This window comes from Catharus ustulatus, chromosome 6 (assembly GCF_009819885.2).
Source record: "Catharus ustulatus isolate bCatUst1 chromosome 6, bCatUst1.pri.v2, whole genome shotgun sequence".
Classification (NCBI taxonomy): domain Eukaryota; kingdom Metazoa; phylum Chordata; class Aves; order Passeriformes; family Turdidae; genus Catharus; species Catharus ustulatus.
Window position 1 is genome coordinate 3,207,498 of NC_046226.1, and position 248,645 is coordinate 3,456,142.

General features: G+C 46.7%; 8 protein-coding genes across 12 annotated transcripts; 4 read left to right on the forward strand and 4 right to left on the reverse strand.

Annotated features, from left to right (window-relative positions):
* The first annotated feature begins 12,547 nt into the window (after positions 1–12,547).
* Positions 12,548–17,648, forward strand: CDKN3 (cyclin dependent kinase inhibitor 3). The gene is made up of 7 exons (XM_033061878.1): positions 12,548–12,741; positions 13,154–13,209; positions 13,835–13,879; positions 14,650–14,872; positions 15,873–15,904; positions 16,428–16,531; positions 17,220–17,648. Exons 1-7 carry the CDS (start codon positions 12,548–12,550, stop codon positions 17,304–17,306), a joined length of 741 nt encoding a protein of 246 aa, XP_032917769.1. The 3' UTR covers positions 17,307–17,648.
* A 2,634-nt stretch (positions 17,649–20,282) lies between these two features.
* Positions 20,283–27,475, reverse strand: CNIH1 (cornichon family AMPA receptor auxiliary protein 1). Of its 2 annotated transcripts, XM_033063615.2 has the most exons (6): positions 27,328–27,452; positions 26,092–26,160; positions 25,778–25,825; positions 22,535–22,647; positions 21,967–22,110; positions 20,283–21,164 (listed from the first exon to the last, which is right to left on the reverse strand). In XM_033063615.2, the coding sequence occupies exons 1-6, from the start codon at positions 27,406–27,408 to the stop codon at positions 21,137–21,139; spliced, it is 483 nt and encodes a 160-aa protein (XP_032919506.1). In that variant the 5' UTR covers positions 27,409–27,452; the 3' UTR covers positions 20,283–21,136. The 2 variants fall into 2 exon arrangements, with proteins under 2 accessions (XP_032919506.1, XP_032919507.1); XM_033063616.2 differs by lacking the exon at positions 25,778–25,825 and having other exon boundaries at positions 27,328–27,475.
* Positions 27,476–36,323: 8,848 nt separating this feature from the next.
* On the reverse strand, positions 36,324–48,765 carry GMFB (glia maturation factor beta). The gene is made up of 7 exons (XM_033063137.2): positions 48,690–48,765; positions 46,138–46,234; positions 45,719–45,768; positions 44,737–44,786; positions 43,686–43,768; positions 42,401–42,474; positions 36,324–40,097 (listed from the first exon to the last, which is right to left on the reverse strand). Exons 1-7 carry the CDS (start codon positions 48,690–48,692, stop codon positions 40,026–40,028), a joined length of 429 nt encoding a protein of 142 aa, XP_032919028.1. The 5' UTR covers positions 48,693–48,765; the 3' UTR covers positions 36,324–40,025.
* Positions 48,766–53,176: 4,411 nt separating this feature from the next.
* Positions 53,177–62,717, forward strand: CGRRF1 (cell growth regulator with ring finger domain 1). Its single transcript, XM_033063612.2, has 6 exons — positions 53,177–53,353; positions 56,075–56,214; positions 57,788–57,965; positions 58,158–58,305; positions 60,936–61,043; positions 61,890–62,717. Exons 1-6 carry the CDS (start codon positions 53,250–53,252, stop codon positions 62,238–62,240), a joined length of 1,029 nt encoding a protein of 342 aa, XP_032919503.1. The 5' UTR covers positions 53,177–53,249; the 3' UTR covers positions 62,241–62,717.
* A 10,236-nt stretch (positions 62,718–72,953) lies between these two features.
* Positions 72,954–167,605, forward strand: SAMD4A (sterile alpha motif domain containing 4A). Of its 3 annotated transcripts, none has more exons than XR_004418246.1 (13): positions 72,954–73,111; positions 73,380–73,974; positions 131,981–132,502; positions 148,987–149,250; positions 153,647–153,756; positions 154,341–154,427; positions 156,636–156,930; positions 158,328–158,413; positions 159,818–159,936; positions 161,205–161,406; positions 161,996–162,122; positions 163,568–164,628; positions 165,595–167,605. XR_004418246.1 is itself a non-coding variant. In XM_033062937.1 (13 exons), exons 2-13 carry the CDS (start codon positions 73,779–73,781, stop codon positions 165,621–165,623), a joined length of 2,121 nt encoding a protein of 706 aa, XP_032918828.1. In that variant the 5' UTR covers positions 72,955–73,111; positions 73,380–73,778; the 3' UTR covers positions 165,624–167,605. The 3 variants fall into 3 exon arrangements, 2 of the variants coding, with proteins under 2 accessions (XP_032918829.1, XP_032918828.1); XM_033062937.1 differs by having other exon boundaries at positions 72,955–73,111; positions 163,568–163,651; XM_033062938.2 differs by lacking the exon at positions 148,987–149,250 and having other exon boundaries at positions 163,568–163,651.
* A 7,101-nt stretch (positions 167,606–174,706) lies between these two features.
* Positions 174,707–195,022, reverse strand: GCH1 (GTP cyclohydrolase 1). The gene is made up of 6 exons (XM_033063671.1): positions 194,740–195,022; positions 184,210–184,319; positions 182,098–182,153; positions 179,179–179,210; positions 178,224–178,308; positions 174,707–176,950 (listed from the first exon to the last, which is right to left on the reverse strand). The coding sequence occupies exons 1-6, from the start codon at positions 195,020–195,022 to the stop codon at positions 176,824–176,826; spliced, it is 693 nt and encodes a 230-aa protein (XP_032919562.1). The 3' UTR covers positions 174,707–176,823.
* A 7,304-nt stretch (positions 195,023–202,326) lies between these two features.
* On the reverse strand, positions 202,327–228,864 carry WDHD1 (WD repeat and HMG-box DNA binding protein 1). Its single transcript, XM_033063904.1, has 26 exons — positions 228,834–228,864; positions 227,970–228,062; positions 226,937–227,048; positions 224,885–225,036; positions 222,866–222,977; positions 222,289–222,339; positions 221,077–221,172; positions 219,717–219,809; positions 218,777–218,883; positions 217,686–217,821; positions 217,339–217,531; positions 216,972–217,162; positions 216,225–216,409; positions 214,920–215,161; positions 214,283–214,420; positions 212,496–212,652; positions 210,838–210,952; positions 209,408–209,539; positions 208,780–209,003; positions 207,203–207,333; positions 206,504–206,563; positions 205,656–205,699; positions 205,359–205,517; positions 204,833–204,972; positions 203,727–203,862; positions 202,327–203,151 (listed from the first exon to the last, which is right to left on the reverse strand). Exons 2-26 carry the CDS (start codon positions 228,044–228,046, stop codon positions 202,951–202,953), a joined length of 3,384 nt encoding a protein of 1,127 aa, XP_032919795.1. The 5' UTR covers positions 228,047–228,062; positions 228,834–228,864; the 3' UTR covers positions 202,327–202,950.
* A 101-nt stretch (positions 228,865–228,965) lies between these two features.
* On the forward strand, positions 228,966–237,129 carry SOCS4 (suppressor of cytokine signaling 4). Of its 2 annotated transcripts, none has more exons than XM_033062628.1 (2): positions 228,966–229,053; positions 235,287–237,129. In XM_033062628.1, exon 2 carries the CDS (start codon positions 235,388–235,390, stop codon positions 236,696–236,698), a length of 1,311 nt encoding a protein of 436 aa, XP_032918519.1. In that variant the 5' UTR covers positions 228,966–229,053; positions 235,287–235,387; the 3' UTR covers positions 236,699–237,129. The 2 variants fall into 2 exon arrangements, with proteins under 2 accessions (XP_032918519.1, XP_032918520.1); XM_033062629.1 differs by lacking the exon at positions 228,966–229,053 and adding an exon at positions 234,981–235,066.
* The last annotated feature ends 11,516 nt before the right edge of the window (positions 237,130–248,645 follow it).

Sequence of the window (248,645 nt, forward strand, 5' to 3'; positions counted from 1 at the left end):
AATTTAGGAATAAGGTTCCTTGATTTTAAGGATAAGTAATACAGATCAGTAGGCAAAGGTGTGTTAGACCTTGCAGTGACTCCTTCCCTCTGGGCACCTTCCAGGGGTGCAGTTTCTCTGGAGCACCAACAACATCCAACAAACCCTTCCTGGCAGCTGGGATTCGACTCCAGTCAGCAAGGGGAAGCTTCCCAAAGAAAATCTCAACAGTGCTTTTTTTCCTGTTCTTTTCCAGTTATTTGAGTACCTAGTTCTTCCCTCATCCCCCAAATTCTGGGTTGAAATGAAAATAAAAAAGCCAAAAGGTACTGAATAGCAGGAAAATATTAGAAGTTTATTAAAGATGACAAAATAGTGCTTTTCCCCTTGCTGAAAATGTCTAACAAATTTCCATTAGAAAACCATGAATTTCAACCAATAAAATCCTAAGAATATAGAAAAATAAATCTTCAGCATAAAATGTCTTTTGTGATTTAGTCAAAAAATTTCCACAAAAGTAGATATTTTCAACATAAAACCCCAAAAATCCACGTTTTATCAGAAAAGAGTCAACATCAAATGATGATCATGAATACTCTGATGCATTTTAAGTTTCCTTATTGTTGTTTTTCTGAGTAAATCCTTGTGGACCACAAGGAGCAGCATCTTTGTGATTTCTTTCACAGAAACACAGTGATCTCAGAGGGCAGCCAGAGGGATCTGGGAATGATGCTGTAATTCCTCCAGGCTCTGTGGCTTTGTTTGTGGGGATTTCTTTTCACCAACCTCCAAAGGCTCTTCTCAGGTATGACTCCCCCACCCAGGATGTGAAAGCCAAATGCTTTAGGATAGATATGTGCAAAGGAAAAAAAGGAAATCTGTTTTAAATGCAAAGCAGATAAAGGAGTGATTTTAAGTTAAGCTGATGAGAAGTGCACAATTCATTTTAAAATAATATATTTATTTTCTATAAATAAAATAGAAATGAGCTTTTTAGAAATGAGCATTTTTGTGGAGGATGGTGGCTGAGACACACATGGACAGTGAAGGCACATGCTGCTACCTAAACATGCAAACCACTAAGTTGTACAAAGTGCCTCCCCACTTTTAAATTGACTGAAATTAAATCAAATTAATTTGGTTTCAATTTATAAGTCAGCTCAAGTAAGCACAAGAGTCCTCCTTTTTCTCATGTTCACTACTCTGGACAGGAATAAGGTCACCCCTGGCCACAAGTGGGGAAGGATTTCCATGGAAGACTCCAGCAGTGATGTGTGGAACAGTCTGTGAGCAGCAGGAACAGCATCCAGGCTCTTGGCTTGCTCCTCTCACAGTTGAGCTGACAGCCTGGAGCTGTCCCTGACACTGGCACAGTCAGGCTGCTCATGCCATGTCCCTCCCCCCCTTGTCCCCTCCATGGCATTTGATTTCTTTGACTCACATTTAGTGCTAACAGAGCTCCACACCTCCATCCCCATGAGCTGAGGGCCCCCATTCCTTGTCTGCACTTCTCAGCAAGCTCAGCCAAAGCTCCACACTGAGGCAGCTTCCCAGGAATCCCTGGATGGGATTTCCTTCAGAAGGTTCTGGGGCTCATCCAAAACCCAACCCAGCAGAGCAATGGGCTTTCCCCCACACCATCCTATCAGAGGACTTCAGCTCCAGCCCAGTGTCACTGCCACCTCATCAAGCAGACACAGAGGTGCCAAGAAAGTGCTGTCCTACCCCAGAACTCCAACTTGTCACCACCTCAATGTGAGCCAGTGACATTTCCTATTATTTCCACAGATCTCCAGGGTGTCAATCTGGGATATGAGCTGTAAACATAATTCACAAAGGAAGCTGAGGCTGCACTGATAAATTGTATTTCTTACCCCTTTAAACACTCAACACACCAAATACATAAAACATCTTGTTTATGAACTTCTTCCTGTGTGGACAGAGCCACTCCAGAGAATCAGCCCATTTTTTTATGTCACATGAATGAAAATCAACATTGGATGACAATCTACTGTGGACCCATTTATGGTGATTTATTGAAGCTTAAGACACTACTTTCTAAACATATTTTGTGTAACCCACCTGAGAGTCTGACCATCTGGTTAAATAAGATTTTTCTAATAGATTTCAAAATGTTTCTGCACTTGGCCTGCAGATACTAATGTTAAAAACCTCAGCAAATAATTCCTGATCAGAACTCTGCAGCAAATCCTCAACTGCTGCAAATTGGCATGAAGCAATTTACAGAGGGCAGGAATCTGCTGAGCTGTTTAGATATGAATGGCTGTAATTCCACAGGATCTAAAATTCTTTTTCTAGAAGAACTCGGGCAATCAGGGTTGACCAGATTGAAATGGGGATCTTACAGGCATGATGCTGTGAAATAAAAACTCTGCTGGCTGCTTTCCAGCAAGGAACTTGAGCATGTCCTTATCTTCAAGCTTATGAGCAGTCACACTGGAGTCCCATGCTTTGGGCTGAAATTAAACATTAACTCGAGGATTTGGTTGGGCTAGTGCCAAGGAAATTTTAAAAGTGACAACTCCAGAAGCCAGGATTGTTTTGGGAACAGTCACTCAGGTGTATCTGGTTTGAGCTCAGCTGACAGTCTCAGGGAGGGATGAAAGTGCTGTTACATTTCTGCTTTCCACTCATTTCAGGCATGGCAATCTCCCATTTAATCATGGGAAATGTTTTCAAGTTAGTGAACAGCTATTAAGATAACTGTGAAAATTTAAAATAAATTTATATAATGTCTTGAAAAATGCAGCATACATATACCTTTGTCTCAGTCATCCAAAATACAAATAGAGGAAAATCTAAAAATCTGTCACAAAGCTTTAAATTAACTGTTTAGTCAATAACTGAGTATTTTGCAGCATTAACCTGCAACTTCAGCTATTAAAGTCAAGGAGACAGGAAGTGAAGATGGAAATCAGAAAGAATAAAAGCTGCAAAATTAAGCTGTTCTCTTTCACATGTGAAATTCCATATAAAATACTTCCCTATAAATAGTTGTCAATAAACACAACTGCTGCAAATGTATTTGGTAAATGTTGAGGTCAAAGGCCTCAACTGTTTATTGCCTTGTAAACTCAAAGGCAAGTAAATTTATTGCCTGAACGAGTTTCAGAGTATTGGCCATCATAAAAACTCTGCATCCAAGGTACAAACCAGCCCATGGGCTGCACCACAACTGTTCCACACACAACTCAGGGCCACCACACAGAGCATCATTCCAAGTATCAGAAATCCATCAGAAATACATTGCTGCCATGCTGCATGTACACTGCACTTCACAGCTGAAGAGTGGATCTCACAGTTTATGTGATCTAGGTCTCACAGACAAAAGATTATTACTTTATAGTACCTCTTTTCCCTAATTTTAAAAAGGTCAAATTGGTTCTAAAGTTTTCTATAAACTCATTAGAACCATGGTGAGTGTTTAGTGCCAAATCCTATCCTTAGATCTATTATTCATGACTACACTTCCAGCATTAATGTTTTGAGAACCTTGTTATCTTCCAGCTCCAAAACATAAAAGGGCCAGTTCAGAAACCAAGTACATATATGTGTGTGTAATATATGTACACACATGTATAATGTATGTATATATATGGTTTTTTAACCAGGGCTCTGTTTAGGGAACATTATGTTTCTGTCCTCTGAAGTTCCAGCTCTAGAACTGAATGTGCTCAGAGCCCTTCTTCACATGATCATCTCCCAAGTATTGTATGATTATTAATTAATGTAAATTAGGAGAGAACAATCTGCACAAATTGGATCAAGAGAAAATTCTAGGCTCAAGCTAATATGGAATTTGGTGTAAAATACTACACTTAGTAATCTAGCCTGTAAACTCCTCAGGGATTTCCCCTCTGATATTTTTCTCTATACCATGGAACATGCAGTCAGTTGGGAATTTTGGGGTAATTCCAATTTTTAATCCCCTTCATTTGTGTGGTCAAAAGGAGCTGTCTGGCTGCCCAAACTGTGCTTTCCAATTTAACTGGCACTGCATCCTGCCTCCACTCTGTGAGTCCACTCGTGGGTGGCTGATGATATCTGCAGGAAAAGCTTTGCAGGGTGTTATTTGAGAGTGAAGCTGCTGTCAGGGGATGGAGCAACTGAGTGCATCTGCCAGTGACCATCCCCACCATCCCCACTTCAGCTGAGCACACACACATGGAGACAGGCACATGTCAGTGCATGCACACAGACTGCCCCATACAGACAGGAAACCCATCAAACCACAAACAAACAGCAGTAGACTTAAAAATCTGATTCCACAGACCTGCAAGCTCAAATAAGTCAGAAATCTAAATACAAAACCCCCAAGGACATGCATAAGTACACATCATTTCCTAGACAACTATGGCACAAGTACAGAATGCAGATTTTTGGTTTGACTCCACACAGATCTAACTGCTTTCTGATATTGTTCCCATCAAAGAAAACTCTCTCAGCTTTCCTCCAACCCTTCCTTGGAAATATGAAATGGTAAACATTGCTCCATCTGAGAAACTGCCCTGGTAGATTCCATGCACAAACATCTCATCAATGTCAACAAACCAACACTTCAACTGAAAGGTACTGTCATGCTGACCCCTCTTCTTCTATTTGCACCTTTACACAAACACAACTAATCCAAACCACACATAGCATGTGACAAGCACAACAGCACAATACCATTATGTATGAATGTGCAAATCAGAAAATTTAACACTTTTTCCCATGTTTCCAGAACACCTTTGTCCTGGGATGATAATACACAAATGCAAAACACTTATGACTGAAGATTTCATTGGAGCAATGGACAATATTTCCATCTCCAGGAAATTCAGCTCCTGCTTCTTTCCACTTTCCAGAACCACTTAACACACCCACTGATGAGGATTTCCCACTTATAGGCATTGACTTTTTGGTAATTCCACTGGGGTTAATGGGACTAATCAGTAAAATGGTTAAGGTGAAGGAGAAATAGACTCCAAATTAACACAGGGAGAAAATAAGCCAAAGAATAATAATGCACAATATTAAACATAAAACTCTTCCAGATATTTCTGTCCTACAGGTCTGTTTAGCACAGTTTATGGAACAACAAATAAGTGTTATAACATTACCCACCCATTACACTGCCACTCAACAAACAGCACAGCCATGAACTTTTCCTGGCATAACATGGGATATAAATGTGGTGCTGTTGCTCCATGATGTTTATAGGAGGGAAATAAGATCTCAGTATAACTAGAGGCCACAGGAGGGACACTTTAAAGGCTGCACTGCCATGTGTGTCAATACCAAGGGCTCAGCAACATCTGGCTTGATTCATTTTTTAGCTGTTTGCTAACTGGAGACCAGGTGTTATTTCCTCTTTGAGATGGGAAATGCCTTTAATTGCTGCCAGTGCATCTCCTTGGTGCCAAATGGGCACTCAGCAGACCCTGTGAAAACCAGTGGAGCTGTGGGAGAAGCTGGGGCTGGGGTTTGCCCATGGTGCCTCTGCAGACAGAGGCCCTTGGAACAGAAGCTGGGTCAGACTGTGCTCTTAGTCTGACAGAGTATGAGCCTGTGCAAGGCTTGTCACAAACAAATGTAGGAGATGGCTAATTCCAAAATCCCTACCCTCCTCTGAACAAAGGAAGTGTATCCCTTTAGGGTGATGTCTTCCAAAATTTCTTCCAGAACAAGTTCCAGCCTTTAAGGGACTCTACCCAGCAATCCTTTTTAGAAAGGCAGTTTTTAAAAACAATCACCTGTTGCTACAGTCTTTTGGGGAGACCTTTTGACCAGTTGGACTCAGCTTGTCTTTCAGAACTCAGTTAAACATTAGCAAAGCTGCTCATGAATAATTTTTCATAAGAAGCTTTTTTTTTGTTTTTTCACATCCATGTTTGGCAGAAAGCAGAAACAATTTGAGGCTGTTAGAGAAAAATCAAACTTGCCTCAGATGATCTGTATCCCCAAACAAGTTTAGAGCACAGCTGCAGATAGGTTATGGAGATATGAGCTTTGTGCACTCACACAAACATCAAACCACATTACTGGCCACAGGAACATGCCAGAAAAGTTCATTTGAAAATCATTATGCATTCATTTCTACAAGTAACACCTTGTGGTCCCTGCTGTGAGTGTGGTTGTGCTGTAGCTATTTCCTTTTATGTCAGAAATGTTTTTTGGAAGTTTGGCAAGAGAAACACACTAATACTTTTGTTAAGAAAAATTTCTGGTTCCGCAGCAGGTCCTGGAGAACAGCAGTGTAACGCAAGCATTCAGATTTTTATCATTTGTAACCCAATTTCAGCTTTGCCTTACATCAGAATAAAATTGTTCAAAGCTAATTTCAGTGCAGTCCCAAGAGAGCATTTGTCCATATCATGAGAAGGGGGGTTTTATTTAACACGATTACATGCACATGCTGCTGCAGTCAGATGCCTGACTGCAATAGCAGAGTTAAGACAGCTCAGGATGAAGGTGCACTGGTGGAGCTTGGCAGGGAACCTGCTTTTAGTGTTTCTGGCTCTAGCTGAGAACATCAGTTTCTTGTTGGTGAGTTCTGAAAACAAAATTCTTTCCAAAGAAAAAAAGAAAAGAAATAAATCCCTTCACAAATTCTACTTTGGGCAATTGTGTATTGGTGTCATAACTTAAAATCAACAAACCATACAAAGGAGGTGAATCAAAGTTAAACACATCTGTGGACATGACATTCTTTGATTCTGTTTCTTACACCCACTTTTGAAAGCAGGCTTCTGATGCATCAGGCTCAGCTGGCAGAGAAATTTTATTCAAGTTCTCCCAGCCAGTGCTCCTCCACAGGTATTAAATCCCTCTGGGGAATGCAGGCACAGAGGTAATAAACATATTCGTTTCATTACAACATCTTAAAAAATGTAAAAATTCTAAAAAACCAACTGTAAGCTGACCTGCAGCCAAAGTACACATTAATTATACAGCTTAAGTCAGGCGGATGCTCAAGGAAAAGAGATATAATGTTACACCCAGCTGGATACTTTGTAGTTAGCACAAATGTAATATAAAGCGTACCAGAGTTTGTCAAGTGTCTGTCTGGATTTTCAGTTTTCATTAGTACTATAATTTAAACCACATTTTCAGCTATATTACCTATAACAAGAAAGGAATGAGAAATGAGGTTGTCAAGGTCAGTCTCTTTCTGCTCTTTATCCTGAGTATCTGCAGGCCACAAGCTGTTGAATTTGGTGTAAACCAGAGTAATAGGATGGAATGCCACGTTACAACCCAACCTTTGTGGTTGCAAAGACAAACTGATGAGGTCACTTCCTTCTAATCACCAACGGAGGGTATTTATCAACAGCCACATAAGTCAGGGGGACAGGCAGGCAGATGACAGACAGACTGACAGATATATGGAAATACAAACACCCCAAACGCAGATACCACAGAGCTGATGCACAGAGCTCCTCTGCAGAGAGCTGCACTTGATCTTGTGCTGTCACAGCCCTTCCCAGCTGTGAAAGGCACACAAATGCTTTTTATGTCCTTTCCATGGCTTGTCACACAGGGCACAGCAAAGATTTGGGAAACAGGAACAATGGGTTTGCACAAGAACAAGCTCAGAAGATTTAGACTCAGATTCTTGTTTTTAAAACTTTCAGAGAATTCATAGTTTTGCTCAAAGCATCTAAGGCAAAGTGAGCAGGTAGCAGCAGAATTGCCAGGAGAGGGACACAGTGGTACAATCACTGTGCCTTAATTAGAGATTGGTGCTGAAAAACTCAGCAGAGCTGAACATTTACCAAGGATCTGACCCATAAATTCCAGTACCAAAAATGCAATTATTTTTCATATTCAAGTGCAAGTATGTACTTGAGGCAACCAAGGCACCAGTGAATGCAAATGAAATTCCCTAGCTGTGGTCTAGAAGGTAAATATGGGTTTAGCTTTCATGAAACTCATGGGAAAAAAAGAATAAAAAAAGCAAAGCAGCTGATCAGTCACGTTAAATATAAGTGACAGTTTACTTGTGGTACTAAAAGGGGATTTTAGCTTCATTAAAAAAACAAAAACTAACTACTATGAAGGAGATGAGTGAACTATTACAACACTGAAAGACTTAAAAATGATACCCCAGGAGATAACATTCTGAGAATAAAGTGAAAGAGCTCATATAAAATACAAAAGGTGTGTTGTAAAGAAGGATCAGAAGGGCAGACTTTGAGCTTCATCCAGTCATAAATCAAAAGCTTGTTCTCCATCATTCTTGTCTATGAGGTCAGCTTTGATTCCCAAGCTACAATTCCCAAAGGATGCAGGTATTTCTATTGGCAAGTATGTGTCTTTCTTCCCCCAGGCTGGCTCTGCCAGCCCTGCTGTCACCATGGACTGTCATTATCTCAATCTCTTTACTGCCCAGGATTGTTCCATCCTGGAGCCATAGGGAACTATCACAGGGCTGCGAGAGGAAAACCCATTCAGAAGACTGAGGGCATTTGCAACAGATTAATTGACAAAGGAGTTTATCAAGCCAGGCCATCTGCAATAGCTCAGCGATTCTCGTTCAGAGGGACCAAATGCTTTAGCACTCCAGGTGACACGTCAGGGACACAAAGCATTACACAAAATAAAAGTATTAAAAGCAGTTTAAAAACTGAATATAATATCAAATCTGTGCCAGTCACGTGCTTCATATCTTTTGTGTTGGAGTAACTGAAGCAATAATCTTGGAGCTTTATTCCAGGCAGACTGTCCACACCGACAAGAGCAGTCTGTGCAAACAGGGCTCCCCACCTGAGCACTGAGCACCTCCGTTTGCAGCCACCATCTCCACGTGCACGGATGAAGGGCAGGCACCTCCCAGACTGGAATAAACACAAAACACATTTAGCATGTTGTTTCCTCAGCCTTCGTGTAACATACTAAACCAGGTAATTTTTTATCAAATCGAAAAAAAATTAATTTTAAAAGAGTTCTTGAATATTACTCAACACACCAGACTTTTACAGTGCTCTTGCACAGTGAGTTCCATTATTTGCTCTCCATTAGTATCATAATGGTTTTACTTCAATAATTCTCACTTACTACAGAGCAACGTTGCTGTGTGGTGCAAAACCTGATAGTTACTGCGAGTATCTGTAACAGAGATAACATTTACACAGAATAATACAGCCATCCGATCCCGTATGTTCTAGAGATAAAAACCTTCATTCTTTTGACAACAATTCGTAAGGGAAAGGCTTCGATGGGGGTAAAACCTGAATTTTTAATACAAGCTCGCCCTCTACTGTTGAGGAGAGAGGAAAATGAGTGAGGATCGCAGAGATTGTGTGGGCTGGAAGGGATCTTAAACACAAACCATGGCAGGGACACTTTGCACTATCCCAGGGTGCTCCAAGCCCTGTCCAACCTGGCCTTGGACACTTTATTAAAACAGATTCGAGTGGCTGAAGAACCAATTCATAGAAACTTTCAAAATCATGCTTGCCATTCTAGAAGTCTTTTTTTCTGTCTCAAGTTACAACTGTTTTTTACTTCACATAACAAGAACTTTCCATTCCTATCCTCCTTGTCAGGTGGTGACAACGTAGGGATTCCACTTTGTACAAATATACAACGGAAAGGGGAGGGGAGGAAAAAACAGAAGATGCTTGAAAATCTTGAAACACTTTTCCACCTGTTATTTTTTACCCTCCATAAACAACAACCAAAAGGATTCCTTGTGGGATGTTGTGGTGATATGAGTGGTGGAGGGCTCCCAAAGACACCTGGGACACCACATGAATTAATGAAGTTTACTAAAACTTCCAGAAACTGAGATATGAAATGAGAAGTGATATGTCTTTGGCATCACAAATGATTATCTGGATTTATCAGTTATCAATGATCTTCCAATTATTTTAATGATTTGGACATTTCAGGTCTGATTTTATCTCCTTGCAGGGAATGATCACATCTACAGAGCTCGTTTATTCGAGGTTTATCTTTACCTAAGGGGATGTCTCTTCAATCTCCTCCCCTCCTTGTTTCACACCACCTCCCTGGCTGTCTCTGCCACACACTCACGTTCATCCCAAGCTGTTACCTGATGGAAATCAATTATTTATTTTGTCCACGAAACCCGAGTGCTGAATGGCAGACAGAAGATGCCACAGGAATGTGCAGCACTGCAGTTCCAGCCAACTAGCTAAAAGCCAACTAAAATTCTGATTAAATTATACCTTTCACCAACTAAATCTGCCAAATTACATATTTCTGACACTGTTTTTATCCACTTTCCACAGGCCCCCAAATAAAACTGACAAAGACTTCCAGAATGTAAAGCCTTGATGTTGATGCTCTCCTTTTTATATGCCAAAAGGCCACTTTTTGGCAGAAAATTAATCTTTCCTACAAAATACACAACAAACAAGTTTTAGCACTTCCCAATTTGATGTGCTGGGTGGCAGCTCAATTTAAGAAATAAACAGATCACCCTGATAGGGAATCAGCCAATAAACACAATATTTGTCATTTAATTCTGGAAGATGTCAAAGGTAATAAGGAAATTCATAGGACTTCTCCAAGTCTGGATTTGGGGTGCTTTTCCCCAAATTTGTCCTATATCTAGTTCAAATTTCACACCTACTATCCCTGCTTATTTCTGCCACAGCTGCTATCACCATTTCAGATCCTGTGCAATTCCATTATGATTTCCATTACATGAAGGCACCCAAATTCCTGAGAATGCTTTCAAAGAACAACCAGGAGCATTACCCTTCTTGCTCTTTTTATTTTTATTTATCAGCCTCACACTGCTGCTTCCACAAAGCTGCAATCCCCAGAGTTCAGGTGTGCAATAACTTTCTCCTGAATAGGCAAAAATCAATCACAGGGGGGAAAAAACACAGCAAATTCCACATTTTGATCAGAGTACAAGTGTTGCACATAAATATCTAATGGGACCACAGCTAAACACAAAAGCAAACAACATACCTGCTCCCTTGTGCCTTTCCTGAGTTGTTAAAATTGTGTTTGCAGCTACAGTGACTGGCTGTCCTCATGTTGCCTCAATCCTTAGGATTCATTTCTTCCCATAGTTCATCATAGTCTGCAACATCTGGATTGTCTTAATTCCCCATTATGCTCAGTAATGCAATTTTTGTACCTCTGCTATCATATTCTGAGTTTTAATAAACTTGTCTTCTCCTTGATCCTCTCATCATGTTTCTTCACTCCCTGAACCCATCCTAAATCCTGCCATTTCAAGCAATTTGCTCCTACAATCCTTCTCAGGCAGGTTCCAATAAAACTTCCAGCTGTGGAAGCAGAGTTACTAATGTAGGACTGAAATTTAAAATCTCCACACCTGGACATTTTGCACTGGTTCCACTGGGAATCCCACCCAGCCATTCCTTTGACTTGGAACATCTTTGGAAGTTTCTATGGAATTATCCTCTAAATTGATGCCAAAATTCGCTGTTTGTGCCTGGATCCTTCACAACGTAGCTCTGTGCGTGTCTAAACACAGGCTGTAGAATACAACTAATACAATTTAAAAAAACAAAATCCCACACTGTTAATTTATGTATTGCTTCTTGATTAATGGCCAGAGTCACTCACAGAATAAACCAGAAATTCTGCAAAAAGAGATCTCCTGGAATGCCCTCAGCACAGGACACAGGTCAGCTCTTAAAAAGAAGGAGACAAAAATATTTTTTCCTCCCTGGAGCCATCCTTCATGCTAGTTATGTTCAGATAAAAACTCCATGCAAAAGCCTTAAAAAACTATTTTTACAGCACGATTGAAAGCAGTACCATGAAAATAATATTTGACTTCAAGTTCATGGCTTAAAAAAGCAGAAACGGCTCATTTTTTACTGCTAGAAAGTCCAGTGGTCTCTGCACATAGAACTGACCACCCAAAATCTCCACAAGGCAAGATCATCCCTGCTCTTGCATACTGTGAGTGAAGGCTCACGTCCATCTCCAAGTTTTATTATGGAATGTTTTGGGTTCAAAGGGAATTTAAAGCCCATCTAGTTCCACCCTCTGCCATCAGGAGGCACCTTCCACTAGACCAGGTGGCTCCAAGCCCTGTCCAAGCCGATTTTAGAACATTGCCATGGATGTTGGGATGGGGCAACCATGGATCCTCTGGGCAACCTGGGCCTGGGCCTTACCACCCTCACAAGGAAGAGTTTTCTTGTCAATATCTTTGTAAATTCATTGTCCCTTGCTCTATCACTTTTAAGAACTACTGGGACTACCAAGAATAGGAATAGTTATGAATACACCCCCAAGAGGGATTTAAAGTGGAATTAGGAGAGGGGGATCCGTCCGGAGGCCTCACGGAGCCCTCACGAAGCCCCGCCCCCTGTGCTCGAGCCCGCCCCTTTCCGCCCCGATCACCCAATCAGCGCAGCGATCACTGCATTATTTGCATATTAAAGCCCGCCCCTCTCGCGGCTCACCAATCAGAGCGCTCCTCTTATGGAACAAGGGTAAGGCCTGCTCGGCTTTCCACGCGCCCGCTGAGCCGCAGCTTCCCATTGGGCGATGGCCTGGTGGGCGGGGCCAATTTGAACGGGCGGCGGCGGCGGCGAGCGGCGCCATGGTGAAACCGCTGAGGGACCGGGATCGGGGTCAGGATCAGGACCGGGACCGGGATCCCGATACCGCCGAGGGTGCCGGCCCCACAGTGAGCCCCCCGCTCTCCCTGCAGCCCGCCGCGGCGCCAGCCGATGGCTTCGCCTCCTCAGACGATGAGGCCGCCGAGGAGGACCCGAGCCCTCTCCACATCTCCTGGTGAGGCGACACCCGCGGGATCCTTTCCCTGAGGAAAATGTTTTAAACCCCTAAACGAGGAGGTTTTCTCTTCGCAAGGGAAGCCCGAGCGGCTCTGGTGACCTTCCAGGCCGGGTTGGTGCTGAGGAGCTGTCAGTGGATGGGGTTGGGGTGGGAAGGGGCCTCTGGAGATCGGCTGGTCCAACCCCCCTGTCCAAGACAAGGACAAGATGATCTTTAAGTCCCCTCCAACCCAAACTTTTGTCACCCTCAAAGCAAATTTTTCCTCATGTTCACTTCCCGTGTTTCATTTTGTGCCTGTTGCACCTCATCCTCCCACTAGACACTGGTGAAAGGGTCTGGCCCCACCCTCTGGACACACCCTCGAAAGATATTTAAATAATTGAAATCTTCCCTTCTGGCTTTTATTTAGGCTGTCTTTGTCTCCTCTCTACTCTTCACAGTTCCTGGGATTGTGTTCCCTTCCAGGTAAGAAGCATTCACTGAAATTTGCAGGCATGTTTGAAAGCTGAAGAGGGATAATACTTTGTACCCCAAAATTCTATGTTGTGGGTGACTCCTTTTGTAATCTACTCCTGGAGTAAGTGTTTTGGAAAAACCAAAACTAATCCAGAGAATATCTTCATGCCAGATCACATTTTTTAAAGTCATAAAAATAAACATAAACTTTGACTGCATTTTTAACTACCAAAATTGCAGCCATGGTGAATCTCCACTCAACTCTTAAGTGATCTTTACTCAGCCCTTTTATTTCTTGGATGATGTTTTGTGTTTTGTGGGGGGATTTTATGCTGTATCCTGATTTAAAATACCCAAAACTTTTCACCTGGAAAACACAAAGCACCTTAAAGCCTTGGGCAGATTTCTTTCTTTAATCCTATTACATTTCAGTGTTAAGCAGATAATGGTGTTTAAGCTGTCTTCTGCACCAGGGATCTGTTTGCAAAAACAGGAACAGTGTTCTATTCGGGGTGTGGCTTTGTTGCCTGCTTTGGTTTTGTGGGGAGGCTGCCTGTGCTCTGTTCTTCTGCAGCTGCCATCCCATAAATGTCACTCAGCTGGAGTGGTAATTCTTGTTCATGACTTATTTCAGGTTGCAGGTTTAAGGATATCAGAAGAAATCTTCAGAAAGATATAGGTGAGTTTTCTTTGTGTCAAGGGCAATTCCATGAATATTCCATGACTATGGAATAAATAGCCAGGATATTTCCAGGCAGCACCTGCACAGTACCCATGAGGCATCTTCAGAGCAGCTGGGATCAAGATGAATTACAAATTTGTAATCTTTCTTTTTCCCCAGAGAAAAGTTAAATTGGGATAGAAAAGACAGAATTATGTAAAGATTTGTGCTGAGCATTCAGCTGTAAGCACTAAAGAGCAGAGACTAATAGCAAATGCCCACAGTTTGGGTAAGTCAAGCTCAGGAAGGAGCTCCTGGCTGTGAGGGTGGGGAGGCTCTGGCACAGAGCAGCTGTGGCTGCCCCTGGATCCCTGGAAGTGTCCAAGGCCAGGCTGGATGGGGCTTGGAGCACCCTGGGATCGTGGAAGGTGTCCCTGCCCGTGAGTGGATTGGCTTTAAGGTCCCTTCCAACCCAAACCATTCTGATTTTAACTGGAGATGGGACAGAAACATGCTGAAGTGGATAACAGGCTGTCCTGAGTGCTGATGTGGTCTCCAGTGAGACTTCTCCCAGGATTCCCTCTGAACTGAGGAAATTCCTCTCCTGGATTACCTGAAGGGAAATGTGGGAGAGACTCAGTGCAAGGAAGGAGTGCTCAGACCAAAATTGCTCACTGCTGTTGTCTTAGCCCTGAAGATTAAACAAGGGCTCAGCACCAAGGTGCTTATCTCTTTATCCTTAAGCTTGATAGGCTTTTGTTTATTTGCAAGTGTTAATCTGTTGGCAGGAGAACTAAAGAACTGTGGGATCCAGGATATCTTTGTGCTTTGTACCAGAGGAGAGCTCTCAAAATACCGAGTACCAAACCTGATTGACACCTACCACCAGCACGGGCTGTGTGTGCACCACTATCCCATTCCTGATGGGAATGCTCCTGACATTGCCACCTGCTGCAAGATCCTGGAAGAGCTCAGGGCCTGCCTGGAAAATAAGCAGAAAACAATGATACAGTAGGTTCTGGCTGCTTCCCCATATTCCTGTAAAGGATGCCATCTTCTCTCCACATGTAGAGCAGGGGAGATAGGATGGTGTGAAAAGGCAGTTGCATTCTTTCATGCAGCTATTTGGAGAGAATTCTTCCTTTCAGAAGATCAGAATGTCCCATTTCCCCTTGCTCTGTCCAGCAAGAGTTTTAAAGTGTGTTTTGAGTGGCACCACAGGGTTCCTTGCTCCCAGCCTAGCTGGATATCAGGTGTACAGAATGAGCTGGGAGCTAAAACACTTCTTTGTCAGAGGTTGGGACTGCCCCATCCCTGCAAGTGTTTCAGGCCAGGCTGGATGGGGCTTGGAATAATCTGATCCAGTGCAAGGTGTCCCTGCCCATGGCAGGGGTGGAATGAAGTGACTCTAAGGTTCCTTCCAACCCAAACCACTCTGGGATTCTATAACACACCCCTGGACTATTTATCAGGGACTCAATGGGTTCCAGCAAAATTCACTCCTAATTTCCATGAATGGAATTTATTTAGTTGAGCTCAGAAGAGAGGGGAAGAGCTTTCCAAATTCCATGTTCCCTGAATGATCCCACTGTACTTCCTGTACAGACATCCAATGAGTCCTTGATGTTCCTGCTGACACAAAGCCCTGCTGCTCCCAACAGTCCTCAAACCCTTAATCTGGAGTAGGATTTAAAGAAATTTGAGATTGTCCATCCTCCTGCTGTTTCCTGTCCTTCTGTGCCTTTGGGACTATTACCAGGAATGAAGGGGAACTTTAACATTGAAGTTTTCATGGAAAGACACAGATGGAGAATAAATAGGATTCATCCCTGTAGATACAGGAATAGAATATTGAAAATAGGGTGAAATTGCTGTTCTGACTTTCCTGTACCACTGCTCTTCTTGATTATATTAAAGCAAGGACTGTGCCCACATATTTAAGTGTTGGGGGGTCCCTGGGTGCTGCAGTTTGGTGCAGCTCATTACAACCAGATGTTTTCTTTTCTCCCAGCTGTTATGGTGGCCTTGGACGCTCATGTCTCGGTAAGCATTTGTCTCCAACCCATCCCACAAATCCATGGAGCCAAGTTCTGCTGGAAGCCTCACTGTGGATGCAATCCAGACTGCCACTACCAGGAGTAGCCTGATTAATAGGAAGGACATGAACATTCCTCTGTATCTGTCCTCATGGCAGTGTCCTCCCTGGAAGCTTTCAGGAGTGTTCTTATTGTGTGCTCCCAGAGGGAGGGGGTGGTGATATGGCCAGAAGACAGAAACGGGGATTAACTGGGTGTACTGGCCCTCTTTCCTGAAAAGCCTAGGAATTGCATCCTAGATGCTTCTGGGAAGGCAGAGGGGGAAATAGTGGGAGGGTTTTCACCTATTTCCAAACCCATAGGCTTAGGCAGGAGCAGCAGGCAGATGGGCCAGTGCCCAGAAACAGGATTCTGCAAGAGATCCAAGAGCTGTGGGACCCAGATAGCTTTGCCAGGGTGGTTTTCATGGGACAAATCAGTGGCTGTGTGCAGTCACAGGAGCATTCAGGTGTAAACCCTTTCCCTTTCAGTGGCTGCCTGTCTCCTGCTCCAGCTCTCAGACACCCTGGCACCTCAGCAGGTGATAGAGAGCCTCAGGAACCTGAGAGGATCAGGGGCCATACAGACCATCAAGGTAAGGGGGCTGCAGCAGGTAATACATGAGTCCAAACATGGTAGGAGCTCAGCCAGTCCCCTCCTTCCCTTCCCAGAGAGATACCTCTGTCTTTCCAATAGCTGCTCTCTGGGGTTTGAGATGTTTCCTGCTTTCAAGAAACAGGAAACTGGTGACTGAACAAGAGGAAAAGGCCTTCTGTGCCAGAAAAGGTTTAAACTGGATAATAGGGAAAATTTCTTCACTGAAAGGGTTTTCCAGCCCTGGCACAGCTGCCCATGGGAGTGGTGGAGTCCCCATCCCTGGAGGGATTTAAAAGCCATGGGGATGCACTTGGGGACATGGGGTAGTGCTGGCCTTTGAGTGCTGGGGGAATGGTTGGACTCAAAGACTTTAGAGAGATTTTCCAACCTAAATGATTCCATGATTCAAAATAAAGCAGCTTTGAATTGACAGTCCCACCTCTGAGGACCATGTTTTGCATTACCTCGGGGTAATGCATCACCTGTGGCCATTGTGGGGAACCAAGTCAAGATCCATGGAATCTGTGTCTGGCACTGAAAAATCCCAGAGGATGTGGAGTAAGCATACAAAGAACAAATGGACCAGAGGGTGCAATTTTCATCCAGGGGTATCCACAGCTTTTTCAGACAGGTGGTGCCTCTCAAAGCACAGAGCACTCACTGCAGACCTGGTTGTGCATTTCCAGCAGTACAATTTCCTCCATGACTTCCGGGAGAACCTGGCTGCTCACCTGGCAACCAAGGACCCGGTGCTGAGATCGGCATCGCGGTAGCTGATCCTGCCACGGGCACCTTTGTGTCTGTGTGGAAAACTCCTGGACAAGACCCCTCTCTGCTGACCTTTCCTCAGTGCTACTGCCTGTGTGACACAGCTGCTGCCTTCCAAATCTGTGTGTAAAGTATTGGGATGGGGGAGGAAATCCTAGAACGTGTGGCATCTTCCTCTCTTTGGTGACTTTAATACTCACTGCCTGAAAAATACGTGTACAAGTGTATTTGTGTCCATTGCTGTTCTGCTGGGATAATGGAGCTGGATAAAATTCCATCTCTGGAGCTGTTTTAAAACACCCTCACAGCATCAGCTCTGCTGTAAAACAGTCAAGCTGGAACACTCACCCCTTAGGAGCTCGTAACAACTCATTCTGAACTGTCACAGTTCTGCTCAGTGTGTTGAGGGGTATTTGGGAAGGAGTCTCCTTACTGCAAAAGCAGGAGGTGTTGTACCAAAAATCTGTGATGAACCCAGCAGGGGGGCTGTAGGTGACTGTGGCAGGCAGACACTGCTGCAGTGCGTGGGTGAGCTGGCACAGCCCTGCTGCCACCACTGAGAGTAAACAAACAATCAGCTGTGGGCTGGGAGGATCTCACCGAGTCCTCCAGCAGTCCCCAGCACTCCTGTTTCGCTGTATCCATTCATAAAAGCAAGATGAAACAGGCTTTTGGTGAAGTTCAGGATTTGAATAAAGTTCAGGACCTTCTCAAGTCAGAAGTTGGGACAAGACTCCACACAGCACCAGGGGGCTGGAGTTAAGTCCCTGCCTTGTGAACTTCAGACTTTATCTTTTAACATTTGAGCTTTGAGCACAAAGGTGATTTCTGCAGATTAATTAATGTTTACTGCCATTCCCTTCCCCTCTCCTATAGCAAACAGGAGCTTTTCCAGTTTCCACAGCACAGAATCATTTACTGTAAATACTCTGCCCCAAATGTGCTTCAGTACTTGTTCCTTACAACTCATGATTTTCAGATATTAAATATTTATCACATAACGCAGCAGGCAGCTTGCTGAGAGCAAGAGAAATGCTCTTTATTTTCTCCATAATCTTTTGCCTCCTGGAACCCCCAAACAACAATCAGGGCCACATTTTGAATGCAAAAGGCCTGGTACTCCAGCAAGGCATCACACAAGGGCTACTCCAACACTCCTGGGACACAAGGCTGACACTGCTGGACATGGATGGTGTTATCCACACCCCTGGCAGCTGGGAATCCTCATCTGCACCCCACATCCAGTTAAAGCTGGATGGACAGGACACTGCAAACACTTTGGTAAATATTGCTGAGCAAAGCCCCTGCAGCTGGAGGGGCTGCAGGAGCAGCTGTCAGTTGGGCTCAGTCAGGCCTGCATTGTTTATTCCAGTGTGGAATTTGGCTCAAAACAGCCCAAATGCCAAGGGAACAAGAGATTTGTTTAGAAGGTTGAGGAGAGCCAAGGGCTACAAGCAGGCAGTCTTGTTTCTCTAATGGATTAATAAATATACAAACATAAGAAAGGTTTAATGAGCTTTGCTTCCACAGGCTGAAGTCATCCCTTACATCTCTGGAAGAGCCAAGCAGCAGAAAAATAAAAATCCAATAGGAACAATATTGATGAGTTTCTAAAAAAAGCCTTTCAAAAATTCTTCTGTGAAAAGCTAAAAGTTATGGTTGCATGAGGAAAAAAACAATCATGGAATGCTGAAGGCTTGAGCAGTGGGGACATGGGAAATGCTCAATAAATGCAAGGAAATGTGAAAAAAAAACAATTCTATGTACAAAGCAATAAGCTGTCAGAACTACTCTTACTGAGGAAAGAGAATTTGAAGTTACCACATCCTGAATTCTCTTATCCTCAGTATATTAAAAAAAAACAGGAACTACAACTCTCCATCCCCTGGGAACCCAAACTTTGTGTGATAATAGCCTGGAAAAGGGGAAAGTTGTGGAGGATAAAGGACAGTCCCAGTCTGTGGAAGGACTTCCAAGCACAGATCAAACAGACTCAGCCCCTTTGACAGCTGACTCTACTCAAGTGTGTTCATTCACACCCAGCACAGGTAAGGAGGAAATGGGGACATTTCATGTCCTAAAATAAAAGAGTGTAGGGTCATGAAGTGAGGTTTGGCAGAACTGTTAAATACCTATTTTTTACACACAGCAGTTCCATTGCAGAACTGTCAGGAGTGCCCAGAGCAGCTGTGGCTGTCCCTGGATCCCTGGAAGTGTCCAAGGCCAGGCTGGACAGGGCTTGGAGCACCCTGGGATAGAGGGAGGTGTCCCTGCCATGGCAGGGGGGAATAATGGGATGGGCTTTAATTTAATGTTCCTTCCAACACAAACCATTCTGGGATCTTCCAGACCAGGCTACAGAAGTGCTCAAAAAGCAACTGAACTGATGGCAGAAAAGCCATTCAGAGTTTTTACAATGCCAAAAGCCACTCAGGACATCTGTAACACACAAATTTCCAAATTTCTCACTCTTCAGGCACTCAACTCCTGCCCTGTTCCACATTCCTTTCCTTGCCCCTGCCATCCCAACACACCAGTGTTGGAATATCTGGATTTCTGGTGGAACCCAGTGCAGCCATTCATACAACTTTTATTGCCCCTAACACCCAAGAGACCCAAAGTGAACAAATACACAGTTTATGCAGAAAAAAAAAAGTTTTACTAGAAGAGGGAAAGTCTGCATTGTTCTGCAGCACAGGTAAATGAAAAATATCCCTAATTATTACTTGTAAATTAAAGCAGCTGTTCACAGTCACAATTTACAATGCAATACTTATCTGAAACATCGTCCCCTGCCCCATCTGCTATTTAACTTCAGGAAAAAAAGCAGGAAATCAGAGCTTCCCTTTTGCAGAGGTAATTGGATTCCATATTCTATTTTTATAGGGAATGCAATTATCCACCTAAAACAAGTGATGAACACAGTGAGGGTCTGTTGAATTTAAAACCAAAACAAAAGGCACCACATAAAAAGAAGTTGCTGAATTTGAGATTTGTTTTTTATTATCATTTATTGCACTAAGGAACAGCGGGGCAGTTTCACAATCTCACTTTCAGCTTTGAAAAAGTCTGTAGTATTTACTATTCTTAAACCCAAGAGTGTTTTCATCACTGGACTTGATAAGTGTTGGAGGTTTGTCCATTTGTTAATCAGACAACACAGACATTAAAAAAAAACCACATTGAAATTCATTCCTTCATGGACAATTCAGCTTCTCCTACCACAATGACAAAGGCTCGAGATTAAAGCAGGCTTAATGTTTGGAGAAGATACAGAAGGATCTGGAGCTGTGGGTGCACAGACAGGAAAATATTAACCAGATAATAAAAAAAAAAAAAAAACAGAACTATTTTTGCATGTGTCCATGAATGAATATCCTAAAACCATCATCACCTATGGGCAAAACACAGCATTCCAGTTGTTCCCAAGCACCTGGAGCTAGGGCTGATTTAGAGTGAAGAGTGGGATACACAAGTCCAAGTGAGCACTACAAAGCTCATCCTAGATACTAAGGCTAGTAACCAACACCTACTCGAAGGTTATGGCTGTTCCTTATGGAGTGCAAAGTCAAGACTTTTCAAACCCCAGTCATCTTTATATTAATTTACACATAATTCATTAATTTCAGCGTCCCAGTAAAATATAAGAAAACAGTCTTTCCACAAGTATAAAATGTGGAAATATTTTAAAAATAGGGGAGTCATTGTTTTCTAACTCAATTGTGAACATCAGGTTCCAGATTTAATCTTGGTCAGAGGTTCTTGTTGTAAAGAATCCATGTTTTTTGTGGCTTTTGCATGCACTTAACTGGAACAAAGCTTGCTGAATGTCTTCTTAAGAGCTCACCAGAACATAAATCATGCTGCAAAAGAAAATAAAAATATTAAGATGCATTATTTTGATTAGTGTCACACATTTAATTATAACAGGGTATATTATAAGGAACAAGTCCATGTGAGATGCATGGGTTGTGACTGAAGATTTGACACAATGACTCTTCTACTTTTGACTTCAACAAAATCACATTTACATCAAATACTCTCCTCTGAAAACAATGTTTCAGCTTCTTAATTAAAACACCCTGGGATTTATTGTATTATGTATATTGTATTGTATTTTCTTCTTTACAGAAGGAAACTTTGGAGCTTTTCAGTCCACAGTCACGGAACAGAGATTCAAAATAGTAATTCTGACCAAATTAGGATTTGTGTTTTAAAGCAGAATCAGTGGTGAATGTGGATTCTTTTTCAGGGAAGTTGGCACTGCAGATGATCCTACAGATTCCCAGCATGTTTTGAGCTGGAAGGTCCTTACAGACCATCTCATTCCAACCCCTGCAATGGGCTGGAGACCTTTGGCCAGGGCAGATTGCTTCAAGTCCCCTCAGCCTGGCCTGGAACACTTCCAGGGATGGGGCAGCCAAGCTCCCCTGGGCACCCTGTGCCTCCCCACCCTCACAGGGAACAATTCCTCCCCAGTATCCCAACTGACCCTGCCCTCTGGCAGTTTGAAGCTATTCCCTGTGTCCTGTCACTACACACCCTTGTCCAAAGTTCCTGTCCAGCTCTCACAGGCTCTCTTCCAGCATGGGAAGGAACCTATTTCTATGGACAGTATTTCTCTCTGCACTGAGCCAAAACTTCAGACTGAAGAGGAAAACTTACCCATATAGGTAGTAAAAAAAAGATAGAAGGTAGAATGCTAATTTGCACCATCCTTCTTTCTGGCAATAGGCTAAAATATCTGCATTCATGATGGTCGTAGGATCGTAGAGCCCCGGGCCGCTCATCACGGGTCTGCTCATGTACCTGGAACAAAGCACAGCCAGGTGTGGGTGACACAGCAAACGTGGCACCTGCCCCCACCCACCAGGGCACACAGCTGAGACAAGGACTAACACCCTTCACAGAGAAGCAGTTCAATTCCCACATCCCTGGAATGGGAGAGGAGAATGGAACTGCCACTTCCGCTGGCATTCCACATGGGAATTGTCTCAGTGCGCCTCTGACGCGTCAGCGGCTTTAACACACACACAACTCAATTCTCACACAGCACAAGAGAATAAAAAATCAAACACCTGAGAAAGCCAGGTGATGGCTCTTATTGTACAGCCATGACCTGAACTTTCCCAGAAAGCATCTGGGTTTTCCCAAGACACACAACACTGGACAGGAAGACAGCAACAGGAGAATGGTAACAATTCACTGAGCATAACAAACTGGCCAAAATTACCTCCAAATATGATAAGCCAACAAGGGCATATTGAGACCCAGTGTGAGCCACTCTGCTGCACAGAGAAACATGACACAGAAGAATGCATGGATGAGGTACTCTGGAAGTACAAGCTGGAAAAAAAAAAAAGTGAGTTAGAAGTTTCAATTACACAGAGCAAAACGTGGCATTTCAGCTACTTTGGAGGCACACAATTGCTTAAAAGTATTATTTAAAACCAACACTAACAGAACAAGACTGTGGAATGTGAAAGCAGCAGCCAGCACTGTGTGCCTTGCTGTTTTCACATGATATTCATGAACCAAGGAGACAAATTTATAATATTTAATGGTCAGATCAGTATTTTTTTATTGCTTCTATTAAATTAACAGATTCCACACTTGATGCGTGACACTCAGAAGAGGTCACTGAGATATTTCTACTCATGCAACAGAGAAATATCAGTAGGAAACATGCTCTGCAGAATGGTTTATAGGCAAAAAGGTGTTTGTGTTTTCCTGTTTCACAGCTTTGTTTTGGTCTGCACAGAACTTTTCGAAGTGGAATTATTCCCAGAATGTAAGACCCCGGGCAGAGCTTTACCCAACCAGACCAGCGGTGAGGTGGCGGCGCACGAGGAGCTGCTCTGCACAGACACTCTGGGGGATGGAGCAGTTCTCCCTCACAGGCTCCCACTGTGCATGCTTTACAGCATCATGCTTCCAGCAGAAGCCCACAGAGCTCAGTACCGGTATGGAATCACAGGAAGCACGGAATGCTGCGTAGATTAGTGTTGTTAATAGGAACAACATGGAGAGGTACAGAGTAATCACATGCAAAGAGCTGCAAAATCTCACACCCAACACAGGAGTTCAGTTTCATACAAGTCACCCCAAAGTGTTGCTATTTGCTGCTTTATTACCAGGCTCATAAGGAATCACACAAATCAGACTGGTTTGGGCTGGGAGGGACCTTAAAGGCCACCCAGTTCCACACCTTCTCCTATCCCAGGTTGCTCCAAGTCCCCTCCAGCCTGGCCTTGGACACTCCCAGGGATCCAGGGGCAGCCACAGCTTCTCTGGGCACCCTGTGCCAGCCCCTCACTCTCATTATGAAGAATTCCTCCCCAATATCCCACCCATCCCTGCCCTCTGGCAGTGAAGCCATTGCCTGTGTCCTGTCCCTCCATCCCTTGTCCCCAGTCCCTCTCCAGCTCTCCTGGAGCCCCTTGAGGCCCTGGAAAGGGCTCTGAGCTCTCCCTGCATCTTCTCCTGTCCAGGTGAGCACCCCCAGCTCTCCCAGCCTGGCTCCAGAGCACAAGCAGCAGATCTGTAAAGCTTTTGCCTTCTCAAGTCAGGCCCTGTAAAACTTCTCCTCATGGAAAACACCCCATTTTTACCCAAAGGTTTAAACTGTCTGCATGTGTGTGCACGTCACACACAACACACTCTGCCCTCTTTTTAAGCAGGATGATTAACACTGCATGGGATGATTACATCAAACTTTCAGTGGTTTCCAATTTTTTTTATTCTTCTTTTAAAACCCCAAAATATCTTCCTAGAAATCTGAAAGCTACCAACAAACCCCTCACCACCTACTTTGCTACAACATTCTAATTCTCTAAATGAAGAATATCAAACAGCAAACTTGCATCAACCAAAATTCAGCAGTTGCACACAAAATGTTTCAAGTAAATATTTTCATCCAGATCCTTCTTTGCATACTTACCATTTACACTTGGCAATTATTTATAGCAGAACAACCACCCTGTCCAACACACGATGCATTTGGCAGCCTGCTCAGATTCACCAGTACTGAAAAATCTGTATTTATTTACCTACACATGAAAATATGTTTTTCTTTTCTCTTGTTTATTATACCCTACTCCCACACCAGGATACCTGCCTCTTTGCAATCTCCCCCACTTGATCCTCCCTGCCTGTCCTAAAGAAAACTGAATTACATCAGATCCTGCCATATTTATCACAGAAGTGAGGGAGGATGGATCTGGTTGCTGAGAAAGACACGACTATAACAGGAGCAGGGAAGAGAAGGAATCAGCAGTGTACTGAGGAGTTACTATTTTAGGCTAATCCTTGCACTGAGGTGCCTCAATTCCTACCAGAATCTTTGGTTCTTTGTACAGGAAAACAACACACCCATGTGTTTGTCCAGCACCATGTACCAGATCCCCTCAACAGCCTGAACTTCACATGTGGGGACTAATCTGCTTCCACAGGAACAGCAAATATGAGGTTATTTCAGACTTCCAGTTTGCAAAGCTGCCATGTAAAGGACACTCCATGCACGTGGGGCAGCAGAAGGTTAATATTTGGTTAAACATGCACATTTTTACACTACAAAGGTTGCAGTAAGGTCATAATGCATCAATGTAATGAGAGTTGGCCTCTCCCACACTGCAGCAGAGATGACTGGAACAGACCAAGCAAGGGAAACTGTTAGATGCACAGCTCTCCTAGCAGCAAACCTCCTCTCCTCCTCCCCTCCTCACACTGAAATATTCACTTTAATTTGTGTGCTGTACATAGAACACGCTCTTCCCCCACCCCAATTACAATAAATTTATTTTTTGTTGCATATTTTACTTAAAGCTACTTAAAGTTCAGGCCACACTGCTGTGCTGGCCTTGCATCCTCCCTCAGCCTGGGCACACACAAAGGAAAAGCCACAAGAAATGCACAAAATGCTGCAGAATCAACCTCAGTGCTCTTTAACAAGCCTCCCTGATGCTCCTGGCCTGTCAGAGATGCAGGCAAATAGTTTGCCTCTAATTCTTTTCCTAAGCCAAGGAGTGTCTGAGTTGCATCCAAGAGAGGACACTGGCACACTCCCCTGATCCTGGAACACAGAACAGAGAAGTGAGGATGGCACCTATCACCTTCCACTCACCTAAATCCTCAAAAAAGGATCAGAATTGACTTGGTCAATGCTTAAAAAACCTCCGAGTATTCTCCTCTAATCTGAATTCAGAAAAATCTGGCTTGAAAAACACAATTTATTTCTGCCTGAAGTTATTTTCTGGCACCTAACAGGCATGTAACAGTTTTCCCCACGTTGCTGGGTAAGCAAGCAGAATTGGTTTGGCACAAAATATGGAAGTCCATGAGGCTGTTATAAACCCCAACGAACAAATAACAAGCAGATGAACAGGCAGACTAAACAAAACAGCTAAATAGTATTACAAATGTTCCTAACAAAATGAAAGGGAAGTTCAAAAACATGAAACTGAAAAGCAGTACACACCTTTAATGCAATTTTGACTCTTTTAATCTTTTTGACCTTTTCAACTGTCTTTGTGCCGAAAAATGTGGAAAGCAGATTGAAAGAATGTTAGTATGACAGCTGACAAGATCACCATCAGATTAATAACAGTCAGAATATTCAACTTGAAAGTAAAGAATCAGACAAAGAATTTCCCTAGAATTTCTACCAACAGCAAGGGCTTCTCAACCCAGATGCAATTCTATTGCCCAGGCTGATTGCATCAAGATAACACCAAAAATAAGCACTTTACACATATTTATTTAGCCAAACAAAATGTTCAGTGTGCTACTTACAGGATTGAGTGTATTACACTGGTCTATGGGGTTCTTGTAATCAGTCTTCAGTTCATCAAATGCTATAATCTAGAGGAATAAAATGAAAGAGTTTTGATTCCCCAGGAGCAATTGTGTATTTTATCCACTAAAAGTAGCATTTTGGCACAGAACTGATATCTTTGTTCTCATTAACATTTCACCTAAGTTCTGCCTACACCAACTCACAGGTAATACAGATGTGGAACAGGTTTTACAAATACCAAAGCAGTAATTTCGTCAGATATTCAAAAGCCTCTGACTACTCTCCAACTTTTTATCTTCCCACCTGCAATGAATTTCCCACATCCCCTGTATCAGTTTTCAACCCCGCCTGCTGTGCAGACCCCAAACCTCATCCAGGACTCTCTTGGTGGCCAACATGGAACTTGGCATGGGCTTCCTTAACCCAGAAAAAGCAAGAGCAAGCTTAAAAGCCAATAGATATTTTTTCCTCATTGCCAAAGTAAATGCTGAGCCCACATCCATCCCAAAATCACAGAACTGTTAGGACTGGAAGGGACCTCTGGAGACCATCCAGTCCAACTGCCCTGCCAAAGCAGGATCACAGAGAGCCTCCATTGGGGAAAAAAAAAATTAAAAATAGGTATACCAGTCTTTTTCTTGACATAAAAATAAAAACAAAGATGCAGCATGAAGCACAAAAGGCACTTGTACACAACAAATGTCCTGCAAAGCATCACAGCCTCCCTCAGAGCATCCCCTCTCAGGCAGGGTCCTGCTGGATGCTCTCCCTCTGCCAGGCTCGAGGAGCAAATCACAGAATCGTGGAATGGTTTCGGTTGGAAAGAACCTCAAAGATTATCCAATTCCAACATACTGCCAAGGGTAGGGACACCTTCCATTACCTCAGCCTGCTCCAAGCCCCATCCAGCCTGGCCTTGAACACTTGAGGGATCCAGGGGCAGCCGCAGCTTCTCTGGGCACCCTGTGCCAAGGCTTCGCCACCCTCACAAGGAACAATTCCTTTCTAATATCCCATCTAACCCTGCCTTCTATCAGCGGGAAGCCACTGCTCCTTGTCCTCCTCCACGCCCGTATAAAAACCCATTTTCTCGGCAGAGAGGCCGATTCCCGCTCCGAGGGCGGTTCCGGATGCGCTTCTCCCGCTCCCTCGGCGGCCGTCCGGAGACGCCCCGGGGGCTCTCCGGGGCCGTTCCCCGGGCGGTCCCCCCGCTCTACGGTGCCCGTACTCACATGCCAGATGGCGAAGAAGATGAGGGCGGCCGTGAGCAGCAGCGCCAACATGTAGCAGAAGGCGGCGAACGTGAAGGCCATGGCGGCGGGGCCGCGCGGGGGCTGCCGGGCGCCTCAGGAGCCGCCGCGCAGCCGCCATGGCCGCGCCCGCAGCGCCCCCTGCCGGCCCCGCCCGCCGCCGCCATTTCGTGAGGGGGGGCGGGAGGGGATGGAACAAAAACCGGGATTTTCACCTCAAAGTGTGGGAGGAGGGAGTGCGATCGCGCTTCGTGTGAGAGAGGGTTGGTGTGGAATCACAGCATCTAGTTTGGAAAAGACCTGCAAGATCATCGACTCCAACCTGTGACTGTCACCGCCTTGTCAATAGACCGGAGCGCTGAGTGTCATTTCCAGTCATTCCCTGAACTCCTCGAGGGATGGGGACTCCAGACCTTCCTGGGCTGCCTTTTCCCTATGACTGACCACCGTTTCCATGGACAGATTTTCCATAATATCCAACCCAAACCTCCCGTGATGTATTCTGAGGCCATTTCCCTTTGTCCTGTCCCTGTTCCTGGAGCAGATCCCAAATCCCCCCCGGTGTCCCCTCCTGTCAGGGACTTGTGCAGAGCCACAAGGGCCCCCTGAGCGTCCTTTTCTCCAGGCTGAGCCCTCCCAGCTCCCTCAGGGATTCTCCAGCCCCTTCCCAGCTCCCTCAGGGATTCTCCAGCCCCTTCCCAGCTCCCTCAGGAATTCTCCAGCCCCTTCCCAGCTCCCTCAGGGATTCTCCAGCCCCTTCCCAGCTCTCTCAGGAATTCTCCAGCCCCTTCCCAGCTCCCTCAGTCCCTCCTGAGACTCCAGACCCTTCCCTGGACACGCTCCAGCCCTCAGTGTCCTTCCAGAATTGAGGAGCCAGGTCCTTTGCTACTTTCCAGACCCTCTGTCCCAGCCTGGAATGCTCCATGGGGTTGTTGTGACCCAAGGGCAGGACCTGACACTTGGTCTTACTCAACCCCAGGCTGTTGGTCTCAGTCCATCCAGACAGATCCAACCTGTCCAGGTCCTTGTACAGGGCCTTCCTGCCCTCCAGCAGATCCATACTCCCACAGAAATTGGCATTATCTGTAAATTTGCTAATGGTAGACTCAATCCCCTCAGCCAGATCATCAATAAAGACATTAAACATGACTGGCCCAACATTGATCCTTGGGGACACCACCTGTGTGCAGCACCATTGGGCACAGCCATCCAGCCAGCTCTTAACCCAGCCTAGGGTGAACCTGTCCAAGCCATGGACTGCCAGTTATTCCAGGAGTTTGTGTTGAAAGGGAACTTAAAAACCATTGAATTTCAACCCAGTGCCATGGGCAGGTTCACATTCCACTAGACCAACCCGGCCTTAAACATTTCCAGGGATGGGACACCACAGCTTTTTTGTGCAACTCATGCCAGGGCCTCACCACCCTCAAAGGGAAGAATTTCTTCCTAATACCTCATCTAAATCTTCCTTCTTTTAGTTTACATGCATTCCATATCCTATCCCTACCTGACCATGTAAGATTTCCTGCTCAGCACAAGCTACATCTGGAGAAAAGAGAGATGGCAAATTTAGGAAGAAATGCTGGTGAAAGCTGTGCTGTGTGAGCCCTGGGGAAGGGAGGGCTGGTCACACAATCCCAAATCAATACAACTTGGAGCCTGCCCAAAGGAAACAGCAAAATGAGAAAACAGTTTGAGGAGATCACCCCACTCTCCTTTCCAAAGGTCATGTAAAAGTTGTTTCAGTTTAAGCAGTGACACCTATGCAGGGTGACATTGCTGCAATCATTTCCTCCAGAGCAGTGAGGGATGATTTCCATAAAACCAACAGCTGCCAAACTAAATAATATTTTCCGGTGTTATCTGCTGGAAAGCTTTATACACAATTAATGGAGTGTCACGATGAGAGAAGAGCAGAAATTTTATTTCCTTCACCAAAATACAGGAAAAACTGTAGTAAATGAGCTGTCTTTAGGAAATCAGCTGTTGCAAAGATAAAGTTGATGTTTCACTATAAAATCACTCATCTCATCCACAACTCCTCTCAGTAAAACTGCTGTGGTGCCATTATGGCCCATGAAACTTCGATGTGAAACCCAGAAAACAGATTTTAAAATAAATTTTAGTGAAGATGAGTCCTGGAAAACCTGTTCTGTGGTTTCCTTCCAGCTCAGGGTGACAGGATGGATTCAGGCTTTTCCAAAGCCATCCAAGGGGCCAGTTTGCCTCAGAAGAGCTGTGTAGGTAGAGAAACAGAGGATGTGTGCAGAGATCCTGTTATACCTTGGAGCTAAGGAATGCTGCTTTTCCACTGCAGTTTGATCCATTCAAGGTAGATACTTCTGTATTTGATGATTTCTTGTGCATGAAAATGTTGTGCAACAGGGATGTGCAGTCTCAGAAGTAAAGAGGTGTGTCAGCCACATAGCTGCATTTGCAATTAATCCTGGTTCTGCCTGAAGGAATGCAGTGTTTTATTCCCTCGGGTGCTGGCATACCATTCAACAGCAATTATCCTGTCAGGAAAAGCAGAAGGCAGCTTAATCTTGCTCAACAAAGATTTCCGCACTGAAGGATTCCTTGTATCATAGATTGTTTTATTTTTAAGATAACACAAAAGGAAATGAGAAGCAAATTCTGTTGAAAAGGGTCTCATCAATTCTCATTTCACATTCATTTGGGATCTCAAATCAAACAATCACTGAGTATCTTCTCTGATTAGACTTTGTAAACAATGACAGGAAGCCACAGAGGAACTCTGGAGATGGTCCACGGCTCTTAATGCACTTTCCCGTTTGTCTGGACACACTGGAGTTTAATCCTGATTGGAATCCCCAGGGAAAATGCCAGTGTCTGTTCACTTCATCTTAAATCCCTCTCAAGTACTTGTCCTTATCAGAAAACAGCCGTATAATCAGTCATAATTCAGTGTGTTACAGGCTGTTCATGAGCAAGATTTTGGCAGAGAACTGTGAGGAAAGATTATGGAGCAATTTCTCTGAATTATGCACAGGTTAACCACATCCTTCAACATTAAAAATTGTCATTTCAGTTATAGATACCAAGGAGAAATTTAATACTATTGAGCTTGGTAATAAAATTCCCATTGACTTTAATAGACTTGACTTACTGGGTTTTCAGGAAAGGAAAAACTGAGTATATATCTACAATTTAAGGGGCTCATAAAAAGGAGGGGGAGGGACATTTTATAGGCATGGAGTGACAGGACAAGGAGGAACCGCTTCAAATTGATAGAGGACACGGTTAGATGGGATATTGGGAAGAAATTCTTCCCTGTGAGGGTGGTGAGGCCCTGGCACAGAGAAGCTGGGGCTGCCTCATCTCTGGAAGTGCTCCAGGCCAGTTTGGACACAGCTTGGAGGAACCTGGGATAGTGGAAGGTCTCCCAAGTGCCCCAACTCCCCTTCCACACTAGCAAATACCCTTTCCTATTGCAGTAATTAACTCACCTCCAGAACCCCTGCTTAGGCTCTTCCATTTAGCAGTGATCACATAAACAAATTAACAAATTCTAAATTCCATTGCACATGAAAGCCAGTCTTGAGAGAAGCAATCACATTTAAAACCCAATTTCAGAACACAGGCACTGCCAGGCATCTCACTAGGACTCATTACAGAATCCACCCGTGGCCTCAATCCCTCCAACATTCACTGTCAGATGGCAACAGTTTTCATTTAATAGGCTAAATACTGAATACTCAACCTGTCCTCATAATAGCAGGGTTTGTTTTTCTCATGCTGGCTAGAGCTCCTGTTGATGGTTTTCCACACAATTCTGAGCATGTTAACAGTGATACACGATACAACTAAGAGTTGTATTTATATTTAAAATGTGTAATTAATTTCAGGATTTGGCTGCTCATCAACAAAGAGGGGGGGATTTTCCAAACCATTCTGTATTAGCCTAGCTGTAACAATAGTGACTCCAAAAATGTCACCCTTAATCCTTGGCTCTTAGAATCTCAGAATGGCTTGGGTTGGAAGGGATCTTGAAATCATCCAGCTCCATCCTCTGCCATGGGCAGGGACACCTTCCACTAGACCAGGTTGCTCCAAACCTCATCCAGCCTGGCCTGGAACACTTCCAGGGATTTACATCTTTATTGTTTCTGCCCAAAAGGAGGCAGGATACACTCAACTTCAGCTTTGTATCAGGAAAAATAAAGTGTGGAGGGCTCTGATCTTCCTGTTCTGTCACAGACATCCCTTGTGGCCCTGAGGATGGCACCTTTACACCCAATGTGTATTTACACACTTTAATCACACTAAATAGGATTTCAAATGCCTCCATCCACATCTAAGTTCCTTCACAAATCTTGCTTTTGATCTCTCCAGCTACATCCATATTATCAAATCAGCTCCAAGCTGTACCAGTGCTAGAAATGCACCCCACTGGTTACTCTTGATAAGTAAAGTCCAGCTCTGCTCTGGCTGTGTCTGCAGCAGCTCTCAGGAGTGGGAGCTGGGTGGAGTGGCTGGCTCACACTCCACATCCACAGCCTGTGTGCATGAGGGCACAGAGCCAGTACCACCAAGGTTTTGGGACTAAACCACAGGAATGAGGCAGCAGCACTAAAGATGCAGAAGTTCTCTGTTGGATGAGAACAGCTTTGTTCACCTCCCAGACAGGGAATGAGGGCTCGTATTAAACTGTACTTACAGACTCTGGAATGGGGCCATCCAAGGAAAGAACGGCTGTTGAGTGGATTGCTTCTGCTTTTCTATTCTCCCAGTAACACAGCTATACAATTTGTTTTGTACTCCTGAACCAAACAATTGCACATTCACAGTTGGAGGTAGGGTATAAATATTGTCTCTGGCTGATCCCTTGATCCTGCTGTCCTTGCTGAATTAATCACACTCGCAGATCAGTCCAGGATTTGTTGCTGGCAGAGCAGATGGCCAGGCAGGCTGCAGTTGTGAGCAAGGCAGGCATGTTCTCCTTCCAATTATCCAGCAGCATTTCCAACAGTGGATATTTAAAATTAGACATTATTTTTGAAGAAATGCTAGATCTCTCTTGTTCCTTCTTCAGCTCCATAGGGACAATGACCACTGATTTTTGCTCTGCTTCCATCCTCTTAGGCTCAGTCAAAGTACAGGATGGCTGGTGCCCCTTTCCCTTTCAACTGAATGTTTTCTGCCCCATTTTCTTCTGCTGCCTTCCCATTTTCCACAGAAACGAGGTGACAACACCAGCTGCTGTTTGGCACAGGGATTTCAAGGGTGCATTATATTAATTGCTGAGCTGAGGGCTCCAGGAAAGGGAAGAGAAGAGGCATTCATGGGGCTCATGGCATGGAACAGCAGGAATGGGGGTGACACTGTGTGCCTTTCAAACAGCCTGGACAGGACTTCCCTGTCGCAGGAGTAAATTTGCCGTGAAAGACAGGCGTGCTGTTTTCCCAGTGTTTACATCTGCTCTGCATTCAGAGTCCCTCTGGATGATAATTGCTCCTGTGTCCCCTCTGTCCCCTGCTGAGGAGCTGTGAGAGCTGTCAGGGGAGTTTCAGCCCAGCTCCATCATGTTCTGTAGGAGACACCTCATGTTGCTCCAGAGGTGAACAGGGTTAACCCAGAGCGTGTTTGCAGTCCCTGAAGGAATGAAACACGACAGGACAGCCCAGAGGAGACCATCCCCCCGTGGTGGGACACAATGGGCCACTCTGATTAACCACATCTATGCAAATCACTGAAATCATCCCCCTCACTTCATGGCTGGGGAAAAGACAGGGAGGTTACACAGAGCACAGTGGAGCTGCACATACACACTGCATTGGATAACCTGTTATCCTCACAGGATCACAGCCTCCAACAGCACCAAAGGAACAGCAGACATGGAAAAAAGCCTGCAGGGAAACAGTGCCTGAAGTTTACACAGATGTCAGCTTAGAATCATGGAATCCCAGAATGGTTTGGGTTGGAAGGGACTTTAAAGATCATCTGGTTCCAATCCCCTGCCCTAGGCAGGGAGACCTTCCACTATCCCAGGCTGCTCCAAGCCCCACCCAACCTGGCCTGGAACACTTCCAGGGGTGGGACATCCACAGCCTCTCTGGATAATCTGTGCCAGTGCCTCACCACCCTTACAGTCAACAATTTGTTTTGGATATTCAACCTAAACTTACTCTTTCAGTTTGAAGTCATTCCCCCTTGTCCTGGTACTCCAGGCTGTTGTAAATATTCTGTCTCCATCTTTTTTATAAGGTCCCTTCAGGTGCTGGAAGCCTTCTCTTCTTGGGTGAACAATCCTAATTCTCTCAGTCTTTCCTCACAGCAGAGGTGCCCTATCCCTCTGATCAACTTGGTGGCCTCCTGTGGACTTGCTCCAACAGGATGACATGCCAGCAGTGTCCCAACCACCACCAGAGAACATTCACTGTTTGGTATTTCATCCTTTGCTGCTTCCCACAAAATGAAAATGGAGTGTTAACAGGAAACTCGAGGTATGCAATTGCTCAACATTTCAATATAGAAACCTGCCAGATACAAATGTGTATTAATTGCAAAAATTAAAAGCTAAAGCCAGGAGTCCTTGTACTTCAGAAATGCATTTATTAAAACAATGCAAGGAATTTCCAATGCCTTGAACACAGCACTCCCTTACTCTGCAGCCAGTTCCCCAAAATGTCGATCCCAGATATGTATTTTGAGAACTACAATTCCTTTTTCCTGCTGTACTGTAGGATCCTACAAGCCTGCATGTCTGGCAGTTCAAGGCTGCTCTTCAGGAACACCAGGGCTGCCTCTCAGACCCCAGAAAACTCTCTTTTCCCCCACAGTTAACATTTAAACTGTGTGCCCAGAGCAGCCTCAGGGCCAGCTCAGCACACAGGACCAATTCCCTGGGTTCAGTTCCCTTCTGGAGGAGGTGGGAACAAATGACAAATCTCCACAGCTCTCCCTTGCTGCCAGGGAGAAGCAGTCACCTGCCCTCAGGGAAGCCCCTGCAGAGAATGTAACCAAACTGGAGTTACACATGCAGAAGCCAAATCCAACATCTCCAGCATTTATAAATCCCTCTGTGCAGACTTTCCCACAGGAAGCTGAGCCTAATTTCTTTAGACCTTGCAGTACATCACCAAAACTGCAGCTGACACAACTGTGCCAACTAACAAGTGCAGGGGATGACCAACCTGCCACATCTGCTTTGTTCCAGGGGTGAGGCCCACCTTAAATCCTCACCCCTGCCATACCAGAGAGCAGCTGAACAAATTCCAGCCACTCTTACACAATGGAGCAGCTCATGTCCTTCCTGTAGCCCCACCAGCCCTCCCTCTCAGGCTGCTCCATGTCCTTCTGCCTCTCAGTGGCACCTTAGAATCTCCCCTGCCTGTGCTTGGCTTCCCACCCTCACCTGTACCTAAACAGAAAATTGCAGGAACTTCACCTGCAGGAGCTTGGGGGAGCCAGCTTGTATTCCAGTCAATCTCACAACCCTAGGAACAGCAGGCACAGGCACACTCACACTGTCACACACACTGAGACTGCCCCAGATTCCATCCCTGAAGTGCCCAAGGCCAGGGTTTGGAGCAGCCTGGGATAGTGGAAGGTGTCCCTGCCCATGGCAGAGGTGGAACTGTGAAGTATTTAAGGTCCCTTCCAACCCAAACCATGCTGATTCCTCTTTCAGCTCCTCCAGAACAAACTACATTTCTCCTCTTCTCTGTATTGTTCCCAGACCCCCTGTCAAGCCAGGGGATGTCCCAGCCCTGGGCAAGTGCAGCTTCACTCCCCTGGAAGGGAAAGCAGCAGCTGTGAGATGCTCAGGCTGCAGGTACACTGCAGGCTTGTCCTGCTGTGCAGAGGTTTCCCATTTTCATTCCTGCTCCCTTCTCTTGCTTTGACTTTAATCACCACTCAATTGACCTTTTCATCATAACTATTAGAAACCAATGACCTTTCCTGAATGGAGCAGCTGCCCTTCGCTTCATATCCCTGCATCTCCTGGCAATTCTCTGTTCTGCTGTTGTTTTTACTGCCTGTCATGTGGCAGTACCAATAAACTATTGCCCATTTCCTAGTGAAACACTCAGTGACCAGCAGAAAATGCCACAGGACCCCACAGGTACCCATCTCCTCCCATGGGAGAGCTATTTATTGGTTTTTTCCCCCCTCCTTTTCTGGAAAACCATTCTTCTCCCACAGCAGCTTTTTCTTCCCTGAGTTTTTGGCAAGATTTTGGCTTTCAGTGAGCCAGATGTGCTGAAGCAGCTGTGCATTTTCTCCTTCACAGAATTCTCTCACCTGGGAGCAAAGGGGTTTATTTCTGTCATGTCTAATCTGTGGCCTATTAATGCTGTTCTTCAGTGCTGGCAGAAACAATCTATGTCAGGTACTGGAGCTGAATTCCTTGGATTATACTTGGCAGTTATTTCAACAACAGGAATCAAGGGATGAAACAGCAAGAACACAGAAAGGAGAGCTTAGATCAAATTAATGCAGTGGTCTCTTGGGCAGGAAACTGGGAAGGTAAAAATACTGAGTTCCTCTGTCTCCTTGAAGCTTTGGGGTCTCCTTGACACCTCCTCTGAGCTGTTCAGGGGGCACCTGCACTCTGTACTGCATTCCACAGCTCCAGTTCTGCCAGGAGCCTCGTGGCAGAGGTGCAACAGGGAAGTTTGTGTGACATTCCAGGCTGACACCGAGCCCCACGCTGCCTCACACCTCATCTGGAGGCAGTGGGAGGTCTGTGACAGTGCAAAGCACTTTGCACAAAGGTGCAAAGCAGCAGAGCACAGCAGCTCCCTGCAGCATTCCAACAGCTCCTCTCCTCCCCATCTCAGCAGATGGAAACAGGAATTATTTTAGGTACAACAGCAAATGAGGGAGCAGGCAAGAGTGAAGACACAAACTTCAGGAAGATGAGAAAAGGAGGAAGGTCATACCAAGCATTACCAGATCTTCCCTGTCACACAGGAACCACTTTGCAATTAAAACAGGGCAATACAACCTCTTTAATGAAACATTTTATTTAAACCAATACAAGCACCATGCTTAGCAAAAAAAGATTTGGTTTAAAGTAAACATGCAATGTGAAGTAGCAGAGACTAAACAGCATATGGAAGTTGTACTGGTTACTGGTATTTTCATGGAACTGCCAAATTCTCAATCTGGCTGTGAACCTCTCACACCTTTTAAGATGAGTCTGAACCACAGAACAAACAAGAGTTTCACTGAGCCCCTTCTCGTGTCCCACCACGGCTCCATTTCACAGTCACTACATGGATGTATAGAAAAATGTTCATGATGGTTTTTGGAATGCACTAAAGTAAGGAATTGGATTCTCTTGCTTCTGCCTGTTTGAGTCAGACCCCTGTCATCAGTTTCACATCGTTTCTGGACCAGTTATTTTACAATTAAAGATACAAAAATGGAATCCTGGTACAAATGCAAAGATGCTCCTTTGGAGAAGTGAAAAAGGTGTCAACACCTGCATTATTGCCTCCTTTAAAAGATCAGAACAGTATTCATGATACTAGAAATACACATAAACCATCAAATACCAGCATTTACATTTTTTTGTTAAAAATATTCAAAACACTACAAGTCTATTTCATGGGCTGACATGCAAACTCATGCTTTAATTCAGCTTATCATCAGTGAACAGGATTACAAGAGCTGTATCCCAGCCATCTAGTCAATATTTAAAGCAAACCTGATTAATTGTGGCAGAAGTCTCCCTCGGAGAGACCTTTAACTCCAGACCAAGGATTTTATGGCCAACTTACTAACTCCTGAAAAATAGGAGCTCCCAATGGAAAATGCTGACTCTCAGACCTTTAGCTACAAAGGCTCCCTTAGGCTAATTTATGTTGTCCTTTAGATGTCTCTTTAGAGGTCTGAAAATTCAAGAGAAATGTGTGATTACAGATGGGCAGCTCACCAGCAAAGCCCAGCTGGAACAGACTGGCCTGTACATGGACTCATCTGCCTCCCACTGAGCTCCGGGGGCAGCAGCACAGAACACACAGTTCTACAGATAAGGTGGGGAAAGGAGTTATGAAAACAAGGATTATTTGTGCAGGAAAGACTTGGACATAATGATGTCTTTGTTTAAGTGCTAGCACTACCTGCATCTCAAAAGCCCAGGACAATTAGCAGCAGCCAGTTGTGTCAAAACACTGCATTAAGACCGAGTAGAACACAAACAAGGCTGGAACAGCAAACACCCTCTGCACACTCATCCTCCCAGAACCTGCAGCTGCTTCCACAGCTCAGCCAGGGGAGGGAGGAACCTGCCAGAAGAGTAATACTGGTGGGCTGAGCAGCATCAACAGCACCTTTCAGGAGAAACTGGGCTTCAACACTCCCATGAGGATCTGTTTGCTCCCTGCAAGGCTGGAGGGGCAGCACCCAAGGCAGAAAGTGCTTAAGTGAGGCACAAGAACACGTCAAGTGGAAGAACTTGGCTGAAGATTCAGCTGTAAGGAGCAATGTTTTCTTGGCAGAAGGTGGAGCAATCCAGAGATGAAAGGTCAAATTCGATCATGTCATGCAGCAGCTCCTCCCTTCCCTCCTGATACTGGCCTCTTGGACAGTTCTTTTTTTGCAGACCTGTGCAGGCAGCAGTTGGCTGCTGGCAGCCCACCAGTGTACAAAGTACAAGACACAATTAATCCAGTTTTTCCCCACTGCAAATCAAGCTGAACATTCCAAGCAGCAGCTTCCCTCTCGCCCACACTGTACTTTGACGTGCCTCACCTTTAGTACAATCCCAAAAAAACCTCAAAAGAGATTCTTGCTGCTTCCAGACTGATGCTTGGAATGACACTATCCTTTAAGCCAAAGTCTTATTTATACAATGTTTGTCACAAAAGACATTGTTTTTATTGATCTGCAGTACAGAATGATCAAGCAACAGTTTCATAATCAACATTTCTTTGTCCAGGGAAATGAAATTGTTTTTCCAGTTCAGTACGTTAACACAGAAATTTAATTACAAGCACTTCTCTCCCGCACCAAAAGATCAATTTAATTGGATCATTCCAACATGTATTTGGAAAAGCTCCTCTCAAGTCAGATTTATATACAAATAAATGAGCAATAACATCAAACTAGGAAGAGATTTACCAACACTGAAGACCTTTGCAAATGAATTCCTTGTGATCTCGCAGGAATTAGTGTTTAACACTAACACAGCCTATGTTGACAAATGAAAAAAATAACCCCACTTTCAGCAAAGGTTCCACAGCATGAAATACTGGCCTCCAAATGTAACACTGCATTCCTTCCCAGCGAGCAGATTGGTTGGGGCAGCTGCATTTTAAGGTATGTTACCAACAGGAAGCTGCTCTTACGCACACATTTGTTCAGTAGCACAACAAACACTCACGAGCAAGGCGGGGAGAAACTGTCCCATGAGTGCTCCTCTGCCACAGCACGGGCTGACAACTACTCTATTCAATATAAAACAGACCTGTAAAAAGACTGGTCATTTATAAAAGTTAAATACTATTTTCACATTAGATTTGTTGTTTCAAAGAGATGAACCGTTAAGTAGATGAAAATCAAATGATCACTTATGCAAAAGCTTCATCTGGAATGTAATTTTGACCAAAAAGCCGTTAAGAAAGTTAGAGGTTGTAATTAAAGTACTCAAAAGCTATGTGTGGCCAACTTTTATAACAAAAAAGATATAAATTGTTCATTATCATGAAATGTTTTAACCTCCTGACTCCTACAAATGGAGCAGATGATTGGAATTTCAAAGAAAATGAGGTTGGCTTTTTGTTTGAACAGATGTCGACTGCAGCACGAGGCACTAGGAACAAATATTACTTGGATTCTTTAACAAAGTTTTTACCAAATTTACTGTAAGAAGTGGCAGTGTAAAATTCTCAAGTCCTTTTAAAGCTAACAAATGAAAGGCACACAGTATCACCAGGTGTTCAGATAACAGGAAATGAGCAGAGGTAAACTTATCAACAGTGTCAGAATAGAGATGCAAGAAGAAATCTGGTACAAGAGGAACCAGAATTGTAGTTCAGCCCTTTGTTATCAGCTAGTTCCTGTGAGACTGTATTAGCATGAGAACTGGACAGTCAAAGCTCTGCCCTGAAATTTAGAAAGATTGATTCAGGCAACTGAGGAATTACTGGAATGACAAAAATTAGTTCCAAGAATTTGAGACAGTTCACATGGACTCGATGGGAAGATAAATGGATGGATTTGCTGTACGAGGATTTTGACTTTTTAATACCAAACAAATGTTTCCAGGGAATAGCTTTCAAAATTGAGAAGACATTAAGTCAAAAAATCTGGTAAGTGACAGTACATAAATTCTGCATATAAATGGCTAATGTGTGTCATAAGGATGCATTTGTAGCTCAGAAAAAGTTAGCGTCAGCTTCCAAATGATGTTTGTACACGGTTATAAATCCAGAACTGAACTATTTTAGTTACAGAAATATTAGTCACAGGAGTGCAAAAGGAGTCCCTGCAGAGGAGTATTCCCTTTTAGCAGGTACAAATAAGGAAACACCTGCAAAGATTTGTTACTTCAAGGAGACAGACCTGCTATTCTTTGCACAAACTCTGCACAAGAGAGATACTGCAGGAGACAGCTGTGAATACAGTGCATTGCTTGGATGTAAGTATTCATGTCTGGTTCCAGTATCACCAGGAGGGTACATAAATACTTAGAACAGAGGTTTTCCTTAGTGGAAGAAGCCCAGTTTCTCACGCAGCCATTCTTCAGTTAGGTCTTCTGTATTTCTGATTTCGAATACCTAAACAAAAGGGCACTGCATCAATTCCTGAGGGATGAGCACACAATGCAAGCAGCACCTTTCCACACACGCTGGCTGAGCTGCAATAAACCACTCACAACCTACAATTTTCAGGTGCTTTCTTGAGACCATCAGATCAGAAGAAAATACACAAGATTAAGTGGCAAAAAATCATCACTAATTTGAACAAGAATCTTGTAATTGCTATTTCTAGGCTTCACTCTTCTCCCTTAAGAATATGAGAAAAGCACGTGTACTGCATTTTAAAATAACCCTGAAGTGGCCCCATCTCACAAGCATTATCTCAGCAAGATGGTATTTTGAAGAATACAAATTAATTTCATATCTGGGTTGATTTAAGCTCAGCAAAGTTCAGCAATTTTGCTCACTACAACAGACAGCTATTTTTTCTTTGAACTGAAATAAATCCATAATATCCAGTAGTATATTGTTTTACCTGTAAAATATCTCAAAATAGAAAACCTGGGAAAAAGCCCCAACAAAATTCTAAAAGCATAGAATGGTTTGGGTTGCAAGGGACCTTAAAGACCATCTTGTTCCAATTTCCTGCCATGGCAGGGACACCTTCCACTATCCCAGGTTGTTCCAAGCCCCATCCAACCTGGCCTTGAACATTTCCAGGGATGGGGCAGCCACAGCTTCCCTAAAACAACCTAAAAATCACTAACCCAAAGCTTTGTGAAATCTTTAATGAACCTTTAATGCAGCTTGAAGCAGAAAACAAGGTCCAAAACACCAAGGTGCTCTTGACATTCCACATGGGCAGGTAACTGGTTTTGGTTAGAGGGGTTTTTTAATAGCCTGAAGAGAAACTACATTAATTATGCATTGATTACTGGAGTCCATGAGATGCCCAAAGACAAAAGTCAGGAAATTTTACAAATTCACAGGCCTTCAAAATAGAGAAACCCCAAAAATCAGTGTTTCAAGAACAGAACAGCTTATCAGGAGCCAAGCTAATATGCAAGTAACTGGAGACTGATGAGAGAACTCAGCTGAGTCATGAGCAAAAGTCACACCAGGAGGAAGTCTCAGCATGAGTTAAAATGAAACACAGCTCAGCAAGTGGCAAGAATAAAGTACATTTGAAGAGCAAGCAGGCAGCCCCAACTGGAGGCAGCCTGTGTTCTCAGGCTCCAGGAGGAAGAGGAATGATCATGAACCTCTCTGCCCAGCCCTGGATTTGCATTCAAAAGCCATTCAGGCTGAATTTCTCCCATTTCAGAAGTGACAGGAACTTCACCTGAGCTACTTCCCAGGCTTTCACCTTCTTCTCACCAACCCTTTTTTCTTGCTTACTCAAAATTCTTCCTCCCTTCTATTACAGTTACCAGGCCTCCAAGATGCAGTTTCAACAGATCTAAAAAAAGATTTCTTGGGGCTGTGCTGATTGTTTCCACCATCTTCTGCTGCCTTCCTATCAACTCCTGTCAGCTTGAGGTCTAATTTAAAACAGAGGTGTCTTTTCTTACAAGGTACAGCTGGAAGAAGCAGAAGCTGCATGGAGCTTGGAGTGGGAGGTGTCCCTGCCCTTGGCAGGGGGTTTGAACAAATGAACATTAAGGTCCCTTCCAACCCAAGCCATTCTATGATTCTATGAATTCATAGTTCTCTTACTGCCCCAGCTGACATGTTAAAGGACTCAGCAGGATAAGGAAGATAAGGGAACAGTGCTGTGGGAAGTGCTGAAGTCATTTCACGTGATATGAAAAACCTGAAGCAGCTACTGACTCTATTAAGCTTTACTGCTTGAGGCAAAAAGAGGTCTAGGTGCCAATTAAACAAAGATTTCAAAGATCTCCAAAATGAAAAACAGGTGACATTTCTTTTCTAAAACATACACACAGCCAGGCCTAGTGAATGCAGTGATTTCTTCTGGTGTCAGTACTGGAAGAACCCAACACAGGAAGAAATTGTTCATCACTTGGCACATGTTACTTCTCTGCAGGCTGTTCTGCAAGCATCCAGCCCCAGGAAGTGATAAACTGATCTGTTCCACACCCCACTGAGGCTTCAGTCTATTCTTCTCATCAGTAAATTCCTCCCCCACAGAAGATGTCCATCCTACTGAGGGATATTTTTGTTTTAGAGAACACTGTTTCTCCTGGTGCTTTAGGGTACAGAAATCTCTACACATACTCCTCCTTCAGTCTTCCAAAACCTGACTCTGTTCACTGTAATCAAAAATTCTCACAAAATCCTTCTTGCCATTGGTCCAAGCAAGACACAAAACAACAACCTGCAGTGAAGGAGGAGAGAGTTATTTCAAAAGCCAGTTGTACCTTAGTGAGCTCAGCTGTCTGTACAAGCTTATTCTTGCTTCCAGCATACATCATCTGCTGCTCAGGCTTACATCCTGTAGTTATGGGGGGAAAAAAAAAAAAAGAGTTTGTTAACTTACTTTGACTGCAACACTTCAAAAATAAGGGGTTTTTTTTAAAGAATTCAAACTGAAAGCTAAAGACATTCACAGGAAAATTCTCAGGTAACTATAGAAGAATATGCTCAGTAGTTGCTAAACTCTTTGATACACCTAGTTACTCTAGCTCTGAGAAATGAAGGGTAAAACAATGCAATCAGTTTATCTTCTTCCAGGGGATAACAAGGATAATCCAGTAATACCAGCAAGATACACTGCTACATACAGAGCACAGATGGAAGCCCAGGAGCAATTCAGCTGTGTAAGCACAAACCAAGACCAGGTTATTTGTCTTCCATTAAAATGACACAGTGCTCTGTCCAGGTAAGTTGCTGTTGAGGGTTCCTGTGAAAAGCAGAGGATGCTCTATGCTGCTCTCTACAAATTTGGGATGATCCAGGATCAGAGTAGAAGCTGTTTCTCCTGGAACAGTCTGCTCCCCCAGCACTTTCACATGCTCAGCTGTGGGTTAGGGAGCCCTCTTTTCCTCCTTTTCACCCACAGCTGTGACAGACCTTTAGACTGTCCCCTCTACTGCTGCCCATTACATCCCCTGAAAACTCTCCTCTCAAATCCCATCCTAACCCTCCTAAAGTCCTGTTCCTTTCATGGGTAGAATGAAAGGAATAGGATTCTAAGATCCTCAGAAAGAACAGAGTTCCCCATTCTTTCTGAGAGGAGTTTGTTCCCTCCTAGTCACTGATGTCTGAATAGCAAGAGACAGGTGAGCAGAATCACTCAGGAGCAGAGGTGGTGGCTTCCAGCCCTCTCTCCACTCACTTCCTGAGCCTTACAGGGTCATGTTTTAAAAATTCCCCAAGATCTGAGGACTAAACAGGTTAAGTGAGGCTAAACCTCCATGAACAGATGCAGAGTGCTCCAGGCCCTGTCCTTCAGAGGGTTGTTGAGCACAGAGAACAGGCAGACACACCTTTTGGCCAGCTAAACAGGAAACCAACACTCAAGTTCAGCCTTCAGAAGTGGAAAAGAGAGAATCTCTTCTATCACACAACTGAAGTGCCCTAAATGTGAACCTTAAAGGCAGGAAAACCTCCTTGAGATCATTAAGCACTCAGCTTAGCTTCCCTAGAAAAGAATATTCCCAAATTCACAACACACAGTAGTTACCAATGACAATGTTCACTCACCAACTGGACTGGAGAAGATAAAGCACAATGGATAGGAAACTCTTCCATCTTCATGCTGGTACTTGTAACTATACACAATAAATGTTTTTTCTGAGGTTAAAGAAATAAATGATTTAGTAGGATAAAATCCTCAGTTGTCAGAGCTTGATGCAGGCACAAGTCAGTGTTGCATTTTAGATGATGTTTTAATTTGGCAATAATAACCTCACTGTTCTGTTTTCACTTCCACATCTGACTTTCTGACTGCTCCTGCCTCAATGTCTCTGTACTAATGTTTCACATCGGAGCTAAAAATCACCCTCTCACTGCAAATATTCCTCTCCAATTCCGTAAAAAGACTTCCCACACCCACCAGTGCGGTTTGGGCTTAATGAAAGCCAAAGTCTTTATTTGCTGACCAAGAACTTCATTGTTTCAGGTGTTTTGCTGAATTTGAACCACAATTTTAAGCAGGACTTCTATTTGAGAGCCTCCCACTGCACTGTGGGCATGAAAGGAAAGATTCAGAGCAGCCCAGGGAATGGTGCCAGCCAGCTTTTGAGGCTAATTGGGCAGGTATTTTCTTCACATGTAACTTAAGTAACCCTTCTATTTCATTAGTTAGAGTAATTTGCTCTTTTGTTCCTTTTTTCAAAACAGGGATTCCTCCCTGGATCACATGGCCACAGCAATCTCAGAATCAGTAACTGCTGCAAAACAACAACAGCCACATCCTGAGAAAATACCAAAACAGATCCAGTTACACAGGCAAATTCCTATATTTAGAAGTAGCCACCAACTGGCACATTTTACTCACTTTACATTAACAGCAGCATGGCTTTGCTTTACTTCCCCAAACATTATATAGTCTAAAAGGAAATAAAATGTCAGGAAAGGCTTAAATGAGTCATTGTTTCAGCAAGTGGTACAACAGTTCAGTGCAGTCTGAGCACAAATAAACGATCAGCAAGATCACACTACAGCAATTATTGGCCTAAAAAGATGAAGTCCAACATTTTGAACAGCTTCCAGGAGTGAGTAAGTCCAAATGGCAGCAGCATAGCAAGGATATCGAGGTTGTCTCTCAGGCAGCTCATCCTTTAGCTCATCAGGAGAAATACCCTGGTGATGTTAAACACAAGAAATGTTTGAGCAAGTGACTTGCACTGGAAGGTTAAAGCAGGGTAATGGGCAGTGAAACACCTGTAAGGCAGATTTCATCTACAAATGAACTGATAAGGACCTCCCAAATTACTACAGCACTTTAGGAAGACTGGTGTGCCAAAAGACTCCTATGACTAAACACAGAATTAATGTTAGCACGAATAATCATGCCTGTTTTAGGCATAATGAGTTTAGCAAACATTTTTGGCTCTAGTTGGCTATGCTGGCAGCTACCATGCTTTGCCAACCCCAGTGCTAAACAGAAATAAGCAAACACACACCGTGAAGTCAGTTAAAATCAGCTACAGAAATCTAAAGTTTGAAAAATTCAGTCCTTCCTCCTTCAGCAAACAAAAGAGTCCCCATTACATTTGAGTGTTACATTAATATCTACATTCTAGGGAACAAGAGCTATGGTTAATGCTCAAATCCCTGGGAAGGATTTAATTTTGCCCTATGGACCATTAAGAAACACCACACACTGGGCTGACCTTATTATGCCACCCATCAAATTTAGAGTCTGCAGGGGATTAGCAATCCTGCTTCTAATTGATGGCAGACCAGCTCAGAGGCAAATGTGCAGATCTACGTGGAAACACAGCAGAAATCTCTTCAAAAAGCCAGCAGGTGCCAAAGACGCTTTTTACATCGTTAGAACAGCTTTAAAATAAGTTTTTTTTGGTGCAATTAATTAGTCAACTCAATTGCTTCTGCATAGTTTCACTAGTAATAGTGCTGTACTTTACATGCAGAGTGACCATGCATTTAAATAAGCTCATGACCCAAATTAGATTAAGAGTTTGATAACAATTTGAAACTAAGGCAGTACCTTAGAGACAACAATACATTGCAGGCTGAAGATACTCTTATTTACAATTCATTTAACAAACCTCATGCTCCTCATCCAGCACCACCAACTGCTTATCCTTGTCGATTTTCACTATAAATCAAAATAAAACACAGATCAATGGGTTTTTTTAATCGATTTACACAATGGATGCATGAAGCTTTTTAGCACTCAACAATTACAGTCCTTGTTTTTCCTCTTCAGTGTATCCCATGAGTTCCCAACATCATTTTAAAAACAGTGGTAGACTCTGAGCCATAATTAAATATAAATACTCTGCTAAAAGCAGATGCAGACTTGTATCCTAAGAACAGCAGTGGTTTATTGTTAAAAGACAGGCAGAATTGGAAATGCTGCAGCTCAGAGAACAAACACCCTCATGTTTACCTGATACAGCAGCAACATCACACAGGGGAGAAAAGAGGAGAGAGGATTTTCTGACAATTTTTGTTTGGAACTTACTTATAATGGCAGCATTGTTGGTCTCTTTGCGAAATCGGAATTTTCTCAGTTTCTCCACCAGGTCTTCAGCAACATCACAAACCACCAGAGATTCACTCTGCAGAAAGGAAATGGCAGAGGGAAAGGAGAGATAAATCCTTCTAGAAAGTGACACAGACATAAAAATCCCTGTGTCACACACATCTGTAATAAACCCTACTGCAGAGGGCCTGCACACAGCCTGTCCAAAGCATGGAGGAAAGCAATTTTTTAATTTTTTAAAATACATTAACAGAACATTTATCCAATATAATTTCCCTCTTCAAAGCTACACAGTTAACTAGGAGTATGTCATTAGCTACTCCTGAAGTGGGATTATTCTCAGAGCTCTCAGAAGTAAACTTTACACTTCAGAAGTAGATTTTACACTTCTACACTTGAAAAGTAGATTTTACACTTCATTTTCCAAGCCCTGAAACAAGGGAGTCCCTCAGAATAGCAGCAAATGTGATCAAGTAATTTAAACATTTAACACAGTAAGAGCTACCATTAGCATTTAAGAACAACACCGTCCTTGTTTACTTTTGCCCACAAAAATATTGATTGCAGCTCTGAGATTCACACACACAGAGTTTCAGACATTTTAACCCAAAACCATGCAGCCATTTCCCCCATGCACACCAAGCTCTCAGCAGAGATGCTCAGATACCATATTAGTCACCACACTGAAGATGAGGAAGGAAATTATTGTTTCACAAGCAGCCATGCAGGTTGTCTTCCCTTGCACTTGCAATTTTTGAGCTGCACCAAGCCAACCACTGCCATTTCCTGAGCAACATTTTATACACACAACCTCCATCACCAAGGGGCTCATGCCAGCTTGATAAAGAAGTTACTTAAAATTTGCAGCTTATACTGTATTTGTGAACTCCCAAGGCATCAAGAACTTTGTACCAAAGCAACTCTATTTCAAGGTCTCCTTAAAAAAAAATTCCTCAGATAAAAAAATTGTGCAAGATTACCAATCAAAAGCTCTATTGAAGAGCTCTTGCAATGAAACAAATGACTGCTTTTAAACCAGAATGCCACTATTTAAGCTCTCAGTTCTGTCTCCTCGTGTTCAACATTGTGAGATTTCCCCCAAAAAGCACATGGGTGCCTCTGCTTCCCCACTTCCAATACCCCACGTTTATTGTTGCTCCTAAATATTTCCACCTTGACCAAATTTTGGCACAAATTCTCATCCCTGTGCTTCCTCTGGACAGCTGGAGAGGAAATCAGGCTCTGCTGTGACAGCAGAGCTCAGGCACTGCCTGTACAGCCTCCCTGATTTTGTTTTTTTCCCCTAAACGTCAAAGTTTGCCCTTAGCTACCTCTGATCAGCGAGTGGGTCCCTCTGTCCCAAACAGGCTGAACTCGGTGACCTCAGAGGTTTGTTCCAACCTAACTCATTCTGGATCCTGTGAAATATTTCTAGTACCCACTCTCACTCTTCAAGGACAAAAAAAACATAAAAAATATTTAAAAATGCAACAGAATTCAGGGTGCGTTTCATAGTTGAAGTTGTATTTCATATAAAATGTCACTAATATCCACTCTCATTAACCCAGTGGATCTTCATTAAAAAACCCGACAGGATTTAGGGCTGCATTTCAAAGCTGAGGTTATATTTTATATGAAATGCTCTTTTGTGAAGGAAGCTTTTCTCCCAATCCTCTGGGCTCACCAGCTTCTCTCAGCGGATAAGCCACGCTCTTGCTCACACCTGTGCAGTTACACAAACACAAATCCCTGCGGGAATCTGAAGGAAAACACTTGGTAACATCACATTCAGATTGTTTATCGGGGCTAAGCTGGCTCACCAACGCTTGGCTTAACAAAACCTCAAGGCAGGATCGCTGCACAGACAAGGACACACCTGCCAACACACCGAGGGGATGCTGCTGCTCCTGGACCCTCCTGTGCAGATCCCCCATGGGAGATCGATCCCTTCACCACCACACTGACAAATAAACACCAATTTCCCAAAGTGCCTCAAGCACGGCTCTCCCTAGAGAGGCACACAGCAAAACAGCCCAAGATTTCATCAAATTTGTTTTGTAACTGAGGGTTCACCTCCCCAAGCCTTAACGAAAAGCAGCGTGCATGACTCTTCCTTTTTCCACAACCATTTCTTTACGCATTAGCCAATATCAATGCAAAGCACACCACAGCATTCATCCACCAGTCCTTGCTTATCCTGCTGCTCCAACCAGCAATCACAGCTCAATGCCACATTCACCACTCGAGTGAATTAGTTCAACGAGCAACATCAATGAATTAGCTCGAAACATTACAAGACAAGCAACAACCAGTTCCGATCAAAGCCATCAATCCTTTCACAGACACATAATCAGTTCCTCAGCGGTCAGATCACGCGTTTTCCTGTTGATTATTCTATCATTTCCCTATCGAATCTCTCTGAACCGGCTAACTATGCATTATCCCAGCGGGGTGATCCCCTCCCGGCCGGAGCCCCCCTCACGATCCCCGCGGGTCTCCCCTGAGGGAGCGGCGCGCGCTCCCCCCCTCACCATCTTGGCGCGCGCCCCAACCACCGCCGCTCGCGCGCCGCCGCCGCCGCCTCCTCCTCACTGGGTTGCGCCCCCCCTCACCGCGCCTGCGTGACGCAAGCCCCGCCCCCTCCCTCGCCCTCCGACCAATCAGCATCGCTCCCGCGGGGTGGGCGGGGCGGCGTCACGCGCCTACGGGCAGCGGGGAGGTTCAAGGGCGCCGGGAGCGGGAGGGCGGGAAAATGCGTGGTCACGTGATCGCCAGCGCCACGCCCCTCCCCGTTACCGTGCAATCCTGGCCCCGCCCCTTCCCGTTGCCATGGCAACTCGCGGGCTCACCCTCCGGCGCCATTTCGCTCTGAGGGGATCTGAGGGCAGCGGGACGGAACGGGGTGGGTTCTGCTTCACAGCTGTCAATTTGCCTTCAAAAGGGCAAAGACTTAAGGTTTAAACCCTGGAATTGAAGCATGAGGCGAATCAGTTGTGCTGCTCGCAGTGCTTGTGTGTACAAGTGGACTGTAATTCTAGAAGTCAGCAGGGTCTCCAGCACACAAGTCACAAATAGGAGCAGCCACAGCTGGGCACACACTGCTTGGCCATAATAGGGTCTTGGTGTGAGGCTCTCCTGATGCTGGAGTGAATATTTGGCCTTTTCCGTGTCACTCACAATTTTAGATGCTGTTTAGAGCAGAGAGAAATGCACATTCAGGGATTCCATGACAGATTTAAGAATATAATTGCGCTCCTTAACTCAGAATGAAAATAAAAATACAGCCTTCACATCTCGGACAAAAACTGTGAATCATACTAGTGACTTAAACATCAAGTTTATAAGATAGAACTGTAGATTTTCACCAAGGGCTTCAGCAAACACCACAGAAATGTGAGACTGAGCAGCTATTGAAGCCTCACACAAAATCACAGAATATCCTGAGGTGGAAGGGACCCACAGGGATCATAGAGCCCAACTCCTGGCCCTGCACAGCAAAACCCCAAAAATCCCACACTGTGCCTGAGAGCATTGATCAAATGCTCATTGAGATCTGTCACCCTTGGGGCCATGACCATTCCCTGAGGAGCATGACCATCCTCTGGGGGAAAGAGTCCTTTCCTGATATCCCACCTAATCACAGAATCACAGTCTGGTTTGGGTTGGAATACGCCCCAAAGATTATCCAGTTCTTACCCCACTGCTGTGGGCTGGAACAGCTTCTGAAATAAATGGGCCAGGAGAATTGCTCCTTTGTAAGGCCTTTATTGAAAGAACAGCTTGGGTGGGGAGCTCGAGGGGTCGCACACGCTGCCGCTGCTCCTGATGGATGAGCCAGAGGAGGAAAAGTGCAGCTTTGTCTTCTTAGGCAGAGCTGGGGCTTCCATCCTTACGAGAAGCCCAAGGAAGGCAATTTTGGCTCATAGTCCAGGGGTGTCAGGTTGTTAGGGTGTTGAAGGGAAAGGGCACATAGTTGAGACAATTGGGGACTGGAACAGAATGAGGCCAATAATTTAACATTAACAATTAACATTAATTAGGAATCAGAGCAGGGTAAGGCCAGGGCTCAAGAAGCCAGAGGGACATTTCTCATTAATAGACTCCCAGTATCCTAATAGGGGGACCCAAGTTTTCACACCCTTGCTGGCCCATGAGAGGACACTTCCACCACACTGCTGGTATCACTTAACATCTCCACATACGATCCAGTCAGCTTTTGGAAGCACATAAAATTGACATCATGGATGGGGATGTAAAAAATGCTGAAAAGATTTCTGTGCCCAGGCCTTCATTATCATCGGGTGGCCAGGAGCCTGTGGGTGGAACGGTTAAAACATTCCCGGTACTGAGGGGCAACAGGACCATACCTGAGGAATACTCAAACAAGAAAAAACTGAACTACGCCTATTCACTCCATTTGTAGAAAAACCAGCACCATCCCAACAGAACCTCTGGTGCTTTCATAGTTCATATTATTGATTATAATCAGCAGGATTGATGATGTTTGTTCCTCTCTGACAAAATGTCAGTGGGGGTCTCTGCCTCCTTTGTGAAGGAAGCCCCTGGGCCCGTTCCCTCCCAAGGGGCTGCACTTGGTGGGTGCCGGGGTTTTCATTGCTGGGCCCACTCGCAGTCGCTGAGCTGGGGTGGGGACGAAGGGCAGGGCTGACCTGGCTGTGATGCCTCTGGCCTGTGTGACATCAGGGGACATGTCACAATGGGGGCAGCTAAAAAAGTCCCCTGCAGGTGACACTGGCCCAGCACAGCCTGGGCAAGCGGTGAGTGCACACGTGGCGGGGAGGCTGGGCTGGGCCAGGGCACAAGCACCACACCTGGGGCTGCATTGTCCCCCTGCATCCGGGGCCAGCCCCTGGTGCCAGCACCACTGGGACAGGCCCTGCTGCCCATCAGCTGTCTGAGCCCCTCTGCTTCCTGCACCTCTGGGCCTCGCTTCAGCCACCACGAGCTGCTTTAGTAGCCCCACTGACACCCTTGTCTCTCTCCCCCACCAGACCATGGCGCTCAAATCAGTCCTTGCCCTGGTTGCGCTGCTTCTCTTCCGGCTGCCACATCCCACGTTGAACCGTTTGGATGAGGATCTGCTGCTGGGCACAAAGGAGCTGGAGCAGGCTACCCCAGAGCCAAATGACCCTGGTTGGGATGAGGATCTGCAGCTGAGCACAGAGGAGATGGAACAGGATACCCCAGGGCCAAATGACCCTGGTTTGGATGAGGATCTGCAGCTCAGCACAGAGGAACTGGAGCAGGCTACCCCAGGGCCAAATGACCCTGGTTTGGATGAGGATCTGCAGCTGATTGCAGAGGAGCTGGAGCAGGATACCCCAGAGCCAAATGACCCTGGCTGGAGACCCCTTCTTGCAGCTGCTTTGCAGCAGGGGCCCTTCTGGGCTGCTGCTGAACTGCTGTTCCTGCCTTTAGGGCTGTGGATCCGGAACAGAAGGGCAGCCATGAGGCAGAGAGCAGTGGCCCAGCAAGCTGAAAAAGAGGCGAGAAGGCGCAGGATGGAAATTGAGCAGAGAAGGCTTCGCTTCAAGAGGGCCTTCAAAGAGAGGAAGGAAATGTTGAGGACTATGAAAATGATGGAGAGAGGAATAGCCAGGCTTGTTCAAATGAACAGGAATATGAGCAGGAGGGTGCAGGTGAGCTGGGCAGGCTCTTGCAGGAGCACACACAGCAGGCTGTGTGAAGAAAAGCTTCCTGCTGGAGATGCTCTGTGGGCTGGCCAAGGCGAGCCGCACATCTCTGTGAGCAGCCAGCGCACAGAGCTGTGCTGGGGCAGAGGCTCAGGGCTCCTGCCAGGCCCTGCCCCTCCTCACTGCATCTCTTACCTCCACCTGCATTAACTGCATCTGTCAATGATTCTCCACGCACAGGCCTCGAGCTTCCTCAAGGGTGGAGCCATTTGAAGGAGGATCGGGCCGGATGGATGTGCATAGACTTCAATAGGGGAAAAGTTTAGAAATTACTATATATTTTTATTGTATTTTAGTAACTTTTTTGTTGAATAATACTATTGTATCATTTATTAACTGGTATTATTATACGTACGTTAGAAAAATTGCAATACTACAATTTTGTTAGAATAGAATATATATTAGAAATTATGCATTTATATTATTAGTGTTACAAATATGTGTTACGTAGCAGTGTATTATATGAAATATATTTTATGTGTGATATATATGACAGAATTTAACAATAATACGTAAGAGTATATTTTAATCTATATTTTATAAATTGTATATGGCATATTTCATGTCACAATTGTAATAGAATATATAGTAGCTATAGATATAGGAATTGATATAAACTGTCGATATTGTTATTTATATATGAATGCAAATGATACTTTGATTTTAGGTCATGTATTTCAATAAAAGTTGTTTCAATAGAGTTGTCTTTATTATTTCATCTGTGACGTTTCATGCGTCTGTGCCAACGCTGGAACCCTGGGGCCACCATGATTCCGCCCCGTTCCTGGCGGGCTGAGGGCAGCGGCTTCACTCGGTTCCGCCCCGTTCCTGGCGGGCTGAGGGCAGCGGCCTCACTCGGTGCCTCCCCGTTCCTGGCAGGCTGAGGGCAGCGGCTTCACTCGGTCCCTCCCCGTCCCTGGCAGGCTGAGGGCAGCGGCCTCACTCGGTGCCTCCCCGTTCCTGGCAGGCTGAGGGCGGTTCGGCTTCACTCGGTCCCTCCCCGTTCCTGGCAGGCTGAGGGCAGCGGCCTCACTCGGTCCCTCCCCGTTCCTGGCGGGCTGAGGATAGCAGCCTCACTCGGTGCCGCCCCGTTCCTGGCAGGCTGAGGGCAGCGGCTTCACTCGGTCCCGCCCCGTTCCTGGCAGGCTGAGGGCGGTTCGGCTTCGCTCGGTCCCTCCCCGTTCCTGGCAGGCTGAGGGCGGTTCGGCTTCACTCGGTGCCGCCCCGTTCCTGGCAGGCTGAGGGCGGTTCGGCTTCACTCGGTCCCGCCCCGTTCCTGGCGGGCTGAGGGCAGCGGCTTCACTCGGTTCCGCCCCGTTTCTGGCAGGCTGAGGGCAGCGGCGTCAGTCGCGCGCTGAGGGCGGCGCGGCCGGCCCGATGGCCGCCGTGTTCCTGGTTACGCTGTACGAGTATTCGCCGCTGTTTTACATCGCCCTGGTGTCCGTCTGCTTCCTCGTTACCAGCGCTCTCGTCCTCGGCTGGTCAGTGCTCTGGGGCCGGTGGGGCTGTGCTGAGGGGGGCAGGGCCAGGCACACGGCAGGGGCTTGGAACGGTCCCTTCCAACCCAAACCCTCCTAGGCTTCCAAACGAGCAATAAAAATAATTTTTAAAAGAAATTATACGCGTTTCTGTGAAGCTCGTTCCTCTTTTAGTAATACCGAAGTGTTTTCTTAATGCTTTTCGTGATATAATTCATAATATTGTCAAACAGTGCGTTTGTATCTACTGAGCTCTATGTGTGTGTGTGTGTGTCCAGGGAAGGGAACGGAGGTGGGGAAGGGTCTGGAGCACCAGGAGGGGCTGAGGGAGCTGGAAAGGGGCTCAGCCTGGAGAAAAGGAGGCTCAGGAGAGACCTTCTAGGTCTGCACAACTCCCCAGGTGCAGCCGGGGTCTTTTCCAACCTAAATGAGTCTGTGAATCTGTGAACTGCTCTCCTCTAGGGGTGCTGAGTGAAACAGCTTCTACGTGTGTTTGAGTGGCAAAAATGCTGCTGTTGCCTTTTCCAGAAACAGCTCCTTGAATGTCCCTGACTCAGGAGTGGCTGTAAATGGAAATACTGGTACTTGCCAAGAGCAGAGCATTGATTGGCAATCAAAATCTTGCATGTAGAAATTGTGGCTACAACAGACTCGTGTGGCTTGTGGTGAAAATAAAACTGGAGTTGTTAAACTTCCTCTCATTGGTTCCACATTAATATCTGCAAAGTGCTGGTGATAAAGGTATCTTTTTAAAAATGATGATACTGAACCATGATTTAGATTAATCTTCATCATGTCTATCCCTAACCACTGATCCTTTTGCCAGTTTAATCATTATTTATCTACTTGTATTAAATGCTGGCAATCCCCTGCTCAAAAACATCTGAAATATTTATGTGCTACGAGATCCTTACATGTGTGCACCTGTCCACTGGTGATTTGGGTATGCAGAGGACTCTCCAGAGAGTTTTTTTTTTTTTCAGGATCAGAGATTCCAGATGCACCTGCACTAGGTGTTATTGCAGTTCATGGAAATAAATGCATTTTATTCTTCAAACTGGAATATTTGGGGCCTTTTAATCAAGGAGGAGCTGTAGCCAGGAGCTCAGCACATACAAGCAGGTGAATGTGTGGGCAGCTGCTCAGAGGTATTTGCTGCTCACTTGGAATTCTCCTGTGCCATGGCCATCCAAGGGATTTCCCATGCCTGCAGCTGCAGTTACAGCTCAAGTTCTCCTGAACCTCCTCAGGAAAACAAATCCTTCATTTGCCACACAGAGCACTGTAAATGCAAATGGTGTCACCAGAGCACAGAGTACCCGAGCTATTGCTGCAGTGGCATTTGGGCTCCCCCATAATTTTCAGCATTAATTTGTTTAATGATGTGTTTGTGGTGAGAAACACCAGCTGCTGAGGAATGTTCGTGTTGTCATTTGTCAGGCTTGCAGTGATGGGAGGAGAGTCTGTTCCTGTGGGCAGCCCTGTATACCTGTGGCTCTGCTCACAGTCCAAGCAGGTTAATGCACAGGCAGCTTCCAGAGCCGGCCCCACAGGTGCCCTGGGCACAGGGGTGAAGTGGAATTTTGATCACCTGATTACCTGGGCATTGTGCTTTTAGCTGGAGGGGGAATGCTCCTGTTAGGAGGGGCTGAAGGCTCAGCACCTGTTGGAAGTCTGGCTCTGCAGAAACATTCATTCATTAACTAAACCCTTGGAAATTCCTGCTTTTTCTAAGCTAGCAGTGAATTGAATGAATTAATGTTCTCTAACAGCTAATGATCTGGACTGTTAGATCATAAAGTAAAAACTATATCCTTATTCATCCTTCCTATAATTCCTACACTTAAAATTTACAGAAAACCTCAACTTACTGTGGAACAGAAAGGCCTCTCTGTCTTCAGCTGCTGCTAAAACTGTACCAGAGGCTCTTTTATCTTGCTACCTTTCATGAGGATAATCCTGTTGCTTTCAACCAGCAAAGAAAGTTTCCAAGGAGCTGGGATTTTCCTTCACAATCAGGCAGATTCTGAAGAAGGGGAAAAAGCTGCTGCCTCTGGTTTCTTTGTGAGGTTTTTAACTGGGATATTCCCCTACAGCCCCAGGGAAGTTCCTGAGGGAGTTTTCCTTTGTAGCAGAGAGAGCTGACCCTCTGTGTGCTCAAATCAAGGATGGCCAAGAGCCTTCCATGATGCTGCTGATGAAATGCAGATGTTTCTGTGAAAGGAATGGCTTTAAATGGACAAAATGCTGCTTGAGGTTGGATGTTAGGAAGGAATTCTTGGCTGAGATGAGGCCATGACACAAATTGCCCAAAGAAGCTGTGGCTGCCCCTGGATCCTGGGAATTGTTCAAGGCCACGTTGGATGGGGCTTGGAGCAACCTTGGAGGTTGGAATGGTGCTCAGCTCTGCGGGACTCAGATGGGAGGAAATTCTGACCTAACCCTTTACCGCTAGAGGGCACTGACAACTCTCCTTAATTTTATTCTGTTTGTGGAAACCCAGAGCAAAATATTCCCCCTTTTTAAGATTCTCTGCATCACTGTGCAGACTCTGACAAAAAGCTGAAGTTGAAATGGCAGGATTTATATCCATGCATCCTGGCAGATATTCTGGAAAACCAAGGTACCTCTATTTGTTCTGCTGCTTGCTATTTAGAGCTGACAAAAAAAAAATCAGATGTGTCAACAATAATACATTCATTCTTCTTGTTTTGTGTCTCCTAGGTTTGGTTTGGGTGTTCCTGTTATTCTGAGGAACTCAGAAGAGACAGAATCCAGCACAAGGGTATTGAAAAAGCGGATGAGACAAGTGAAGAATCCTTTTGGGTTGGAGATCCCTAATCCTGCTGCAGCTTCAGTAACAAGTCAGTGAATTTCTTCTGTGGTTTTTATCAATTTGCATTCCTGAAGTTGGTACTTTCCATTTTCTGCCTGGAATCATAGGATGGTTTGGGTTGGAAGGGACCTTAAAATCACAATTTTTGCTCTCATCCTTTTTCTCTATTATAATTCTTCTAAAATACACTTCCAATAAGCTTTTACACAGTTTATAAATGTGGTGTTTTTAAAAGTGAAATGTTTGGATATTGAGGTACAGTTTAATTCTCATTAATGGAACACTTCCTGCTATTACAGATGTTTAAGTAACTAAAACATTTGCAGATTACCAAGCACTGTGGGCGTTTCGATAAATTTGATGGCATTGCAGAATTGTACAGAATTCATTATGGAATATGTGCCACCCACTTCAATCTAAGCCCAGATCTTCAACAGTGTTTGGAAGTGCACTATTTTTAATAAATATAAAAATAATCACCCTCTTTTTCTATCTGTTCTCCAATGGAAACTGAATTTAAGTATCTGTTGGATCAGAAGTCAAGCCATCCCTGTCATTCCTGAAATCACCCACACAGGGAGTGGAATTCCTGGCCTTCTGCATCACTGTGGAGCAGTGGAGATGTGGGGCCTTCCAATGATGAGGAAGGGCTGCAGCAGATTTCCCCTTTCCCTCACCATAAAACACCCCCAACACAGCAAATCCAACAATTCAGTAACTGGGATTTTTCAGGAGCTTTGAGCACTCCTGCTGCTGTTGGGGCAGGAAGTGTTTAGAAGTTGACAGGTTTTTGGAAAAAGAATGGAGAGCACAGATACCCTTTTATTCCTCTGCATAACCAAGAGCTTTTTTCTTTGAGACCACAGAGAGTTTTGTAGATGAGTGATCCAATTAATACCATTATCTCAGGAGGGAATGGACTTTGGGCTAAGGCTTGTGCTCTTGTGTCTGCCAGTGAGTGTGTGAAGTGTTACCAGAAGTTAAAATTTACCATTCATAAAATACATGTGGTATTTTTGTGAGCTTAATGAGCCATTTTATCACCTCACACCCACTTCCTAATCCCCACTGACTTCCATAAACACTAAGCTGAATCTAAATCAATATAAGATTTGTTTATAATGATAAATAATTTTTGTTATTTTACAACATTAATCATTTTAGGGGTGGCCTGATTGCAGCCTTTCAGTACCTGAAGTGAGGAAACTTTTACAAGGGCCTGAAGGGACAGGACACAGGGAATGGCTTCCCACTGCCAGAGGGCAGGGATGGATGGGATATTGGGGAGAAATCTTTCCCTGGGAGGGTGGGGAGGCCCAGAGAAGCTGTGGCTGCCCCTGGATCCCTGGAAGTGTCCAAGGCCAGGCTGGACAGGGCTTGGAGCACCCTGGGACAGTGGAAGGTGTCCCTACCCATGGCAGAGGGTGGGAACTGGATGGGCTTTCAGGTCCCTTCCAACCCAAACCATTCCATGATTTTATGGTTCTGTGATAAAAATCTATGACACTAAAGCTGTGTTTTGCTTGTAGCTCTTCAAGCATCTAGACTTAGCAATTCCTGCACGTGGTGAGTTAATGAAATCCCTCTGCTCTTTCTCCAAGGGGGGGTGACACTGACACCAGACTGCCTGGAGGACTGTGTCCTCACCTGCTACTGGGGCTGCAACGTCCAGAAACTCCATGAGGCGCTGCAGAAACACATCTACTGCTTCAGGATAAAGACTCCTCAGGCATTAGAGGATGCTCTCTACAACGAATACCTCTACAAGCAACAGCACTTGTATCCTTTTCTTGAATTGTTTTGACAAAATATCTTGGGTTTTTTGGCACAGAGAGCGTTGAGGATGGTGAACGCACCGTGGGTTTTGGCACAACTCATTTATGAGCAAACACGATGAGAAATACTCTTTATGCAAACGTCACATTTGTCTGAAAATGCAGCCACTGATTGTTTTCCTTGACACAGGAAAAGCATTAAAAAAAATGACAAGGCAGAGAAATATTGTCAGTTACCAGAAGATGCTCAAGTTGTGGATTTTGGCCCCGTGCCTAGAGCTCGCTACCCCTTGGTAGCATTGCTGACGTTAGCAGATGAAGAAGACAGAGAAATATATGATATTGTAAGTAACATCAGAGTGTATTTCATGGTCACTGTGTTTAAGGTGTGAGTGTTTCAGGAGAGAGGCTTGAATAAAGCAGCTTCACTTTCCTGCTCCCTAGAATTTGGTCCCTCACTTTCTTCTTTTCTAAAATAAAGCAGTTCAGGGCTTTAATTTCCAAACCTCAGTTTTTGAACAGGCAGTGGAGAAACATGCTTACTCTTTACTTACTCACTACAGCAGTTAAAAGATGCTTGTGATTTCCCCAAAGCTCCTGCCTGCCCAGGTCCCTGTGGTCAGAGGAATGAGGGTTGAGGCAGTTTATCCACCTGTTACTCTGATTTCTGGGATCACACGGGCCTGTGGTGGAGCTCTTGAGCTGATACAGCCTCTTAGATTCTGTTAGCAAGGCAGGAGGATTTTTTCTTAAAGTCTGGCACAGATATGGAGCTGATTGTTGACTTGGCTGTTGGAACCCCAGAAATTACCTTTCTGCCCTAGGTGTGTGTCATGGCTGTGTCTCACAGGAGCCAACTCCAGGGCACTTACAGGAAGGGGTGAAGGTCTTGAGGCTGATAGGAGATACTCAGCTCCCCAAAAGGGTCTCCCCCTAATCTCTGTCTGTTAAAGCAGCTTCAGCCTTGCCACATTCTGTTCAATGCCCTTTATAAACTCTAAATCAATGATCTCTGAGGGATTTGAGACACACTTTTACCTCCCATCTTTTCACTGCATTGATAATCTGCTTGCACCAACTCCTTGAACAGGAGCACAAGTGAACTCAGAAGCAAATTGCCTAAATCCACTGAAGACTTTTCCAAGCATTCACCTGCAAGTGCCTAAGAAATCTGTTCCCTTTCCAGGTGATGGCTGTCCTTGGCTTCTTGTCACCTGACTTCAGAACTGCCCTCCTCCCTCCTGTCCCCACTTGAGATGTTTTAATACATTTTTATAGGTTCAGGTGTCAGATTTGTTTAAAATAAAGAGACTCTAAATGTAATGTATGAATGTATTTGACATTAGCATGGGCCTGAATTTGTAACACCTCTCCTTTGAGCCTTAGCAGAAGAAAGGGGTGGAAGGAGAGTGGGGGAGGTATTTTTCCTCTGGTGTTGGAGGAAAGAAACACATCTAGAATCTGTAAATTCAGTCAAGGAGTAACTCCACCTGAGCTCCTTGCCAGACAAATGTCAGAATTGCATCTGGTTTGTTGAAACAAACTTGTAAAATAGAAGTGGAGTGTGGAAATGGATCTTTGCCAGTGTGATATTACCATTCTGAATTATTTGGGGGGTCTGTGTGGGTGTTCAGCACTGTGGATGGTGTTCCAGTGCCTTTTTCCTGGGGGAGGGGGTTGATTTTCATCCTAACTGGTTTTGTGGTAAGATCACCCCTACTTGGTTTTGTGCCATAATTTTCCTCTAGATCCAGAAAATTAGCATGACCATATATAAAAGTTACAGAAATTACTGGAAGACTGTCATGGCTAAAGTGGAAGCTTAGCTCTCAGGCACTGTGATGTAGGAAAAAAAAAACCCTTTTGCCAAGAACAGTGAAATCAGTTCTTATAATCCATATGTGTAGGTACATACACATTTGAACTCTGTATTTAATTAGCCATGTGTGGATTTTGAAGTGCAAGTCTAATTTGCCTTTAAATTTCTTTTTAAAGCAAAACAGCTTCTATATTTCATTTCTCTTTTGACAGCTTCTGGGAACTACAATAATATTGAATTTCACTTTCTTTTTTCCCAGCCTTTTAGAGACTGATTACGTAATTTGGGCAGGGTGGGGGTAGTTAGGCACAGCATGCAAGCTTGGAGTGCTTGTATTTCCAGAGGAATTATCTAAAGTCAGCCCGTGGGGGTTCAGAATCCTTTCCAACGAAATTTGTCTTTGGCCTGCTCAGATTACAAGCCAATGAGTTCTTAGTGATTTTTTTTGGAGTCTAAAAACTGCAGTCTGTGTGCTTGTGAGGGAAGGGGGAGAAAGTGGAGAAGGCTGCTCAGGTGCCTTTCCAGTTTGGGGTGTAATTCCATGAGGTGGGAGCAGCCAGAGCAGATCTCTGCTATAAACTGGACACAGAGGAGCTCCAGGGGGAAGCAGGGTGGGAAGCTGAAGGAGCACCAAGGGCTCTCTTGTGCCACATTGTCCAGGATATTTTTATTTTTTTTTTATTAGTGCTTAAAGTCAACATTGTTGGATTCCTGATTGTCTAAGGAATTAAGCAGGTCAGAAACTGTGCCAGAGTAAATCAGAGAATCACAGAATAATATGGGTTGGAAGGGACCTTAAAGATCATTTTATTTCACCCCTGCCACTGTCCCAGGCTGCTCCAAGCCCTGTCCAACCTGGACTTGGACACTGCCAGGGATCCAGGGGCAGCCACAGCTTCTCTGGGCATCCCTTCCTCACAGGAAATAATTCCTTCCCACTATCCCACCTACCCCTGCCCTCTGGCAGTGAAGCCATTCCCTGTGTCCTGTCCCTCCATCCCTTGTCCCCAGTCCCTCTCCAGCTCTCCTGGAGCCCCTTCAGGCCCTGGAGGGGGCTCTGAGCTCTCCCTGGATCCTTCTCCAGGGGGAACACCCCCTGTTCTCCCAGCCTGAGTGATAAGTTATTAAACATAGAGGTTTTTTCTATGTTTGTAGATTGCAATGGTGGCTGTAATTCACGTTCCTGATGAAAGCTACAGACTTTCCTGCCGAATTTTGTATCAATATCTCCTCCTAGCTCAAGGTCAATACCATGATCTGAAGGTAAGCCACACAGAGTCTGGTTTCATGTGTATGACAGTGTTAACTTTAGCTTGTGTAGGCTTTCAGGAGCCTAAATTAGTACAAGACTTCTATTGTCATGCAAAGAACTGGATGGTAGTTAAAATTATTTTATCAGTTAAGTAGTGCCACAGGAACTTACTGTACAGAAATATTTTCCATGAAAATATTCAAGATTTCCTGGAGAAATTAACTACTTCTAATCTAGGAGTCCTTGTGTCCACTTAGTGAAGCAGTAGGAAAAAATTCACTGTTGAATGCTTCTTCTTTCCAGAATATTTATTTCCTTTCTTCAAAATTCCCTTTTAATCAGGAAAACCTCAGAAGAAACTTACTTTTTAAAAATTCCTTTTTCTTGCACTATACTTAGGAGTCGTGCCCAGAAGAATTTGCGCTTCACATAAAATAAGACCAAAAAAAGAAGTAGGAAATTGGAATATGAGCAAGAGCAGCATGGGTTGAGTGAAGCAGATTTGACAGTGTGGTGGATATAATTTTGGTAGGAATGGATAGAAGATCCCTCTAGGCACAGAGACTGATGGAGCAGAAACAAACCTGAGCTGCTCAAAACCTGAGCACTTCTGTTAAAGTTCATGCATGACGTTGATTTGATGCAGCCGAGGTCTGAGGAGTTATCTTTGATATTTTCCCACTGTTTTATGTAATTTCATCTTTCTGAAATGCCTTTAACTGGAGGCCAGGCAGCTGCCAGTACCCACACAGAGTCTGGCACTATGGACCCAGCGGAGCTTCATTGCACCTGTGTGCGTGCAGAGATGGGGAGAGAATTTGTTCACTCCTAAATATTTGTGTTTATGTGTATTTTAGCAACTCTTCATGTCTGCAAATAGCCCTGCACCCTCCTGCAGTGATTCCTTCCCTGGTGAGAGCAGCACTGACAGAGGGCTGCTGGAAAAGGCTGGGCTGGCTGGAGATGAACCAGAAGTGCAGGAAGAAAACAGCAAGGACTGCGTTGTTTGCCAGAACGGCCCCGTGAACTGGGTGCTCCTGCCCTGCAGACACACGTGCCTGTGCGATGGCTGCATCAAGTATTTCCAGCAGTGCCCAATGTGCAGGCAGTTCGTGCAGGAATCTTTTCCACTCTGCAGCAAAAAGGAGCAAGATGAGGAGGAATCGACCCATGTCTTGCAAGATGTTCTTCCTGGAAGAGTTTTTTAACGCGAGTTAAAAATAAAAGACCTGGGTTGTGTGCACTAAGATTAAATGTGGAAGCCAGACTATTTATGGGAGGATATGTAGTGTTAACTTGTAGGATTTTGCTTTTTTTATTTTTTTTTTTTTGTTGGGTAATTTTCAGCTTCCTTATTTTTCCTCGCTCCATATGCTCGCGGGAGCTCTGCTTACCATGCAGTGTGGACAGGAGAAGTGCGTAGGATAGCTCTGAAGGATGTGATTTTATTTATAACTGCTTCCTAGATTTTCTTGGAGCACTTTTGGAGGCTGTTTTGACTACTAAATTTAGGCTGTCTACTAAAAAAAGAATAAAACTTACAAGTGCAGTTGCACAAGGCTCATTCTATATTTATTGTGTTTAAAATACTAGAGCCGTATATCATTTTAACTCGGTATAATGTAGGAACTTAGCACTTTACAGAATGTACCATATGAAGGAAAGTAAACATTCTTCATCATTAACCTCGTGTGTGTTTGTTTTGTAGCTGAAGGTTGCACTGTGGCAGGAGCTGGGGGTTGAAGGTGTGGCTCAGGCCACTGTTTCTGGCTGGTTTGAAGGATTTGTGTGTGAGGGACTTCAGCCAAAGCCCTTTGGAAAGATTTTTGTTGATTATTCTTGAACTGCATGTTGGTGACACTTTCAAACCTGAGCCCCTGCAATGACATCTTGAGACACAGACTTTCAGTCTTGTTGGCAGTGCCTGTAAGAATTTCTTGTTGGTTAATCACTCTCCAGAGTGGTGGCAGTTTTGTGATGCTCTGAGGGATTTCCAACTCTTTTCACTTGCATGTTCAGATTGGATGAGCAGTAACAAGTTAACCAGTTGTCCTTATCAATAGTCCCAGGAAATGCACCTTCTCTAACAAAGGAAGAAGCTAAAGAATAGCAGAAAATTATTTCCTTTCACTCCAGACGTGTGTTGTCAAAAGCAATAAAAATGGCTTTTAAGAAAAGAAAGTGGTTTGTTTCTTTAAAGAGACAAATTCTCCTAAGACAAGCAGGCTGAGTCTCATTCTGCTCATATAAGGGGAAAATGCTCCTTAGAACCTGTAGAAATGGGGAGTAGCTGCTTTCTGTCCTGCCTTTTGTTCCCTTGCAGCTTTTCTCCACATCCAGTTCCAGGACAGCTGCTCAGGCAGGGAAAGCCGTGCTCCACCATCCTCAGCTCTGCTCTCCTGCAGCTCCAGGGTGCACACAAGGTGCTGAACACCTCCAAAGCAGGGAAGGGAGTTTCCCCTACTCAAAGGTATTCCATCTTCACCTTTCCATCCTTCTTTTTTATTGTTTGCTGTGACCTTGCTTCCAAACTCCTGGCAATTACCTCTGAGGAAAAGATTTAGGTGGTGCTGTTAGGAAGAGTAATGGTTAGTTGGAAGGACAGATGGAAGTGGGGAATTGATGCCCATAGCCACAGATTTCCAGCCAGTGATCAGCAGGCTGGTTGTAAGGTAATTTATCTGCTTTGCCTAAAGAGACCATCCTGGCCAGGGACAATTTGGGAATAAACTGCTGGGTGTTGTTTGTGTATCAAGCAGGAATGACACCCTGAGGTGGGGATGGAGCAGTGCCTGATCCATGGCAGCAGCTGCATCACACCAACAGCTCACACAGCGTGTGGGACACTGGCTGGACAGCTTGTTATTCCAGAGGAGCAGGTTATTGCAGTGCTGCTTCCAGCCTGGAGCTGGGCACTGATAATTAGCAGGGACTTGTTTGCCCATGGAGATGATGGAGGAGGTGTTGTTTACTGCTCAACCGCAGTAGTCACCGATATTTAATCAATTAATTAAAGTCTCCCATCAAACAGCGTGATCCAAAGCTCTGGGCTTACTTAATCTCACAGAGAAATGGTATTCAGGTAACCCCACAGAGAGTTCCCTGGTCTGCCTCATCCTTCAATCGATGCCAGTATTAAATAATAATGGCAAACAGGATGTAGCTGTGCTGAACTGCCAGGCCCTGTATTTACCATTAAGTCTGTCCCAGCTTTTCATTTGTTACTTGCTCTTTTAATAGCATTTTCCAGAGATGCTTAGTTGCTTTCTCTGCTCTAACAAGCTTCCTTGCTGGCCCAAATGAAAGACCTGATGAGAGTTATAAAAAGTACAGTAGCTGCCTCATTACATTTGCCCTTCTTCTCAGAAGTCATGCCAAAATACAGATCAGGTGAGAAGGCAAAGGAGCAGCTCTAAAGCTGCCCAATGTGTCCCTTGGTTGTCTTAAAGCAGGGATTCAAGGCTCTGAGAGAGAAATAAAACCTTCCTGTGACCCACAAAAACAGTGTATTGACAGAGGCTATTCTGCTCTGTCACCCTGTTGTAATAGAGGTGACACAACTTTCTTTTTCTGCTCATTATAGATGATGTTTACGGATTTGGTGACATCAAGGAACATGGCAAGATTTCTGGCAGCAGGACTTGGCTCTTCTAAGCAGCACTGGGGTGTTTCAGATTTATAATGGTTTTTGCTGCAGAAGAGGTTGGTTTGATTTGATTCATCAGCCCTAATCAGAGCTGAGGCTTCCAAATGGGTTGATCAGACAAAGTGGTGCTATTTAGGGATGTCCCAAGGTGTCTTTCCAAGTGCCAATGGACTGTGAATGGGCATCTTCCTTCTGTAGGGAAAGCTGCTGTGTTAGGATCTTCCTTCCTCCTTATCTGCCTCCTAAGTAGAGGGGGAAAAGGTTGTAGGAAAAATCCAGGTCTCAGGTGGTACAGCTGCTGTACAACTCCCTGACAAGGGAGCAGCCAGGTTGGTTCTTCTCCCAGAAAACAAGGAATAGGACAAGAGGAAACAGCCTCAAGTTGCAGCAGGGGAGGTTTAGATTGGATATCAGGGAAATTTTCTTCACTGAAATGGTGGTGAGGCTGTCCACAGGCTGCCCAGGTACGTGTTTTGCTCAGCTTTAAGATGACCTTCTGTGTGAATCTGATTTAAATGCCTCATTTACATGCTAACATCAAACTTCAAGTATGGCAAAAGCAGACAGGAATTGGGTGAGTTTCTCCTGATTTGCACATTGCTAGGGCTCCCTGTGCCCTGAGGAAACTCTGCCAGGCTGCAGGTGACATCTGCCAGGTGAGGGAGGTCTGGGGCTGACATCTGGCACTGGAGGTCTCTGCAGCCACCAGTCACCACTTGCTCAGCTGTCCTCACATGCAGAGTAAATAAGGACTGGCCTCTGTCACTGCAGCAGACGTGCAGCCCCTGCAGAGGCTGTCCCTGGTGTCCTGTGTGTGTGTAGCTGATGTAATTAATGTCAGGGATAGCTGAATTTCATCTACTGCAGCAGAAGTCCTCTGAACTGAGCTGTTAGAAAGGACTGCTGGAATATGCTGGGCAGGAAAAAAGAGAAAAATGGGATTAGGGGTTTATTTCTGCATAACTTTGGTGTTGTTACCATTTCTTACAGCACACAAGGATGCAGGTGCAAACCTGAGGGCAGCTATGAGGCCACAGCTGAGCACTAGAGAGTCCCAGGCTTTGCAGGATCTGCCAAATGAGTCCCCAAATCCACAGAGGGGGCCAGAAAGTGTCTGCTGAACGCTTCAGAGTCACCTGGGCAGCTCTGCAGATTGATTCTGTGTTGCTTTTACTCACTTGTGTCTGTGAGCAGTGTAAGTAGAGAGACAAGAGCTTGTAGTGCAGTGTGGATATACCTGTGAAAAGGGGCTGCCACTGGGTGGGTTCCATAAATTCCTGGGAATGTGCCACACCAACATAAAGGCACCATTGTGTGGATGCTGCTGCTGCTGAGCTAGGAGAGGTTCTGCCTTAATTACCCTGTCTCATAATGGGAATGATTTAAAAGAGTAAAAATACTGTATGCAGACACAGTCTTAAGACTAAATGACTAAATGGGCAGGCTTGGGAAACCCAAAAAATTCCTTTTGTTTCCTTCTCCCTGCACATGCAGTCTTCAGGCATAGAAAGGGCAACACTGGGATGTTTGTCCCAGTTGTGACATGAGGATTTGCATTTCTGTCACACCTCTGGAAGTGTTCAAGGCCAGACTGGGAGCAGCCTGGTCACATGGAAGGTGTCCCTGCCTATGGCAAGGGGTTGGAATGAGTTGATTTTTAAGGTCTCTTGCATCCCAAACCATTCTGGGATTCTCTGATTTCCATTCTTTAGAAAACACCTGCACCACCTGGATCCTCCTGAGATTTGAGTGAGTCCCAGAACTGCTTCTGTGGGACCAGCAGTAATTATCAGGACAATTAGTTGCTACCTGTGTTTTCTATCCTCAGTCTGCAGCGACCTTTTATCAGCAGAAGATTTGTACTTAAAAAGCTTTTCTGGGTTTTAAATGCCTCCTCCAGCTTTTTGTCTTCATCAGCTGAGGGGTTTTGGCAGCTCCTAATAATTTTTCCTCTCCCATTGCATAGCCACTTCACATGTAATATTTCCTGGCAGATTTCTCAGTAGTAGCTGCAGTCAGGGGACTGGTGAGAGGTCTAATGCATCACTCCTCTCTCTCCTCATGCTATTTATTCCTGTGTCTATCAGCTCCTCATGAACAATATTTTGACAAACAGGCTGGAGGATTGCTAACTTGTGAATTATTTTGATAATTACCCTCTTCTTTTTTCCCTGTAACTTTGCAGATGCTGTGGAGTTTGGATGCAGAACAGAGCTCCACCAGGGGTTATCAGGCATCAGTCTCCTGCCAGCAGAGCTGTGAGATACAGATGTTGTGTCTTCCCTGCTCATGTGCAGCACAGACACCACATCTGGTTTGTTCACTTCAGTTCCTGAGGGTCCTGGATTTCAAGGATTTTCCCTGTAGGGAAAGACTGCAAGCTCAAAAAGCACCAGCTTGGAGGGAGCCTGGGCTGGAATATTGCTGGCAGCAAGGCTGAGGATGATTATGGCCAGTCAGGAGCCCTGAGGGAGTTGGACATGGCATTGTCTCTGCTTGCCAAGGTGGGCAGAGCCCTGTGGGGCAGCACATTCCACTGATCAAAGTAAGACCAGATTTATGGCACAGCACAGCTTGAGAAGCAATGATTTTCATTCACCAGATGCTGCCATGCTTGAGACAAGGCTGGTGACCAGCTTTCCTTTGAAAGGCAGTGTCCTCCCAGGTGCTCAGTATCAAACCCTGGCTGGAGTGGCTGCAATAGCATCAAACCCTCCTCTACTGAGACAGCTTGAGTGACACAAGAACTTACCTTTACATTTTGCTGTAGGACCAGAAAGGAGTGTTTGCCAAGAGCTGGTGGATTTCCACTGAAGAATGACTACAACTTTCCCAGTCTTTCAATCTCTAAGTGTCTTCCCAGAGACACAAAAATGTGTGAATGAGTCTGCCAGCTCCAGTTTTCCCTTTCGGCACCAACTCCTTAATGAAAAAGTCTCCATCAAATTTCACAGCACTCAACACTCTGTCAATAGCAGGGCTTGGGCAAAATGCAGAACAGCCCTCAGAGGTCTCAGTGGATCATCTCTATTTACATCTACTCCAGCTGTGCCCACACATGCTTGTTAGTCCGTGCAGCCCTAATGTCACTTCCCTGATTTTGCTGAAGTTCTTTGGAGCCAGGAGCAGGAGGATCAATGAGGGCTGTTTTCCTCTGTGTTTATCTTCCACATTTCAATCCCCTTCCATTTCACCAAGTGTGAGCATTGAGGTTTTTCCTCCACCCCAACATCCTGGCTACATCTAAACCCTCACCCAGCCTGGAAACTCCTCCTCTCTCCTTTAACGATATTCTTAAATTACCCAAATCTTTTCAGCTGCTCCATTATTAATAACCAACTAGGAAAACTGCCCCAGTGTCAGTGCTGCTGACACGTGCCTGGAGCTGGAACCAGGCTTCCAGAGAGAGTTTCTTGAGAGGGGTGGTTAGGGAAGCAATTTCCTCGACGGTGTGTGCTAATGCACATATCCAAGGCTGCCTTGGAGCTGCTGGAGCCGGGGAGTCGAGCAGCTCTGTTGCACGGTGCCTCCTTGGGGATCAGTGTCTTGTTTCATCAGGGCCATCTGCTTGCAACACAGCCTCAGTCAGCTCCAAGTCCTAGAACAAGCTGCTCTCAGTGCCGGCTGGAAATGGTTGGAAAAATCCGAGCGTTGTAGGTAAACACGAGGCTGGCTATGGGATGCAGCCATGCAGGGAAGTTATTGGGCTGGCAGGCATTTATGGGGTGTTGGTGTGCATGGAGAGGGGCCCAGAGTCACTCAGGGGTGCACAGCCATGGCAGGTGTGAGTGGAGCTGTTCTCCATGCCAATGGCTGGAAAGGATGGAATGGGACATGTCTCATGTGCCCCACACTCCAGCACTGATAACAGGCTGCCAGAAAGGACAGAGATCTCAGTCCTGCAAAGGCACATTCAGCAGATACTCACTGCTGATAGGACGATCAGATGTTGCAATATTTATAGTCAAGGGGTTGTTGGAAACTGGCAGAGCCCAGTGAAACTTGCGGGAAATCCTTCACATCCCTTTTTGCATCCCCTTCTCCCTCAGCTCTTCATCACCAATTCTATTGGCATCTCCAAGCATGAGAGCAGCCTGTGATGCATTTGCCAAGGGTGGTTTTTAGAGGACCATTAGTTAGGCTGATTTATTTTGTTGGCTCTGTGTCCCTGGGGTCCCTGTGAGCCAACTCATCAAGCGTGCAGGGCAAAGCTGACACTGCTGGAGAGGCGATGTCTGTGCACTCCCAGCATTTCAAAAAGGACATGGGAGCTTCTCACAGCAGCCCCTTGACAATGGCTAAACAAACACAATGTGAGCAGCCCTTCCATGAGAACCACTATTTCCCAGTGCTCCTTTCCCCAGGTATGCTGCCACTCCTCTTTCCCTTTCAGATCTGTGGTTGCAGCTCAAGCCAGAGGGTTAAATGTGCTTTTCCCACCAGCCCTCGTCCTCCACCACTCAGTGATCACTGCCTCCAGCACCAGAGGAGTCAGCCTGTGCTGCTTTCACCAGGATTTGGTCTGTGCAACACTACATTTTCTACTAACAGGGCTTAAGTGTGGTTGTACATCCATGTGGACAGTCATGTTAAGGCTGGAAGATGGTCTTTAAGGTCCCTTCCAACCCAAATCCATCAAGGATTCTGTGATTTTTTAATGTCTGCCTCATCCAGTTTGGAAATACAGACCCATATAGGTTTTATTGTTTAATTTTTAATTTTATTATATTTTTTTTTGTTTGAGTTTGCTTTTTGAAGGGTGCTTTTTTGTGTGAATTTTACACCACCACCCAAGGTAAGGGAAATGCTGCCATCCCAGTGGCCAATTCCCACACTGTGTTTAGGAACAAATGGAAATGATGTGTTTAATTATCTCAGCCTGCTTACCACGGTATTTTCACTAATATTTGGGTTTAATGAGCTGGGAAATCTGGGCCATTGTGTGCTGGTGGATACACTCATCCTTTCTTCAGCTAAATATGTTATCAGATAGCTTCACAGAGATGAGCAACTGCTTCCTTTGAACTCGGGAATCATCAGGATTCACTAATTTGCTTAGACCACCTGCTTGGCTAATATTACCACAAGCCTCTTATTTTCCCTCTAAAATGGTAAACAGAAATCTAAATGTTGCTGTACTGACCCTGCAGAAGAGGAGGCTGAGGGGAGACCTCATGGAGGGTGCAGCTTCCTCATGAGGGGCATTGGATGGGCAGCTCCAATCCTATGACAGTGACAGGGAATGGCTGGAGCTGTTCCAGGGAAGTTTTGGGGGGCACTGCCCAGGCTCCCCAGGGAATGGTCACAGCCTCAAGGAGCATTTGGACAATGCCCTCGGGCACAGGGTGGGATTGTTGGGGTGTCTGTGCAGGGCCAGGGGTCAGACTGGATGATCCCTGTGGGTCCCTTCCAGCTCAGGATATTCTGGGATTCCATGACCTGCCCCAGCCCACAACAAAAGGGACAAAGCACAGCCCCACTAACAGCCTCAGCTTCCTACCCAGGCACTTGCAGCCCTGCAGAAATGCTCCAGCTGGATCTGCAGAGATCCCAAGGTCCCACAGGAATTACCATATAAAAGAGAATCATCCTGCTTCTCCACTCAGCCTGCCTCGTGTTTTGCATGGGGTGTCTTTGCTCCCAGCACACGTGGTCTGCACTTTGGATTCTCCATCCTCGGGGAGGAGAGTTGGCCACGGGGGTGTTGGTGAGTCCCCCCTCTGCAGCCAGGGAAGGAGATTTGCTCCCAGCCAGCTTGAGGATCCTTCCATCACACGGATCTGCACGGGCACCCGCCCTGCAGAGCACGGAATGCAGCAAGGAATTTCTTCCACGGGTCACAGATCTGTTTTTTAATTACCATAGAAACCTCCAAACATCAGGCGTGTGCTGTTACGTCAGGGTCTCATTCCTCCACAGCTGCCTCCTTGGGACACTGGGGAGCAGGAACTGTGGGGTCCTGAGTGGCAGGTGATTATTTTTGGATTATTTAGTAAGCTTGGTCTTGGTGTCTCCTGGAGCACGGGATAGAAACTGTGGGTTTGATCCTTTTACTCTTTTTATCCACAGCTTGCTGGAGCGGGGGGACCCCATTTCCCACCGCCCTGCCCAGCCTCACAGAGAGCTGCATTTACTGCTCCAGCCCTAAATATCCTTCCCATCCCCACGGTTCCCACTTTAGACGTGCAAAATGCAAAACCTGGGAGGCGTTTTTGGCACAGCCAGCTTGGCAAGCCTTAAATTAGCGGGGAGTGAGCGCGTGGTGTTCCCACCCGGAGCTCCTCGTGCCGCTGCGGCCCCGCGAGACGCGCACCCGGCGTGGCAGATGGAGCATCCTCACAGCTCCACAGGCCATCCCAAAGCACACCCAACAGCAGCAGGGCTGGCAGTGCTGAGGTGAGGGGAAAGGGGCTCCTTGGTGGAGCATTTATTGGGATGGAGCCCGAGAATGAAGCAGATGGCCCGGATTTGTTGGCAGGGAGCTCCTGTTTGTTTAATTAGTCACCAGACAGACTGAGAGCTAAAAGCAAACTCCAAGTGTGGTGACATGGACCATTTGCACTTGATGTCTACCTGGTGATCCTCATCTTGGCATCCTGCAGTGGGATTGATGCTCCAGCACACAGGGCCAGGTGTTACCGGTGATTTTGGGTGCCCTTTGTTTCCCCACTACTGTTTTTCCCTCAAAAGAGGCAGATTCAGACACATGTTGATTTAAAAAACAACCAAAGGATGCACAAATGTGGAGTTTTCCTTTCTCCAGCCCCCTCCAGAGCACACAGCCACTTGTAGGGGATGGATTTCTAAAGCAGCTCCAGGAGAGCTGGAGAGGGACTTTGGGCAAGGGCCTGGAGTGACAGGACACAGGGAATGGTTTCCACTGCCAGAGGGCAGGGATGGATGGGATATTAGGAAGGAATTGTTCCCTGTGAGGGTGGGGAGACCCTGGCACAGGGTGCCCAGAGAAGCTGTGGCTGCCCCTGGATCCCTGGAAGTGTCCAAGGCCAGGTTGGACTGGGCTTGCAGCACCCTGGGACAGTGGAAGGTGTTCCTGCCCATGGCAGAGGTTTGGAATGAAATGAGCTTTAAGATCTGTGAATCTGTGACTCACTGGTGCAGGGGTTCACCCCCCCTTTGCCATGATCCCGTCGTGTCTCCCTCCCAGACCATGTCCTGACACCTGGGCATGTCTCCCAACTCTGGGCTTCCCTATCCCGAAAGTAATGAGGACTGGGAGATGCTGCCAAGGTGGAATCATGAAATCATAAAATTGCTAAGGTTGGAAAAGCCCTCTGAGATCATTCCCCCAGCACAGCCAAGCCCAACACTGACCCATGTCCCCAAGTGCCACATCCACAGAGCTTTTAAATCCCTCTGGGAATGGGGATTGCCCTGAGCAGTGTCACTTGTTCCTGAGCATGGATCAGGTATTTTGGGGATTCCTAAAGGGGCTCTGAGAGAGCTGGGGACACACTTTGGACAACAGCCTGGAGTGACAAGACAAGAAGAAATGACAGATACTCCCACAAATAAAAAGCCCACAAATAAAAGCACTTTACACCTTTATCTTTGCTTTTTAAAATATTATGTTCAGCATTTGATGCCTTATTGTGATCATTTGTGCTTAGGGGATTTTATCCCCCATTTCCCTTCTTATATATACCTGTATGAATGGAAATAAATTAAATTTTTTAAAAAGGAAAAAATAAGGGAAATAAATGATAAATGGGAAAGGGAAATAAAATCTGCACAGGAAATGATAACCCAAACACAAATCCTGTCTCTGCACGCTTGCTGCTTGACGGGGTTAAATCCATGTATATTTAACACGTATATTTAATACGCAAAACTCTGGGGGAAAAAAAAAAAAGTTTTAAAAATTACCATTTGAGGACGAGGCCACATTTACCAGCTCCCAAAGCAGCGCTTTTTCCCCCAGCACATCCCCCGCTGCCATTACCCCGCAGCCCACTAGAGGGTGGCTTCCTCCAGCGGGAGCTCCGCTGCGGCGCGGGGAGGGGATCCGGAGTGTGTTTTCCAGCATTCCCCGGGCAGGAGGAGCGCCCAAAATTCCCGGGGGGAGTGGCAGAAAGGAAAAGGGGGGGACACGGAGGGGACACACGGGGGACGCGCGTCCCCCTCGGGCTCCCCCCGCCCCCGGCGCGCGCGGCTCGGCCCCGCCCACCGCTGCGATGACGTCACCCGTATGCAAATGAGCGCCATGGGGGAGCGGGGGCCCGGCGCGCGGCCGGGCTCAGTCTCGCGCCGCGGAGCGCGCGCGCGTCCCCCCCCCCCTTCCCCTCTTTCCCTTTTCCCTTTTCCCGCCTCCTTCCCTCATTTCCCCCCCCTCTCATCCCATGGACATGGCACGGCCACCTTAAAAACGCCGCGCCGCCCCCTCCTCCCCCGAGCGCCGGGGCCGCTATGAGTCAGGTGAGTGTGTTTTTGTACGGGGTGTGTGTGCGGGGGAGAACTTTTTATATTTTTATTTTTTTTATTGGGGGGGTGGTGGTGGGTGCTCCCCCCCATCCCATCCCAAATGGCGGTGCTGGATGCGCGGGGATCGCGGTGCCGGGGTGGGAATGCGCGTTGGGTGAGGAGTGGGAGGAAGGCAGCGGGCTGAGTGCGAGCCTTCCTCCCCATCCTCCTCCCCCTCGTCCTCCTGCAGCCCCCCTGACGCCCCCTCCTCTCTCTGTTCCAGGTGTGAAGCCCCCGCCGGGAGGAGGTCGTTCCCTTCGCTGGCTGCAGCCCTGACGCTGGGATTTTCCTTTTTTTGGCTTTTTTTCCTTTTTTTTTTTTTTTTTTTTTTTTCGGCCCCACCACCTCCCTCCCTCCCTCCCTCGCTCCCTCCCTCCAGGAATCCAGCGCTGCACCGAAGCCAGAAGAGAGGGAGCAAAACCCAGCCCAGGCCGAGAGCCGCGTCCAGAAACCAAACCCGCCCTTCGCGTCGCAGAGGAGATTTTTTTTTTAATCATTATTATTATTATTATTTTTATTTTCAACACCCCTGACCCGAGCACGGTGGCGGCAGCGGCGCCGGGGCAGGGAGGCTGTCCCGGTTATTTATTCTCTCCCCGCAGAGCTGTCCCTCCGGCTCACCATGATGTTCCGAGACCAGGTTGGCGTGCTGGCCGGGTGGTTCAAGGGCTGGAACGAGTGCGAGCAGACTGTTGCGCTGCTCTCCCTGCTCAAACGCGTCAGCCGGACCCAGGCTCGCTTCCTCCAGCTCTGCCTCGAGCATTCCCTGGCAGACTGCACCGAGCTCCACATCCTCGAAGGGGAGGCCAACAACCCCGGTGAGTGCTGGCGACCCTTCTCGGGCGGTGCTCTGTCGAAATTTTTAATAAATAAATCACCAAGAAACGGGGGTGCGGTTTGGGAACCCCCCAGCTCGCTTCTTCTCTGCTCGCGTTTTGATTTTCCGAACGGGGTTTGGGTTATTTCAGTTTGGTTTTTCACAGCAAACTACTCCGCTCCATGGCGTGGTGTAACTACGGTAGCATGAATGATTGGTGGTGTTTTTTTTTTTTTTTTTTTCCCTTTCCCCCCCGCGCCCCCCCTTCCTCCTTCCATGCAGTTTCCTGTGAAATAAGTAAGTCAGGTCACGTAGAGTCTGGATTTTCTAGGCTTCTTTTGGGCAACGTGGCTTGCTTTGCTCTCTGCAACATGCAGAAGCAGCCCATCGCTACCTCAGACGAACTGTTATTGTATAAAGGTCTGGGCAACTGGGTTATCCTATTTTTTTTTTTTTTCCTGTAAAATGTGGCAATTCCTATTTCATCATTCAGATCCTGTTTGGACGCATTTTTTTTTTTCCTGCGGCTCTGAATACCCCCTTGTGTTTCAGCAGAGCTTTAAGAAAATATGAGTGGACTGTTTCATGTTACTGAGGGTGCAGGACAGAAAATGTGCGAGGCTACTGAAAGTGTATTTTTCTTTTATTTATTCGCCATTACAAGTTGCTCAAGTCCTCCAAAGTAAACGGGAGTTGGAGCAGGATTGGAATGGCACAAGCGCCGTGCGAATTGCGCCGTGTGTTCCCGTATTTATTTATGGGGGGTGTGTTCCTAAGTGTGGATGTACACAGGGATGCAAGTTGCTTAAAGTAGAGTTTTTACAACACAGAAGGTCACTAGGGGAGGCAAAATGTCATTTAGCCGCACAGTTCTGTTTCTCCAACACCTCTCAAAAAAAAAAAAAAAAAAATCCCAGACGACAAAGCAAAGCAACCTCCTCATTCCTAAGCACCAAATTCCCAAGCTGTTGGGTTTTGGGCTGTGTGGCAGAGCAGCGCTGGGGTTCCGTGATGGGTGGAAATTTGCGGCCGGATCCCGAGCAGAGCCCCCGGTGCGGACGGGGCGGGAGGAATGCAGGGTCCTTCTCCAGCTGTTCCCTATTAGAGCACCGAGCCGGCAGGATTTGGCAGCTGCCTGTGCTGCCATTTGATGACAAGGTCCAGCGCAGCGCCGTGCTCCACCGAGGACGGATTTAAGTCCTTCTGCAGGAAACCGAGCCTGGAGCTGCTCCGGCGCAGAGGGATCGGGGCTGGAATTGGCCGTTCCCTTATATAGCTCGCAGGAATGAGAGGGAGGAATGCTGCCGAGTGCGTCTGGGCGAAATACTGCTGCTTTTATAAACAGCTGAAGGGATGAACCTCATCCATCCCTTTGGGTGGGGAGGCCCCGGGAGGGAACACATTCTCCAAACTTGGCTGCTCCTGGATAAATCTGCAGCTCCCCGTGCCAGCTTCAGCACAGGTTTGCTGTGATTCCCTCTGCGAGCTGATGTGAGCAATATATTTTTAATTTTATTTTTTTTATTGGCATCTCAGCTTTTCATTCCGGCTGTGGATTTGGCATCCCCTCGGTTGGCCAGGGGATTGGAGGGGTTGATTTGCCTCCTGCCACCAGGGAAGGCGAATTGTGAAGGAAAGCAGGGCTCTGAAGTGGTTCTGGACACAGAGTCACCTAGGGCTGCCTGTCTGGTGGCATTTTCTCCGTGTGAGCCTGGGTGCAGAGCAGGGGCTGGGCCCTTCCCATCTCCGCTCGTGTGAGCAATCCCTGCTTGCCCCTGTAATCCCGCTGACCTTGCTTGGCGTGAGGATTTCTCCTGTGTGCAGGGCTTGGCGTCCAGCCTCCTGCCTGGCCCTGCCTGCCTTGGTGGAGCTGCCTGAGCTCTGCCTGGAGTGCCTTCCAAAAAGGATCCCTTCCTCCAGGGCATTCGGAATTCCCATGCCAAAACCTGGATCTGTTGAGTTCTTCGTTCTCATCTCTTTCTCACCCTCTGCGTGGCTTTCCCATGGGATGGACATATCCCTGCATCCTGCAGAGCAATCTCTGCCAGGCAATCCTGTTGCAATGCAGGGAAGATTAGAGATTTGTAACCAGACTCAGTTAGGAAATACCTTTTAGCCTCCTGTGTTAGTACTGCCTTCCTAAAGCTGCCTGTATTCCCTAAATCTCTCCTGTTCCACGCCTGTTTGGCAGTCTGGCACTTGTCACTTGCCTGGCAATGGAATCACACCAAGTCCTGAACAGCAAAGTTGTCATCAAACCTTGTGTTACGTCGTTACTCTTTGGATCCTGGTGTTGGCATTACTAATTTGGGCTCCATTCCTTCCCAGGCTGGGGCCTGAGGTGGCTCCTGTACATTTATTTTCCTGGTGTTTGCTGACTGGGAAGCAGTGGTTCCCTGCTTGTAGGTGCCCCACTGGTGTCCCTGGGGATGTTCCCTTTCCATGAAATCTGCTGTCTGGGAAGGGGTGTAACATGCTGGGCTGGAGCAGGGGTTGGAATGACACTGGCTCCTCGTGGGAATTGAGTTGTTTTGTACATGCAGGAATTGTTGCTTGCCCCCAACCCTGTGGAGAGATGGGAAAACTGGAATGTTACCCCTAGGTGATGATGCTTGGGAGGAGGGGGCAGCCCTGCTGTGGTCTGTGGTGGATGGGCACCATCCTTGGGGTTATTATCACCAAGAGCAGAGGTCAGGAGGGGTCCCAAAGGGAGAGCAGGGCTCAGAGATCCTCTCTGACTGGTGCTGCTGTGCTCAGAGCCTTCAGGTGTGTGGACCAGGCATGGAGGAAAACCCATTTCAGCAAAGGTGTCCAGGTTCTTTCTTGCCTGGTAGACTCCATATGAGAGGTCTGATGAATGGCAGATGTGGGGGGAAAACTCAAGGAAGAAAAATAACTCTTTTTAACTATTTAATTGCCACAGAGAAGCAAATGTATTTAATTAGAAGGAGTCCTATCTTGGTTTTTTTTCCAAGTGTGAGGGTATTTTCATAGAGATTTCCTCATCAGTACTGCAAACCCAATGTGGCTCTGCTATGTACAGCTGTGTATGACCCTCAGAAATAGGAGTGGGAAGCAGGCATGGAAGGCCATCTATACATTCTTCATTAGGTGAAATGTACAGCTTGGGACTGACCTACACAGTGCCTTCACTGAGCTTTAATGGTTTAAACTGGTGAAGAATTTGGGTTGCTGCTAATTCAATTTGAGCGTGAATGGCTTGGTCTGCTGAGAAGGAGCAGAATATGGAAACCATATTATCCCTGCACAGAAATAGAAGTTTCAGGTATTGCACAGCACTATTTAAAAGCCTGCTATAACTTCCTTCCTTCCTTCCAGCCTGGCCTTGCTGGGCAGCTTCAGTCCCAGCTGCTCGGAGCTGTCAGGACACAGCGACCTCCTCTAAGCTGCCAGTAAAGGTCAGGCAGGAGTGGGGTGAGCCTTGTGGTGGGAATGGGACCTGTGCTCCTCCTGGGGCACCCAGGGGTGCTGGCTGTGGCTGCTCTGTGGGCTGCAGACCCAGTGAGGAGATGTGGGGGCTGTATCCACGAAATATGGTTCATAGGCTTTGGGCACTGAGTGCAGAATGTGCTGCTGCTTTCTTCTCCTCCAGCATCCCTCTGTGTTTTTTTTTCCCAAAGCAGTCCCACCCCACCAGCCCTGGCTTCCTCATTCCTGCAAGGTTGACAGAAGTGCCCAAAGACTCCTGGAGGTCCTCCAGGTGTCCCAACACCCACATGCACTGATGGAAGCAGTGACAGCTTTAAGCTCTTGGCCTTGAAGGACAACAAACTTTCTCTGCTCCATGTATTAGGGCCAAAATCTTTATTTCATTTCTGCAGGCTGTCAGGTATCACAAGGGGAGCATCAGGGTGACCTACATTCTTCATCCTGGGAAGGACTGGCCAAAGGAAGGGACAAGGGTTGCAGGGAGCAGTAATGTCTTTTAATAGACCAAGTGATGCAGCTGGAAAAAATGGCCAGGCATGAAGGTGCACCAGCTCAAAGGAGGGCTTGTGTGCTTGTGGGGTTTTTTTTCACAACTGTACCAGCTGCTCTATTAAAAGGTATTACATATTCCTGCAGACCTTGCTGCTTATATCCTTAGCTCCCTGTGGCTCCAGCCCTGCATCTATTGCTGCCACCCTAGCCACAGCCTCCCAACCCATCAGAAAGCTGCTAGCCCTGCACTGTGCAAATTTTGTAGTTCATCTCCAGTGCCACCCACTGATGGCAAATCATCCCAGTGCCCAATTTGAAGGTCTTTCTCATTTGTAAATTTTTTTCTTGGCTTACAGTTGCATTGCATTGGTGAGCTCTGGTTTAAATGTCCTTGGTGTGAGAGCAGTGCTGGGCTGGAGGAGCCCAGGAGGAGGATGGGGTGAGGAGCTTAGCCTGTGCTTGCTGGAAGTGGTTGGGAATTCTAAGTGCAGGGCTGGACACTGGCATTGTGTGGTCATTCCACACACTTGTCTCTGCCTGGAGAGGGATGTGAGCAGCCCTGCCAGCTCTGCTCATTAAAAAATGGGAGCTGGGATCACACAATCATCAAGGGGACTCACAGAATGTTTGGAAGGGACCTGAAAAATCATCTTGTTCAAACCTCTCAGACAGGGACAGCTTCCACCAGCCCAGGCTGCTCAGAGTTCCATCCAACCTGGCCTTGAACACCTCCAGGGATGGGACAGCCCCAGCTTCTCTGGGTGACCTGGGCAAACCTCAGATCTGCTGAGCTGTCAGACAATTGCTTTTAACCTGCCTGTCGGTGCCTGACCTCCTGCCACAAACCTCTCCCAGGTTTTGGTTGCAAACTTGAGGGCTAAAAGCTATCAGTGCTGAGATTTTTGGAAAATACCAAGGGGAGGGGTATACAGAAGTACAGAGTGGTGTTAGCCAGGGGCTTTGAGCCAGGCTACACACCCAGTGTTCTCTTGTGATTCGAAGCTATTTTTATTTTTAGGGATGCTTTCCAGAGTGGCTGTGGGAAGCACTGCAGGCTGGAGGAAGATCTGTGGTGTGGCATTACAAAGGTTCCCCTTTGCTGTCCCCCTCACCCCAGTGCTGGGACCTACAGGAGACTCTTTGCACTTTGCTGTTTTGTATTTTCTCCTATTTGCTTTAAAACTCCTTCCCTTGTCGTTCCTGGCATGTGTCCCTTGCAGTAAGAGGAGTAAGGAGAAACTCCTGTGCTTGCTCCCAAAATGTTGGCAACATGAATAACAAGGTCTCCTCCATTGGCAGGGCTAATGAGGGCCAGGTCTTTTGGATGGGTGGTGGCAGAGCTTGCCAAGGTAGTAATTTTTAGGTAGTGATACTTGAAATGGAAAGAAAAAAGTTAAGTAATGGTAACAGCCTGTTTTGCTGCCTGGAGCACAGTGTGGTGCAAGAGGGGGTTGCTGATGGGTGGGCTGCTTTCTCCCAGAGACCTTTCCATACTTTGCAGTGTCCTTTTAACCATTTTCTCAGGTAGTTCATGGCTCAATGAGGGGCCTGATGCCAGGGTTAATTTCCCCACTGACTTCAGATGGGAAAAATCCCACTGTTGAAGTGCATGTGAAAGATGCAGGGAAGTATTTCATGCATCATCACAGACCTGAGCTGGAATCCTCTGCCTGGACCAGCTTGTTCCTTGAATCCTTCTGTGCAGGAATCTTGTATTTGAGCTTGGAAAAGCTGCAGAGCTGAACTTCTCTACACCAGAGTGGGTGCAGAGGGGATGTTGGTGAAGAAGAGGAAGAAACACACAGCATCACTGTCAGGACACAGATTGATGGGAGAGGTCGAGGACAGCTTTAGATCAAGAGCTGAATAGGAACCAGCTGTAGAGCCATCAATTAAAATAATCTGGTTTGTGAATACACTTATCTGCAAACGAGATTAAATGGATGAGTGGGGAAAGCGGAGCTTGGGCTGCTGCCGGTGGATGATCCTCTGGTGTGTTAGACCTCAAAATCTGAGCAAAGCTGCATGCCCATTTCACCAATTACATATTTGCAATTAGACCAGTTGCTTTTAAATTAGTTGATGCTTTGGTCAGCTGAATTTTCCCGCAGAGTTTCCCTGAAGCAATTGAAGGTGGTGGCTCACCGTGCAAATTCCCATCTCCCTACAATTTCTCGAGCTTTGCCCTTCCTTTTTCTTATTCCATCAAAAAAACCACCTTGGTTTCATTTGTGGCCCATGAAAGCCACTTCTTACCGAGCTGGGAGTTATGTTTGCAATCAGCATAACTGAAATAGTAATTAGTGTGAACGCTGGCTTTATTTTCGGATGCATCCGTCAGTGCTTCAGCACTCCAGCGTCGAGCTCGTGTCTAGAGTTACCACAGATAACTGCTGGGAGAAAGGGCACCCCTGGCACTGCCACTGCACCCCAAACCCAGGGCTGGATTCATCAGAGAGGGGAGAAGCTGCTGCACTGCAGTGCTGTGTTTTGGGGCTCCCAAATCGCCCCAATTTCCTCCCTGCTCCTTGCACGGTGCCTGCTGAGTGCAGGAGCCCACACAGAGCACAGGTTGTTGTGTTTGAAGCCCTTTTTGTCTGCAGAAATGCCTCTAGGGTGGTGGGATGAGCCCTCACATGAGTTGTGTGTTTCTGCAAATCTGCCTCTGAGTGTGCATGTGCCCTTTGTATTTCCAGTTTTCACCAAATAAACAAGAAAATTACTATTTTACTAACTCCTGGTTACGTAAGAGCTGCTGAGGGATCTAAAAGAGGCTGCAGGTCTGATGCAAGGGATCCCCAGGCTTGCATGTTCATCCCTTTTCCCTTAAAAAATGGTGTGTTTATCTTGCCAGTGCTCTGGTCCTAAGAAGAGACACACAGAGTTGCAGAGGTCATCACTGAGTGTGAGTTTGGCAATGGCAAACAGCCAAGCCAGTGGCTTTCCATCTTGGCCCAGTAATCACAAATAAAGTCGAGGTTGGAGTGAGCAGATGCACTAAGTGGAAGGGCAGGATCTCCTCAAAACAGGACTGGGATTCTCTGCTGGAGAAGGTGTTCTTTGGAAGGGGTTTTGTGGCAGAGGGAGTTGTGTTTCTGGCACAGGGGGATTGCAAGCTGGATTTTCTCTGCTGGAGCAGACCATGGGTCTCATCCACAGCCCTGCAGCTTGGTTTGCTCTAGTTCCAGGTGCTGAGCCTGGTCAGGGTGAGTGTGTCAGCTCCAGAGACAGAATCCCAGTTTGTTTTGTGCCTGGCAGGAGCTGGCTGTGTGAGGCAGCTGCCTGGGCTTCTCCTGGCTCTCCTTGCAGGACACAAACACATCTGGCTAAAGCAGAGGAGGCTGTGAGTGAAGGATTTACCAGCCCAGGCTCACCCATCAGATCCCAGAGTGGGGTTTTGTTGGTGTATTTACCTGCAGTGACTCTGTGGTGTGGCTCTATCAGGGGTTTTGGTGAAGCTGTCTGAATTTCAGCCTGGTTTCTCTGGTGGGCTCTGTGCAGGTGTGGGGTGCAGCAGCTCAGCTGAGGCTCCCTGGGCTCAGTGCTCCTGTCTGGAGTTTGCTGATGATGCCTGTAGATTTCTGCTCTCTGACTTGAACCCAGGGTGTAAATGTAAAAAATTTATTTCTCTACCATTAACCCTGCCTGCTGCCCTCTCAGGGCATTTGCAGAGCTTGAGCTGCAGTGCAAACACTTCCTTGTGTTCTGTCAGAATAATCCACAGGGCAGAGTAAGGTGCTACCACAAATTCAGAGTCAGTTTGTGTTGTCCAAGATGGAAAACAACAGATGGATGGTACTGATGGCTCTGTTGCACCAAGGGCTGAGCCAGCTCCTGCCACAACCCCTGCAAGCCTTCCCTGTTACTTGCAGGAGCTGGATGTGGCCCAGCTTGTTGAACTGTTATGCCTGGAGATGTTATTTGACTTAAAATAATGTTAATATTGTGACTGTCATCTGCAGGATTCAGCAGCTCTGCTCCACTCTTGGCTCTCAAGCAAGGCTGCCCTGCTTTAGAAGCATGGGGTGCTTCAAAAAGCTTCTCTTCTGGTACTGATCCTCACAAATAATTAATTCCAGATTGCCTTTTTTTTAATACAACTTGTTTCAAGGCAAGCCACAAACCTGCTTTTCTTTTAACCAGTTAGTTCTCCTGTTCCTTGGCTGTGCTCTTGCCAGGTGGGGAATGGGCATGTGTTGTGTTTGGAGTTTTGGTTTTGTTAAAAGAAGAAATTAAGTGGGTGGATAAAACAAGGTTTAACCAGGTTTAGCTGGAAGCATCTTAAAACCCACTTTCCATGCTGCTGCTTTTTAAAGATTTTTTTAACTTGTGTTTTTAACCCTGAACATCACAGATCAATTCTTATCTTTGGGTTTTTTGTGTTGTCCCCTTTTCTCTGTCCCCCATCAGCAGTGGGAATTGAAGAAGGAAAAAACTGGGGAGAGAAATATGGAGGGAAAATTCCACAAGTTGTTGTGGGGAAACTTGGCTGGTCTGAGGTTTACAAGCAGAACATGGTGTTTCTGCAGCAGCTGCAGTCTATGTCCATGCATTTTCCTGTTTTTCAGTTTTCCTGTTGGGATATTCCACTTGTTTCTCATGCAGCAAACATCAGTGTGATTTTTTTTTTTTTTTTTTAACCTCTTTTCTGACTGTTCCCCAGTGTGTTGAAGTTGCCACAGGGTCAGCTTGGTTCTGGGTAGGGTTTGTTAAAATCTTACAGTTGCAAAGAAGTGGATTATTAAAAAAAATACAAAGTCCCCTGGCTGTTTCCCTCCAGATAATGCAAACATAGATGAAATGTTGAGTTATAACTACCTGAGTGACCTTTTAAGATAAGAATTGTTATTGACTGGTAGTATTATGTTAAACTGATAAGAATTCTTTTTAGAAGAGGAGGAAAAAAAGCCCAACAAACCCTTCAGTAACCATAACAACTTGCTTTGCAGCTCAGGGACAGCACACAGCTCCTTCCTGACACTGCTGCTGGGGGCTTCAGGGTGGCACCACAGGGATCTCATCCAGAAACCTCCCCAGAGCTCCAGGTTGTGCTGGGAGAGATGCCTGAGGTCACTGCTGTCAGCTCTCTAATTTTCATCATCTGTAGGGAGTTTTAGCTGCAGAGTTGTGCTGAGGCTCAGTCTCAGAGGGAGGGATGGGTGCAGGGGTGCTGGGAGCAGGAGGGATCACAGACTTCCAGAGTGATTTGGGCTGGAAGAGACCTTAAAGTTCACCTTGTTCCACCCCCTGCCATGGCAGGGACACCTCCCACTGTCCCAGGCTGCTCCAAGCCCTGTCCAGCCTGGCCTTGGACACTTCCAGGGATCCAGGGGCAGCCACAGCTGCTCTGTGCCAGAGCCTCCCCACCCTCCCAGGCAGGAATTCTCAATTCCCAATCTCCCACCCATCCCTGCCCTCTGACAGTGAAGCCATTCCCTGTGTCCTGTCCCTCCATCCCTTGTCCCCAGTCCCTCTCCAGCTCTCCTGGAGCCCCTTTAGTCCATGGAAGGGTCTCTGAGCTCTCCCTGGAGCCTTCTCCTCTCCAGGCTGATGTTTTTGGAGGATGCTTTTAATGGTCTTTGCTTAAGAAACGAGAAATGAGGAAGGAAATCCCTTCTTTACAGTGATTGTGCTGGCAGGGTCAGGGCAGCCCTTGGAGCCCTGCTGGAATCTGGATCCAGTCTCTGTCCTGGCAGAGGTGCCAGCTCCTGATTCAGGTTGTTACAGTGGAGCAGGAGTGTGGTGGAACACACAGGTGCTCAGAGCCTTCCTTGGCCCAGCTGAGCCTGTGGGCTGTGTTTGCCCTGTGCTGCTCCTGGGAATTCTGTCAATTAAAGCAGAATTCACACTTTGGTCACTTTTTGTTATCAGGGGTTGTCACTGAGACATTAGAGCTAAAGAAAATCCATTGAGAACAACTGGGGTTTTTTTTTAATCACCTTCTCCCTCCCCATCTCCCTGCACTTGTATTACCTGTGTGCTCTGGGTTCCAAATTTTCATGGAAAATAAACTCAAAGCTCACAGATGGGGATGTGCCTAAAGGTGAACAGCATCTTGTAAAGTGCAGAACCCTAAAAAGAGAGAGGATAGGCCTGATAAAATACTCCAAATATTTTAGAATTAGAGATGAGGGGAAAACAATGCATTTGAATCCATAGCAGAAGAGGCAAAGGTGTGCAACTTTGTGTGTCTGCTCAGGAAATCAATTACTTAAACCTGCTGGGTTAGGAGTCATGGCAGCAGCAGGGAAGCTGTGCAGAGGTGTCTGCTTAGCCCCTGCTTGCCAACCTCTCCTCACATTCTTCTGGAGCAGCCAGTTGGATGCTGAGTGCTTTTTGTAGCCGATGTCAAATCTCGGTCAGGCGGAGAGCCTTTATAAATAAAGGTGTCTGCTGGTATTCAGGCATATGTGGATAATAGCTGCTGTAATTCAGCTGTCCAGCCTGGCTTCCCAGCTTTTATAAATGACTGATCAGAGATTCCTCTGAGAATGAGGATTTAAAGGGATGGAGCTGCTGGAAGTGGTCTCTGTGCTGATAAGTTTAGTGAGTCTCTGTCCCTGGGACAGGTGCTACCCTCCCTCCCTCCACTGATGCCCTGGGTTTATATTTCACACAAGACAAATGTTGCATTAATAAAAAGTTGTGTTGTGGTTAGATGGTAGGGCTCTGCAGTCATTTTTTGCAAACTGCACCCAAATCTTTGAGTTTGTCATCTTTTTTTTTTTTTTTTCCTTTTATTTATGGGAGCGGGTAAACACTCAGAGATCTCTCTGGACAAGCCACAGCAGCTGGAGGATACTGGTTTCTCTATGGAGTGAAGGAATTTCATCAGAGGAGCTATTGTTCCACTGTGTTCTCAGCATTTTGGCAACTGTTCTTTAGATTAACCCTACAGAAAGGGGAGGGTGCTCTCTGCTGGGTCTGAAATAATTGCAAAAATGTGGGCAGATGCTTTTACATTGTTAGAAATCCATCCTGGTTGGTAGTGGGGAAGCATGGTGTGGGATTAGGGAATGAAGGAGCCCAAGTTCTTTAAATCCCTCCTGAAGCCAAGCTGGATGTCAGCATTGGTGTTCAGCTGGTTTCTGTTTTTAAAGCAGGAATAGTTGGTGTCTTCTCCCCCTGCCCTGAGCTGTCAGTAATCTCAGTGTGGGATATCTGGGGGTCCAGCCCACACCCTCTGAACTGCTGCAGAATCCTCTCTGCCTGCAGGACACATTTCCCTGGGCTCTGTTGGGTTTGCCTGGCCAAGTTTTGGTAGCAGGGTGGCTTCTGTGAGAAAATACCTAAAGGGGCACCCACAGCTTCTCTGGGCAACCTGTGCTGGGACCTCACCACCCTCACAGCCAAGAATTTATTCCCAATATCCCATCTATAGCCAAGAATCCATTTAATGAGTTACAGGGGTGGCTTGAGACAGCCAGACCTGAGTCAGTTCAGAGGGATGAGCAACCTGGATGGGGCTTGGAGCAACCTGGGACAGTGGAATCTGTCCCTGCCCATGGTCTTTAAGGTCCCTTCCAACCCAAACCATGCTGTGATTGTTCATCCAAGAGCTGCTGTGGTCTCTTACAGGAGAAATGAGCCTGTGATTGTGGCCAAGGGTGATGAAGCTCCTCACTCACCCTGCAGCAGCTTCTCCCTCTACCAGTGCCTGCAGGGCTGATTCAGCCCCCAGCTCTGCTAGTTGCCAGATCTGCAAAACATAACCAAATTCAGATTTTTTAAAATCCTATGTGCCTATTTTGGTTCAGTTTACCCGTACAATTACACTAATTTGCTTTATTACACGCAAAAAGATTAAAAATACATCTGGCAGAGAGGATTAAAAGCTGGTAATCTGGCTGCTAAGAAGCACACGATGCTTTAGGATTTCCTTTTGAGGTGTGTGGAGATCTGGAACAAGAGCAAATGTGATCCTTTGTAGTTGGAGTTTTCATAGGGAGAGCTCGTTAAAGCTGGGGTGATTGTTTGAGTGAACAAGAAATGAATGAATTTAAAATATAAAACTAAATCCTACCACATTAAAGCAGTAGTTGTGATTTAAGAGCTCGTTTTTGGTTTGGGTTTGTGTTTTTTTGTGTGTGTAAACCTGGAGCAACAGGGTTATTTTACCTTTTAAGGGATTTAACAAGTCTCTCTAATTTTCTTTTAATGTTGCAGAGCTTAAAAATAATGCAAGGTCAGGCTGAGCGTAGCTAATTCCAGTGTGAAAGCAGAGGAAAGCCTGTTTCTCCATAGACTTACAATTAGTGTAGCAATCCTCCTCAGTACAGCCTTTGAGAGGGATGGAGCAGGAAAAGAGACTGCTGGAATCTTGATAAATAAAAATATGTGCTTGGGGATGTTTTTTTTCCTTTTTTTTTGTCCAAGGAGAAGGGGGAGCCCTATAAAAACTGAGATTTAATTTAGTTTTGCTTGCTTTCACGTGTGCCCCAAGAGGGATTGTGGCACATCAAGGTGTGGTGAAGGTGCCCTTGGATCTTTTGGGGGTTTGGAGTCCTCATCCCTTGGTTTATCTGGGTTTACCCATGGTTATCCCAAGGATGGGGACAGCTTTTCTCCCAGGATCTGCGTTGTTCTGTGTGAGCTCTGCTGCTCTGTCCCTGTTTGATGCTGGGATTTTGGGGGGAATCCCCTCAACACCTCACAGAATCTTCTTGTTGCACTATTAAGACTTATTGTGGTGAGTCTTACCTTCATCATCTTGATGTCAAAACCCCCAGACTTGACTGTTTTCACACAGCTCTGGGTGTGCTGCCTGTTCTGTGTAACAAGAAGCCCAGAGCATTATCCTGCTTTTCCTGCAGCGAGCCCACAGCATCCGTGTGACAAAAACACTCCTGGCTTTGGTCAGGCCACCCCTGGGGATGCCACAGCGTGTCCTGGCAGCTGTGCTGCTGTGACAACAGCAAAGAGGTGTCACCATGTCACCTCAGTGCTGCAGGGGATGCCCTGGGCTCTCCACTGCCATCATCAGAGAACTCTTCCCCTCCTTGTCCCTTACCACATGTGTTCATTTTGCTTTCCAAGTTCTGCATTGCTGCCACAACCTGTGTGTGTCTCTTCTTCCCAAACACTGTGGTCTCCTGCTGCTGGAGGTGACCAGGAGCTGGTGACACTGTGAGGACTCATGGAGGAAGGGGAATTCCCATCTCCTCGCTCCTGTTTCCCTTCCCTTGGCCACAGAGTGTTTTCATGGTGTTGAGGTTGCTGGTGGTGACAGTGAGTGCTTTGTGCACTGCCCCAGGGGAGGCTCTGGGGACACTGAGCTTCCTTTTGGCTCTCAGGGAGCCCTGGGGTTGCCCCATCCCTGCCAGGGATGCAGGTGCTGGTCCCTGGGCTGTGCTGTGATCTTCCCTCCGTGGGATGCAGCCAGCAGCCTCCCATCCCCTCGGTGCCAGCTGGAGCCCTGCCCATGGCACCAGCCCTCCCTGGGCATCACCGTCCTGCTGGGCAGAGCCACAGCCAAATCAGAAGGGTTTTCCTCCATCTCCTACCTGCTGCAGCACTGCCTGGCCCTGGGGAGGGAGGTGGGGCTGTGGGTATCCCCCCCAGAGCCAGGATTTGGGCTGTTTTCTACACCCCCTGGTTTTCGAACACTGCTTCACTCCATTGAGGTTTGGGGTTTTTTGTTAACTCCTTACGTGCTTGTGGCTGATAAAACTTGGCCTGTTATAGTAGAAATCCCAGCATGTGCTGCCTTTTTTTTTTTTTTCCAGCAGAATCCATATGTTGCAGAGGAAAGCAGCATTAACTTTTCATGTCTAGCGTCGCTAATTTAAGGGGTGAGAAATTGGCCTGGGTCTGTTTTTTAAAGAACTGAGCATACACTGATAGCACCAGTGTTGGTGCTGAATAACTTGATAAGCTGAAGAATGCAGCAATATCTAAAATTAAATCTGTTCTTAATTGCTGGGTTATAAATGGCAGCGTTTTCTCCAAATGGAATTAATTTATTATTTTTCACGAGTCTCGGCAGCACAAACCCCCCATTTTGCATTAATACAATAATAAGGCACTTCCAAAAGGTGTGTTTGGCATTTGTAACACACAGCACAATCTAACAAACCATAAACTATGTCAAAATACTCCTAAAGTGGTAATTAAAACTTTTTTTAAGATGTAGAATAGATGAATACATTCCAAATTGTGACTTTTCAATGAAGCTCTTTCATAAAAAACATTGTTTCTTGCCAAAACAAATTCAAAGGCATTTTTGTAATTTCTGCTGGGGAAAGGAGGAGTGTTTATCCAGCCTTTCATGTTGGCTGGGCTTTTTGACTTTTATTTAAAACTTAAAAAAAAAAAAGGCAGTGTAAAAAAAAAAAAAGGTATTTTTGTCTGAGTGTGCATTACAAAGTCTCACTCCTGTCCTCTGTGCAGCAAAGACTGCTGGGGCAGGATGTGCCTTGGGGTGCCAGGCTGTCTTTAGCATCCCATCTGCAGTTCAGTGGGATTGGATCCCATGGGATCCCACTGAATTTGGGGCAGACACAGATCCCAAAGTGGTTCCTGGGGTCAGGGATCCCGGTGACATCGGTGGCTCCTGCCCTTGGAGGAGGGAACTCCCCACAAATGGGGTTCCCCTGCTTTGCAGAGCATCATCTGCAGCCACTGGCATCCAAACAGTGCACAAAGCAGAACTGCTTGAGGTATTTATAGCTTTTCCTCCTGATTTTTTTTTAATCATTTCCATTTTTGCATGTGTTTTTGACAGCTTTTACCTGCTGAGTCACCATTCGTCCTCATGGGGAGCTGCTCCTGCCTGAATCCCCGAGCAGCCTTGAGCAACCATCATTTAAAAATAAATCCTGTGAAGGAAGTGGGCTTTTTTCCCCCTCATTTTTTCCCCTCATATCACCCACTGCTTTTCCCTCTGTGTGTTTGCTGTGTTGCACGAGGTGGGTGTTTTACAGACACAATGCCTTGGCGTTGCTGGGGATGGCTTTACCATTTATCACATCCCACCACCTTATCCTATGGAGGAACTGTGTGTTGCACCCAGATAAACAGTGCAACTTCTGGAGATAGCTGTATCTGATCCTCTGCTTCTCCTGAGATGGATCTTTTTGGTGGTGAGCCACAACTTGAGCACAAACTGATTCTCTAGCTTGGCTTTGTTGATACAAATCCTTACTTGCTCTGCAGCACGTTGCTGTTGCTTCTGGTGGATTGGAAGGGACAGTTGGTCTTTCCAAGGGTAATCCCAATATCCTGGTTGTTTTTTTTTCCTGTCTACCACGTTCAGATGGCAGGTGTGTTTATAGCTGGTTTTGCAGTGTTGCTGAGTGCTTGATTTGCAGACAGCCAGACTGCAGCAACCACCTCTCCAGAAATCACTTGGAAAGACTTTGGATGTGTGCAGTGACACTCACTTAGGGTATTGAAGCACTTGCCTTCTGCCCCAAAGATGCACCTCAGATTTGCTTTGCTTTATTATCTCTAGTTTTGTGCATTGGGTGGTAAATCACAAGAACATGGTTAGCTCCTTCCTGTTTCTGTATCCTCACACTCCTCCAGCATTGGTGCTGCAGATGGAGAATTACAGGAATGGTTGGGTTGGAAGGGACCTGAAAAATCATCTCCTTCCCACCCCCTGCCATGGGCAGGAGCACCTTCCACTGTCCCAGGTTGCTCCAAGCCCCATGGCTTGGACACTTCCAGGGATCCAGGGGCACCCACAGCTTCTCTGGGCACCCTGTGCCCTGTCCCACCCTCACAGGGAAGAATTTCTTCCTGATGCTTCATGCTGTTCTGCCTGGGTGGTGTAGTCCTTATTTTGTGGGTGCTCCCACCTTCCTCCTTTCCAGGAAATTCACTGCAGAAATGAAGTGTTCAATCTGTTGATAAATTTCAGTGTCTGTATTAATCCACCCCTATATTTGTTAACCCTCCAGGTGGTTGCATTTCACTGTAATACAGCTGCTAGTGGGATGTTCATCCTAGTGAAAGTTTATTTTAGCTTTCTCCTGATAGTGCAGCCTGCTGTCATCCTCCCCTAGGAAGGAGGAAGGGAGACTATTTAAGGAGGAGCAATTTGTGAGGGAACAGCTGGAGCTGAAACCAAAGCCAGGTTTGGGAGGAGGAGGTTGGAAGGAGCTATTTCAGGGGATGGCTTGTCTGGCCCCCTTGGTCTTGGGCATGGAGGTGTCCACCCACTCCTTTGTGTTTGATCAGCACTAGTTTTGGCACAAGCTGTTTAGTGAGTGGCCCATTTTTTCCATAATTAAACTTCTCCTGCCCTGGGGATATGCTGGTCAGCCAGTAAAATCCTTGACCTCACGTTCAGGTTCTTGTGGGACCCATCCCTGGAGGTTCTCAACATCCCTGGAAGTGTTCAAGTGTTCATTCACATCATGACTGGATGTGGAACTCAGTTGAGGGGAGATGATGACAAAGGTGGGGCTCAGTGATCTCAGAGGTCTTTTTCCAACCATTCTGTGATTCTGGGAGTGGGGTTTACATGTGAATCCCATGGGATTTATTTGCCTCTTGTCCTTCCCCCTGCAGTTTGACAAGAGGACACAGAAGATGAGAAGCTTTGTACTTTGTGCTGCTGTTAAATCTGAATGAGTAATTCAATAATGAGTAGCTATCAGTTCATTGCTTTCATATTAAGGAGAAATCCTGTGCTTTTAAAGCCTTTTTATAAAGATTGGATTGTGAGGTAATTTCTAATCTTGCACGACTAACGGGTACTTGAACATAAGGCTTCCTTTTATCATTGCAGTCCCTTTTGTTAGAGCAATCATCAGCATATGGTTTTGGAGGATTTAACATCTCAGACACGTGGTGACACTCTCTTAGTCCTCTCTGCACATGCAAGTCTAAAAATGGCCTTTTTTTTTTTCTTTTAAAGTCTCCAGGATGCTTGTGAGGAGCTAGAAAAGAAAAGGCCCCCAACACCAACAGGTTTTGCAAAATGTTTCTAAAAATTCATCTTATTGAGGAGACCACGTGTGTCTGGGCTATAACATAGAACTTGTTGACATGTTTTGCTAAATTTGCTCAGGCTGTTTTTATTTTTGCAGTTGGAAAAAGCTTGTAAAAACCAGGGGATGTGTGCAGTGGTTTTCCCTCCTTTCTTAGCCCTGCTGCTTCTTGCTGAGTTCTTCTGAGGCTGACTTGTGGGTGGGTCTCACATAATCCTCTTTGCATTTTGTGGGGTTCTTGTGCACCCAGCTTCCTTCTTCCATCCTACATTTCTACATTTAGGATGGAGATTTTATAACTTTTTTTAATGGATTTTCCTTTCTTCCCTCTCAGCCTACACAGGGCCTAGAGGGTGAGTGGCTTTGTGTCCTGCATGCCAGGGAGGGAGCAGGGATGCTGCAGCCCCTCTTCTCTCAGGCTTTAGGTGCTTTTGGCAGGGTGGAAACACTAAATCACATTAGAGATGTGTTTAGGGAGATGAGGGCTATGGTAGCACAGGCTGTGCATCCTCACTCCTGAGCAAAAAGGGTTTGTGGTTTTAGGAAAAACCTTTAGGGTTGTGGGGTGGAACTGGACACTTGGAGCTGGAGCTGCTGCAATTCTCCTCCTCTGTCTAAAAATTTTGGTTTCCTCTTAACAATCAAATAGAGGATGAATTGAACTGTACAGTGTTCTGGCTACTTTTGAAAAAACAGATTTTTTACAGTGCTGTTCACTCTTCTTTTCAGATGTCTCTGTGGCTGGTGGTGCAGTAATGAGGTGAAAAAAGGAGGGGAAATCCTGCTTAGGGCTAAAGGACAGTGTTGTTCCCTGGTGCTGGAGCATGGCAAGGGCTCACTCAGGATTCATTGTGGCCACACATTTCTCAGCTCTGGCCGTTTTCCCATCGGAGTAGAAGCCACAGAAATATCTCATTTTATTGTGCTGCCATGAGAGAGGAAGCATTTTCTGTCTGAAATAACAGCTGGAGCTCACACTTGGGACAACCTGGTGTAGAGAAAGGTGTCCCTGCCCAAGGCAGGGGAGCTGGAATGAGATGGTCTTTATGGTCCCTTCCCACTTAAACCATTCTGGGATTCTTGGGTTCATTTTTCTTTTTTTCCACTCTGTGCATTTATTTCTTCTAGCACACGTTGGTCCATGTGCAAGCCAAGATTCCTGTGGAAGGTTCTGCACTGACATCCCAAGAGGACCAGGCTGCATCAGCCTAAGTCAAGGGATTCCCAGGTGGATCCCACCTCAGGAGAGGGGTCCCCTCTGGCTCTGACCTGGAGTCTTTTGGAGACCCTTCAGGAGAACATCAGCTGGGGAGACCTTGTGCAGACAGATGGCTGAATTCCAGCTTCCATCTCTGGAGTGTTCCAGAGGTGTGTGGATGTGACATGTGGGGACAAGGTTTAGTGGTGGCTGTGCCAGTGTTGGGTCTCAAGGCTTCTCCAGCCTAAACTGGTGCATAGTTGCAGTCTGGAAGGGGGATGGATGGGAATTCTGGGTGTGTTGGGTGTGCAGGTGCCTGCCTGCCCATCCAGGCTTGCTGTGAGATGGCTCCAAGGGATCCTTTGCTGATTGTGGGATCCCTATCCCAGACTAGGAGCTGATGCCCCTAATCCACACCCCTTAGAGCTGCTGTTTTCAGGACTGCAAGAGAAGCTGAAGGGAAGAGTGGGGGTGTGTTCCCTTCCTCTCCTGGCACACACATATCCCAGAGGCTTGGCTGCTGTTTCAGAGCTGCTCTCTGGCTGTTTTAAATTCAGGAGCTGGTTCCTGCAGGCACAGGATGAGTGGCTGTGCCATGGGGCAGGAGTGGGGCAGGGCATCTGCAGTGGCTGGAGCTGCTCCTCCTGCTCCTTCTCATGCTTAATCCACCTCCCCTGTGACATCCCTGCTCCTGCTTCCCAGTCAAGTCATCAGGAATTGCAGGACCTGGGGGAAGATATACTGGAAGAAAAGTGGTGAGAGCAGCTCTTGCAGGGTCTCAAGATCAGTGACCCACATCCCAGATATCAACCTTGTCCTGTTCTTGCATTCAGGTGGTAAAACCTGATCTTCTGGGCTCAAAAATATCACATTGGTGTGGACTTGGACAGCACACAGCTCCTGCCTGGGCAGGCACAGGTTGATGCTTGACCTTTAGTGTGTTCCCTATTGCAAACACACTTCTCTGCAGGTCTGGGGGAAAGAAATTAAAAAATATGTAGGGTTTGTGCTGAAGGCAGTCTCAGTGGGATGGTTTCATCTTTAGCCCAGGTTTGTTTCTTGGTCCTCTCCTCCCTCTGTAAGAGGAACTGGGAGGATGAATGGATTCACACTGAGGTCTCTGGACAGAAAATGCTGCAGTGAGCACAGAGTGTGGTGTGGGCACGGTGCTGTGCAGTGCTTGGATGGTGCCTCTTAACCTGATGTAGAAATGTGCTGATGTCTTTCAGTGTGGCTTTAAAGGCACCTGTACTGCTGGAAGTGTAAATGTAGGAAGAATATTCAGTCTCCTGCTTTGTCTTTCCCATCCTTCTGTATCAGTCCTCATCATGGACTGAACCTTCCAGTTGTTTTAAATTGACAGGGCAGGTTTTGAGATCTTAGGAAGAAATTCTTTGCTCAGAGGGTGGTGATGCCCTGGTACAGGGTGCTCAGAGAAGCTGTGGCTGCCTCTGAATACCTGGAAGTGTCCAAGGCCAGGCTGGATAGTGGAAGGTGTCCCTGCCATGGCAGGGGGTGGAATGAAATGATCATTAAGGTCCCCTCCAACTCAAACCATCCTGGGATTCTGTAGTCACACATTGCAGGTCCCTGCTCAGGAAATGCATTTGGAAGACTTTATTTTTCTTTATCTGACACTCACAGAGGATTGCAGCTCTTCATCAGGAGCCCTGACTTTCCTCCTGTCATCAGGCAGGTTTAAGTAGAAGGAAAGTTTCTTTGGTTAGGGAAAAAGAAATAAAGCTCCGCCTGAATTTTTCTGAGTTATTTTCTTTTTGGTCAAGAATAGCCTGGAAACAAGAGCTGAGGTGTCTGAGCTGAGTACAGTAATTTATTTGGAGTGAGTATAATAATTTATTTTGAGCTCACTGTGGAAGCAGGAGGCAGCAGTGGCTTTGCCACCCTACATGTGAGTAAAGGAGGGAGTGAAAAAAATGTGAGCCCCCTGTTCATCCTGCATGCAAGGAGCATTTGCCTCACCCAGGCAGATGTGGATAAAGGGGGAAATACTCTGCAGACCCTTCTGCTCTGAGGTTTCCTTGCAAAAGGCTTGGAACAGCTTTTCTGCAGAGGTGGAAATTTGTTCCTGTAGGAACAGGGCTCTCCTTAACAGGAGATCTTTGAAAATAACTGCGTATGTTTTTGGTCTGGAAAATACTTTCATATCCTTAGATCCTCCAGCCAGAAGGGAGCATGCTGATCCTCTGGTCTGGCCAGACAATTGCTCTCCCTCATTCCTGTAGCTGAGCTCCTGCTTTCTGGGTGAGCTGGATTTGATTTCGGCATTTTCCATCAACTCCCTGAAATGGGGTCAGCTCTTGCCTGCTGCTCTTTCCAGTGGGTGATGTGGCTGGAAATCCTCTCTCCCATGCCTAGCCTGGTGCATGTCAGCAGCATTGCAGGCATTTTATCCAGAGGTGAAGGCAGATGCTCAGTGCTGAGGGGGGGATGGTTCCTGCATGTTCCCTCATCATCCCTTCTCCTGCCCATTTCCAGTGGGTCCCACCTGCACCACGAGGAGGGAGAATCAGTGGATGGAGCTGGGGGTATCCCTTGCAGCCCCTGGAGCACAGCAGTGGCACAGACTCCAGCCAGGGCCAGCAGCTTCCCTGTGCCAGGTTGGGTGATAAAGGCCCCCTTGTTAGTGCACATTGCCTTAAGCTGTGTTTCCACAGCTTTCCCTCTGTTTACTGAGGGTTTTCAGACATGTAATTCCACCGGATCTGGCTGCTTACTGAGAAGGCTGGATTATTTGTGTTTCACAAATAAGGCCAGAAAACACAAGGGCTGGAGCACTGAAAGGCAGCTCTGCGTTAGTCCTGGTGGGGTTTCTTTCTTAGTCCCACTCTCCTGCCTTGTCCTTTTTCAGAATTATTTCTAGCCATAGACCCCCTTTTCACTGGCCCACGTGTTCCCTGTTATCCAGATTCTCTCCTGTTGCCTCAAACTGTTTGTGGTTCTGTAGCTGGATTGTTTCCCTCTGGAAGAGTCTTACCTGGGCTCCCTGCTCCTGTTTTACCTGGAGGGTCCTTTTTCTAGTGGTTGTTTTTTACTTTCATATGGTAAAACCTTATTTTGAGAAGAGCTGGGTTTATGTATAATGGGACCTGGATGCCCTTGAGGAAAGAAGGGATCTGTGGTGAGCCTGGGGTGCTGGAGCATCCTTTGGCAAACCCTTTCCTGGTGTGGTTGTGGTGTTGATAATCTGCTCTTGTCTCAATGAACTTTTGTGTTCTCAACTCTCCTTTTTGTCCTCCTGGCCACAAAACCATTGGAGTGGCTGGTTTGCACTGACCCTGTGTGAGCTGACAGCTCTGCATCCATCTGTCCTCACAGGGCACAGCACCTCTCCCTCCTCTCCAGTGCAGCCCTTGTAAAGGTAAACGAGCAGTTTGGTTAATTAGAGCTCTCTGGACCTTTTCCAGCTGGATACCCAGGGAAGCAGGGGACAGCTTGTGTCCTCGAGCCAGGCACCTGGACCGCAGCTCCAAAGCTCATACCCAGACACTGCAGGGGGAAAAATAAACCCTAGAGCCTATTTTTTCATAAAAAATATTTGTAATGATCCTTTTGTGGTCCAGCCTGTCCTTAAAGCACCTTGCAGGAACGATTGAAGCAGTGCTGGTACAAAAGCAGCCATATGTTCATCTGAGCACGGAGGTGTCGTTTCCATCAGCAGAAGTGTTTGCAGGAACATCTGTGAGGGGTGGGAGGGATTTCCCAGACCATCAGCACAGCGAGTCCTGTTCCTGTCAGACCCGTGCTGAGCCAGACTCCTCCCCTGGGACCATCTCAGCGAGATGCTGCTCAAAAGGATTTTTAAAAAAAGAATATTTTTGCCATCTGCATGGCTGCTGGGGGCAGTTTGCAGCACAGCCGACGTGCACAGGAGCAGCAGGGGCTGTCCCTCAGCCAGGGAGCCTCGGTTTTCCTGAGCTGGAAAGAATTGCTCTGGATAAACTCTGCAAAGTCTGGGTTTGTGTCGCGGGGCGGTCGGTGAACAGATGCCCGTTGTTCTGTGGAGCTGTGGGTGAAATCCTGACAGCTTTCCTTTGGTTGGAGGGGATGGGGCTGATGGCTGGGGATGCCCCAGGGATGGGAGCAGCCTGGAGCTGGTGTTGTTTTAGAGCCATGGAGGTGATAAAAGGGCTGGAGCACAGCTCCTGTTGGGAAAGACAGAGAATTGGGAGTGTTCAGACTGGAGAGGAGAAGACTCCAGGGAGAGCTCAGAGATCATTCCACTGCCTAAAGGGGCTCCAGGAGAGCTGGAGAGGGATGGGGGCAGGACACAGGGAATGACTTTCACTGCCAAAGGGAAGGGATGGATGAGATATTGGGAAGAAATTCTTCCCTGTGAGGGTGGTGAGAGACTGGGATGGAATTCTCAGAGAAGCTGTGGCTGCTCCTGGATCCCTGGAAGTGTCCAAGGTCAGGTTGGATGGGGCTTGGAGCAGCCTGGGACAGTGGAAGGGGTCCCTGCCTCTGACAGGGGGTAGAATGAGAAAATATCAGGTCCCTTCCTATCCAGACCATTCTGGGATTTTCTGATCCTGTTTACCTGCTCTGTCCCCCAGGTGTGTGGGACACTGGTGCTGAAACTGGGGAGCTAAAGGCAGTCTGTGTGTGCTTTGTCAAACTCCTGCCATTCCCATGTGGTTGCTGTATCCCTTAGTCTACAACCTACAGGGTGTCACATCCTCAGGCTGACAGGGAATTTGTGCTGGGATCACTGCAAGGGAACGTGTGGGAAATCCTCTCAGTAACAGGGCCTAAAAGTGATGCTTTATAAACTCTCATTTTCCAAAAGCCCAGCATTTTTGGGGGCTTCCTTGGGTTCCATCCAGACCCACTGTGCTGAGATGTAAGTTTGGGAAACTGACCCCAGGAGCAGGAGAACAATGGGAATCTCTTTGGGCTACTCTTTTTCTAATGGAAAACAGACTTAAGGACTTTATGTCTTGTTCTGGGGGAATTAAATTAATCTTTGAAGCTGTGCTTGCTCTCTGACTGACTTTTCAGCAGAGCAATTAATATCACCCCCCATTTTAAATGTGTCCTTGGAGAAGAGCATCCACAGTGCTGAGCTGTGGATTTAGGGATAATGGATCATCACAGCCATGGTGGTTTGGGTTGATGCACTTGGCAATTCTGCCTTTGTTGGGCAGGGCAGAGGCAGGGTGGGGATGGGACTGATCCCACAAAATGAGCTTTGTGTTGTCAAACCATCACACAGCTGTGAATTGGTCAATGCCAAACTTTTATCTGCTCCGTCACAAAATCGTGGGCCAGGTTGTGAACTGTGAGAGAGGAACACAAACCTCGAGTCTTGCTCTGGCTGGATGCACAGCTGGATGTCAGGTCACATCCCAAACAGGAGGAAATGTTCAAATCCATAAAATGTTTGACACCAGGGGCGTGTTTAGGAAGATGTGAACCCCCAGCTTTGATTTGGTGCTGGTTTAAATTTTTAAATTGTGAGCTGTGTAACCAGCACAATATTCCAGCTGGTTCCAAGAGCTTCAGATGCTGATAATAAGCAAATTAGACTCTTAGAGTGTTTTTTTTAATGGCCCATGTGATGTTTCCAATGGCATTTATGTTTCAGACTTCCTTGGTAGGACATTGGTAGGATCTAGAAATATCCAAGGCATCAACAGTGTCTCTGTCTGTCTCCCTTTTCCCATCCAAAGATAATAAGAGCTGCAGGGCTGGCCCTTCCCCCAAAGCTGCAGGGCTTGTGTTGCTTTTCCTTGCATATTTTGGCAGGGAAAAAATAGCCTTGAAGTGTGGTAAAAGACAGAAATATGCTGGAGCATCAGGAATCCAACCAGCCTCTTTGAGGATGGAGAAAGAGAACAGAAAGATTTTTTTTTTTTTCCCTTCCTTTCTAAAGGCGTTACGAGCAAAGCTGTTGGGTTTGGGGATGGAGGATCATAAAGCACTTTCCTGATCCAGAGGAATGATTCAAACTGACAGATTTCAAGAGGAAAACAAAACTGGAGAAAAGCTGATTTTTAATTTTTTTTTTCAGAACTACTGCTTGCACAGCTTAAAAACAAAAACCTGCATTTTCTTTGCAGTTTTGCTGACATTCTTTCTCAGGCTGTGCATTAATGATCTGAAGGGAGTGGTAACTTCTTGACTATTCCATTGGTTTTTAGGCCCATTTTTGCTGCATGGGATGATTTTGTTTTGCTTTTTTTTTCTTCCCTTTTGTGACCATTTTCAGCAGTGATGGGGGGAGCTGGCTGTGCATTTGGGGAGGGGAACCAAGAGCCTGATTTTGGCTGCCACAAGGCTGCCAAGGTGTCTCAGGGGTTGGAAAACCCTTGGAGGCAAGAAATGTAGGATTCCAGAGCTTTGTGCTGGTGCCAGGAATCTTTCAGCTTCTTGCACTGAAGGTACAAGCAATTCTAAACTATGCACAAGTGATTTTGGAGCTGATAGTGTCACTCAGCTGTGCACACAGAGGGTGTGGAGACACCATTCCCTGAGGTTGCTGCTCCTGGCAGTGCCTGTTTTGGGCTCAGTGTGGGTGTTTTATTGGCTGTCAGCATCCTCCAGTCCCTGGGTGCTCCTGGGTGTTGGAACCCTGAAGCCTGGGAGTGTTGAACTTGCTGTGCTTTTCTGGCACTGACCCTCAAAAGAACATTTCTTTTGACTTGAGGCCTTGGAGAAAGCTTCCAAAATTTGAGTGATGGGGTTGGAATCACTGCTGTGTAGTTTGAGTAGTAGTGTGTAATATCACATGGGAAAGAGTTTGGAATTTGGGGTTTTAGAATATAGCAATGAGTATGGGACAAGATGGGTGTTATGGGGAAGTGGCTGTTTCTTTTCTTTTTTTTCCTTTTTATTCCTTCTTAGTTTTAGGTAATAGCTTTTGGTTGGATAGAGGATACCACACTGTGGGTCATGGGTGTTTGGTCATTGTGTCAAAAGTATAAATAATATAAATATTAGTTTTTAATTGGATAGTTAAGCCTTAAAAGACCTTGCAATGAGCGAGACACACCTCCATGTTGTCATTTTAACTTGTAAAACTCACTATACTCTAAATAAGAATTAATAAACAACCGAGTCTGAGCACAAAATCCATCTCTCGTGCTTCAATCCTAACTCTGACTGAAGGAAGAGGGGGAAAAAAAAAAGTTTAATACCTGGGGAAGTCACTGATGCTGTGCCATGGCTCCTGCAGCTCCTGCCAGCCTGGCTCAGGACCCCAGTGCAGCAGCAGGGAGCTCATATGGAATGGACTGACACGAAGGAGTCACTTTGCTGTGTTGTTTATTGGATATTCTGGTTTTTTTCCTACCACTGCATCTGTCACTGTGACCCCAAAGTGGCTCCACTCGAGCAGTAAGTGCAGGGATGAACGTCAGCTCCTGAAGTGACCAGGAACTCCCTGTTCTCATGTAAACCAGTGCTCTGTTGGGGTTTTCTGGGGGTGAAAAAAGAGGCAGAGAAGAAATGTGTCAGTGATGTCTTGATGGGAAAAAATAATTATTTCCAGTTGCAAAGTGGAAGGAATTTGGTGCAGAGCATTCTGGGGCACTCCTTGCCCCCTCTCTCTCTCTCTCTGCAAATATTCCTGGTCCAGGTTTTCTCCCAAGCAGCACTGAATTGTGCCTGTCTGCAATTTGTCTTTCTGCAGAAGGATGTTTTTGCCAATTTTAAACCAGATCTTCAGTCTCTCAAAGCTGAGGTGGCTTCAGACGCCCACAGGTTTTGTTGGATTCTTTTTTTTCCCCCCTGGCATGCCTGCTTCCAAAAATGAGTGGGAATCCTTCCAGAGATGAGCACTGTAACTGCAACTTTTGGAGAGCTTTTTTTTTTCCCTGCTTCTATACATGTTTTCTCTCATTAGTGGTGGCAGAGAGCCTACAGGTATTTATCACAGCATCAACCATCCTTTGCCTGATGCTGGGAAACTCAGGCAGAGTGTAGGATGTAAATACAGGGCAGATGAAATAAATAAAATTAAGAAATCCATATTGCTCAAAGCTTTTTTTTTTTTTTTTTTGCAAAAAAAAAAGGAAATGAGACTTCACACGATGACAACCTGTGTTAGGATAAAAACACCACAATGAGTTGCTGTGCTTCATATTAAATATTCAAGTGCTGCTTGTTTGCTGCCAGGATGTTCAAGTCACGCTCTTGTGGGGGGAGGTTGGGAGTTCATAGCAAAGTATCTGTAAAGAGGTTATTGAAGTGCTGAATTTTCCTCCTTTTGGGTTGAACTGACCAGTTCTGTTCCATGGCTGGTCCTTTAAAAGCAGAGAAAGTCATCAGGGCTGAGACAAGGACAAGGACCCCCAGGCTGAGGAAAAATCTGTCACTTCTAAACTCTTGAGACCAACCAGAAAAAAAAAATTAAAAAGCACAATGCCAGCAAAATAAGCTTTGATCCTGTTATTTTCACCATAAATATTCTGCAGTGCTGAAGCCACCTTGTCATTCCACTCTTCAGTTTCCACTTGAGCAAAGTTTAACACGTTGCTGCAGAGAATGAGCCTGTAGTAAATATAATGATTCATCATTCCTGCTGTAGTGAAAAAGGGAGGTGGGGAATGTCTGTCAAGTTCTCCTGAAGTCCTTGAATCAAATGTGTAGGGATTTTCAAATAACCTCAGAGTTACCAAATAAAAGCATTAATTTGAGTGTCAAGATGATATTTAATTGGAAAGCAACCAAAGAGACAGATTCATTTTTAGGCAGCTAGCAAAAAAAAAAAAATTATAAATACAAAATAAGTTTAAACTAAAGTAATTGGAAATTAATTGAAATTTAATTTTAATTAGGTGCCTGAAATTGGATCGTCTGGATCCCTGGGGTTCCTATCTCTGTCTCTTCCCTTTTTTTTTCCCCTCTGTAAGGCAAATGTCAATTAATATTTTAAAAGTGCTTTAAATAACTTCATGTCTGCAACCTATTGCAAGTCAGTGGGACTCAAGTGCTGAAAGGTTTGGAAGCAGCGGGCAGTGGTAGTTACAGAACAGCTGCAGGGGGGAGGAAGCACTCAGCCTTTGTGTGTCTGAGATGCTGATTTTCCTTAAAAGCAGAAGGAAAAAGAACCTGGTTTTACTGTTCTGCTTTGAAATATCACCTGGACTGGTTTTCTCCTGGCTGCAGAGAAGAGGGAAGGGTCAGACCTCTTAGAGCAGATCTTGTGTGTTTTTCTCTGGATGTCTGGAGATGCCATGTCTCACTTTTCCTGCTGGGCAGTGGTGCAGGATCCATCCTTTGCTCTTGGGGGCTTGGTTTCATGGAATCACAGACTGATTTGGGTTGGAAGGGACCCTAAACACCCTCTCATCCCACCCTCTGCCATGGGCAGGGACAATTTCCCCTATCCCAGGTCACTCAAAGCCCCATCCAGCCTAGCCTTGAGCACTTCCAGGGATGTTTCCACCCTAGCCAGGGTTCTCTTGGGCACCCAGACAGGGTTTGGCTCTCCCAGGTATCCAGGGTGTCTTGCCAGGTGCTGCCTCTCCATGAAGAGCTCCTGGGGCTGGAGCAGATGCCTGAGCATTCTGCTGAATCCTTCTTGATTTCAAGTGCCAAAACACCTCCTGAGGTGTTGTTGACTTTCCTGGGAGGATTAGGATTCTACCCTGGGGGAATTTCACTGTGGATCCTGCCCTTGACAAGTGAGGACACTGCTCCTACCAGGCCCTGGGCTGATGGAGGGCTGAGGAATGTCCTGTCTAGACAGATGGCTCTGCTTCAGGAAGCAGGAGGTTTTTTTGGGAACAGCCTCACCAGGGGCAGGGCTCAGGTGCACCCAGCCAGAGGCTGGTGGCTCCTTCACACACCCCAGCAGCAAGATGGACTGAGATGCTCCAAAAAGAAGAAGACCCAGGAAAAGGACCTGCACCTTTCCCACCCTGTGTTGTTGGCCTGAGTCCCTGTTGCATCCTTCCTGCTCGGGAATGCTGGCAGCGTGTCCTGGCTGCTCGCCGAGGATGTCTTGGTGCTTTTTGACTCCAAGGTGCCTTTGCTGTGCTGGGCCAGGGAAGTGGTGCCTAAAAGATGCATCTTTATGAATGTGAGGAGCTGTCACCTCATGGCTTGAACTGCAAACCTCCTTGTTGTGGCATAAAAAGGAGGAGGGGTCAGGAAAGAAGGAAAAATGTTTTTGTCTTTGTGATGCTCTGCCTGGCAGCTGCTGTGTCACCTGTGCCCGAGCCTCTGTGTAACAGGGATGGGAACAGCCAGTCCATGATCCCCTCACATGAATTTTGTGCAGTTCCTCCTCCTGCCATGAGCTCCCAAGCTGATGCCATTTCCTTCCACCTCCGGGAGCTCCAGAGGAGAAGGGTTTTGCTCAGGAAGTCGGAGCGGCCGCGTTATTTATAGAAGAATTATTTGTTTGGACGTGAATAACCTCGGTGTTTGTTGGCAGCAAGCTGGAGGTCAGCTTCCCTGTCTGCTGCATTCCTGCACCTTTGCTGCCTGGGGAGACCCTCGTGGATCCCAGGGGGTTTTCCTGGGCTGGATCCCTCGCTCCCCATGGCTCTGCCCATCCTGGGGCACCCCTGCACTGTCCTGGGGGTGTTCTGGCTGTCCCACACCACCCCTGATCATCCCTGATGCTGGGGCATTAGCTGGCACACACCTCAGAAATCATCTTTAAAAGCATCTCCCATTTGTGGTTTTGGGTGTTTTGTACCCCTAAAAAAGTGGATAAAGCCCCATTTTCCAGCACAGGCTTACAACAAAGACCCCAGCATATGTTTAGCTGCATCTTACTCATTTTGCTGGTTTCCCCATCTCAGCTCTGAAGTGAAATCATCCCTCTGCCTTTCACTAATGGAAACTTGGTTTTGGTGCCAAGATAGAGGCAGCAGAACCTGAAACTGTTTTTCCAAAGCGCTGGAAACACTGTGCAGCTCCAGCCACTGTAGGGGAGGCAGGATGGAAACAGTCACATCAGGTTGGTTACCTCTGATCCCGCTTTTCCAGAGATAAGGTTTGAGTCCCCTGCATTATTCTGCATCAAAACAGGTTTGGTTGTCTCTTTGCACTAAGGATTTTTGTGTTTAATCTGAAACGTCTCTTTTTGGCTGGCTGAAGGACCCTCAGAAGATGAATGGGTTCCTTCTGCACACTTCCCTGCACTCTTTTTCATTGTCAGAGCAACGTAAAGACTCCTTGGAGTAATGAGGAATGTAACCCTTCATTTTCCTTTTCTTTCTTCCTGTAAAAATCAGGAGAGAGGGCTCAATCCTCCTATTCAGCTGAGAGTCCACGTGAAATAAAATCTCCCAGAGTGCAGTGTAGGGTTGGGTAATGTCATGTGTAACACAGAATTAAGCATCCCCTAACAGGCAAATGGAGAACAAAACATTTTTGTCTTTTTTATTCTTTTTTGAAGAGATGTGTGGTTTGTTTGTGGAGGGTTTGGAAAACCCTCTGGAGCTCCTTTGCATGTATGTGCAATCCTCAGGCATACTTGTCTGACTGTCCTAGCTGCTCAGTTAAAGGTCAAACTCTTGGAGGTTTCCCAGCGTATATCGTCTACCGCGATTATTTTTTCCATATTAAAAAAAAAATACTAAATTTCTCAGTAATGATTAATTATTTTCCAGTTTGTTTAAGCTCTTGTGGAGAGATCTATGTTTGCACTGGTGAGCCAGAGCAGCATGTCCCACTGGAGCTGCCTCCAGCAGGGCAGCTTTTTTTGGGGAAGATCTTTTTTTCTTTTTGTTTTTTTTTGAAATTCCTTAACCACGATTTGAATCTCGAGTGCGACGGTCTGACGAGGGGAAATACTGCACCAGAACATTTGCTTGTGGTTTTTGCTCTGCTGTCCCTCCCTTTCCCTGTGCGTGCCTGCAGGAGAGGGAGAGCAAGGGTTTGTGTGGAGGGAGGGGGAGGCACCAGCCAAAATTTTCCAGCGGGAGCTGCTGGGGCTTGGCACGCCCCGATGCGCCGGCTCCTTGTTGGTTATTTAGGGGGAGGTGGAATAACTCAAACTGGGGTAATTGGGGTTTCTCAGCAGGAACTGCTCTCTCTGCTTCTCTTTCTGTGGCTTTTCCTCTGACCCTCTGTTCCCCCATCACCTCCATCTGATGTGGAGCTTTCCTTGATCCCAAGTGGTTTTGTGTTTGGGACAGAAGGTGAGGAAAAGGGGTGTCAGTGTGGGATGGGGAAGGAGGTTCCTGTAGGGCAGGAGAGCACCAGCTCTGGGTGACCACCCTAAGGTGAATGGACCACATGCCATTAAAGGAAAGGCTGCTGAAGTCATTGCCCCAAAGATGAATTAGAGCAGAAGGAATGAACTTTCTAGGACTGACTCATCCACTTTGCTCCTCTCTGGCAGGGCAGGGTGGGTGGGGATGTCCCCAGAGATGCTCCCAGAGCGTGACGGTGTCCTTGGACATGGAGCAGTGGTTTCACCCCAGCTGTTTGGGATCTGTAGTCAAACCCATGGCCCTTGTGCTCCAGCAGACTTGGAGGGGCACAGCACTTATGCTGGGCCATGTTTGTGGTTGTGGAATTGATGATCTTGAAGGTCTTTTCCAGCCTGAATAATTCTGTGACTCTGTTGTACAGCCCTGGGAGAATCCAGGAAAGTCCTGTTCTGCTTTGAGGCTTGGGTTTGGTGTCCAAAGGGAGGCAGAGTTTGCTGTCGTGACCCCTTGGGTAGTGCAGGGCCACAGATCTCCCCTGGGCAGTTCTGTGCCTGCTGCCTCTTCAAATTGCTCCATCTGTCCCTCATTAGAGCAGGCTATTCTTCCAAGAAGCTCATTCTTGAATGAATGCTGTTGAAAAGTGTGTTCCTTACAGAAATACTCATTGTAGGTCCTCCCAGGCCATTCCTGGGAAGAACCTCCAACAAGAGACACCCCATCACCCATCCACTCATTCAATCTTTATTTTCATTCCCTTACCCACACTGGGCTACCCCAGCTCTCCCAGCCCCCCCTTCCTAAACCACCAAAAGAACCAAAACGTCAGCTCCCCCCATGCACCCCCATCCCATTTCCTGTGCTCTATAACTGGATATCAGTGATGTACCCACGAAGGAATGCCGGGGACCGCTGCCGTTCGGGATCTTCTCCCGGCCCACGGAAACTCCGCATTCTTGGGCCAGCTTGCGGCACGCCAGCGCATTCCTGCTCCATGAGGTGGAAGCAATCCTGGTGGTGTGAGCTGTGATTTCTGCGGCTGGGGTGGGGAAGCGCCGCTTTAAAAAGCCTCTTAATTATATTCTTTCTCGGCAACGCAGCAGCGCCGTTTTTAGCCCATTACGAACGCTGCGATTTCTCTCTTAAATCAGCCCGTTTGCTGATTGACCCAGTTCTGCTTCTTGTACTTTTTTTTTTTTTTTTTTTGCCATTACAAAATGTTCTATTTTCAGGCACTTCTCAGCCCTTGAAGAAGAAGGAGGGGGGATAAGGAGCCCAGCCCTGTTTTCATCCCCATCTCCTCGATGGCGGCGTTCAGTTCTTCACCTGAAGTGCAGACACAAAGCGAGTCCCTGCACAGCCTGGCTGTAGCTGCTGCTTTGGGCTTCTCCCTAATTCCCTAATTTCCTGTGCTGGCAGGACATGCCCTGAACTGTTCTGGTGCTGTGCTGTATCCATCCCTTGCTAGCACCCAGGGGCAGAGCTGTGCCCTTGGCTCAGTAGGAGCCAGGAGCATCCTGAGCATCCTGAGCTCCCTCATCCACTGGGCAGGAAAAATCAGGGATCCATCCCCATCCAAGCATCCAAAGGTGCTTGTGGAGGTCACGAGGGGCTATGCAAAACCATCCAAGGAGAGGAGATAAACTGAATTTGCCACGTGGGTGTGGAGGTGGGAGTGAGGTTTTCACCTCTCTTTGTGAATTTTCTCTGCAAGCTTCTTTTTTTGGGAAGCGTTTGAATGGGCTGCTCAGGGCAGTGGGGGAGTCCCCATCCCTGGAGGGATTTAAAAGCCATGTGGATGTGGCACCTGGGGACATGGGCTTGGCAATTCTGGGGGAATGGTTGCCCTCTGTCTTAGAGGGCTTTTTCAAGTTAAAGGATTCTGTTAATCATCGTGCCCCCAGCAGGGAAGGATGGGAATGCTCTTCTTTCCACATCTTGTAATAAATCCCTGGCAAATAAATTTCCTAGCAAACCCAGGCTTAGGAAAGATGTGGCTGCAGGTTAGGAGAGGAGCAGCAGCTGGGGACAGTAATCTGAGGAGTGACAGATCTGCTGGGTTTGTGATCAATACAGTGGGTGTTGTTTATGGTAATTCCTCCCCTTACCCTTAGACCTGTGAGTGAACAGCAGAGACTCACCCTCACTTAAATCCTGATGAATTTGAATGGAAAGTTGATTGGTCTGGTGTGCATATTAAGCAGCAGTTCCTTGGAGGAAGATGTAAGATGTGGCCTTTACCAAAGATGTGGGAAGTCCAGGTCTCTTTGGACAGGGATAACACAGTAAATAAAAAATGTGCTGCCTGGGGGATAAATCTGTGTTAGTCCCTGTCAGGAGGTAGTGCTCTGGGAGAAATACTTGTGGCAGCCTGTGTTCAGGGGGATGATTAAGGAAACTCAGTCATTTAGTTTATGCAGGAGGACACAAGGAATTGATCCATCCATATATAAATACCCACGTGGGTGCTCTCAGTGGAGGGCAGTAGCTGGTTTTAGAAACTCAGAGGCTTGGAAATGGATGCTGGAGATGGAGTTTGGGTTTTTAGCTTGTGGTGTGATTAACCCTTGCAGCAGCTTCTGAGGGACTCTGGTAGACTCTGCCTGGGGTTTAATTTGGGAATGTCAGCTTCCCACAGGGTCCCTGGTGGGGACACTGCAGGCTGGGGTGCAGGGCTCCCCAAATGTAAAATTCCCTTTCCTCTTCTAATTCAGTCAGTCAGAGTAAATTACACAGTCCAGCCCCTCCTGAGCCTTGGACTGATGGGTCTGTGAATACTCTCATAGTGGGGGTTTTTGGTGGGTTTAGTTTTGTTATTTCTGTCCCTCCCCAGACCTGCTGTGTTTCTTCCCTGGGCTCCAGCCTTGTCTCAGAATGCATATTCTGAAAATACCAATCCCTTTCCAGGGAGAAGGAGGGATGTTCCAACATCATGGCAGGCCCTTAGCTTACCTGGCAGTGGCTGTGATCTCTCTTCCCTTCTTCCCTATGAGCTTCCCTTTATGCAGTGCCTGGAGGGACCTTTCTTGGCACTCTGAACTCAGCTCTGCATGTTCCAGACAGGTCACACTCTTTCCCCAAGCAGATCAATAACTGGGCTTGCAGTAGGGAAGACACTCAGAGTGAAAGATGTCACAGCAATCATAAATTAGAATGATCATAAACAAAATTATTTTGGTTGGAATGATCTTCAAGTCCAGCTGTTCCGTCAGCACTGCCAAGGCCACCACTAAATCTTGTCCCCAAGTGCCACATCCACATGGCAGTGATGCCCAAGGAGGCTGTCCCAGTGCTGGTCCTGAGAGCAGGAGGTTCATCTGGTGCTGCTGGCACCATGGTTATTCCCAGGAATTGCCATTCCCCAGGATTGCCCTGTGTGGGTGATGCTTGGAGCCAAGCACAGACTCCTCTCACTGGGTTAATCTTTCAAAGTTCCAGCCTTTGGGAGGTGTAAAAAGATAAAACAAAGAGAATCCTGTCAGGAAGGCTCTGTCCATCCCCCCTTCCTGGGCTATTCCTGGCCTGCAGTGATAGCAGGGAGTATTTTTGGAGCTGTGCTCATGTGTTTGCTGTATCTGATGTGCTGCTGTGCCTCCTGCCCGGCTGGGCACAGGGGTGTGGGCTTCACTGACAGGTTCCTGTCCCTGGTCATGGATGGCTGGTTTCAAGAAAGTTAAAAAATAAAACCTTCAAGGCCTCTTAGCAACCTGTTGGGTTTTTAATTGGCCTCTGAAGACAGAAAAATCCCATTTGTGATAATGCATCCTGCAGTAATGTAGTGCAACCACACAGTGCAATACCTATGCTCTTGATCTTCAGAGCAATCCTTTTTGTGCAAAACCAGTGTATTTATTCAAATACATGCTTGTAGATTCATAATTTAGGTTGGAAAAGACCTTTAAGATCATCAAGTCCAACTGCTGCCTTAGGCAACCAACACACTGTAAAATACCTTCAGGTCACAAATTGTCAACTATTTCCTGTGCATATGTGGATTTAGAAAACTGGAAAACGGGTCCTTCAGCTATTGAGAGGAATCTAAACTGTGCAACTTTTCCAGTTCAGAAAAAACCTTGGCACCCAAATTTGAGCTGGCCAATTATCAAAAAGGGTAACATTCTAAAATATGTGTATGTGTGTGTATATATGTATATATATATATATATATATGTATGTATATATAATGCTGTGATTCCTCTGTTATTGAATAGATGGAATCACTGGGATGGACACCCTTTTTTTCCCATGCAGACTCCTACCTGCAGCTGCTCTCTTACCTGTGCACACATGGAGATCTTTAGGGCCAGGGCAGTGAGATACAATGAACATGTCAATACAGTGGCTGTAAAGCAGAATAAATCTGCTCAGAGTGATGGAAAATCAGTCACAAATCACTGAGGGGTCACACATTGCTGCCCTAGACAGGCTCCCTACATGCCAGACAGACAGACAGGAGCAGGACATTTGCTCAGGAATAAGAAATGGAAAGACAGCACCCCAGCCTTTGAGTTCTAACTCCTCTAGACCACATTCATATTGACTTGTTTAAAATACGATGCAGGCAAAATCTGTTTCTCAAGAGTGACTTACGCTGGAGTTAAAAAACAGAAAGCAAATTTTGTCTGCCAGCCAAGGAAAACTTGGATTGACTATTAAAGCCAGGATTTTGTTGGCTAGCATTGTATCTGATTACATGAAAGTGTGGGAGCTAATGCTTTCTAAAGCTATTTTTCCAGCCTTTCAGGTGCTCGGTGAGCACTCATCACCTACTGCAGCTGTTGAGCAAGACTCCCCTCCTGCCAGCCCTGCACCTTCCAATCAAACCCTGTGCCTTGAGAAGCTCAGCAAAAGCACTTTTTGTCCTTGTTGTTTGTTTTTAAGTAAACATTGCTGTCTGTGTTGTTCTAGACAAGGGATCTTTACAACAATTTCACTGAACTGCAAAGCAGGGGGAGAACCCTGTTGACTGTAAACTTCCAAAAGGCTTCAGCTGCCAGAGGTGAGAAAGTGTCCCAGCAGGTGTGGATTATCCTGGTTTTGTTGAACAGTAGGGAGCTGGAGCCAGAGCTGGAGTCACAGTCCAGCTTGGCCAATCTCTGCACCTCTGTGTGGAGTGGAGCTTGACTTCACCTTTGCAAAAGATCCAGGGGAAGATGTTCAGGGATTGTTTAGCTTGGAGAAGGTTCCAAGGAGACCTTGGAGCCCTTGCAGGGCCTAAAGGGTTCCAGGAGAGCTGGAGAGGGACTGGGGACAAGGGATGGAGGGACAGGACACAGGGAATGGCTTCACTACCAGAGGGCAGGGATGGGTGGGGGATTGGGAATTGGGAATTCCTGGCTGGGAGGGTGGGGAGGCCCTGGCACAGGGTGCTCAGAGAAGCTGTGGCTGCCCCTGGATCCCTGGAAGTGTCCAAGGCCAGGCTGGACAGGGCTGGGAGCACCCTGGACTAATGGAAGGTGTCCCTGCCATGGCAGGGGTTGGAATGGAATGATCTTTAAGATCCCTGCAATCCAAACCCTTCTGTTATTCTGTGGTACAGCCCTCCCTTGTTTGTAGGGGCAGCATCAGCTGGTGTGTGCAGGACCCTCAAGAAGAACAAGGGATGGAGATGTCCCTTGAACTGGTTAACTTTGAATTTTCTGAATGAGTGTTTTTACCTTTGTATTTTTTATAAAGTTACTGAAAATATCTCCTATATTGACCCCTGGAAAGATCATCAGGGTGATCTCTGTCTTTCTGCTCTGGTGGTGTTGGGCCTGTTTGAACACATTTGTCTTCTCTGCTCTTAAACTCCTCCTGTGAAAAAGATTGTCCTGCCTCCTTGGTCCAGTGCTTGGGGGCCCTTATTGCAAACAAATTTCCCCTGATGTACAAAACTAATGCTCCTTCCACCACTTTGCCCTGAGCCCTCATTTCCTGGAGCCAACCTGCCATTGCAAGAGCAGGGAAAGTCCCTGGGAGCCCTGCAGGACACCTGGGGCTGTGGGTGGGACACTGAGGGGGCTGCACTTCTCTGCCTGAACTGGAAATAATTCTGTGGGAGCTCTGAATTTCACTCCCATAGTGAAATAGTTGCCTTGCTGTCCTGTGTGACAGAACTCTTGGTCTGGGCTGAAGCACAGGTTTGGTTTGCTGCAGTGTTGCAGTGAGGATGGTGAAGATCCAAGACAAAATTTGCTGGAGGTCACCAATGTTCAGATGGCTGAGATGGTGAGGATTAGCAAAGTTTGGGTTAATATTGTGAACATGCTGTTTATTTTGGGAAATTCAGCAGCAAGCAGACATGTTTGATTATCCAGTTTATCCCCTGGGCTAGGATTTGTTGATGGAATACAGGTTTCATCAAGGAGATGCTACAGGCAAAACCTGAGATCAAAAGCAAGCTCCTGGATGCTGGTTGCTGAGGAGCTGTATTTTCATACAGCCTGTCCTCTGCCAACACTGAGGGTTTTCTTGAGTTCTGAATGTGCAGGTGATGTGATTCTCTGAGATGGAGTGGGTTTCTCTTGTGTGGTGTGTGTGGCCAGTGCTGACCCAGAGTCTGGTTTTGGGATGCAGATCTGTGTGATCAGAGTGGGGTCTGTGTGTTCTGCACTCAGAGGGGAGCACTGACCTGGTGCGCTTCCTGAAATAGTGGTCAGTCAGATGGATCTTGTCTCCCCACATCAGCTCAAAGGGCACAGCACTATAAAAAATAGATGTTTTTTAGGATGTCTCATTCAAACATGCAGTGAGGTTGACTTTCCTGTTGTTGGCTGTTGGGTGAGGTCTTGGTGCCTGTCAGTGTTGAAGTTTTCCTGGGAGTTGTTGCCCACAGCTTTGATCCCTGTAGCCAGCTGCAATCACCTCCCCAGAGCTTGGGGTTTTTTTGCTTTCCCTTTAAGACCTCACCCCATGTACTGTGAGGGTGCCCAGAGCATGACAGTAGCCACAAAGCTTGTGAAACGGGCCAGGAAGAAATGACAAACATGTCCTTACTCAGCATCACACGTTGGCTGATCAGATGCTGCTGCTCGTGTCAGCAGCCTCAGCTTCTCATGGAACTTTGGGGAAATTTGCCTGGCAAGATACCCAGAGAGCCCCCAGCACCAGGCTGTGGCAAAGGTCAGACATTGGAATAGGCTGCCCAGGGATGGAGGGATGCCCTGGAGGGATTTAAACCATGTGTGGATGTGGCACCTGAGGACAGGTGGAGGACAGTGCTGAGTTAATGGCTGGACTGAATCTTAAGGATCTTTTCAAACCTGAATGATCCTGGAAAATAAACCCCAATGTGAAAGGCTAGAAGGGGAGAAACAGTGTAGAGAAGTCACAGCCCCATTCACCTGAATAATCCCAGAGGAGTTAAACTGTCAGGAAAAGGAGGCTCTGGGTCTCCTCATCCCACCTGGAGCAGCCCACTTTGGAGGGCACTGCTGTGGGAAAGGCACTGCAAGAGTGCTCTGATGTTACCAATGAATAATGCAGGAATGCTGAGCAAGCACTACATGCATCAGAAGGATTTGGAAAGATGTTTTATCTTTAGAAGCAAGGACGCTTCATTAATCTCCCTGAATAATGCCAAGCCATAAATTATATTGGTAATAGACATATCTGTGTAATGAAAAGTACCTTCACTTGGTCTTTACATGAAAAGAGGTTGGAAGCAGCTGTGGTTTCAGGCAGCCCTGTCATCTGTTAGAAACTGTTTGCTGAGAGTCAGGGATGGAAGGACCCAGCTGTGTCCAGAGCCACCTTTGTGTCCTGCCACACTGTGGCTTGTGTCTCTTCCACAGCATCATGGAAAAGGAAAATCAAACAAAAAAATAGGTTAAGAAAATGGCTGGGACTTGCAGGGAACTTGCCTTGCTTCCAGCATCCTAAAATATTAAAACCAGCAGCCTGTGAAGTCCAGACCACAACAGAATTTAGAGGCTGTGGTGCAAGTATCCAGGAAACTGGGTTTGTATGGGAAGGCCATGGATCTGTAACCCAGTAATCCCCAGCACTGGGAGAGCTGGGAGTGGGTTTGCACTGCACTGTGGTGAAGTGGTTTGGCCAGGCTGGAGAAACAGACTTTTTATTTTAAGAGCTGGGGGGGAAGAAAAACCTCCTTGAATGCAAACTTTGCACAGGGCTTTGGATCCTTCTGTTTCAATGGATTTACCCAGAAAGTGCCTCCAACAAAATAAAAGTAGTGTTGTTTTCAGAGGTTGTTTTGTTTTCATCTAGCATTTTAAAATGTTGTTTTCCTCTCTCAAAACCCAAACCACCCATGTCTCTTTGCTACTTTTGCATTCTTCTCCTTGGGTAGGTGATTTTTGGTCCATGGCTGGAAGGGATGAGTTGCTGCAGGAGCAGTTTTGCTGATGAGCACCTGTGTTAAGGGGCAGGGAGGCTGCTTGGCAATCCCACTAGCAGTGAATCCAAGTGGAACACCAGTGGTGGGTGACATCATGGCCAGCAATCCAGGGAGCTCCTGGATGTCAATCACACACCTGGAGGCAGATCTGAGGCACAGGGAGATGATTCTCCACTGCCTCATTCCTTTGCACTAGTGATAATTGGGCTGGTTGGGGGTGAGGGGATGGTTTTTTCACCCAATTCTTATTTGTTTGGTGTAGTAGAAAATCATTGGGATACAGAGCAGTGGGAGATGTCAAGGAGGACAGCAGGGCTGGAAGAGCTCTGATTTAGCCACTCATCTTCCACTAACAGGGTGTTCTGCCACACCCCCCAAAGGTGCAGGAAGCTTTAAACTCCTGTCAAAATTACTTGAAAGAGAGGAAAGGCCAGGCTGGCAAGCTCTAGCCTTTTTTATCAGGATCTGTCCATCTCTGCCAGCTCCTGCAAGGAGAAATCCTCACTGCTTGTGCTGAACTCTTGATATGGTGGAGGAGAAGAGACACTTGGAAGTCATGCAGGGAGTGAAAATCTTCTGGGATACTGGGAGAAAACAAATTCTATTCTATTCTATTCTATTCTATTCTATTCTATTCTATTCTATTCTATTCTATTCTATTCTATTCTATTCTATTCTATTCTATTCTATTCTATTCTATTCTATTCCTATTTCACTCTACCTTGAGTTCAGCATCCTGATCCCATCCAGGTCGGTGTCAGTGGCACAGGCAGGCACTGTGTGACACAGAGGGGCAGGAGAGGGACAGCAGGCAGTGCCAGCACTGTGGCTCAGGCAGCTCCCTGGCAGCTGCATCCCAGGGAGAGCAGTGAGATGCTTCTCCCAGCCTTTGTGCTGCTGCCCTGGGAGCTGATCAGGTTTCACCCCGAAATAATTTCCTTCTGCAAACAGTGGTGGCTGTTATAAGACCTGAAAGCTGAGCATGGCCTCACATTGGTTGCTTTATCAAGCCAGGAATTTAGTGCATCTCTGATCTCTCCCCCAAAAAGTGTTTTCCAAGTTTTTTCCCAGGGGTATGTGGTATGAGTGGGAAGCCAGGGCTTCTCACCACCTTTGCCAGCTCCTCCCTGTGCTGCTGTGAGCTGGTCCTGCTGAATCTGGGGAGCTTTCATGCTCTGAACCAATTGTCAGCATCTGATGGAGAGGCATCTCTGGGAATAACACTCCTTCCTGCTGTGTTTCCATATAAACCCCTCAGTGTTCACTTTGCAGCTTTCCTTGTCACGCTGTTCACATTTGGGGTTGCAGTTTGCTGTCCAGTGTCTGCATGCACATATTCCACAGCAGCAAAGGGGCTGTGGAAAGTGGCAGGGCAGGGAATTTGTTCCTGGTGCCCAATTTTCTGCCTTTAACAAGTCTCTTGCTGTGTTGCTGCTTGTAAAGTGGCCCAGAGAAGGAGCAGAGGCTTTGCAAGCATTACCCATGTGAGTGCCTGTCTCTAACGCATCACCAGAGAGCTGCAGCCTCCCATTCCCCTCTGCTCAAGACATTTCCCTTCCTAATACCAGGAGGAGACACAGTGGGAAGGTGGAGGAGGCAGAGGATAACTCAGAGTTGTGTAAAACCCCAAATCCTGAATTTTCCCTTCACACCACACAAGGAGAGTTGGAAACTCAGAGTGTCTGAGCAGTTGCAGGAATCCTTTTGGGCTGGGGGCTTCACTTTTTCTGAGGGGAGCTGGGATGCAAAGCTCCCCCTGCCACAGAGGTTGCAGATGTAGTGCTGAGTGGGGTGATACTAAAGCCTTGCCCAGGCTCTTCTGTGTTGGATGGGTGCAGTTTGCACCTCTCCAGATAGAGCCCAGCTGCATGGAGTTACATGGGGATGGAATAGAATAGAATAGAATAGAATAGAATAGAATAGAATAGAATAGAATAGAATAGAATAGAATAGAATAGAATAGAATAGAATAGAATAGAATAGAATAGAATAGAATAGAATAGAATAGAATAATTTCAGTTGGAAAGACAAGGAGTAATGGCTTTAAAGTAAATGAGGTTTGGACTAGATAATAGGAAAAATTTCTTTATAATGAGGGTGATGAGGCACTGGGACAGCTTGTCCAGAGAAGCTGTGGCTGCCCCATCCCTGGAAGTGTCCAAGGCCAGCTTGGACAGGGCTTGGAGCACCCTGGGATAGTGGAAGGTGTCCCTACCATGGCAGGGGGTGGAACAAGATGTTTTTTAATGTCCCTTCCAACCCAAACCAGTCTGTGAATCCATGATTTCTTACCAAGTCAGTGGTCAAACCCTGGGACAGGCTTTCCAGTGAGGTGACTGATGCCCTAAACCTTTTCAGTATTGAAAAGGCAGTTGGACAATGCCCTTAACAACAACATTCTTTTTAATTTTTATCATCCCTGAATGGCTCAGGCTGTTGGACCCCAGCCAGTGTTGTGTGTCTCTCCAAATTTACTGGATTTCTGCACATTTATTGCTGTGTTGCTGTTGACTGGCTGGGAACCACTCAAGGCTCCAATTAGCTGGAATCAGGAGCCTGGAGGGTGAGAGAGGGGTCATCAGCTTCCAGAAATCCTGTCACTCCTCCTGTTCCTCTCCTCTGAGCTGTGGAGGTTGAATCCTTCCATGTGAGTAACTGCAATGTGTTGCTGCTCCTCAGAGCAAAACAAGATGCAGGAAGGGAATTTTCCTGCAGGGAGGTCTGGTCCTCCCCCTCCTTCCACAAAAACACAAGGTTTTCATTTTGTTGGAAGTTTCTTCCCAAATATTACAGAATTTGGTCAAGAACATGAAATCTCAAATTCTCCTTGTGGCTTTTTTTGATAGCTGAAAACAAACATTTTAGCCAGACAAGGGGAGGAGATTATTTTGGTGTAGTGAAAACTTGAGTTAGCTGGGAAAACTTTTTGTGTTTCAAGCACTAAAAAAGTGTCAAACTCATCATTGCTCAGAGCTGAGACAGTTTGGTTCCTCAGCATAATTTTGGTGCCTTTGATGGGCATCAGCAGTTATGGGAGAGGAACCAGGCATGGCCAAGCACCCAGGCAGGCAGTGGATGTGTCATTGCCAGCAGCAGTGCTCTTTGTCCTTTAAGTCCAGTGTCCACATTTCTCAGTGGAAAGGGATCATGGAAACCTTCCCAGTGAAAAGCTGTGACTGGGACACATCCTTTTAGCCCCTCCCAAAATGAATCTTTACAGCTCCTGGGATGTTTTTGTGAATTATCAATAAAAACTGGGCAGACAGGGGTTTTATTCTGCAGGAACAACATCACTCTTTGTTCTGAGGTCCTGCAGCGCTTCGTGGGTATATGAGAAACAAAATATAATAAAGGAAAGACAAACCAGCTGCTGTGGGCAGCACTGCAGCACAGTGAATTCCACAGTGAAGGTGAATTACCCAGGGAAATGTATATTTTAACTGGGTGTTTCTGCTTTATGAGTGCTTGTACAGCTGGGAAAGACACAGGAGTCAGCTGAGTGTTGCTGCTCTGGTACAAGGGAGAGTCAGCTCTTTGTGTCACTTTTTTTTGTGGGACTTTCCTAAAAAAAAAAGAGGAGTTTCACTTTGCTCTGAATGTCTCTATTGTAGATGCTCAGATTTTCCCGTCCTCCCTGAGTCAGCCCCAGCTCTCCCTCCCTCCTCTTTGACGTTGGCACTTCAGGGCAGGATCAAAGGGGGGAAATTAGAAAGTCTCCTCCTCGCAGTGACTCATCACTGGCTTTGGTCAAGTGCTGTGCTCTGGGTGATGTGAGCAGCAGAAAAGGGAGAGGAGGGATGTCTGCATCCCCTAATTCCTCCTGGGAATTCACCCCAGCGTGGGGTGAGGCTGCTTGTCCTCACTTCACAGCACAGCCAGTGCAGTTTTCTGTTCATCATACCTTCAAATCCAAACCAAAATGGGTCTGTTCTTCCCCAGGCAGAAAATCCTGTCAAATCTGAGATCTGATCAGATCCATAAAGTTCCTTTTTTTTTTTTTTTTTTCATTTACTGTAGAGAATTTGAAGCAATGAACAGCCAGGTGTTTCCCCAAGCTCCTGCAGGGCAGGGAGTTGTGGCCAGCCAAAGCCAGGGCTTGATTTTAACACCTCAAACATTGCACAGAAATTTTCTTCTTTGAAGTCCTGGGTGTGTTTTCCCTGTGAGGGTCTTGGCAGCATAACAGGCTTGGGGTGCATGCAGTGAGGGGGGCTCCCCTGTACACATGTTCTCTGGTGTCTAACACTGATTTCCAGCAGTAGGCTCCATGTCCTGTAGGTTCACAGCAGAGCTGAGAACTGGCTCAGACCTCAGAGTGAACCTCATCTTTGGAAAAATAAATTTGGTAGAGCTGCACAAGCTTTGCACAACCTGGATTTGTACAAAGAAACCAATTCTGGAATGGGTTACCTGAAACCATTCTTCCCACCTGTCTCAGACACTTGTGAAAGTCTTAAAAAAAGAAGGAAAATCAGTGATTTTGTGGCTGTTAGATGCACAGATTCAGCCTGTTAGCTCACCCTGCCTGCATCCTCCCAGGCAGTCCTTGATGCCTTTGGCTGGGACTTGTAGGACACACATTTATCCCAAGAGATGGGTCCAACACCCACCCCCAGAGAGGAGCTGAGCCCATGGCCTTGCTGTGATCTCAGGGTTTATCCATCAGCAGCTTTGGCTGGCAGCACCCATATGGCCACCCCAGCCAGAAGCGTTTCTTTCAGCATTTTTATGCAGCATTTTGCTAATTACTGTTTTCCATAATTGTGACAGTGACTTTCATTCATAGCACTTAGATGTGTATAAAAGCAAAACTTTCCTCAAAACTCCCTTTTTTTCTCCAGACATTGCTTAATAGGTGGAAATTACACTATTGGCTGCTGTGGTTCCAGCATTTATTTTTATTTTTCACCATTTCCATGTCTGCTGTGGGAAAGGAAGCAATGGTAGCAATCCTCAGCATCCAAAGATAGGAACCACTTTGTTTTAGCTTCACTTTGACCATGTTGAATTTTGCTGAGCACATCTTGGCCGAGCTCCAGGATGCTGGACCAAGCCCACCATATTCAGAGAGAAGTGAATAATTACTACTTCGTGGTGGCAACACTGGGAGGAAGGAAAAAAAAAAGTGTTTGCAAAGTGCTTTGAAGATAATGACAGCCCCAATTTGAGGAGTGACAGCGGTGCAGAACATCCTCTAGATAGCTCGTTAATGCCTGGTGATTAGAGGAGCAGACAAGGAGCACTGCTCCCAACAGTGCCTGCTTTGGACTTCCTTTAAGGAGGGAGTGCTGAAAGGGAGGGCTCAGCCAAAAATAAACGAGCATCTCAAAGGCAGATGGTCCTATTCACAGACCTAAAATTACACCAGCGGAGGGCCAGGCAGGATGAAAGGAATTAGCATCTGGTGGCAAAGGGAGGGCAGTGTCACTGGGGGTGGGTGACCAGATGGCCCCTGCACAGTGGGATGTCCTCCTGCAGGCCGTTGCAGCCTTTCCCCACTTGCAGACCTCTATATATTATTTTTATGTTTGTTCCTTTTTGTTTTGTTTTTTTCCCAGGGAGGTGCAGATTCCTCCAGAGCAAATGTAAGCTTACTGGCAGGAGGCTCAAGTCTCCCAGTTCCCTTTTATGGACCTGTTCACACCCTGCTCCTGCAGCCACTGCAGGCTGGACTGAGTTGAGTGAGTGCTGAGCAGCTTCAGCTCAGGCTGGAATCTTCCAAAAGCACAGCACTAGGGATAATCCCAGGGACAGGCACATCCAGCCTGAAGGCAAGTCCAGAAAGGTTGAAGCACCCAGTTTCCAAATGAAAGTGAAGCTGGTCACCCAATTTCTCCTTGTGAGAGAGGATTCACTTGGTAGTTAAGTGAGGTGCAGTGGCCTCACAGCTGGGTGTGGCCACCCTTGGATGCTTGGGGTACTGTCCTGCATCCCAGGTGGATCATGGAATCACCAGCTTGCTCCAAGCCCTGTCCAACCTGACCTTAAACACTTCCAGGGATCCAGGGGCAGCCCCAGCTGCCACACAGCCACTGCAGCCTGTGCCAGGGCCTCCCCACCCTCACAGGGAAGGATTTCTTCCCAATATCCCATTTTCCCAATATCCTGATCCTGACAGTGGGAAGTCATTCCCTGTTGTCTTGTCACTCTATTTTTTGTGCAGAGTCCCTCTCCAGCTCTCCTGGAGCGCTTTTAGGCTCTGAGCTCTCCCTGGAGCCTTCTCCTGTCCAGGTGAGCACCCCCAGCTCTCCCAGCCTGGCTCCAGCCCTTGGAGCAGCTCCATGGCCTCCTCTGGATTTGCTCCATGTCCTCCCTGTGTTTGGGATCCCAGAGCTGGATGCCAGACTCAGGTGAGATCTCACCAGATCAGAGGGATGGCACTCAGCAGTGATCCCCAGAGCAGCACTTGGGAGGGTGCAAAGGTGCCAGCTCTTGTCTTCAGGCTCATTTTCCCTTCTTAGGTGGAGCACCAAAACCCTTTTGAGAGCCATGCTGTGACTCCCAATCCAGGTTAAAATGACCTTTTTTAGTTGATTGTTCCCCCTCACATTGTTGTTTTTGGCTTGCAGGAGGGCAGTGACCTGGTTCATGGCACAGCCCCACGGAAGGGTCGTGTTGTAGGGGTGGGATACAGAACCTGCTGCTCATCCTGGCACAAGGGGAACCCCTGGCACCCCATTCCCTGCGGGTTATTCCAAGTGCATTCCTATAATGTGACTTCAGACAGTATTTGAGAATATTAAAGCACTGTTGCAATGCAAGAGGAAACCTGAGAGCTGAGATTTAAATCCCTCCCTGTGTATACAGGAGATTTGGGGAGGGACTGGATTTACTCCAGGGTTTTTCAACATTAACTCTCCAACATCTCTGACCATTCTGCAAAGATCAGGACAGAAACCTCTGGAAGAAGCTGCTGGCTGGCTGGAGGGCTTTGCCTTGCTACATAGCCACTCATTTTTATTTTACTTCTGAGCTGGTATTCCAGGAAAGCCCATTAAAATCTGGCAGCAGGCTGCTGGGGAGCCAGGCTGAGGGCTGGGGATGACTGATGGTGCGAGGTGTTGGTGGGAAGGAGGGGAAAAGGGGGATGTTCTCACTCCTCTGAACTTCCTTCCTTTGTGTTTCCTATTAAGCCGAGGGAGCTGCGCTGATGCCGCTGCTTTTTCAGCTTTCCAAGCTCCCATTTAATTGTGGATGATTTCATCCCGGCCTTTTTTCATGCTGAAGCCAGTGGCCTGCGTCATGCAACAGTGAATTTAGGCAGATTTTATTTGCATGTGAGTCATTGAGCTTTTCCAGCTGAATGTCACCAACTTGGAATTTTTGTCTGATTTTGTTGTTGTTTTTGTCTCTTGGTGTTTTTCCACCGGTCTTTTTTCCCCTGCCCTTTGCTGCCTGCACCCCCCCGTCCCTCCACGACTCCCCCCACTCCCAGAAAAAATAGGAAAAGACTAAATGAGAGTTTGGGTTGGCAGTGCAAAAGGACAGCATTAGGAATGTTCGGGGAGAGGGGGGAAAAAGGATGCTTTATGTTACTGGGAGGGAAGGACCAGAGCCAAGTCAAATTGAGGGCTCTAATTTGGGAGCGGTGTTATTACAGGTCAGAGGGAGTCAGTTACTGGCTAAATTGGGAGAGCTGTCACATGCCAGGGCTGGAAATGCTGCTCACATGGCTGGGGCACACAGGTTCCTGGGCAACTCAGTTTGATTTTTGTTGACAACATTTTAAAAAAAAAATATTAAAAAATAAAATAACCTTGTTTATTTTCCCTCAAATATAGGCTCCGTAGCAGCGTCCCTCTGCCTCCACTGCTGGCTCATCCTGGCCCTCACTGCCCTTTGCACAGAGAAGTTTATAAATAGAGCAACTCCTCCATTATGTGCAGCTTCAGTCTCTTTATTTTTATACTGGAATCTGTTCAATGATTAACAGTTTAAACCATGTGCTGTATATCAATACCTTGCATACTCTTCATAACTTATTTTTAGTATTATTTTTCCCCCTTCTAAATCCTTTATCCATTTTAGGCAACACCGTTACGACATTCAGATAAATTTTATATATTTATTTTAGCCTTTGAAGGAACTTATTTGCATTTCAATTAAGCTTTTGGTAAAAGGCTTTTTGCAATTAAAATTAAGAAGTCAGAGGAGTATTTCCTCCATGCCTGTGGTTGTGCCTGTAGTCTCCTCACTGAAAGTCAGGAACATTCGGGTGTTTTTATGGATTAGGCTCAAAGAAGAGATACAGAAATTGCATGTTTTATTTCTTTGGCTTCCTGCATCCTAGGAAATTCCACTGAAAATCTGGATTTGAGGGTGTGTGGAGGCATGTGAGCAATATAACCCTGGTGTGAGTGAAAGCAGGCAGTGAACTCATTTCCCACCTGTGCCCCAGGTCCCAGAAGCAGCAAAACCAGCAGCCCATGGCTGAGCTCACGGGCTCCAGGGAGTGGTGGGGCTTCTGGAAGCAATCTACAGCCCTGGTTCCATTGTGCTTTTAATCCTTGCTGACCCATCCCGTGGCCGTGGGCCGGGCTCTGTGGGCTGGCTGAGCTCAGCTGCCTTTGTGTGCAGCCAGCAAAAGCCACTTGAGCCAGGATCTCTGGGGATATCTTTGTCCATCAGACCTGGCACTGCTGCTCTGCTGTCCCTGTCTCCACAAGGGACGTGGTTTAGGTGTTATTTCTGCCCTGAGAGCCTTCTCAACCCACCCATGGGTTGTGCTCCTGCTTTCTCCTGCATTTCTGCCCCAGTGGGCAGAGCTGGAGCATCAACCCACCTGACAGTGCCCACAGTGCTGATGGGGCTTTTGCACCTTTGGATGCTCTCTGTGGTCAGGTGGGACCCTGCCATTATTTTCCTGGGCTTCCCAAAGTCCATCCATCCCATCTGAGGTTTGGGAACAGGATGTTGGTGATGCCCAGGGGCTTGGGTGCTCCAATGAGTAAAGAGAATCTGGCACTGAGCATTCTTGTCCAGTGTCACGTTGGCTTCACTCCTCAGGACAGCTGTTGGTTGGTTTGTCTGCCAAGCATCTGTCCTCCTCCTGAGCTTGGGGTGAGAAGCAGGAGGTGGCACCTCATCCTTGTTGATGTCCCCCCTGGCTCTCAGCTCTCATTTCTGACACTGAACCATTCCCCACATTTCTCTGGGTTGGATTTTCACTCTTATTTCCCACCCATTGACACTACTACCATCAATGTAGACATCACTCCACGCTGGCTGGACTGTGGCTTGTGAAATCAGTGAAGCAAATTCCTCTTTCCCAAGGTGTTCTGTGTGCCAGCTGTGTGGAGAAGCTCGAATGCCATCATTCATGTGGTGTAGATTCCCTTGGCACCCGTGGGGCTTTTGATAAGGTTTCCCAGCGTGTCATCTTTGCTCTGAGTCAGTGAAATGCTCTCAGCATTGGAAATCTCTGCACTAAATTAAAGTCCTGTTGCTAGGGAGTGTTGTGATAATACAGGGTATTATGCTCTGTAGCAAAAGTGTGCAACAGTACAGCCTAGAAAACAAATCCATAAAACCTCCCGTCGGATGCACAGTGTGAAAATCGAGTGTGCTTCAGCTCAGTATTAAATATGTCATGGAAAAAGGCTCCCTCTCCTCCTGAATTTCCTGAAAGTCTGCTTTGGGCTGAAAATTGTAGTGGCTGGAGCCAATTTAGAGAAGGAAAAATCCCTGCTCTTGTTGCTGTCTGCAGAAGCTCCTTAATGATCGTGCCATGCAATTCTCCAGTGCTAAAAATACATCACTTCTGGGTTTGTACAAACAGCCTCCTAATGACTGGAGCTCTGGCAAGCTCAGGAGGCAGAGGGGAAAAATAGTGGCAAAAATATGAAAATCTTACTCATGTCTACTCACAGTGGAGCTGGGCTTTTCTGTCCTTGTGGATCTCAGTGGGAGTTAAGGGATGTTTTGGTGAGAGATTCCAGTTTACTCTGCAAAAAAATCCCAAAATAGTGGGATTCTGCTCCCATTTGGAGTTTGCAGGTTGGGTGGAGGGTGCTGAGCTGCCCTGTCTGCTGGTGGGGTTTCATCAGCCTGTTTGGGGTGACAGGATGGGAAGATCTGATTGAGGATTGTCCTTCAGTGCTGGAATTCCCAACTACTGCTAACACTCCATGGGGCTGCTGTTGATTTGGAGAGCAAAATGGAGAGGAGAGCTGCCAGTGACAGCTGAACTCACTGCCCCAGGAGAGCTGCCTTTAAAAGGGCAGCAAGGCAAGCAGGGCTCGTGTCTTTATCCCACACAGGGGTTTTGGAGATGGGAGCAGAGGATTATTTGCTTTTTATTTCCCCAGAACTAACATGTCATCCCTGCCCCTTGCCTGCTGTCCCAAGAAGAATTGGGAGAAATTGTTGAAAGTTGCCCAGAGAAGCTGTGGCTGCCCCATCCCTGAAGTGTTCAAGGCTGGGTTGGATGGGGTTTGGAGCAACCTGAGATAGTGGAAGATGTCCTTGCCCAAACCAAACCATTTCAGAATTCCATGAAACTGGCTGTTCTTCCAAAATAAAGTGCAGCAGCCCATGTGCCTCCTGACAAACCCATCCCTCCTGTCTCAGCCCTGGGTGGTGAAGGACTCACCTGTGCACACAGGGAGCCATTGCAGCAAGGTTGTGTCTTTGGAACAGAATTGGTTTTTGGTGGTTAAATATTCACTGCTGCATTTAACAAGCAATATTGTGCAGTTAATTTACATGGAGCTTCTTAATCTTGGTAATCAGGAGTGGAGGAGATTTTCCTTCCTGAATTCTCCTGTGCTCTTATCAGTGCTGAACCACAGAATCACAGACTGGTTTGGGCTGGAAGGCACCTTCAAGATCAGCTCATTCCAACCCCTTGCCATGGACAGGGGCACCTTCCACTAGTCCAGGTTGCTCCAAGTCCTGTCCAGCCTGGCCTTAAATCCTGCTCTGTAGTCAGAAACACTTTGCTTTCCATGGTTACGTGGCTCTTGCCTTCATTTTTCCAAGAAACCAACGTTGCCTGCAGTGGGATTTCCCCAGCCACCACCTTTTGAGGGATGTGCTGTGCTTGTTGCTCCATTTTTTTTGCTTCTCCTCCCTGCATCCACTCCGGTCTGTTCACCTCCCCTCCCACTTGGAGCTTCTCTGCAGCAGCCGCTGGGGTGGAAAAGAAACATTAAGTACTTTCCTAATGTATTTTTAGCCTCTTAGAGTGTGATGTAGCTGCTGGAAACACGGAGGGGAGCCAGCACCATGTGAACCCAGAGGTTGCTGTGCATCACTGGCAGATTTTCCGTCGCGCTCCGCTGGCACCGCCGCGGAGCCGGGGCGGGAGGTGGGATGTGACTGCTGGAGAAGGGAGATGGAGCCTTGTGTGGTGTCTGTCTGTCCTCTCCTCGTGGCTGCTGGTGGGCAAAAGGTCTGTCTGTCCTTCAGAGAGGTTGTCCAGCCTTTAATCTGCCCGGGAGAGGAAAGGGACCAGTCAGGGAAAGGGGAATTCTGTGGTTGCCTTTTTATATCTCATCATAGACCAAAGATGCTGGGGTAGCATTTGGTGTGTTGGAGGCTCAAAGCTGTGGGATTGGTGCTCCAGGAGGGGAATTCAGAGCCCTTAATCCCACACATAGCAGTCCCCAAGCCCTCCTGGGCTTTTTTACAGGCTGCTCCCAGCTCCTAGCAAAGACTTGTTCCAGTCTGCTCCCCAATTCCTCCCCAAGCTGGGCTGTCAGACCTGAATGGAAGGGAGTGACAGCAAAAAGCCAGCCACAGGGATTTATTGGCTTTTCCTGTGTCACATCCCCCGTTATCCATGAGGATGAGCAGTTTAGGTGGGCTGTGAGGAAGCTGATCCCAGGATGAAGCCCTGGGAGCCCTGGGAGGTGCCAGGCAGCCGTGGATGCAGCAGGCAGGGTGATGGGCACAGCTCAGAAGTGTGGGATTAGATCCTCCTGTCCCACTGAGGTCAGTGCTAGCACAGGCATCAATTCAGACCTGCAGCAGGGAAAGGCTGCTGGGATTTCCACATTTACCTCCAGCCTTGGAAGGCGCTCGGAAGCATCATCGGTGTTTTCTCCCCTGTGTTGGCTGGGATTTTGCATGGATCTCAGGGAGATGAGGAGCAGGATTCAGGTTGTCGGTGGCAGCCTGCCTCTGTGCCTGCTGCACTTGGCAGGTCTGCAGTAACCTTTATCACTGAGATGTTTTTCCTTTTAATTAGCGTCGGTTGCAATAACGAGGAGGAGCACGCTGAAATTCTGATTATTTCGCCTCTGGTGGAGGGACAAGGCTGCCAGGTTTAACAGTGAGGGTATTGATGTGCTCTGGATGGGGTACAGAGTGTTTCCAACGGGGTTCTTGCTTTGTTTTCCTTAATGCTGGCCTTTTGAGTGAGGCTGATTTGCAAAGGGAATGATGTAAATTCGCCCAAACAAAGTATTGTGACCGGGCCAACGTGCAGGTGCTAATTACTGCAAATAATAATTTAAATCCTTTTAGCTGGAAACACTTTGTGCTTCACCTTCAATCAAACTGCTGCAGGAGCCAGGGCAGAGGTTTGTGTCTGCAGTGGTGCTGTTGGAGAGTGGATTTCTGTGATGGCTGGTGGGGAGCTGGACCATCTCACAGAACAGAAAACCCAGCTGTGAGAAGGCTGGGATTACAACAACCTGCCCTTGGTTGAAATTCAGACTTCTGGGTTAAATATCTTGGGGTTTTTTTGCTCTTTTGCTTTATCTTTGCAGCAAACTGCCCTGTGTGAGTGGGGTGTGGTTTCTCCACCCCACTCAGAATCACTGAATGGTTTGAGTTGGGAGAAACCTTAAAAATCATCTAGTTCAGAATCTGAAGTGAGATGAATTCAAGCATAAAACTAGATAAATTCAACTTGAAATGGAGGTAAATAGAAGTGCTTGGGAGAAACTGGAACAAGCAGACAGAGAATTCAGGTTTGTCTGATGATGGTCACTCACTGGCAGGTGATGTTGTGGCCAAGCAGAGCTTGTTGGGTTGTGTTCATATGCAGGGTCAGCTTTCTTCACCCCTTTTGCCCTGGTGAAGGCATCCAGGCTGCTGGAAGAGTTGTGAGAGCCAGGGCTGGCTGGAGATGACCTCAGTTACCACAGATTTGGGGGATTTTGGTGGAAGTGCAGGATTTTGGTGGAAGTACAGGATTTTGGTGGAAGTGCAGCATCCCCCTGCATGTGTGGAGCAGCTGGTGGCTGGTGATGTGCTGCTGGCTCTGTGCACAGCAGGACGAGTCCTGGTGCTGATTTTTCTCCCTCTGACAATAAAAAGTGGGTGCCCTCCACGTAGCTCTGCCCATCACCCAGGTTCAATTTCACATTCACAATCCAGGAAACAGTGAACAATGGGAACTTCTGGGAGCTGCTGAGGAAGCCTCTTGAAAAACCTTCCTGCAAACCCAGAAATAACCATCTCTTTCTCTGTGGCCACTGACTCCAGGCTCACTGGCAGTTGCCAGCTGCCTGAGCATGGATTGGATTTCTCTTTTGCTGTTGGCCATCCAAGACATGAAAACCTCAGTGTTGTCCATCCCTAGAAATGCTTGATTGCCATCCAGGAGCACCCAGTCCCTAATCATGCGTTGTGTCACTTTACAAGATCAAGGATCCCAACCTAAACTTTTAGTACAAACTCCTGTTTTTTCTCCCCAAATACCTCTGAGAGTGCAGTTCATTTCAGCCCTTCTGGGAAGGTGCTTGGAGGGTGCCCTTCAGATTTGAACATCTGGTTAATGGTTGGACTCAATGATCTTGGAGGTCTTTTCCAACCTTAATGATCCCATGATTCCCTCTCTCAGTCGTTTCTTGCCTGGGCAAATTATCTGAATGAGAACTTTTTATGGAAAACTGAAAACAAGGGCATAATAAAACAGTAATTTAGGAGCAATTTGCTGACAACTGGAACCCTTAAGTGCACTGACTTAGCATTGAGGGGCAATGATACCAAGCCTCCTGTGTGAATATCCTCTTTGTCACTTGGAAGATTTTGGGGCAGTTTTTAAAACACTTCTGGTCTTTAAATTGATGTCCTTGTTGCTCACCAAAATCACAGTCAGCAAATTCATGAAATCCTGGAATAGTTTGGATTGGAAGGGACCTTAAAGACCCATTCCAACCCCCTGCCATGGGCAGGGACACCTTCCACTATCCCAGGCTGCTCCAAGCCCTGTCCAGCCTTGGACACTTCCAGGGATCCAGGGGCAGCCACAGCTTCTCTGGGCACCCTGTGCCAGGGCCTCATCACCCTCACAGCCAGGAATTCCTTCCCAATCTCCCATCCATCCCTGCCCTCTGGCAGTGAAGCCATTCCCTGTGTCCTGTCCCTCCATCCCTTGTCCCCAGTCCCTCTCCAGCTCTCCTGGAGCCCCTTGAGGCTCTGGAAGGGTCTCTGAGCTCTCCCTGGAGCCTTCTCCTCTCCAGGTGAACTCACCAGACTCTCCCAGCCTGGCTCCAGAGCAGAGGGGCTCCAGCCCTTGGATCTTGGATGGGTTTGGTTGTTCTTGGCATTATCATTGTCCCTTGAAGACTTGTCACCTGGTGAGACCCACACAATCTTTTCCTGTGCTGACAGCTGCTCCTGGCCATCCCTCTCAGCAGGGTGGGGTTTTTAAAGTGGAATCTTCTAGCCCAGAAGTCACTTTGCAAAAATCAAAACTAGAATTAAAACCCCTGCAGTTTGGTCCTTCAGGGTTTGTAAAGCACCACTGTGCTGCTCATGTTGGTTTTTGCAGGGTCTGTGTCTAGCCCTGCCTTTGTCCATCTGGTCTGATTTTACATTTGGAAAACTGTGACTGTTCCCAGGACATCATAACCATGAGCCTTGTGGAAATAACCCCTCCATCCCTCAGGAGGCAGGTTCAGAGTAAAGGCAGGAAGGTCCCTCGTGGGGGACACATTAGAGGTGGATCCATCACCACTGGACATGGAGGCTTTAACAGTTTGCAGGGATCCAGCAGTGATTAAGCAGATTAGTGACAGAGAAATCCCTTAATAACTTAATAAGTTGACAAACTTCACCTCTTTTTTTCCAGGCAGAAAGCCCCAGTTTTGGGGATGGTGTTGGTCCTATTCATAGCACAAGCACAGGTTTCAGTCTTGGAAGCAGGACCTGGCTATATTTGGAGCTGGATTTATCCACAGGCATGCTGCACATGCATCAGCTGGGCTGTCTAGCAGCAAAATCCTGTCAGTTAAGTAATCCTTCAGTAGAAGGTGGTTTCACATCCCACCTTCATTCAGCTTCTCATCCAAAAAAATGTCCCATCATAAAAATTGGGATTTTCTGCTGTGGGGTTACCAGCAGCTCCCATCCCTTCCCAGTTCAGGGCTGGTCAGTTGTTACCTGACCTCATCTCCAAAAAGGGATGGCAGTTCCATGGCAGCAGTGGGCAGGACAGGGATTTTGGGGAGTTTCAAGACAGCAAGGGAGGGATTCTAACTTTGGGGCTCTCTCTATGCTGAGATTTGTATCATGAGCTGTGCCATTCCAGAGCAGTGAAATCCTCATGATGGGAAGCAGCAGGCATCCCTGAAGCAGCAACCAGGGGAATTAATGAGGCTGCCAGGTGATTAGTGCTGTGACCCACCCCAGGTATCATGTCAGGAGCCTGGGATGTGGGATCCCAGCACACATCCCAATCTCAAAGTGCTTGTTCTGGCAGTAAAGGATGAGCTATCCCAGATGGCCAGGAGTGCCTGGGAGCAGGTGAGGGGCTGAACTGGGGGCTCCTGTGTTCAGGGAGAGGGTGGAGAGGGGCTTTGGGATGTTGCCTGCCCCTCTCCCCCTGCCCACAGGCAGCTCCAGCTTTCCCTCTCCTGCACTGCCCTCTCCAGATCCCTCTGTTTTCTGGCAGATAGGATTAAGCCTGACCTTCTGCCCCATCTCAGAGAGAGCCAAACCTCTTTCAGATCTAATTATTTTCCATTTTTGTTTAATTGTGCACATCCTGCTGCTGGCTGAGAAGGAGACCAGCTCCTGCCTGTGCTGGGGCAGGGAAGGGCACCCAGCCCTTCATCAGCCACAGGCTTTTGGGTCAGTGCCCCATCTTTTGGAGTTGTGGTTTAAACCCCCAAATCTCTTGGAGGTCCAAGGCAAAGCTCCCCAGAAGCAGCTCTGGCCCCATCCTGTGTTTCTGCAGTGGGGACCTTCATGCTGAGCTCTCCCCCATGAGAGGAGGAGTCCAGCCTGGTCACCTCCTTCCTCCTCCTCCTCCTCCTCCTCCTCTCCTGCACCCAGTTTACACCAGGCTCTGCTTTCTCTGTCTGTATTTTGCTCCTGTGTTTAACTGGCACCAACTTCTTTGAGCAGTGCATTGCAGGCCTTTTTTTTTTAATGATCTTTGATTTCTCAGTTTATCTGAGCTGCTACAGAATCCCAGCTGGTGCCAGGCTGGGGTTTGGCTGTGCCAGCCTGAAAGTGCTGCTGAACCACCACGAGAGCAATGATAAAATACTGGGGTGTGACATCCCTCTCTGCAGGAGATGGGAGAAAATAAGAAATGTTTTCAACTCACCAGACAGCTGATTAAGAGAGAGGGGACAGATAAATCAGATTCATCCCAACAGGAAGCCTTGCCTGGAGCAGGGACACCTGCATATGGAAAATATGGATATGCTCTGGTGGGCCTTGAGTGCTGCTACACTCATGGATCCTTTACAGCATCACTTAGCTGAGTGTTGCTGTCCCAAATCCTATTTTTTTAGCACCAAAACAGCCTCACAGCATTCCCACAGGCACAGGAGCACACCCAGAAAAGTCCCTTCTGCTGCCATGGAGCAGCTCCTTCTCCACCAAAGCTGTGCCACGTCGTGTCCCTTGCTCCTCTCAGCACAGGGCACGCTGTGGCTGGCTCAGGAAGTGGCTCTGGAGGAGGGGGAGGTCTGTGGAGAAGTAAATACCAATGCAGAAAGTTCCAGGGAGAGTAGCCAGTGTTCCCAGCAAGCCATCTAGTGGTTCCCTGTTAAAGCAGTTGCATGCCTTGGAGCTGGGAAGGTGGATCTGGAGGGTGAGTGCTGCTCACCACAGCAGCCCTGTCAGGAAAGTGATGTCCAGAGTTTGCTCCTAACTGGAGAAGGTGCTGCTTTAAAAGCTCTCTTCTGGGTCAGGGGTGGTGGGAGAGTTTGGGTTAGCTGCTGGCCAGCAGCATGGGTCATCCAGAATCATGGAATTATGGAATATCCTCAGGTGGAGGGGACACATGAGGATTGTAGAGTCCAGTTCCAGGGTCATAGAATATCCTGAGCTGGATATTGATTTGCTCTTGTGCCTTGCCAAGAGCAAACCTGATGAATGATCCTACAGCTGGAGATCTGGATCTGCATTTCAGTGGTGTGGGTTCAGTTATCCTAGCTCAAAAACACAAAGAGGCTGTAGGGATAATCAATGATTTAGAGCAGCTTCCTGTGCAGAATGGATTGCAGACAGGAACAGAGAACATAAAGTTTTGGGGGATTTTTTCAGCATTTCACCTGATGAAGTTTTGGGCAGTGTGTTTAAAGCAAGCAGGAGTATTCTCCAGCACACAGTTCAGTTGTGGCTCTGCAGCACAGCCTAAGACAGGGGCTGAAATTTGAAGGCTTTACAGAGGGGTTTGGCCAGCCCTGGAGGAGAGACTGCCCTGGGGCTGGGCAGTGCCAGTTGGCTGCTCTGGGTGGATTTGGGAGATGTTTGGAGTTTGTATCAGCTCTTCAGAGAAAGCTCTGGTGGTGAAGATCTCACATCCTGCCCTACAGAAGGCAGTTCCATCATGTCCAGCCTCATTCATCTTTGCTCAGTTCAAGTCACTGATTCATAGAATTGTTTAGGTTGGAAAAACCCTCCAAGATCATCGAGTTCAGCCATTCCTCCAGCACTGCCAAGGCCACCAGTGACCCATGTCCCCAAGAGCCACATCCATGGCTGTTAAATCCTCCAGGGATGGGGCCACCACCATTTCCCTGGGCAGCAGCAGATGTGGAGAGCAGCCTGTCCATGCCAGCATTCACCTCTCAGCCAGGAGTCAGGCTGGCTGCTGCAGCTTTTCTGTGCAGCACAGTGTCTGACTGAATGGTGCTTCCCAAGCCACCTTGTTTGTTCCCACCTGCATGCAGATGTTTGCACATGGTAAATGCAGATGTTCTTTCACATCTCTCCAAGTTTCATAGAAGCATAGAGCATCCTGGAAGGGGACCCACAGGGATCATCCAGTCCAACTCCTGGCCCTGCACAGACACTCCAACAATCCCACCCTGTGCCTGGGAGCTTTGTCCCCTTTCTCCTGGAACTCTGGCACTCTGGTGCTGTCCCCATTCCCTGGGGAGCATGGTCAGTGCCCCACCACCCTCTGGGGGAAGAACCTTTCCTGATATCCAACCTAAACCTCCCCTGACACAGCTTCATGCCACCCCTTCAGGTGTTTGACCTCTACTCCAGTTTCCTGGAGTGTTTTCCTTTCTCTTAGCACAATACCTGTGTGCTGATCACGTTTATCACATCACCCTTATCACAGTGCCACGCTGGGTGGTGCCAGGACCAGGACATCCTCCCAGTCTGACAGTGAATCAGCACCACCAGCTCCCTCCATATGTTTTTCAGATGAGCTGTGTGCCCACATTAGAGCAGTTTCTCTGTGCTGTGCTGTGCTGCTGAGGGAGCCATGTGCAGCAGCACCTAATGAATATCAAGATGTAGAGCACTGCCTGTTCCCCCAGCTATTCACAGGCCAGTTGCTCTGTCACAGAAGGAAATCAAATTGCTCTTGACAAATGGGTGTCGGCAGTCACTTATCATCTTGTTATCTTCTAAGTGCTTACAAATAGGTTGTTTCATTATTTGTTCCATCAGTTTTCCAGGAGTTTGACTTAAGTGACCATTTTGTAGTTTCCCTGACTTTTCCTTCTGCATATTTAAATCTAACCCCTAGGTTTCCTTTTTTTTTCTCGGTCTTTTGAAATCTCTCCCATTTGCTGTGATCTAACAGAGGAACAGGAGCTCTGTTCAAATCTGCTTCAGCTCCTTTCCTTTGGGGCTGGTGGATGCACCAACACCCTGGTTGGATGAGTGTGCTCCTGCTGGAAAGCTTCTCCCCTCTGTGGCTCTCACCTGTGTTACCTCCTTTGAATCCTGACCTTTTCAATTTTCCAGCCAAGTTCTTTCCAAAGGTTAGCTTTACCCACCGAGTGCTTTTGTGTGGTATTTTCTGTAATCTGCAACAATATGGAAAATTTGGGCCAAATCATGATTTTGATTAAAATAAGCACAACAGCAGTGGAGTAGAGTCGGGTTTAGAGATGTTCAGAAGCATCTGGTAATTTCTGGTATCCAGTTTGCTGACAATGGTTTTGGAGGGTGGTGGCCCCATTGCTCACGCTGTGGTACCACACGTGTGGAAATCCCTTTGACATGTCATTTTACCCTGCCATGACCCTGTTGTTCAATTTCTCATTCATCTTTTCATTTTTCCCCCTTCTCTATCCCTTCAACAGGAATCATTAACCAGTGGCAACAGGAATCCAAGGATAAAGTGATCTCCCTCTTGCTGACCCACCTGCCTTTACTGAAGCCCGGCAACATCGAGGCGAAAGTCGAGTACATGAAACTCTTGCCCAAAATCCTGGCGCACTCGATCGAGCACAACCAGCACATCGAGGAGAGCAGGCAGCTGCTGTCCTACGCCTTGATCCACCCTGCCACCTCCCTGGAGGACAGGAGCGCCCTGGCCATGTGGCTCAACCACCTGGAGGACCGCACGTCGGGGGGCTTCGGCGGGCAGGGCCGCGGCCGCTCGGACTCGCTGGACTACGGGCAGGCTCACTACTATCACCAAAGACAGAACTCCGACGACAAACTCAACGGGTGGCAGAACTCCTCTCGGGACTCCGGCATCAGCGTCAGCGCCTCCAGCTGGCAGGACAAAAACCTGGCGTGTGAGAACGGCCACCTGCCCCTCTACTCCTCCTCCTCTGTCCCCACCACCATCAACACCATCGGCACTAGCACAAGCACCAGTGAGTACCCACGGGAGGCTCTGGGGACAGCCCCACCATCCCACCAGGAGTTGCTGCTTTGCCGTGGTTAGCAGAGGGGCTGAACTCATCTGGGCCATAGGAAAATCCTTTTTTTGTTTTTTTTTTAATCCTTTCCTCACCTGCTTTTTTTTTTTATTTCCTGCCTGCCTTGTTGGGGTTTTTTGCCTCTAGTGCTATGGGGGTTTTAAAGACCTGGGAGGTGGAGAGAGGGAAAAACAGCAAAGAGTAAGAAAAAGACCAAAAATGTGTTACTGAAGGGAACTCCATGTATTTCATGTAGCTTTGTGTAGGTTTACAGTTCAAGCAGGAAGCTGATGCTTCATGTCCAGAAGTGAGCTGGGAGCCTTGAGGCAAGTCCAAAAGTGGGAGGACTTCCTGAGTAGAAATGGGATTGAGACCCTGAGTGCAGGAATAAGTTTTGGAAGCAGGACTGGAATCCACCAGCTTCAGGGTGTCTGAAAACATTCCCTTGTATGTGCAGTGCAGAGGTGGGAAGCTGGTGGTGATTGAGGAGCTTGGATGGACAGTCCTCAGTGATTTCCAGGAGAGCTGAGTGGTTCTTCCCCCATGGAGACCTTGCCAGAGGTGCAGAGCCCAACCCAAGGCTTGGAGCTCCATGACTGGAGATCTAATACTGATTTCTGTGTGAAGCTGTAGTGCAGCTACAGCTGGTATTCAAAGCAGCCATTGATACCTGTGAGCCTTCTTTGGGAGAGCAGGAGCTCAGCATCTTCTCAGTGGGATTCAGAAACTCCCCTGCCCACCCACTCGCTCTGTCACACCTTTGGGTGACAGCCACCATGTCACCTGCAGGGCTGCATGTCCTCCTTCACTCTGAGAAATTCAGAAATCTCTCCAAGATGCTTTGTCAGCATCTCCTGGAAATCAGGGATGCAGAGAGCACTTTGGGGAGGAGAGGCTTCTTGTGGCAGCAGCCCTGGTTTCTTTATCAGAGTGTGGAAAGCCACAATTAAATAGCTAAAAGCTTTAAAATGGTCACTCAAGGCTTCTGGGCTTTTCTCTCTCCTGTAAGAATTGCTCTTTTTTTGAAGTGGTGTTTCAAATCAGCAGTGAAACAAAACAAAGCTCTGGGTTTGTTGCTGTAGCACCTGGGTCCCTGCCTCTCCTGGGTCCATCCTTGCAGGCATGTGGGGATTTAGCAAAGGTTCTTCAGGCTCTAAACCATCATTCCCATCCAATCCCCTGTCAGTGAAGCTCCCAGCTCCTGCTGCTGTGAGAGTGTGTGATGTTCAGCTTCTCTGAGAGCCAGACCCTGTGCTCTGAAGCTGTTCCAGGGTGACTGAGCTGCATGGAAAAGCTCTAACAAGGAAGCAGGGTGAGAAAAACCCCATGAATTCACTTGCAGTTGGTCTGTTCAGCTTCTCCAGGGGTTATTTTTGGGATGTTTTCCATGTGGTTTTTGCATGCCTGGTGGCTCAGAGGCTTTGCACACCATGGAAGCAGTGGGAAGAAAGACTGCAGGAGGGCTCTGGTTCCTCCTGTCAGGATCTGGAAGCAGGGAGGTGCAGCAGGTTGATCACTGATAATGACTGGAACTTTGTAAGATGTGTCAGGTCTTGAAGGACTCTTTCCACAAAGAACCACCCTTGGTGGGTTTTTGAGCATTTCTGTGCCCAGACTTAGCTCTCAGCAGCAGCACTGACCCACCCCTTGCCCACTGTGGTCTCCAAGTATTGGCACAAGATGCCAAAACTGAGACAACAGCTGAACTACCCAGCAGAGCTGCTGCTGTGCTGTGGTTTTCCTTGAATTCTCCCAGATTTTGGTGTGTTCAGCAGCAGCTGGGACAGGAACACCTGTGGGTCTGCCAACAGCCCCACACTTTACCCAGTCCTGTGCTTGAATTCCTCCTCAGTCTCTGCCACTTGCTTGGCTGCATCATCCCCTGCTAGTGATAGCTCAGGCCCACATGTTAAGCTGTTGTAACTCCTGCAGACATATTTTGGTGGCACCATACTCAGACAACCGTGGGCTGAGCTGGAGGTGACCCAACCACACTTCATGTGTCAGTTCATAAACTTCCTTAACACAATATTTGGCTTGGGCAAAAGCCTGGTGAGTCCACAGATAGATGCTAAAAAATAAACACGGCTGTCAGCCTTTGTCCCAGCCCCTTGACTCAATCAATATGTTTATTAATCTTTTATTCCAAAGCAAAGCCCTCAACTCCTTAGTGTTTGTTTAGGTTTTAGTGTTGTTATTAGTTTTAGGTTCTCCCTCTTACTCAGAGGTGTTTATCTGTGCAGAGGCTTTAATCCAGCAACACCCAGGGAAGGACACAACCTTCCCTGCCTGTCCCTGACACCAGAGTGGGGCAAAGTCTTTCCCAGAGCAGTGATGTGGTGATCTTGCCTGAGCTGCATTCTTCTGCTGCTGTGGCACAATGAGGTTTAAGGCTTAAATATGGGTGGCTGAAGCTCATGTGATGTTTTGCTTTGTACTGTCCTTGACTTGGACTCGACCTAGACTCCAGTTTTGAGATTTGGTTCAGGATTGGTTCATCTCCAGCTCTCCCATAACTGCTCTGACAGGGGTTAGCCAAGGCTTGAGGAGATGTTGCAGGAGGCAGGTCTGGAATGTTCTGAAGGAGTCACTCTGGATTTACCACATTAATGGTGCTCTGGGAGTGGGAGCTGTGTCCCAAGTGATGAATTTGTGTCTGGAGTGATTAGAGGATATGGACTCACCCCAAACAATGGAAGTTGGCCCAGAGAAGCTGTGGCTGTCTCATCCTTGGAAGTGTTCAAGGCCAGGCTGGATGAGTCTCAGTCTGGGCTAATGGAAAGTGTCAGGCCCATGGCAGGGGAGTGGAACCAGATGGGCTTAAGGTCCCTTCCAACCCAAACCATTCTGGGATTCTGTGCTGTTCATGTGCTCCTTCCCATCCACTGCATCAGCAATTCCTGCAAAGCTTGAGATGCAGCTTTAAGCCAAGCTTTAGCATGCTGGGAGTGCAGAGAGCCTTGGCATGGGCTCAGGAGGAGGCTGGAGCTGCTCCGGCGTGGGGACGGGTGAAGCGCCGAGTCCTGGCTCTGTGGCCAGGTTGCAAAATGTTGGGGTTGCACAATGCCTTTGTGAGGGAGACATGGCCTGGAAACTCTGAAAGGACAGAGGAAGGCAGCTTGTTTTCAAAGCTTCCAGCAGCTTCTTGCGTGGGGGCTCCAGCTCCTTCCCTACCCCTGTACTGGCTGCACCCCAGTACGGTCTGGTGGCATGACAGGATTTGTTGGAAGCACAGCCTAGCCCTGTTTTCCACCCTCTTGGAAGGGAATCTGTGCAGAGAGGCAAAGGAGGGTCTGTTATTAGCTGTGCTGAGGAGGAGCATTGCAGATACACCGGTCTCATTTGGACCAGAAAGTCACAGCTCAGTGAGGGACAGGGAATTCCTTGCCAGGGAATATCCTGCAGAGCAGGGATCCCTGTGCTGGCACTGTGCTCATACTGGAGGGATGTTGCACTCTTCGGTGTTTCAGTGTCCCTGGGTTCCCCTGAGAGGGAGCAGAGAGGTCTTGGACCAGCAAAGCTCTTGCCAGTCTGGAGCCACCCTTCCACTCCTGCACAAATGGGAAAGGTGCCGGGTGCTCAGGCCTGCTACATTCCCATGGGAATGTCTGCCAGAAAACTGCTGCTGTTTGTCTGCAAGGAGAAGGAGATGGAGAGCAGAGCAAGGAAGGAGAAATACTCACCTGTACAAATTTCTTGTCCTGAAAAAGAAAAATTTCTAGCTTGTCCTAGAGCTGAAGAGGAGTAAATCAGGGTTCTTCCTTCCTTGTAGCTCACCCCAGGTTCAAACTGACAGAGACAGGGTTAAACTGGATATTAGGAGAGATTCTTCCCTGTGAGGATGGTGAGGCACAGGGTGCCCAGAGAAGCTGTGACTACCCCTGGAACCTTGGAAGTGTCCAAGGCTACACTGGGCAGGACTTGGAGCAACCTGGGATAGTGGAAGGTGTCCCTGCCCATGGCAAGGGATTGTACCAGAGAAGCTCTAAGGTCCCTTCCAACCCAAAGAATTCTGTGTTTCTGTGATCCTGCCCTAAAGGTGGGTCTGAGCTGCTGGACTGTGTGTCAGAACATGTGTGTGTGACATGGCTTGCAGGATTTTGCCAACATTTGCTCCAGTTGTGGAATCCCCAGTGAGAGATGAACGTGCTGGAGCTCTCCCCGAGTCATCAGGGAATTGAGGTGGAGCAAACAACAAGAAAAAAGCACTTACCATGAACAGAGTGTGGGATTCCTGACTCTTCCTCACCTGTGCTGCCTACCACTGGAGACAACCCAGCACCCAGTACCCAAACTGAGCTGGGTGTTGGGATAACTGCATGTTTTAACCCACAGCACCACCCTGGTCTGTGTTGGGTTGATGGGCAGCCCACAGGACCACCCTGATCTGTGTTGGGTTTTGATGGACAGCTTGAAAGTTGTTGTCCTCTGTCCTCCCTCCTGAAGGAAAGGCACTGTGTGTCCTCAGCCTGTGGAACACATTTCCTGCCGTGCAGACTGAGCAAAACATTTCATGAGAAAATGAAAAAGTGTTAGTGAGGTTACAGCAGTGAAGTTCTTGCTGGGAGTGGATTTTCTTTTGGAATTGCCTTCAGAAGATTGTTCCTCAGTTGGCCTTGCTGAGACTTGGCACCCTGGCACTCATCCTGCCACCTGGGGACACCTCTCATGTCTGCTTTTCTTCTCTTTTACTGATAGACTGAGAAAAGCTCATTGGCCTTTGTTACACTTGAGCTTCTCAGTGGTGGCAGACAAGGGCATTTGTTGTCTTGCTCATGCCCTCTAGTGTCACACACAATGGGCAGAGAACACTTCCAGAAGTCTCACACTTTGTCAGGTTCCCAGTGCTACAAAATCTTGCTAGTCCTCTGTCTGGAAATCAGAATTGTTGTATGAGAAGATCAGGTGTGAGCAGTTATTTTTTGAGATCCATGTACATCAATACAGCAGCAAACTGGACTGTGAGTGAGAACAACACAGAATCATGGAATCACTTAGCTTGGGAAAGTCCCTCTGTAATCCCTACTCCAGCACTGAACAGCAGATACAGATTTTCTGCCCCTCTGTGAATTCAAAGCTCTTTCTCCCTCTGCAGACCATCACTCAGCCCGTGAGATAAGAGCTCACCAACCTCATCCTGGAGGCCAGTGTCCCTTCCTGTTCTAACCTTGAAACTTCAGGTTGGCTGCCCCAGCTCGTTTGGATCCTCCTTTGAGCCTGTTTGGCACATTCCCTTCACTTACTCCCAAAGGATCTCTTTTCTCCCTGTGTCTGTAGCTGAGTGACAAAGATCCTTGTGATGTGAGGTCCCACCTTCAGTCATCTCCACAGAGTTTCTAGGCTGACACCCAAGCTCATCAGCCTATTTGTGGTCTTCCACACATCATAACCTGAGCTGGAAGGGAAGAAAGGACAGATTCACAGGGTGACTTAGAGTAACCATCAACCATTGAAGAGCACTTGGCTCAGGATATTTGGGAGGGTGATTCTCCTGTTTTGTTCATTTGGAACTTGCAGATCACAGGTGGCTTTGCTCATAGGGATGCCCAGCCATGCAGCCATGGGGCAGAAGTCTCAGCCAGCAGCAGCTGTTGGCTCTCAGGGCATGCAGGTGGCCCTGGGGAATGTGGATGGCTCAAGGGGGATTCCAGTGTGTCTGGCAGAATGTGGATTGCTCTGGGGGAATATGGGTGGCTCAGGGAGGGTGTGGGTAGCTCTGGGGCTCTGTGAGGATGGGGTTAGCAAGGCAGAGCTGGTGTTACCTGAGGCATCAGACAGCACAGAGACAGAGCAGGGTCCTCACTGCCGTGCCCTCTCTGCTCTGACGTGGGAACAAGTGACAGCACAGGGCATATGTGCAGCCTACAGCTTGGGGATGTGCTGATCCTGCTGCAGCAGGGTGTGGAGCAAGTGAGGGATCCCTGCTTGCCAAGCAGAGTGAGTAGGCAGTGAAGTGAGCACATCTCCCATGGTTGTGCTCTGGCAAGTGGATTTTCACATGGGCAGGGGGATAGATCCTGTGGCTGTGTCTCTGCCAGACCCCTCATCAGCCATGATGTTTGGAGGCAGAGATGTCACCAAAAGGCAGAAGGGTCTCCAAAAGGGAAGAGGAGAGCAGACCTCGAGGCTGGGCTCAGTGATGATACCATGGGTGGCTCATAACCATGGTTGGTACAGATGTGTGAGTGCTCCTAAACCAGCCCTCCTGCCACCAAATGATGCTTCCAGGCACTTCAGCAATCCCTGTGCTCTGGCTGCCCTTGCAGCCCTGTGTTGGGTGAGCCATGGAGCAGGTGGTGCTTGGTCTGCATGGCTGGGGAGGAGAGGGAGCAGCTAGAGACATCCAAAGTGGGCATGTCACACATGTCCTCTAGAGCCACACAGTTCCTTCCCCCAGACCTTCTTAATGCAAGGTTTGGTCTGTACTCAGACATGGAAGCAGCATGGAGCTGTGCCAGGGGAGGTTTAGGCTGGACATCAGCAAAAGTTGTTCCCCCAGAGGGTGGCTGGGCACTGCAATAGGCTTCCCAGGAAAGTGATCACAGCCCCAAGCCTGACAGAGGTCAAGAAGTGTTTGAACACTCTCAGGCACAACATGGGATTCTTGGGATGTCCTGTGCAAGGCCAGGACCTGGGTTCCTTATGGGAATGATCCTTATGGGTCCTTTCCAACTGTGCACCTGCTGTGATTCTGTGCTCTTACAGAGCACTGCTCCCAAATTCACTTTCCCTGCTCACAGAGCTCTGCAGCTTCCTGGCTGGAATGAGGCCACCCCATTTGGGAGTCTATTCCAGCAGCACCCAGGGATGTTCCCACCCTCTCAGCTTGTGAAATCCCAGTGCAATCACTGACTCTGGGCACTCAGGGCAGGGAATGCCTGCCATGGCTTTGCTGTTGATGTGTTGCTTGTCCCTTGGCAAGAGGGCAGGACACTGTCCCTGAATTGCAAGTTGGGATTGGGGGAGGTTGATGCCACCTCCACTTTCCTTGCAGCAGTCTGGGTGTCTCAGGGATGGATGTTAGGAAGCAGCAGCAATGGTTTTGTGTGTATCCTACAGTCCCTGGGATTCCTGTCACCAATGAATGGTGCTCCTGACCTGGAAGTGGCACAGAGGCCACCAGGGCAGCTGATTGATGCTCTCTGGGCTGTGGAGCAAAGTCAGACAGCCCCAGTAATTCTCTCAGAGCCCTGGGCAGTCTCCTCTCTCTGGGAGGTTTTGTTGATGGATGGACCCCCCAGACCTGGGTGTATTTTTCCAGCAGCCCTGGTGCCTGTTGGATACAGAGACCACAGCAAGCTCTGGTCACTCAGTGCATGGGAGCTTGGTGCTCTCCTGAGGGAAGATTTGCTTTTCCATCACCCCATGAGCACCTGTGGGTTCCTGTCTTCACTTTGTGTCACCTGGAGCCATCAGCAGGGACTGAGGGCTCTGTCTGGGAGCCAGGGGTGTTCCTCAGCACCTCCACTACTAACTTACATCTGTCAAGGGCCTGATGTGTACAGTAATTTCAGGATTATAAGCTACACCATTTTGACTAAAATTTTGGTCCAAACCCAAAGTGCAGCTTATAATCAGGTGTGGCTTATATATGGACAGAGAAGGAAAAATTGCTGTTTTAGTTTGGAGGACAGGTGTCTGCTGAGAAAGGCAGGAGCATCTCTTTGAAATGGAGAATGTAAACCCCCTCCCTCCAAATTATTATAATTTTGAAATCAAGGGGCTCTCAGGCAAAGATATGGGAATTAGGAATAACAGTTCTTTACTAGGGAAATTAAAATAGAAATACAGCACTACAAAGAACAAACCCCAAACCCTGACACAGTCAGAGTACAGCCTGACACCCGTCAGGCAGGGTGTTGGCAGCAGTCCCATCCCATGGTGGCTGCATCCTCCTGCAGTGACAGATGTGGCTCAGTTGGAGCAGTGCTCCTGTACAAGGTGCAGTTTCCCTCCGGAGCTCCAGTGGGGATGTGGAGAAATCCGGTTTTCCTCTGGAGTCCAGTGGAGAAAGGGGCTCCCTTAGTGTCCCAAAACCTCTGTTTTTATCTTGGTAAGAAATGTTGGGCTCTTCCCCCTGGCTGGAGCAACTCCCAATGGGATGCAGTAATTTTATCAGTGCCACAGTGGGACTCAATGGCCATGAGCAGAAAATGACTGGCTGGAGGAAGGATGGGTTGTGAAAAGATAAAGAACACTGCCCTGCCTGGTTTCAATGGATGCCCATTAGCAGAATATCTCCCACAGAGACAAGGATCACTGTCCCCACCCTCAACAGATGGTGATAGAACAGATACCTTTTATCACACTCTCTATTGTAATGTGCGTCTTATAATCGTGAAATTACTGTAATTCCCTCCTCAAACCCTTCTTGCTTCTCCGTGACCTCACCCCAACACCACCATTGCCCAGCCTTCTCTCAAAACATGACTGAAATCACATTTGTGATGTTTTCCTGAGCATCTTCATGCAGCAAGAAACCCCTGGAGAGAATCCCCTTCCCATTGCTCATCCTTTGAATCTGTGCAACCCCAGGCTTTGGCAAGTAGAGGAATGGAAAGAGATGAGCTCTCCTTCCCCCCACCCTCACACAGCATCTGCAGAGAAGTGGCAGGAGGGCACGGAGGAGGGATGGGAGTGCTGTGGTTTGGATTCATCCAGAGCATCTCCAGTCTCCTTCCCCACTGCTCTGGGACTTGCTGTGTTCTCCTGACTCAGTAACATGCTGCTATTTAATTAACTTTTGACTTCTGGTTTAAAGGAGCAGTGCACAAAATAGTTATTTACTTCATTTGGAAATTCTTTTATTCGTTACCATAATTATAGCTTCCTCCTCCTTTTTTTTTCCCTTTTTTCTTTTTTTTTCCTTTTTTTTCTTTTTGGATATTTTAATTAGCAGGGGAAGGGAGGGAGGGAGGGGGAATATTTGCTGCTCTCCTTGTGGTTATCACATCCTTCAAATTACTAAAAGAGGCTGGGATAATAGGTCTGGTGATTATATATAGGCACCATCTGCTCTGTGGCTGCTTCCTATCAAAGTGCAGTTAGGAGAGTGCAAGGAGGATATTTTCTCTCCAGCTATATTAAGACTGTTTCCATCTCAGCTCCAAAGCAAAGCTCTCTGCATGCAAATGGATCAAATGCTCTGTAATCAATGGCTCAGTTTTGGCAGCCTTGAAGCTTTTTTTTTTTTTTTTTTTTTAAATTTTGTTTTATTTTCCCCTGAAGTTTTGCTGTTCCCATCCGTTATGCAATTTTATTTCAGGCTGGTTGTTCTGCATTTGATGTTTCTTGTAACCATAGTCCCCTGTTTGCTGAGCAATGCGGTCTCGTGTTAGCTGGCACAGGGATCTGTGCCACAACTCCAGTGTGAGGCAATATCTGAGCAATCAGGAATGTTTTGGAGGATGATGAAGGCAGATTTTTAGGATGCATCTGCTGTTGGTATGTAGAGGAGGTGGAAAGCTGAGCTCATTTGGAGCAGTAATGGGAAAGAATTAATACTTGGTTTGTGATACCAGCCGTGGCTGCTGGGAGCACTGCAGGGCTCAGGATTTGGAAGTCACAGAATTTTAGAATTCCAGACTGATTTGTCTTGGAAAGGACCTTAAAGAACATCCAGTTCCACCCCTCTGCCATGGGCAAGGACACCTTCCACTATCCCAGGTTGCTCCAAGCCCTGTCCAGCCTAGACTGGAACACTTCCAGGGATCCAGGAGCAGCCTCAGCTTCTCTGGGCACCCTGTGCCAGGGCCTGCCCACCCTCTCAGCCAAGAATTTCTTCCCAATATCCCATCCATCCCTTCCCTCTGTCAGTGAGAAGCCATTCCCCCTGTCATGGGATGTCCCTGATGGGCATCATCTTTTGCATCTTTCAGAGACCAAACAGGCTTCTCTTTTCTCCTGGAGCTGGAAGATTTTATGCTTTTGAAAGAGAAAAAGGAGGAGGAATAAGACATGGCCAGCCCAGATGAAAGGGGAGGGTGCTTAGGATGAGGTGTGAGTTCCCAAGAGGTGGAGGCCAGGGGAAGGTGGAAACACTGAGGAATTTGTCTTGCAAAATTTGTGCCATGGTGCCTGCCAGAGAGGGGAGCTAGGTGGCTTTTTTGAATGAGTGAGAGTGGCTAAAAAGAGATCAGGGAGGAGAAAATCCAAAATGAGTTGGCAAGGATGGAAAAGGCTACAGGGCTGTTTCAGTCTGGGTGTGACTGTGGGATGTACATCACATAAGAAATTAATTGTTCTCATGTATTTTGTCACTCCTAAAGGCACTCTGCCTCCCTGCTCCCACTCCACAGCTTTTTAATGACTCCAGGGATGATTTGATCCCAGTTTCTGGGGGCAATTCCAGATGTTTCTGGAATTTCACCTGACTCTTTTAAGTTTCCACAGGTTGCACATTGCTGTGTAAAGGATGCACATCCTCCTGAAATGGCTGTAAGTGCTGGGGAGGTTTCTTCATCTGGGCTGTAACCTGTGGTGGAAGCTGATGCTGCTGCAGGTCTCAGCAGGGAGATGCTCCTCAGGATTGAGGCAGTGGGGAGCCCTGGCTGCTGCTTGAGCAGAGAAAATGTTCTTGGACATCCCTTTTAGGTGGAAAAGGAGAGTTTCTGCATCCCAGTGCTGTTTATCTGTCTTCATTGGTGAGCAGGGGAGGAATTCCTCCCAGGAGCTCAAAGCAAAAGCTGTTTTCTGGGATAATTAGGGAGGCTTGGTTCAGCACAGCAGCATTTGATATTAATGGACCAGGATTCCCCAGGGACAAACACTGATTTTTTTTGTGGTTTGTGTATAGATTTAGAAGAAAAAATGCATTTATTGACCTGGACACTGGGGCATTGTGTTTACCCCAAGAGACTCCTTGCAACTTATCCCTAATCCTCCATCCCCACCCATTCCCACCTCCCTGAGCCACCATTCCATGCAGTCTTTTGTCTGGTTGGATTCACATCTATTCTGTCTTGCTCCCACCTTGCTGGATTCTCCAATGGGAATCAAGGACCTTTCAGCACTTAGAAGTGCATAAAGAAAAGGGAAAGGGGCTTCTTGCATGGGCTGATAGTGATAGGACAAGGGGGAAAGGCTTTAAATTAAAAGAGGGGAGATTTAGATTAATTCTAAGAAGAAATTCTTGGCTGTGGGGGTGGTGAGGTTCTGGCACAGAGAAGCTGTGGCTGCTTCATCACTGGAAATATTCCAGGGCAGATTGGACAGGGCTTGGAACAACCTGGGATAGTGGAAGGTGTCCCTGCCATGGCAGGGGATGGAATTGGATGTTCTTTAAGGTCCTTCCCAACCCAAACCATCCCAGGATTTTTTTTTGAAGAAGCTTGAAAGCAGCTCCTGAGCTCCTGCTGCTTGGTGAGACAAGCTGGGCTCCCTTCCAGAATCACATCCCGTCGGATTGCTGCAGCCACCAAGGGCTGAATTTACACATCTTTAGATGCAGCCCCGCTCCTGCTGCCACACAAATGAGTAAATAACAGCCACAGCAGCTCCTGCTGGAGCCAAACAGCAGGTCCACGTGTGTTTGTGCCATGCAGGGAATTACAGAACCCCCTGTGAGGTTTCCTTCCCTGCTGAGCCTGGATGGAGCCTGGAATGAGCTGCTCAGAAAGAGCAGCAACAAACAGGTTATTGTTTCTCTGTCCAGTTTCTTGAACAGGAAACTGTGTTTAAAAACACTATTTCTTTTAAAAAAATTGCTTGATAGTCTTTTCTGCAGTCTGTGCTTCTTCCTATTTCTCTGCTGGAGGCATCACTCTGCTTGTGTGGGTTTTTCCCCTGATGCAGGGGGTTAATTCCAATAATTTCCTAATACCTCTGATTCCCTTTTACCCAGTGGCTTCTTGCATTTATGACCCAGAATTTCACCCCTTCGTGGGTTATATCAGCCAGGACATGGATTATCCAGCTCCTACAAACACAGTTAAAGTCACAGCCACAGAACGCAGGGAGATTAAAGGAAAAAAGGCACAAAGAAGAGGCTCCAAGGGTTAGGGGATGTTGAGCTGAAAAATGTTCCATCAGGTTCTGCCCTGGCCGTGCTGGAGCTGCCTGGGGCAGCGTGGGGAGAGGGTGAATGAGGTGCCCAGGAAGGAGGCTGGGTGCCAGCTGGGCAGTGTGACCCACTGGCAGCTCTTTCCAAGGCTTCTCAGCAAAGAAATTCTGGAAAATCCCTGGGCATTGCTCTGCCAGCACGGGGAAACCTTCCTGGAGGAGAGGATGTGTCGTGACTGGGGTAGCAAGGAGGAGGCAGAGGGGAGGGCTGAGCTGGGGGTTTGCTTTGTGAGGGTTTGCTCAGTGTTCCCTCTCCATGGGGGAGTTTCCAGGCTGCACAAAATCCTTGTGTGGATTGAAGACATCCCCACTTTTTTGGGGTCAGGCTGCTGTTCCAGGTACCAACAGACCAGGAAAGGAGCTGTGTGTGATCAGCTGCTGCCTGAGGACACACCACAAACAGCTTTGCAGCCAAGAAGTGCCACTTTTAGACTAAAAAGACAAAAGAAGGTCCCAAAGAGTTCAGCAGCACCTTGCAGTGCTTTTTCCTTTCTGCAGCCTGGGGAAGGTGTTATTTGGAGTTGTAACCTGATGGATGGACCCTGTGCTGGTCCTTTGGGTGTCAGGGGCATGGTGGGGACTGGAGGCATTCTGAACACTCCCAGTGGTGGTTTGGTTCTCACTGGAAACTCTCACAAGTGTGTCCTGTCAGGGACTTTTGCAGCACTCCAAGCCAGATTTCATGAAGGGCAGAGTGAGCACCTTGTCTGCCCCACGCTGTGTGGAGGAAGGTCTGCCTGCAAAGCCCAATTCCTCAGCTCTAATTACAGGAATGGGTGGCTTTTCCCTTCTCAGGCTGAAAAAAAAATTGGCCCAAAACCCTGAGAAACCACAACACAAATGTCTGACGCTGTTCCACATGGTCCTCAGCGAACAAAAACCCTCTTGAAATCAGCCCTTGCCTCCCAAAATAGGCAGCACCACTTCAAAAGGGAAGAGAGGGGGGGTGGAAAAAAATCCCAAACCCAAGGCTTCAGGAGCTGAGAGCACTTGCAGCCTCAGAGTTTCTATAAGTGTGTTGTGGTGCCTGCCAGCCCTGCCAGGGTTTGGTCTGAGATAAATCTGGATTTCCCTGAGTCCCACAGGGATGCTCCCAGCGTGGTCAGCAGCTGCCTCCTGGGATGGGGAGCTTTGTTGCCATCACTCCTTCTTCATCCTCTATTTTTATTTCTTTATCTGAGAATATTACCCTGAGCTTGATCCCAAGTTATGGAGAGGTTTCTTGCAAGGAAACCTGGTGTGGTGTGGGCTGAGCACAGAGCCATGGTGGCTGAGCAGAGGCAGCACCAGCCCACTTATTCCAAAGGAAACCATGATCTGCTCCAGCCCCTGTCCCCCTGGACACCAGTTTGGGAGGAGCTGGACCAGTCAGTGCCTGTGTAGAGCCTTGCAGCACCAAAAAGACAGGAAAACACTTTCAAACCAGGAGTGGGACACGCTTACAAAGCTGTAGGGGATCAGTGTGGGATGCCCTTTGGAGTGCTGCTTTCCCCTCTTTATTTGCCCAGCTCACAGCACTCAGAAAAGCAACCGTGCCCACCCACGTCCTGGGAGCTTATCTTGCCCCAGAATAACACTTTAGATTTCCTTTTTAAATAGTTTGTAGTAAAAGAAAAGGAGGTTTGAGTGTAAGGTGATAAACTCACACTTGGGTTTCTTCTGCTGAAGTTAAAGCCCATTGGACCATTTATTTTAGCCAGGATTCTGGGTTCACCTTGAACCATCCAAAAAGCACACAGAATGGTCAAATTCAGGTCAGGATCTACAATATAATAAGCCTTGGGAAATAATTAGCTACATCCTCTTATTTCAAGAAACTGAGGGCATGACCACCATCAGCATTAATAAATAGTATTAATAAATATAATAAATATGGGCATTTATTAATCCCCTGGGGGATTACAGAGTAAAAGAGGGGTGCCATCCAGGGTTCTCAGCCTTTTTAGGGCTGATGGAAATGAGTAAGAGGGTTTGCAATAAACCACATTATCACCAATGTCTGTTACAGCCAGAAAGCAAACCCTAAAGTCAGGCCAGTGCTGAGAGCCCTTAAATCATCTCATTCTGGTTCCCAGAGTAGCTGGGGTGGTTTCAAAGAGCTGGGGACTTGCAGCATCCTTTGCAGAGGGATTATCCCTGCTGCATCTCAGGGGTTTGTGTGAACTGACTCACAGTTCAGTAAAAATCTGGCTCAGTAAAACGTGTTCTCTTGGATCCTGCACTGTGTATCTCAGGGAAAGAAGTGGAACTGATTTTTTATCTGTTGCACTGGATGGTTTCTAATTGTCCCTGACCATCCTTTGGAGTTCATTATTTCTCCTTCAGCCAACACCAGCTTCTAATTAGGGGACATAAAATGAAGATGGAAGAGCAGCAGCTTGCAGGGGTATTGCTGCTCGTGAAGGAATCTGGGCTGGGTTTGTGCCAGAAATGCTCTCTTGTGTGCAGGGATTTGGTGGGGAGAGGGTGGTGGAAGCACTGCTGGGTACCAGTGTGTGCACACACCCTGTGAGAGCTGCACCAGCAAGCAGCCCTTTGCAAGGGGACAATCAGATCCATTCCTCCTTGCCCCTTCTCCTGCATCTCTCCTTCTTCTAAGGGGCACAAGTATTTCCTATACCAAATTCAGGATGGATTCTCTCCCCATGACTGGGGGCAGCAGGCACAGAAGGGCTCTGGGTGGTGCTCAGCCCTTTATAAATAACCAATTTTTCCCTATAATTCCCCCTATATTTTGGGAGTTTTAAATCCTAAATGTATTTTTCTTTTGGGAGGGTGATGTGGCATCTACAGATGCTGAAAAAGCTTGGCCAAGACTTCCTTAAATCCATTTACTTCCCCATCCTGATGCATCACATCACAGCTTTAGGAAGCATCACACTGCTCTGGAAGCAATCTCAGGATCTCATTGACATCCTTTTCTGCCAGGGGACTTGTGGAAGATGTTTGTATAGTTTTTTAGTGGGAAGGGAACAAATTCTCCCCCATAACCCACCCCAGTGCTTCCCTGCAGAGCGTGGTGTCAGTGTTACCTGTTGGCACAAGAAAACCCTTTCAGAAGTAGGAATTATTTAAACATTACAGAAATCCACAGGGTTTTTTGGCCTCATCCAGCAGCTGCCTGTGTTACCAGCTGCTTTTTGCAGGTGGTTAATAAATGCAAATGTGCTCTGGTGTTTCTCTCTCCCCTCCTTTTGTAACCCCACTACTGCCTGATTTTCATCCCCTCCTGGTCAGCAAGAGGGCTTTGATGGTGGGTTTTCCCCCAGGCTTGAGCTGGGAATTAAGCCTGGCTTAACCTTTGCAGCACAGTGCACCTGGCTGGGGGTTTTCCACCAAGACTCGTTTATATTAAATAATAACACGGAGAGGAGTCTGAGTGGTTTTGGTGAACTGCTGTAAATGTTAAAAAAGAGGATTAAGGAGCTTTAGAGCTTTGGTGCTTTAGATGGAAAAACCATGAGAACAATGAATTTACCCAGGTTTTGTACAGTTTAAAAATTTGGTTTGGAAAAAACAAAAATTGAAAAGTTTTTACTTCTGTTTCTTGTAGGCTGAAAGGTCATTCTAACCCCTCTGCCCTCAGATTTTCCTGGAGCAGGGAAATTTTCCCTGGTTGGCATCCTAAATCTGTACATTAAATTACATACACTGTGTTTATGGTTAAACCAGTGGTTTAGTGACTCTGAGTGATGGAATTTGAATTTTGTTAAGCAAACAGAACAGTCTTTTAATACTTTTTTCAGTACTTAAAACAGAGATAGTCCTTGGAAGGGTTTAAGGGCAGGCTGGACAGGGTTTGAAGCATCCTGGTCTGGTGGCAGGTGTCCCTGCTCATGGCAGGGGGCTGGAGTGAGATCTGTGAGGTCTCTTCCAGCACAAACCATCCCATGATCCTGTGATTTTAGTCGGACTCAACAAGGCTGAGACATTCCTATGGATGAGAAGGACCCTTCTGATTTTGGGTGCTGTGTAAGTGCTCCTGCTTCAGAGCACAAACCAGGTCCTGATGCTGGAAACCCAAAGGGAGAGACAGAGATGTTTGCCTTGGATCTCTGTGGGACATCCCCATCCTGGGGGTTTTTACACTGCAGAACTGCTGGATTGATGTTTTTTTTCCCTAGAGATGGAATCCACACAACTCCTTCCCCTGAGCAGCCCAGCGTGTGACCCCAAGGTGCTCCCACCCTTTTTGCTTCCCAGCAGAGAGCTCAGGGTAGGGCTCAGGGGCGCTGCAAAGCCATCAGCCAAGCACCATGGCCAACCACCACCACACATTTTATAATTTCATTTGATTTTTTTTTTATTTTTTCGGGGGTCTCTGCTGCATCCCGGGCCGCGAGGGGGGAATAACCTCTTTGATTTTATTTTTTTTTCAGTTCTCTCAGGCCAGACACACCACAGCCCTTTGAAACGCTCTGTGTCCCTTACCCCACCCATGAATGTGCCAAACCAACCTCTAGGACATGGATGGATGTCTCATGAGGACTTACGAGCTAGAGGACCCCAGTGCATCCCTTCAGATCATGCCCCCCTGTCTCCACAAAGCAGTGTAGCCTCTTCGGGAAGTGGTGGGAGTGAACATTTAGAAGATCAGCCTTCCGCTCGTAACACATTCCAGGAGGAAGGGAGTGGGATGAAAGGTGAGTGACAAACCAGACCCCCCACCCCCCAGCACCCAGAGGCAGGAGGGGCTCTCACTTGGTGGTTTTGGGGGCCTTTTCTTCCCACCTTAGGAATTCAGTTTTAGGGGTTTTCTTTTTAAGTAGCAGCTGGTCCCGATCTGACGTCTTCCACTCGGGTGCCAGTGGGCTGGTTTTGCCCCAAAATCCTGTGAGCTGCCAGCTTTCCAAAAAGCTGGATTTTTTCCATAGCCTGTGGCTTTTGGCTGCGAGTGGTGCTCTTTTTTCTCTTTCTTTTTTCTTTTTTTACGACGGTGAAAAATAGCTTAGAGCAAGCTTAGCAAGCCACGTGTGATTTACCATTGCAGTGCTTGGTACCCACCAAGGATTTGGGGAAGTTTTGGCTTGGGAAACTTGTTTGCAGTGAATTTAACCTGTGTGTTTCAGTTGGTTTTGCCATTATACCTACATTTCACAGAGATTTTGGCAATAGATATGTGTGGTTCTGGTGGTAAACAAGGCAGAAATTAACCCCACTTGCTGCAGTCGAAGCTGGAGAGCAAACTTCAGGCTGAGGAGGAATAAATAGATAAAAACTGGGCAAACACATGGACTGTGTGTTCCTGGGAACAGACTGAAAATGATCCTGCAGCTCTCAGACTGATTTAAACAACTCCAATTTGCATTAATGCAGAGCAGCTCGATTGTTTACAAAGCAGTGGTGTATCAGAATAGGGAAATAATTGTATTTTTTAACAGTCACAAGGTCTGATTTTAGTCTAATTACAGACAAATTGAGATATGGATAAATCTGTGTGATGTGGGACTGCATTTGGCTTGGCTCTGGATGGCTTTGATGTGCATGAAATAAATGCATGAAAAACCCCTCATGGTTCCAAGGAATGTAACAGAGGCAGGTTGGGTCCTGCAGTCTGTCTGGCCAGGGAGAACTTTTTGGGAGCAAGTATTTCTGGTGGGGAGGGTGCTGTTTAACCCTGCATTTCTGGGGAGGAGAGCATGGGGAGCTTGGCTCCCTGGGATCCACAGCTGCAGCTCTGGGATCTGCATGGATAGAAACTTCCCAGTGCTGTGCAATCAACCTGTGTGGCCAAATCCACAAAAGCCAGAGGCTGATCAATTAAATAAGCCCCACATTTTTAACACATCCCCTTGCTGGGATTTATCCCCAAATCCCGGCAAATTCCTCGGGCTGTCCCTTCCCAGACTTTAAAACATGATTCCCCCATTGCTGACTCAGCCAAAGGCTTTTGTCCCCCTGTGCAGGGACGTGCAGAACAGATGTTCACAACCTCTGGTGTCTGTGCCTGCTGTGTCCTCCCCTCTCAGCTGGGTTTTCTTCAGGCTGAACCATCCCAGTACCTTCCCAGATTTATGTTTTCTAAACTTGGGGTTGTTCCTGCTTCTCTCCGCCAGGTTTTTTTTTCCATAAAGTCCGTGTTTTATTGAAGGTGTGTTGCCCAAAACTGGACTTGGAAGCAGAGCAGAGGCTTGTTTGCCTCCAGACAGCATTCCTGTGGCTGTGTAGCTCATCATCCTCAAATAACAAAGCACCATGGGCAGCATATGACCCATTGTATCCCCACAGCTTTCCTGAAAAAAAAAAAAAAAAAGAGGAGGACTGCCCGTTCCCTGCACTCGGATCGTGCCGTTTGTTGTTCCTACAGAAACTCTCAACTTGGTGCATTTTTATTGGGTTGCCTCGTATTCCATCCAGCTTGGCTGCTCTGGTTGCCAAGTCCCTTGTCTGAATTGCAGCCACGTCTCCCTGAGTGCCTGCAGGCTCTTGTGGCTGGTGTCACCCCTGCTGCTGAGCTGGTTCCTTCTGTGACACCCTCCAGGGAATGTGAGATCCCCACCTGCATTGCCAGTTTATCTCCCCCAGTGTCATCTCTCTTTTCTTTCTGTTGATCTCTATGCTCTCATGTCTCCCATTTCTTCTCTTCCCATCTCTCTTCGTGCTGAAGGGAAAATGCCCTTTGGTTTTATCTTAGCTCTTGGTCTCTCCAGGGGAAGATGTGAGCACCTGGTTCTCCCTGGAGCCCATCTGTCTGTCCCTTCCTGGTTGGAATTAAAAAATCTTTAAGGTCCCTTCCAACCCAAACCATTCCAGGATTCTGTGATTCCTGGGGCACAGTTTGGAGGAAGGTCTGGCTAGAGCTGGGGGTTTCTGCTGGGAGTGTATCCAAGGTGTCCTGTGTGTAAATATGGCAGGGTGAGCTGTTTTCCTTCTCAATTTCCTGACAGCCGTGCCATGACTTTGCAATTAGCTCCTGGTAATTGCTGATTAAAGAGTAGCTCTGCAGGCAGGGGGTTCACCCATCCGTGGAGAGCATTGGGAAATTTGACTTTCCAAGCACCATGGGATCACCTTGGCTCTCCTTGCACCTCCTGGGTGCCTCTTCCCTGTGGGAAGGGGGAAAGCTCCACCACACACAACACACCCTCTGTGTCCTGGGGTGGCTCCTTCTCCCCCATCTGCTTCCAGGATTTGCCATCTCTGCTGGCAGGGGGGCTCTGGGACCATCATTCTCCCCAAAATTAAGGCATTATCCTGACAGGCTGATGCAAGGCTGCTTCTGCAAAGGTTGGAGATGAGTTTCCTGTAGGGTTCAATGTCTACTTGAAGTTGCATCTCTCTTTTGGATGTATCCCTGTGGGCTTTGCCATTGGCACAGATGTGGGATCAGGGAGACTTTTAATGTGCTGTCACTAGAATGATGTGGTTTTGTGTTAAAATGATGTTGAGATTTGAGCCTGTGCTGGAAATGGGGCTTTTTGCTGAGAGGTTTTTATTTATTTTAAACAGAAATCAGTTTAAGAGAGTGCTGGTAGCAGACTTTGGGACTGTTTCATGTCAGAACTTTTGGAAAATGGTGGATTTCAGCCCATCTGTGCTCAGTAATTGCCTTCCCCCATGTTTGGTGTGGGGTTGGTCTCCTGTGCAGGAATTTAGGAATTTAGGAATTTCATTGACATGTGAATCCTGATGTGTGTCTGGGATTTGGAGAGAATGAGCAAGACACAGCATGCTGGGATTGTTTGCATTCCCTGCTGGGCTGCAGGGTGGGTTTGGGATCAGCCTGGGCAGCAGGAGATTTCTGGCAGGTGTATGGATTCCTTAGGGAACCAAACCAAGGTCCCTCCTGTCCCTTCCAGTGATGAGACCTTGGTTCAGGAAGAGGTCATGGACAATCCTTGGCTCAGCAGTGTGGGACTTTGGACCCACAGCATGAGATGGATGTCCCAGCAGTGGGAATGAGCTCCTGAGTGTCCCACTGGTGGGGAAGGGGACAAGGACTATGGACAAGGTGTTGTTGGGATCAGAGCATGTCAGCTGGGAGGGCTGTGCAGAACTCCTGTTAGATTGTAGGTGCTAAACAAAGCAATTTGGCAAAGCATTTGAAGCCTTTACAAAGGGAAAGTGTAATCACAGCCACCTGCAGGGCCCCCCTCCCTTGTGAGGTGTCACCACAGACCCCAAAGCTGCAAAACCCTGCTCAGCTGTTGCTGTCATTGCCTTCTCCTTGGAGGACACCCCATCATGGAGTCTGTGGGGTTTTGAGTGTCACAGAGGAAGGATTCCCCTCCCAGGTTCCTCACTGTGAAACCATGTTGATGTCAGGAGGATAAATGTATTTTTGGGTACTCTTCCAGCTGGGCATGGAGGTGCTACACTGCAGGTAACAACTGGGAAGGAAGAAGTCATTTCAGTCTGTGCATTTTAAGTCCCAAGGCGCCCTTTGAAGCAGGGTGTGGGGCCATCTTTGATGGCACATCATTTTTCCATCCCAAACCCATCTCTCTAGTTCAGTTTATGCAGCTGGTTCCATTCTCAGCACATGCCACCATCCCTCATGCCATAAATCACCTACCATCCCCAAAACAGCCCTTTGCTTGTCCTAAACTCAACCACTCCATGAACTTCAGCAGTTCCCATGATCCTGGGAATGCAGCACTGAGGAGCTTGGTGTGTGGTGGCACAATGCCATCTCCCCATGGGCCAATTCCCACACTGGGGACTTCTGAGGATGTGCCTTCACACAGGGGCTGGTTCCTTGTCCCATCCACAGCCCTGTGTCCTCACCCAGGGGCTGGTTCCTTGTCCCATCCACATCACTTTGTCCTCATCCAGGTTTCTTTGTCCCATCCACATCCCTGTGTCCTCACCCAGGACTGATTCCTTGTCCCATCCACATCCACATCCCTGTGTCCTCACCCAGGACTGGTTCCTTGTTCCATCCACAGCCTTGTGTCCTCACCCAGGTTCCTTGTCCCATCCACCCTGCAGCTCAGTGAGGTGTCCTTTGGGATGCCCCCGTGTCAGTGTTGATCTGTGCTGTTCTGTGCTGTTCCATGAATTCAGCAGAGCTCTCCTGTCCTTCCCTTTGTGCTGCAGATGTCCCAGCCTGGCTGAAGAGCCTCCGGCTGCACAAGTACGCTGCCCTCTTCTCCCAGATGACCTATGAGGAGATGATGGCCCTCACCGAATGCCAGCTCGAGGCACAAGTAGGTCCCAAAGCCCCTTGGTGTGTCTGGGAAGCAGAAAAAGGGAAATTGGGTCTTGGGGAGTGAAAAAATTTTGAATTGCACCTAAAAAAATCCCATGTTCTGACTGTAGTTCTGGTGTGGAAGTCCCATAACTGGGAGCTGCTCTTGGGTTTTTTTTCCAGTTGGGATTATGTTCAGGAGTTTCAGGGGTGCAGCCAACTCCCTTAAAGTCAGTGGGGCTTTGATGGCTGACTGCCTTTGAAAATGCCATAGAATCATAGAATATTGCTGGTTGAGGGTTGGAAGTGACCTTAAAGATTGTCTGGTTCCAACCCCCACTGCTTTCAGGTTCACCTCTGCATTATCCATGGGATAAAGAGGGATGGGAACACCATTGCTCTCCATGTGTGAGGTGCAGCAGAGGAACAGACTAGCTGGAAATTTCTTCAGCAAATCTCTGGGTGATTTTCTATGTCCCCCACAAATCCCTGCACTCCAAAATGTAATTAATTTCTAGCAGCCCTGTTTAGGAGAGGAAGGGTTTGGGTTGAGCCAGCTGCCCTGTAGAATTATTAACATCAAGTTTTGTCCTGTTTTTGCAGAATGTTACCAAAGGAGCAAGACACAAAATAGTCATCAGTATCCAAAAGCTAAAAGAAAGACAAAACCTGCTCAAATCTCTAGAAGGGGTAAGTAATCACAACCATTTCTGTATTTCTTTTGTCTTTAAGAAGCCAGGAATTAATTCTGGGCTGAAGAACTCTTTGCTTACACATATTGTGGGGATCTGATGCAGGTTTTATTTCACAGAATTCCAGAAAGGTTTGGGCTGGCAGGGACCTTAAAGACCATCCAGTTCCAACCCTCTGCCATGGTGGGGGAGACACCTTCCGCTAGACCACGTTGCTCAAAGCTGTATTTTGCAGAGTGGATCCACCTCACACAGCTGGGGGGGCTGTACCCTGCAGGGTGCTCAGAAAGACTTGAGCTTTCCTGGAACATGATCTGGGCACCCTGTCCCCAGATAAAACACCAGACACCCACATCAGTGCCTGAACAACATCTTGAGTTTCCAAGGAGAATAAATAGAAACTTCTTTATCACTTCAACAAAAGCTTAAACCCTGCAGAAAGGGCTTTTGGGGAAGTAGCAGCACCACAGAGTAGCTGGGAGCAGCTCACCCAACCTCTCCCTATTTATTATAGCTGTATTATATTATATTTAATTGCACCATCTTCAAACAGCAACTTGCAGAGCCTCCCACTAGGGGCTTTTAAATACTTCTGTGGTGTGTTGCTATTTATTGGTGTTTTCCTTAGCTCACTGCTTCACTATTTATTTATAATATGGGCTTGTGCTCAGAGTATGGCAGGAGCTAATAAAGCCATATTTACCTCCGTTATTAATAATAACTATTAAATCCAAGGAGCTGGATGGAGCTGGCTGCAGCTCTGTGTTTTCCAGGCCATTGCACAGCCTCTTCCTCCACTCCTCCACAGGGATTTGGGAATCTGGTATTGATTGAGTGGTGCTGTGCAGGAGCTGGAGCCCAGCTCAGCTGGCACAGCCAGCCAGGCACGCTGTAAAATACAGGAGGGAAGTGGCAGGGACTGGTTTGGAGCCCTCCAGGGGTGGGTTTGGGCTGTGGCACTGTGACCCTCTCCTGCTTTGCTGGGGCTGCCTGTGAGCTGCTTTCCCTGGGAGGAGATGTCTCTGGTTTTCCAGGCTTCCCATCCAGTTTCTGCTAAACAAGAGCATGTGTGGGACTTGGTGTTTCTGGGCAGTGTCTCACTGCTAAATATTGCTGCTTTCTTGGAAAGAGCTGCTCCATCCCTCTCTGATAGTTAGCAGGGCAGGATTTTATCCCAAAAAAATAGTGCCCAGCAGGCTGACACCAGATCTTTGAGAGAAATGAAGTTGAGACATCCAAGAGTGGGCTGGGAATGCAGCAGGAATTAGAATCAACAACTGTTCCAGGGCTTGCACACATCCCATGTGCCCACTTAGTGTCCCTTCCTTCAGTACATCAGGATTCACTCCAAAAGTTGCCTCTTTCCAAGCAGTGTCCCATGAGCCAGACCATGCAGGAGCCTGCAGTGAGCTGTTCCAGGCTACATTAAAAACAAAATGCATTTATTTCCCATCAGTGGGACAAGGATCTGACCATAGAAATGGAGTTGTTGATCCACACCAGGAGTGAGGCTGGGGTGCACCCAAATTCTCTCCCTCCTGGGTGGATCTGCCCCAGGATCTCCAAGCTGAATGGTTTTGCTGTGGGAATATCAGTTCACCTTGTGGTGTCTCCTTCTGTGTCTGACCACAAACCACCTGCTCCCCTTGAAACCCTCCCAGTGGCCACTGCATCCACTCCCCCAGCCCATCCCAGGGTGGGCAGGGATGTCCCCACTGCTGCCACAGGACAGGCTCCTGCATCCCAGCATGGTCCTGGGCTCTGACATGATCCCAGACCATGAGGATGCCATGGCAAGCAGTTTTGGGGCAGAGAATTTAATGGGAGCCAGGCTTGAAGGTGGTGCTGGAAATGGGAAAGGAGCCCATGTTAATGTAATTCTAATGAAATATTGGGATTGCAGGATTGCTGGGGAATAAACAAGATATTTGTTGCTCTGGGCATTGAAAACTCCCAGGCTCAGTCATGTTCCTGGTGGAAATGTGGAAACATTGAAGCTGGATTGTTGTTGGGTTTGGATCCCAGTGGTTGATGGGGGCACATTTATCTCTGGGGATTCAGGTGTGAACACATCTGTGATAACCAGACACAGTCCCTGAATGTGGAATGCAGCAGGATCCTGAAGCAGGAGCACAGCTGGGGGTTCTGCTTTACAGCTGATGTCCCTGCAAAGTCAAACCCTCTTGTCTCCACCTTTGACCCCCAGGACATCCTGGAAGGCGGCAACCTGCGTGTCCCTCTGCAGGAGCTCCACCAAATGATCCTCACCCCCATCAAAGCCTACTCGTGCCAGAACTCGAGCACGGAGGAGCACGGCCGGGACGTGGACTCGCACCACCCCTCCTCCCTGCTGGGCTCCGACAGCCAAGGCTCGGACTGCAAGGACTCCGCGGCAGCCGGGATGCAGCAGCACCATCTGCCGGGGTGCGAGGGCGAGTCAGGGGGAGCCCCTCTGCCCGAGGGTGACCTGCCTGGCCAGTTCACCCGAGTCATGGGCAAAGGTGAGCAGCTGTGCCTTGTCCTTGCTGAGCTGGGGCTGCTTTGGGGCAGGGTGTGTGTGGTGGTGGCAGTGCCGCCTTTCCCTGAGCTCCTGCAGGTCCCGCTCGGAGCGGGGATGGATTTTGGAGGTCCTGTCGTGCTGGGGTTGGGGGTAAGGAGATAGGGCAGGTGGGTTGTGGATCTGGGGAGGGGCAGCAATGACCCAAGCTGCCTGTCCAAGGTCCAAGGTGTAAAGCATTCTCTTGCTGGCCCAGGTCAGAGGCAGAAATCCCAACTTTTCCCGAGGTCAGGGAGTGGAAGATGTCCTCTCTCTTCCCATCCATTGATCCAGAGGGGTTTTAAGCAGCATCCCCAGGACTTACTCTGCTTGGACCAGGGTGTGTGGGCTGGACATGGGCCATTTTGAGTGCAGATCAGTGGGTCCAAGCCCCTTTTTATGCTCCAGTTTGGATGCAGGCATCCAGAATACTCTGGTACCATTCCATGTCTAGTGCAGGGTGTGTGGCTTTGTGTCAGGGATAACACATTGAGAGGTAACAGGAGCAGGCTGAGGTGAGGACCAACCTCCTGTGCCACATTCAGGGCTCTTGGAGCAAATCTGTGTGAGCTTGGATGTGCCCTAACCCTTGCTGGTGGCACCTGAGGTGTCAGTGCTGGCTGCATGGAGGGAGATCTCCCTGGGGAAGGGGAAGGGGGGTCTCATCTGCAGGAGACTGGGAACAGAAAAGAAACAGAAAAAACTCATTGGGATGCCACAGAGAAATATCAGCCTTGTCCCTATTTCCAACTTTTTTTTGCAAAGCATAGCAAAAAAAAAAAGTTTTCTATACAGAAATCTGGTGCAGAAACAACCACACGTGGGGCTCCAGCCCCATTTTATCCCTGTGACAAATGCCAAAGTGTGGCACAAACCCTGCCAAGATGTGGTGTCCTCTTGGACCCCCAGGCATCCCTCCCCTGGAGTTTACAGCAGCAGAAACTCATTCCTCTGTGAGCTCATTCCCATTAACTTCAATGACATTCATTCCAAAAGAGGTTAAAATTCATCAGGGAATGTGGGAATCTACCACTCTGCAGTGGGGGCAGATTTTGGCCACAGGAGCAGGAGCTCTCCTGCCTATGAACAGGGATTAATCCCATGCCCCTGAGTTGCTTAGGTCTAATTTTGGGGACTCCAGTGGTGTTACTCTGGATTTACACCATCATAACAGAGAACAAAGTCTGGCCCTAAATATAGGACGGCACGGCAGGAATTGGGGAAGGGCATTTTTTCTCACTGATGAAAAACCTACTTATGGTTACAAGGGAAACAGGATGTCCAAGGTGTTTGTGGGACCCCTCCTGGGCCCCATCTTGGTGTCCCCATCCCCATTTCCCTTCTCTTCTTTTTTTTTTCCAGTCTGCACACAACTTTTAGTTTCCCGACCCGATGAAGAGAATATAAGTTCCTATTTACAGCTCATAGACAAATGTCTAATCCACGAGGTGAGTCGTGTCAGATCATCTAAAACTGTTGTTCTCATCACTTGGAAACTGTTTCCAAAGTGTCTGTTTATATAAACCTTTCGGTTTCTAACACAAATATTTTTGGGGGGTATTAATAGTAATTCTGACAGAACAGGCTTGGAGCAGGCGGTAGTTCCAACGTGGTGCATGGAAATGTTGCTTCCCCCCACACTGGTTTAATTGCCAAGGCCTGGAGCTGGGAAATTCATCTGGCTCAGGACAGTCCCATCAGCAGCTGGATGAAAGAAGGAATGCTGGGATGAACGTGAGGACAGTTTCCATCAGACAGAGCCGGCGATTCCTTGGCGTTGCCTCCTCCCGTTCTGCCCCACGTGGTCTTGGGATTTTGCAGCAGGGATTTCACATCTGCTTCTGCTCCCAGTGGATCTGCCTTGGCAGGGTGATGGCTTGGGATGGCCCAGGCTGTGCCACAGGGCTCTGGCATGCTCCTGCCTGGTGGCAGGGAGGGATGGCTGGTGTCCCTGGTGTCCTGCAGCGTCTCCTACCTACACTGCCATAACCTGGAAGAACAAGCTGCTTCCATCACCTGCCCATGTGGCAGGGGTCAGGGAGCAGAAGTGGTGGAAACTGTGGCCTGGGGCCAGAGAGCAAAGCCAGGAGGACATGGAACTTTTCCCAAAGTGCCTGCACTTTCCCCACGTCCCAGGACCACCCTCTGCGCTGGCTGCGGCATAATCAGCACCAGGAGAGAGCATCTCCTCCAGAGTGGTTCAGAGCAATCAAGTCAGGCACTAATTAGCCTCCAGATTGTCCTCTGGAGACTTCTGCTCCTCTCCAGCAGAGACCTTGGGTGTCTAAAGTTAGCAGTGGTGGCACGTGGGTGTCCCTGTCACCCACACCTCCTGCCTGGAGCTCTGGGAGCAGCTCTGTCCCTGCCTGGGTGACCTTTGCAGGGCGCCTGGGTGGGTGACAGGCTCACCCTGGGTGACCTGCAGGGCCTGCCAGTGCCAGGATCACAGCCAAGCTCTGCCCAGACCCAAGAAGGGGGATAGGATGCCACAGGACAGCTCAGCTTTCCAAACCCCAGCTTTGCTCACCCTGGCAGCATTTCTAGAGCCACATCCAGGTGACAAGTGTCACCACCCGTCAGGACCCACTGTCAAACCCTCCTCTGCCAGAAGGAGTTGGCAGCCTTGAGGCAGAGCTGGGCTGTCACTCTGGGACACAGGGAATGCTGCCAGAGCGTTTTCTCCACCTGAGATGAGTAAATCCTGAAGAAAGATCAGTGTTTCCCCCTGGACTTTCTGATGGGGCTCCTTTTCTTTACACACCCACATGCACATCCCTGCTGCCTTTGTCCACGAGAATATTCATTCATTTCCTATTTTTCTCTCTGTTTTGTTTTTTTTTTTTTTTGGGCAGGCGTTTACAGAGCTCCAGAAGAAGCGGCTGCTGTCATGGAAACAGCAGGTGCAGAAACTCTTTCGGTCTTTCCCTCGGAAATCCCTCCTGGAGCTGTCAGGCTACCGGCAGCAGAGGAGGTATGCGGGATTTTGGGAGGGGAGGGATGGATGCAGTGGCCAGAGCACAAGTGGGAACAATGCCTCCCAGAGGGAGGGATGGGTTCTGCTGCCTTCAGAGCCGTGTTTAGGGAGGGGAGAGGGTTGGGAAAGCTTCAGGAGTGTCCTTGTGCGTGTGGTCACTGCCTTTCCCTCCGATCCCACCCTGCCTCCATGGCTCCAAACCAGCCCTTCCCAGCTGTGCAGCATATCCTCAACACTGGGCTCTTTCCCTGCTGCCCTTTGATGATGCCATCAGCACTGGAGTTTCCTCAAAAAGCTGTCAAGTGGCAGAAAAAAAGCTGGAAGCTTTCAGAGATGCAGTCAGAGAGCCAGGCAGGGCTGTGTTGGGAACACCATGTTTGCTCACTTCCAGGGTGATGCTGGATTTTGGGTGATCCTAGAAAGCATAAGGGTTGTGCCAAGAAAAAAAAATTTAAATCACTTATAACAGCATCAGCCTTTGTTTCATTCTGCATTCATTCCTGGTTTGTTGCCAAACATTCCTGCTTTATTCCCAAAAAAAGATAACTGGGAATATAGGAACTTTAGGGATGAGATTTCAGGAAAACACCTTTAGCTCAGCTCTCCCTAATAAAACTTGGATTTGTTAGGTCATTCTAACCAAATTTTACAGAACTTGAGAAGTCTCAGTGGTGATAATGTTTGTAAAAATGAACCTCCTAGAAGGGGAGAAGAAAAACCCAACAGCATAAGCTGAACTTAAATCAGACACTGAAGAATCCACTCATGAGAAATCTCAAAGAAATCAAGTTCCAGGGGCATTACCTGAGTTCTTTTAGATTGTATTTAAAAACAGACCCATTTTCCAGTAGTAAAATAAGCTTTGATGAAAACCAGTGTGGATCTGAGAACTGCAGAAGGGCAGGAAGGCGACTGGCAGACGGGAAGAAGAGAGGATGCTGCACACCCAGACTGCCTCCTTCCCTGTGCCTGTGCAGGATGCAGGGACCACCTGGCTGGGATGGGAGGCTCAGGATTCCCTTGCAGGGCTCAGTGTCTCACCCTGGCTGGGATGGGAGGCTCAGGACCCCCTTGCACGGCTCAGTGTGTCACCCTGGCTGGGATGGGAGGCTCAGGACCCTCTTGCAGGGCTCAGTGTCTCACCCTGGCTGGGATGGGAGGCTCAGGACCCCCTTGCAGGGCTGTGTCTCACCCTGGGTAGGATGGGAGGCTCAGGACCCCTTGCAATGCTCAGTGTCTCACCCTGGTGCTCTGTCTCTCCACAGCCGAGGCTTTGGCCAGTCCAACTCCCTCCCCACAGCCGGATCCGCAGGGGCAGGGCTGGCCCGGAGGAACCCCCGGCAGTTCCAGATCCCCTCCCGCAACCTCCCCACGGCCAGGCTGGGGCTGCTGGGCCCCACTGGGCTGCTGGGCACCCCCCAGCGCAGCCCTGCTGCCAGCCCTGCCATCCTCAAGCAAGGCAGACAGGTTGGTTGACATTCACAGCATTTCTAGCTCTTCCATCCCTTCCCCATGATTTTCCTTCTCTAAGATCTCCAGTCCTGGTTCTGTCTTCCCACCCTTGGAGCAGTTTTCAGGCATTTGGGTTGCTCTCCCCTCTGTGCAGTGGGATGTGGGAGTGGGAGCACCAGGAGGGGGACAAGCCAAGCAGCAGAGGGGGAAAAGCTGAGTCCTTGAAATGGTTTATAGAATAGGGAGAGGGGATTTTGGCAAGAGCAGATAATGGTAGGAGAAAGGGCAGGGTTGTGAACTGACAGAGGGGATATTTAGGTGAGATACTGGGAAGGAATTCTTCTCTGTAAGGGTGTGGAGCCCCTGGCACAGGTTGCCCACAGAAGCTGTGGATGCCCCTGGATCCCTTGCAGTGTTCCAGACCAGGCTGGATGGGGTTTGGAGCACCCAGGTGTCCCTGCCCATGGCAGGGAGTTGTAACAAGATTATCTGCAAGGTCCCTTCCAACTTAAACCATCCTGTGATTTTACAGCTGAAAGTGGTTATAAACCCATGGCACAGAGGGCTTTGCTGTGCACCCACACCTTGTGTTTGCTCCCCACAGAACCTGTGGTTTGCCAACCCTGGGGGCAGTAACAGCATGCCCAGCAGGAGCCACAGCTCGGTGCAGAGGACGCGCTCGCTGCCGGTCCACACGTCCCCGCAGACCATGCTGATGTTTCAGCAGCCAGGTAGGCAGCAGAGGTGATTTTCCTCTTACCCACAGCCAGGTGAGACGAGGGGAGCTGTGCTGGTGTGCTCCCCACAGGCACATGGCCCGTGCTGGCTCCCACTGGGGTGTCTCTGAACTCCTGTTAACCCCAGACATCTCTGGAAGGATTTTTGACCCTGTGTTGTGCCATCTTGACTCTGTTACAGCGCTGGTGCCTTGCCTAGCTCGCTTCTGAGGGGCTCATGGCAGGAGGGAAGGTAGCTCATCCATCACTTTTTCCTCATGGATGGACAGGGAGCCCCGGTGCGGAAGGACTGCCTTCATGCACTCAAGGGAAATTCTTTCCACAGTGCGTGTGAAGGGAAGTGGTGCTGTGTCAGGGCTTCCTTCCCCAGCACTGCCAAAGTGCTCCTGTACAGAGGAGCATCCTCTGATTCAGGGGAGGATCCTGCTGACCTTGGACCCTGGATCTGGAGCATCCTGGCCCTGAGGAAGCCTGTTTGTGTATCCCTTCCTTAGCCTTTGAGCCTTTTCCCACCAACACAAACCATTTACACCTCGGACAGGGAACCATCCCCCAGCAACCTCCCCCTCATCCTACACTCCTGCTGCTTTGGGCTGGCAGCTCCCTGGCCTCTCACACCAGGAGTGTTAAACTGCAGCATTTGGGCAGCAAATGTTCCGTGCAGCAGGAGCAGCAGCTGTTCCTGGGTATTGATTAAACACCGGGACAAGGGCACATTTCTCAGGCGTTGCAGGAGAATAAATGGGTTTCTCTTCGCGGTGGAGGAGGGCTGGGGAGCCAAAGACGTGGGTTAAGTCACAAGGAAAATAAGCAATGATGTGATGCTGGCCTCACAAACCACTGTTTGCCAGGCTGTGGGGGGACCTCAGCCCTGCTGGATCTCATCCCATGTTCCTGTGAGCCACTGGAAAGCAGGAGATGCCGTCCAGCACAGTAGCACAAACTGTGTTTGCAGGTTCTGCTGCAGGATGGGGAAAGTTTGCTGCTGTTTAGATTAGGATGGGGGTGTTGGAACACTCCAAACTTCATGTGTGTGTCCCCTTTTTTGTGGCAGTGATGACGTGGGTGACTGAGTGGGAACCAGGCTGGTCCCAGAGAAGCCAGACAGTGGCTCTGCTGGTCTGTGCTGCCATCCCATGTCCAAGCACTAACCCTGCCTGCATGGACAGCATCCACCCCCAGGAGATGACCAGGGCTGCCCCCTCCCTGGGTGGGATTCTGCTCTTGCTCCAGCTGCCCCTTAGAGCTCTTATTGGCACTGAACCCCCTCAGATTCATCCCTTATGGGTAACAGGGGGTGATGACTGCTTTTGTGAGTGTGTCTGCTGAAGATGATTTTACTGTCAGACCCTCCTGGGCCATTTTTCAGATGGTTTTCCCACACAGAGCAGGCAGGCAGGGTCCTGACCAGGATCTCCTCTTCCCTTTTCTCCCTGCAGAGTTCCAGGTGCCGGTGACTGAACCTGACATCAACAACAGGCTGGAGTCCCTGTGCCTGAGCATGACGGAGCACGCACTCAGCGGTGAGCATTCCCTCCTCCTGGGGCTCTTCCAGCACGTCCACGCCGCCTCTGCTGAGCCCCCCAGCACCTGCCCCTGCCCCGTGCCCCCCAAAAGCTGGGACAGGCTGTGGCTGTGAGAGCGGGGCCGGGTGCGGGGACGCTCCCGGGGATGCTCCCGGCGCTGTTCCCATGGGAATGTTGGCTTCTCTCGGCGAGGTGGCCGGGGCAGGGGGTGAAGCTGAACACAGGGATTGCACCAGCACTAGTGGAGTCTGTGCTAATTAGCCACTCGTCAGCTTGCTAATGATAATTAGTGTTAGCTCGCTACTCTCGTTAGCTCTCGATAAAGCCCCTGCGCCGGTGCGCGGATGGGTCACAGGCTTTGGAGCGTTGTGCCCTTCTGCCACTGGAACTCTGGTTTGGCCGGGGCTGCCCCACAGCTGGGGGCTGAATCCCTGCCAGGGGCTGTGCCAGGGGCTGTGCCCTGGGGCTGGCAGTCCGCACACAGCCGGGGGTGCCAGTGGATAAACGGGCACGGGGAGGGAGGAGGACCGGGGCAAAAACAAGCAGGGAAGATGGAAAAGGCTCCAGCAGCAGCAGCAGCAGAGCGATGGAGAGCCTGGTGCAGCACAAAGCACTGGCACCAGAAGCTCCCAGTGTCCCTTGCCAACACCCTGGACCCCCAAGCACGAGGGATGACCCCAGCGATGGGATGAGCACGGCCACCGGCGTCGCCCGGAATCCCGAATTTCTCGCCGCGGAAATCCTGGACTGTGATGGATGGTTGAGGACAGGAGCCCTCGGGGAGGACCAGTGCCACCAGGCTCCCTGCAGATTCAACAACCCTTCCTGGGGAGAGGAACGGGAGAGCAAGGACTGTGGGAAGCAGCAGGGCCCTGGCAGCATCCCTGGCTGGGAAAACAAGGACACTTCTGTCACCCGAAGCGTTTCTCCGGCGTGTGCCCAGCCGAGGCTTAGCTGTCTTGTTCCTCTGCAGGGTACTGTTCCTCCAAGTTATTTTTTCCAGGTCGCATTCCCCGAGCCTCTCCAAACCAGTCGTGCTATAAATAGCTCTTAAAAAAATAAACCTTTCGGGGGAGAAAAAAAAAAAAAAAAAAAAGGCGTAACAAACCTGTTTGTTTTTAGTGTCAAGGAGGGAGGTGGCTGCGGTGCCCCAAGTGGTAACAGGGAATTCTCTGTTCCACACCACTCTGGGAGCTGCCTCCTGCCACTCTCCATCCTGGGGATGGGGTTTGGGATGGGGGACAGGGGTGGGGTTGGGGTTGGAGGGTTGGAAGTGCTGTTGGGTGCTGATTTCTGCCCCCAGGGGGTGGGGACAGGGGGCTGCTGGTACCGGGGTATTTGTGAGGTTTTGGGGTGGGTCATGGAGCCCTCACTCCCGGGATGGGGCTGTGGCTGGATGCATCCCTGCTGTCACAGGGGCTCTGGGGAGACAGAAAGGACTCCTGAGGGCTTTTTGTCTTTCCATGATCCTCACATGGAGGAAATTTTGCATCCTCTGCGGTGCAGGTGTTGTGGGGCTGGGTGAGCTGTGGGCAAGGCAGCCCCTGGGACCAGCTCTGTCCCTGTCCCTGACTCCTGGTTAGGGGCACATGATGTAGGAGAGTCCCAGAATGTGGGACCTTGTGACAAGCCCAGTCTGCCCAAAACCCCCTCTGCTCCTGGGAAAGCAGTTGTGGGGTTGTGGCAGAAGGCTGGACCAGCATTGGGACAGCAACTTGGGGAAGGTGCTGTGGGGTGGGGACAGTTGGTGGCACAGAGGGTCCAGCAGAGCACTGACACCCCAAAACCCTTCTGCACCCCTTGGGGACATGGGAGGTGGTGGGGATCACTGTGGGGGCTGTGGCTTGGGGGTGCTCTGGGGGGTCCATCCTCCAAACCCCCAGCTTGGGGGGTACCAATGCTCGCTGGGACTGCTCCTAATTCTCCCTTCCTGCTTGCAGATGGTGTCGACAGAACCTCCACGATCTAGAAGGCGTCGCCACGGGGACGCTGGCCGGGACAACAACAACAACTGCTGCGGGTCCAGCGGCGAGGTCGGGGCTTGAGGGAGCCTCAGCGATAGCTTGCATCCTTTCTCCTCTCTCCTCTCCTCTCCTCTCTCTCTCTCTCCTGTTTTAATTTTGTGAATGTGTAGATTGTCCTTGTGAACATATCATTAGACTTGGAATTTGTGTTGTCATTTATTACATCCATGCTAAAGTGGGGGGGTGGGGAAAGATGGCAAAAAAAAAAAAGAAAAAAGGAAAAATCTCAGCGATGACGATGAAGCAGCATGGGGAGGTTTGGGGGGGACATGGAGGAGGAGGAGGAGAGTGCTGACAACAGAGGGTTCACCAGAGCACCGTGGGCAAACCCTGTTCCTGGAGGAGGATACCAAGGAGCACGGAACACCACGTGGGGGTGTGTGACCAAAATCCCTTTGGGGAGGATTTGCCTGCCCTGCCCGGAGCTTTGGGGCCGGCAGTCCCGTCTCACCTGACTGAAACAGAAATAATAAAATAACCCCAAAATTCCCTTTCAGTTTAGCCAGGAGATCTGCAGTGTGGAGGCAGCGTTGTGCTCAGGGCAGTGGAGGCTCAGTCCCATCCCTGCACCCCCCTAGGATCGGGAATCAGGATGGAGCAGGGGCATCTCACCCAGCAGAGGGTCCTGGGGAGAGTCTGCAAATTCGGGAACACTGGGAGAGTTTCAGTCTCTTACCTTGCCTGTGCAGGTGCTGGGAAGCTGCTGCATCCTGGCTCCACACATCTGGCCCAGCCTGCCCAAATCCAGCTGTAAGGGGCTTTTCCAGCATGGCCAAAGAGGGATGAAGGAAACCCCGAATAAAACCCAAGCTGCAAAGGGCACCAAAATGCAGCTTCACAGCCTTGTTTACTCGGCATTAACCATGTGCCAGCAGGAGGTGGGGATGGCTGTGGCTGCCCCTCACCTGCCACTGCTTTTTGTAACAGGAGCTGAATTTGGTGTTAAATTGGTAAATCTGACCCAGCTCTGCTCAGACCTGCAGTGATGCTCCCGCTGCTCGCCACGCTGCTCTGAGCCCTTTGATGGTCTAATAACCAATGTGAAATGAATTCATTGAGCTGATGGGTTGCAGCAATATTTCCAAAATGGGCTGTGAGGACATGGGCAGCGTTGTGTGCCAGGAGCAGAGCTCAAGGGGAGCCTGAGCATGGGCAGGGCTGGGACATGTGTGAATCCTTTTGTCATGCAGCGTTTTTAAGTTGTTTTTCTAAAAAAAATAAATATATATATATATATAATTATATATATATACACACACATATATATATATACAAAACCCCAAGTGCCAAATGCAATGTTTTATGTTTGCTGTTCCTTGGTGTCCTGCTTCCCAGCAGACAGGAGGCTGAGGGGGGGGTGATGGGGAGGGTGGAGAAGGGAAATCCTGAAGGCCAGGGAGGTTGGGAAGAGGTGTGAGGAGGTGAAGGTCGGCGCTGGGGACCTGGGTCACCCCCGAGCACCCCCAGCTTGTGAGGTGTGAGCAGAACCCCCAGGGAGACTCCAGTGTATTTACAGAGCTGAAATTCTATTTATTCCTTCGCTGACTGCGGACACGGAGGTTTTCTGATTGTTCAGAGAGATTATTTTGGATATTTTACCTATTAACTTGCTATGGCTGGGAACCATGATAATGTCTGTTATTAACAACCACCAAATAATTCAATTGTTTTATCCTTTTGATGTTAAAAAAAAAAAAGAAAAAAAAGCTTATTTTCCATTGACAGTGTAGAAGTTAATAACGACTTAGTTGTGTTTGCTGTTTCTCGTTTTGTTTTGTTTTTTTTTTTTGAGCAAAAACAACAAAAAAGTGGCTTCATTTGCGTTCGGGAAGTGCTGCCTGGCTCTGGCTGCCGGTGCTAAGTGCGGGCGGCAGAGCTCCAGGGAAAGAAGCTTAAAAGGGAAAGAAAAAAAAAAAAAAAGCTTGAATCCTAAAAGAAATAAAAGTTATTTATAGAAAGAAAAAAAAAAAAAAGGAAAAAAAACCCCCAACAGTTGCATGAGCGAGGCTGTGAAGTCAAATATTCAGTAATAAAGCGGCAGTGCCTTTCTTTTTGTACCCCCCGCTCGCCCCACTGACACTGTCCTGTCGGAGATGTCCCCGAGATGTCCTCTCACTGTCCTGTAGGAAATGTCCCCGAGATGTCCTGTCCGAGGTGTCCCCGAGATGTCCCCTCGCTGTCCTGTCGATGTCCCCTTGCTGTCCTGTCCGAGGTGTCCCTTCGCTGTCCTGTCCGAGATGTCCCCTCTGTCCGGTCGATGTCTCCTCCTGTCCTGTCCTAGGTGTCCCCCCACTGTCCTGTCCGAGGTGTCCCCTCCTGTCCTGTCCGAGATGTCCCCTCTCTGTCCTGTTGATGTCCCCTCTGTCCTGTCCGAGGTGTCCCCTCTCTGTCCCTGTCCTGTCCCAGATGTCCCCTCTGTCCTGTCGGAGATGTCCCCTCTGTCCTGTCCATGTCCCCTCCTATCCTGTCCCAGGTGTCCCCTCTCTGTCCTGTCGGAGATGTCCCCTCTCTGTCCTGTCCCAGATGTCCCCTCTGTCCTGTCGGTGTCCCCTCTCTGTCCTGTCGATGTCCCCTCGCTGTCCTGTCCATGTCCCCTCTGTCCTGTCGATGTCCCCTCTGTCCTGTCCCAGATGTCGCCGCGGTGTCCCCGCTGTCGGGCAAGCTCTCCCCTCCCTCTGCTCGCCCATCCCCATCCCGGGCTCCCCCAGCGCTGTCGGGGATTTTTTCCTGGTGCTGTTGTCCCCCGGCCCCGGGGAGCCCAGCGACACCCACGGCGACACAACCCCGTCCTTGTGTCACCCCCACCCCAGGGACAAGCCCCGAGCTCGGCTGGGCTCAGCTCAGCAAAACCCTCCAGCGGGTTTAGGGCAGCATCCAGCAGGAAAATTTGGGTCAGCACTTAGGGAAACGATTCGTGTTGTCACCTTTTCTCCATGTCGGGTTTGGCTTTCGGAATGTGCCTGATGGAAAGTGGGTCCCGCAGACGTCTATAATTTGCACACAGCGACGATAACACTAAAGTTGATTTTATACGAGTCATCAGAGTTTGCAAAAGTGAGTTTTATTTTTTGTATTCCTTTATCTTTACTTAAAGGTGAATGTGTATTCCTCTGGGAGGAATAGGAAGAAAAAAAAAAAAAAAAAGAAAAATACATTAAAAAAACAGGAATGTTAATAATGTTAAACAGAATACTTCCTCCCTTATTAATATATATAACCCTGATGTATTTATGCCAATTGTAAGCTGACTTTAAAGAGCTTTGACCTCTCTTCTGTTGCATGCCGTTCCTGGGCAGCCTCTCCTTGTCCATGCATGCCTTTTGTCCTGGTTTTTCTGTACAAAGTTAGTGCACAAAAGAACTATTTTTGCCTAGTTAATGTTGCCGAGCAATGCCTATTTTTTAAATTTTAATTTCTTTATTTTTTTTTTTTTGGTCATATATGGCAATAGCATGTTTGTTACATGTAAAAGCTTCCCAATATAAAGAAATACTAATGTTTGGAGATGCCAGTCTTTGCAAGTGTACAGTTTTCCAATGTTGTTCCCAGTGAAACACCCTCGTGATTTCCACTTGCTCCGATGTATTTATTACTCATTTCCTCCCGTGTAACTAGGAACCATGGCTATATTTCATATCTGCTATATTGAAAGTGAAGGGAGATGATTAATACAAGGTTTTGTAACACTGGGGTGTGGCGCCTCCTTATTTATCCCCTTCTTGGCAGGCGGCTTCGGACTCCTTAAAGCGAAAAAAAATCGGAATTCAATAGATGTTCGTCCCGTGGGTGGGAGGGGAGGAGCCCTGCACAGTTCCACAGGGGGTTGAGGATCTTTATTTAAAGCCTGTGGCAGAGCTTCCAAATCCCTGGCATTCCCCACGCAGCTGCTTGCTGTCCCTTTGGGATGCCCGTGCCCCAGGAGCTGTTTAGATACAGGATTTTCCTTTGAAATCAGCAGGAATTGGGGCTGGAGCAGCTCAAGAGGTTTGGCCCAGAGCCTCAGAGTGTGTGTGGAGATTTTTGAGGTGGGATTTTAAGGCTGGGTTCTTCCTGGGTTTAAAACCTGCACATTTCAGGGGCTGGATCAACAGGGAAAAACTCAGAGCTGGTGCTGCCACCTCCTGTGGATCCTCTGCTGTGGGAAGTGCCAAGGGCAGGACCTTCTGCCCCTGGATTTTCCTTATTTTCTCAAACTGAGCCTCCACATCTCCAGGCTGATCAAGCCCAGCTCTGCAGGCTCTTCACTCCCCCACCAGCCTGGCCATTCCTGCATTCAGGTCCAGGGATGCTCTCCAGAGATGTCCTGGGTGTCCTCACTGTCCCTCCACAGGTTTGGGGTGGCTCAGGTCCCCCATGAGGAGCAGAACTTGCAAACATGAGGTTTATTCAGGTGGTTTGAACACTTCATCTGCTGCTCCTCCTAGGATGGGGCTCCAATGAGCTCCCCAAATGCTGATGGTGCCCAGACCCCAAAACCATGTCCTCAAGCTCCTTCTGTTCAGGATGTTCCCAAGCATCCTGGGCTGGGCCACCCCAGAAGGGAAATACTTGCCATGATGTTCAGTCCCACCTGAATTTCCCTGTCCATGAGAGCATCCACATCCTCCCTGCACTCGTGGGGAATTGGCCTCCCAACACAGCTCAGACAAACCTAAATCCCAAAAAAAAAGCCATTTCCTTCCATGAACAGTTTGTTTTTCCAGGTCCCTGTGCTGCTGTCAGGGTCTCACAGTGCAGGGCTGTTGCACTAACAGAGAATGGAAAGAAAAAGGAAAAGGCAAAAAAACTGGGTTGGAAAATGGGAAAATCCATGGTAGCCACACATTAGGGAGAGTCTGTGGGTCCTGCTGCCTGGCAAAAGGAAAGAGGTTTAAAAAATGAAAAGAAGGAAGAAAAAACATTATTTCCATGCTGCCAGAAGGTGTTGGATGAATCCATTCTGGACACTGAAGGTTTTACCTGCTGGTGCACACAGATTCCACCACACCTGAGCCCTGTCCAGCCTGGGAAATCAGGTTCCCTTCTGCAGCTCATGCCCAGCTGGGAGCAAAGCCAGGAGCTGGTGGCTGCTGTTCCAGCAGCTTCTGGGCTGTCATCATCCCAGCAGGAGCTGGATAACCCCACATTTGTTAACATCATCTTTTATTGCATCTCTCTATTCCAAAAGGTGATGGAGAAGCAGCCCTGGAGCCAGGCCCCTTCCAAGGGGATGCTCCTGTCCCTGATGTGAGGGCAAATTCCTCATATTTATCAGCAAGGGGAATATCCCAGGGAACAGCCTAGCAGCAGCAGGCAGGGATTTCCCACTCCAGGGAAGTTTTTGTGCAAGATGGAGAGGGCTTTTCCAGCAGAGCTCCTCGGGATCAAGCAATAATTAATTCCCCACATCTGCTGGCTGCAGCTGCTCCAGAGAAGCTGGGTGATGCTGCTGGCCTGGCTGCCAGCCAGCAATGCTCCCAGGATGTACAAACAACCAGCTGCTCCTGCCAGCCTGGGCCAGCAGAGTGGCCACCTCACCCAGCCTGGCCCTGCCACCCCCAGGGAGCTGCTTCAGCTGGGATCAGCAAAGGGCTTGGGAATGCACACCTGGAATGGGGCAGGGAGGGGTGTCCCTGCAGACAGGGGGTCACCTTGGGTACCTGGTACCCACAGAGCTCCCCAAAGCCCAGCACAGGCAGAGCTGGTGGCTGCAGGAGCAGAACAGCAGGGGAAAGTTGTAAACTAGAAGAGGAGAGATTTAAATGGGATGTTAAGAAGAAATTTGTTGCTCAGAAGGTGCTGGAGCCATGGCACGGGTTGTCCAGAGAATCTGAGGCTGGCCCATCCCTGGAAGTGTTCAAAGCCAGGTTAAACAGGGCTTGGAACAACCTGGGACAGTGGATGGTGTCCCTGCCCACAGCAGGAGACTGCACAGAAGATGATCTCTTTTTTGCAACCAAAACCATTTTATGTTTCTATGATTTTCCCTCTTTCCTCTATGACAACTGACAGAGCCTGGTCAGAGGAGATTGGTGCAGCTCAGTCAAAATCCTCACTTTTCTAAAGAAAATAGATCTTTGGGCTAATTTTAAATAGCAGTAATAATTGTTTAATACCTCATCCTCTGCTTTTGGACAAACCAGCTCCACTCCCACCCTGTCGGGGCAGCACAGCTGGGTGTTTACAGCATCACCTCTCCCCTCTCCCACCCCCAGCACCCCAGGCTGGTACCAAAAATGCATTTCCAGCCCCACGGGAGCCCCTGCTCCTCCTGCAGGCAGCAGAGCTGGGGCTGGGCTCAGCAGAGGGAGCCACAGACTGTGGGCAGGCACTGCCGAGCCAGGACCAGGCATCCCTGACCTCGGGCATCTCCCAGCTGGAGCAGAGCCTTTGCAAACCCCCTGCCAGCTCTCCCTCCCTCCCTCCCACCCACTGCTGCTTCCCTACAAATCCCTTCCTGTCCTTCTCTTCCTCCCTCCAGCACCATTTCCAACCTCCCAGGGGTGCAGAGCAATGGAAAAGAGGCTGGAGGAGCTGAGCACAGATGTGGGGTGCAGCCCCCCAGAGCCAGTTTGGGTCCCCACAGCCAAGGGCTGGCACCTACACAGCACCAAAAACAGCAGAGATCACAGAATGTCCTGAGCTGGAAGGGACCCACAGGGATCACCCAGTACAGCTCCTGGCCCTGCAATCCCACCCTGTGCCTGAGAAAATTGTCCAAATTCTTCTTGAGCTCTGGCAGTACTTTATCCTGAAATTCTGCCTTTTTCCCACACATGGATGCACCACAGCGTGTCCTGGCTGGAGCAGTGACTGTCACCACCCCCAGCAGCCCCAAGCCTTGTTCCAGGACAGATGTGGGATGAGCTGTGGGTTCCCTGGTGGAATCAGGGGGTGCTCAGAGGGTTGACAGGCACCCACAGCCAGGGCAGGAGGGAGCTGAAGCACAGACACCTCCCCACAGCACCTGGAAAGGGGAATTATTCCCCCCGTGACACCCACACATCTGAGGCCAAAACAGCACCACTGTGCTTTGCCTTGGCACTTTTAAAATTATTTTCAGGCCTTTGCAGTGGAGCTGATCCCTCTTACAGTGGGTTTTTCACCTTTGCTTGTTGCAATCCTGGTGTGGAGAAGAGCAAACAGAGGGAACGTGGTACCAAAACCACCCCTGCAACACCCAACACCAAAAACACAACATAAAGTTGTTAAAAAAACCAAATTCCTTGTGAATATTCTTTGTGCATTTTAGCTATATTCCTTTGAATACTGTGATTTATTTCCTGTCCCTCCCAGGCCAAAACTTATGAGTAACAGCTTTAATATTTTATGCCCCCTCAACTCCTAAATCATGAGTGTAACTTTAAAAACAATTGGAAGGCAAAGCTTTTCCTAGAAGTTATTTCCAGGAGCTGGACAGAAGGCTCAAAGGGCACAGCTGATTGCAGGCTCTTTCCCAACAGTGCTCCAGAGAACAGGGGCAGGACCAGGGGCAGCAAAGGAGCTGTCAGAGCTCATTAAACAACTCTTCAAAACGTTGGGAAGGCTGCATGAAGCTCTGGGATGATCCCAGCCCTTCCCTGCAGCCACTCAATCACTGGAAGGCAGATTTTTGTCTAAAAAGAGCCTAATTTGGAGTCCAGAGCTGGAGGAAGTGCTTCCCAAATTTAATAAAATTATAAAAGCCTGCACCTGGAGGTGGAACACAAGTGGTGATGACCAAAGAGCCCAGGAGCTGGCTGGATGTGGCACAGGGATTTAGGGACTGGTCACTCCACAGCACAGGGGCAGGAGGTGATGGGAGACACCCAAAATAATCACAGTGATAGAAAAAACCTCAAATAAACTGCTCAGATGTGGGACCCTTGAGGAAATAAAATCGACAAGCAACACACAGCACTGGAGAGCATCAGGAAAGGAATGGAGCACAGGATAAATTAGGTGGAATCCTGGGGAATGGGGCAGTTCAGGGCTAGGAGGAGTTTCCTTATTTAAGAAGTTTTGGTCCTCTTGTCTCAGCTTTTTATTTCAGGTTTTTGGGGTTATTTTGAGCTATAAACACTTTGAAGGTGAATATTTTTTCACCCCAGTGAGATTTTCCCATGATTGCAAAACCAGTGAGGCTCCTTCCCAATCCCACACCTTAAAGGAAAAAAAAGAAAAAAAAAAAAAGCGAGAAAAAGAAAAAAAAAATAAAAGCAGGGAATAGATAATTTCTTGCAGAGGAGCCTCTTTTCCCAAACAGACCATTTCCCACCACAAGCACCAGCTTTAATGCACAGCTGTGAGAAACACAGAGCTCAGCCTCACCACAAGGATGGGTCTTGCCAAAGCTCCTGGGGCTTCCCAGGGGCATTATTTCCAAATAGTTGGATAAAAAAGACACCAAGGGCTGGAAGAGGTTCCATTCATCACCCCTTCTCCCTCCCTGACCACCACAGTGGACACAGACCCTGTGGTCCCCCTTCCCTCTGCACTTGGGCTGCCCTGCTCCTCAGGACTCTGGGATTCATGAATTTTATTTTTTTTCCCTAAATCCCAGCAATATTTACTTCCTGGGAGGCTGGAGGACAGCAAGAATTCTTTAAACCAGCCTACCCACCCTGCACCCAACAGGGCAGCCCAACCCAACCCTGGCTTCACCTTTGAGGTCTCTCGTTGCAGCTGCTGATGGGATTTATTTGTGCAGGAAACTTGAGCATCTGGCCATGAAGCAGGGATTTCCAGGATAGCTCAAGAAGGGTACAGACTGTGAGCCCCCCAAAAAACTCAGTGCCACCCACCACCCCTGCTCCAATTGATTCCTCTGGCTCCAAGGAGCAGTAAGGAGAAGGTGAAACAAATCCAACAAATCCCACAAATCCAACAAATCTTGGAGGATTTTTTTGCTTCCCAGTCACCAGCTGGGGGACTCAGCTGTGGATAACAGCACCACCCATCCCAGAGGAGCAACCCATGAGTGCAGAACCCATCCCCAGTTGAGGGCAGGGAGCTCTTGCTTTTTCCCTGTGCAGTGCCATCCCCTCCAGCCCCACAAGGATGCTCCCACTCCAAAGGATAACACTGTGCTTTAATGTTTCAGAGACAATGCACTGGTGAGCAGCACACCTGGGGCTGTACATCCTTTACATATTTACACACGGGGTGTAGTTAAAGCTCGTGGGTTTGAACAACGCCAACGCTCCAAAACACGCAACAACAGCAAAAATGGGAACAAATTCCAAGGCCACGAGTAGAGAGGTGTGTTTTAAGGACTACAGGTCACATGGAAATATAAAAACAGCGGTGGTGCAATGTGAACTTTATCCTGAATTGACATAAGTGGTTAAAACGCAACTTTTTTGGTGCCTCAGGAGCAGGACAGTGTTTTACAGAGTTTTAATTTCCAAACTAAAGCAAGGAAAGAGAAATAAGTGTACTGGTGTGTGCCCCTTTGGTCCTCAAAATCTCCCTCCATTCAAGCTAAAAAAAGAGATTTACTGCCAACTTTAGGCAAGAAAGATTTAAGGCTTTTCAGCTGGATATTTGTAAGATACTGAAGTGAAAAGTGGCGATTTCAGGATAACAAATGCCATGGAGTTGGTGTGGTTTAGCCATGTTTACACCAGGGACAAACACTGGTACAGCACCTAATCCTACAGAATCCAGGACAGAGGATGTTATAAAACATTTTTCCAATAATGCTGTGAAGGTCCTCAAAGTAAAATTAATGTAATTAAACACATGAGCTCGTTCTCCTTTAAAAAGTTCTTTAGGCTCAATCTGACCAGAAGGATTTTCATTTTTTTTCCAGCAGGGGCTGGACAAGAGGGAGGAATGTTGGTGAGATGGAGCTGCCCTGGAGGTTCGTGTACAGAACATCTTGGGTTGAAAAAAGCAGAGAGAGCCCTGGGAACCTGTGGGCATCCAAACCCCCTGGCTGACATTTGTTTTGCAAGCTCGGGGTGAGGAGGGTGGTTTTCATTTGCTCCTCATCTTTTCCCAATTAGGAGTTACAAAACACTCATTAAAACGGTAACAAAGCAGAAGTTCAGCCAAGTCCAGCTGGACTGAAACTTTTTGTACCAATTCTGCCACTTACAGAGGTTGCCACATACACAGGGAAAAAAAAAAAAAAAAAAAAAGCGGTTTGATTCATTCTGGTGGCCCTGGAAATGCTTTTGTCAGCTGCTCTTACGAAATGAGCTGTTGTCATTCCAGGTTACTCTGCCCTGAAATAACCCAACCTGTCAGCAGGCAGGGCAGGTACCATGTGCTGTGCTCAGGATTTCATGCTCACCTTTGGTCCAGCATTGGAAATGGAAACCTTGGAATGCTTGCAGATCTTCATTTTCACATTACCTGACTAATTTTAGCGTCTCAGTCTCATGGAAATCCAAGAAGGAAAGCTCGAGGTATAAATATAATTAAAAACCTCTTTGGATACCTCAGTACCCTGCAGACAAACTCTGCAGGGTTTTTAACTCTCCTCTGTTAAAGTTTCCTTAAAAACAGTAAGAAAGTGACAGTTCAAGTGGTCAGACATTCTGAGGCACAGAGAAAAAGGTGCATAAACCCCTCTGTACTGAGACAGGGCTGTGCCCCAAATAATTCAGAAGTTCATTCCCTGCCTGTTAAGAGGATAGGAAAAGTGGAGTTGACACATTTCTCAAACAAATAAAAACCACAAAAAAGGAAGGTTAATACCAGCAAGAATATAAAACACACCAGAGGTAACAACTCAGAGGTGTAACACACATACCCAGGTACTGAAACAGCCACCACAGGACTTGCAATAAAACATAGCCCAATAATTTGGGAGAATCCCAATTGTACAAAAACCCACATCCTTTCAGCTGTTTCCTGTGCTGCTCCACATTAATTCTAACAAACACAACTATTTCATAATTATCCATTTCACTCCTAAGCCCCACCTCTCTCCTGACAGTTGGATATTCTGAATTACGGATGGAAAAACATTTCCAAACTCCTATTTGTGGTTTGTAACTCCGTGACATCAGCACCAGTGGAAATCCAGGAGGAGCCTCCCTCATCCCTACCTTCTCATTTGCCTTTCACTGCACAAAGACCATGACAACAATTCACAACAATTTAGTTTAGAACTGGGATGTGGGAACAAGGACAGACAGTGACACGGGACAGAACAATCCAGAGGGTGACACACTTTCAGCTCCTGATGAGCGTCAGGAATTCTTCTCGGGTCTTTGGATCCTCCCGGAACACGCCCAGCATTGTGCTGGTTACTGTTTTACTGTTCATTTTCTGAACCCCACGCATGACCATGCACATGTGCCTAGGAGAAACGAGAGGGCAGTCAGTGCATCACTCCTGGGGAAGCACAAATCCCACAGGGAGGGATGTTTCTTACAGCCACATTCAATTCTGGGAAGGTAACAAAACCTCCACAAGCAGAAAATAAATCTGCAGCACCTCAGCTGTGGAGGGGTCACATTCTCAGCCACTGAGCGCTGCCTTCTCTCCTGTGATCCCAGGAAAATCCACCTTCCCGAGGTGCATTCTGACCACAGGGACATGCCCAAGCTCTGCACTGCTCCAGGAGGCAGGAGGAGCACAGGGCATGGATGTGGTGCAGCAGGGACAGCTCCTCACTGCCCCATCCCCACAGGGAACCAGCCAGCCCCCACTTCAAATGGCTCCAGCACTGCAGGATTATTATTTTTTATTATTACTACTAGTAATATTTTATTATTAATGGGGTTATTGTTATTATTAATCTCTCTGCCTGATAACCAAGCATAGCATGCACCTACCACAGCCAAAGGGGCAACATGCATCAGCCTGGCAGCACAGAGCTGGGATCCCACCCTGGAACACCTGGGATCCCATCCCTGGAACAGCTGGGATCACACAGAGCTGGGATCACACCCCTGGAAAACCTGGATCCTACCCCTGGAAAACCTGGGATCACATCCCAGAACACCTGGGATCACACCCATGGAAAACCTGGGATCACACAGAGTTGGGATCACACAGAGCTGGGATCACACCCCTGGAACACCTGGGATCTCACCCATGGAAAACCTAGGATCACATCCCAGAACATCTGGGATCACACAGAGCTGGGATGCTACCCCTGGAACACCTGAAACCCACCCCCAGAACACCTGGGATCCCACTCCTGGAACATCTGGGATCACACAGAGCTGGGATCCCATCCCTAGAACACCTGTGATCTCACTCCTGGAACACCTGGGATCCCACCCATGGAACATCTGGGATCCCACCCCTGGAACACTTGGGATGGCACTCCAAGAACACCTGGGATCCCACCCATGGAAAATCTGCGATCACATCCCACTCCTGGGATCCCACCCCCAGAACACCTGGGATGTCATTCCTGGAACACCTGGGATCACACAGAGCTGGGATCCCACCCCTGGAACACCTGGGATCACACCCCTGGAACTCCTGGATCCCAGCCCTGGAACACCTGGGATCACACAGAGCTGGGATCCCACCCCTGGAACTCCTGGATCCCACCCCAGAACTCCTGGATCCCACCCCAGAACTCCTGGATCCCACCCCAGAACTCCTGGCTCACTCACGTGGCTTCCACGACGACGCCGACCCCCGCGGGCTGTAAGGCTTCTGTGATGGCGATGGCGATTTGTTTGGTAAGGCGCTCCTGGACTGGGGGAACAACAGGGGATTCAGTTCCCAGAATCCCAGAATGGGTTGGGTTGGAAGGGACATTAAAGCTGATCTCACTCCAAACCCCTGCCATGGGCAAGGACAGCTGCCACTAGACCAGGTTGCTGCAAGTCCCATCCATCCTATTTTCCATTTGTATTCTGGAACAGACCTTTTTTATTTTCTTGTTTATATCTGGAGCCATTTTGCATTCCACCTCCCCAACCACAAATTGTTCTAATAGCTCCTCCATTTCCTATTTTGCAGGAAGATTTTCTTGCCTCTCTGGTTTGTTTTTTTTCAGTTTTTAATGTGTTTGTTCCCAGCATTACTGCTGCACCATTTATTCCACACACCCAATTTCTCTTCTTAAGGACAGGAAATGGAGATAAAAAACGAGCTTTGTCCTGCAAAGCTTTGCTTCCTGCAGCTGTAGCACCCTCCATTCACCAGCCTGGTGGTCCCTGAGACTTCTCTTGCCAAGACCAGGCCAAATTTACCACAGGACAAAGGCAGCAGGTTCAGCCCAACCCAAGGATTTGGACCCTGCAGTTTCCTCTCCTTCCCAGGGACAGGAGGCAGCTCAGACAAGAATTCCTGAGGGCATCTCTCCAGATCTCTGCAGGAGAGTTTATCCCCAGCAGCACCCAACTGGTTTAGTTGTTCCTGGTAGCACATTTACCCTTGGAATCAGTTCCAGCCTCCATTTCCCTTCCTAGGCAGAGGAGTGCAGGGGCTGAGTGCAATAACATCACCTCTTTAAGAAGCATTTTTCTCCCCTCTTAAACTCCATAGTCCACCCCCAATAACCAGCCCCCTGCACTGACTTGGAGAGGAGTGAACACAACAAACACCAAATTTTGTGTTTACCTTGTAATCTTCTACTGTATATTTCCACAATCCTAAAAGAGACACAAAAAGGACAATATTATGGTTATTTCCAGCTGGCCACTGACTGATCTTCACAATTATTTTGTTGCTATCAAAAGATATCCCTGTGCTGATCTGTAAATCCATGGCCATGCTGCTGCCCAGGTGTTCCTCACAGATTTCCCTTGGCACATCACTGTTGAGTTTTCCCCACCTGCAGCACCAGGGACTGTTTTAGGGCAAACCAGTCACTTCTCTGGTCTCCTTCTCTTGGTTTGGGATTCCTTGTATCCCCACCCACCTGCATTGTGTGGTTGTGGGGGAATTCATGTCCAAAGACTCCCTGAACCCTAATTCCTGAACATTTCCCTGCTTCAGACTGGACCAAGTGCTGCCTTAAACTCAGTTCAGATCATGGATTCCCAGAATGCTGAAATTGGGCAAGAAATGTTTTGGATTCTTGCATTTAACCACAAATTTAGCTGAGAACAATGAGACGGAATTGGTCTTGTACAACAGAATCTCTCCACCCACATCTCACCCCATCCTTCACATTTCAGTGCAGGGATCACCTTAATGGTCCCCTCCAACATGACTTCGAATTTAAGCCATTGGTGGGCAGTGGAAGTGACACTTAATGACAGTTCTAGAATCCACACGTTTAAGAAAATCCATATAATTGCTCTGTAACTCCAGGGGTTGTTCATGCCATCCTCAAATGCTTAATTACACTTCAAGTGGCCACAAAAAGGAGTTGCTACAGCAAGCTTTGATACCTGTCTGGTCACACCAGACAAAAGCCAGACACGGGCTGGCAGCCTGGAGCATCACTTACAAGAATCATCCCTGACAATGAGACTCTCCTGCTGTTTTGGAGAGAGAATTAAATGCACAGACTCCCCTCCAGCAGTGAAATGGTTGTGTTACAGCATAAAACAAAGCAGCACAATATTTAGATTAACTATATGGACAGGAAACATGCTCAGATATTGCACAGAAGTCCTAACAAGGTGTTTATGTAAAAACAGTTATTTGAAAGAGCATTTTCAAGCCTGAGCTTAAAACCCAGAGAAAGATGTTTGTTTACTGAATGCAGGTCATCCACAACTACAGCAACTCACCACATTAGACTAATCCTATTATGAAAGATTAGGCCTAGAGCACCAAGAGCCTCACAAATCTTTGCTTGAACACTGGTTACATTATATAGGGCACGAAAGGGAGGCACGATTTGGCCCCCCCAACCTCTTCATGGCAAGCACTCAGAAGTGAGAACACTTTGTTATACAAGAATCTAATCTTTCCATTATTGCAGTATATGGCAGTTTTACCCTCACTCTTCAAAGAGGCAAGATTTAACCTTTGAGCACAGTGCACATATTGATGTGCAGGGTTCCATTCTGAGAATGAACAGGAAAATTGTACATTTCTAGCACCATGTTGCCACTGGCATTTGAAAAAAAAAACAAAACAAATCACTGAGAAGCATTTTGAGCTCCTTTTTACATCTGCAATCAAGAGATAAATAGAGACCAAAGCAAGCACAAACCAATGGATGCACATTTCAAATGTGATCCTTGATCCTGCGCAGAAATTAAACCACATTGAGGACAGTCTCTTTGGTAAGAATGGGCTCTCTTCAGAAACCTAACTCCCAAAAACAACAACAAAACCACACCCTCAACCCTCAAAGACCCACCCAAAGCTCAGCACAAGCCATGGGATGTCACACACAGGTCCTTTAGCCCAGCAGGTGCAGTTCTGACAGCTCAGACCCCAGCCTGCCCTTCCAGCAGCTCTGTACAGCCACACACAAACCGTGCAGGATAAAATGTACACACTGAACAACCTCTTTGCAGCCTTTTATTCACAGCAAAGCCCTCTCCTGAAAGCACTGCTGGGGATGAAATATCAGGTCACTCAGCAGAGTTGTCACTCCAAGGATTTTTCCACTTCCAAACCCTTCCCTGTTGTTCAGGCAGAGCCCAGAACAGATCTGGCTCACTTTAGAACATTTTGCTGTCATATCCTACACATTTCTTACCTGCTAAGAAAACCCAGCAGGCAGGCAGATTTGCAGGGCTAATTTCTCATTAGTGCTACAGGAGCTGGAGCAGGATTAACAGACCCATCAGGGAAAGCAGAATCTATGTGGTCTTTCTGAACTTCAGCCAGATTTTTAGATTTGTTTCTCAAAAAGGGACCCTTCCACTCTGATCCCAAATAATCTGCTTATTGAAGGGATCTACCATCCTCTTCCTCACCAGCACAAGAAAGTGTCACTTAATAACAAGAGTCAGTGCAACAACTGACCCAAGGGCACTTGCTGAGGAAAAAAAGCTGTTTTACATAATAAATGGATTTTTCAAGAGCATCACAATTGCTTCGTTTCTTAGGCTGAACTTAATCTATAAAATCTACCCCACAGCAATCTCAGCACATCTTCAGTGAAAGAAAGAAATGCCAAATTTTTCTGAAGAGTCAGATAAGAGATGAAAGCTTTAGATTCAATTTATATCCTTAAAATGTGTTCATTTATAGCTTGGAAGTTTTCAGATTTTTGTTCTTATTAGTTAATTTACACCCAAATGGTAAAGAGCTGGAAATTCTCACTGGTTTTTGTGGCATGCCTTAGAACAGAACCAAATTCTCTTGTTCTTTGCCTCAGAGCTCTGGGGCAACCTACAAAAACATAAAGGCTCTACAGCAGCCACTGGTGAGAATTAACACACAGCTGCAAGACTTATCTATCCTCTCCACAAAAAAACCCCAAAACAATGCTGAGGATTGGTCTAAATCCAAATCCAGGACACAAAGTGGGCTGAGCTTTAGAGGGAGAGGAGATTAAAAAGATTAGCACAGCTAGCACAGCCTGGAATCCTTTTCACAAATTAGCATCACTTTCATTAGAACACTTACCTGGCGAGCTTGCTGAGGCCAAGCACTTGTTTGTTGGGGAGGTAACCAATGTGTACCTGGATAGGGGAGAACAACATTAACAAAGCAAAGCCACCCTTCCAAAGCACATGAAACTCATGCACAGACGATGAATTAACTCAGAGGTCTCAGCACGTGGGAGGAACGTGGCACCATGCAAACCTGGGGGATTGTGGAGCTGTGGGTACCTCATGAGCTCCTGCTGCAGAATAGGTGAGTTTTTCTGAGAGGCAGGGAAGTCACAGTTCCAAGTCTCAGGAATGCCACAGAGCACTGCTGCATTTCGGTACAAAGGCAGGCTATTGGTCAGCACAGCACTGTTTGTCTAAAATAAACACGCTTTTCTTTCAAGACCTTAAATGGATTTAGGGAGCGGAAGGGAGGGAGATTGTGCTTTATTTCTAGTGAAAGTTCTGATGGCAAGAAGTACTTTGCCACCAAAAATCAGGCTGCACTTCCTGATTTGATTTCTTTTCTTGTTTTAGTATCATAGACCTCTGATGATTAACTTAGCTTTCATCCTGCTCAAATATGGATTTGCTGAACATGAACTAAAGGAAATTTAGCAGAAAAGTGCTCAGATATGAAGGGAAGGACATTCAGCTCCTTGTTTTTAGAAAGCCATGGGGGTTACAGAATTCCAGTGGGTTTACTATAAACCAGAACTTGTGCCACTGTACCAGAGACTTGAAAAATTAGCCAAGATACAGCAGGGGAGTGTCAGTGGGGGATTCTGGCTTTGCCTGGAGGCCCCATCTCAGAATCCTGTGCTGCTGTACCTGCAGTAGAGGTACCACAGTACACCTGATTACCTGGCTAACTTGCTCATTCCCACCCCTTCTGTTAGGCAATCAACCCACTGACACCTGAAAAGACATGAAACATTTCAGACAAAGTGAGACACATGACTTAGAAATAAGCTTTGAATCCTGTTCCCCATATTTTTTGCAGATTTCTTGATTTCCTCTAAGACAGAACTGCAAATGCAGGACCTACAGGTGAGTGTTTGCAGCCTGTTTGTGCACCCAGCAGGGCAATGGTTACCCTGAATATTCAGAGCCATACCAAGTGGTTTTGTAGCACTGAGTCAGTGTTTGTGAGGAGATTTCTCCAAACTACACAGGCTAAACAGTTGGATGTAAAAAAAAAAAAAAAAAAAAAAAAAAAAAAATGCACACATTGCCACAAGAGTAATGGAGAGAATATACACAGTACACACAACCAAGAGTAACAGGCACAGCAGAAAGCTTGCACAGAAAGAGGTTTTCCTGTTCTCCAGTATAAAACTCTAACAGCAAGAAACAAAGCAGACAAACCTGAATTGACTCAACTAAATAAACACCTGGTGTCTGTTCATGTATTTTATTTTTGGGAGGCAGTTTGCTTGGAACATATGTGGCATTGATTGAATTTTATGGACAACACAAGCCTGTGCTGCTCTTGGACCTGTGAGCACTTAATGGTCACAGATGGACCAGGCTAAGCTCCATCCTTCAGGTCACACTCAGAACTCTTCATACAGTGGTTAGTAACTGGAGAAATTTTATTTTCTTAGAGCTGTTGGCATTACAGTTCCAACACCAGCCCTTTTCATGGGACTCCTCAACTAAGCATAGCCAGTTTTGGCCACCCTCTCCCTGACTTGGCTCACATAATTAAGGCAGGGCTGCTAATGGGTTTGTTCCACTCAGAGGGGGTTTCAGAGATGAATGTGCACTGGATAGCTCTGAGCAGGAGCTAAATCCATGACAGAGCCAGTGTGCAGGGTGAGCTGGTTTAATATCGAGATGTCTGCCCTCCAGGCTTGCTGCTGCTTCATGGAGAAGAGCTTTGATATGAAATGTCAGAAACCATTAGATTACTTAGACCAGGAAAGGTTGAGCATTGTATTTCAGGAGCTTAAATTCAAATAAAACCTCACATTAAGGAGACCTTCCTTATTTGTATTCTGAAGATTAAACTTCTAGAACTGTAGCCGTAAGCAGCGAGTACTTACAGCCTTAAAAGCTTTGTAGCTACAGCTGCAAAGTCTTTTAAATGTACTTAAGGTCTTTTATTGTGCATTCCCACATTTGTTCTGAGAGGGAGAGTTACCTTTCCAACAAATGGGACGAGGTGATGCTCACACAATGAGAACATGTCTATGTCCTTCACAATTACCATCTCATCATGGTCTTCGTCGAAGATGGCATCGTTCAGGACATCTGGAATTAAACATTTGCATTAAAAATAAACAAAAAGGAGCAAAAAAAGCATGGCAGGCTCTTCCAGCCTGGCAAAGGCAGGACTCTCTCAGGGCTGCAGATTTTAGGGTTAGGGTCTGGGAGGGAAATAGGGAGTAACATCACAGGCATATTTTGATTTGGGTATGATCCCACACGGTGTCACACTGCCTACATGCTGCACCAGCAATCAGCCTGGACTGTTTTATTTAATTAATAGCTTGAGCAAAGGTTAGAACAGGTGTGGTCCTTGCAGAATTACTGATATTTTAGGAGCAATTAAGCCTACAGCTGACAAAGAGAGCTCATCTCAGAAGTGGATTTCCATCAGGGCTTCCACAGGCAAAGCCAGACGAGGTCAGGGAAAACCTAAGACATCCCAGTGGCTCCTCCAAACACTTCAACACCAGCATTACTGTCTGCAGGAGGCTTTGAGTGCAAATTTCATCCTGTAACACACCAGGCAGCAGCTGTTCAGGAACACACAGAACTGAGACACATCTGGGGAGAGATTTGCTGTCCTGATCTGAAATGGGCAGGCACATCCACACTCCAGCCTAGTTCTGCACCTCAGAGTTAGGAGAAAAATGAAGTGCAGAAACCTCCACAGGGACAGAAGGGAGAAGAGACAGCTCAGTAAGAAAAGGATTGTATAATATGGCTCGTCTCAGAACTCAGCAGAACGGATCCTCAGCTGATTTTCCATTTTCAGCAATCCCCAAACAATCCTGGCACAGGTTACAGCACATCAGACTCCAAAGATTGCAGGTACCTGGACCATGCTCAGAGAGCTTAAAAGTAGAATAGTTCCAAGTCAAGAAACCAGGTCTTTTGAAGAAAAAGAGAGAAAAGTTGTGTATGAGGGAGAACCAGCTGTACAGATGGGCTGATAACAACGACAAGGAACTCTAAGAACAAATTCTGCTGGAAGCCACACTGGCTCCTTGGAGTTATTCCAGGAAAGCAGAGTCCCACACACCACAGCCAGAGCAGGGCACTCAGGGGCACCAGAGCACCTGCAGGGGTGGTGGCACAAATCTAACAGGGGTAGTGACACAAATCCAACTGTAGTGCTGTGGTGGTGGCACAAATCTGGCAGTGATGATGGAGCAAATCTACAGTGGTGGTGACACAAATCTAAGACTGGTAGTGACACAAATCCAACAGGGGTAGTGACACAAATCTACAGTGGTGGTGGCACAAATCTAACAGGGGTAGGGACACAAATTTACAGTGGTGGTGACACAAATCTACAGTGGTGATGGCACAGATGTAACAGTGGTGGTGACACAAATCCAACTGTGGTGGTGACACAAATCTAACAGGGCTGGTGACACAAACCCAACAGTGTTTGCTCTGCTTGCCTTGGTGCCTTCCCCTGCCACGTCCAGCTAATGGCCACCATCTGCTGTCGATAAGGGCTCATCATCACCACGGAGCATTTTAATTTCCTGCCTGCTATCAGCACTGCACAGGTAACCCTGGAAACTGCGCGCGAGGCGTTCGCTGCGACGTGGGCTCGTTCCTGAGAAGGGCTGGCAACCTGCAAGGCAGCCAGGATCAATCCCAGAAGGGTTTGGATTGGGTCAGAGAGCAGGAGTAGGGACAACAAGGAGCAACTCTATGAAGGCACATGATTGTGCTCTTCAAATTTCTGGGTCTGGTTTAGACCAAGGACTGCTGGAGAGGGTTTTGATGGCATAGGCAGCATCATGCAGCTGTGTAATTATGAATTCAGGCAGGCAAAGGGAGAATCCAAACCAGAGGATCTGAGCAGGCTGACAGGAGAGGGAAGGGGAGGCAGAGCAGCTGTCTGGGTTCTGAGCTCCTTCCTGCAGCACTCTGCAGCCCTGCCATTTCCACAGCAGAAAGGCAAACAGTGGTCGCACAAAACCTGCTGCTGTGGCCAGAGCTATTGAAACAAAACCCAAACAGATCCACGAAGCATCTCCAGAGTGACTGCTGCTGTTATCAGACCCCCAGGCTGGCTCACACCAGCCTTGCCAGGAGCATATCAGGGCCCGATGTCAGATATGGATTTACGTCAGCACACGCGCAAGGCAGATTGTTCAGAACAGCCAGAAATGGCCAAATTCTCATTAAGAGTTGTGGCAATGTGTGACACAGAGCAGGGCCACAGTTACAACAGAGGGTACCTCACCCATGCAGCCTCAAATCCACATGTACATAGATGCATAGACACACTAATTAACATATAAAATTGTTATTGGTAGATCCTTACAAACTTCCTCTCACAGCTGTGTTGTGTGATGGAGACAGCTCAGCCAAAGAGAGGTCTGAGTGACCTCAGAAGTACCAACTCCAAAGGAAAAAAAGGCATCCTGCATCCTTCTCATGGCCAAAGCAAAGAGGAGCACAAAGGGCATCCACCCTTCCTGCACATCCCCTTCTATGCCACAGCCCAGTCTCAGCAGTGTGGGCAATGCCCCTGCACAACCAGGGGAGTTTTAGAGGTGAGAAAACAGATCTGCACATCAAGGGTGCAGCCACAGAGCTGTGAGGTGCTTCATGGTTCTAATTTACAGCGGTCTTGCCAGTTTTGCACCTTTTTTTTATTTAATATTAGCAGCAAGGTCACAGACAGCACCTGCAGTTGTGCCTGATTTTGTCAGCACCAGCTACTCCTTGAGAAGGGCTCACAAAGGAAGAAACCAGCTCACTGTTAGGCCCTCCAAAAACTCCTCCACAAGTGATACAAGGACACAAAGATAAAACAAAGTGTGAGGCTGGAGCTCATCACCTGAGTAAATGGCCAGCCACGGTCTTGAGTGGCCACTCACCCCACTCTGCTCCAGACCCTCCTGCTCACACTTCACAAGTGTCTTTTCCTGAAAATCAGCACAGCTGGAACCTGCCCATCCCTGCAGCTCCCCCTTTGGATCCCGTGTGTTGACAGAAGCAGAGGGAGCAGAGCATCTTTTCACAGCTGCCTCTCCCACTGCAGCAGCTGCTTGCAGTAATTACACAGGAGACACTGCCCTGGCAGAGACTCAAACACCTTGTGCAGGGAGGCAACACCATTTTATCTAAGTTTGTCAGGGTTTTTTGAAGTTTTTTCCTAGTTTTTCTATTTGTAATAGCATCAAACAGGGCTCTGACAAGCTCAGCCTGTGTGCTGCAGTACAAGTTGTGGAGAATTTAACAGAGCTGAAAAGAGAGGAGGAGAAACAGACTCAGACTAACCAAGCCAGAAGCAAAACTGGGGACAAATTTTTTGCCCCTTTTTCTGTTCTTTCACTCTAGCTACTTAGCCATGCTTCTCTAGTTTGATTTCATGGTTTGTACAGTCAAGGTACAAGCTCTCTAAATTATTCCAGCTGATTTTTCCTTCAGCCAGAAGTTCAGTTCCTGGTGCAAAAACTTTAATGGGCTGTTGAAACTAAAGTCACCTGTGCTGCAAGTTAACTCCTGAAACAGAGTAGAATTAATTTTACCTTTATCTTCAAAAAGAGTTGATAAAATGAAAAATCAGAACTGGATGAAGACAGAATGAGAAAGACCTTTCAGGATTTTGCGTCAGAGCTAAGCAAAGATACCTGTTGCTATAGAAACTATTTGCATGGCTTTAATGTGACACAGGAAAGCAAAAGCACCTCTGGCAACCAGAGAAGGCAGAGCCCACCCAGAAGGGGCTCAGGAGGTGAAGGGGATGAAGGATGGCAGCACTGCAGCAGCTCCACAGCACTTCAGAGCTGCCTTTTTGCTGTGCCTGGGAGTGAAGCGATGCAGGATGTTCTCACCAGGAGTTAAAGCACTTCCCTGTGGTGTTAAGTTACCTCACAGCTCCAATTTAAGTGCTAGTGGGATGAAGGGAGCCTCAGGAACTCCCTGACACTGCTGCTTGAGCTCATCCATCCTGGCAGAGATAAAAGGCACGAGGTTCTCCTGCCACCCTGTCAGACCCAGGCTGTCCCCACCGCCCTTTGCTCTCCTCAGCTGCCACAGGCAGGGCAGGAATGGCCTCAGGGTGACATCCCAGGGGACAAACACCAACACCTGGAACAAACTGACTGAGCTCAGACAGCTCCAGGAACACAGAGCTGCACCCAAAGCAAGGGCAGAAACCTCACAGGAACCAGGAGCAGGTTCCTCATGGCTTGGAGGGAGCTCCAGAGGAGCAGTGCCATGAGCCAGCTCAGGCTAGCTGGTATTCAAGGCAGAACCACCTGGGGAATGCTGACAGATATTTCTGATTGTCAGAGTTCCTCCCCAGCTGGGGACAGATCAGGACACAGGAGTTAACAGCTGAATGTGGGGTAGGAAAACCAGCAGACTGCAGGGTCTGGATGGAATCTGGAAGGAAACTGCTGTAAAAACCTCTCAGCTACTGCTGGGTAAGCAGTAGAGTCAAACCTGACTTTTTTATTTATTTATGTGATGACTTTACAGGTAACTGTAGTTAGGGAGAACATTCCAGACAAGCAACAAGAAAATTATTGCAGCCTTTGAGTATTAAAAAGGCACCAAGAATTTATTAGGCATACAGGGAGCCAGGCTATAAAAACATTAATGTAAAGGGCTTGTGCTGCTGCAGAAAGTTAATGATTCAGGTTGCTGAGAAAGGGAATGCTCTGGGTATGTCATTCACTTCAAGAAGTCTTGAAGAGCTCTAGAAGGAGGCACAGCCTGAGATGCCACACCACTGCTTAAACAGGCAATAGACTTCCAGAGATGCTGAGAAATGAACACTTTTCCTAACACACCTTCCTAGCAGGAGCCAGGAGAAACACAAGACACAAAAATTTACAAGTTTCTGGCTAATGATTCATATTTCATCACCAAAATACTAGAAACAGACACTCAACTTCAGACAGGAACATTGGCTCCAGAAGCAAAGCTTAATCCCTCAGTTAGCAGAGGGGAGGTGAACCAGACGTGTGATTCAAGTGACATTTCACAGAAGCAAGATAAAGGAGGAGCATTATTGTTGTTCAGCTAATTCTGGCCATGATTTGTACAGATTTGTTTATTTTCCTGTAAGATACCCTTCATGCTGTAGTGAGACTGGAGTCTATTCATAACAGATCAGCTACTGCAGGCAGATGAAGCCAAGATTAGGTTCTAGAAGTTGTCCTCTGCCAGGAGGTTTATTAATATGAGGGAGAGCAGCGTTATGGAGACGCTCATTAAAATGTATCAGGGTTTCAATAACCATTTCAATGTCCCACGTCACAGAAGGTGCTCACCCACACTTCTCTCTGAAACTGAAACAAAGGAAAAATCAAAGACAGAACAGTTTGGAAGTGCAACATGAAAGATCAGAAGCCTGAAACAGTTCAGCTACAAGAGGTTACAACATTTAATAAATTCATGAGAAAAGCCAACCAAGCTTGGTGTAAATTGAGCATTAACAAGCAGGGGAGATGATGCAGGAAAGTCCCAGTTCCCAAAAGTTTAACTGCATTCAGTGAGTGACCAAGCATGCTAGGCTTCCCTTATGAGGGGACAGAGAAGAAATCCCAAAAAACCTCTCTGAGCATCCCCCCCTCTGCTTTACAAGAAACAAGCCATGGCTGGGGCACAACAATGCTGAGGCTTCAGCTGTTAATAGATTACAGTGCTGCATCCATGTCCTCATGGATGAGCCAGCAGCACCTCGATTCCAGGAAAACACAGCAGCCCCCAGCCCCCAGCAAAGGGCAGAGCTGCTGATCAAACAGCCTTGTTTGCTTAAGGCACTGTGTGTTTTGACAGAGCAATGCTTAGCACCTCAGCACAGCAAACAGAGCAGGCTGGAAAAATTTACCAGCTTACACCACTGCTGCTGTCCTCTGTAAAAATACCAAATCCACACAGACTGGAAGAAAAGATTATTAAGGTTGAATCTTTTCACCCATCAGTGTAGGAAAAGTATATAAACTAATGTAAACTGATGAGTGAGGAAATTACCTAACTAGCTATTTGCTTTGAAATCAAAGCTACCCAGAGTCACTTGGCTTGCAGGCAAATAAATGCAGCCCTTTGAACCACAGAGGTCCAGGAGGCAAAGTTATCCCCTCCCAGCATTCCTGATTTCCATTTCCCTGTTAAACACACTGAAAGGACAGGTGAACCTGCTGTTCTTACATGAATAAAGGCTGGAGAATTCCCTGGTAGCAGCTCCCACCATCCCCAGTTTTGGGGAGCTTGTTTTGCTGTGAGTGTTTGTGGCTGATGAGAACAACTTCACTTCCTCCTGCAGATGCAGGCAGCTCATCCAACCCTGTGCCTAATGTTTCCTGCAGGGTTACACAATCCAAACCAACTCATTTATGATTCACCTTTCACAGGCAGAATCACTGACACTGTTTTTGTGTCTTACCAGTTGCTTTGGTCTGAAACCTTCAGTTGTGAGTTAGTGCTGTCTGCAACCTTGTACTTCCATTTATTCACTCATTTGCTGCCTTAACCCACACTTGTGCTTTGTGGTATTTATTATTAGACCCTCAGACAGCATCTCTAAGCACAACATGAAGCTTTCAGTAAAAGCAGGGACAAGGTTTAACCTTTATCAAAAAGCTAAAGGCACCTGGCTCTCATCAGGTGTTAACCCTCACCAGCCAAGGGGGAAATACAATTTATACCCAGAGTAAGAAGCTCACAAATCTGACCCTGGAGAAGAGCACATGCTCTTGGCACAGAAGCACTGCATGAAACTGGAAGTTCGTTTTTGGTGACTTTCCTACTCTGCCATCCTTACCAACACATTGAGAGGTTTCTGTTGCAACAGCTGCCAGTCTACACCAGTGCTCAAGGATTTTTAATCTGGTCCCCAGGTGGGTTTTATTTGAAATCACTAGAGGCATTCTTGCCAAGTGTGATGACTGGTACTACAGAAGTGGGAACAGGACATTTGAATACATCCTGTCAATGAAAGAGGTTGAGGCCTTTAGTAAAGCCAGGATTAATAAATGACAATCTGGAATTAACAGAAAGAGCCAGATACAGATATTTAACAAGTAAACTGTGCTAATAGCTCTGCCACACAACACTGAGCAGCTGCAGAACACAGATAGCAGAGACAAATAGGAGGTAAAGCAGGAGCACTGCCACTCTGCACTGCTGAAAACAAGTGAGGAAATACAGAGAGCAGCAGCTGGAAAGCAGAACCAGCTTCTCTGCTGCTCACAAATCTGAATGGAGAGACAGAATTCAGGTTCTATCTTCCCAACAATACTATGAAGTTAAGCTATGGGAAATAAAAACATCCAAATACAATCAGGTGTCATGGAAGCAAAGTGACAACACCCAGGACAGGAGATCAAATGACCAGCACAGTTAACCATGCTCCAAGAGTGTTGTGTTCTCAGACACACAGGAACCCAAAAAGATCATGGAATGGCTGGGGTTGGAAGATCCTTAAAGGCCAGCTAGTGCAACCCCTGCAGTAACACAGCAAGGGAGGCTTAAACCAAGCACAGAGCTCTGGCAGTGCACAGGCAACTTCAAACTCTCCAGAAGAGAACAGAGCTGGGGAAGAGGCTGGAGAATCCCTGAGGGAGCTGGGAGGGCTCAGCCTGGAGAAAAGGAGCCTCAGGGAGCCCTTGTGGCTCTGCACAAGTCCCTGCCAGGAGGGGACACCGGGGGGGATTTGGGATCTGCTCCAGGGACAGGAGCAGAGGGAACAGCCTGAAGCTGCACCATGGGAGATTTAGATTGGACATTGGGGAACATTTCTCCACTACAATGATGGTTCAGCCCTGGCACAGCTGCCCAGGGCAAGGGTGGAGATTTGATCCCTGGAGGGATTTAAAATCTGTGTGGATGTGGCACTTGGGGACATGGATCAGTGTTGGGGGGATGGTTGGACTCAATCTTAGAAACCTTCTCCAACCTAAACAATTCCATAATTTGGATGTATATGTCACATCTGTGTTCCTTTATGGAAAATGAAAACTCCATCAGCCATTCATTGCTTCCCCTGCCTCCCCAGGTTAGATGCTGCAGCAGACAAGGTCACAGGGCTGATTTTAAAGCAGTCCCTGACATTCACCTGTGTCACTCCTCCCTGGCTGGCTCTGCAGCTCACCAGGGACCTGTTGCAGCAAACTTTGCCTCTGGCCATGTGGTTGTACAACCACCCCCAAGCTTTTACCTGGGGAACCTTTCTTGGGAAAATGGAACTTGCAGCTATTGTAACAGCCCCTCATCTTCTGCCTGTTGCAGGGAAAAAATGGAAACACTCCTCAAAACACACCCTGCAAATCACAGCTTTAACCCCTGCCTACCCAGACAGCTCCACAGGAGGACCCAAATAAGCTGCAATAAAGAAACCTGAGAAAACAAGAGGTCAGAGCTGCTTTTTGTCATGTTTTTGGGGAGGGTTTGGGCTTGTCTGAGTTAATTTTCTTTTTCACAAGCCACTTGCTGTTCCAGTTCACAGCCTGGCCAGGCAGAGAGCTGGATTAGTATAATCAAGGGAACAGCACAGGATGCTGCAGCAGAGACAGCAGCACTCCCACAGCTACTCTTGTGCCCAAATATTCTGTAGTTGTTGGCTCTATGGTTCATGAGGTATTTAAAACTCTCTAAGAAGAATTTACTCATACTGACTCTCCTAACAAACTCTTCATCCACCACTTGCTTTGCTATCTGCTGAGGGCTTGTCCTTGAGCTGCAGCTCTTCCTTCTGCTGGGCTGGGAAGAGTGAGAAAAGTGGAGGCTGAGCATCCTGCAAGAAGAGGAGAGTAGCTGGAAAGTTGAAGGATTCCACACCTGACACGGGAAGGAATCACAGTATCACAGCTTCACATGATTTTCTAATAAGAAAAAAGCATTCCAGGAGTAGAGCACCCAGCAGTGACATTTTTTACCCTTGGATAGAATACAGCTCTCTCACAGGTATGGATAATCAGAGGAGGGGAGTATCCAGAACTACTCTGCTTAATTAAATTAATGTGAGAGATAAGAAGATCCCAGAGAACCCGCCTTGGAGCAGAAAAAGTAATTTTAAAAATTACTTCAGGTAACATGTGCATACAAAACTGGCAGCAAGATAAGAGAGGACTGAAGGGGGGCAGCAGCCTCATCCAGGTTCAGCACAGAAATTCATGCTCAAATTATCACTAAAAAAATTCCCTCTGCTGGAGCCTGGCAGGATGGCTGAGAGACCTCCAGTGTTTCACAGTGCTAAATTGAGGAAAGTTAATCCCAGTAAACAAAAGATGATACTGTGAAACCTCACCTCAAACACACCGTGCAGCAGGACTAAGAGAGAAGCAAGGATGGCCACTGCAGCCAGAGCCTGTTCCCAGATGTGAACCAAAAACCTGAAAGGCAGAACAGCTTCTAAGGCAGAAATGCTGCTCCAGGGGGAGCTGGGACACAAAACTGGCACAAGAGTTTAAGCTGGCCATGAATAAGTGAATGCTGGAAGTTGTAGCAACCTGATTTCAAAAGACCCAACAGCTGAGAAATAAAAAAGAAACTAAACACAAAACCAGCCTTAAAGTTGAAGCACAGTGCACTTGGAAAAGGACTGATGTGCCAGCAGGAGCTCTCTGATGCCATCAATCAGCACAGCTCAGCCTTTGCTTTTGGCTCCAACATCCTGGAGCAGCTCTGGGGCTGCATTCCGGAGAGCAGAGCAGGAGCAGCTCCTTCCTTGCAGGTCCTCACAGGCACTGCCTGCATCCCTTACTGACAGGAACTCACTCGCCTTTTACTGGAAGAAGGAGCAGAAAGGGGAATTCTCCAGGCTCGTTTTTACTGTCTGTACTGGGCACAGCCCTTAGTCCAGAGGCTGAGAAGAGGAAAAGTGGTGTAGTATCTGCTCTGCACTGAAATCACGAGTTGTTGGTGAGAACATCTCCCAGCCAGCTCCTCTCCTCACACCCTCGCCCAGCCAGCAGAGACACCCAGCAGGGGCAGGGATGTGACCCTGGGGTTCCAATCCACACCTGCACTTGCTGCTGGGACCCTGAGATGGGGACGGGATCTCCCTGTCCTCTCCCTTTCGCCTTACCTCGCGTCCTGAAGTTTCCTTCCCACCTTTGCCAAACCCTCACTTGATTAAAGCATCACCAGAACAGGACTTTTCCTGAGAAAATTCAACCCCTTTCTGTCTGCTAATCGAAACAAATATTCCCACCCTGTCTGAACACAGAGGGAGGAAGGAGGGAACCCGCAAGTTCCTATGCCAGGGCTTGAAAAGTTTCTATCAGAAAAGAGAAAGCAAAAGCACGAGAGGTTTACGACAGAATAGAAACTTTGCCTGCACAGAGTTTAACAAATAAATAAAGCCGAGATATCAGAGGATACAGGTGACAGCAAGGGAGCATCAGATGCGCGATGCGGTGACGGGGCAGCGATGTTCTGAGAGATTTATTCCAAGGAATACCGCAGCTCGGGCTGGTACCCGAGCAGCACACTCCATCCCCGCCGCCCCGGGAGCTCTCCCTACCCGCGATGGTCTCCTGGTAGCCCTTGGTGAAGAACTGCATGGCCGTGGCCGCTCTCCAGGGCGTCTTGAGCAGCCCCTGCCGCTGCGGGTCCTCGCCCAGCGCCCTCAGGATGGAGGTGTAGGCGGCGGCCAGGCCGGGCAGGCTCAGCTCGTTGTCCTCCTCGCTGCGGGGCCGCTCTCCCCGCCAGCCCTCGGCGCTGCCCGGGGGGACGCTCGGCGGCTCCGGGGAGGGCGGCGGCCGCTCCTGCCGCGCGTACCCGTTCCAGCCCCGCGCCGGCTCCATGGAGCGGGGCCGTGCGGGCAGAGCCGTGCCCGAGCCGCCGCAGCCCCGGGGCTGTCCCTGCCCGGCCCCGGCGCTCCCGGCCGCCGCCGCTTTTATCCCGCCCGCGCCGCCCCCATTGGCCGCTCCGCTCCGCTCCGCTCCGAGTCAGCGCCGCTGGCGTGAGCGGCCGGGAGGGGCGGGGGGTGCCCGCGGTGGGGCACGGCGGGGATGCCTCGGGATGGGGATAGCGGGGATCCCAACCCCCGGGCTGAGATCTGGGATGGAGATATTGGAATCCGAGGGGAACTCGTACTGAGGTCTGGGATGGGGAAACCGGAGATCCAAAGGGAACTCGGGCTGAGATCGGGGATGGGGATACCGGAGATCTGAGGGTACCCCCTGGCTGAGATCTGGGATGGGGAAATCGGAGATCCGAGGGGACCCCTGGGCTGAGATCTGGAAGGGGGATACCGGAGATCTCAGGGACCCCCGGGCTGAGGTTGGGATGGGGATACCGGAGATCCGAGGGGAACTCGGGCTGAGATCTCGGATGGGGAAACCGAAGATCCCGGTGATCCCCTGGGCTGAGATCGGGGATGGGGATATCGGAGATCCGAGGGGAACTCGGGCTGAGGTTGGGATGGGGATATTGGAATCCGAGGGGAACCCTGGGCTGAGATCTGGGATGGGGATACCGGAGATCCGAGGGGAACTCGGGCTGAGGTTGGGATGGGGATATTGGAATCCGAGGGGAACCCTGGGCTGAGATCTGGGATGGGGATACCGGAGATCCCAACCCCCGGGCTGAGATCTGGGATGGGGATATCGGAGATTCCAGGGACCCCCGGGCTGAGATCTGGGATGGGGATACCGGAGATCCGAGGGGAACCCTGGGCTGAGATGTGGGATGGAGATATTGGAACCCGAGGGGAACTCGTGCTGAGATCGGGGATGGGTATACCGAAGATACCAGGGACCCCCGGGCTCAGATCGGGGATGGGGATACCGGAGATCCCAGGGACCCCCGGGCTGAGGTGCGCGCTGGGGTAGAGGCAGCACTCCGGGCTGGGGGCACGGGGGGATCCAAGGGGATCCCAGAGTTGAGACCCTGGCTGGGGGTACAGGGGGGTCCCTGGGGTGAGGCGTGGGCTGGGGGTGTGGGGAATCCGAGGGGATGCAGGCTGGGAGTTCAGGGGGATGCTCGAGGTGCGGGGCAATCCGAGGGGATCCAGGCTGGGAGTTCAGGGGGATGCTCGGGGCTGGGGTTGCAGGGGGATCCGAGGGGATCCAGGCTGCGAGTTCAGGGGGATGCTCCGAGCTGAGTCTCAGGCTGAGGGTTGGGAGCCCAGCGGGAGCAGCAAGAGAATGGGGATGGATGGGGCAGGTCCTGCTGGGATGCAGGTTTGTGCCCCGCACAGCAGCTCCCAGCATCGTTATCCATGTTCTCCCTATCCTCTCAAACTCCTGGAGCTGGTCCCTTTGCCACCAGGGTGGTGTTGGCACATCCTGCCCAGTCAGTCCCTGGCACCGCTGGAGTGCCACCACCACCATTCTGAGGTGCTGTAGGGTTGGGATGCAGTCACCAGAATGATCCTAGGCATGGACTGACCCTCCTTAGTGACCATTCCCACCTCATCCCAGCTGGGCTCCCATCCCTTCAAACCCCTGACCTCTGCCGACACCTTCCTGCTGCAGGGCTGGCACGTCCCAATGTTTTCATATTCCCACCCAAGATTCTGCAAATGTGCTAACTCTGATGACCCAGACCAATTATTTTGAAGTTTCAGTGGGGAACTTATTAGCATGTCACCCCCAAAGGTGATTTGAGCTTCCTGCATCCTCCTGGGCACTCTTGGGGCAAACCCAGCAGACAGAGCACAGCTTGGGTTCAAGTGTTGCTGAACAAATAAATGCTGGGGAAGATTTTTGGAACACAGGTCCCCTCCAGCTGAAGCTATTCCAGGATTTTATGAGCTAGAAACTGAGTCTAAAGGCTCAGCTGAGCATAGGGTGAATGCTCCATCACCCAAGCACAAGCAGGGGGACTCATAATTTCTGGATTGCAATCAAATAAATGGCCAGGATGTAAAGGAGCCACAAACCCTTCTCTTCACACCATCGGTCCTTAAGGCAGCAGGGACAAATTGTCCCCCTCTTGTGCCTAGGAAATGGCAAATTGCTGGGAAGATAAGGAGGGGAAGGAGCTGTCAGAGGGTGGGGTGTGACTCACTGGCTTTCCTCCTCCTGACACAAGAGCTGTATTTAACTAAGAAAAGCAAGAGGGGAAAAAAAAAGAGAAAAAAATACTCCAGCAGCTGTAACACACTCCACATTTCCGCATTTATCATTTGGTTTCTGATCACAGGTTTTACCAGAAGAGTCAGGATGACTCAGGTGAAATCCAGAGCCCTGCAGCCAGCCAGGCTTTACTCGGGTTTATTGCCCCGGGCTCCGATCAGGAACAGGAACTGCTCTACCAGAAGGATTTGGAGCCCTGAACAGACACCCAGCTCCTTTCCCAGTCCTCTGAGGATGTCCAAATCCTCTCTTTGAACCCGATAAGTTCCCTCACTAAGCACACCCGTGTGCCTCGGCAGGAGGATCGCGCTTCCCTTCGGATCCCGGCTGAGCAGACACAGTTCAGGGCTGGGTGATGTTCCTGAGGAGCTTCAACCCACTGAGACCAAATAATCCATACAAAAAGGGGGTTAGCAAAGAGCATCTTGGCCCTCCCTAGTCTCTGCTCTCTTTGTTTTCTTGGAAAAGAAGATAATCTCCCTCCGGAGCCAGCCCCAGCTTTGGAACCGCCTGGGCTCAGCTGCTGTGGGAGCTGGTTGTAATTTTTCTCCTATTTATGGGGCAAGAAGGGCAGTTTCCAGCTTATTTACCAGCCTGATCACTGCCTGGCTGTGCAGAAAGCCACTTTTGCTGAGGGTGTTTGGGCAGGGGTTGCACACACAGGAGCTGATGCCAGCAGCTCTGTTAACAGCCTTTGCCAAGGTGGAATTGGTAGGTTCAGGTAATTGGGATTTGTGCCAACCACAGTGGAGTCCTTTCCCTCTGAAACACAACCCCACATCAGCTGTGTAAGAAGAAACTTTAAGACTTGGCCTTTTGGGTTTTTTAAATAAGTTATTGTGAGATTTTATTGATAGTTCTCTGTTATTTACACCCCATGCTATCACTAAGCTTTCACAATTAAGTTTTTCTTAGCTATTTCTGAATATATGCCCAAAAAAAAGTGAAATACAGACTACAAACCAGAGGAACCAATGAATATTCAAGGTTGGAAATGACCTCTAAGATCATCAAGTCCAACCATTAACTCAGCACTGGCAAGGCCACCACTAACCCATGTCCCCAAGTGCCACATCCATATGATTTTTGAACATTTCCAGGCATGATGATTCCACCACTTCCATTGGAAGCCTATTCCAACGCCTGACCACCCTCTCAGTGAAGAAATTTTCCCTAATATCCAGCCTGACCCTCCCCTGCCACAGCTTGAGGCCATTTCCCTTTGTCCTGTCCCTGTTCCTGGAGCAGATCCCAAATCCCCCCCATGTCCCCTCCTGTCAGGGAGTTGTGCAGAGCCACAAGGGCCCCCTGAGCCTCCTTTTCTCCAGGCTGAGCCCTCCCAGCTCCCTCAGGAATTCTCCAGCCCCTTCCCAGCTCCCTCACAGGACTTGTGCTCCAAACCCTCCCCCTAGAGGGAATGCGCCCTGTTTTTCTTTCCTCTGCTTGATTAGAGCTTCAAAGATATTTTCACTGTTTAAAGAGAAGAAATTGTTAAAGATCAACAAAACAGGGAGTGCAAAAAGTCCTGAGACTGTAACTAGAATTATTTTCAAATGTAGAATAAGGTGCTTCCCAGGGTTAGAAGAGTGGAATCCCCAAAAGAAACCACTCCAGGCCAAAGCTAAGGGGGAGTCCTCACTGGAACAGATAAAGCCATCAAAAAGATGTTTCAAAACACCAACAGCTGCTAAAAAGCTGCCAGAATAAACAGAAATCATGCACCACCTGCTTTTCCTCTGTTGGCTACAAAATGGGATCATTCAGGACTGGGCTCAGAGCTTAAGGTTAGAGATGATGAATTCCCCCCTCTCAATCCAACACATCATTAACAGCAGCAAAAGAGCAAAGCAGATCAATCCTGCTGTGAACAGGACGTGGCCCCAACATGATCCTGGAATAATAACTGAGCCCACAGAGATGGATGGCAACATCCCAGCCTGTGGACATCCTTCCTATGCTCTGGAAACCCAGCCTGAGATTTATCAGCCCCTGGAATCACAGTGCGTCAGTTCAAAGAGTGAATCACGAGCAGTTTAATTCTATTACCCAGAATAACGAGCAGAATTGATTACAGGCTCCTAAAATACTGATCTGTTCCAGGAGGATTTGTTGCTCCATGAGGACAGAGGATCCCCAGGGTCTGAGGGGATTTCTGCAGGTGGGATCTGCACTTCCTAGGTGGGGTCTCACATTTTAGGGATGAGAGCAGAGGTGCAGGCAGCAGTTTTGCCCTGTCCCAGCTTTCCTTTCCTGCCCTAGCAGAGCAAGGACAAAGGATCTCTTGCCAATTGGCCTTTCCTCCTCAAAATTTGGAAAACTTCAGCAGGATTGGTGTGGGTAGGCTGTACCAGGTGAATTCATTTATTAACATAACATAACATAGATGTTATATATTAATATAACACAAGTCTGGCTCTCCTGGACCTGTTCCCAAAAGGAACTGCCTGACATCAGCCAGGATGATCTTTAGGTCCCTCCATTCCATCCCATCCCATAACCAAGGGTGGCTTTGGACTCACAGCCCAGGCAAATGGAGCAGCAGCCGTGTCCCTGCACTGCTTCCCTCAATTGCTCCTCGCTGTTATTACCCCAAGATATCGATAATGTGATTTGGAGACCAGACTGTTCCCTGGCAACACATGGCTTGAAACTATTCCTGCAAATTTTCCCTACCATTTGTGTCCAATTGAGTCAGGATCAAGTGTCTCTTTTCACAGCCTGGGTCGGTATTTGTGTTTTGCCTGCCTTTAAGTGAATTATTGACTATTAAATTTGTTTGGCAGCATTAGCTGAGCACGTTTAGGGCAACAACCAGGCTGAGGGAGAAGCCAGATCTGCTGTTCTCTGTCAAACAACTCCATGAGGCACCCAAGTTCCTCACAACCCATCTCCTCCTGGATTATCCAGCCAGGACCAGCAGGTCACTCCATAAGCAGCACAGTTGTGTTTTTTGGGAGGAAGCTGAGGTGCATCTCATAGCCAGAGGAACTCTGAGAGGGAAATCTCCTCCAAATACAAGTTTTTCCTTTGCCCAGCTCCACCCTGAGAATCCAAGAGTGATGGATCCATCCTGACCCTCCCATTCCACAGAATCATAGAATCATTTGGCTTGGGAAAGACCTCTAAGATCACCAAGTCCAAACATCAAACCCAATCACTGGGATTTCCAGCACAGCCAAAGAAAAAACACCCAGCAGATTCCTTGGCACAGTTTCCATGTTCCTGGTTTTCCAGCAGAAAGGTGGCAAAGTCAGGGCAAACAAGAATTTCTGAAGACTTCAGTGAAATTCTGCTGAATTATTGTTTAAAAAAAGATTGAAAACAAACAAACAAACAAAAATCTAAACCAGGTCATAGAGATTTACCTGTTTTCACTTGAAAATCCATTCCACATTTTCTGTTTCTTGGTCTGGCGTTTCCTTTCCACTCGAATTAGGGTTTATCCTTCTCCCAGTCCTGCCAGTGCTGGATGAGTGCACCCTGCTCCTGCTCAGCACAGCTCCCTGCAAGGCTCCAGGTGATGGAGGATGCATTTGCAGCTCTGCCTGGAGCTGTGTAACAGAGCAAAACCCATCCTTGATGATAGAAATGTAACAGCAGCCTCATGGGAGGTGATCCTCCCAGCAATAAAGCAGATGGAATATTCACTGCCATGGTCTCCAGAGCCCATTTGCTGTTTATTTTCTGGCCATGGACAGCAATCACCAGGGAACAAGTCCTGGAGGAGAAAAGGAGGCTCAGGGGGGACTTTCTGGCTCTCCAAATCCCCTGACAGGAGGGGACAGCCAGGTGGGGATCAGGGGACAAGGGACAGGATGAGAGGAAACAGTTTCAGTTGTACTGGGTGGATTAGATTGGATATTAGGAAAAAATTATTCATGGGAAGGGTTCTCAGGCACTGGAACAGCTGCTCAGGGCAGTGCTGGAGTCCCCATCCCTGGAGGGATTTAAAATCATGTGGATGTGGCACTTGGGGACATGGGGTGGTGGCCTTGGCAGTGCTGGGGGAATGGTTGCATTTGATGGCCTTGGAGGTCTTTTCCAACCTTAAAAATTCCATGATTCCACCCACAGTCACACAGCTCTGATGCAAATTTTCAAATCTGGTGTTGGAAACAGCTCTGCCAGCTCTAACCTGCCTGGAGATCCAAAGCTGGGGACATTGGAACCCACAAATGTTACATTGCAGAAACTGTTCCACAGGCAGAAAAACCACATGGAAATCAGGATGGTGCCCAACACCCCCAAGGATTTCCATGAAACCACCCCCTAAACCCAGGAGCCTCCTTTTAAACCAACCTTTGGTGTGTTTGTTCAGAAGGGTTGTGTGATTGCAAACATCCAGCCCCCAGAAAACTCCCCTGGAAGTTTATTTTGGCTGTTTCCTCCCTCCTCTGGGAGCCAGAAGGACTTTGGATGTTCTGCAGGATCAGTTGGTTCAGCACTGGATGCCTCCCCAGCTCCCCTGGAAGTTTTCCCTGCCCACTTCCAACATCAGGGCTCTGGACAAGCAGCCCAAACATGGATTTTGGATATGGATGACAAGAATTGCCTAGAAAATCTTCCAACACCAACCCAGTCTAAGAGAAAGAAAATATTTCAGTTCACCAAGCCCAGTGATTTTTTATCAGGATGTTTTCCTTACCACTACAATCCCATTTTTTACCAAATAGGCTTTGCTAGCTAAAAATAAATCCCAGTCTCTGATACAGTAATTTCTTCCCAAAGAATGCAGAAAAATCAGAATGCTTTCTGCATTATGTCAGTGCAAAATATTACTATTTATGTTAAATATTATTTGCTATCCACTGTCAGGTTAAACAAAATGTGAAATGATAGATAAGAACTGTGGATGACAGAAGTACTGAAATTTGAGTTTGCTTCAAATACATTTATTAGACATAGTGCTCTGTCTCCAGAGCAGGGTAAAACCAACTGACTGCCTTAGGGCTGGTAGGAAGAAATCTGTTTACTTTAATTACAACTGCAAAGAAGAGTCTACCACCTTAAAGAAAGAAACAGCCACATTTTATTTAAAGAAACAAACATTACAGAAACAAATGTTAGAAACATGACAAGTTCTGAGCAGTCCCTGGATCCTGCTGCTTGGGAAAGCACCTTTGCACAGTCTGGAATGGCTTGGCTTTGCACACCTGACCTTCCTAACTCAGCTTCTGCTCTGGTTTTCTATCCCTGCCCCTGTCAGGCTCTGCCACTGGCACAGATGTTGAAAATGCAGCTTAACATGTTGTTGGTATTCAGCTTTCTCCCCCTCACACCCATTTTCTTGAGTGTCTTATTCTCAAGGCAGTAGGGATGGTAGGGAAGGCACTATTTTGCCTCTCTAAAACCTGTAGTTTATCCTCCCCAGAAGGATAAATCTGCATTTGGCACCCAAGGCACACAGGGTGCACCACAGCTGCACAGCACTGCTCAGGGAACAGGCTCATGAGCAGGAACTTGTAAAAGACTGTGAGAGGGGATTCACACTCCTCTCAAAAATTGATAATAAAACACTTCCTATCAGACTATTTGGAGCCAGGCACTCTTCTTGCCAGTGCTCTTGGAGCATGGCAGCCAATTCCTCAACACAGAGGAATTTCTTCCATGAATGCTTTCAGAACACAGACACTGAGAAGGCACCACCTCATTTAGCTCTGCTTGAAGGCAAAAGCTGACAATCTGTTGTTTGTGGATGGATCTAAAGGTTTGGATTTTTTGGATGCATTTGTGTCCTCGGGTTTCTGCTCCTGGCTCTTGCTCACTTCTTCTTCCTCAGCTGGGGGACGCTTCCGCTTTTTGTCTTCTGCCAAGTCACTGACTCTTCCTCCTCTTGCTTTCTCAGTCCACACCTTTGAAGTAGAACAGAAAATTACCAATAAGGCCACAAAACTCCCCACTTTGTTTCATACACATCATTACTCTGGTTGTAAGGTACTGAAATAATTCCTATGAAATGAACAGGGATTAAGTAAGGAACCATTTCCTCCCTTTCCTTTCTTCTAACAACATTGTCCCTCAAAACTGGACTTCTTTTGAAACTGTGTATGAAATTGAAGCTCTTAATTGTCTTTCTGGAGAAATGAGAAACCCAAAAGGCCTAACAAGTTAAATTAGAACAAAATTAATCCCCAGTGAGTTAAGCCTGGCTATGTGACTTTAAATTCATTCCTTTTGTTATTTGTTCATTGATTGCATTCCTCTCACAAGCCTCACTTTGGAAAAGCTGCTTTCTGATATTGCTCATAATTCAGTTCATATTTTCATAAATTATGTGTCATAAATCATGGCACAGTTCAAAATTGAAATCCATAAAGATGGACTGGAGTGGAATTTAAAGAAAAAATTCCTAACTGAAAATAATCCAGGGATTCACTGGAGGGAAAAAAAATTAGCAAACCCATAGAATTAGAGAATGTTTTCTTACCATCCTTTCCTCTGATGTCAGCATTCTAAATCGACTCATGCCTTCTTTTATTACTTCTGCTTCGTTCAGATCAGGATTATCTGTCAAAATGTTTGCTCTGTTCTCTTCTAGCCACATCTGGAAACCTGTCTTGGGTCTAAAGTAAGCACACAAAAATTGTCTGGTTAAGAAGATTATAGGAAAACCACATCCTCCCAAAGCAACATTTCTGAGCAGCACCTAACTGGGTTTTTTTGTTCTCAGAGGAGCTGTGAGGGCAGCAGGCTCCTCTCTGCCACTGCAGGATGCTCAGAGAACATGCTGACAAGGCAAGACTAAGTCAAGCATTTTTATTAAAACTGTGATACAGATATGGAGATGAACACTCCAGTTTTAGAATGACAAAGCATCATGGTTCTCTCTTCCTTTCTGACAGGGTCTCATCAACCTAAAAATAGAGCACATTCATCAGCACTACTCAGCTCATCCTTCTCACTGCTCTCCTTGCCACTTGTAGAACATCATCTGTAAAGCTTAACAAAAAGAATGCCAGTCCAAATGAGTAATAATTACCTGCATCTTCCTCAGCTAAATGAAGCCTAAATGAAACGTGATTGTAATAATGCAGGTTTGATGAGGATTGGGATTGTTAGGAAACACATCTGCTTCCCAGGAACAGCCTTAGCTGGGAAGGGATCAGCTCCTCAGGTGAGTGAAGGTTTTGTTGAGCTTCTCTTTTAAAAAATCTACCAAAATAAAGCTTTTACTCTTTCACATAAGACCCTTAGCTTTGAGACTTTGAGGTTTTCTAGAGCTGTTGAAACTTTCAGTATTTCCTACACTTGGAACTAACACAGCAGCATGGTTTCATTTATCAAAGGTCATTACAAGTAGTGTCAAAGCAAAAATTGTTGCTTTAAGCCCCAAAGTTATATTTTGAACTTCTCATTTATTATTCCTTCCCACATTTTTCAAGTGGGTTCAGGAATGTGACAACTTGTGAGCTAAACTTTAATCTTCATGTTATATTTCTTTGGCCAGTCCAAAAGATTCAGAAACAAAATAGATTTTGGACTTGCATTTCTATCAAAATTTGAATATAGCATTGAGATCCAAGTGTCTCTCACCTTCTGTTCTCAGTGTTTTCCTGTTCAGTGACTTTGGCTTCTTGGGACTCATTTCCTGCTTTTTCTTCTCTTTCTTCCACTATTTTTTCAACAGGATTAGTTGCAGGTGTGCGAGGCTGGAAGAAGGAGGCTGCTGAAGCCTACAGAAATCAAGAATAAGAATGAAAAAAGTAGAAACACCTCACCCTCACACAACATGTACCATGTAGCCTAACAAACCCCAAGCCTTTCCTAAAGACATAATAATCACTTGCATCAATACAGTATCTAGTCCATCCAATTTCAGCAGAGCAGATGTTTACATTATTTAAAATAAAAGTACAAGGCTCAGTACAGAAAGTAATTTCTACAATTGATTTTTTTTTTGCTGTTTTATGTGCTGCCACAGTTTCTGCACTGTGCTTAAACGAACTCTGCCATCCAAGCTGCTTTACTCACAGGGTTCCATATTTGATCAAAACTGGTAAAAATTCCATTTTATGTTCTTTCTTCAATGAAATGATGCAAGAAAGAGTATAAACATTACCTGCTTGGTCTTGGGTCTGGGAGTCAGAGGCTTTATAACTGGAGGGTTCTGCTTGTTTACAGCTCGACTGCCAGACAAAGATGTTTTCTTTGAGTATTTGGTCATATTGTCTAAAACATTTGCTGAGGGGACCACTGGGTCTTTTCTGTTGGATGACACCTAGCAAAACAAATAAATAGGTGTTTTATTTATTTTCTGTCATGTTCCCCTTCAAGGTATCTGTTATATTGGAAACTCCAGACAGAATCTGTTGTGATTTTCAGAGCATCACAATCGACCCAGCTGCAAAATTCTTACCTTAAATGGATTCACTCGTCCTCTGCTGCTGGATGCAACCAGAGCTATTTCAGAGGAGAGAAAAGAGAATGTAAAAATGTGTGCACTCACACATCTATCCAAATCATTGAGGCAATGTGCACATTTTATGTGAGTAGAAAGAGACTTTAATAACCCTGTGAAGGTTAAGCTGTACGTGCTCAGTTATTCTTAGTTATCAGAAATGCCACACAGGACCAACAGCTTAAAATACAAACCCAGAGGAAGACCCAGTACTTCCTCCACTCCCAAATCCGTTTCCACTCCTATTATTCTTGCTCAAGGGTTGGCAGGTTGCTGGAGGTCACATTCTGCCCCTGCCTGCCCACACTCACAGTTCTACCTCAGGATTTTTCACTCTGCCTTGCAAGTAATAAATGTGATTAGTGAAACAAATCCATTGAACACTCTTCTCATTTCTCCCTCATCCCAAAGAATGCCTTCATGGCATAGCCAGGCAGGCACTGATCCAGCATTTGGCACAGCTAAGGCAATCAGAACAGTGTTATGGGACATCATTAGGCAGTGAAGACAGGAATAAGGAACCTCTTAAAACATGAGAACAACAACCAGTGTGACCAGGCAGGAGCTTGGAGCAATCTGGTCTAGTGGAAGGTGTCCCTGTCCTTGGCAGGGGTGGGGAATGAGATGAGCTTTAAGGTCCCTTCCAATCCAAGCCATCCCATAATTCTGTAAATTTACCATTTGACAATACTGTTATGCACTAAATTTAAATAGTAATGGGAGAACAAAGGATAAAAAACAGGAGCAGATATTGTGAAGAACGACAAAGGTGTATCCTTTCATCCTGGAATAAATTATTTACTCACCAGGCTTTGGAGTTGTCACCTCTGCTGAAGTGACACCTTTGGAGAAACGATTTGGCTCTTCTGAAAAAAGAAAGGAGTACATATTTAAATGAAATCAAGTATTGTACTATAAATTCTTTTTAAAAAATCAAACCAAAAAGAGAAGTAAGGAAGGATGGGGATTGAGCAACCTGGTCTAGTGGCAGCAGGGCTGCAACTGGATGATCATTAAGGTCCCTTCCAACCCAAACTATTCTGTGATTCCATGATTACAGTAAACTTATCTATAATTTAAAGCATGACTTTTCATTTTCAGACAGTACAAACACTTTCACAAAACCATCTGTCACCTCTACCTAGATTTAGAGTTGTAAATTTATTTCTTAAACCTTAAGCTTATTCCTCAAAGTGTGCCCAGCAAACTACTCATCTATCAATGCACCTCCTGCAAGACTGGAGCTGAAACCAAAGTAATTGATTAGAAGGTGAGACAATTCTTCAGGAATAAAATCAGGCAACAGGAAAAAGTCCCCCAGGGCCCCTCTAATGGATACTGAGCACAATGCACACACAGCTGTGGCACAGCAGATGACACACAGTGAACTTTCTCTGCAGCAACTGCAGGCACAGCCTGGAATATGGAGCCACTTAATTCCTTATTAAGTCTGCAAGAGTTATCTGGAGAACTCCCAGTCCATTCAGAGAATATATTTTTCTTACTCTCTCTGTGTACTTCTGGGGTTTCTTCTGCTTCCTCACAGGCATCAGTTTCTTCAGCATCTTCCACTTCTTGGTCCTGCTGAGCATTCCTGCCTGGCAGCCGGCCCCACTCTGTGGCAGAGCTGCTGTAACTTAAAGGAATTCAACAGAAAGGAAGTGGTCACCAAATTCAGAAGGAAAACTGAAACAACAGATAGCAAGCTCACTTACCTAATTTAGGCAGTAAGAACAATAACATTTGGCATTCATGTGCATTATACCTTGATTAAACTGTGATGATTAAAGATTCATTAACCATTCCATAACTTTATTGCCAGAAGTTTGCAACAAATATAAATGAAAACATTAAAGATCTGTAATCTCCATGTAAACACATATACCTCCAGTACCACCAGATTACTTTTCTGCATCCATGAATACACACAGGTGGTAACATGGATATGCAATTTCATACTGAAAGCATCATTTTTTAACATTTAATCTGATTATTCTCTAAATTCCCAGTATAGCAGGATGAACAATTCTTGCATTTTCCTCCTAAAATTTGCCAATTACCAAAATCTGTGTAATTATGCATAAACAAAAGGCCCATTTCTTTCAACCCAAACAGTCAGTAGTAGATTACTCTGGCACTTAAAACAACATAGTGTTTGTGATGGATTTTAACCCTCAGAGTGGTAGAAGTTGCAGGCATGGGATTACAGCTTCCACACACAATCCAGAAGAACAAGCCAGAATACTTAGAAATGAGTTTTGACAGTGCAATTTAACACAGAAGAATAAGGAAAAGGCTTCAGATAAGTTCAGGAAATTATCTCTTCCTTTTGCTTAAATAAGTCCCAAACTTCATGCATAAAATTGCTATAGGAAGACATTGTTTCCAAAAATATGACAGAAATGAATATAAATATATATTATTATAATACATTTAAATATGTTAAAAACAACCCCATAACAATTTTTTTAAAAACCACCAAAACCCACACACACACCTTTTGCCTCATCATGTTATACAAAACAGATGCAGGTAGGAGAGGAAAGATTGATAGCACAAAGAGAAAAGGAATGCAAAGCCAACCTGTAGTATGTTCCACAGCTTTGAAGAGTTGGGATTAGTTAGGAGGGAATAAGACTAAATAAAAGAAATGGGATATTGAGAAAAAGGGATGGGTGGAGAAAGACAGGCAGGAATGAATCAAGATTGAGAGACTGAAACAAAGAGGGGAAAAAAAATAGGTGGGAGTCAAATAACCAAAGGCAGGGAAAGGTGGGAAGAGAAAATTCCAGTCAGAGCAGTTTAGTCTTGAGCCTGCTTTGGCTCTGAGGCTGCTGGACACAGGCACACAGGAAGCGAGCAGTGCAGATATTTCCTTCTGTGCTGCTATTCTGGCACTGATGAGTCCTCACAAGACACCAACAAGGATGTACCATCTCACAAGTGTCATTCACAAGCAGAGCAGCTTGAACTGTCACATCACCCACAAACACCCTGCAAGCTGCAGGCCAGAGAAGCACATCAAAACATCGACAGAGCAGTAAAACCACCCCGGTTTTTTAGCCATGGAAATTTGCATTACCCAGCGTTCGAGTGCTTTGGGAAATCCTCTTCTTCTTCCTCCTCTTGCTGCTGCTGTGCTGCTGCCAGCTCTGAGGCTTTTTGCACAGCCATGTCGCTGAGGCGCTGGGCGAGGTTCAGCCGGTGCGAGCGGGACGCGTATTTGATGGCCAAATTCACCACGTTGTGGGTCATGAGGTCAGCGAGCTCCACGCAGCGGAACTCACGCTCCAGCTTACAGGAAAGCTGCAAGAGAGGAAACCTGGGGAGTCACACACCTCAATTCCACAGCTCCCTCAAAACTCCAGGAGCAGGATATCGTGGTGTTGGTGGAGTGAATGACAGGTGAAAGAAAAAGCTTTTTTATTTCCTTCTTCCCCCCACCCTTCACACTGATAAACAAGATTAGCTGCAGCCCACCTTTGATAAAAGTCTGAACTAGCTGGATTGCCAATCCCTAGCCAGACTCCTGATAAGAGGAATCACACCAGCATTTACATTATAGAAACATAAAATGGTTGGGATTGAAAGAGACCTTAAAGCTCATCTCATTCCCACCTTCCACTATCCCAGGTTCCTCCAAGCCCTGTCCAAACTTCAGTCTCAGAAATAAATCTCAGGGATTCTTTCTATTAGGTATTTGTACTTACAGCAAACAGCTTCATTAGAAGTTCCTGCTGTTCTTTCACTGCCTGATTTTTAGCATTTTCATCGAATTCATAGCCATTTTTTGACAAGTAATCCACGTGGCTGTGAAACACAACAGAACGCCAGTACTGCTCCTGAAAAAAAAGGGACAAGGATGAGTGCTGGAATTCAGAGGGGAAAAAACAATCCATAACATAATGCCTAATAATTTTCAATGTATTTTATCCACTTAAATGTTTCTTTCCTCTGATAATGAAGGTGAGGAGTAGACAATTCTCCTTCAAGTCAATGCCTACCAAGGAAAAGATGGATAACATTTACACAAACTGATCCAAACAGTTGCCATATATGTTGAATTCCATTGATATTACAGCAGGATGAAACCTACATGTTCACCAATATACCATCAGGATAGACAATTCTAGAACACTTTATCTGCTGTCCCCCAGCAAACTGGAAGTATTCCAGAATAATTCAGTAAATTTAGGAGTTTATCTGAGAGACACATGAACTATAATGCAAGTATGGCTATTTCACCAGGCTAGCCTTGTTCAAAATAATTGTAAACTTATTCAAAACCAATAAGTTTTCATCAGGTGTATTAGAATAACTTTTCTTTACCTACACATATTCCCTCAAGCCAAATTAACAGTTCCTGGTATTCTCATCCCATTATTTTGGGTTGAGAAGGGAATGGCAAACATAGTCTATCAGATAAAGAACAAAACACTTAACCAAATGAAGGAGAATTCATTAAAAATTACAGTGTGTTTACTACTGAAACTTTTTACCTACACTTCTATCAAAGAGAATAAATTTTAAATAGCATTAAACTGTTCAAAGGCTGAGGTTAGAATTTTATGTTCATTTCTCTTTTGTGCATTACAGCTGAGCATTACAAGTTTGAAATACTTAAACCAACAAAAATTGAAGAAAAAATACAGTTATTTTTCTAGAAGTTGTTCACAGGCACATCTTGCTTCCACCAGCCTCTAAATAAGCCAAGCCAGAAAACCTGTGTTTTCAGTGATTATGAATTTGGATACTTTAGTACATCTGCCAAAAATTTTGTTATGCCTAAAATAGTAAAACCCAGACATTTTCTAGGGTATCTTGGCTGGGATCCCCAAATCTGGTATCACAACCCACTAAAAAGAAGAGTGAGAAAGACTTCACTGGTCAGAAACAGATATGTGTAAATACAACTTTGCATCAGCTCTGCCCATTTTATTTTGTGTTCACTGACAAACAGCTGTGGACCAAACCAGAAAAGCTCCACAAAACACTGAACCCAAATAACCCCTTGGCCACGTGTTTTACTCAGAGTTTGCACTGTCCTCTTTCACAGCAGGGGGATCAACAGGGCTCCTGTAGAATCCCCACTCCAGGGACACCTGAGCCTCCCAGCTGTGAACTCCACCCCATTCCTCACCTCCATCTGTCCCTTCTCTGTTGCAACTTGGCAATAAGGAAGCTGAAAAGGCAGGATGGCTACAGCAGGTCGTGGCAGGGTGGGAGGGAAGCGAGCTCCTTTACAGGGAATACACCTGAGCACAGGAAACAACACAGCCACACTCACCACATGTTCACATTTGAGGGGATTTGTCCTTTGGAAAATAGCAATTAAATGACTGGCTTAAATATAACAATGTGTAAGATTGCATGATCAAGGGTTATCTTTGCATGGCAAGCAAGAAAACATTTCAAAACCAGCAAGGCACACGCTGCTCTTGTTCACACTTTAAACTCCAAATGTGACACTCTGATCTTGATCCCACATAATGTTTGATTTAACAGCTGTTACAAAGAGTAAATGCAATATATTAAAATCAGAAACCACTGAACAACTGGAGTCACAGAGTTATTGTTGCATTATATTTAAAGGAGTAATTTCTGGGAACAATCACATAAGCAAACCATTGATTGGGGAAGAGCTGTGTTTCCTGCAGCACCAATGCAGCACTGACAAAAACATCTGGGTTTCCAAGCTGCTGTTTCAGAAACTTGGGGAAAAAAAAGAACAGGAAGCACCAGTGTTCTGGCTATCTCTTAATTAAGGCATATGGTGTTTGTACAACCCTCCCCCCTCCTTATCTTCATTATGCTGCTGGCTTTGAGTGAAATGTTCTTTGCAATTCAGAGAGCAGCACTCTCTTTCTTGGAGTAGAAGGAAAAATTCAGGATGAGAGACTCACAGTTGACAATCTTATCATCTTTTTTGGTGAATTTTCTGGAGGCCAACATAATGATTTGGAGGGAGAAACAGGCAGGGAAGTGACATTTAAACCGAGTTATCAAATTATTTCCCTTTTTCCAAAAAAGCAGAGTATTATTTAGAATGCCACATAAGTTTAAATAAAATTCAGTCTCCCACCAAACTCTACAATTGTCTGTAATTAACAAAGTAAGAGTTTAAATTTCAGTAAAATATGTGAGCTGATAGATTCTGCCCTGGCAGGAAAAGGAGACAGATCATTGAATAAAAAAGGCTACAAATAAAGCTTAGCAAAAAAATGTCCAGCATGCCTGTCACACTAAAGAGAAACAGTTATTCAGACACACCACTGTAACAATTTTACATCCAAAATGGCTCTTCAAGGCCACAGTTTTAAATATTAATATAATAATAGACAGCTCTGATTTATCTCTGTCTGATGATGTAGATGAGTCACAGGATTAGATTCTTTTCAAAGTCCAGAAAGGGGAAAGAATAAGGGGAAGAAAAGATACCAAGAACTGCAAAAACTTGGGAAAAAAAAGAAAATAACCAAACCACCAAAAGCAGATGTGTAATAGTCACTGTAAGTTTAAAAAGTTTCTCAAGCAAAATGCAGATTTGTGAATGTGTCAATAAAGTGCACGCACACCTCTGAGCCAATTAATCAGTCACAAATCATAAAACTCTAATGAGTGACTCAAAACCAATTTGATAATGAATCCTCCATGCAGAATTCTATTTGGGGAGTTACATTTGCTGTGCATATTTACCAGGTGAAGTTTGCAGTTTCTCCCTGTAAAAAGGGATTGAAAAGGGATTCTCCAGGATTGAAAAGCAAGACAAACAAAGCTTTTCCTTGTGAATTATCTGACCTGAGCTGCTGGGGATTTTCATGGATGCCAACGACCCAATAATGATCATATTTCCCTTTGCAATGCTCTCTGGTGTTGCACACTGGAATCCAAGTGTTCCCGAGCGCCCGGTTCAGCATGCGCACGATTCCCTCGGAATCCACGTAACAAGGGGTTCCTGTGGGTTACAAAGGAGAGCATTTCACACATTACAGCAAATTACAACCTAGTGAACTTGGAATTTTTCAGAGTGAAATCAAAGTGCAAGGATTGAATTAAAGTTTTTAGATGGATTAAAGTATGTTAAGGTATTCACACATAAAGGAGAGGTGTAAGTTTGAGTTTTAGCCTAAGTAAGTTAGTAAGTATTAGTAAGTAAAAGGTTTAAGTTGCCAGAGTAAAAAAACAAGTTCTGGTGAAAGTTAATAGACATACTAATGTTTTTAATAGAAGCTCCAAAAGTTCATTAAGAGACTATACTTAAAATAAAGCTCCAGTAAGAACTTTTCAGCTAGAACAAAATAGATCATATACATAGTTTAAACATGTCAAAAAATTAGAATTCCAGTAAGTTAAGTAGTAATAGTCTGAGTTTGTGTTAGCTTGTTGAAAAAATCCTATATAAAATTATGTATTAAAAAGAATCAGTACTTTATACCATTGCTTTTATGCCATTGCTTTCTATTTTACTATTGCTTGCTACCAGCAACACCCAAGAAAAAAATAAGAGCTGCCACAGCAACATCAGCTTCCCAAAACCTTAACAAGAGCAGCTTCTACTTCTATTTAAAACTCTAGTTTTAACAAAACTTAACATAAACTTTAATGACTGTAACTTTACTTTTAAAACCAATGCACTTTATAATAAGCCATAACTATTTAATAACTATTAACTGCTTTAATCATTTAAAATAACCCGACACAAAAAGTGCCTCAAAACCAGCAAAAATTTCAAACCTCACAACAACCCAGCAAGGTGGGAGTGGTGGATAGAGCTGGGGAATGATGGTTTACATATTTAGATAGGATATCCTCTGTCCCAAGCACAGCACCAATTAGTTTGGAAAAGGCAGTTTCCTTGGAGAGATGCGCCACCTTCTGTCAGCCAGCACCACTGCTGGTCAACTGACAAGTTCAAAATTAAAACATTTCATGGACAAATCGAATTTATACTGCTTGGGTGGATTCCCAAAGGAAATCAGCTATTATACTATTACTTTTTATGGTTATTATAAAAGGTCCTCTCAAGCTACCAACTTTAGGGGGTTGGGGTGATCTTATGGTGTATTAACACAATTTCTTCTGGCTGAGCAGGAAAACCAATCAGGAGAACAAGTTCTGATTTCTGACAAATATATTGAAAGAATAGAAAAATAAAATTTTGTTTATTGTTGAGGAGACTGGAAGTAAAAGTCCAAATCCCAAGATCTGCATTATTGAAAGGGCATTAATCAGCCAAACTTCTCAATAGAATAACAGGATGGTTTGGAAGGGATGTTAAAAATCACCCAGTTCCACCCCCTGCCAGGAGCAGGGACAATTTCCACTATCCCAGGCTGCTCCAAGCCCTGTCCAGCCTGGCCTTGGACACTTCCAGGGATCCAGGGACAGCCACAGCTTCTCTGGGCACCCTGTGCCTCTCTCCACCCTCCCAGGGAACAATTCCTTCCCAATATCCCATCCATCCCTGCCCTCTGGCAGTTTGAAGCCATTTCCCCTTGTCTTGTCCAAAGCCCCTCTCCAGTTTTCCTGTAACCCCCCCAGCAGTGCCAATATTTCTCAACACCCCTCATGCAGGTGTTCCATACCTTCTGCAGAGAATCCAACCCACACCAAATAGGATTTCCTTGTAAGAGAAAGAGGGTCTCCATGCAAAATTTGTCTTTTCTTCATTCCTAGCTCCAGCAGCTGTACCCCGAGGCACTGGTCCCCATCAAACCCAGTACCTAGGAAGAAGTTGTGCAATGATTGTGTTAGAAAACAGAAGGACTGGCTAAATTAGTTTTGAATCAAAAACTAATTCTGGTATTTAAAATTAATTCTATATGAAAAACAATTCTAATTCATTCTAATACCCATGGATACCACTGTCAGACACACAACTATTTGATATTTTGGACACACAAGATGTGCATGACAACAACTTCTTTAATTTGCTGTAGTAATTCCTTCTGGCACATCTGAAACCCAAATTTAATATATTAATTTCACTGTTGCAAAATTCTCCCCTTCCCCACAGTTTATCTCAGCATCCCAATATCAAACACAGAGGTCAGAGGTCACAGTTATGATGGATGTGTTTGTAAAAGCATCACCCAGAAAAGGAGAAACACCATGAAGGAAACTCTCTGGTGATTACAAACAAATTAAGCAGTGTGTGAAGCCAGGGAGAGGTGAACATTGAAAACAATCCTAGTTCAAAAAAAGACAAAAGGGAGAAAATACCTCTGTGATAAACAACCATCAGCTGCTCTCCATGTCCTGCCATGGACACCACTGGACCTGGGAGACTGAAAATCTCTCTCTGAACTCCTCCAACTGAGAAGACACGGACCAGCAGGGCAGTGGTGGCACAGGCAGCCCAGCCCTGACCTAGACAGATGGCCTCAATCTCTTCATCCTTTGGCATATCCACAGTCCACTCCTTGTTGGCATCCCAGGAGCCAAAATGGATGCAGTGCAGCTTGCTAAGGCAGAGACAAACATGCCCACATGAAGTAAATACAATATCTGAAAATACAACAGCATATTAAATTTTTATCAGAGATCTCTGATGGAACTACAGATTTCAGATGGAAGATGTAGCTCTCAGATGGAACTAGAGAAAATTTCAAGTGGTCATTTGCAAAGGTGTTTCTCTCATTACTCAAAAACTGAAGAGCCAGCTTGACCTCCAGTACTGTAGATTCAAAGCCTCTAAAGCCTGAAGCAGAGACAGTCAAGAGGTCTGAGGGGAGATTTTTTAGATGGAAGCACCCTGAATATCAGCCCTCATTAGAACTCAGTCATGTTATACTATCTTTCAAAGGGAAAAATTATCAGAGACTTCAGTTTTTAATAATTGAAAACTGCCTATGACCAATCCACAGACATCGTGTCTTTTGAGAGGTTACCCACTCTCATTGAGAAAAACTGACATTTTCAAAATCAGACAACCAAAATGTCACAAACAATACTTTTAAAGGATCCTTTTCAACTTACCACATGGCTGTATGTGTGAAAATAAGAAGAAAGTTCTTTCTTCAAGATATATCCACATAAGCCAACAATAAAATACAGTTGAAATTGTTCTTAAATGCAAGAACAGAGTTTAGCTGGCCCAGCTGCTTAAATCTTTCTGTGGTTTTCATAAACTTGTGCTCATCACACTTGAAATTCTTGTGGGTATCTCCAATCATCTCCTTAGCAACAGTGTGAAAAGAAAGAGCTGAACCTTTATGATTGATCTTTGATCTGAGCAGACTGAAAAACTATTGTTCATGTTTACAATTCCCTTTGAGCCTGCAGTGTGTGAAGTTTCCAGTATATATATATATATTTGAAAAGGCAATTAAGAAGAAATTCTCAAGAAACTAATGACATTTTTCAATGCTCTTGAAGCCTTCAAGTAGGTGGAAAGTGGTCCTTGAAAGTGCTCCCATAAATAAAAAGCTCAAAATTGATAGAAGATGATAATAAAAGCCAAAATACTTGAAACAAGTTAAAAGCAGCTCCCTATTATGGATTTTGCAGAGCAAGGCCATGACTTACCTTGCAAGTTCCTCTGTACTCTCACAGGCCAGCAGGATGGCTTCAGTGGAGAGGTCAGCCATGGTGTGGCTCAGGGAGTTGGGCAGGTGTGTGGCATGGTGCACAGAGGTGTCGTGGAATTCGATGTCGATGGCGTTGTCCTGCTCGTCGTTGTAGCAGCGAATGATTCCAACTGAATTCCACACCTGGCAAAAGGAACCACACACACCCAAAAAAACATCAAATCAAATGTTCTGAATCTATCAGATACACTGCCCTAAACCAGCCTGCTGTAATTCTTTTATCTGAAGACCTGTGTAATCAGGATTTGTGGTTCCTAAAACAGCAGGATTAGGCAGACAGTAGTTTCACTCTCACTGCTTAGCCATCTTTCTCCTTACCAAATTAAGTGTAAAGAACTTGCAGATAGAAAGAAATAGTGAATGATTAACATACAAGTCTTAACAACACAAAAATATCCACAGTTCTGACTTAGGAGTTTTTAAATGGATTTGCTAAAATTGAGTAGCACAGGTACAAACTGCATGGCTTGATTTTGTCTTAAAGCAAAGTATTTATTTCTACAGAAATGGAAACCAAAACATTACAGAGTCCTTGCATGAAAACAAAGCTACTTTCCATTATTTACCTTCACACCACAAAGTAATAAAAAAAAATAAATCTTGGATTAGATTAAAAACACGACACAAAATGGACAATATTAATTATAAAAGAAGCATCTAGATCTAAATAACCACACAGATTTACCATGAATCGATGCATGAGATGCACAGGAGTGGAGCCAGACTGGAAGGGTTTTTGCCTGGGGGTTGGCATTGGCCCATCATAGAAAGGCTGTTGAGTAGATGATGCTGGCAAAGCTGCAAAGCCACCAGTCTGATCATCACCATCATCCTCCTTTTCAAGAAGACCAGAACTAGCTTTTATCAATCCAATATCTAGAAGTTAAAAAAAAAAATCTTACACACAGTATTATGACAGAATATAGGTTAAAAAAATTTAAAACAGTCAAGATTTCTCTGGAAAATCAAAGCAGAATATATCTGAGTAGAGGATGCTAAAAGATCATCCCAGTAAAAGAGCTTTGGAAAATAAAAGAAAATAAATTGTGTACCTAGTGAGTTATCATCATCATCATCAATCACTGCCCTTCTCCCATGGCCTGGGGGCTGTATAAGGTCATCAGCATCATCCTCATGATCTCCAGTTTTTGGGGAAGAAGGTGGTTCAATCGTATCCCCATTTAAATAATCATCATCATCTCCATCAAACAGATCATTGTAGTCTTTGGCCACTGCACTGGCAACCTAGAACCAGATCAGCCATCAGCACAAAGCTTCCTTTGGACATGGGACTCAAGAAATAAATAAACACACAAGAGGGAACTTGCAAAGCACAAAACAGAGTGTTCATACAACTTAAATAATTATATTAATTCAAGAAGTGATTGGTACTGAGCACCTTGTCATTTGGCTTCTCTACATCACCAATATTTTCCAACAGCCCCAGATTTCCTTCAGTGTCTGTGTAAGCAATTTGTTTATATTTAGGGTGCCATGCCAGTCCACAAATTGAGTATTTTTTCTCATGCCTCATCCTAAAAAGAATATGAAAAGAATGGATTTTAGTAAGCTCCTCAGGGCAGAACCCCCCTCCAAGAGTTATTGCAAAAAGTGTAAATTTTATTAGTACAAGGAAGTGATATTACACATAATAAGATAATTAATATGTCACCTTCAGTGTAAACAGCTGCTATAAAAATAGAGCAACTCTTCTTTTCTATGAAGAAAATAATTTAAAGTTTAAAAATCAATCAGAATCATGTTCTTAAAACAGCAGCTTCCTGATACACATTTAAAAGACAAAGGAGCTCCTCAGCACCCATTTATTCCAGAACCATTCAGTTATAGAAAGAACATTATTTGTTTCTCTTGAATAAACTAATAAATTAATCCTCTATCTTTTTCCACCATTTATCCTTACAAAAATCATCCCATTAATTATTTACATAATCTGTCTATAATTCTAAACATAAAGATTGCAGTTGCAATCATGTTTCTTACACAGAATATTCAGATAATTCTCTTCTTCTCTGCCTCATTTAATAATACCTTTGACTTTAATTGGGGGAATATTTAAGAGGTTTTTAAGAGCTTTAATTAACCAGATTGCAATTTGCCAGTCTGTCCTTTTTGGCCTACAGGTGAGGATGGCTGACTGACTGACCTGTGCTCCCCTCTCCCTCTAGAAAACATGTTACCAGTGTCTGGGATGTGAGGAAAATTTGTTTCCATCAAAATTACCCTTTAATCAACCATCAGTTTCAAAAATAATAGCAGATATACACAGAAAGGTTCTGGGATTTGAACAAAATCCACATTCAAGTCCCTTCCCTAAGGGAAGGTTAAACCAGAAAATTCTGCCAATCTCATCAGGGTTTCTCAAGAGGCAGAGTTCTACATTTGCACAAAGAAGTTTTACAGAAAAGACCATAAAATTGTATTTTGAGAAAAAGAGATGAACTTGGGGATTTATGGAACAACACTGAATACCTCTCTATGCACTGCTGGGTTTCCACATTCCACACCACTATATTCCCATTCACACTTCCAGCTGCCAGGAACCTCCCACAAGGAGACCAGACCACAACATTCAAGGACTAAGGAAAAAAATAAAATAAATAATAATCAAAAGTGATCAATACATGCACAGAATTCCTATTCTGGAGCTTAAAACAGACAGATATTTTGGAATAAAAAAAATTAATAATCATCTCTAACAGGTCATATCCAGCCTGCTGTACATGGCAGCTCTTTTTCTTTGAAAACTATTGTTAATATGGTTGCTTTAAAAAAAACCACTTTTTAAGATAGCACATCTATTTTTGTTTCAGACTATGCATCTTCTGTCATTGAACAGTGCCATGAGGCAAAACAAAACCCAATTCTAGATGTGCAGAAAGAAGCAGAGTGTATTTTGCAATCTCAGCACTAAACATAGTTTTATTTATTTTGAACTTCATACAGTCCCATAAATTAAAATCCAAGGCTGTGTGTTTTGCATCTTAATAACACTAGAAGGCAGTTCTCTTCAACCCAAAGATTCCCAAGTACATAGTGAGGTCAAAAGAAAGAAGGTGGTAGGAAGAAGAAAAAGAAGAAAAGAAAGAAGGAAATTTATTCAGGTCTACTAAATTTCAGCTCAATAAAATATAAAGTGAACAACTGACATCTCTGCTTCATACAGAAATAATACTCCTGACATTTTCTCTAAAAAGCTCTGTGTTTAGAGCAATTTGTGAAAACAGATGTTCTTCAGCTGCAGTGGGTGAGTGTCTGGGAGACTTCAGAGACCTGGTGGGTTACAGAAAATGTGAACAATCATTACCAAAAGAAGGGAGCAGGGAAGGGAGAGATACTGTGCACAAGATAATTTCTAGCAGAATAACATTTAAATTAGAGTATTTAACCAGCCCCTGGTCTCTGCACCTACCTCTGTGATGGAGGCATCTGACAGATCAAACTCACTGTCCCAGGTTTCTCTTCTGAACAGTTCAACAACTTTATCTACAGGAACTGCCAGAAGCTGCTCAAAGGAAAATATTACACAATTTAGAACAAGTTACCTGTCAACCAGAACACTCACACAGCACAGTTCCTTCATTCAGCAGCCTCACAGATGTGAGTGCCTCAGGATTTAACAGCTCTCTAACATCCCAGCCATGCCAACTGAGAGGAAGCTGAAGCAATTTAAATTACAAGGTTCTTTAATGCTTTCCACATTCCTGTTTTTACTGTAAGCTTAATTTCCTTCTGGCAGAAAACTGCACCATAAGGTTATAAGTTCTTATTTATCAAAACATCTCTCACACACACAGTTTTCAATGCACTGAGCACAAGGCTTAGGTAATTCTTTGCCCTCTCTCCCAAACTCCTTTTGATCAGGTTACAATTTCTCAATAAATCTGATTTGGACAGCTGATTCCTACACCAGCTCATTTCATCTTCCATAAAACTACATAAATGTTACTGGCTGGCTATTTCTTTAGGATTTATTTTGGTTAGGATTCTACCAATTTGCTTTGTAGGAGAAGCAAGACAACTGCTTACATTTCAAATACAGGAGTGTGTGTGAAGAATTAGCCTAAAAATGGAAAGTATTTGGTTTTATGCAATATGGATATTGAAACAATGTACTGAGGGTGACATTCACTCTTCCATGGAAAATTGATACATAACACAGTGACAGCAGCCAGGGATTTTGAAGAACCAGGTTGGAAAAGGGATGGGGACTCCACCACTGCTTTGGGCAGCTGTGCCAGGTCTGACAACTCTTTTGGTGAGGAAATTTTTCCTAATATCCAATCTAAACCTCCCCTGATGCAAACTGAGGCCATTTCCTCTTGTCCTGATGTTTGTGACCTGGGAGAAGACATCAACCCCACCTGGCTACACCCTCCTGCAATTTTAATCTTCAGGTGAAATAAAGGGAGCAATTTACTGAGGAAATATTTACTGACCAGGGCAAAATTTACTCAAAGCAGAGAAGGACAGGACTCCTTTGATGCTCTGTTGGGAACAATTTGATTACTTCCCTCATGTCCTATGTTCCTTCCTATTCAGCACACCAAGACTGTTTAATGCTGGTTAGGGCTGACAGCTGGACTCCTGCCAAACTCAGGCTGGAGTTTAAACAGGGAGCCATTTCCAGTTTTTTATGTTTCCTAAAAGGGAACTTCACCCCAAATATTTTCCTTACTCCCAGGAGATGCAATTTGGGCTTGGGATTGAATTCCACTGCTGGATTCAGAGGCAAAAAGAGGATTAAGATGTGATAAAACAATATCACTTACCTTGCCAGTGCCAGGTTGCCAGGCAAGCCTGCAGATTGATTTAGCATTTATCACATCATTACATTTCTGCAGCAGCAGCCAGCTTGTGGTGCATGTCTGAAAACAAAATTTTTAAAAATATAAGCTTTTTAGAGCAGCAAAAATCTGCTGTTTAGTACAAATTCTGAAAGGAAAAGGGTGGGGGGAAGAAAACCAAAAGGAAGAAATATATCTGAACTGAAATAACCTCTTTCATCAAAATACAGTAGCACATACTGCCTTAAAATACTTTGTCAATGTAGCCCTGAAACTATTTTAATGACAGTAAAACTACTTGTAACAGAAATAAGATCACAGAACATGTATTTTTAATCAAGTACAGAACAAATGAGCCCATCTATTTTTAGGCTATAGAGAAACGTGGCCAAAAAGCATTTGTCAAACCCAGATCAACTGCAGCAAGGTGACATGCAGCAGCCTGAATATGGTCCCAGCAGTATAAAAATGAATGGCTGTAATCTCAAATCACAGCACAGATTCATGCATCAAACTGCCCAAATCCTGGAATATTCTCAGCATCATTTCCCCAGAAGGCACCCACTGTCAGTCTGGAACATGAGATTTCACACAACTATGCTTGTGTCTTTAAAAAGCAGCAGCCACAAGTGTGGGGGGTATATTTTCAACTGTACTTACAGGAATAATTCCACAGGGATTCTTATTCCAGTCAGTGGCATTTAGAAAAACTAATGCCATATCCATGTGCACAACTGCCTTATTAAAGCCTTCACCTGAAATTCTCCATTTCCTAAGAGTTCTAAGAGCAGAGGCTAAATGTGTTTACTACAGTTAATAAATTGTTTCATTATAATCAAAAATTCCTCAGTCCTGAAAGCAACGAGCTGAAATTCTGAAATGAGGAATGTGATGTCTGTTGCTATCCTCATTTTGTCCCTGGCACTTACAGTGTTGGCCAATTAGGAGAGATGAACGGAAGGAATCAGGGATTTCACAGGCAGGAAGAACAAAACACAGCTACCCAGGCAACATTTCATAATCAGCTTTTGGAATTTCTCCCAGAAGCAGATACAAGTATTCTGTGAAGTGCAACTAGATTTCATCCCCAAAAGGAAAATCCCACTCCAGGAGGGTTATTTCAGTCCAGCTCTTCTTGCTGTCTGTGAAATCCTGGATTTCTTAGGGAAGATTTCACATGGAAAAGGCAGCTTTTACCTGATCTGCAATGTTCCAGACTCTGACAGAACCGTCACAGCTCGCCGAGGCCTCGGTAAGAGAACGGAGTAAACAAATTAATAATTAAACACATAGAGAAATTAATGCTACAAAATGGAAAAATCCCTACAACCAATGCCACAGATACAGGATACACAGGCAGTTTTAAGAAGAAAGCCTCCCTGTTTAAACCACTTTAAGATTTAAAACTTTCCAATGCTGTCATCTTGATAATTGTACTCAGCTCCAAGCTGCTGTAATTACAAACCCTCATATTCTAGTGAGCTATTTATTTGCCAAAGAGGCTCAAAATTATTATTACATTTCTTCTGAGGCACCTTTTCTCTTCTAAATTAGACTCCAGAAGAACACAGGCAGTAACAGATTAGTAAAAAAAGACTGAGTTCTCCTGGGAGGCAACAAGTTCTGACTTCATCACCAGCAAGGTCAGACGAAATGAAGTTGTCTCATCTACCCAGTTGGTTTTTTTTTTGGTCAAAACTACATTTTAAATTTTTTTTCCCACAGAGAAAATAAGATTCAGAGCAGAAAGCAAATTAAAAAGTTGGTTTTTTACCAGGTAAACATCCTTGGGGTCAAAAGACAGGCTTAAAACAGGAGCATCGTGTCCTCGGAATGTTTTCTGCTTGCTGCTATCAGCCACCTCCACAACTTTGATCATAAAGTCACTGCAGATCACAATGACATAAAATTGTTAACATTGCTGTGAACAATGACAAACTACGTTTTTATAGCAATAAAAATTGGGCATTAAAGATCTTTTGGGGAAGTTACAGCTCTCAGCACAATATGATGTAATGGACAATGAGAATCTTGAGGCTTGGTACAATAGGAGTCAGGCCAGACTGTTTTTATCAGAAAATTATTTTTGTTCATGTCCAAATTCATAAAATACATTTGTTTTTTGAAGAAGATATTATTCACACACAGACCATATACTTCTTCAATATAATATTTTACATGATCTAATAAAAATCTCTGTTCAGATACCAGAGGGCTGGTGACTTAACAAGAACTAACTGCTGAGTGGAACCAATATTCATTACTATAATTATTTGGCCAAGTGGCTTTAAAAAAAAAAAGATGATGCAAGTAGTATATTTTGTGTGACTTTTAAGACCATTTGGGTATTAGATACAATAAGAGAATGTTTACAATTTCATTCCTTCTTCCAAAATTGCAGCCATTGCTGCAGCTTAACTCAAAATATCAATCCTAACTCTTAAAACAAAGAGTTGCTGTGATAAACTTCCAGTACCACTCCCTCTCAAACCTCATTGCAATACTCACAGAAATTTCATTTTAGGATCTAATTCTATAGGGTTAACCATTACTTTAACCTTTTTCATGTAGCTCATATGAACTTTGGCAGCCAGTTGAATGTTAAATTTATACACAACTGAATTTTAAAGATTTCATGCAAAAATGAAGAAATCTGGGACAAATAAAAGCAATTCTCAGCTGCACTCCCTCACTTCATGGCTTTCACCATTCTCCTTCAGTATGACACAGGACCTCATTGAGGGGTGGCCTGACAGTCTTGTGAGCTCTTTTTCCTAAAAATGTGGGAGCCCCAGCCAGGCTGCAGGAGTACTGAGGGCTTATTAAAGTTTTAGAAACAGCAGAGAGTTTGCTGTCTGCCTAATCTCTCTAATCAAAGTCAGATCCTGGGGCAAAGCTGTTCTCTCAGAAACAAGCACTGGCAGAGGGCCCAGAGCCATGATCCCTGTCAGATTTGGAGATTACAGTGGTTACTGCCCAGCCTCCCAGTTTTGGTGGAGCTGCTGCCAGAGTTCACAGTCCAGCATGTTCATCCAAAATGCTCTTCTGGTTCAATTCACACTTAGAGGAGTCAGGAAGCAGATCTCTGCCATCTCCCCTGTGGAGCAAAATTCCAGAAGAAAGGCAAGCAGACCTGAATTAGCTATGACTGCCCAAAGACTTCACCAAATCCAATTAAGAATCACCTGAGCCTTAAATACTTAAAAAAAAAAAATCACAAAAACCCCATTGCCTGCTGGCTATTTTGCCTCCTCTGTTAAAGGACTAGAGTATATTCTGTAAAAGCACACATGCTGCTCAGAGAAAAGAAGTAAACTACACATTAAATTCCCCTCAGGCAAGTCTTGAAAGTGTCATCTGTTATCATTTGGCAGATCAGTGATGCTTATGCCAGAGAATGACTCAACGCTCTCACACAAATCAGAACCAATCTAACTTTTAGATGTGCACATTCATCTGCAGCTCCATGATCCTGAGCAGTAGGGACACCATCCTCAGCTCCCAGTGACAAAACTCTCAGTGAGAGGAGACATCCATAAGGGTGAACACTTTGAAAACACTAAAGGAAATAAATTATTTCACAACACCAGACTTCTGTATAAAACTACATGGTGGATCAAGTATCTCCCAGAGCATTGTTTCCTTAACTCCTCTTCATTCCTCTCTTCCCCTCCACCCCCTTGAAGGCATTTTCCAATCCTTTGCAGCCCTCAGAGGTTTGTGGGTTCATGACCTCGTTGGTAACAATCAGCCTGTGAGGAAATTTCCAGATTGTGAATGGTGCCCACATCACCTGGCTCCAGCTGCCACTTTGGTGCCATCAGGACTGAAGGTGACGTGGTTGACGTGCATGGGGAAACGAGTGAGGATCCCATCTGGAGCTCCCTCAGGAAATGTGTGGATCTGGACAGTGTTGTTGGAGACTGCTGTGATCAGTTTTCCATTCTGACAACAAAACCAGTCATAAAATCTGTCAGTTAAAACACATTTATGCCACAGAGACAAAAATCCCGCTCTCATGTCCCAAATGTTTTGGCAGATTAATTTTATTCATTCCCAAAAAGTCTAACAGTAAGGGTAGTAAGGGAAATACTCTTCAAGTTGCCCTTTTTCCACCCAGAAATACAGACAAGCATAGTAAGTTTAATAATTTATCACTTTAACCAAACTGACTTGCATGCTATTCAGATTCATCTGCTGCAGCATCAGGAGAGGGCACCCTTGGACTGGAATTCTCAGATGAGAAGTTCATGAACTATAGCTCAGATCTTTGCAGAAAACAGAAGGTAGACGTTTACTAAAAATTAATTCAGATTTTAAAAAGTGCAAAATAAAAGAACTAATTCTCCATACTTGGGAGTGACACCTCTTTGAGTGACAGTACTCTTCCTCAGTTGTACACAGCAGTAAAATTTTAAAATAAATATAAGGGAAAGCCTTATTTTCTTTTTTATTGTGTGCATTTTTGGGGGGGAGGCAGTATTGTGGTTGGGGTTTTTTTTTAAGGTGTATAAAATTATAGTAAAAATCCTGAATGTAAAGGAAGTGGCAATCAGTAGTGAATGACCTAAAAAAATAAGTGATTAGATTTATTACCTAGATTACATCAACATCTCAGAACAGTCCCTCATGACATTTCATTAATGAAGAATAATTTTGGAAAAAGGATTTCCTGACATTTAAGTCTCTCACTGTTTAAAAACAAAACATCCCTCAAAACCAGGAGAACCTTTTTCAATTTTTTCCAGGATTCTTCCTCATCTATTCTTGAACAGTTTTAGCAATTTCTGGTTCTGCCACTGATTTGCTAAGAGAACCCATTCAAGTCACCTCACTTGGTTTGTGAAACAATAATGAATCTGATGTAAATCTACAGCAAAATACTCTAAAAATCAATGATGAAAATAGATTTTACAGGTATTGAGGAACAGATACATGAGGTATGTTAAAAAGGACATAAGAAAGAGGATCCAAGATTTCAAATGATAATTCTTATAACACAATAAAATATGTTAATATTTATTTCCTCTTTCATACACCTCTACAAAAATCACAAGTAGTTGAAAAATAATTTTTAAATTTCTCTTTATCACTGTCAGATTAAATACACTATAGTTTTAGAACTGAGGTAGGCTTCTGGAAATCTTCTCTTCTAAAATTGCCACAAAGACAATATTTTAGATCCACTATGATTAATGTAATATAAAAAAAATTGAACATGAAGGAAATAATGTGACAGTTCTCAAGCTAAATACATGAACATGCATAGTAAAAATAATTATTTTCTATTATATAAATCCTCTTCTCACTTTGGGGACACTGGGTCAGAGGCATCTTTAGGTCAAACAACAATTCTGAGAGTGAAACATCAACCAATTATTTAAAAAAAAAGTGTTGTCAAACCATTACTCACTTTGTAAAAGCAAGTTTTGATTAATACAGATTATAATTCCTTGGACTTTAACACAAGCCCACATAAAACAACCTCTTGGCTTTCTTCCTATTACTTGATGATCACATCCAATGCTGGGAAAATTCCTGCAACTCACATGGTGAGAAAACACTGGAACAGCCTAAGAAGTTCACTGCATAATTAGCTTAATCTGCTGGGTTTATTTCTCAGAAAGGAGATCAAAGTCAGAAATTAATATAACTGAATGTGAAGGAAGAGGAGGGGAAAAAATATGACAAAAGTTTAGTGTAAATGATAATTCCTCTATAACTGTGTATGGGGTAGAATGAATTGTCAGAGGTAATTCTTGTTTATTGTTACCCACAGAAGCAGCACCCCTGAGCTGGAAAATCCACAATCTGTAGAAAAATCGACACAGTTGTGCTAACCTACCTTTAGAGCACATGAGAAGGCCTTTTCTCCCACACTGATGGACTTTGGATCATCATCATCCAGGTTTTCCCAAATCCTAACGTCTCCATCACTGCCACAAGTCACAATGCAGCTGTGGAGAGACACAGGATTTGTTAAAATCCAGGAATCTGCATCCTTTTGTAAGAGTTTGGTTGTAATGCCACATGAGGCTTTTTGTGGTTTCAAGGGATTGTTAGCAGATTGTTATCTCTTATGAACAGCCTTGGCAATGATAATGGACTTAAGAAAAGAATAAAATAATATGGCCTTTAATCATAAACAGTATATAAGGTATCCTTTGAGTTTGAGAGGGTTTGGGGTTTTTTTTTAGTTTACCTTTTGGTCTATAAAAAGGTAATACTAAATATATAGTTTGTATTCATACACTCAAGAACTAGCACAAGGAAGGGATGAAAATACAGCAATCCCAATACTGCATTCCTTCAACTATATTTTTAATTTCTTAGTGCATACACAAACGTATTTGCTCCCACACTACACTGATTTCTGCTAAAATCTATGAAGTCACTCTCTTAAAATGTGCATACAGAATTTTTATATATATAATACTTACTATATATATACATATGGAAATATATATATATATATATGCTTAAATTTAAGTTACAAATCAATCACTTCTAAACTCAGAGCACCTAAAATACGTCCCAGAGCCAGTTCTCAGCACAGGCAAAACCCACAGAATTTTTTTGACTGTGTCAGGCCATAAATCCATCACAGTATCTCACATTGGCTGATACAGAAACTTACAGAATCATTAAGATTGAAAAAAGCCCTCTCAGATCATCGAGTCCAACCATTCCCCAGACTGCTGAGGCCACTCCAGATCCGTGTCCCCAAGTGCCACATGCACACAGCTTTTAAATCCCCACAGGGATGGGGACAACACCACCATCCTGGGCAGCTGTGCCAATGAAATATCAACTCCTGGGAAAGAATCAGACAGGAACAAGCCCATCCCTCTCTGAGTCCCTGGGAATGGGGCTGTTACCTGCCGGTGTCATCGAAGCACACATCGGTGTGTCCCTCGGCGTGGCCGTACCGCATTGGCTTCTGTGTTGATGGCATCTTTGCTCCCACCTGTCTGCTTGTGGAGAGGAAAAAAGAGGAGAAATAACGTCAGTTAATTAAAAGGAAACACTTTGGGAAGAGCATCAGATGGGGCAACGAGGTGAGAGCTGCTGGGACACGCACGGATTCAACCACCTGTGGGGATGGGGACATGGGGATGGGGACACGGGATAGGAAAGGAGGATATTGTGGGGATGAGGACATGGGGATGGGGACATTGCTGGGAGGGGAGCACTGTAAGGATGGTGACATCACGGGGATGGGGGCACAGGAGGGGAGATGGGGACACACTGATGAGGTCACAGGGACACTGTAGGGTTGGTGACGTTGTGGGGATGGTGACACAGGGTTGGGGGGAGCCACAGTGATGAGGGCATTGGGAAAAAGACATGTGGATAGGAGATGGGGACATTGGACATTGCAGGGATGAGGGACATGCTGATGAGGCCACGGGGTGGGAAGTGGGGACACTGTAGGGACGGTGACATTTCAGGGATGGGGATATCGTGGGGACGGGAGATGGGGACACGGGGATAGGGGGCTGGGGACTGGGACACCGCGGGGATGGGGGCACCGCGGGGATGGGGGCCCGGGTTACCGAGGCCCGGAGGGGCCTGGCGTGCCGGGGCCTCTCCCTCAGCCATCCCAGGCCAGGCCAGGCCAGGCGCCCGCCGGACCCCGGCAGGGACCCCCATTCCGCTCCGGGAAGGTCCCGCACCGCCCGCGGGGTCTCGGTGTGGCCGTACCCGCCACCCTTCCCTCCCTGCTCCCTCCCGCCGCTCACCGCCGGCCCCGCCGCCCGTTCGAGCCTTCCCGCGCCCGCCGCCGCCGCTCCGCCCTCAGCGGGGCCGGGCCCGAGCCGTCATTGCGGGGCGGAGCGGCCCCGGCTGCGGGGATGGCGGCGGCCGGGTGAGGGGCCGCGGCTGCCAGCGCCGAGCCCGCCGAGCTGCCGGCACCGGGCTGCGGCCAGAGCCGGCGGAGGGAGCCGGGCCCGCCGCGCCAGCGTGAGTTGGGCTCGGGGCTGAGGGGCGGCGGGCGCGGGGAGAGCGGCGGCGCTGGGGAAATCGGGGTCTGCTGTCAGCGGGGGGTTCGGGGTCTGTGTCCCTGTCGGTCCCCGGGGGGCTCGGAGCGGGGTCTCCTCTCAGCGATGCGGGGTTGCCCTGTGTCACCGCGGCGCTCTGGGGCCGGGCTCGGCGCTCTGTCCCTCGGGGGGCTCGGTTCAGGATCTGCTGTCACCAAGGGTTCGGCCGGGGGCTGAGCCTTGTCCCCGTCTGCTGTCACCGAGGGGCTGAGCCGCTGTCAGTGCCCGGGGGGCTCAGGGTCTGCGGTCACCGAGGCGTTCAGTCCTCGGGGGTCTCCTGTCACCGGGGGGATTCGCCTCAGGGTCCTCCCTGTCACCGGCGGTTCGCTCCGTTTGCTCCTCCTGTGAAAAACCCCGTGCCCGGCGTTTGTATCCTAACACAAATCGGGCACATATTTCTCCTTCTGTGTATGGATTTAATGGCAGCTCCTCAAGAGGCACAGGAACGGCAGGGAAAGCCCAAATGAGGGGCTGTGCCCTTCACCCCCCACCTTGGGCAGCACCCCCATGACAGCGGGGGCTGTAGGATCAAACCCCTTTGGAGATCCTTATGGGCATTATGGAATTACTCTGGAATTCCAGCCACCCCGATGCCTGTGCGAGGTGGAGTTGACAGCAGTGGTAGTCAGGCAGGTAGCGATTGCACTGCAAAAATCATTAAGCTTTTTCTTTTTTTTTTGGCTGAAAAATAGGAAGAAAGCATCCTGGCTGATCTCTTGAAGGATTTTTTAAAATGTTAGTATTGAACATAACTGAAATAAAGAGGAAAAAACACTGTTATCTGTTTTCCCTTTATGTAGCCTTAATGATCTGGCCCAGTTTATTCCTGTTTCTAAGAAAAAATTGCTTCCAGGCAAAACCCTTTTATCTTCAGTTTTGCTCTGCAGCAGGGTTATTGGTGGTTGGGGTGAGCAGAGTGATTTATGTATATTGGAAATGTGTTTCTCTCTAACACTCACATTGCTGGTAGTTTCATGAATGAATAAGTGACAGGATTACAAAGCAAGCACACTTCTTTAAAAAAAAAATATAGAAATATGGCCAGATTTCATTATTAAACCTCGTGGAAGCTGTGTAGAGACATGTTTTCCATGGGTGTATCCTACATATTTCAGTAAATCGTGATTTCTGGCGAGGATAATGTGTTCTAGAGAAATGATTCCGAGCTGAACTGCTTATCAGATGAGTGGGAAGACCAAGCTATTCCTGCTGCAAGCCGCTGCCTGGGATGGAGACAAATGCCTGTCAAATGTGTTTATTTTTCTTAATCACTTTAATTTTCAGAGGCTCTGACAGAAACTGCACCTAAAGTGTTTTGCAATATAAAAGCCATTTTACATTCGCTTCTGTGTAACAACTAATTTCCTTGTCTGGAGGTGCTGCCTGCTGGGAAAACTCTTTGAACAGCACAGGAAAACCGGGGGAGGTTTTTCAGGGGGGGTGTCAGGACCCCGTGGTCACTTGTCCGAGGGACTGCAGGCGCTGTGGCTTTGTCACCACCGAAGTGACACGGCACCAAACGCAAAGTTATACTTAGAAATCCGGTTGGGAGCTCGGGCTGGCTTGATTAATAGGTGTGAGTGGCTGCGAGCGGGGCGGGAGCCGGGAATCGCTGCTCTGCTCGGTTTCTGGGTGGAGCACGGAGTGTTGGTCATGGACCATAAAGCTTTCACTGATTTCGGGCTGGAGAGGCTGCTGAGCTTTGCCAAGCGCTGCCTGCATCTCTCCTGCCACACATGAGCGGAGCTTCATTAAGTCAGGAGATACGAGCAGCCCTCACCTGCTGCCAGCTCAGTTCTACCTCCTGGGGGTGAATAAAATATCCCCCGTCTTGGGGTTAGCTGGGCATGGCCCCCCTCCTCCTGCAGTTCTGGGGATAAATCAAGGGTTTTTCCAAGGAAGAAATATTTGGGTTGACAATGGTACCTTTAGAAAGTACTTTTCTTTTGTCTGCATGTGTGATAATTGCTTTAATTTGCTGTAAAGGCCTCTGGAGTCAAGCTTAGGTATTTTTAGATGGTATCATAAATCCAAGTTAAGCCAAAACTAGAAAACAATTTAGACAGAGGAATTGAGATTTATTGTTATCCTTAGTAGGTTGGGAAGATCAGGTTTTAAAATGTGGTTTTGTGGCAAAAATCTAATTTGGTGAAATTAATGAAAACAGCTTGTGACCAGTGAGATTTTGTTTTAAAATAACTTTTATGTAAGTTATGAAAGAAAAGTACTCCAGTTCATTGCATCTTGCTCTTTTCTCTCAGGATTTTATCAGCTCTACAAAATCAACTTCCATAACAATTCCAAAATTGATTCATTGTTCTTTGTGAGCCTTCTTTTGTTGTTTAATTAGAGGCACAATGCAGCAACGCTTCGTGTGCTTGGACAGAAAACTTTCCAAGTACTTCCAGCACGAGGAGGTTTGTGCAGCTAGGGAGCACCAGAAGGGTGGTGGCACCTTCATCCTGGGAGGTTTTCAGGACATGGCCAGGCCATGCCATAGCTCCCCTGAGCCCAGGCTGGCAGCAATCCCATTCCAAGTGGGATGTCAGGCTGGAGACCCCCCACCATCTGCTCCTTCTTTATACAGAAAGGGAAGCAGCTTGATGAAGAGGGCTAGAGGCAAGGATCCAGCAGCTCAGGACATAAGTATCTGGTTAAAGCAGTTCAGTACTCAAGTATTTATTGAATAAATTTTAAAAGAAAGGCTGTCTAGAGTTATGGTTTTGATTCTCCTATTGACATTATCAGTTAGACATATGGTGAGGCTGTCACTGTCAGCTGTGGATTGCAGCCTACCCCTGGCTAGGAGGGAATATTGTTACCCCTCCAAACAGCAACTGGATATTGTTTTTAGTCTGGGCTTGAAGTCTCAGGGTAGAGGCATCAGCTCCTGAAAGAAAAACACCTTGTCTGCAGACAAGAGAGAGCACCTCTGAAGGAGGGAGCTGGGCACAGCACAAAACCAACAGCAAAAGCCACCCAGCTCTCTGCCTGTCCTCAGGGACTGTGGCTGTGACAGTGTTGGGTAACCTCTGACTACCAGCCAGGTCCTGTGGCCCGAAGTGAACTCTGCTCATCCCCCCACATGTCTTTATCTTTGCTGTTTCCTTAGGGGAAAGGGTTTCCAGCATAAGGGTTTTGTCAAATCTGCCATCATCGGAGATGCCCGAGGTGTGCCCGTGCAGGACGGGGCTCTGCAGGCAGGACATTCATTATTTCTCCCAAAAGGAGCTCAGACCTGATGCATGTGAGCTGCACAGTGCTGGACTCCTCCATTTAACCTTCCCCTCTAGGGAAAAGTACACTCTGTGTTCCCTTTCTTTTATCCTTGCCCTCCTGTCCTGCTCTTCCAGCGGCGCTCCAGCCGTTAATGGAAGGACGTGGCATTTCCCTTGGATGCTGCAGTGAAAGGAAGAGCTGCTTTAGATGGATGGCCTGAAGTGGTAATAGAGCACTGAAAGCCTTCTCTGGCCTTTATGCCTTTTTCTTTCTGACACTTTAATTATTTTTGGTCCCCATTTTATTGGTGGGGCTGCGAATCACTGATGCAGAAGGGTGTGAGGGTGTGATCCCTCACTGCAATGCCACACTTTGTAACACATGGTCAGGTTCAAACCTGGCTTTGGGAGCATGACATCCCTTTTTCCTTCATTTGTTCCCTGCTCTTTTCACAGCTCTAGTGCTCTGTCTGATTAACAATTCCTGCTCTGACGTGGCAGGAGCAGCACCTGGGCTCCAGCAGCCCTTCAAACCCCAGGGAAGCAGCTCTGGCTAATGGTGCGTGGCTTTGCAGCATCACGTGCTGCTTCCCCAGCTTCTCTTGCAGGGTTCAGGTACCACTAATGATTCATGACAGGAGAAAGGTACAAAGGAGAAGGTGGCTTTACAGCTCAATACAACAGCAGCCCAGAAATTCTATAAAACCCAAGCTTCTTTCGGTTGGGAGGCTGAAGTTAGGAGATAACAGGCACTTGTGGGTTTTGTATGTTTTGCAGTTTTTAATTAAAAGCCCAAATTCTGCATGTTCTTATTCCTTATATGGGCTGGATGAGCAGAATGAGATAATTGAAGGTTTCAAAAGCAATTACAAACTGTTGTACCCTAATTTTTTAAGTACTTGACTTTGTAACCTCAGTGATATCTCTCTGTCCAATTAAAAATCCCATATATAGACAATTAATGTATTTTACTACAGATTGAATCTAAAAACTTTTTGTCTTCAGTGGCTTCAGATTATCACAGGATAAATGAGATTGCTTTTTTCCCTCATTTTTTTTTGAATTGTGGAGAAAATTCAGTGCTCCACTCTAGGTATTTCTGGATGAAAAATATCAATGTTCCAAAAGCAATCAATGAATCCTGGTCTAAATAAAGATGTTTTGAGTCTCATATGCAAATGTTTCCTTTCTCCTGTCTTCATTGTGTCTTGCCACGCTTTCACTGAAAAGCAATTTGCAAAGTCCTGAGAGAAGAAAAAGAAATCTTTAGTTCAATCATTTGGTTTGTAAATGCTGAAATATATTTCCTGTGATTCCTCTTGGTACCAGTGAGGTGACATTCATCTGCATTGCCCTAATGTCTTTTTTCTTCCCACCATATTTCCAATATTGAACCTATCTTACCCTTCATTCTACATTTCTGCATCTCCTCCCTTCCCCTGCTGCCTTTTCCTTTCCCCCCCCAGCTCTCAGGTCTGTGGGTTTTAAATAAGGAATGCAATGTGAAAAATTCCTGGGTGAAAGTTCCATCTGGGATGCATTTGGCCCACAGATTGCATGTGAGCCTTTTGGCAAGGCTGTCTTGTTCTTTTACTGAAAGCAGAGGCTCGAACTCAGCCTGCGCAGCCCCGGGGGACTGCAGAGAGGTTGTGTCATGCTGGCTAATCCTGGTGATGAGAATGGATTGAATGGAGAGAGGAAGTGGATGCCCTTTTCTTTTCCTGCTTAGTATTTGCCATGTCAATTAGTTGTAAAAAATCCAAAACTCCCAAACAACATGACAGAAAAACCCATAGCTAAAAAAAATAAAACAAAAAACAGTACAACAGAGAAGCTGTGCATGATTTTGGTGCAAGAGCATCACACAATCACAGAATATCCTGATTATTGTAAGTGATGGGAAATATTTCTATATCCTGCCATGCCTCAGGGGGTACAGCATCCATACCATACTGCTATCTACATATCTTGAAAAAATCCTGCCCCACTTTCAATTGAGTAATCAAAAGAAGATTTTTTTCATTTTTTTTTTCAAAGTGCAGCAGTCAAAAGGAAACCTCTTATCTATTTGAGAATTCAATATACCTTTGGAAACAAAGGAAAATGAAATCAGCAACCGTAGGTCTCAAAGCAACACTGATTTTAATAATGTAAACTTCCTTCTCTAATGAGTAATAAGCAGTTCCATCTTTCACAGCCTTTTAAAATTGCTTTTAGTAAGGGGCTGGATTGTTTTAATCCTTTTCAGTATGTAAAGCCCCAGATATTTCAATCCCTTAGGGCCTCAGTATTTCCTAGCTCCCTTCCTTTGAAAAGGCAGAGGAAAACAGCTTTCAGAAGCTGACAGAATCTGTGACTGATAAAATTTAGGGTTGGTTTTTGTTTTTGCTTTTTTTTTTTATCCTGAAAGTGACCCAAAAGTGTCAGTTAAGAAAAAGATCTCTGGCATCCCACCCTGTGGATTAGTAGCAAACAGGCATATCATCTAGGTACAGTAGTTCTTTGTACTCTGACCTACTTGTTTCTGTTCTGGTTTGTTCCTTCTTGAAAGGTTATTTGGAAGAGATGCAGAATTTGCTCCATAAACAACCAAAGCAGTATCACCTGCCTCAGGAAGGGTTTCCTTTTGAAATGTGCCCTGGCACAATGGGCTTGCCAACACCTGAAACGTTCTGCTCTGCTGCATAATCAGAATGAGGACTCAACAAATATGTTAAGGTAGTTTTTTCTGGAGGATGCTTTTCCCAAGGAAGGGTTAAGAGAGCTTTTTCTGGGATCAGGCTGCTGTTTGTGGGGTGTGCTACTGAATTCACCTCAATCCCATGATTTTCACATGGTCAGCAATTAATGGTCACTGTTGTCCTGTATCCACCAGCACTGCTGTTGCATTGTGTGTGTGCACAGCACTTAACTGAGCTGTGTTTTCTTTTTTCCTTAGATATTTCCAGAAAGTGCCTCGAGGAAGCTTCCTTATGTAGAAAAACCCCACAAGAAACACCGTGTGCGCTTCCTGGCAACTTGTGAAGCAAAGCTGTCACAATGGCAGAAAACAAGGACAGCAGCGCGAAAAACGCAGATGTGAGGCCCAAAAGCAGCCGGAGCAGAAGCGCAGACAGAAAGGATGGGTATGTCTGGAGTGGCAAAAAGCTCTCCTGGTCCAAGAAAAGCGAGCATTGTCCTGATGCTGAAACAGCAAGCGCTGCAGGAAGGTCGGGGATTAATTTAAGGAGCCAGGAGAGGAAGTACAGCTGCTCATCCATCGAGCTGGATCTAGACCGGTCCTGTGGGCACAGGTTTTTGGGTCGGTCCCTCAAGCAGAAGCTGCAGGATGCTGTGGGTCAGTGCTTTCCCATAAAGAACTGCAGCAGCCGGCACAGCTCCGGACTGCCATCCAAAAGGAAAATCCATATCAGTGAGCTGATGCTGGATAAGTGTCCTTTCCCCCCGCGCTCAGAGCTGGCTTTCCGGTGGCACTTGATCAAAAGGCACACGGCCCCCATAAGTCCAAAGGCAGAAGAATGGATAATTGCTGATTTATCCCAGCATGAGGAAAGGGAGGAGCAGCTGAGGGATGAGGAGATTGCCAATGGGGGAATGGACTCTCCCTCCCAGTCCTGTGACTTCACTGACAGCGGCTCCTCTCGGGGTGACCCGAGGCCTGAGCTGGTGACAGGTAAGGTGGCGAGGAGCAGCAGAGATGAGAGCGACATGGACTCCGATGATGAAGTCATAACTCTGTGCACAAGCTCTCGAAAACGAAACAAGCCCAAGTGGGAAACGGATGACGAGCTGCTACGGATGGAAACGCCCCCGAAATACCACACCCAGATCGATTATGTGCACTGCCTAGTGCCAGACCTCCTCCAGATCAATAACAACCCCTGCTACTGGGGAGTCATGGATAAATACGCAGCGGAGGCGCTGCTGGAAGGAAAACCAGAGGGAACATTTCTCTTGAGAGACTCTGCCCAGGAGGACTATTTGTTTTCCGTGAGCTTCAGGCGCTACAGTCGCTCCCTCCATGCCCGGATAGAGCAGTGGAATCACAACTTCAGCTTTGATGCCCATGATCCCTGTGTCTTCCATTCTCCTGACATCACAGGACTTCTAGAACACTACAAAGATCCCAGTTCCTGTATGTTCTTTGAACCACTTTTGTCCACCCCCCTGAACAGGACCTTTCCCTTCTCTCTCCAGCACATATGTAGAACGGTCATTTGCAACTGTACAACTTATGATGGTATCGATGCACTTCCCATTCCTCCCTCGGTGAAGCTGTATCTCAAGGAATATCATTATAAGTCAAAAGTTAGAGTGCTCAGGATTGATGTACCAGAGCAGCAAAGCTAGAAAATATTTTTGTGAAAGAAATTCTCTCCGAACAGACAATAGTATGTTCAATCTTTTTTCCTTCTAGGTTTTTTTTAAATAGCAACTTGATTATTTTTTTCTTTTTTCTGCGTATTATTTACTACCCAAACTAGTCTCTGTTTAAATGTACTTTTGAGTCTTCACAGTTCTCTTTTTTAGGAATTATATTCATTGTGGGCTTTTGGTACTGTCCCTAGGCTAGAGTTTTATGGAATTCCAGGTAGGCTTTCTGGTATTTCTATAGATGGATAGTGGTTAGTTCTAAAACCCCCTGAAAATCACTTTTGAACTTGATCTGTCTTTTCTATTGTAGTTGACACGTGTTGCTGACATGATTGAAATAATGCACTGTTAACTAAAGATTGAGTCATCTGTATTTTCTGCATTTCTTTTAAAATGAGTGCTCTAGCCTCTGTGTGTGTGTGTGTCTGTCCATCCCTATCCACTGCAGTAAATTCGCCAGTCTATTTCTAACATTACTATTCCAAGCAAAATGAAGTTTGAAAGAGGATATGATCTTTCTATAAATATATCAGGGGACTAAATACCAGGGAGAGGAAAAACAATTCAAGTTAAGGACAACACTCAGTGCAGGAACAAACATGTATAAACTGGTCCTGAAAAGATTTTGGTTGGAAAGGAGGAAGACTCGTCGTCGTCAGAGCAGCGGGGTTCTGGAAGAGCTTTTCATTTTGTATAATAGCAGTAAAAAGCAAACTGCTCATAAACTGGGATTTGATCAGTGTCTGGAAGAGATAATCATGTAGTTACTTATGATAGATGGGGCTTGGACTTGGGAGCTCTGTTTCTGTGTTACTGTTATATGAAATACCCAGTTTTTGCTGTAGGAGCTGCCGCTGCTTAAATGATAAAGCACAGAGTGGGAGGGTGGGAAGGAAGATATTTCCTTAAAAATCTGCATATTTAACGATCTGATTGTGCATGATTAAGCCTGAGGTGATGGTGAATAACTTTCCTACTTTGTTAGTAGGGGGGTTGTTTTTTTTAATAAGTCTAGTTTAAGAAGAAAACAAGTCTGCTGATTTTTCTTGCAATGTGAAGCATTCGCTCGAATGGCTTCCTGCCAAATTCCATGTACGGGAAAACCATGCATGGATAATGCTCCTAAAAGCATTACTTACATTACATGGACAGGCAGATCTGCTGCTGAGTTGGTGGTGGAATCCCACGAGACCCAGTGGATGAGGGTTCAGGCAGGAAACTCCAGGCTGGCCTCGGGGTGCAGCTCCAGGAGTGCAGCAGTGACCTGCAGCTCTGTTCCCTGTGTGTGCTTTATCTCCTGTCCCAAACAGGGCCTGCAGCATCTCTGCCAAAAGAATGGGAGATGGTGTAATTGTAACTCCAACAACCACATTGTTTCCTCTCCTTTGACCACAGGGAGCTTTTGTATCCTCTCAAAATGCTTTTGAAACTGAGCCCCAAGCCTGCCAAATTACAGATGTATTTGATTTCGTGCATGTGAAGGATCCTATCAAAAAATCAGCAATGACCTGTGGGTGAGGTTATCACTGAGTGGTTGGGGTTGGAAGGGAGCTCTGGAGAGGATCTCATCCAAGCTCCCTACTCAAGCACAGGATCACATCCAGGTGGGTTCTGAACATCTCCAGAGTAGGAGATTCCATAATTTCCTAGCACAGCCTGTTCTAGGCCTCCATCACCTGCACAGCAAAGAGGTTTTTCCTCATATTCAGATGGAGCTTCCTGTGTTTCAGTCTGTGTCTGTTGCTCATTGTCCTGTCTCAGGGCACTACTGGGAAGAGTCTGTTCCCATCCTCCTGACACCTGCCCTTCAGGTATTTGTATGGATTGATTGGTTCCCCTCTCTTCTCCTCTCTTCTGAGGCCCAGCTCCCTCAGCCTTTCCTCATAGGAGAGATGCTCCAGTCCCCTCCCCACCTTCACAGCCCCTCCACTGGCCCTCTCCAGTCATTCCTTGTATTTCTCCTACTAAGCAGCCCAGAACTGGACACAGCAGTCCCAGCTGAGCCCTCACCAGAGCAGAGGAAGGGGCAGGATCACCTCCCTCCACCTGCTGGCCACACTTTCCCTCATGCAGCCCAGGATTCCATTGGCCTTCTTGGCCACAAGGACACAGTGCTGGCTGTCCACACTGCTGTCCCTCTCCACAGCACTGCTTTCCAGCCTGGACTGCTGCATGGGCTTATTCTTCCCCAGGATGGGGGACCCTGCCTGAACTTCCTTAGGTTCCTCCCTGCCCATCTTTCCAACCTGTTCCCAGTGTGGCTGAGTGTCAGCACAGCCTGTTGGTGTGTCAGCCACTCCTCCCAGTTCTGTATCACCAGCAAACCTGCTGAGGGAACAGTCTGTCCCTTCATCCAGGGTGGTGAATAAAATGAACAAGGCTGGAGCCATCACTGATCCCTGTGTGCAGGCAAGGAGCAGTAAAGGCTGGTTCCAGGATTGTAGACTCAGACTAAGCAATACTTCTGTTTGAATATTTTCATTTCACCTTGTACAGAATCCTATAGATTTGTGGACATCATCCTGCAGGGTGGCTGCTCAGGAGTTACCAAGGGAGCTTTGCCATGCAACTCCAGCAGGACCTGCCACCCTGCCCTTACCCCCAACCTGAGCAGATAAAACCCTTTCCACTGAGCTGCTGCCACTGTGATGATGTAAACAGATTTCCAGGGACATCTGCCTAGAGACCAGCCCGTTTGTTTTCACTGGGTTTTAAATAGGTTTGGAACCAAAGTCTCCAGGGAGAAAATGCTAACACATCAATCCATGGCATCGCACATGGATGAGCGCGCTCCGGGACGAATTCTCAGCTGCTATAAATCAGCATGGCTTTATTGATACACTTAGAGTGGCTTATCCCAGCTGAGATCCTCCCTCCTCCATGTCCAACTGGAACTGTGGTGTCAGAAAAATGACCCAGTTTTTTTTCTGTAATTTTTATCTTGTGCTGCTTCCACTCATTGCTTTTTGCACAAACTGTATTTTACCAAGGGTTGCTTTATATTGCTGAGTCTATTTTACCCTGGCACTGCCATTTTCCAGATGCAACGTAGGGATCATCATTGCTCTGCTCTTGTCCACTGTGCCCATCGTGGTGGGATGGTGGGCTGGGGTTTGGGTGGCTGCAGTACAAGGGAAAAGCTTCTGGTTCAAGATCTGGAGTGACGTCAGAGATATTTGCAGTCTGCTTGATTAAAATTCTCTTTCAGAAACTCCTAATTGGGGCAAGAAGCTCATAATTTTAGATAGGGATTAGCATTTTTGTGCCAGGACCATAAAAATTAGGTTTTGACCAAAAGTTGTGCTTCAGAAGTTACTGAAGGCCATCATCATTTTCAAAATCAGCAGTCCCTTCAAAATGAAAGGCCAGGAGAGAACATTTCTTGGGGTATCATTCCCCAACACTGCATTTCAGTGTCATCTTGGATGCAGCCTACATTGTTTTGACACAAGTTGATGCATCACTTACCCCAAAAACATCTTGAGCACTCCAAATTTAGGAAACCTATATAATACAGCAGTTGGGGGAAGAAGGTGTGGCACATAAAAATAGTGTCTTAAAAATTAGTGGGGCAGCTAATTGCATTAGTTTAGAGAAATCATACGTGGAAAGTATTAATAAATGGGATTTTGTGAAAGTTCCCACTATATTTTCCTGGTTTTTGTCCACCTGTGTGACATTTGTCCCTAATGACACTGAGTTGTGTCACACATGCAGTCTGTGCAAGATCCATGACATGAAATGGAAGAACTCAAAAGATCTATTTTGTTTCAATCCATTTCTCTTTTTTTCCTCTTTTTTCCCTCTCTATTTTAAATAAACCTGCTAGGACTGGTTTTACAATATGCCAAGAATTGTCATCCTAAAGTTTTCCTCCCCCTGCTGCCATTAACAGTCCTGTCAGTGCTGCTCATTCCAGTCCCACCTCAGAACACCTTGACCCAAAGACAAGCAAGTCTTGAATTCAGCTTTGAAAAACAAAACTTAGCCTCAAAACCAGGATAAGAACTTCCATTTTCTAGAATCACAGAATCCCAGAATGGTTTGGGTTGGAAAGGACTTTAGAGATGATCTAGTTCCACCCCCAGCCATGAGCAGGGACACTTTCATCTGTCTCAGGTTGCTCCAGGCTCCATCCAACCTGGCCTTGAACACTTCTCAGGATGAGGAATCCACAGCCTCTCTTCTCAGCCCAAATCCTGCCAGGACAGAACTCCCCCATTGTACAGGATGAAGATTTAAAGTGGAGCAAGGAAAGGTGCAGGCCAGTGGTTGAGCTCATAAGTCCAGAGGTGACTCTTGCCACAGCTGCCCTGTTTTGGGGCACCCAACCAGCTCTGCATCAGGAATTGTGTCTGTAAGATGTGCTTTGAAGTGTTTTGGAGTTTGTTCCATAGCAGCATAGTAGAAACAGAGTGTATTGAATTGGTGTGAACAGCTTCTGGTGAAAAAAAATCTGATTTTCATCACTTATTTTTATATAAGGGGGGTAAAAATGGTCAGGCTCTTGATGCACACTGGGCAAACTACATATACAAATTATTTTTATGGGATGGTTTAGAAAAAAATTAAACACTCTTTCCATTAATTGTGCCCTCTGGAGTTTGCTTTAGCCTGGAATGACTTTTTGCAGGTCTGTAACAATGTCACTCATTGGCCCAGGGCCATCGATACACAGCCACTTCAGCTCCAGCAGAATCATTGATGGGCTTGGGGTAGTTTGTGTGTCTAATAATTGGGAACACACATTTCTTCTGGATTTTCCTATCCTCAGCATTTGTCTTGATGAAATCCAGGCTGTATTTGGAGCAGGATAGGTATATTTATAGCAGCACATCCAACTTGGAAAAAAAAAAAAAAACAAACCAACAAATTATCATGATTTAAATGCTTTCCTTTTAAAGACACTGGTGGGCTTGCAGTATAAAGAAGAAATCCTTGTATGATGCAGTCATACAGGGCCTTACTCTAAAATTGACATGCTCTTAAATAATTAAAAACGGGGATACTTTAATTTTGAAAAAGGATGCTGGAGGAAGGAGGTTAAAGGAAGCTTTTAGTCAGATCCAAGGTTAGATTTATTGATCTAGTGATCAATCCTTTTCTCTTTCCTGAATTTAAAGCTAATGGGAGACTGTGGTCAGAGATGAGTGGCTTTTAGTTAAGGTTTTTGACTCTTATAAATAATACAACAAATGTCCTAGTAAGTAATAAGAAATAAGATACTCACTCATTCTTTTTAAATAGAACAAACGTGGCAAACAAGACTCAGCTGTAATTTTTGAAGTCATTTATTAGACAAATTGCTCTTCTCTACTTCTTTTACAAGAGAGACATAAACCATTATATTATTTATTCATGAATCATAGCCATTAAGATGATAAATCAAATTATCAGCTTCCTGTCTCTCTTCAGTTTTAATCATTTTTTATAGTTCATGCACTATAAAGACAGCTTCCTTCCTATGAAACAAGAGACCTTCAGAGACCTTTTTATTGTAAACGTACATTTCCTTGCCATTTTTAAGTATATCCCAGTGATTTTCCCTGTCAATTTTATCTGCAATAAAAATCCAATAAGGAACTTGTTCATTGATTCAATATGGCAAAGTTAGCCATGAAGTAAGTGATTTTGGTTAACCTTTGAAACAATGGAGCACTGGAAAATGCAGTTAGAGGACTTTTTCCTGCCACCCCTAAATGTGCATGGAGTTAATAGAGAGAAATATTTAATAGACAGAAATCTTGACACAAGCTCACCTAGTGATAACCAGACCCTTCACAAAGGGTTTAATGTGATCTCTGCAGTAGTATAATTTTAAATTGCATTGAAGCTTCTTTTTCTCTGCTCTATTCACACAGGCAGCACTGAGAGTCTTCTCTGCCTGTGAGGTAGAAGAGCTGAGATGCTGTGTGAGAGCTGAGGCTGCTGTGTGAGAGCTGAGATGCTGTGTGTGAGCTCAGGATGCTGTGTGTGAGCTCAGGATGATGCTGTGTGTGAGCTCAGGATGTGTGTGAGCTGAGATGCTGTGTGTGAGCTGAGGCTGCTGTGTGAGAGCTGAGATGCTGTGTGTGAGCTCAGGATGATGCCATGTGAGAGCTGAGATGTGTGTGAGCTCAGGATGATGCTGTGTGTGATTTGAGATGCTGTGTGTGAGTTCAGGATGCTGTGTGATTTGAGATGCTGTGTGTGAGCTGACATGCTGTGTGATTTGAGATGCTGTGTGTGAGCTCAGGATGCTGTGTGAGCTGAGATGCTGTGTGTGAACTGAGATCTGTGTGAACTCAGATCCTGTGTGTGAGCTCAGGATGCTGTGTGTGAGCTCAGGATGTGTGTGATTTGAGATGCTGTGTGTGAGCTCAGATGCTGTGTGTGAGCTCAGATGCTGTGTGTGAGCTCAGGATGTGTGTGAGCTCAGGATGCTGTGTGTGAGCTCAGAATGCTGTGTGATTTGAGATGCTGTGTGTGAGCTCAGGATGTGTGTGAGCTCAGATGCTGTGTGAGCTCAGGATGCTGTGTGTGAGCTCAGGATGCTGTGTGTGATTTGAGATGCTGTGTGTGAGCTCAGGATGCTGTATGTGAGCTGAGATGCTGTGTGTGAGCTCAGGATGATGCTGTGTGATTCGAGATGCTGTGTGTGAGCTCAGGATGCTGTGTGTGAGCTCAGGATGATGTGTGATTTGAGATGCTGTGTGAGCTCAGATGCTGTGTGTGAGCTCAGGATGATGTGTGAGAGCTGAGATGCTGTGTGTGAGCTCAGGATGCTGTGTGTGAGCTCAGCATGCTGTGTGTGAGCTCAGGATGCTGTGTGATTTGAGATGCTGTGTGAGTTCAGATGCTGTGTGTGAGCTGACATGCTGTGTGATTTGAGAAGCTCTGTGTTAGCTCAGATGTTTTCACACATCCTCCCTTCCCTCGCTCTCCGCCCGCGGCTGTCTGGCCCCGCATCTCTCGGCGGGCGTGGGTGGAGATTGTCCATTCAGAAGGAAATGCACATCGATTTCCATTCCCAGCAGCCTGCTGGCTGGTTTTAAACTTGATCATCCTCGGTAAAGGATACTCCTTGCTCAGGAAGCACCGATGAGGTCAGAGTTACCCAGGGTGAAAGAGGAGCCTCTGCATCACTGCAAATATTCGTCTGTGCTACAGTGTAAAAATCAATACTTGTTTACTCAACTCTATGAATAATAGAGTTTTGAACGTAAATATATAATTTATGCATCTAAAATCTATAGCGTGGGGCTGACAGGCAGTGCAATAACTTCCCTGTATCCCTTTTAAAAATCCCCTGGGTGTCTGGGTGATGAGTTATCTGGACAAAACACATCCTCAGCCCAGCCTCCCCACAGGCAGGTCAGTGCAAACATCTTCCTGTGGGGATCCTTCAGGAATGACTGCCAAGTGCCCCATGGATGGCCTTGTGTGGGCATTCCAGATGTTTTATTGCTGTGGAGAATCCCTTGAGCAGTGTGGGTTTGGGAGCAGTCTCAGGGATGCCTGCAGCAAGAGCAGCTCCCGTGGTTGCCACAGCGTGATCAGAGCAGCTCTCCTGAGAGAATTGGAATTGTTCATCTTGGAAAAGAGAAGGGTTCAGGGTGACCTAATTATGGCCTTCCAGTACCTGAAGGGAGCCTACAAGAAATATGGAGAAGAACTTTTTAGAAGAGCACAGAGTGACAGGGCAGGGGAACAGAGTCAAACTGACAGAGAGGAGGTTTGGATGAGATATTGGGATGGAATTGTTCCCTGGGAGGGAACAGGGTGCCCGGAGAAGCTGTGGCTGCCCCTGGATCCCTGGAAGTGTCCAAGGTCAGGTTGGGCAGGGCTTGGAGCAGCCTGGGATAATGGAAGGTGTTTCTGCTCATGGCAGGAGGTGGAATGAGATGATCTTTAAGGTCCCTTCCAGCCCCAAGCATTCCATGATTCTGTCAGGAACATTCCCACAACATAATTACCATCATTTCCCAGGGAGGATGTCTGGCCTGTGGAGAAGGTCAAAGCCAGAGTTCCTCTGCTAAAGCTGGGCTTGAGAATATGGATCCTTCTTCCCTATCCTCTTGTTATCCCTGTGGTTCTTGCACATCAAAATAATGCAGGAAAAACACTGGGCCTATGTTATGTCCTATAATCCAACATTGCTGGGAAGTGCCAATTTAAAGGTTTGAATCCAGATTCAAGGTAGGAGATTGTCTGGCTATCTAGAAGCTCTTCCATCTTATTTTCCTTAATTTTATTTTTAATTCTTTGGAGGGAAGGAAGTCTTAATTATTTCTTAAGTCTGATGTTAAGCCAGTAGCTCAAAGCATCTCTTGAGTTTGTTTCAGATGAGCAGATTCATTGCCAGACCTTTTATTTTTAATGTGTGTCAATTGGACCAGACCACAGTCCATGGCTGTGCTAATGTGGGATTTTTTTTTTGTTCAGGAAAAGGCTGGGTTTGTCCTTCCTAGCAGTTACATGATTGTATTTCTAGGTCAGGTCTTTATGTGTAGCCAAATGAAGTTTCAAATTGGACAAAACACCTAGTGAGGGTCTTGATGCTTGATGCTGTTATGATTAGAAAGTTGTCTGATCAAATTTTGTTTCCAATTAAAAAAAATTGGATTAGCTTTCAGATTGAGACCTTCGCTGTTATTTTTAGTCTACAGCTAATGAACCCCTGAAAATAGAGTGTATAATGAAAATACAGTGATTGGTTCTGCTGGGATGGTTGAGAAAATACATTAGCAGATCAGAAGGGGTAATAAATCTTCTGTCACAACCTTCCTCATTAAACTAGATAATTTGAAATTGCCTCTGGTGTATTAAACAGTTCATTATTTTGAGGGGAGCAACACACAAGACAAAAGAGTTGTGTTCTTTTAATTGATATCCAAAGCCTGAAAAAGAAAAAAAAACTTAAGCAAATTTAGTCAAGAATAATCAATCTGAGCACTGGCTGTGTTGTTTGGAGCCATCCAAAACTTCTCACCCTCTGACTCAGGGGAAAGAGGAAAGGTCCTTATGAATACTGGGGCAGTGAAAAGGGAGTAGCTCTATTAAATATGACATTTGCACAGTTGCAAACTCAGGTAATATCAGGTTTGTGGCTGTTTTTTGGATGGTTTTAGCATATTAGAAATTAATCCACCCACATACCCCCAAATTTGATTTCTTTATCAGCACTGTAATACTATTCCAGAACCCTCTCATGCAACAAACATACAGTGGGTGCTGTCAGCCTGAGGGGAGGGTGTCTGCAGGAGCAGGAAGGATAACCAGACTGGGATCAAGAGGAGTGAGAGAGGGGAACTGGGTTAACAGCTGGAGCAAGGAGAGAATTCAGTGCTGGGGTTCAACAGAGCCTCTGCTCTGTGGGGCTGGCCATGACCTGACAGCAATAAGGCATTGGGAACCTCCACCCTGGTGGTTTTTGACATCTTTGACCTGGCAAGCTGGAAGCTGAGGGCAATCTGAAGGTTGATTTTGTCCCTCTCTTCCCAGCAGAACCTCTGGAATCAGACTGGGAGCTGCCTGAGATGTCGCCACCACCACGACCCCACAGGGCTGGCCACAGGGACATCTGTCATTTTTACACTCCTGGCATTTTTATACTCTCTGAGACAAATTATATCCCAGTGTGATGCTGCTGGCAATCTGGGTCCTGTGCCTAGGGAGAAGGCACACATGAAGGGGAAATAGGAGAATATTTTATTGGGGAAGATATGGCCAAGGGGGACACTGAGTGGGAGTTTGAGCACTCGGCAGATGAAGCACTTCATTGTTTCACTAGAAAAGATTTTTAAAAGTTCCCTGTTCGAGCAAAAGCCTCTTCCTAAGTCTTCCTCTCCTCCAAAGGAGTTGAAAAAAAAAAAAATCAGCTCTCCTCCCCTTTCCAGCCAGCCTTCCTCGCACATGAGCAATGCCTGGTTTCTGCTGGATATTCCCTCCTGACAGGATCTTCTGCTACCACAGGTATGATCTGTTGGTACAAATTACCTGAGTGGGTGGCAGATTCTTGGCTAGACAAAAGGCCAGCCAAGGAATAAAAGGATCCTTTCTTTCACAAGGAGCTGGGAGGATGCACAGAATACTTTGATATTGTGCTTTGTATAATAGCAAAAGCATTAGGAAATAATCCCTTGCCTTATCTGGTGCTCTCCTTTTATTGATTCCAGGCAGGCAGGATTATCAAGGGGGAAAGGAAGGGGAGGAAGGAGGCAGAAAGAGGAGGCAGGGAAACTGAGGAAGTGGAGTCACCTCTTTGCAAGGGCTTCCCAAGCTATGAGTTGTGTCCCTGCTCTGTAATTTTCTGTCCTCCTTCCCCCAGCCTGCACTCCTAATTATTTCGATACCCACACGCTGTCATCACATACAACTCCCAAGAGCACACTTCAGAACTTTGTTTGCCAAATGTTTGGCCACGTTAGGGTGGAAATTATTCCAGATAAATTCATTCAGCACTTTCTGAGCTAAAAATGGCACATTTGTTAGCACACAAATAACATATGGCATTAGCAAATGAAATTTAATACTGTAACAGCTGAAATCACAAGTGGGTCTTATCCACCTTAACCTGAAATGCTCAGTGGGAGGAGTAAAGCACAAAAAAACCATGTACACTTCCCTCCATCACCTGCTGGCTGGAGCGCTGTCATGAGCATCTAAAATTCCTCTTTGTTCTTTAATACAAGACTTACTTGATTTTCCCAAAAAGCAGAACACATCCATGGCCAAAAATCCATATGGATGAGTCCTCTGTATCCCACAGTGGCCACGAGTGAAGGCTCAAGGAAGAGGAGCTCAGGCAGTGGCCAGTCCAATTTATAAATTCATGCTTTACTCATCTCAAAATAAAAAGAAGCATTATTGTATGGAGTTGTTTTGAATTAAACACTGAATTCTTGCAGTCTCAGGCACATGTTGGGATCTTTGGTTCTGTCCTGTGCAGGGCCAGGAGCTGGGCTTGATGATCCCTGTGTGTCCCTCCCAGCTCAGGATATTCTGTGATTCTGCATTTATTGGCTAAATGTTTTAAAGTGTCTGAATTTCTGCCAGTAGGGAGAGTCTTTGCAAATAACTGGCTGTAAATCAGTGAGTGAATGAGAGTGGATCTCCACAAACGTGCATTTAATTCATTTGCTAATTACAGCTCGATTTTAACTATGAAAATACATAGTTAAATACTATAATACCTTGTCTAAAATAATAATATAAGAATAATAGAAAAGAATAATATAGAAGAATAATATATACATTGTCTAAAAGAAAAGTAATTCCTAGCAATAGCAGACCTAACCTCAGGGAAATCATTGCTGAGGGAAAAACTCCTTTCATTTTTTACTGCACCTCAGCATAATGGTTTTACTGGAGTTTTATCCTGCTCCCACCTCCTGCTCTTCAGAAACAATGAGTGCGATCAGGAGCTATTCTGAAGTTTCAAGAGCACCGCACTGGTTGTTTTTCCTGGTTGTTTTAAACCCCCGGTTCAAGCCCTGTTTGGGGAGTTGGTTCTCTCTGCTATTTTGGCAGCATATCTTGTTTTCCCAGAATGTGTTCAGTGCAGCGGTGCCGGGTGTGCCACGGTCCCGAACAGGACTGGTTTTCTCAGGTCAGCGCTGGAACATCACCCAGCAAGTGTTATTCACGTTTTATTGTGTTGCAATAGGCGGCTCGGGGCTGCAAACCTCCAAAAAAAACCAAACCGAGGAGATGCTGCAGCTCCCGGAGAAATCCCGGGTGGGAAACAATCGATGGCTCCAGGAGGCGGGCGGGGATGGAGCCATGGGATGGGGAATCAAAGCACGGGAATTTCCCGGAGGAGGAGGAGGAGGAAAACGAGCTCCTGCCAAGCGGAGCAAAGGCAACGAGGCATCTGGGAAAGCGGCGAGCGGAGTTTGCTGGAGGCAATTTTTAAATGCCCGTTCTGCTAAAGCGCCTCCAG

Coding starts and splice junctions, on each gene's coding strand:
- GMFB (XM_033063137.2), bottom strand. Junction 44,787..45,718: donor TGCTGGATGAGGAGCATGAG/GTTTGTTAAATG, acceptor TAACATCACCAG/GGTATTTCTCCTGATGAGCT. Junction 40,098..42,400: donor AGACAGCTGAGCTCACTAAG/GTACAACTGGCT, acceptor CCTTTTGTTTAG/GTATTCGAAATCAGAAATAC.
- CNIH1 (XM_033063615.2), bottom strand. CDS start 27,408: ATGGCCTTCACGTTCGCCGCCTTCTGCTACATGTTGGCGCTGCTGCTC. Junction 22,648..25,777: donor GAGTCAAAATTGCATTAAAG/GTGTGTACTGCT, acceptor TTTTTTTTCCAG/CTTGTACTTCCAGAGTACCT. Junction 22,111..22,534: donor TTGGCTTATCATATTTGGAG/GTAATTTTGGCC, acceptor GCTTTGTTCCAG/GTACATGAGCAGACCCGTGA.
- CDKN3 (XM_033061878.1), top strand. CDS start 12,548: ATGGTGAAACCGCTGAGGGACCGGGATCGGGGTCAGGATCAGGACCGG. Junction 13,210..13,834: donor GGGATTGTGTTCCCTTCCAG/GTAAGAAGCATT, acceptor GACTTATTTCAG/GTTGCAGGTTTAAGGATATC. Junction 13,880..14,649: donor AAATCTTCAGAAAGATATAG/GTGAGTTTTCTT, acceptor ATCTGTTGGCAG/GAGAACTAAAGAACTGTGGG.
- GCH1 (XM_033063671.1), bottom strand. CDS start 195,022: ATGGAGCCGGCGCGGGGCTGGAACGGGTACGCGCGGCAGGAGCGGCCG. Junction 178,309..179,178: donor ATACAGTAGAAGATTACAAG/GTAAACACAAAA, acceptor TTGTTCCCCCAG/TCCAGGAGCGCCTTACCAAA. Junction 176,951..178,223: donor GGCGTCGTCGTGGAAGCCAC/GTGAGTGAGCCA, acceptor CGTTTCTCCTAG/GCACATGTGCATGGTCATGC.
- CGRRF1 (XM_033063612.2), top strand. CDS start 53,250: ATGGCCGCCGTGTTCCTGGTTACGCTGTACGAGTATTCGCCGCTGTTT. Junction 57,966..58,157: donor CTCTACAAGCAACAGCACTT/GTATCCTTTTCT, acceptor ACACAGGAAAAG/CATTAAAAAAAATGACAAGG. Junction 58,306..60,935: donor ACAGAGAAATATATGATATT/GTAAGTAACATC, acceptor CTATGTTTGTAG/ATTGCAATGGTGGCTGTAAT.
- SOCS4 (XM_033062628.1), top strand. CDS start 235,388: ATGGCAGAAAACAAGGACAGCAGCGCGAAAAACGCAGATGTGAGGCCC.
- SAMD4A (XM_033062937.1), top strand. CDS start 73,779: ATGATGTTCCGAGACCAGGTTGGCGTGCTGGCCGGGTGGTTCAAGGGC. Junction 73,975..131,980: donor AGGGGAGGCCAACAACCCCG/GTGAGTGCTGGC, acceptor TCCCTTCAACAG/GAATCATTAACCAGTGGCAA. Junction 158,414..159,817: donor ACAAATGTCTAATCCACGAG/GTGAGTCGTGTC, acceptor TTTTTTGGGCAG/GCGTTTACAGAGCTCCAGAA.
- WDHD1 (XM_033063904.1), bottom strand. CDS start 228,046: ATGCCATCAACACAGAAGCCAATGCGGTACGGCCACGCCGAGGGACAC. Junction 221,173..222,288: donor TCTGGAACATTGCAGATCAG/GTAAAAGCTGCC, acceptor TTTTGTTTTCAG/ACATGCACCACAAGCTGGCT. Junction 207,334..208,779: donor CCAAAGCACTCGAACGCTGG/GTAATGCAAATT, acceptor AATTCCTTTAAG/TTACAGCAGCTCTGCCACAG.